The 273199-nt window shown below is 34.6% G+C and overlaps 29 protein-coding genes, 2 long non-coding RNA genes, 1 other non-coding gene and 2 pseudogenes across 49 annotated transcripts in view; 14 read left to right on the top strand and 20 right to left on the bottom strand.

Moving 5' to 3' along the window:
• Nucleotides 1-11251, top strand: part of LOC140837473 (probable serine/threonine-protein kinase SIS8) — an 18370-nt gene extending 7119 nt beyond the window's left edge. For 3 of the 7 annotated variants that reach the window (XM_073203650.1, XM_073203643.1, XM_073203683.1), the window contains exons 7-13: nucleotides 387-487; nucleotides 7017-7095; nucleotides 7205-7303; nucleotides 7377-7445; nucleotides 8633-8682; nucleotides 8777-8953; nucleotides 10690-11251. In XM_073203650.1, the coding sequence (XP_073059751.1) occupies nucleotides 387-487; nucleotides 7017-7095; nucleotides 7205-7303; nucleotides 7377-7445; nucleotides 8633-8682; nucleotides 8777-8953; nucleotides 10690-10777 (663 nt within the window). In that variant the 3' untranslated portion in view covers nucleotides 10778-11251. Of the gene's footprint in view, nucleotides 1-386; nucleotides 488-7016; nucleotides 7096-7204; nucleotides 7304-7376; nucleotides 7446-7802; nucleotides 8074-8565; nucleotides 8596-8632; nucleotides 8683-8776; nucleotides 8954-10689 lie in introns of those variants that run through there. The other 4 variants (XR_012119336.1, XM_073203656.1, XM_073203667.1 and 1 more) reach the window with 4 other exon arrangements.
• An 859-nt stretch (nucleotides 11252-12110) lies between these two features.
• On the top strand, nucleotides 12111-13624 carry LOC140837496 (peptidyl-prolyl cis-trans isomerase FKBP17-2, chloroplastic). The gene is made up of 3 exons (XM_073203699.1): nucleotides 12111-12541; nucleotides 12622-12666; nucleotides 13112-13624. Exons 1-3 carry the CDS (start codon nucleotides 12201-12203, stop codon nucleotides 13485-13487), a joined length of 762 nt encoding a protein of 253 aa, XP_073059800.1. The 5' UTR covers nucleotides 12111-12200; the 3' UTR covers nucleotides 13488-13624.
• Nucleotides 13625-13748: 124 nt separating this feature from the next.
• Nucleotides 13749-14836, bottom strand: LOC140837497 (ras-related protein RABA6b-like). The gene is made up of 2 exons (XM_073203715.1): nucleotides 14527-14836; nucleotides 13749-14342 (listed from the first exon to the last, which is right to left on the bottom strand). Exons 1-2 carry the CDS (start codon nucleotides 14730-14732, stop codon nucleotides 13895-13897), a joined length of 654 nt encoding a protein of 217 aa, XP_073059816.1. The 5' UTR covers nucleotides 14733-14836; the 3' UTR covers nucleotides 13749-13894.
• Nucleotides 14837-19502: 4666 nt separating this feature from the next.
• On the top strand, nucleotides 19503-23167 carry LOC140837468 (uncharacterized). Its single transcript, XM_073203638.1, has 5 exons — nucleotides 19503-20148; nucleotides 20862-21017; nucleotides 21640-21738; nucleotides 21844-21999; nucleotides 22844-23167. The coding sequence occupies exons 1-5, from the start codon at nucleotides 19606-19608 to the stop codon at nucleotides 22976-22978; spliced, it is 1089 nt and encodes a 362-aa protein (XP_073059739.1). The 5' UTR covers nucleotides 19503-19605; the 3' UTR covers nucleotides 22979-23167.
• Nucleotides 23168-30139: 6972 nt separating this feature from the next.
• On the bottom strand, nucleotides 30140-32466 carry LOC140813562 (protein SAR DEFICIENT 1-like). 2 transcript variants are annotated; one of them, XM_073172128.1, is made up of 7 exons: nucleotides 32233-32466; nucleotides 32070-32145; nucleotides 31406-31988; nucleotides 31060-31220; nucleotides 30787-30978; nucleotides 30555-30663; nucleotides 30140-30469 (listed from the first exon to the last, which is right to left on the bottom strand). In XM_073172128.1, the coding sequence occupies exons 1-7, from the start codon at nucleotides 32325-32327 to the stop codon at nucleotides 30294-30296; spliced, it is 1392 nt and encodes a 463-aa protein (XP_073028229.1). In that variant the 5' UTR covers nucleotides 32328-32466; the 3' UTR covers nucleotides 30140-30293. The 2 variants fall into 2 exon arrangements, with proteins under 2 accessions (XP_073028229.1, XP_073028238.1); XM_073172137.1 differs by having other exon boundaries at nucleotides 30142-30469; nucleotides 30555-30660.
• Nucleotides 32467-34585: 2119 nt separating this feature from the next.
• Nucleotides 34586-37284, bottom strand: LOC140837463 (glycosyltransferase BC10-like). The gene is made up of 2 exons (XM_073203626.1): nucleotides 36209-37284; nucleotides 34586-35466 (listed from the first exon to the last, which is right to left on the bottom strand). Exons 1-2 carry the CDS (start codon nucleotides 36833-36835, stop codon nucleotides 34828-34830), a joined length of 1266 nt encoding a protein of 421 aa, XP_073059727.1. The 5' UTR covers nucleotides 36836-37284; the 3' UTR covers nucleotides 34586-34827.
• A 940-nt stretch (nucleotides 37285-38224) lies between these two features.
• LOC140837455 (AP-3 complex subunit delta-like) lies at nucleotides 38225-41418 on the bottom strand. The gene has a single exon (XM_073203618.1). It carries the CDS (start codon nucleotides 41319-41321, stop codon nucleotides 38493-38495), a length of 2829 nt encoding a protein of 942 aa, XP_073059719.1. The 5' UTR covers nucleotides 41322-41418; the 3' UTR covers nucleotides 38225-38492.
• A 1020-nt stretch (nucleotides 41419-42438) lies between these two features.
• Nucleotides 42439-50429, bottom strand: LOC140837436 (uncharacterized). Of its 3 annotated transcripts, none has more exons than XM_073203597.1 (8): nucleotides 50276-50429; nucleotides 49510-49723; nucleotides 48404-48527; nucleotides 47904-48241; nucleotides 46380-47268; nucleotides 45745-45941; nucleotides 44400-44476; nucleotides 42439-42520 (listed from the first exon to the last, which is right to left on the bottom strand). In XM_073203597.1, the coding sequence occupies exons 1-8, from the start codon at nucleotides 50365-50367 to the stop codon at nucleotides 42454-42456; spliced, it is 1998 nt and encodes a 665-aa protein (XP_073059698.1). In that variant the 5' UTR covers nucleotides 50368-50429; the 3' UTR covers nucleotides 42439-42453. The 3 variants fall into 3 exon arrangements, with proteins under 3 accessions (XP_073059698.1, XP_073059705.1, XP_073059710.1); XM_073203604.1 differs by lacking the exon at nucleotides 42439-42520 and adding an exon at nucleotides 44037-44183; XM_073203609.1 differs by lacking the exon at nucleotides 42439-42520 and adding an exon at nucleotides 44191-44209.
• A 452-nt stretch (nucleotides 50430-50881) lies between these two features.
• LOC140837424 (kinesin-like protein KIN-8A) lies at nucleotides 50882-55921 on the top strand. Of its 2 annotated transcripts, XM_073203591.1 has the most exons (7): nucleotides 50885-52092; nucleotides 53163-53436; nucleotides 53716-53766; nucleotides 53869-53961; nucleotides 54044-54409; nucleotides 54775-55455; nucleotides 55594-55921. In XM_073203591.1, exons 1-7 carry the CDS (start codon nucleotides 51392-51394, stop codon nucleotides 55633-55635), a joined length of 2208 nt encoding a protein of 735 aa, XP_073059692.1. In that variant the 5' UTR covers nucleotides 50885-51391; the 3' UTR covers nucleotides 55636-55921. The 2 variants fall into 2 exon arrangements, with proteins under 2 accessions (XP_073059684.1, XP_073059692.1); XM_073203583.1 differs by lacking the exon at nucleotides 55594-55921 and having other exon boundaries at nucleotides 50882-52092; nucleotides 54775-55586.
• Nucleotides 55922-63084: 7163 nt separating this feature from the next.
• Nucleotides 63085-63647, top strand: LOC140813557 (uncharacterized). The gene is made up of 2 exons (XR_012113978.1): nucleotides 63085-63328; nucleotides 63457-63647. It is a non-coding gene; the product is annotated as an uncharacterized lncRNA (long non-coding RNA).
• LOC140814759 (U1 spliceosomal RNA) lies at nucleotides 63176-63336 on the bottom strand. The gene has a single exon (XR_012114153.1). It is a non-coding gene; the product is annotated as a U1 spliceosomal RNA (small nuclear RNA).
• Nucleotides 63648-63943: 296 nt separating the features above from the next.
• On the bottom strand, nucleotides 63944-65131 carry LOC140813547 (protein MIZU-KUSSEI 1-like). Its single transcript, XM_073172107.1, has 2 exons — nucleotides 64667-65131; nucleotides 63944-64445 (listed from the first exon to the last, which is right to left on the bottom strand). Exons 1-2 carry the CDS (start codon nucleotides 65058-65060, stop codon nucleotides 64081-64083), a joined length of 759 nt encoding a protein of 252 aa, XP_073028208.1. The 5' UTR covers nucleotides 65061-65131; the 3' UTR covers nucleotides 63944-64080.
• A 1404-nt stretch (nucleotides 65132-66535) lies between these two features.
• Nucleotides 66536-71884, bottom strand: LOC140837415 (uncharacterized). Its single transcript, XM_073203573.1, has 8 exons — nucleotides 70872-71884; nucleotides 70286-70520; nucleotides 69677-69846; nucleotides 69160-69299; nucleotides 68883-69060; nucleotides 68218-68795; nucleotides 67792-67904; nucleotides 66536-67245 (listed from the first exon to the last, which is right to left on the bottom strand). Exons 1-6 carry the CDS (start codon nucleotides 71060-71062, stop codon nucleotides 68708-68710), a joined length of 1002 nt encoding a protein of 333 aa, XP_073059674.1. The 5' UTR covers nucleotides 71063-71884; the 3' UTR covers nucleotides 66536-67245; nucleotides 67792-67904; nucleotides 68218-68707.
• Nucleotides 71885-73151: 1267 nt separating this feature from the next.
• On the top strand, nucleotides 73152-76047 carry LOC140837410 (single-stranded DNA-binding protein, mitochondrial). Its single transcript, XM_073203560.1, has 5 exons — nucleotides 73152-73456; nucleotides 74043-74269; nucleotides 74868-74968; nucleotides 75611-75691; nucleotides 75815-76047. Exons 1-4 carry the CDS (start codon nucleotides 73226-73228, stop codon nucleotides 75688-75690), a joined length of 639 nt encoding a protein of 212 aa, XP_073059661.1. The 5' UTR covers nucleotides 73152-73225; the 3' UTR covers nucleotide 75691; nucleotides 75815-76047.
• Nucleotides 76048-76766: 719 nt separating this feature from the next.
• On the top strand, nucleotides 76767-80748 carry LOC140837406 (protein MICROTUBULE BINDING PROTEIN 2C-like). Its single transcript, XM_073203547.1, has 5 exons — nucleotides 76767-77092; nucleotides 77205-77288; nucleotides 78245-78577; nucleotides 79690-79908; nucleotides 80400-80748. Exons 1-5 carry the CDS (start codon nucleotides 76874-76876, stop codon nucleotides 80550-80552), a joined length of 1008 nt encoding a protein of 335 aa, XP_073059648.1. The 5' UTR covers nucleotides 76767-76873; the 3' UTR covers nucleotides 80553-80748.
• Nucleotides 80749-81412: 664 nt separating this feature from the next.
• LOC140809229 (protein BREAKING OF ASYMMETRY IN THE STOMATAL LINEAGE-like) lies at nucleotides 81413-82320 on the bottom strand. Its single transcript, XM_073166778.1, has 3 exons — nucleotides 81937-82320; nucleotides 81671-81834; nucleotides 81413-81584 (listed from the first exon to the last, which is right to left on the bottom strand). The coding sequence occupies exons 1-3, from the start codon at nucleotides 82318-82320 to the stop codon at nucleotides 81488-81490; spliced, it is 645 nt and encodes a 214-aa protein (XP_073022879.1). The 3' UTR covers nucleotides 81413-81487.
• A 3309-nt stretch (nucleotides 82321-85629) lies between these two features.
• LOC140809227 (COBRA-like protein 4) lies at nucleotides 85630-86624 on the top strand (annotated as a pseudogene).
• Nucleotides 86625-87120: 496 nt separating this feature from the next.
• LOC140837400 (protein SPIRAL1-like 1) lies at nucleotides 87121-89336 on the bottom strand. The gene is made up of 3 exons (XM_073203537.1): nucleotides 89278-89336; nucleotides 88106-88392; nucleotides 87121-87479 (listed from the first exon to the last, which is right to left on the bottom strand). Exons 2-3 carry the CDS (start codon nucleotides 88358-88360, stop codon nucleotides 87399-87401), a joined length of 336 nt encoding a protein of 111 aa, XP_073059638.1. The 5' UTR covers nucleotides 88361-88392; nucleotides 89278-89336; the 3' UTR covers nucleotides 87121-87398.
• Nucleotides 89337-90670: 1334 nt separating this feature from the next.
• On the top strand, nucleotides 90671-97196 carry LOC140837391 (protein EARLY FLOWERING 5-like). The gene is made up of 9 exons (XM_073203531.1): nucleotides 90671-90994; nucleotides 91555-91648; nucleotides 92438-92523; nucleotides 93129-93178; nucleotides 93282-93348; nucleotides 93427-93508; nucleotides 93673-94085; nucleotides 95020-95547; nucleotides 96565-97196. The coding sequence occupies exons 1-9, from the start codon at nucleotides 90911-90913 to the stop codon at nucleotides 96775-96777; spliced, it is 1617 nt and encodes a 538-aa protein (XP_073059632.1). The 5' UTR covers nucleotides 90671-90910; the 3' UTR covers nucleotides 96778-97196.
• Nucleotides 97197-99482: 2286 nt separating this feature from the next.
• Nucleotides 99483-136145, top strand: LOC140837362 (protein LEO1 homolog). Of its 5 annotated transcripts, none has more exons than XM_073203517.1 (15): nucleotides 99483-99854; nucleotides 100538-100621; nucleotides 100715-100824; nucleotides 101535-102639; nucleotides 107199-107320; nucleotides 107735-107867; nucleotides 107969-108145; nucleotides 108745-108918; nucleotides 109373-109510; nucleotides 109900-110079; nucleotides 110151-110282; nucleotides 113256-113354; nucleotides 113445-113591; nucleotides 134384-134521; nucleotides 135788-136145. In XM_073203517.1, exons 6-14 carry the CDS (start codon nucleotides 107787-107789, stop codon nucleotides 134513-134515), a joined length of 1260 nt encoding a protein of 419 aa, XP_073059618.1. In that variant the 5' UTR covers nucleotides 99483-99854; nucleotides 100538-100621; nucleotides 100715-100824; nucleotides 101535-102639; nucleotides 107199-107320; nucleotides 107735-107786; the 3' UTR covers nucleotides 134516-134521; nucleotides 135788-136145. The 5 variants fall into 5 exon arrangements, with proteins under 5 accessions (XP_073059618.1, XP_073059612.1, XP_073059602.1 ...); XM_073203511.1 differs by lacking the exon at nucleotides 101535-102639 and adding an exon at nucleotides 100945-101015; XM_073203501.1 differs by lacking the exon at nucleotides 101535-102639.
• A 627-nt stretch (nucleotides 136146-136772) lies between these two features.
• LOC140837357 (protein LEO1 homolog) lies at nucleotides 136773-153139 on the bottom strand. The gene is made up of 12 exons (XM_073203494.1): nucleotides 152842-153139; nucleotides 150700-151022; nucleotides 150366-150492; nucleotides 150069-150254; nucleotides 148962-149138; nucleotides 141076-141207; nucleotides 140701-140880; nucleotides 140478-140609; nucleotides 140223-140324; nucleotides 139878-140117; nucleotides 137601-137766; nucleotides 136773-137095 (listed from the first exon to the last, which is right to left on the bottom strand). Exons 1-11 carry the CDS (start codon nucleotides 152965-152967, stop codon nucleotides 137635-137637), a joined length of 1857 nt encoding a protein of 618 aa, XP_073059595.1. The 5' UTR covers nucleotides 152968-153139; the 3' UTR covers nucleotides 136773-137095; nucleotides 137601-137634.
• A 2298-nt stretch (nucleotides 153140-155437) lies between these two features.
• On the top strand, nucleotides 155438-158150 carry LOC140837343 (protein Asterix). The gene is made up of 3 exons (XM_073203477.1): nucleotides 155438-155676; nucleotides 155851-155951; nucleotides 157856-158150. The coding sequence occupies exons 1-3, from the start codon at nucleotides 155509-155511 to the stop codon at nucleotides 157920-157922; spliced, it is 336 nt and encodes a 111-aa protein (XP_073059578.1). The 5' UTR covers nucleotides 155438-155508; the 3' UTR covers nucleotides 157923-158150.
• Nucleotides 158151-159189: 1039 nt separating this feature from the next.
• LOC140837353 (uncharacterized) lies at nucleotides 159190-161357 on the bottom strand. Its single transcript, XR_012119316.1, has 2 exons — nucleotides 159426-161357; nucleotides 159190-159283 (listed from the first exon to the last, which is right to left on the bottom strand). It is a non-coding gene; the product is annotated as an uncharacterized lncRNA (long non-coding RNA).
• A 2485-nt stretch (nucleotides 161358-163842) lies between these two features.
• LOC140837334 (pre-mRNA-splicing factor ATP-dependent RNA helicase DEAH1-like) lies at nucleotides 163843-181648 on the bottom strand. Of its 2 annotated transcripts, none has more exons than XM_073203472.1 (25): nucleotides 181536-181648; nucleotides 179960-180055; nucleotides 179648-179778; nucleotides 179378-179551; nucleotides 179191-179262; nucleotides 178438-178524; nucleotides 177583-177616; nucleotides 176505-176559; nucleotides 175664-175723; nucleotides 175474-175545; nucleotides 172272-172335; nucleotides 172112-172164; nucleotides 171965-172022; nucleotides 171817-171882; nucleotides 170656-170724; nucleotides 170491-170580; nucleotides 170222-170308; nucleotides 169349-169464; nucleotides 169207-169273; nucleotides 167780-168826; nucleotides 166943-167005; nucleotides 165756-165980; nucleotides 164900-164962; nucleotides 164726-164798; nucleotides 163843-164147 (listed from the first exon to the last, which is right to left on the bottom strand). In XM_073203472.1, exons 2-25 carry the CDS (start codon nucleotides 180048-180050, stop codon nucleotides 164095-164097), a joined length of 2970 nt encoding a protein of 989 aa, XP_073059573.1. In that variant the 5' UTR covers nucleotides 180051-180055; nucleotides 181536-181648; the 3' UTR covers nucleotides 163843-164094. The 2 variants fall into 2 exon arrangements, with proteins under 2 accessions (XP_073059573.1, XP_073059565.1); XM_073203464.1 differs by lacking the exon at nucleotides 181536-181648 and adding an exon at nucleotides 181294-181508.
• A 6190-nt stretch (nucleotides 181649-187838) lies between these two features.
• On the top strand, nucleotides 187839-190782 carry LOC140837325 (uncharacterized). The gene is made up of 5 exons (XM_073203455.1): nucleotides 187839-188309; nucleotides 188821-188954; nucleotides 189530-189677; nucleotides 189795-189901; nucleotides 190562-190782. The coding sequence occupies exons 1-5, from the start codon at nucleotides 188021-188023 to the stop codon at nucleotides 190601-190603; spliced, it is 720 nt and encodes a 239-aa protein (XP_073059556.1). The 5' UTR covers nucleotides 187839-188020; the 3' UTR covers nucleotides 190604-190782.
• A 1352-nt stretch (nucleotides 190783-192134) lies between these two features.
• LOC140837315 (uncharacterized) lies at nucleotides 192135-194529 on the bottom strand. Of its 2 annotated transcripts, none has more exons than XM_073203450.1 (3): nucleotides 193924-194529; nucleotides 193108-193499; nucleotides 192135-192989 (listed from the first exon to the last, which is right to left on the bottom strand). In XM_073203450.1, the coding sequence occupies exons 1-3, from the start codon at nucleotides 194057-194059 to the stop codon at nucleotides 192573-192575; spliced, it is 945 nt and encodes a 314-aa protein (XP_073059551.1). In that variant the 5' UTR covers nucleotides 194060-194529; the 3' UTR covers nucleotides 192135-192572. The 2 variants fall into 2 exon arrangements, with proteins under 2 accessions (XP_073059551.1, XP_073059546.1); XM_073203445.1 differs by having other exon boundaries at nucleotides 192142-192989; nucleotides 193108-193505.
• Nucleotides 194530-201795: 7266 nt separating this feature from the next.
• LOC140837310 (hypersensitive-induced reaction 1 protein-like) lies at nucleotides 201796-204582 on the top strand (annotated as a pseudogene).
• A 318-nt stretch (nucleotides 204583-204900) lies between these two features.
• On the bottom strand, nucleotides 204901-205718 carry LOC140837302 (uncharacterized). The gene has a single exon (XM_073203431.1). The coding sequence runs from the start codon at nucleotides 205526-205528 to the stop codon at nucleotides 205208-205210; it is 321 nt and encodes a 106-aa protein (XP_073059532.1). The 5' UTR covers nucleotides 205529-205718; the 3' UTR covers nucleotides 204901-205207.
• A 2664-nt stretch (nucleotides 205719-208382) lies between these two features.
• Nucleotides 208383-212072, bottom strand: LOC140837294 (isochorismate synthase, chloroplastic-like). Its single transcript, XM_073203423.1, has 13 exons — nucleotides 211799-212072; nucleotides 211463-211657; nucleotides 211138-211349; nucleotides 210899-211016; nucleotides 210694-210810; nucleotides 209958-210245; nucleotides 209725-209843; nucleotides 209578-209635; nucleotides 209369-209479; nucleotides 209153-209237; nucleotides 208967-209064; nucleotides 208780-208872; nucleotides 208383-208678 (listed from the first exon to the last, which is right to left on the bottom strand). The coding sequence occupies exons 1-13, from the start codon at nucleotides 211919-211921 to the stop codon at nucleotides 208619-208621; spliced, it is 1677 nt and encodes a 558-aa protein (XP_073059524.1). The 5' UTR covers nucleotides 211922-212072; the 3' UTR covers nucleotides 208383-208618.
• Nucleotides 212073-231983: 19911 nt separating this feature from the next.
• Nucleotides 231984-233060, bottom strand: LOC140813540 (transcription factor PRE3-like). The gene is made up of 2 exons (XM_073172096.1): nucleotides 232862-233060; nucleotides 231984-232157 (listed from the first exon to the last, which is right to left on the bottom strand). Exons 1-2 carry the CDS (start codon nucleotides 232994-232996, stop codon nucleotides 232008-232010), a joined length of 285 nt encoding a protein of 94 aa, XP_073028197.1. The 5' UTR covers nucleotides 232997-233060; the 3' UTR covers nucleotides 231984-232007.
• A 2739-nt stretch (nucleotides 233061-235799) lies between these two features.
• LOC140809219 (uncharacterized) lies at nucleotides 235800-239639 on the bottom strand. The gene is made up of 5 exons (XM_073166752.1): nucleotides 239454-239639; nucleotides 239130-239357; nucleotides 236709-236793; nucleotides 236202-236280; nucleotides 235800-236104 (listed from the first exon to the last, which is right to left on the bottom strand). Exons 1-5 carry the CDS (start codon nucleotides 239637-239639, stop codon nucleotides 236053-236055), a joined length of 630 nt encoding a protein of 209 aa, XP_073022853.1. The 3' UTR covers nucleotides 235800-236052.
• A 555-nt stretch (nucleotides 239640-240194) lies between these two features.
• LOC140837286 (HVA22-like protein a) lies at nucleotides 240195-243604 on the top strand. 2 transcript variants are annotated; one of them, XM_073203403.1, is made up of 5 exons: nucleotides 240197-240446; nucleotides 240745-240771; nucleotides 240928-241050; nucleotides 242997-243243; nucleotides 243341-243604. In XM_073203403.1, the coding sequence occupies exons 1-5, from the start codon at nucleotides 240382-240384 to the stop codon at nucleotides 243419-243421; spliced, it is 543 nt and encodes a 180-aa protein (XP_073059504.1). In that variant the 5' UTR covers nucleotides 240197-240381; the 3' UTR covers nucleotides 243422-243604. The 2 variants fall into 2 exon arrangements, with proteins under 2 accessions (XP_073059511.1, XP_073059504.1); XM_073203410.1 differs by lacking the exon at nucleotides 240745-240771 and having other exon boundaries at nucleotides 240195-240446.
• Nucleotides 243605-247479: 3875 nt separating this feature from the next.
• On the bottom strand, nucleotides 247480-249289 carry LOC140837281 (transcription factor TCP15-like). The gene has a single exon (XM_073203395.1). It carries the CDS (start codon nucleotides 248948-248950, stop codon nucleotides 247778-247780), a length of 1173 nt encoding a protein of 390 aa, XP_073059496.1. The 5' UTR covers nucleotides 248951-249289; the 3' UTR covers nucleotides 247480-247777.
• A 10345-nt stretch (nucleotides 249290-259634) lies between these two features.
• LOC140837273 (protein PHYTOCHROME KINASE SUBSTRATE 3-like) lies at nucleotides 259635-261298 on the bottom strand. Its single transcript, XM_073203385.1, has one exon. The coding sequence runs from the start codon at nucleotides 261174-261176 to the stop codon at nucleotides 259860-259862; it is 1317 nt and encodes a 438-aa protein (XP_073059486.1). The 5' UTR covers nucleotides 261177-261298; the 3' UTR covers nucleotides 259635-259859.
• Between the last annotated feature and the right edge of the window lie 11901 nt (nucleotides 261299-273199).

Below are 273199 nucleotides of genomic sequence, written 5' to 3'. Positions count from 1 at the left end.
TTAAGCGAGTTCTTTCGAAACATTAATATTTTCCTCTCTTTTTAATGGTACAAAAATTGGTCTAAAGAAGCCTTTAAAAATTACTTTGGTTAATCGTACGGATCTCTTATGCGTTGATACATGGGAGGTGTTTCATACTTTCATTAATGGTCAATTGTGTTCCATATATAGTAACTCTGGCCCTTGATTGAGTAGCAACATTCCATACCCTTGCAATAATGTCTTGGCGGTCAACTGTAAACTTGTTGGCACTTCCACAGTATTTTTTTAGGATACTTGCACAGTATTTTAGTTCAGCACTTTCAGAAATTCCCAACATTTTGTAAAATTTGACAAATCATTTTGCATGTTATTATCTGCTCACATTATTTGGGTCCTTTTGCTAGGTCCTATTAATGAAAAGAATGAGACATCCAAATGTAGTTCTCTTCATGGGAGCAGTTACTCGCCCACCTAATCTTTCAATTGTTACTGAATTTATTCCTAGGTATGCCAAAATCCTTTGACTTTTGTGATCCATATAGTCTGTTTATTGGCTTGTGATGAGTATTCGAAAGAAAATGTAGGACAAAGACTGAAATTGCTTTTTTATTTCATATATGATTTGGATTTTAATACACTATTGTAGATTGAAGAAGCGTACAATACCAAATATCGTAAATAAGGAAATAATTGTAATCCTAACATTACTTAAATAAAATAAAATCATGACATATTTAATCTAATCAAATGATGTGTAATTTATCGACACTCCCTCTCAAGTTGGTACAAAGATGTTCACACAACTTGCTGACTTGTGTTTCAAAGAGTTGTCTTGAAAGACCCTTGGTCAAAACATATGCAACTTGTAGTGTGGTTGGAACAAATGAAGTGCAAATTGTTTCGTCTTCCAGCTTCTTTTTTATAAAGTGTTTATCAATTTCAATGTGTTTCGATCAATCTTGTAGACATGGATTATTACCAATTTTGATCGCTGCTTCGTTATCACAATATAGCTTCATAAGAAAGCTTATTGGTCTCTGTAGTTCGACCAAAACTCTCTTTAACCAAAGAATCTCACATACTCCTTGAGTCAATGCTTCAAACTCGGCCTCTGCACTGTTTCTGGCTACAACACTTCACTGCTTAGCCCCACACAAATGTGTAGTACACTGAAGTTGACCTTCGATCAGTAACCGAGCCTGCCCAGTCTGCATCTGTATATACTTCAATGTCTCTTTTCTCATTCTTTCTGAAAAAAGTCCCATTCCAGGTCTTCTTTTTAAATACATTAGGATTTGGTACACTGCATCAAGATGTTCTTCGTAGGGAGAATGCATGAATTGAATAACCATGCTTACTGAGAAAGCAATGTTTGGGCGAGCATGAGACAAGTAAATTAGCCTCCCAACAAGTCTTTGATATCTTGCTGAGTCTACCGGAGTGTTAGTTTTTATATCTCTCAGCTTTGCATTCACTTCAATTGGAGTATCTGCTGTTTTGCACTTACTCATCCCGATTTTCTTTAAGAGGTCAAGAATTTACTTTCTCTGAGACCCCATAACACCTTTCCTTGATCTTGCTATTTCTATACTGAGAGAGTACCTTAGCTGACCCAAGTCCTCAATCTAGAGTTCCTTGGCTAGGTTTGCTTTCAATTTACTCATCTCTTCTATACCATCTCGAGTCAAGATTATGTCATCGACATAAACAATCAATACAAAGATCTTGTGTGAGGCCCGGGGTCGAGAGAGCGGGGTGTGATCGCCGGTGCCACGAGGTTGCACGGACAATGAGCGGCTCCTGTGCTTGTAGGGGGAGGGAACATGAATGAACCGATCTTACACCGGAAGGAGAGGGATTCCGAAACTGTTCAGGTATGAGACTATGCAGTTGAGGAGGGCTTAAAAGATTTGATCGGTACTACTCATATCAAGAAGGTGTATCTTCTTTTCGGTAGCTCATCATTTAAGAACTCCAAAGTTAAGCGTGATTGACTTGGGGCAATTCTGGGATTGGTGACCCCCTCGGAAGTTTCCTAGGGTGCGTGTGTGTGAGGACATGAGCACGCTGGAAAGACTCGTCTTGGTACAGTGAGGACAGTCGTCGAATCTGGGCGTTACAGTTGGTATAAGAGCCGACCTCTCCTAGTACGGCGTGGTTCGGGGACAAACCAAGCGGAAGCTGGTGGGCATGTGAGGCCTGGGGCCGAAGAGGGCGGGGTGTGATCGCCGGTGCCATGAGGTTGCACGGACAATGAGCAGCTCTTGGCAAGCTTCTAGACGGAGGGAACATGAATGAACCGATCTTACACCGGAAGGAGAGGGATTCCGAAACTGTTCAGATATGAGACTGTGCAGTTAAGGATGACTTAAAAGATTTTATTGATACTACTCATATCAAGAAGGTGCATCTTCTTTTCGGTAGCTCATCACATAATAACTCTAAAGTTAAGCGTGCTTGACTTGGGGCAATTCTGGGATGGGTGACCCCTTGGGAAGTTTCCTAGGGTGCGTGTGAGGACATAATCACGCTGGAAAGACTCGTTTTGGTACAGTGAGGACAGTCGTCGAATCTGGGGTGTTACATCTTGTCTTTCTTAGATGTTTTTGTGAATAAAGTATGATCAGATTATCCTCGGGTGTAGCCCTGACCTTTTACAAAATTTGTGAACCCCTCGAAACATGCTCTGGGTGATTGTTTCTGTTCATAGAGATATTTTTTTTCTTCTGTTTACACACTTTTGATCAAAACTGATCAGAAAATCTTGGGGGTGACTCCATATAGACCTCTTCCTCTAACTCACCATTTAGGAATGCATTCTTCATATCTAATTGATTTAGTGGCCAATCGAGATTTGCAGCAACTAATAACAAGGCTCGAACTGTGTTCAGTTTAGCCATTGGAGAGAATGTTTCAGAATAGTCTACTCCGTAGACTTGCGTAAAGCTTTTAGCAACCAAACGAGTCTTATATCGTTCTGGAGAACCATCAGAGTTGTACTTTATGGTTAATACCCACTTACATCCAACAATTAATTTACCGTGAGGTAGATCAACCTTCTCCCAAGTATAATTCTTCTGTAGGGCTATTTCCTCAAAAATTGTTTCTTTCCACTCATGTATATTTAGAGATTTTTGAATATTATTTAGAATGCTAACAGTGTCGAGTTGTGATACAAAAACACAATAGAAAAGACACAAATTTTTATAAGATACAAAATTCGAAAGTGGGTGTTTTGTGCATGATCGAACTCCTTTCCTTGGGGCAATAGGAGGATCAATGCATATGTTGTATGATATGCTCATCCATTGTCCATTCACGAATGGATTGTGGGCTAAAGCTTTGCAAGAACTTGAATTGGTTTGGGTGTTGTCGAAGTCAACAAGGGATTTATTTGCTATGGACTTTGGACAACTAACTGGTAAGAGGGGAAGAACTTTTTGGCAAGTCGTGGTTCAATGCATATTTTGGATAGTATGGCTGGAAAGAAATAGAAGAATTTTTTATGACAAGGAAGAATCTAGATAACATTGTTGGGAAGAAATCAAGATCACATTAGCTATGTGGATCGGCACTCATGAAGATTTCAAGAATGTCTTGATATTGGATATATTGTGAGATTGGGCTTTTGTGTATCATTAAAACAATTTCGTGATATGTACTTCATGATATAGTGGACCACTAGTCCACTGATGTAATTTGTTCTTACATTATCATTAATAAAATATCGTTTCTTATTACAAAAAAAAAAATTTAACTTAGACATTCCTTGGGTTCTATTTTTAGGGATCTTTGAATTATCATTGCTAGTCTCATGATTTTGCATGTGATCAGATTCTTGGCTTTGTAGATGAACGACGTCTTCTTTTCTTTGAGCCCGACCTTCTCTTCTATAAACAAGACCTTTGAACCGATTGTTACTCTTTTCTATCATGTCATTATTTTGAAATGACACAGGTTTAGTTTCGTCCTCAAAATAACAGGTTAAGTCCGACTCGTTTAAACATTCATCTTCCCATTATTCTCCCCCTGAAGATGAGAATCGTAGTAAGATTGTTGTTGAAAAAATGTGACATGCATGGATAGCAATTTTTTTTTTTAAATTGGATCAAAACATTTGCATCTTTTTTTATTTGCTGGGTACCCAACAAAGATGCATTTATAAGATTTTGGATCAAGTTTAGAACGTCTTGGCTCATGATTGTGAACGAAGACAATGTTACCAAAAATTTTCAGGTGAATATCTGTGAAGAGCCGAGAGCTAGGGAAACAATTTTGAAAGGTTTTTTTCGGAGTTTGAAAATTCATTATCCTTGTTGGCAATCTATTTATTAAATAATTAGTTGTTAGAATCGCATCACCCCAAAGATACTTTGGAACTTTAGTATGAAAACTTAGAGCCCTTGCAATTTCGAGGAGATGTTTATTTTCCGTTCGGTGACTCCATTTTGTTGAGGAATGTGAATACAAGAACTTTGATGAACAATTCCCTTCTCAGCAAAAAAGTTCTTTAGCAATTGATTGAAATATTCTTTCTCATTGTCATTGCGAAAAATTCTAATATGTGTTTGAATCATATTATAAAAATTTATGAACATATTTCCAACATCGGATTTATCTTTAAAAAAAATACCCAAGTCATTCTAGTGTGGTCATCTATAAATGTGATAAACCACCGTTTTTCTGACAATGTTGCTACCCTAGAGGGACCCCAAACATCACTATGTATCAAATTGAATGGTGCTGGTTTTTTATATGATTGTAATGGAAACATCGAGCGATGATGTTTGGTTAATTCACAAGATTCACATCTAACCGTGTAACAATTGTCTTAAAGATTGAATGTTTAGATGCCCTAAACGACAATGTCATAACACAATCTCACTGTCACGAGAAGCAGAAATCGAGTTGAAACAGGTCTTAAGGTCTTGTTTGACGAAGATTGATCTAGCATTGAAGATGTAGAGGCCATTGTCCTGTCTAGCATTGTCAATCATCTTCTCCAAGGCTAAATCCTGAAATTCACAATGAGAAGACGAAAAAACTGCACGACAGTTAAGGTCAAAGGTAAGTTTGCTGACAGTTAACAAATTATATGATAAATGGGGAACATATAAAACGTCTCTAAGGACAATGAAAGGAGAAACAACGACAATTCCTTTCCCTGCGATAGTAGCAAATGATCCATCAGCAATTTTAATCTTTTTATTTCTTGTGAACGTGTGTATGAAGAGAAAAATTGTGATATGCCTGTCATATGATCGGTGGCACCTGAATCTAATATCGGGGAACCATTTGAGTTGGTGCTGGCGATAGAAGCTATAGAGGATATGATATACCTGTCTGAGCTAAAGAGCAAGAAGATTCAAGATTTCGAACAGTTTGAGATTGAAGCATTTTATACAGGTGCTCTATTTGATCCTTTGTGAAAGGAATAGATTCAGAGGCTGATGATTGCTGTCCAGAATCAATACCAATTGTTTGAAGGACTCATACGTCACCATTAGTAGCTTTAAAGCTGCTGCCTGACTTCTTTTATAATTTGCTGGTTTTCCAGCATGTCTTCACAGTGTTCCATTTTCTTGTGGCACCTTCCACACTAGATTTTTGGCTTATCTCCTTCAAAACTGGTCTTTTTGTATTGAATACCATCATTGGTGTTTTCCCAATCCTCTTCAAATAAATCTAGTCCCTGCCATACAGTCATCATTTCATTGTAATGGGCAGTAACATCTCGGTTTATTATCCCCATCCGAATATTTAATTCGAACAGTTGAGAACGATTCTCCATATCAGAGTAGGTTTCACGTACAACTTCTCATACATCACTTGCTGTTGGTAAGAACATGAAGGCATGCCAATGATCGGGTCCATCGAGTTGAGAAACAGGCAGTCACCATCGAATTTACCGAGCGCCATTGTTTGTATTTCGGATCATCCGAAGTTGGTGGCTTTATTTCTCCATTCAAATGTCCTAGTTTCCCTTTACAACCAATCACCATGCGTGCGGATTGAGCCCACTCAAGGTAATTTTTTCCATTGAATCTATGTATGGTGATTTGGAGGGAATCAGACATGGAGATAATTGGATTTGTTCGGTTTCCTCCTTCCAAGAATGGTGCACTGTCGCCGGTGGTTGACCCAGACGATTTTGAGTCTGCGCCAACCATAGCGGCTTTGAAATTCATGACCGATAGCCGGTCTCTGATGCCATGTGAATAATGCACCGAAAGAAAATGGAGGAGTAAGACTGAAATTGCCTTTTTATTTCATATATGATTTAGATCTTAATGCATTGTTAAATGGAAGAAACATACAATACCAAATATCATAAATAAGGAAATAATTATAATCCTAAAATTTCTTCAATAAAATAAAATCATGACATGTATTCTAACCAAATCATTTCTAATTTATTCACAATTATATATATTGACATTCAACTTTCTCTCTGAAATTTTTGATAAATATTATAATATTGATTCTTTCCCTATGCTCTTTCTAGGGTACGTACTGAGATGTGCTCATCAATATTTCCAAATTCAGGCCTTGAAATTTAAATGGAAAAGTAATTTCTTATAACGACAGAAAATCTTGAACCTCATTATACAGATATATTCAAATTGAATGTGTCTTAAATACTCGGCTTTACTTTTGGTATTTTTATGTTTCCTCGAAGTTTTCTTGGGACATTTCTGGTAACTCTTGTAAAACAAGTCCGTGCTAAGATGCTGGAACTTGCCTTAATACATTGAATTGAATTAGGAAATTATAGAACTTTCCCATTATATTAATTTAGGCATGTACCAGTTAACAGTTTATCCTTGATGGTGGTGCTCGGCATTGATTAATTCTGCTATCGGGATTACTTCATGGATAACTTACTCCGGAAACACGCATACGTTGCGTATATGTGTGCATGCATGCATGTCTAGATAGATAGATATAGATAGATGTAAAATTGTTGTTTTTGAGTAAACAAGTTTCAACATGTTACATTGTGTGCTTAAATTGAAGCAGCTTTCTGTTTCTAGAGGTAGTTTGTACAGATTAATTCATCGTCCAAACAATCAGCTAGATGAAAGAAGACGGTTGCGAATGGCCCTTGATGCGGTGTGCTTCTGTTTTGATCTTTTAGTTGATCTTTTAGTTCTCTGTCATGTGTTAACTTGTACTCGGTGGATACATTTACTGATGCAAAAACAATTAATGTAATATACAGGCACGAGGATTAAATTATCTGCATACTTGCACCCCGCTGATAGTTCATCGTGATTTAAAGTCGCCAAACCTTCTTGTTGATAAGAACTGGGTTGTCAAGGTAACATTCTTATAACTGAGAAATGATGAATTGATATTTTTCAACCACGTCCATCATGCATTTTTTCCCCAAGGTATGTGATTTTGGACTATCAAGAATGAAATACAACACGTATCTTTCTTCAAGGTCCACGGCTGGGACGGTAAGTTGGATTTCGTGTTTAAATACTGTAATTCTTAGTCTTATTCAGCAGTTAATGAAATCTTGTCTTTTTTTCCCTGTCAAGTTATTTGTTCTGGAGGGATTCTTGCTGCTCTATGTTGACGATATGTTTAATGCCTGATGTAATTTTTCATCTTCTCAATGATCTAACGTGCTGCTGTGCTTCATATATTTTTCCACTCATTAATTGACAACACACCCAATCATTTAAATGGCTATTTTTGTGAATATCAACCATTTTGTAGAACGCTAACATGTCTTGCATCATAAATGTCCTTTTCATTTTCATCTTGGTTATCTGTGTTATTTGGCTGACGTCATTGCCTTCATGCTACAGCATGATGATCCAATCATGCAACTGGGTAACTTTTGCTGTACCTTGTGATTATCCACCATTTTGTGGAAGATAATTCATTGATGTTGGTCCCATCAGGCCTTTGGAGATCTTTGATGGCAAGTTTTGCCTTGGGAAAAAGTGGTTTGCTGGGAACTTTGTTCAAGAAAACATTCAAAATTAATTTACCAATATCAGTTGTAGAGATGATAGTATACACTCGCTCTGTTTTAATTGTTGCACTCTGCATCCAAAAGATCTTGAATTTTATGAGGTTTGTGTTTCTCTTAGAAATAAAAGATAGCAGTGGTTCATACATCTTGCATTATCCATTCCTTTTCTCCGAGTATAATATCAGTTTGGCTACTTGGTGTTTTATTTGTGAAACCAAACCTTATTTTCCGTATCTGTTAAAATATTCTTAGTTCATTTTTTTCCCTGCTGCTTGACATCCTCTAATTTTTTTTGTTATTTGGAGCAGATCCACTGTTAGACTTCCTTTCTTCTCAGGATAATATGCTGACTTTATTCATGAGAAGAAAACTGAAATTTGTCTATGGATGGCTTTTCGAATGGAATTTTTTTTTTTGTCTCAATACAAAAAACTTGCTGTGCTGGTGTTGCTTCATTATTGAATTAATTAAGGGTTTAAAGGGAACTTTCTAGCACATTTTTTGCTGCTTTCACAAAATGCCTTTGTTCTGTTACCTGTTTGCTCGATTCAGCTTTGGAAGTAGAAATTCATCTCACAACTTTTGATTGCTAGTGGTGGTTTCTATAAATGCAACTGTGAGCAACAGCTCTGATGATCTTCTGGTGATCCTCTTTCTCAGGCAGAATGGATGGCACCAGAAATTCTAAGAAATGAACCATCAAATGAGAAGTATGTACACTCTTAGTTAAGTCATGTGGTCATAAAAATAATAGATCATTAAATAAATCTCGATTTGATTTGATGGTTGGTTGACTCGGTGCAGATGTGATGTTTATAGTTTTGGTGTCATATTGTGGGAGCTTTTCACTTTGCGGCAACCTTGGGGAGGAATGAACCCTATGCAAGTTGTTGGCGCTGTTGGTTTTCAGCATCGACGTCTTGAAATACCAGATAACATGGATCCAGCTGTAGCGGACATAATCAGGAAATGCTGGCAAACGTGAGTGATTTTTCTTTCAGTTTGCTTCTTTTACATTTCATCATTACTGTATTGGTCGTGGTTGCTTCATATTACTTGCCTTAAGAGTTGCTCGAGAGTTAACTACTCTGATGGTAATAGTTGACCAAACATGGACCTACCTGTGACCCAGGCTTTTCTTTTTACTAAGGATAACCCCCCTCTCCCTACCTTGTTTGGAATGGTATATTACTAATATCTCAGCCTCTAACAGACTTTCTTTGATGAACCCTATTGGAATTTTAAACCACACAAAACACAGAACAATTTCGCACTTGCTCTGTTGTCTTAAAGTGAAATATAATGACAAATAGACAGTTCAAAATTTTGAAACACAATCCTACTAAACAATCCTCTAGAATTCTGCGTTATTAAGAAACTTGAAGGGGAAAACTGGTCATGATGAAAATTGTGGAAGAATATTATCTAATTTTAAAAAATAAGTTATTGTGATTCATTAGATGTAACTAGGATTTCTCCCAGTTATGTTAGCATGTCAGATTCATTTGATTAACAGTAGATCTAGTTATTTAATCTACAAAATAGCTTGTGTATTCTGCGTTATTAAGAAACTTGAAGGGGAAAACTGGTCATGATGAATTGTTGAAGAATATTATCTAATATAAAAAATAAGTTAGATGTAACTAGGATTTTTCCCTGTTATATTAGCATGTCAGATTCATTTGATTAAATGTCGATCTAGATATTTTAGTCTACAAAATAGCTTGTGTATTGCCATTTCCATATCAAGAAAACATCAATAACATGTGCTTCCTCCAATTTCTCCTATTTTTCATATGGTATTATAGTCATAAAGGTTCTGAAGAAAATGCAGAGGCTTAAAGATTACCATCACTATGCCGTGAAAAAAGATTGGAATTAACGTTTCCTTGTCTTAATCTTAATGTTAAACCCATTATCAAGTTTTCTGCTAAAGTGTTTATATATTTTGATGTTGGAGCAGTTTCGACTTGCTTTGTGTCTTCATAACTTCCATTTTGATTATCACTAGCTTATATACTCTTAAGCGACTTTAATATCTAAGATGTGCATCACAAAACATCAGTTGGTGGTGTGGAATAGTGATTACCATACGAGATTATCATACCACTTATCTCTACTGGGATATTGACTACTATATGATATATACATCATATTAGCATAGATGAGTAAAGTAGAGTGTCCTTATTTTCACGACCAAGCAATACGGATCTTTGTCAGCCTTTTAAGTATGTTCAAACCAATAGAATGAAGTTTGTAGAGCAACTGAAAAATATGAAGTAATAATCTGCACTTGAGGCGTATGGAGCCTCAACGAAGTATACACTTTTCACAAAGCGATTTGCATCCATGACAAAATGATTATTTGATATTTTAATGTATGTCCAAATTTGCAAGTAATCATGCTTTATACGTCAGCTCAAGGGCTTGTCAAAAATTTGTAATTCTACTTTGGAAGATATATTTGTCCAGACTTGGCCGATTTTAGTTTGTTTACATTTTTATTTTTTTTAAATTGCTCGTGTTATCTGAATTTTGCGTCGTTTATTTACTGTGTTGGAACTAGTTCTTACTTGAAAATGCATTGCCATCTATAGATGTGAGGGGTTATCATTGCAAAGGATACTGCATCATCTAAAGCAGCGAAATCACTATAGTTTTGGGACCGTTGGAATTGTTTGTTAAGTGAAACTAACTATCCCTTTCTAAAATTGTAGAGATCCGAAGTTAAGACCATCGTTTACCGAAATCATGGCTTTACTTAAGCCTCTTCAAAAGCCTATTACCAGCAAGCAGGGGACCTGAAAATGCTCAGTCTTATCGACGTTTCGATGATCAATCTTTTTTGTTTTAAAGAGCTACAACTGAAGCACCAAGTGACGAAACTCAATCAAAAGCCTCACAATCAAGGCGTTTGGTGAATTGCTCTTGATGATCGGTGTTGAAAGAGCAAAATGGGAAATGCCAAAAAGAAAAAGGAAAATATTGGCAGACACACCACACATTTGATCTTGTTTTATTCCCTTCTGAATACTTTTCCCTTTTCAAGATCCCTTTTGTATAATGCATTCTTGGCCATGCCATGCCACCTTCCCCAAAATTGTGCAGTCGGTTGTATGTTTGTGTTCATATGAAAATGATGCCTTTCAGGTTTAGTCTCTTGTATCCCTCGATGGTAAGAACTACAGTAGGAGCCGAAGGGAATAAGGTTGTATTTGGTTGCTTTGGTTGGAACATAGCAGAAGTCAAAAGGGAACAAGGTTATATTTGGTTGCATTAGTTGGCTTGTTAATATGGTCGATATCTTTACTATAGTTTGAGATCCCTATATATACTAAATACTTTTGGTCTCTATTATCATACACATTTTCTCCCAAAATATCCTTGGTATTAAATTGAATTAGAACATTATTCTAATATAATTATATTTCGCATAATTAATTTATATACATAAAAGTATATTTTGTATTTAAATTAAATCTACTTGTGTGTTATATGCCGAAATTTATTTACTGATTTGGACTAGGCAAGCACCCTTTTAGGAGGTGTAGATCAACAGTTTATTTTAGAAATTTGTTTACCACTTCCCAACATTTTATACATTTAGATCTAATCTAATACGACTCTTGATTATATAATAGCTAATTTTCAGCTGTCTTTACCATATTCATTTTTAAGGTTTAATCTTTAATAAGAGGCGACACTTTCTCAAAGACTCGTCAAATTTAAGTAACATTTGGCAACATCTCACAGAATCCACCAACTAAAGATGAGATGGTTAATGATGAAACGATTTAAGTCGTTCTATATTTGAAGTCAAAAATATAATTTTTGATATAAAAAATAATGTATTTCATGGGTCGGATCAAATAGGAGATATGTTTCACAAAATTGACTCGTGAGACAGTTTATAGGAGTTTTTGTGTGTCAAAATATTAAATTCGGGGCTTAGAAAAGAAATTTATTGGAGAAATTTTTTAAAAAGTAATTTGTGTTTTCCACTCTCTGATAAAAAGTCTATGGTCGATTGGTCGAGCAACAAGAATTTGAATGAGTTATTCGTTTTCTACTCTTAAAAATTCCTTTTCTGCCTCAAAAAGAAAGAAAATAAAGGATAAGATATGGCCATGCATTTGGGATAAGGTACTCTAAACAATCTCTCTCTCTTCACATGCATCACTTTTTATAAAGAAAAATTAGAAAAATCGTTGAAACAAAGCAAGAATCGATGGCCTCCTTCTTTGCATCCCCTCCCTTTCTGTCTCACCCCAAGACTACAAATATCTACTTCTCATCTTCACAAACCCCAACACCCAACTCATCATCTTCGCAGCCACAAACGGCAGCCCCGCCACCGCCACAACCACCACAGGCGGCTGTGGTGTCTCCTAAACCTGCAGCTGCCACCAAAACCAATACTGCAGGGTCAACTGACTGGATTGCTTCCACCTTAACCAGGAGGTTTGGCATTGGTGCCGGTCTTGCATGGGCTGGTTTTCTTGCAGTTGGTGTTGTTTCCGAACAAATCAAGACTCGCTTCGAAGTTTCACAACAACAACTGAACACGAGGTATTAATCCTATATACTATATATAATGTTTGATTCTTGATCCTGTACTCTATGATGACAAGTTTCATTTACTTTCACAGAGATGTGGACAAGGAAGAAGAGGTGGTTTTTCCCAATGGCATAAAGTAAGTTATCGTCCAACATCGTACATATAGTAGCGGCATGGAAAATGAAAAAAATTACCATCATTAATAATTTTAAATCTAAAGTTTACTGTATTATACAATGAATATTTTAGGAAATAATAAAACATACTCCCAAACATACCGGAAAATGTTTATCCTACGTTCTGGATGGGTCTTTTGTATGTACACACACATTACTCTTGGTGGAATAATAAATAGGTAAGAGGATGCGTAAACTAATTCGTGGCATTATTAATACCGGGTAGCTCTAGGTAAGGAAGAACCTTACTTCAGCTGCTTCATGATTCTGTATTGATAACGGGGAGAGATAGGGATGTTGGGAGTAGAGTACATGATTGTATATTTTTGGTCGTAAAATTTCAATTATTTTCCAGTTGGGTCGCCACTGATTATATCATAATAACTAATTGATGGATGTTACAAGGTATTACGACATTAGAGTCGGGGGAGGTTCGAGTCCAAGACCGGGAGATTTGGTGGTGATGAATGTGAAGGGGAGTGAACAGAGCACCGGACAAGTGTTTCTGGATACATTTGGAAATGATATTAATGACAGAAAGAGGAAGAAGGGACCATTGGCACTTGTTATGGGATCAAGGCCTTACAGTAAAGGAATATGTGAAGGAATAGAATATGTCTTGAGAAGCATGAATGCAGGTGGGAAGAGGAGAGTTATCGTCCCGCCAAGCTTAGGATTCGGCGAAGAAGGAGCAGAATTCGGCGAAGCCGTGAAGATCCCTCCATTTGCCACCCTTGAATATGTAATAGAGCTTGAAAAAGTCTCCATTGCACCATCATGAACATTCTACTGATTATCAGCATTGTCATCAAGTTCTCACAAATTCCATTTGTCTGTGTTTGTTGAAATATAAATATAAGTGATATTTGTACACTTTTAATTAGCTCGAGTTTTTAACGAAAGTCATTCTAATATGGTGTCAAGAGTATGAAGATATGAGCTCCAAGAGGTGTTCGAGTTAATAGAGTAAGTAAGTGTTTGATTAATATCATGAATTTGATCTTCCTATCGATACTTTCTCAGCAAACCTGTCATACAGATTTTGTCCAACCATTTTTTTAAAAAAAATAGTATGAAGATATGAGGACAAACAAATCTTCAAAAAATTTATGTGGCTGCAAGCTGGGAAAAAGGGGGAGAAAAGAAAGGACATGCATGCCTTCAAGCAAATTGAGTTAGAACATTGCCTCAATGCAAACAACAAGAACTAGGTTGTTTGGTGGCGGATACCTCATCAATGCATATAATCTCCTTGTTCCCTTGAAGGGTTTTCAAATCTGTGGATTCACGACTAATTGTCTTGGCTTCAAGGCTTTTGTGACTAGTGATTTCATATATCCTACGGATCATGTGGAGGAATGCCTCTTCAACATTCAAATTCTCTTTAGCAGATGTTTCCATGAACGAAACTTGCTCGAGCTTCGCCAAACTCTGCCCGTCTTCTAGATTCACCTCTCTTGAATGCAGTAGATCAGATTTGTTGCCCACGAGCACGACCACCATCTCCGGGCCGCCGAATTCTCTCAACTCTTTCAACCATTTTTTCAAACTTTCGAACGTGGATTTTCTTGTTATATCGTAGACTAGTAGGGCGCCAAGGGCTCCTCGGTAGTAAGAGCTCGTGATCGCCCTAAACCTATGGGAAAAAAATGGCATACAAATTTATATTCAAACATATATCTTGCCTAATAAATTGCAAAAACACAAAGATGACGGGGTAAACTTGATATTCATACCAGACAAAAACATATATTAATTTATCTATGTATAACATAAACAAAGAAAAAAAAAAGAAGACGACGAACGGCTTAGTAAACTACCTTTCTTGGCCGGCGGTGTCCCATATCTGAGCCTTGACGGTCTTATCACCGACCTTTATACTTCTGTAAGCAAATTCAACTCCAATCGTTGGTTTCGAGTCCAAGTAGAATTCATCTTTCGCAAATCTGTAGAGCAGATTGGATTTCCCGACAGCAGAGTCTCCGATTAGGACAGCCTTGAACAAGTAATCACAATCTTCATCCATATATTCAATTGATTTATTATAAGCCAGTTGTATCTATATGTGTGTGTATGTGCAAGCTCAATTATATCACAAGAAATATTCAACAAAAAAAATTATTTGAAAAACTTAATATTATATATAATTTATCAGCATCAACAATTATTGTGTAAAACATGCGTGGATGGAGTATTTATAAAGCTATGGAGTCTATGTTTTCATGTCATGATGCATGGTCAATGATATTGTCACAATATTATTTAATTTTAGGCAAAAATTTGTGTGAGACCGTCTAACGGATCATATTTTGTGAAACATATCTCTTATTTGGATCATCTATTAAAAAATATTATTTTTTTATAATAAGAGTATTACTTTTTATTGTGAATATTAATAGGGTTGACCCGTCTCACAGATAAATATTCGTGACATCGTTTCACAAAAAACCTGCTCTTAAGTTTATACACAAAAGTAAAAAGCAAGTTTGTCTTAAAAAAAAAAAGTAAAAGCAAGTTTCCTTGATAATTATTTATTGTATAAAGCTACGTCAGCTTTTCCGTGACTACGGAAATCTTGTTCTTGTTGTATACTCGCTCATCTTAATTATACAAGTCTTTTTATTTTTTATTTATCTTAAATATATAATCTGTTATGATCGAAAATAAATTTAGAAGTTAATTCAAAACATTCAGAGAGTTTGTGAGCTTAATAGGTATGTCCAACTGATATATTTATAGATTTCATCTGTAATGGTAATATTTTTAAATAATATATCAATTTCCAAATACAGAATTTTTTGTTGTTAGATCGTCGTCTTTTCTGATATGTTCTGGTAGTGCGCGTGAATTCTGACATTCTGTTGAGAATCAATGACTGTTGGTACGGAAAACTTTATCTGATATTTCGGTTGAGATTCTGATTCTTAATCACTAAGTATACTCATATTCTTCATAGAATGTTTGGATTTGGGTTGACTGGTCGACAGAAATAAACTGTCAGGCTCCATCATTTGTCCTTAGATCAGTTTGTCTATCAGTTTAGCTCAGTAGTCAGTCAGACTCTTAGAAAAATTTTGTTATTAATATTCAGTTTTCCTCTTAAACTCAGTCAGGCGGAACTCTGTAATTAACCGTTGGATCAACAACCTTGTTAAATAACCAAAACTTATAATATTATAACATAATATATATTCATTAATGTAAACTTTGCATATTTATTAATTCACTTTCAGGATAGAGGAAAAAATGAGACAGTATTTTCTTCATCCTCTTTTCTTTCTAAAAAGTGGATTTTAAAAAATAAAGATGTGTGAGCCTTTTATCTGTAGTTGTTTGACCAGTATGTAAATATTTAGAGAATGGTCTTCAATAAAACTTTTTTAAAAAAAAAAAAATAGACGACGTTCTAAATAAATCTATATATCGATTTTTGTTTTAATAAAGATCGTGAAAATTATTTTAATTAAAAAGATATATTTCTAATTATTTTTATTTTAAAGAAACAATGATCGTGATAGAGTAACATTTATACATATTAATATTTGATAAATTAATAATATCTCTAAATTAATATTTTTACTCCGTCTAGACTTAGGTTAGTGTGTTAAATTAATAATTTCGATAAAATGATAAGATAATTTGGAAAACCCGTGTATAAAACTACGATCCCTTCAATAACATAAGTTTTTTTTTTGAAATAAACATAAATTAATAATTTTATAAAATAAAAAACATAGCTAGAAAACTTTAGCAAAATATGATTACATTATTGTTTGGTTTTTTCATGAAGTTTAATTTTATTGTTGTTTTGTATATAAAATCAATTATATTTGATTATTCAATACAATGAATATTATTAAATTAATTAAAAACAAAAACAAAACAAATAATATTATTAAATTAATAAAAAAACAATGAATATAATTTAGTTGTTTTTATAAATATATGTTTAATGATTTTAATTTATATTAACTCAAAAAATATAATGCATACATACATTGATGCAACACAATGACTTTTTATTTAATTCAATTTATGTTTGTTGGATAAAAAAATCTTTAAAATAATAAAATATTAATTTATTTGACATTTACTTTATAATATAAAATAATAATAAATGTCATTTTTTTTTTTGCCATTTCACCAAACACATGTCATCATGGTCCACAAGGACTGCACCAACAACTCTGTCAAATTCAAAACAAAAGTAAAGCATATTTTCAGAAAGTTACCAATACCTAATAAAAATAATTAGCTGATTACTTTGTTTCAAAGTCACTAATTTAATGACAGATTATTTTATATATAACTATGATTAAATATTTATTTAATGATTTCTTAATTACTTCTCAAATATTTAATGATAGATCAAAAAAATATTGAAAATTTAAAAGAAATGATATGTTCTTGACACATGGAGCTTCACATTGTGCAGTTTCGGAAATTTGAAAAAATACCGTCCTCAACTTGGAATATGCTTTTACAATTTCATGGAATCAAAGAATTAGTGCAATGGGGTAGAGGACCTTTTTGGACCCCACCCGGCTTCGTAATAGGGATTGTTTCACAATGTCCGTGCAAGCAGTGCCTGCACAGGCAATGAACGGCCCGGATCATTCATGTGGGGTAGAGGACCTTTTTGGACCCCACCCGGCTTCGTAACAGGGATTGTTTCACACTGCCCGTGCAGGGCAAGCAGTGCCTGCACAGGCAATGAACGGCCCGGATCACTCCACATGAGTGATCTGGGCCTACCTCCATGTAAAAAAAAAAATTTAACTCGGAAAAATCCGAGCCGTTGGATCGCCCACAGAGATAGGTTCGACTGAACCCGTAATAGGGATAACAACGAATCAAATAGGTCAGTGCATGCAACGACCACATGTTTAGATGGTTGGTTTAATGAAAGAACTGGGCTTCGCCATGCATATCAGTTCCTTGCTAATTCAGTGGGAAGATGGCCTTGGAAGCCTCTCTTGGCGAAATATTTCATCCTCCCAAAACATCGAGTTGCCCTTTGGTTATTTGGGTTCATTTCACCCTACCTTGTGAGGCACTGTCCTCATGAGGTGATCAAAGACCCAGATTTAAAGACACATACACCCCATGAGGTGATCAAATGCCTAAATTTAATCACCATGTAAAATCAATGACTGAGATCCTGTGGGGCACTGCCCGCAAGGGTAGGGTCAAGTTAACCAAATGATCATGAGATACTAGCATTCTGATAAATAAAATAAATACAATATATGTAATAATATTCGAGAAAAAGTGATAATTTGAAACCATCAAATTATTTATGGGCCTGTTTTTCAATTTAAAGCTTTGATAAACTCACGATCCATTTTCTGTTGACCACTTTCGATAAAAGTTTGATATATGATTTTAATCAAAAAATTATTCCACGGTCACGGCCTTCTTTTATTTTTTAAAACCAATCAACCTTCTCCAAGATAAATTAATACATCACATCTTTGTTAAATCAAGATTAAATCTATATATTTTTTACTTTTTATGCGTTGGTTGAAAATATTCGATTTGAAACGTGATTTGAATTATATATTTAAAATAACACTCGTGCACATAAATTATTCATCTCAAAATATTAAAATTAATAGTAGGTCTTGTGTGAAATGAGTCAACCATGTTCATATTTACAATAATAAATAATACTTTTGGCATAAAAGTAATATTTTTTTCATGAGTAACTGAAATAAGATACGTGTCTCACAAAATCGATTCGTGAGAGCATCTTTTGGGTACAATTAGTACTTTCAGATACCTTAATCCTAGCACACCTTTAATTTATTTCGATTAAAAATAAAGCAATCAATTAGAAGTTCTTATGAGTATCATGTGTAGCCTTTTAATGAATCTTGGAATCCATTCTTCCTAGCCATCCAACCATGTAATGGGTTGTTAGGTTGTGCCCTTGAGTTTACTCTCGCAATTTCTACGTCTAACAAACAACGAATCGTTATTTTGACCGAAAAACAACGTTTGCGGGTTTTATCATCATTCTATCATCTCTTTATCTCATCCACTTGCTTAAATGTTTAAGTGCGATGTCGATACCTACGTGTTGTAATGAAAGTTTTAAACCATTTTTAACTTGTCAAATACTAATAATTGGCATGTCCAAATTAACTCGACTGAACTTTATCAAAAATTTGAATATCCAAGTCTATTCATTGCAAAAATTGGTTGGATTTTGTTTGATCACGTTGTGCATTGTGGTTAGGGACCACGCAGATTTTTGTTCATTACAAGCTGTCCCCTCTGATTTTCTAACCTCATACTCACCCTTGTACACCACATCAGAAAAGGATGGAAGATTAATAACAAGAAAATTGGGTCTTGTCTTTAGTTTACATTTAAAAGAAACAATATATCAGCTTTTTTTTATTATCTTTCATTTGAGAAGGTTCAATCATGTTCATATTTATAATAATAAATAATATTTATAATTTGTGTGGGACGATCTCATATGTCATATTTTGTGAGACGAGTCTTTTATTTGAGTCATCCATGAAAAAATATTTCTTTTTATGCTAAGAATATTACTTTTTATTGTGAATATCAGTATGATTGACACATCTCACGAATAAAGATTCGTAACACCGTCTCACAAAAGAACGTACTCAAAAGTTTACCTCGTTCTCCAAAATTTCAGTTACACGAAAATCAAATACTGTACGAACACGCTCCTAAAGCAGACGCTTTTCTCTCGCTCTCAACCACAATAGACCATTTTTCTTTATTTGTTTTATTCTTTTTTAAAGCACAGAACATTTCTCTTTTTCCAAAGTAATATAATATTCTTGGGATCACATAGCCACTATATTCCTCTCCCAAATTCCGTAGTCTCCTTCTGGCTTTGGTCTGTACAAAACTCAGCCATGGCCGATTACCCCCAGTACAGGAGGCCAAGAAACCCAAACCCAGAGACAGATCTAAATTCCCTTCGCTATAAACCCACCATCTCCTCGTTTCTTTTTTCCAACGACACCACAATTGACGCCTCTACCTCTAAGAAGAAGAACAACTTCACTTCCTCCACATTCAGAGGACTAGGCTGCACCGCCTCTTCACAGGTCTCGGTTCCTGCAGCCATTAGAACTTCATCCAACTGGGAAGCCAAGAAAGTGAAAAGGAAAGTGCTCAAGACCAAGAAAAGTAGCGGCGGCAGCAAGCTGTTCTGTAACAACTCTTCTGATGTTGCTAATATTAGCACCAATAATGCTAACCCTTTGTCTCAATCCTCGCTTTCATTGGCACTATCTTCAAGTTGTGTGAGTGCGCCTGATGTTTGGTGCAGTCCTGGGATTGGGTTAACCACCGATGCTGCTTCTGTTGATTGTGTTGTTTCGAGACGGCCTTCTTCTGTCTCTACCAGAGGCAAAATCGATGGGGTCGACAAGATTATTCTTGGTCAGAGGGAGGTACTCGTGCTTTTTTCATTGCTCTACGTTTTCTTTACATTTATTTTTGTGGTTCCATATATTTCTGAAAAATGGGGAATGTTTCTGCTTAATATCAGCTAAAGGTGAATTCTTTGGGTGTTTTCTTTTGTCTCTGTTTCTGTTTTGGGATTTCCCCATTGTTCTTTATCTAGTACTACTTGACTATGTGCATTTGTTCACAAGATAGATTTTTTATTCTTTGTTGAGTACTGTTCTTGACATTAGGGTGCTGCCTGCAGTTCTAATATCACGGGGACTCACTAGTTACTAGTCATTGTCACATAGTTCAGGTCAAGCATTTAGTATCTGAAATGATAATTTTGGGAGACATCATGTGATTGATATATGTTTTTGTAATCTTAAATCTTAAGCTAATTCTGCTGGCGTGGCATCCTTACCATTTCTAAAGTTTTGTGTTAAACTTGAAGACTGGGTAATCACTTTTGGGTCAATCTATATCCCGAAGATCATCAACCGGATCCCATATCTCAAATGAATTTTTCTGCCTGCTTCATTTCACCTTTTTATGAACCTTATAATTGGATTTGTTTTTTGTTCTTTTGATTTTCTGTTGAATGGTTCTTTTTATTTTGTCCTGTAAAACAGCTTTATGATGTTAAATGATGAACTCCACCTTGTCACTTTAGAGATGAATTTATACTGATATTTATTTAGTTTTTGTGAATTATCAGCGGTCATCATTTAACATGAGGAGAATGGTGAGCTCAGAAGATATCCCTTTCTTTGATCCTGATGTGGCCTTAGAAATCCCACGCTTCTGTTCTGATGTTTCTGGATCTAGACATAACCGTCGTGTCAGAAATGGTTTCCGAGATGGACTTGCTGAGGTTTGTCTAATTTGAGCATCATCCTAATTTTATGAGATCGATGATGTTGTGACTGAAATTACTTTGATAGGCTTAGTTGTTGATCAGTAAACCATCTTTTCCAAGGGCTTCAAAAACATATACACTCACGTGTGTCGAGTACCTTAAATCTTTATGTTTAATTAAATAAAGGATGCTTTTGAGCTAGTACATAAAATGGATTTGTGATGCTGGATCTGCCGTGCCTTTGCATCATTCTGCTATGATAAAAAGCCTTGAGATCTTATTAATACATCATTTAGTTGCCAAAATTCAAATGCAAGAGTCAATATCTCAAAATAACTGTTATTCATAATATAATGAATATAGCAGCTGAAAATTCCTAACAAATATAGTGAATTGGTATGAATGAATCCAGTTTCGCTTAATCCTGTAATTGCAAACCCAGTTCAACCCATCAAGACACCAAATCTGGTTCAAGCCATAAATCACTTCTATTGTTCTGCTTCACACATGAATTAACTGGGTGATTTTGGCTTGAATCTTGTCTAACTTGACCTATCAAGCATTTCTGGTTGTAACTGAAAAAGATGATGAAAAAAGACTTTTTTGTGAATTTAAGAAGTATCAGTGTGGTTTGCAGATTGTAATGCTCCAAAGTAGTTTGTTGACAGAAGGGAGTCCTGATGTGCTCGATCTACACCGGGATATGAGGCTAGATATTGATAGCATGTCATATGAGGTAAGTGTGGCTCCATACTTGGCTTTGCTTAATATTGTTGAGCCGCTACCAATATTTGAATGTTATGCCCCCAGTAGATATTTTAACTTCCACAGGACTCTACAGGAATTACTGGAACTCGGTGACAGTATTGGCTATGTGAACACTGGTCTCAGAGAAGATGAGATAACTCACTGTCTGAGTAGTAGTAAGCTTGCAATGTTGAACAATTTTACCTCACGTTTTCCCACCGAAATGGAAAAGAAATGCAGTATATGCCAGGTTAGCCTTGTTGTCTCTGGTACTGGTACTATGTATAGACATGGTTTTCCTTGTTTTCAACAGCTTTTATTTATTTAATTGCTCATTTTTTTGAATTTAAAATAAAAGAAATATAGTGAAATAATAGATAAGGGATCCCCGATTTTTTCGGGTTTGGGTTCGGGGATTTTTTTAAATCCCCGATGTAGTTCGGGGCAGGCATGAGATTACTATCCCCAAACCCGCCCCCGAAAATAATAACAATAATAGTATTATTAGTATCAATAATATAATAATAATAATATTTTTTAAAATATTAATAATAATAATATTATTGATATTGATATTAATATTAATATTATCACTAATAATAATAGATATTAACAAGTTTTGGTTTGAGAAAATCTCCGAATCCGTCATTGTTTTGTCATATTAATATTTTTGAAACGGAGATGGGGGCGATGATGAAAAGTTGATTTCCGAAGTTTCGGGTTTAGTGATTCCTCGAACCTGAAAAAGCGGGGAACGGGACGGGTATGATTGTGGGGATGGAATTCGGGGACGGGGATGGGGATGGCAAACCCGCCCCAGCCCCCGCCCCGCCTCATTGCCATCCTACACAGAAACTATGTGGTTACTGGTTAGGCTACAACGATCTATATGGTTGATACAAGGTTCATAGGGCTAAAACTTTTACCACCTCTCTTTCCGTCAGCCTCTTTATTTAGGTGTGACATTGGGATAAATATGGTATAAATTTTGTCTTAACTATTAGATCATTTAAAACATATATCAATAATATTAAATCTGTTTTTTGAAAATATTATCTGTTTTTCTAACCTACGGTAATGAATATATAAACTAGGAGGAATACAAAAAGGATGAGGAGACAGGGAACCTGAACTGTGGACACTCCTTCCATATTGATTGCATAAAGCAGTGGCTGATGCAGAAAAAAACTTGTCCCATCTGTAAAACTGCAGCCATTTCTCAAATCTAAGCCGTCACACTCTGGCAGCTCTCATAAATTTTGCCGCTGCTTTGTTTAATCTGTACAGATTTCAAGACTGCAATATAGACTTTTTTTCGTTGATCATGGGATTTCTGAATCTTTGTCCCTAAATTTAATACCATCTTGTTGTTTGAAACTGAATCTTTAATTTATTGGAAAATGTTCTCTTTATTCAAATTTGTTTGAAAAGTTCCTTAAGTCGAGATTGGTAATGCAAACACACTTCCAAACTGTTGGTTCTTTCCCTCTTTTTTTTTTCCTGTGCGTTGACACAACTTTGGTACCTTGAATCTGGTAATTTCCATGTTTTTATAGGATCAGGCTTAAAGCTGCTACATTCTTCAATCTTCTCGAAAAATATTGCACCGGAATGGCTCTAGAAAGCCTTTAACTCACCAATGTATTTGTTAAATGTCCCACATCGGTTAGATAATTAACCTTTGAGTGGTATATATGGAATTGAACAATCCTCCCCCCTTGAGCTAGCTTTTTGGGGTTGAGTTAGGTCCAAGTTCCAATCTTAACATGGTATCAGAGCCCGGGTTTCACCGTTATGTGTTGGACTATCTATAATTAAGCCACCCGTTCTGCCCACATTGAAAGCCACTGCGGTTGCCATTGATTGAGCTGCTCAATTGAAGAAATCGATTTCGGATGCCAGTTTACCAGATCTCGCGACGATCAGTGAGCTGAAGGCGAAAACTAATTCAAATGCGAAGGATTGATCTCAATCAACCTGTGCAAGAGCTTAGATGAAAAAAGCGATCGTAGAATGGGATCGAAAAAATTGCTCTGATACCATGTTAAACAATGAGGTAAAATCTGCTCATTGTGAATTTGGCACAATTAATTCTTCTCAGCCTTTGTTTCCATCCAATTCTACTGCTCTCCATCATGATTCTGACCCTTTTCTTGGTCCTGACCACGATCCTAATTTTCAGAATACTCATAATCAGCAAATTCACCACCATCCACGTAGATCACAGCGAGCTACTGCACCTCCAGTGTGGACAAAGGATTATTCTTGTCCAACTTTGTCTCAAACTAACTCAGTCAATTGTTTGTATCCACTGTCCCAATATCTCGATTATTCCCACTTCTCTAAAGACTACCAAGCCTTTTTGACTTCCATTTCATCAGATAAAGAACCCTCATCCTATCATGAAGCCATTTCCGATCCTAGATGGAAAGTTGCTATGGATTTAGAGCTGGCTGCCCTAGAGGCAAATGGTACCTGGGAATTAGTCAAGTTACCAGCTGGTAAGAAGGCTATTGGGTGTCGGTGGGTATACAAAATTAAAAGAAATCCTGATGGCAGTGTTGACAAGTTTAAGGCACGACTTGTGGCTAAAGGTTATACCCAACAACAAGGTGTTGATTATCATGACACCTTCTCGCCAACAGCTAAAATTGTTACTATTCGATGCCTGTTAAGTGTAGCAGCAGTCATGCGCTGGCCTCTCTACCAAATGGATGTCACAAATGCCTTCCTTCAAGGTGATTTAGAAGAAGAGGTCTATATGCAGCTTCCTCAAGGATATTCTGTTCAGGGGGAGTTGAAAGTCTGCAAGTTGCTTCGATCCCTGTATGGCCTCAAACAGGCTTCACGCCAATGGAATGCCAAGTTTGCTTGTGTTATGAAGCAAGCTGGTTTTGTTCAGTCACAAAATGATCATTCTTTATTTGTTCAGCGAGAAGGAGCTCGCATAACCTTATTACTGGTTTATGTGGATGATATAATTGTCACAGGAAATGATGCAGCTTCAATTCTAGCTCTGAAAAGGTTTTTACATTCCAAGATTCATCTTAAAGACCTTGGGACATTGAGATACTTCCTTGGGATTGAAGTAGCTCGCTCCACGTCTGGCATCTATCTTAACCAACGGAAGTATGCCTTAGACCTTTTATCAGATTCAGGGATGACTGGTGCAAAACCATTTGGTACTCCTATGGCTCAACATCTCAAACTTACTAGTGTTGAATTAGACAAGCTTGTGCAACAAAGTTCATCCTCCATCATTGAGGATCCTCTCCTTTCCAATCCTGATATTTATCGACGATTGGTTGGAAGACTCATCTATCTCACGATTACCAGGCCTGACATTTGTTATGCCGTTCAAAATTTGAGCCAGTTTATGCATGCTCCAAAGCAATCACACTTAGATGCTGCTTACCGAGTCTTGCATTATTTGAAATCGGCTCCTGGTTTGGGTATTCTTCTCGCAGCTGATAGCCCTCTTGTCCTCCAAGCTTACTGTGATTCTGATTGGGCAGGCTGTCCAATGACCCGCCGATCTCTCACTGGTTTCTGTATTAAATTTGGACACTCTTTAATATCTTGGAAAGCAAAGAAACAGAGTGTTGTCTCACGTTCATCTGCTGAAGCAGAATACCGAGCAATGGCCACTACAACTTGTGAAATTACTTGGATTGTTAGTCTCCTCCAAGACATGGGCATCACACTGACTGCAACACCGATCCTATATTGTGACAATAAAGCAGCTTTGCATATTGCGGCCAATCCTCTCTATCATGAACGTACGAAGCACATCGAGATCGATTGCCATTTGATTCGGGAAAAGATTAAACATGGTCTCATTACAACTGCTCATATCCCTACTTCTGCTCAACTGGCAGATATTTTTACTAAGAGCCTCGGTCGTGATCAACATGAGTCTTTGTTGTCCAAGATTGGTGTCTTGAATCTACATCAATCTTGAGGGGGAGTGTTGGTGATATACATTTAGTTAAACACGCTTTTACATCATTAATACACACACACGCTTTAGCTTTAGAACAACACATATAAATAAGTTTCTGTTTAGCTCCATCTGTAATTCTCAATTCATTTTTTCCAATTATAGAAATTAATCAGTAAGAACTTTTCCCTCGTTATTGAGAAGAGAATTCACAATGAGCAGATTTTACCTCATTGTTTAACAGTATTAATTGTTTGGTACATTTGCTCAAGCCGTTGACAGTACCAAAAGTTAAAGCTTGCAGTGGCTGACCCTCAACTATACCTTTTCTTTTCTCCACCATAGAGGCGAAATACCATTTTATCCTATACGGATTCTATGTATATTTTTGACAAGGATTTAATATATTTTTAAGAGAATGATATTTGTAGTTCAAATTTGTGCTATTACTGCACACTAAATTAAAGTGAAAGGGAGGGGGTGTTGGTACAACAGACATCATTTAAACACACAGAAACTAAAAAAATTGGGAGCCTCAATTTGTATACAGAAAACATAAACTGGGATTATTAGTACAGAGATTCAAGTTTTTCACAAGTGAAGGAGGTCTGATATCTGATTCCAGTCCATAAACCAGTGTCTTTTTATCAGATGGGACCGCAAAATTCAATTTAAACATTTCTTTTGAGATATTTCCACCTTCGTGGAACCCCACAAGCTTTGCAACAATCTCAGCACTCTCTTGCACATGCTTAAAATCATATGGATTGGTCCAGAGCTTGTTTATAAACTGCATTTTTCGTTGTTTCCCCTCCAATGGTACATCCCATACCATGTACAGGGCATCTCTTTCCTCGGCCGTCAAACATGTTATTAGCCGTTTTGCAAGAAACCCTCTTTCACGCTTCAACGCTCTGATGCTGAATGACGTATTAGATAATTTGAAATCAGAGGCTTTTGACTTGATAATCATCAATTTAAAAAAGCTCGTTTTTAGGATAGACAGTGATGAACCTGGATGATAAAGAGATTGTGGGTTTGTTTCCCACACGAGCGGGGCTTGCACTTCCAGGTTTGTTTAGGTGTTGCTGCATCCATGTCAAGCGTCTAAGCTCCACTTCCATGTATATCTGATCAGCATGATCCCCACTGAATAGCAGATAAAATTGTGTCGGCCATCCATCCTATCATGAGGACAATGTCCACATGGGTAAGATGAAATAAACCCTAATATGCTGCCTCTGCTCAATAATAATCGTATGCCACGATGCAGGTGACTTAGGGAAGAATCTCACCATTGTGTCCAGAAGCTTTATCTTTTTCAGTTTATTGTCCATTCTGATAATTCGTATATTTTAGATAATGCTCGGGAATTTCTGACAATTCCGAGATTGTTAGTACGAAAGTCTTTATTCAATAATCCGATTTTGTAATTCTGAGTAGTCTAATTGATTTAGAAAAATATGATGTATTTATCTATTTAAAATATAAACATATTTTATAGTTTATAGTCGACAACTAGAAGGATTTATTTAACGAATCAACAACTAAAAGTTAAGGATGTTTCCAAAAAAAAAAATGGAATTCCATGAACTCGTTTTTTTTATTTTTGGGTGTGAAAATTAGGGTTTTTAAATAAATAATATAAATAGTATAAAAATTTAACAAACAAAAAAACACAAAAATCTTAAATATTTGTTCCCCACTTCCTCGAGAAAATAAAATTAAATTAATGTGGATCTTCCAAACTAATGTTTTATCTTATGATATTATTTATGTATACATAAACTAACAGTTTTATAAATGCTAATGTTTGATATGACTGCGTCAAAATAAATATTATTAACTCTTACATTTATTTTTATAAATAAATAAATCAAACCAAATAAAATGATTGTTTCGATCCAATTTTTTTTATATTAAACTCAGTAACACTTATAGTTTAAAATTTTCTGACAATTCAATAATTTAAAATAATAATTGAATTAATCCTAATTTAGTTAGGATTCAAAATTACCGAATTGTAAACAAAATTAACAAATTAAAATTTTGTTTAATCTAATATAAAACTGAATTTAATGAAATTTACTTGCTATCTTATTATTAAAATGTGAATAGAATACCGTCTATACAATTCTTAATGTATTACTTTGTTTCATATATTAATTAATTGAATTAATATTCCGATCCTGAAGTTGTGCATATAAAATGTGTTTTCATACCTAATATTAGTTACTCTGCACACGCGATACATGTGTATAGTTTTTTTTTTCATTATCGATGTATTAAAGTGAAATTTGATAAATTATGGAGGAACTAAATTGATATTTGAATTGTTGAAATAAAAAATATAAAAATAAAAGTGTGTGTTGAAATTTTTAAAAACAAAATGTAATATTGGTATCATATTAGGGTAAAGTTGATGAAAGAAAAAGTTGGTGTCCTTCCTAGATGGTTACTGTCATGTCCTCAACTTTAATAAAATATAAAGATATATATACACATCAATTTGAGTTCAGATTTTGTCCATCACCAGGTTTGAACACTCCAATTTCAAAAGCACTTTTCTTATCACAAAAAGCACTTTTTCACATTGAAATATTGACCATAATAGGCAGCCAATATCGCATCCAGAAAAAACCAAGTATAGGGACAGTTTTCAAGTATCGACAATTTTGGGTAGATGAGATCTTACCTATGTGAGTACTACATTCACTTCATTTCAACGGGTAAGATCTTGCCACACATATAATTTAAAAAAAAAAGTGGGTCATATATATAAATGGACAAATCTTGGTCTTCCATCATATCATGAGGACAATGCCTACATGGGTAGGATGAAATAAACCACAATTTTGCATATGTATTTTCATTAGTTTATATATATGCTTGCCGTTTTCAAATATTGAGCACATTTCAGAAAAAAATAGTCACAACCCTAACTTCTATCAACAATATTACAGAATTATAACTTTTATAATAACAACAGAATTATGTATTTACGACGTGTTTAGTCGTGGAATAAGTAAAATTAACGATAATCTCCCGTGGGAAGCTGGCTATACATACATATGATGATCAATTTCATGTGAAGTTTCGTAGAATATGGTAAGAAGGAGGGATGGAAGTTGTGGCGACATGGTCAACTCTTCCCAGTCAACTGCCACACAACAAAACACTCTCATACAAGAGAATCGTCAAATTTAAAAAGAAAAAAGAAAAGGGAGATAGTTTATTTCTTACCAAAAAGACATATATATTTTAATTCAGGAACTATTGCTCTAAAAGATGAAATCGCTCACCTCAGGAACTATTGATCAATAGACAATTTGCAAAAACGAGTATATTTATATTTTTAAAAATTATATTATGGTAAATAAATATAATAGTCTTTGTATTACTGTTAGAGTTATTAAATACAAATATATCTCAATAAATAAATTATATATACTTAAATTCCAATTCAATAAATAAATTATATATACAACTAAATATATTTTATTATACTGATAAATATAATGATTAGGAATGAAATAATAAGGAATGTTATAACAATACTCTTTTTGAAGTAAAATTTGAAGTACCAGACGAATTGAATATATGATTTATGTTTGATAAACACTATCTTAGAGTCGGGCATGTTTGATAGAAGAAAATGAGTTGAAAATGAAATAAACATTATCATCTTAAAATTTTAATTAATAAATTATTTGATAATTAAAAATAATTTCATTCCATTTTTGTTTCATTTTTTTCGTACCAATCATTTGAATAAAATAAACATATCATTCCATTTTAAAGTTGATTTCTTTCCCACTTTATTTCATTCAATATACCAATCATGACCTTAGAGAGTTACTGTAAAATAGAATAATAGGTTGGAGACGACCTTATAATCTATTGATACAATAAAAAAGAGTAGACCTCTCGACAGATCTATATCTAGAATAAAAAATAATATTTTCATGAGACGATTAGATATAAGATCCGTCTGACAAAATTGGACTGTAAGACGATCTCATAGAAGTTTTTGTGTAAAATATTTATCACAAAAATTCATACAAAATCGTCTCACGAATCAATTTTGTGAAATGAGTCTCTTACCCGACAATGAAAAAATATTATTTTTTATATTCAAATATCAATTTTTTCACTTGATATGAATTAAATCGACTCGTCTCATAGATATAGATCCGTTAGACAATCTCACACGATACATACTCTATATATATTTGTTTGTTCTTTTATTTACATGGGAATTTCGAGGCTGTTTTGCTACCTGCAGATATAGATCTGTTAGATCATCGCACTACAAAACCGTCGCTAAACATATTTTTGTTTTTGTAGTGCTGTGTTGGTCTATAGCATATAAATGAGCCATATAGCCTCATCACTTGCACAAAATTCACCATGTATAGGCGGAAAAATAAAATAGCGAATCCAGATTATAAACAACTAGCGAATCAAATTTCATTGAGTACATACGGAAATTGAATAGCGAATGAAGATTACAAAAGAAAATAATCGGATCACAAACATGCATGCATGCAACACAATGAATGTACAAAATGATTAGTAGTTGGCAGCAAAGTGCTTTCACGACTTCAATATTGGCCGATATACAACCCTGAATTTAGAGCCCATTCCCCCTGATCTTCATTGTTCGACATCGTCTCCACCTCGCTGCAGGTTCCATTCATTAAGTACGCATCCCCTCCTCCATAGCACCTTATCGCCATTTGTTCACTACAGTTGTATGAATCCCCCTCCATTTCATGACCTGCAACATCCTTCATTCAATCAAGAATGACCTATATATCTATATGTATATATAGTGTGTTAAAAGCTAGAGTAGAAGGTGGCACCTTTGTGGGTCAGTGCTAGTTGTGTTGTGTTGTGGGCTTGGCTATCGAATTCTTCCAAGCAATTCCATTTTGTATATGCATCTTTCACCAAACGTTGTACGTAGGCCTGCTTCAAAGCATGAAAATTGTTTCACAATGCTGTCTAGCTACTTTAGTGTTTCATGTAATTTTTTTTTTATCATAATTATGAAAATAATTTAAAAATCCGTATTAGATTATGTTACATACTCACCCCTTGTATTCTTTTAAAGTCGCTCTCCAAGTAGATTCGACCTTCGATTTCGATCTCGACCAGTTGGCATATGGGATTGATGGTCAAGATGTAGTTGTCCCCATGACATCTATACAACTTGGTGCCCATCACACAAGTCTTAGCATGCTTTAAGGTCGATTCCCACATTCTGTCCGACATTGCTCCCATTATCTGCACCGTCCAAATTTATCAATTCACGCGACGCACACATATATATTAAAGTTGTAATAAATTAAAAGGTTTTTTTTTTACCGTTCTAAGTTTTGTGGAATCAACCATGGAAAGCTTCAAGAAATCTTGGACAGTGTGAATACCCTCAGATGCTAGTTTCTGGTGAAATGCTCCCCCTTTTCCTATCTTCTCCAGTCTCCAAACCTCGTCGTCTAAAGCTGGTGGATGATGTTTCTTGTACACTGCGTACAGTTGATTTATTACAACATTATATTTATCAAAAAATATACCGTCAACGGTCAAACTACCCATATTTCATTTGATTCCAACAAATAATGAAGTTGCGTAGTATGTATGTATGTATGTATGTATGTATGTATGTATATAAAGAAGAAGGAATAATTAAGTTTAACACAATAATACTTACATTCACCGCGATGGTCTTTAACAACAAAAGGTTCGGTCACGGCTTCACGTATTCTCATATTTTGCGAGCTGTTCCCACCTTGGATTTTCACCACCCTAGCCCCAAGCCGGAATCTCCTACTCCGAATCCAGCTCGAATTATCCGTAAACTCGATGTCCCCGACCGCACCGATGCCACTCCACAAGTTAACCTTCGATTCCCCTGCAATCAAGGGCCGTTTCCCCGTTCTCTCCCTCACGATATACCGAGAAAATTCATCTTCAGTCCATGTATCGTTATCACTAGTACCGAGAAAGTCCCCATCGAGGACCAAGATCTCGACCCTGATGGACGAGCAAGGGGGAATATATTGATGATGATCGTGGCCATCTAGGATTATTTGAAGAGGGTTGTTGTGGACGTCCAAAATCTTGGTGCCGGTGAATATCGGGAGCGAAAGCCTTTCCGTAAATCTTAATTTGAGGTTCATTCGTATTCGACAGTAATCCTCATTTTGATCAAGTCTTCCTATGGCACCGGAAGGACATCTCGGGATCCAATCCAACCGACGAGCCCTCAGTCTATTTTCCACTTCTTCACTTACCTGCAGAAACGTAATTAAATCAAGAATGGGTCATAAATAACATGAGATTGTATATATATAAACAAACACACACACACTCACCACTTTGCGAATCAACGGTTCCAAAGTTGAGCACATGTTGTCGAAGAAATTCTTCATAACCACCTCTCGTATTACCCTGTCATCATCAGACAAATCACATAAATTAAACAACAGTCCTCGCAAAAACAACAATAAAAACAACAACAATGTTTCTTGTACGTACGAAGCAAAAGATGGCCCGGCTCTCATCCTCTTCAGTTTCGACGTTTGATCTTGATCATCGTCAGAGCCGTCGTCACGAAGCCGTTTCGCAGCCATTTGTCAAAAATATTACGTACAGTGTCTACCAACTGAACTAGATCGGATTTTGATAACTTAGTTGATTTAGAAACCAACTCATATGAAGATCGATTTATATATAAGGGAGTTGGAATTAATATTAATCAAGACCCCACAAAAAATAAGAGACTTGAGGCTTACGAAATATATAATTAAAGTGATGTTTTTATATAATATTCGAGATAATATTTGTCAGAAATTTCGTGGAACAACGTAGGAATAAGGTAGGAAGGAGGGGTTGGGAACAGGTCGGACGGTGGTGACGCAATCACCTTGACGTCCACTCTTACAAGTCCACTCCCACACAAAACACACTGGATCTGATATTTTTTTTACATACATATATGATATATATTATGGTTTAAATTAAATATATAATTCTCGCCCGTGTCCTTTTTTATAATTTTTTTTTTTTGCTTGATCCTTCAATTAATCCGTTCAATTTGCTATTTTAAAATAATTAAAATATATTAAAATTTGAAAGTATTACTGTACGAAATCATCGAAAGATTAATATTAAAGGCAAAAACTTGTGTGAGACTAGACGGTCTCACGGGTCGTATTTGTGAGACGAATATCTTATTTGAGTTATTTAAGAAAAAATATTATTTTTTATGCTAAGAGTATCACTCTTTATTGTGAATATGGGTCCGTCTCACAGATTAAAATCCGTGAGACGGTCTCACACGAGACCTACTCAATATTAAATTAGGCCAATTTGTTGATAAGTATAGATATTGCTAAGAGTCGCTCATATTTGATAAGATCATTACGTGGAAATTATCACAGTATTAAAGATATGACTAATGCAACCGATCCAGTGGAGTAAGTTTGAGTTGTTTTTACAACCGAACCGACCGGTTTGACCGATAATCATCACAATTCACAGGTGACAGGTCCCATATGAATAAGAGTGAGTCTCATGTGAGACCGTCTCACGAGTCATAATCCGTGAGACGGGTCAACCCTACACATATTCACAATAAAAAGTAATACTCTTAGCATAAAAAATAATACTTTTTCATGGGTGATCCAAATAAGAGATCCGTCTCACAACTACGACCCGTGAGACCGTCTCACATAAGTTTTTGCCTATGAATATTGCCTAAAAACTCTTTGCTCGGTCAACCAATAGAACCGGTAGGATCGGTATTGAACCGAGTTTTCGAATTTATTTATTTTTTTGATAAATTAATTTTATTATTTTTCAAATATTAAATTAAATATTTGGTAAAATATATAAATTGATTATTTGAAATTTGGACTTTATTAAAAATATTATTTTAGTAACAATTTATTTAATCAATTGTTTTTGTTTTAAAAATATATATAAATATATATTTTAATTATATTTATATAGTTATTAATTTAGTTTTTTAACTTTTGGTAAATGTGTTTTTTTTTCTATTTATATATATCTTTCAGGTTTTAAAATTTTAAATATATTATTCATTATATTAATATTTATATAATAAAAAAATATTTAGGTCCGACCATCTGATTAAACCGTTTCGACTGTTTTTTTAAAGTAGAACATTTCGAGCAGCCAGTCCGGTATGAAAATATTGTTTTAGTTCATATCACTCACACACACATATAAAATAACAAATATATCATATAATTTCATAAAATCTATGGTATCAGAAAAATAATCGAGGTAGTGTTTCCAATCACCAAAAAAGTGATTTTTGATTTTTAAAAATTAGGTTTATATGTTTTTTACACTCGGATTATATGTTAAATTCTACTAATGAGTTTATTTGAAATCTAAAAGCTCGTTGATTCTACTTCTACAAAAGTGATTATGATAAAAAAAAAAAAAAAAAAAAAAACTATTATCAAAATAACTTATTTATCAAACATCACTAATTTCTGATTTTCAATTTTTCATTTTTGTTTTTAAACATTATTAATTTCTGATTTTTTTTTCTTACGTCTTTATAATATATAAGTTTAATCACTTCTTTAAAATAAAACTATTAATTGAACACTCCCTAAATTTGCAATAAGATGCTCGCACATTAAGTTGTGCAAACTTAAATTTCATTAATAGATATTTCATACTTATTTGTCCAATATCAGTCTATTGATAATTATTTAGTTTATTGAAAGAAAAAAAAAAACTTTAAAATGTGCATACCAAGCGAAAATATAAAATTTGTTACATTTCTGACATATGATAAATAATATTTTACCGTCGAAATATTACTTTTCAATACAAATATAAATCGGATAGATCTATTTTATCGATATAATTTTGTGATGCACTGAACTATTTATATTTAATAGGTTTGCCTGCAAGTCTAGTTATACAAGCAAAATTGTTTTCTCATGGTTACTTTTTTTTACAGTAATAATTCAAAGTTTCCAGCCAAATTTCTTACATCGAGGAAACAAATATCCTAAATCATACATAAAAATCTTGTGGATTTTAATGATATGTACTCATTAATATTAATAGCTAACTCATGTTAATTAATCAAAAGTTCATCACCTTTGGAGCAAATCTCAGCAACCGATCCAATGCGTTTGCGGTGAATTTCCTGGCAAACAAGTAGCAAACATTGGTAGGCTTCCCATTGTACACGCATTCCGTGCCTGTCCTCATCTGGTTCAGCATCTCCACGGTCAGGTCGAGCCGGAGAAACTTCGCCGGGTGCGGCCCACCCTTGGACCAGTCGACCCAAGTCAAAGTCCGGTTCGCGTTCCTCGTCGGGAATTTCATCGTGAGCATCGTGGGTAAGTAGTGTTCGTCCGAATAGCAAGCCGGCTTGCAGTATCTCTTGAACAAAAAGTGGTATTTGTGGTCAGATATCACCTCTAGGGCCATCTCCCGGTCCATCTCGAACCATTGGGCGCCCTTACGCCATTGTTCCAAAGTCACGTGTGGCATCATTCGCTTGTTGTATCGCCCCCGACCCACCGGACCCAACAGGTCGTAAGATTCGACAAATGTCGTGTGCGAGTAGACCAGGTAGTCGTAGATTGTTTCGAAGTTGAACAATGGAATGCAAGATTCGGACAACAGAAGGAACCGTTGGTTCGATATATCCAGCAATGCGTTGGCTAGAAGTCGTTTTTCAGCTTCGATCATGTTGAATTTTCCCCATTCTACTTCCTGCAAATTTGTATACATCTATCTAGTTATAATTTTTTATTTATAAATTTTAAACAATACATACCGTCGTCTAACTCCCGAATATATCAATAATGTCATATCTAATAAAAACCAATGTTTTTACGCGAGTGTATCTATAGTTTAAAATTACATTCAATCGGTTGGATAAAGTTTATGTGAGTTGCATATATAGATTTGGACAATCCTCTCTATTTCAGCTAGTTTTTGAGGTTGAATTAAGTTCAAGTCTCAATGTTAAAATGATATCAGAGACTAGACCACTGTTATGTATTAGATTGTCTATAATTGGGTCATCTGTTGGTGTCTTCATTCAATCTTGGCCTGGCCTCATCGTCTTTTTTGAACTAGTTTTTGGATTTGAGTTAGATCCAAATATCAATCTTAACTATTACTATTAATATTTTATTTTCAATAAGAAATTACAGTTGTATTGACATGGGTTGAAACTTGAGAAATAAATCATTTGATATATTAAGCACAGGCTCAAATTATATTTGGATCAGATTCATGAAGACGTCTAATATTTTTTTCAAATGAAAACATTAAAACTTATGAAAAATTATATAAAAATAATTTAAGATCAAATTTATAATTTCGAAATATTAAAATATGTTGGAGCTTCATCCTCATATTCAATAATGTTGGAACCAAAAATGCTGTAACCTAGTTAGGAAGATTCAAAACTTGACCAAAAAAAAGAAAGAAAGAAACGAATTAATACCTTACTTGGAATCCTCCGGCCATAGAACACCGAATCTTCCGGCATCGTCCCATTGAACGACGGCTGAGCATGCACGTATATCGAATACAATCCTTCATGGCCACTGAAGAATCTGTCCCAAAGAGGAGCCAGCGGCAAATTCCCTTTCGCCAGAAACATGAAAGCAACTTTCGGTGTACGTTTGAATGGGAATTCACGAATCTTGGGCACCATCGAAGCTCTCCAGAGCAGTTCCTCCTCCTTCATGTCATGCATGGCAATTGGTGGCTTGATATAATCTTTCAGCCCAATTCTTCCTGCTGGGATCGGAGGCAGAGGTTGTGGACACGGAGGAGGCAGCGCGGTTGTTGGAGGAGGCGGGGGAGGCGGTAGCAGAGGAGGAGGAGGAGAAGGCGGTGGTGGCGATGATGATATGGATAATGAAGAAGACTGGACGATGTCATCGGTGAATCGCTTGCGTTGCGAGCCAAGTGGGATTTCTTTTAGATAGGAACTTAGAATGATTCCAATGACTAAACCGGAACCGAAGAAGAGGAAATAAATAATGAGATTATGAAGGTAGCCTTGAGAATTGAGGAGACTAACGGCTGTGATCAATTGTTGCTTTTCTTCATGTTTGTTCTTCATTTCTGATCAATGGAGATGAACACGTACCAAATGCTTGGAGAGGGAAAGAATCAAGAAAAATGAACTTTTGATGGTATTGATCAAAAGCTTATATATCCTTGATCATTAATGATTTTATAAATTAAAGAGTTTCCAAGAATGTTGTGGCATAGACAAAGCTTGACCTTTCCATTTCCCAAGATCCGAAACTCAAACTAGTAATAGTTTTAGCTTACATCACTCACAATCTTAAAGAATAAGCACAAAAAGAGAGATTTTCATTGACTTGTGGGAGGCAAAAAATACACCTACTTAATATGTGTAAGATTTGGAAGATGAAAGAAAACAGTTTTTATTAAGAGGAGAAGTGATTAAAAAGGGAGACGGAGAGTTGTGAGAGAAGAGAGTGCCAAGTGGATTTCAAACGTCCAATACTTTGCTTTGTTTCCTTATTTCGAGGGAAGGCATTTCATGTGGACAAATTTTTAGTTGAGACCGTTTTCATGCGCACATAAATGCCTTTATTTCAAGTTTGTATCCACTATTGACGTGGGTGTGCGTGTCAGGTCAACTATTGGCTTTCTAATTTCTCTATGTTTTTTCTTCTTCTTTTTTAGGTGTGTGTTGATTATCTAATAAATCACATCAAATAAATAGTGTGCTTCCTAAGGACAATTTCACTTGATTATCTTATCTCGGGTTAGATTGATTTAGTTTTTTTGAAATTAAATCATAAATCATAGTTATTTTCTATACTTTTGAATAGGCTACCAAATAAAACACCAAAAAAGAAAAACAGAAAAGCTTTTGATAATCTAATATATTAACAACCAATTAGCGTTCATGCATCATATTCTATTAAACATATTATTTCATTTGAAAATTGTATCTAACTCATCGACTTAGCCACTGACTCGTATAACCCACCGCATCCCGTCGTGTGTGGCTGAGGCTAAATAATTATTCTAGTCCTGAAAGCCATCAAGAATTGGAGGGTACGAGCTGAGCCAAACTCACGACTATATCGATTCAAATGTCATGCTCAAACGCTAGAAGCTAGATGAAGGCTTGAGCCTTGACTGGATCCTGAATGAGCCAATATCAAACCGGCTCGAATCAAAATGAACCCGATTGTATATCTGCAAATTCCTTGCTATACAATGCCTTCTAGCAGAGTTAAGACCAGCATCTCACTGTCGACTCAAGTTTACAGTATGTTGTTTCTCTTTATACTAAAAGCACAGAGAGAAACTTGTTTATCACAATGACTGCCTAATCATTTGACAAGTGGGTTCGTTTTCTTGATTACACACGAAACTAATTATGTATCACTCAACTCAAAACTAGACCATGGGGAATATCAATATAGAAACATATAGGTGAAAAATGAAACCGAGTTATCACACAATGTTCTAAAGCTGGCGACAGGTATATCTGTCCACTGTATAAATCAGGACTCATCTCCAAAATCAGAACCAACATGATACAATTCCTTCCAACTTCATGTTTTACTACACATCTAGGAATAAAAAAACCTTTGAAATTCATTTTTTTAAGAAAAAATTCTTCTCGTGAAAAGTAAATCAAAAGAATCTACACAACCAAATCCACATGGGTGTAGATACATCTATACAGCAAAACCAACCTTAAAACTCAGAAGTAAGGTCATATAACCATGCTATAAGAGGAAATCTGGGATTACAGGTGATTTTGCTTCCATATTTACTTCCACCTCTGCTCTTTGCCGACTCTTGTGCTTACCACGTCGACGACCTTTTTTCTGCTCGCTTTGCTGATCGTTTTCTTTCTCCTTCATGGAACTTTGATCTTTTCTGTCTTCACCATGAATATGATCTTTTTGTCTTCTTGAACCAGCTAAAACTGGCTCAGTTACATCAATATTCGTCGTCATATTTCTTGATCCTGGTATTCCAACAACAAACTTAGTATTCTCCCGTCTCTTACTTGATTTGTCTGATGATTTACTTCTTGAAGTTGATGGTACAGCTTCATTGCCTAAAAGCACTTCTTGCACTGCACCAGAGATACGATCATTCTTCAACTCCGTTCTTTCAGAGGTGTCATTTGTTCCTTCACCATCATCCAATTTCACAACCACAGGCCTTGGCTTTGATTGGTTCGGTTTTTTCTTAGTGACAATTGATTGCTCAGCCAGCTTGAGAAGACCCTCTGTTTCATCAGTAGCATCTAGTGTAGGTTCATTAGCAGGTGGGTAGTCACCGGTGATCATTTCTTTATCATGTGAGCCAAGATAATATAGCCCGTGACGCTTCCGATGCTCCGCAAGTAAAGAAGTTGACTCAGTTGATGACTCAGTGTCATCCTTATTCTGGCATTCGGGAATGCTAGGGGCATCTTTCTCCGTCGAACAAGGTTTTACCAGAGAAAATGAAGTTGACATTGGTAACTTAAAATCACTGAGAATTGATTCCAAGTCACTGAGGTTTCCTTTAAGTTGCAGGTCACCTGGTACAGGCACTCTATCCTGGGCATTAACTGAAACTGGACCAAGCTCCTCTGAAAATGTATCAACAGTCAACTTAATCATTTCCAAAGCCTCAAGTTCTCTATTCATTTTATCTCCTTCAAGCTGGTCTAAAGAGCCACACAAATTTGATTTCACGAACTTAATTAAACCAAGAACATTATTTGCCCTCTCCTGCACTTCTACTTCATCACTAAAAGCCAAGGGTCCCAAATTGGATTCAACAAGCTGTACCAGGTCCATCATAGATTTACGAGTTAGATGACGTGCCATTGACGAAGCTGCAGAAGTCAAGTCAGGAGCAATAACCGCAATTTTTCCATCCATTTTGGTATTAGGCAACGAACAGCTTGCTACAACATCAGAACTAACCTGGTAATCTGTTGATTCTGTCGACGGTGAAGTATCTTTTCTGTCCAATGAGAGATATGAATGCAAACAGAATGCCAGCACTTTAAATGTGGACTGCACATATACAACTCTTACTGATGGTGGCAGGAGACTAGTCCGTGGTTGTAACAATGCTTCCATAAGCTCAAATGGATTTCTTGAAAGCTCGACATACTCTCCTGAAACCCAAGCAGCAGCAGATAGAACCTTGTGGATAAATGGATTGCCAAGTAAAGCTGGATCAATCAACAAATCTCGAGCAACATGAACAAGCTCAGATCTAGCATCCTTAACCCTCATGCCAATATCAACAAGATGGTCCTCAATCTCTTTCCCTTTCTGACAATGTGGAATCCTTGCCATTTCCCCGAGAAACGACACGTACCAATCAAAATCGAAAATTATTTCATAGAAATTTCTTGAAGAAGTCAACAATATGAACCCCAAAATCTCATTGCAAAACTCTGGGTCAGACTTTAGTGCATGACTAATCAAAATCCTGCAAATTTCCGCAACATTATCCTCGGTGACAATAGACATCACAAGCCTCAAGGCCACAAGTTTAATGTTCACATCAATATCACTCAAAGCCTTAACTATAACCTCCTTATTCTCCATAACAGCCCACAAATGCTTCTCAGCAACAATGGCAAGTGCTTGCAGTCCAAGATACTTGAGATTTGAATCATCATCTAACAAAAACTCTCGTATTTTGCCAACTGCAAGCTTCAATGCAGATTCATGCCCACTCAAACTAGCAACAATAGTCCGGACACACTCAAATACCAAAGATTTCGCTCCACTCCTTTCTAAATGCTCGCAAATTGGCTCCACCACTCTTCTCCCCAACCTGGGCTCAAGCGGGCATAACAGGGAAAATATCTTCAAAATCTTAATGAGAACCCAATTATTCCTACACTCCACTAAAACCTTATAAAACTCAGGAGCCAAAGGCAAATATGATCTGGGTTCTTTCACGGCGAGCTCACAGAACAATCCCACAGTCGCTGACAACACCCCCACATCAGTACACTCAAGATTCTCTACTACCCGTTTAAAACAAACCCGAACCGCATCCGGGTACTGCTCGAAGACTCTCAAGACACAAGCCGTAGCTTTCTTCCTAACTAAAAACTTACCACTAGCAAGCAAATTAAACAATTCGGGAGTTAAATCACGCGACAAATCAGTGTTGGCAATAGAGGAGAGGGTGGAAAGAGCAATACCCACGTCGTGTACATTGGATGAGGTGAGATCCTTCCGCAGCTGATGGGTGAGAAGAAGAATAACATCCGTAGTAAAAGGGTCGAAGGAGAGCGAAGCAGAGAGGTACGCAATGCGTTTGTGGGAATGCGCAGGTGAGGAGGAAAGCTCGATGGAGTGAAAAGCTGCCCAAGACATGTCAACTCCGTGTAGGGAGTGGAGGTAGGTAAGTTTTTGGAGGGCGGTTGATTTGGTTAAGGGATCGGTTGATTTGATCTCGCGACGAATTTCATCGATGGATTTGGAAATGAAGTCGGGAAGAGTGGAAGGCGGGGTGAGACGCATGGATTTGACAAGGTCATCCAATGATCTCTGGAAAAGGGACTCCATTAGCGAAGGAGCAGCCATCTTCACTCACCCAATTTCTTCAGAGGTTGCACTGAAGAAGAAGAAATGGAAACAGGGGATGGCTGGTTTCCTTGTTTGGTTCGCACGACGTGGATTCATAGAATATATGACGATATATATATATATATATATCTTACTATTATATTAAGTGTGAGGGCCTTAGAATAACTTTTGAGGACACCAAAATAATTAATTCCATAATTACCCTTTTTATCATACTTAAAACATTTTCAAGTCACACCATATTTTAAATAAAAAAAATCAAAATAAAACTTCTCTTTTAAATCGAACAACTTTTCTAAATCGAAAATAATTTCGTGTTAATTATTTAGTATTATTTGATCAAATTAAAAATAATAATAGCACATGCAATACATGTGCATCTTTTACTAGTATAAATAAAGCACCGATTAGGTGTCACTCATTTATTGTATACATAATTTTTCTATATTTCATCACATTGATGTGCAGCATATCAAAACTATATATATATATTCCATAAATATCTTAAAAAAAATTAATATAACAATTTTTTTATACTTGAAAAGGGTAAATATATTGAGAAAATTTAATGCAACATGCTCCCTCTTTATCCAACTGAGGGCCTCTAGCATGCTTAGAGGTTCAGCAAGGGGGGAAGTGAAGCCTCCCCTCAATGAACCGTGCATCGCATCCATCACCAAGCCTTGAGAATTTCTCATATTTGATCAGTCTGCATCTATATTGCACTTGAGGAAATTTTCTGTTGGAGGCTGCCGACTTCTATTCTGAAGATGTTGTGTTGGTCGATGTTGATAAGCAGAAAACTTAGAAGCCACATGCCATTGCGAATAGAGGTGGATGGAGTGCTGAATGGAAAATAGTTGTTGCTTGCTTGCTCTTACCATTCCATACAACATCATTTCGATTCTGCCAAATACATCTTTGTGCTCTCGTCGCCACCCAGTTATGATATGTGAGACTGGGATATTGGGCACTGAACATTTGTTGCAAAAGGGCAGGCAAACCAGTGCATGGAAGTAGTCGTCATCTGGCTCATGACGACAAAGCATACACGGTGACACCACTCAACCACATCAACCCTTGGAGACAAAAGAGCTTTCTTTGTTGGTAAGCAAGGGGCGAAGAGTCTCTAGAGAATATTTTTCTTACTTTTGTAGGCACTTTTAATTTCCAGATAAGCTTCCAGTTGATATTTGCTGAGATAGGCACTTTCGTATTAAATTTATTCTCCACTCCGCGAGTCTCAAAAATACTAAATTCTCATACATTTTTTAATAAGATCACATGCAAACCTCCATATTTGCCCTGAAAGCAAAAAAAAAACGATATTGAGTAGTGACGGAGCCAAGGTGGGACGAATGAATGCCTCAATTTTTTAATTTCGTTGATCAGGTATATAAAATTAATTATATTTTTCGATGTTCCCCTCATATTTGATCTCGCCCTCTCTAAAAGCGTTATTTTATTTTTTGCCCCATAATCTCTATTTCAACCTGAATACCATGTAAACTTCTTTGTTGAACTTAATATGATGTAGCATATCTAATGCAAATGGTTTATTTTTTAAAAAAAAATATCGTTGTTAATATATTTATATTAAAATAACAAAAGTTTCGATATTATTAAAAAAACAAAATGTTATTTCATTTGCGCTATTTAATCCCAAAAGGAATAATAATAATAATAATAATAATAATAATAATAATAATAATAATAATAATAATAATATTATTATTATTATTATTATTATCCCCAAAGGAATTATGAAACTATATAAATTGCAAAGTACAACGACATTTCGAATTTCTTAATTCCTCTCAAGGATGCAAAAATTGAGTTTTTTTTTTTAAAAAAAAATGACTATTATAAACTATAAAATATCATATATACTATTTTTTTTAAAAAAAACACACATAAATATGCATATCAATCACTAAATTAAAACATGTTTAGGAGTTAGCTTAGGAGATATAATCTATAGTTTTGAAAAATTAAAAATATTTGGCCTCTAATTTGCGAAACTAATTAGAGTCTATGCAACTCCGGGAAGAGGTTATTGACACATGTCATTGACTTGTCCGTGCTTTTGCACTATTTCTCTTTTACATTATTTTTTATTTTTCATTATTTGTTTTAACACAATAATTAATAAGATTTCTTCTCTATGCTCTAACCGTGGAGAAATTTTTTTATGTCCTTTCTCCCATCAAAATTAAAATTTTATAATATTAAATAAACAGATAATAATTAGTAAATATTGTAATATTTTTTATTAGTAATTATAAATTCATTTTAATTTGAAAATTTCATCACTTAGAATTTTCAATTTTAATACCATATAAAATAAATTTTTATTATTTCTATAGATAAATATATTAATAATTAAAAGTAGACATTCAAACTAAATAATTTGATAGGAATAAACAGATAATTAGTAAATAGTAGAATAAAAAAAATAGTAAAGGAAGAGGAAAATTGATTACATTAATATTAAAATAAGAATATAATAAAATGAAAGAGGAAAAAAAGTAAAAAATAAATAAGATAATGAACATTGAGACACGTGTCGATAATAGGCTCCCAGAGTAGCAGACCATATACCTAAATTAGAATCGACATTTAAATTGTTTCTTTGATGTCTCATCTTAGAACATGTTAATTTTCTATTCGGTCATTTTAGGTCTGTGGCATTCAAGTAAGCTTGCATTTTATGAATAATAGCGAGATTGTTATTATTCCAGCTATTAGTACCACAATAGAATTAGAACTATAAAAGTAAACCACGGACAAATTTTTCGATTCCGGCTCCGGCTCCGGCACAACTTGATTTTAAACTTGACAGCACATTATACACCAAAGCTAAGCCAAATGAAGGAACATTTCAACTGGGATGAAAGAACTCATAATTTTAGGGATGCAAAATCATTTGCATCGATCGAATGAACGCCACCTTAAAATGTGACCACATTTTGAATTGGAGTACAGAAATGAAGAAATGATGCATGTTATCAGCCAAAATTCAACTCAAATGTTTGCACGCCACACATCATGATAACGTAGAATATCATTCTTTACCTTTCAATGGAAAGGTTAGTCCTCTTCTCGTTCGGAGACGTAAAAAGCTTTCTGACAGAAGCAACTGGATCATCCACCTTCACAGGAATAACAATAGAAACAATCAGATCGTATAATGATAAACCAAAAGTTTTGCGCACTTCATGGGATAACGACATTCCCTGAAAATTATGCAGTCAAAATTTCAAATACTTTGAGGTTGGGATAATGTATCTTCGAGAAAGGAATAACAAGAAAAAGAAGCGAGCTTTTTTGGGAAAGACTATATCAAACGTCGCAAGTTGCAGCAACAAAGGCACTAAAGAAGAATTCCTCAGCATTAGTTCCATGTTAGTTAGACAAAAATCAAAATACCATCTCACTATGAAAATACAACAACTGTTTCAAGGGAATAAAGACACCTCATGTTGCAGCACCCTTGTGAATTAATGAAGATGAAACTCGTCATATTTCTATTTCTTGCACTAGAACATCAATCAAAATCATCATCATCCAAGGATTAGTCATTAGCTAATTGGAGTTGGCTATATAGGTCTCTCTTTTCCATCATATTCTGTCAAAAATCAAATCCCTATTGATTTCTGAATTTCTTCACGTCATGTTTATTACAACTTACTATTTGTATTTTCTACTAAACCCTAACAAACACATCAAAAGATAGATGTTGAACAACCAGAAATCGTCTTAAATGACTAATCCCCATCTTCCTTCATTTGCTCCCATTTCAATCCCTATCTATTTCTAATTCCAGTAATTGACGTGCGCCAGTTCAGAACTGAGGAAAGCAATCACATACACGGGGACAAATTTCCGTGACCAGGCATCCTTCACACACCAATAGACAACTCTTTTCATTTTGAAAAGATCTTGATAATCGTCACTCCCGGGACTGAGGTCATCCTGAAAACTTCAAGTCACCCCCATAAACACCTAATCATACCCATGCAAAACCCATCATAGATTTCCCCAAGTTCTAAATATATTTCTCTTCGATTTGCTTCTGATATTGACTAAAATTGGCCTTTGATATCTTTCTGGATTTATTGTCCATAAAAAACTTCTAATAGATCTCAAGAGATAAACTCCTAAAATCCGTCCTCCGTAATGAGTCAGTAATTGATGCTTCCCTGACAGTATAGGGGGTTCATAATTACTCTTTGACTGATAATAACAAAAATGGTAGTATTTATCCTTAATGCATTTTTCAGAAAGTATCTCCTATGAGAACTATAACCTTCTGCTTTTTAGCAGATAAACCATTTACACAGGTTAATTCTTTTGGCTATCAGACCATCACTATCTTAACAATCGTATTTTTAGTATTCACAAATTGCATTTCTTTTACCTCAATCACGTCAGATTCAGCCACGTTTCTGAGAGAAGAAAAAGGGAACTCCTTGTTCCCATGAAGAGCAGATAGTGTTTGTAGCCATCCAGGAGAACAATTAGAAGTCGACTCAATCCAGGGGCAAAAGTGTCTGTGCTGCTTGATTGGATCAAACATCAATGTTTTGTCAACTGATGGGAGTTTTGGATCTAGTCCTGCATGCACAATATTAGAAACCTTGTCATAGCGAAAACAATGTATATAAACCTACAGCACAAAATGTAAAATATCAAAGCCTCTTCAATCCTAAAATTTTAAGTATACTTGGTCCTAAATTTTGAGGAAAATCATGTCAATCAAAGGCTTGGTAGCATAAACAATACACTTGGCAGCTCAATCAATAAAATGCAGGACAACAACAATTCTTACATTATGATGTATGACTTTATTTATCTCTGCCAAAAGCTTATTTAAGATTTAAAAAAAAAAACTCATCTATTGAAAAAAGGGCTATAATGAAAGCGATACACAACACAAGATTCACCTTGGAATTGTGAATTAAAAGACTTAAACTAAGATATGAATTAATTTATTAATGGTAATAGAATTATACTTTATAAATGCCCCTGATACACCACAATCTTTGCACTTACTCTGATAGTTATCTTGTTGATAATTTCTCGCCTCAACCGTATCTTCTCTGTTACCCTTGCTTGCCTCACCATTTTTACAAGTGAAATTATCCTCCGGCTTTTGCCGAGAAAACTCTCCAGGTGAAGAAACGCAATGAACCACATTTGTTCTTTCAGTTTCATTCCCCACCATGTTCACATTTAAACTAGAATCTTCTGCTTCAATTTGAAGAGCTTCTGATGAATTTGTGACAATAGCATCTGCTCCAGTGGCTCCAAGAGTTCCATCTGTAGCAGTATTTACCCTTTCCGGAGATATACACGGGCCCTTACCGAATTTTGACAACTCCTTAATACCTAATTGATCCTTAGACTCAGCTTGCACTGGGATTCGTGCAATCAAACTCTTGCCAATTACAGGCAAAGATATGGACGCATTATAATTCAGCATTGCAGGTGGAGGACCACCTGCAATCGTGACGCCTAAAGACGTGGAAGCAGTGGTAATAGCATCTGTCATGCCTTCCCTGCTTCCAGCATGAATCAAGTGGTTTGAAAAACCTTCTGGTGCACTTACTTGACCTGAAGCAGAATCATTTATGCCAGTAACTTCTGTGAATCCAACTAATCTTACATACTCCACTGGACGAGGAACTTTACAGAAAGCCCATAATCCAACAACGGCACCACATAGATTGCAATTCAAAACAACAGAACTGAGATCAAATTCAGTAGAGGCCTTTGCATCCTCATTACCTCTAACCAAAGAACAAACACTAACTTTTTGCCTTTTGCCATTACTAGCCATGATATTGGTATCACTTATAGATTGATATTCCGCATCCTTGACATCAACTATGTAAGTTAACATATGAGGTTCCCAGCCACATAAACTTATGAGCTTCTGCGCCTGCATGTACTTCCAAAAGTTATCACTCTCCATGAAACAATTTATATGCAAGTTCACAACACATAATATAACTTCATTCATGAAAAGACAAATTATTTAATGGTTATCCAAGCACATATAGATGAGAACGGAGTTGGGTATCAGCATACAGTAACATAGCTGAACTACCGTGTGCAGTTATTACCCAGTGACCCATAAATCAGGCGAACGTGGTATCAACAGTCGAGAAGAAACAAAAAATCGTAATTTTGAGGGAAATTTTATAACTACAATCTACTTTCTTTCCACCCAAGTTCTTCACATGAACACTGCTCAATATCTGCCAATGAAAAAAGGTGAAAATTTACAATGGCTATCAAGAATTTCAAAATTCACATAGGCAGGATTACACCAGTTTTTGTGGAACTTTGATATTGTATTTCACCAAGTAACGTAGTAATCGTAACTTGCAATGATGAATGAAGTCTTCTGAAAGCAGAGAGAGTGAAGACACTAAACTTTAGGATTTTGTTAGCGAAAAACTTCTCAAGCATTGAAATTTGTTAAAGGATTATTGAACTTTTTTTCCTGAAACTCAGAAATACTTTGACATCATATCATCAGTTTTAGTACTTTCTTGCAGGTTAGAAGCAAACCTGATAAAATGAGATGGAGGAAATTGAATCAGGTTCATCCGAAACACAGTCTTTCCCGGAAGTTTCGTCAGGCACCAAATGCACTGAAGTAGAAAATTCTCTCAGAAAGTTCTCCAACATTGGGTTTCTCATGTTATCAACAGCTAAAGGATAAATGATGGGAAGAGCTGTCAACTGTGATAGTGCATCATATCGCTTCTTGTAATCCTCTATCAAATCATCACTTGACACAGTTGGGAACTGAGCAAGTTCCTCAGAGCAGGCATTGTTAATCCATGGGCATAATAGTTTATGCCCACTTTCTAGCTTCAAGCTAAATACCATGGCTGCCTTTTCAACTGTCCACAGTCCGCACATCAAATACCAGACAAAGGAGTCAGTGCATTGTTTTGTTTTTTCCACATCCTCTTGAATAATTTTCTTCCTTGAAATAAAAGGAAAAGCAGAGAGAAGGATACTATTACAGTTAAGTAGCTATTTGGAAGAAAAGTGTGACTTGCCTTGTTGCAGTGACCAAGCAGTTGGTGTAGAAAAGAGAAGACGAGCTCCACATGATTTACAGGCGATGGTATCCATGTCTACATTAATCCAGCCTCTCCTAGCACAATTCACAGGACTGACCGCCTAAAATAGCGCATCATAATCTTTTAAAATGAATTTAAATACATTATAAGATACGCAAGGAAACAGAATATGGGAATATAATTCATCATAGGAAAACATACATCACATGAAATAAAATATCACATCTCAACAGTGTAAGAACACTATAAAATATTTGAGCTCTTATCTTTACCAGTAATGGTCTGATATTTCGTACTTCTAGACAAATAAGGAGATTAAAATAGCAAATTGATTTTCATATGCATGTATATGTGATTAAAAATGACCTTTTAACTTCTCAAATAACAAGAAATGTATAGGGGATGAGACCTTAGCCAGCATATCCAAAGTCGATATAGAAGTTACAACCAACAATCTACAATTTTGGTATAAAAAAAAACCAACAGAGAGAACCCTCTGCGGATCAATTTGAGTGAAATATTGAATTAACATGCTGCACTCAAATCTCTTTGTTGTGTGACAATTGACATCGATTTTAAAGGTGTTATTTTACGTCTCAACTCGTGATGAGTCACGGTAATGATCTTCTCTCGAATATGAAGTACTGTCATCTAACAAATGAAAGAAGATACAGTAGCCACCCTCATTAATCCAAACTAAACATATGCATAGACTTGTGCCTGCTAATCACATCAACAACTTATATGTTTCTAATTTTTCCATGATAAAAATAATCTGTATAGCATAAACAACTGACTGGCTTTGGGATAGATTCCAAAGAAAACTATTTAAAAAAATAGCAGACAAGTGTCAAATTTTAAGAAGGCAATCAAGATTTAAATCATGTCAAGTAGTAAGCAATATTTTCAAATAATTGATATCCACATAGTCCAAATCCAAAGCAATGGCCTATCGTGTATATAGCAGACTTCCAAACTTTTTTAGCTGAAACATGGATAAATAAAAACAGATTCAGCATGCATTTCTGAATTACAGTGAGAAAACTTATAAACACCAGAGGCAAGGAGCTTGCAAGTAAAACCTTAGGCTTGGCAAACCATGTCATGGACTTGAAAGTTGACAACCTCTGAAACAAATCATCACTGTCCCAAGGCCTGCACAGTGAAGCTTGAGCTGATGCGGCCGTGGCTGAAATGGAGCTTTCTGACTCGTCCACCAGTTTCCCAGCAAAACTCACACCCGCAGATGCTGAACTCGAGCGCTTCTTCCCTCGTACTGATTGAACACCATGTATACTGCACGTATCCATAAAATATAGCATGCCATTAAGATTTTGTTTGCTAAGAAAATCGAATAAAATGTAAAAAAATTAATTTGCAAACTTGTGAAATAAAAATTTAGTTGGGAATTCTATACCAATAGGGAGATAAATGAAATCAAAAACTTCGATTGAATCTTTTTTTATCGGTCAAAATACAAGCAACACAAGAAATTTGACCCCGCTGAATTTCCAAGTGGACTACATGCCAAAACACTCTGTTTTTCAAACCGAACTCATAGAAACAAGATTATCTTACAATGATATCTCAATAACCTTGTTACTAAAAAGAAGCCGAATATCCCATGTATCCCAAACATCGCCCAGTGCATCCAGATCACGAAAAGTAGGAAATCAAATAAACCAATTGGTAAGATACAATTTACGTTCATCTATATATATAAGCAAAATCAATTGGATAGCAAAAAAAAAAAAAAACTATCAGGAAAAAAATTCAAGCTGAATGAATGTATGCGCGTGTCTATGATGCTAAACACTTACAAAAATAAATAATTAACCGTAAATTAACCTCTTCTTAGCAGCGTTTAGCTTGGATTTGTGAGGAGCACCAAATAGTTTGTTCATTATCGCTTCAAATCTCTTCTCAGTTTCTTCTCCCATCTTTGCTGGAATTGGGATTTCGGGGTGTTCGCCTTTTGTTTCTGTTCTATAAATTTTACATATTAATTTTTTCCCTTTTTAGTTAATATATATTTATATTAACTAATTTTTGAAAAACATAAAATAATTTTTAAATAAAATAAGAAATTTGAGAGTAATCTTTGTTTTTTATAATTATATTTTTAATGTGAAAAAATAAGTATCTATTTTGGAGAGTCTAATATGGTTAAATTTAAATTTATCCATTTATTTAACATAATTAACAATATTGATGTATATTTTAGGTTGATCTTTTGAATATTTTACTATTTATTTGTTTTAACCGTAGTTTAAATTTAAATTAATTATTCATATTGTAAGATTTGGTGTGAATAAAACTTGACAAAAACTTGTGTGAGACAGTCTCACGGGTCGTATTTGTGAGACCGATCTCTTATTTGGGTCATCTATGAACAAATATTATTTTTTATGCTTAAAGTATTACTTTTTATTGTGAATATGGATAGGGTTGACCCGTCTCTCAGATTATGATATGTGAGACAGTCTCATGTCATAAAACTTTATATACTTGTATTATTCAATATTAACTCAAATTCTACATTAATTAAAGCAAAAAATAGTTGTGTAATACTAAGATTTTAATTTATTATATTGTTATTCGTCAATCGTCACATCTCACTTGTAAAATGTGGTTATATCATGATATATGATATTGTTAAAATAAAAAAATATGGTGTTATTGGATTTTGCAAAATGGGCCGAGAAAATTAATGATCGGATTTATTGTTGGGTCACTGACCCAACCCAGCTGATACTTTACCGACCGTTACAAGTATGATCCCCCTTGCACTCTGGAGTTCAAAAACATCTCCTTTCCTAACCGTCAATCTCTTTCATATCTACGGTTCATAATTCGAATCCCAAAACCCCGAACCAAAATCACAACCAATCTTGATTCTCTGTCACGACTTCGACCCCCTTTACTAATTTCACAGCTGCGTTAATCAAGAAAACCCTGTGTAGGATGCCCGTATCGACAAGATCACAGAATTCGAGCAGCCAATCACAGAATGATGGGAATCAAGGGAGAGGAAGCAGAGCGCCCAAGAAAGATCCACAAGAATACACCCAGAAGATGGGTGTAAACCCGCACCATGGCCTCAAAGAGAAGATGAAAGCATTGACCCTTTTGTACGAGCAGCAGAAACGGGGCCTCAAGGAGCCTCGATTATTGACGCACCCGAGTGTCGACCTCGTCGGTTCTTCCAAGAGAGATGAGAAAGAGAACAAAATTTTGAAGAATGTGATGAGGGAGTTCGCATTTAGTGCTCATTTTCCGTATAAGTTGCCGCCACGCCCAGTTATTGATGATTTTAAGGAGACAAAAAGGTCGAGTACAGTGGTGAGAAAACTCTCGATGGGGCCTAATGTGGAGTTAAGAGAAGCTAAGAAGGAAAATATCCAAGAAATGGGGAATCTTGCAGAGAAGACGAGAAGCGGGGTGAGCCGGATTCTTGTGTTTGTGAGGTTGAGGCCTATGTCGAAGAAGGAAAAGGAATCTGGATCAAAGTGTTGTGTACGAATCGTGAATAGAAGAGATGTTTATTTGACGGAATTCTCGAATGAGAAAGACTACCTTAGGCTAAAGAGGGTCCGTGGACGACACTTCACGTTTGATGCTTCCTTTCCGGAGTCTACTAACCAACGGGAGGTTTACTGCACAACGTGAGCGCTTAAACTATGATAATCTGTTCTATAATCCATTTCGTTATCTTTTCATAAGATTGCTGCGAGGCTGCAAAATTAGTTTCAAGTATCCTTTTTCTTGTGTTTCGAAATGAACCACAATTAATTATCATGGTCGGAAACTGCTTGATTTCATTTCTTTTGGTGCTATTGCTCGTCAGAAGCTTAAAGGCAGAGTAGCTGCTAATCATTCTTTTTTAACTGAGAAATTAGAGAATGACCTTTTTATGATGTTTTGGGATATAATTGTGTTTTCTAATGAAAGAAATGTGTACATTTCGAGCTTAAACACGGACTGTATTAAATTTCTGATATGCATTATAACAATCAATTTTTTTGTTCATATTCCTCTTGATATTCACTGATTTCCTCCAATTATAAAACTCATCTTGTTCATCTTTGCCTTTGATGAAACATGACTTACACGAATGGTGCCTTGGAGTCCTTGTGCTTCATGAACTTGTTGAACTTTAAATAACATTGTTATTTGTTTTTAACAGGGAAAAAAACAAATGCATACCATTCCTGCTAAACATGAACTTTATTTAATTATTGAAATGTATCAATATTCTTGTTCCTTTTTACTGAATGGGAATCCTATACGTTTTTATTCAAATCTTTTCCAACTTTAATCTATCCGGAAAACTCATTTCTTCTGTCAGATGGCATGAAACAAATAGTCCGAGGGTACTTTTACTTTTCCTTGGTTGTTGAGAGACTTTGGAATAATAACGACCTCAGTCTCCAATGGTATGTAAATAAGAAGAACCAAAGAAATCATGCTAATTTGAAATGCTTTTTGGTAACTACAATGTAGCTCCAGTCTCCAGGGGGTGGTGGTGATGTCTTCTTCCTCATTACGGTTTCATGTTAATGGTTCTTTGATCCTAGATTTAATGCTTTTTACTCATCATTTATCTCCTAGAAGGATACCTACATTGAGTCCTATGATTGTTTCATATTATAATTTCCGGTCTTGGATATTCGTTTTCCTTGTAGGAATTTTATGGACAAAAATGTTTTACCTTAATATGATTTTAATTTTTCAGAACAGAAGAACTCGTTGAAGCTGTTTTGCAGGGAAGAAATGGCTCGGTCTTCTGTTATGGTGCCACAGGAGCAGGAAAAACTTATACAATGCTTGGTACGGTTGAGAATCCGGGGGTGATGGTCTTAGCTATTAAGGATCTCTTCAACAAAATAAGGCAAAGGAGTTTTGATGGACATCATGAAGTCAATTTATCTTACCTTGAGGTCTATAACGAAACTGTAAGAGATTTACTGTCCCCCGGAAGGCCTCTAGTTCTCAGAGAAGATAAGCAGGTTTGATTATTGAAAATTTGAAAAATTACTTCTTTATATTTGCCATCATATTTAATTCCTTCCCATATTCATATTCTGGCTCCAAAGGACTCTCTGTTTCTAGATATTGGTCATTGTTTTAGGAACAATGGAAAGTGTGTCAGAGATAGATTCTTGTTGGAGATGTGAATCAGAGATAAATATATAGTGGACAAAAATCCGTCATTAAACTTGAATGTACATAAAAATCATATTATTATTTAATTCTTTACTGACCAAATATTGTGCAAAACTTTTCAGGGTATTCTGGCAGCAGGTCTTACTCAATATAGGGCATTTTCCACAGATGAGGTATTTTTTTCTTATTCACTTGATTCGTTATGAACTGAAGGCTTCTCTTCACCAAAGTTCATGGAATGTGATATTAAAAAAAAATTTCCCAAAAAAATATAGGTAATGGCATTACTTCAGCAAGGGAATTTAAATCGTACAACAGAACCAACTCGTGCAAATGAAACTTCTTCCAGATCACATGCAATTCTGCAGGTGATTCTGATCCTTACACTTTGCAGAGTTTAATAACAAAAATTTCTTACTAATATTGCTTTTATATGCCATACAACTTCAGGTCAGTGTTGAATATCGAACAAAAGATGCTCTAAACATTGTTGTCGACCGAATAGGAAAGCTTTCACTTATTGATCTAGCAGGTTCAGAGAGAGCTATCGCAACTGATCAGAGAACTCTTAGATCTCTCGAGGGTGCCAATATTAATAAATCACTTCTTGCCTTAAGCAGTTGCATTAATGCCCTGGTTGAGGGTAAAAAACACATCCCATATCGTAATTCGAAGCTCACTCAACTGTTAAAGGACTCCCTGGGTGGAGCTTGTAATACAGTGATGATTGCAAATATTGGTCCAAGTAGCTTTTCGTTTGGGGAAACACAAAACACACTTCACTGGGCGGATCGAGCCAAAGAGATCCGTTTAAAGGTCAGCCTTCAAATATTAAGCTTCTTGCATGTGTTTTACTAATCCCCTCCCCCCCATAAAAAAAAGGGAAAAAAAGACAAGGAAAATAATTAATGAAACTTCTGTTTTTTAAGTAATTTTCTCCATGTACGAAGTAGCTGGTAGTTGGAGAAGCTGCTTTAGCTTAATGATTTCAATTGTCCATTGTACAGCTTCTGATTCTTTCTTCTTCTTCTTCTCCTCCGATTCTTTGATTTTTTGTCCCTTTTCCTTCTGTCTTGATTCTTCATCAATTTTATGTCTACACAAACTTCTCCAGTGACAACACCTATCACCAAGTAAAGCCACTTTTCAAAATATTTACAAAGTTTGTTATTTGGTCGCAGGCTTCTGAAGTAAATGAGGAAATGCAAATACCAGATTCCGAAACAGATCAAGCCAAGTTGTTACTCGAGTTACAGAAAGAAAACAGAGAATTACGAGTGGAGTTGGCTCGTCAACAACAAAAGCTGCTAACCATCCAAGCACAAAACTTAGCCTTAAACTCCTCACCCACCCCTTCCACGGTCTCTTCTCTCCTATCCCCGGCTCCATCCTCGTGTCAGCCAAACGAAAAACGAAAACCAAGGTCGTTTTTCTCGGAAAAAAACTGCTTCACACCTGAATCAAAGAAAAAAGTCGGGACTGAATCTGTCAGAGACCTTTCGAAAACAGTAAAGGCGTTGGAGGCAGAAATAGAGAGGTTGAAGAAGGATCACACATTGCAGATAAAACAGAAGGATGGTTATATTAACGAGCTTTCACGGAAAGTTGAAGCATTAAGCCGAGTGGGTGGTGGCGAAGGGGTGGCAGGGGTTATCACCCGATCAAGATTGAAGGCGAAGGAACCAACTAAGGGCGACTCTAAATGCCCTTCTCATCGTTTTCTGTCTCCTGCCCCGACTGCCAAGAAAAGAACCTTTTGGGACATAACGGCAGCTAACAGCCCTTCTATCGCTACCATAACTGGACGAAAGACTCGAAGCCATTTTCTTGCTGGTGCTGCAGCCCCTTCTATGCTTTTACAGGTACTCATGATCAAGAATTTCATATCTCAAGTCATTGCTTTCTTTTTTTCATCTTCAAATCTTGAATAGCTTTTAGCTGCTTGTAAACTATGTTTTTTGTTTTTCTGGTGCCTCGTGCGATCCATGACGACTTTTTAGCCTGGTTTTTCTCGCCAAATTACCGAAATATTGCAGAGTTAGAGATGTATCAAGAGCCGGTATCAATGATTTTCATGAGCTGAATGAATTGAAGATCAGTCTCAATTGATCAGACGATCTCCTTTCCTTGCACCCATGACAAGATTAGAAGTACGAACTACACCATTTGAATCATTTTCATGAAAGAAGGACTAACATTTTATTAGTTCCCAGGGCTACAAAACTTGCTAGTTTTTATATCAAATTGTTGTTAATTGTAGATGCTACATACAATATTCTTATTTATGGTTTTCCTGAAATTTGTGGCAATAAAAGTGTCATTGTATTAAGTGATTGCAAGGGAAAGTTAAAAAAGAAAAAATAAAGAGGAAAAAAACTTATTAGACAATATTTTCTAATTGAAACTCTCATTTATTACAGTGCTTAAAACATAAATTAATTTACCTAGTCAATATATATATATATATATATATATATATATATATAGAGAGAGAGAGTGTGTGTGTGTGAGTGTATATATATATATATGTGTGTGTATATATATATGTATGTATTTTTATCTTCAAGTTTCTTTTAAATATATTCTTAGGTTCTGAAAATCTCCTTTAAAACCATTTGTTATTATTAATATTATTATTATTATTTAGCGACTCATTTCTTCATGAACACAAAACCATATTATATCTATATCTATATAAATATACGGATTGAATTGTGAATTTCCTCTATTATCTTTATTAATATTGTACTCTAATGATATTTTTTCTTCCTTTTATGTAATTAGTTAATTATTATTAATCCATTGACTAATTATTATTTATTACTCTTTCACTCACTTTCATGGCATAACTACAAATAATATCAAAGTATTTATTCATCTATATCTATATAAATATACGGATTGAATTGTGAATTTCCTCTATTATCCTTATTAATATTGTACTCTAATGATATTTTTTCTTCCTTTTATGTAATTAGTTAATTATTATTAATCCATTGACTAATTATTATTTATTACTCTTTCACTCACTTTCATGGCATAACTACAAATAATATCAAAGTATTTATTCAACAACTAATGATTCGAATCAATATGTAATAATATTATTTATAAAATTATTTGATTTTGTGAAAATACCTTATAAATAATAGTAATAGTGTTATACATTCTTTTATTAAAATAAATAATACAAAAAATTATGCTAATAGAGGTTTCGAACTTATTTTTATAATTTATGTATTGATTATATTTTTCATAATCTTAGTTTTTCTACAAATAATACAAAAAAAATTTATATTTAACAAAACAGAAAATAAGAAATTTTAAATTTATATGTCGATGTTTAATCTATATTTATATCTATATGCTAATACTAATCTAAATATATAAATGTGAATTGTGAATTTACATAAATATCCGTACCTTCATTTAATAATAATAATTTACATAAATATCTTTACTTTCATTTAATAATAATCATTAATACACGTTTTCTTTTTCATATATTCTTTTAATAATAATCATTTCATTAATATATTTTTATTTTTAAATTTAAAATTAAATACTTTAATATTTACATTGACATCAAATTCACAGAAAATCACTATCATAAATACATGTTTATTTTTTTGTTTATTTATCATCTATTCATTTTATAATAATCATTAATATATTTTTATTTTTAAATTTAAAATTAATTACTACATATTTTCTTTTTCATATATTCTTTTAATAATAATCATTAATAATTTTTATTTTTAAATTTAAAATTAATTACTTTAATACTTACATTGACATCAAATTCACATAAAATCACTATCATAATTATATATATTTTTTTCATCTATTCATTTAATAATAATCATTAATATGTTTTTATTTTAAAATTTAATTATTTACTTTAATATTTACATTGACATCAAATTCACAGAAAATCACTATCATAATGTTATAAATTTAAATAAATTGTTAATGTTACGAACATTAATATAATAATGGGAAAACAAATAGAGATGAGTGTGATTGAATAAAATTAAATTATTAATAAATATTAAGGTCATATAAAACATTTTTTTCCCATTTAGAAGGTAGATATATATAGATTACTTATGTATCAACAAAATACGTGATTGAGAGAAAATGTTTGTATGTAAGTGATTTCACTGCAAACATTTAAGTTATTTAATCAATTTTCAATATATGATGCTAAATACATATTATTAAATAATATAATATCTATTAATTAATCTATTAAATATATGACTTTCATTTGTGAGCTTACTATTATATTATTTTTTTTGTTTTACAATTTGTCATGTTAATGTTGTTATTTAAGTCATTTTTTTATGTTAGTTTAATAAGATCATTAATAGTGTATTTAACTCAATCAAACTAATTATTATTTTAATTTACTTTTAAATTTAATTTTAATTACTTAAATTTATATATTGCCGTCAAATAATAATAGGAAGACAAAGGAAGATGAGTCGGACTGAATAAAAATAAATTATTAATAAATATTAATGCCATACAAAATTTCTTTCTCTCATTTAGAATAAAAATATTTTCAAACTCTTTATGTGTCAATATAGATATGTGATTGAGAGAAATGTTTGTATGTAAGTGATTTCAAACACTGTTTTTAAGTTATTTAGTCAATTTTTTTATAAATGCTGCTAAATAAATATTACTAAATAATATGCTCCATTTGATCATTTTGTGTTCTTGCAATGAGGAGTTTTTTTTATCATAGCGTTAACATGTTTGATTGTTATATGTCATTTGTATTGATAATGTAATTGTTTTTGGATTGTTTATGTGATTTGTTGTTTGCACGAAGAAAAGAGAAACAAAATCAAATATCCAACAAAAATGGTTATTTTTCAATTTTTTATTGTTGAGATATTTTGTTAATTTTTAAACACATAAGGCATGTTTTCTGTTTGCTTAGATTACTTAGTTTGAAGTGACTTATAAAATATTAAAAAAATTGAAATATTTCTTCGTTTTTACGTTATGTCTCAGAATATCAAGAGATAATATTTTTTATTTATTGAGACAATTGTATTTCCAAACTTATGTCCATAAATCAATATTTAATTTTTTTACGACATTATTATATTCTCTAATCAAATTTTTTTTTTTACTTAGATTGATAGAAGACATTTTAATTTGAGTTTTTATGTTCTTGCTTATATTATTTTTGTGATATTATCTATTATGAAAATAATAGGTGAACTACAAAATTTGGTAGGTCTAAGAGTCCTCTGATGAACGACAAATATGGATAAATTATTAAAATATATAATATCCAGTAGATTTTTGTCATGCGATTTTGTTCTAATTCAATGATTATGCATGATTCTAAGTTTTAATTATATCACAAGTTAACACATGCTTTGTTGTTGCTAGATATATTTTGTCAATAGTATAATATTTTTCTATGGTTTAAGAAAAATTGTGTGACTTTGTATTATATTTTTACGGCTCTTTTTCTAAATGGTTTTCTTATGATTTCAAGGCACCATTTTTCATTTGTGTTTTTTTAAAGAAGTGGAATGAATATCTATAAAACGATGACATTAATAAGGTGTCTTCTCTTTATTTGAAAAAAATATTGGAAAATTTATACAAATTATGAATAATATGAGTTAATATTTAATTTGAGAGTGATTTATGTTTTTTATTGCTCGTATATACTTCAATTTCTTTGTTATTATACTAAATAAATTATTTTTAAATTTTGAGTTATCATTTTTTCCTTATCGAGGTTGTTTGTGTTATGATTTTTTTATTCGTTTTGGTTAGTATTGTTGGCGGTAATTGATTTTTCTGATATTATATGATGTGTCTTGTTGTTTATAAAAATAAGTATGAGAGTATACCAATCAAAGCCACGTATTTTGGGTCTTCTGTTCTACGAAGAGAATAATAAATGGTTTCTGTGAATTATATAATTTTTTGGTTTTTCATACATATAGTCTACGAAATGCGTCAAATTTTGAACAAAAAAGTTAAGACAAACATAGTGAATAAAAAAAAATAAACATGTTAAATAAAAAAATAATGTTGTGTATTACTATGTTGGGTGCAATAATTGTCCCTGCTTGGTAGAGCTGTCGAACCGTGGTGCTTGAGCTACTGTGCGGTTTAAAAGATTTGAGTTGCACCATTACTACTAGCTATAGCTTTTGGTAAAGCGGCAAGCGCTCGGCCCTACAATTGGTATCAGAGCCAAGGTCACGGTTTCGATTCCCATTGATTGCGAATAGTGCAATTATTGAGAGGGAGATTGTTGGGTGCAATAATTGTTCCTGCTTGGTAGAGCGGCCGAACCGTGGTGCTTGAGCTGTTGTGCAGTTTAAAAGATTTGAGTTGCACCATTACTACTAACTATAGGTTTTGATAAAGCGACAAGCGCTCGGTCCTACATACTATGTCCTAATTTCTGTATGATATAATTCAAGCACATTTTTTTATAGATATTTGAAATTGGGTTCAACTAAGTAACATGAAACATATACATATATATTAAATCATATTTAAAGCAAAATATTAAGATCAAGAATGATTCAGATTTAAATTTAAACGAAGCACAATGAAGAAGAAATTGAAGAATTGTATGTGTACATTAAGTGTTATATAATGATTATGTTGTTACTTCATGGTTGTCTGACATATGAATGTCATATAAAATGCCAATATTTCTCAATAAAATAGTTTTTCAAAAAGAAAAAAATTCTTCATTCAGAAAAAAAAATACATAAAAAATAAATTGTGCATAATTCTCATTCTATTTATAATGGTATGAGAACAATTCTAAAACTTTGTTGACACGATATAATCGATCAATTTTGTGCATTTTATTGAGACATTAAGCCAGTTTCACTTTATTTCCTCCAATATTATCTCGATATATTTCGATGTGACTACGAGATTGTTTTTGTTTTTTTTAAGTCAAAGTGTCTAACCACTAATTCATAACATATATGATGGTATCATAGAAAACTCCTCGTCCATGAAATCTAAATGGTTATATTATTAGATGAGATATTGAATAAGACAAATACTTTGACATATATTTGAATGATATCTCATATGCATATCTTAATTACATTATTCGTATCTCTTCTCAATATTTTTAAAATACAATAATTAAGTTTGTATATCGTTCCACAAGATATAAAATATTATAAAACAAAATATAAACTCGATAGAAGAAAATTTATTTTGTTTCAATGAATAATATAATATTACGTTCTAAACGCAACAAATGAGATTGAAACTATATCATCCTCATGACATGATGCACACAATCATTATTTCAAAGCTTCCAAAAAATGACGATGAAGATGACTTTCTTGAATTGCGTCAAATTAAATGAGGACACAATTCAAAGATATGACCATTTGAAGAGATTTCAATTATTTTTCTCACGGTGATTGAGAAATAGTTGTTAAAAATTTATTAACCTTATAGCTATATATTTATAATATTGATACTAAATATATAAAAATGATATCACAAATATCACAATATTTGAAGAAGGTGCAACACCATTCATTGGTTATGTTGTTGAAGAATATATAAGTTATACATACTTTTAGTCACAGTGAAAACTTATCGCGAATAAAATCATTTTTTCTTAGTTGTTATAGTTGATGATTGTCAAAAAGCTGAAAAATCATTTAACAACAAAAAAATAGCCAGAAAACTAAGATTATCAGATAAAAACAATGTAGAAAACCGAAAAAATGTCGTGATAAAGAAGCAAACTATGAGCATGTCAGATCCCGGATAAGGATTGTAAATAACATAATATATGTTAAAGACGATCAGATACTTGCTGAGCATATCAAAATAGTTATATGCATATTATAACAAACTACGACAAAGAGTTGTTGAGTTCTCAAAATCAACCAAGAAGCATATTTGAAAGTGTGTCAAGTGGATAAGATAATTTCTCTTATTCATATACCGTCTATGGTCATGATTTTTTTATTTTTTATGGCTTAGTTTGTTTCAGTTGATAAAAATTATTAGTCATGTTTTAATTCATTTAAATATTATCAAAATTTCGCACATATATTTTCGGCAGTTTAAGTTTTTACGTGGAACGCACGTGCATTTTTTTAGTACGTATAAATATATATAAATGTCTAAAAATATAATAAGTAATTCTCATCAAAATTGATTGTCAGATAAAAAGATAAATTGAAGTCTGTTTTAAAATAAATAAACAACAAAGTGCATGATGAAACAAGTTTATTTCATTTTCTTCATTTTTTTTCTTCTTTTTAATTTTTAAATAGAAATAAATATAGCTAATTAAAAATCAGTAAAACTTTAAAATGAAAATAGTGTAGATTCGCAACAGAATCCGAAAATGATGAAAATAATATTTCAATTAACTTTTTCATAATGAAACAAGTTTATTTAATTTATTTTAAAAAAAATTAATCTCGTGTGAGTTGTAATAATTAATTGGGATGTGAGAACGATAAATAAAAATAGAAAACTATGTTACATAATATTTAGACTAATTTAAAAAATATTGCTTTAATATGGATTAAGAAACGATTATTAAAATATTTATTCTCCCATAAACCCCCTCTTTTTGAGGAAATTAGTGCCAATTACACAAATATGGTATTCCCTTTTCATTTACCAAAATATTAAATGTTGCCAATCGTTAGAATAAATAATTTTCATGTTAGGGTCTTTCAAAAAGAAAAGAACCCTCCAAAGAGTAGTGTATGCTGTTTGAATTACAAGGAACACACGGTTTTCTTTAGTAAAAAGCAAGGTTTTAAAAAGCGTGAACCATCTCGAAGCGTAGAGGTCGAGCACCAAGTTTTTCAAGCTTAAGGGAGATTAGCACGGATTTAAACGTGAAAAAGCGCTTTTTATATTTAGTGTAATTGTAATTATCTCAATCTCAAAACAATAAATAGATAAAATAATACATAAATATGATAAATTTAAGTCTGATACATTAATTTTCATATTTATAAAAACATAAAAATCTCAAAATTAAAATCTTTATTTGTTTTTGCAACTAAACTACATTAAAAATTGCTAAATATTTGTCAAATTATTGTCATACACGCTTAATCACAATTAAAATTAAAAAAAAAAACATACCTTCAAAATAAATAAATTAAATAATAAACAAATAAAATTAATTGTGCTTAAACACGTTTAAGTAAATATACGTATAGTTTGACCGTTTTTTTTAGAATCGATGATTTTTGTCGAGTTTCAAATTTAAACTTGTTTTTAGAACACTGATAAAAAGTGTCAAATAGGTTCGTTGATTCAGTGCTTCATTTATGCAATGGAGTCACCAACTTGGTATATAATCTTCCGATGTGGGATCGTAGTTTCCATCTGTTAAATTCCCAACCCACAGGCTCGATGAAGAGAATAGGCTGTAGTTAGTAGTTGGCCCATAAATTCAGAATTAATGAATCGTGTGCCCACAATCAAGATCCATTAAACAAGGAAGAATGTTAAGACACAAAAAATATAATAAGCACTTTTAGTGTAGCAGTTTGACAACTAATTTTAAAACTATAATTGGCAGGGGCCGCGCGAACGCAGGCCCCCTCTATCACAAATTACGACGTAGGTTCGACCACTTGGATCGACCTTAGGCAAGTGCCCCTTCCAAGTGCAATGAAGGTCACCGTCCTAGGCCATGGGCCTTCTTGATCACCCATCGACCCCGTCCAGGTAAGTATGGAGCAACTCCATTTTCCTTCAATTTATATTACCATCAGTAATGTTTTCATCTGATTCCTCATTCGATGTGGGATTATATGAAACACACCAACTATTCTCCTTCCACCTCTACTTGCCAGAATAGAACTTGGTTCATACAAGATCCCGTCATGGACTGGCTATTCGGCTTCGATAACAGATAAACACAGTCGGCCCGAGGCCTTGGAAGACTTATTTTTATGGATTTCAAGAATGAATGATTTTGAACAAATCGATAAAACAGGAGAAAATGAAGTAATATTTTATATTCTAAGTTTCTTGATTTTTATCATATCTAATTGTTATCCACCTTTGATATACGCATTTTGGCATACAGACACGTTTTGACACTTACATATAAGCTATTTACTGAGATCCAACAAGAGTTTTAAGGAGATTTACTACATAACAAATGGGATCTAAAGAACACACATTTTGCGTACGATGATTAAAGTACCTAATTTCCACTTGTTCGTAGGTTCTTTATAACGTTGCATATAAGCTATTTACTGAGATCCAACAAGAGTTTTAAGGAGATTTACTACATAACAAATGGGATCTAAAGAACACACATTTTGCGTACGATGATTAAAGTACCTAATTTCCACTTGTTCGTAGGTTCTTTATAACGTTGGAATCAGAACAGATTACATGAAAGACATTAGAAGATCAGGGATGTAAATGAAATTAATAGATCTGCTTTTTTGAAAAAAAAAAAACATCAACTAAGCTCTGAGAAAGTAAACACTAAGTTCAGGAGCAGTCTTGTTATCAGGATTGATCATGTAGAATGCCTCAGAATTTGCAGTTCCCACAACTCTTTCGAATTTAGCCCTCATATATATCACTGCATCTTCTTCTTCTTTTTCTTTTCCTAGAACACCAGCTCCCATAGATATTGGCTCCACGGTTTTCAATATCTTCCACTCCTTCTCCCCACATTCCACCCTCGTCGCGAACCCGAGCTTGTTCCCATTACAATAAGTCCTCCACGCCGGCTCGTCTAAGAGACTAGCCTGACTCGTCCGACCTCTGTTCTCACACTCGAAGGCAATACGAACTAGTCCCGGACCCATCTCTCGGACCAACCCTATCAAAAACATCCAGGAATATTTTCTTAGTATACATATATTAGATCCGAACATATAGATCGCAAGATTTTGAACAACACATTATAAGTTGAGCTCGAGCTTTACTTGCTGAATTACTACAAAGTATTGATAAGGCAAACTAACAGTCATATGTATGCATGGACTTACATATGTATGTATATTCACGACGCATGATATATTATTTTTTGTTTGTTCTTGCCTGTTATTGGTGTTGCGAGTTCAACCAACAAACTCGGGGCTGATTTCGCATCCTTCTGGAAAGACAGATGCGCATTACCACGCTTGTTTCCGAAAAGGGTTCCCAGAACTAGTTGTCGCGATGCTCGAATTCTTATGAAGGAATTTAGCACGGCTTGCAGCCTGGAAACAGCGAATGCAGCTTGCAGTTTCTTTCTCCTTGGACGACAAGATTTTCCTGCTTCCACCTCCGTGAAATCGTTCTGATTATGTTTCTTGGACGAAGATTTCAATATCTTCTGTGGTTCTTGGAGGAAAAAGCTGGACACATTGCTTTTATCATTTTTCTCTTCAATATTGCTGATCTTTGTTGTCCACTGGAAATGCTTCTTGGTGGATATTTTCTCGTTATTCATTATCCTATGACTCGTGGAGATTAATGAGGATGCCAAGTCCTATACATATATATACTTATTATTATTATTATTATTCAAATTCCAAACTAATTATTTAACAATGATGGATTCATAATAAAACACCAGATACTAAGTTATTTAACTTTTCACATTTGGAAAAACTACCTCCCTTGCAAATATATATACGCTGAAGAAATACTAAATGCCAATATTCTCTTTACAATAATTAGCACTTATGGAAATAGAAGAAATATGTTTCAAAACATTAACAAAAAGGAAATCTTTAAAAAATATGTCTGTGACTGAAATGTACCTGAGATTGGTAAGGCCAATCAGAGACTAAATCTGATTTGTCCCTTTTGTTTTCTGACTATTTTATTTTCTCTGTCTTTTCTTCACATTTAATAATTATTTATAATTATTAAAAGAGTAAATAAAGCTAAAAAGAGAGATGCCCCCACTATCTCGGGATTGGGAAAATAAGATCATAATTCACTTCTGTAAGATATGTCTTTTGACCAGTCACATAATTTTTTTTTTATTTTATTTTTAAAAAAGAAAAGAGAATCTAATTAGGAGACAAAGGATGTGTTATGTTACTTTCGTGGAGCCAAAGTGAGATAAAGTAAATTCTTGGCTCATTAACTGAGTGGTAAGGGACAACCTTGGTTTTATTTTCAATATTTACCAATTTGATTATAATTTACTTTTTGAACAGGAAATTTTGTTCTTAGATCAATAACAATAATGATAATAATTGTGTGTAATTGTATCTAGATTTGGGCGTATGGGAATAATTTTTCCGCCTAAAAATTAAGAGAGAACGAATGTATACCTACTCGTGAAAAAATATTAGTTTTCACGGCAATTATAGAACAAGTCGATAAATATATGATATCATCTCACAAGATACATATTTTTGAATCAAACCATTTCATCCAAGTATAATCCAACAGAGACACGCCTTTGAGCCAAAAATAAAGAACTTCAACTTGTGAAATTGACAATGGCTTTGGGAACCAATCTTCTGAATTTGAATTTTGAAACAAGTAGTGAGTACTTAAATCTAGCTTTTTCGATAAAGGGCTTTCATCAATAAATTTTTGTATACGTCTTGAATTATCTATGTAAATCCGTATAATTGTGCCTTCTGTTCATCTACAAAATAGTCTATTCTTTTTCTGCCCAGCGGGGAATAAAACTCTCCCGCTGAATGTTCGTACCCACTCATGTTGTCCAATATTTACAGAAGTTTCCCTATTTTGCATTTTCTCCATATGTAATAACTAAATAAAAATAAAAAAAGCGTGAATATTTGTATGGACTTTGATAGTGTAATATATTTTATTTGTAGTTTCCGGTCGGCAATAAAATAAACTTTTTGCATAAAAAATTTGAAAAAAACTATGTGCAGCGCTTTTTTTACATATGCGAGGTGAAGCATTGGCACAAACATTCATTCACATGAAGAAAGTAAACTCCTTTCAACTAAAATAGGTGACAACTCGTTCTCTAAAAACCGATGCCCATTCTTCTAAGAGTTTCAAGAACCAAGAAAAAACAATCAAATATTTCGTTGACAAGAACCAGAGAAGAAGTGGCAGCTGTGAAGGTCAACAATGCTTTTCGCCTTTTCCTTTTCACAGTTCTAGTTATACATCAATAATGCACTTGAGGATTCGAAAAATTCGAGGAAGCATGTTCATATACATCAGGAACTGGCATACTTAAAGTTCTTTACAAAAACAGGACAAGTAAAACATTCAAGAGTATGATCCTCAATAAATGTACATGCCAATAAGTTCTCCACTTTGCTAATATTAAATGGGTGAGACGGAATGGAAACCAACAGTAATAGCCTTTCATGCCCAACAAAATTATGTTTCCCAATGACAAAACAACTATCAAGAGAATATTGTGTGGATGGAAGAAAATTAATGATACCTGCGGGAAAAGCGAGAGTAGCAAGGCCCGGTATTTGAGAAGAAGTATGTTTCCTTCCTGGATAAGATTTTCAGCCAGGGAAACTGCATTTTGAACTGCTAAAAGCTGTTCCATTGTGTTCATGGCAGGAAGTGCCATTACTTTCAGTTCATCAATAGACCCCCCTTGAACACAGCGGTTAAGCAACATGAAGAGTGCCAAAAGTAAAAGTAATGAAGCAAGCACATGGCCCAACCAGCCTCTGCAAAAAAGGTAATATTAAGTCACTCAATAGACAATTGTTTTCCTTAGAAATCCATCCACTTGAGTTTTGTTCCCAAATGCGTGCACAAATAGTAAAATTGGGATTGGTTTTACATTATTTACTTCCAGATAACTGATGCTAGTGAGTAGATATTTACAAGACATTCATCTGCAAGAAAAAGAAACTGGACTCCAATTAAATCCAAATTTTTTCATCTAAATACGAATAAGATATCTTACTTCTCCAAAGTACATGTTTGTGTCTTAGTGAGATTTCTGATTAAATAAAAGTGGGAGATAGTTTTAAATATCGATGACAATATTTTTTCTTTCAGCAGTTTTAAATATAGATTGCGATATTTTTTCTTTCAGCATCCAACAAAATTATTTATCACATTATCAATTGACAAACAATTTCATTCTTGATAATCCAGAACACGACCTCCAAATGCCTCATGCACTTGTTTTTACGGACGACGTAAATGGAAGTCTATATATAACAATCTTGCATGATTAATGAAATCAGCTAAAAAAATGTACTCACCTGCACAAAATGTAAGTGGAAACCAAGCAGAATGCAAGGGATTTCCAAGGGCATTCCCAGTAGAGCAGAAGAAGAATCCAATTCCAAATATCTGTCATGGGAGAAAGCAATTCCTGCATTGACATGCACAACCTGAGAACTACGCAACTTAAAAGGCTAGTAAGTTTTAGAACAACAAGATGGGAGAAATAATAGAATGATTTATAGCTGAAAACCATTTTTTTTTTGTTCTGCCCGCTATGTTAGTGTCTTGATGATCATCAGTTTATGCATCAAAGCCATGTATAGAAATTCAAATACGAGGGATTCAGTTACATCACTTCAAAACACCATATTTAATATCTAATAGAATACAAAAGCAACAAAAACCCAGCTGCTTCCTATCCTAAAACTAAGTAAATGAATTAGACAAAATAATGTTAATACCTTCGTCACAGCAAGTTAGAGTCAATACCATCAACTTTAACTCCATCAACTGTGGCTTGTGCAAGAATTACGTTTTCATAGCTGCTTCTAGCTTCTTTAACTGTTTCTCTAAAGGTGTTATCTCTCCAACAGAAATTTCACCAACGACCAGGGCAGTCTCGTTAGCGTTGCAAGAACTTGTCCCAAAAGCAAAGCCCAAGTTAGAAGCAAGTGCTAGACCTGAGATTGAATACATCCCATTTTCAGATTTTGTAGCACTTCTCCGGTCTATCTCCTTTATGGTCAACATGTTTGCAACACTTTCTAGAATCAGATCCCCACAGGGCAGCTTGTCAGAAACATTGAACATAAGAAGAGCCTCACAGCAAATAGGGATGCTGGAACTTATTTCTTTAAGGGCTTGCACTCGCAGAATCCCAAAAATTGCTTTAAGTAGCACTTCATCTCTCGCAAGACCACTGAGCTTAAACTTACGAATAAATATATGGGTCTATAGAACTTCACGAATAATAGCTAACCAATAGTCACGACGGGTATGAACTTTAAGCTCTGGAGACTCCATAACAACCGGTTCTGATCTACATTATAAGTCCCAAAAAAATGAGCTTCCGGAAACACTAAATTACTTGGCTTATTACAGAATTTTGTAATTCATTACGGCTTACGAAGAATTTGATTTGTAAAAGACTGCGTTGTCAAAAAGCCTACTACCCCATGGCCCAGAGAGATCAGGTCTGATGATTTGCTGTAATTCATCTGCTAGATCATACATCTTAGCTTTGTCATAAGAAACAACCCGAAGATCTTCAAAGTGTAGTGCATGGTCTGTCAGAGTTAAACGACCTGCAATCACAAATATATTCTCCTGTCTTTTCAGAAAAATAAAGTTGTGTGCATATTCCCAGGAATCAACTTAATTCCATACTGCATTTCAAGACTTGCCTGGCCATGCAGATACACCATGTTCGATAACTGGTTGGCTAGCGGCTGTGCCATCAACTTCCAGAACTTTTTCTCCTCTTCCTAATCGTTGGGATGATAGGAGAGAGGATTCAGATTGAGACTGAAATTTTCGTGTTACCCTAAAAAATAAGATGAAGTAAACTATTAGGAGCCTAACATATCAGCTAAAAGCTACAAGTGGGCATTATTGATGGTAAAAAAGAAAATGAAATCGAATAAGGGCACTATCCTATCAATCGTTCGTGATTCACAACAAAACCATGAATTAACCAAAGTTGTATATTTAAAGTATCTCCTATCCTGTCAACCAACAGAAAGGTGGAACACCTATCACCATGACTTATAGTCGAAAAAGGATACAAGAACTTGACATTTTGAGCATTTATTTCATTCTTAATTAAGCCTAATGTAGCGTGCATATACCACAACAAGCATGACGTCAAAGTTGTGGAAGCTTTCCCGTTAAACAACCATTTCTAAAACAACGAGACAGTACCTTTCCAATTGAATGAGGTACTGGTCGTAGATAGAGAAATGAAGCCGGCGGCTCGTTGAATCTGAAAGCACCTCAAATATCTTATCAGCAACAATCACATTACTAAAAATGGGAACTGCAGGAGTGATTCGAGAAAAAGCCTCTATTCCAACTGTGGCATCATTGTCCAACTGAAACAAACACAAGACTTCAACAAGACCCACCAGTTACAAGAAGAGAAATTCAATCTCCAGACCAAGATATATGATGTAGGGAGCACAATTTTGATTTATGTTCTCATCGAAAAACAACTATACGATTTCAAGTTATATATGCAAAACAAATTTAAATATGCAGATTACTGTTAGATTTATCGTGTGATTTATTTAACTTTCATTATCATGTCTGAGCATATGTTACAAGTAGAGAAATTCAATCTCCAGACCAAGATATATGATGTAGGGAGAACAATTTTGATTTATATTCTCATCGAAAAACAGTTTTGTGGCATTTTTAACATATTACAAATGCTCAGACATGATAATGTAAGTTAAATAAATCACACGATAAATCTAACAGTAATCTGCATATTTAAATGTGTTTTGCAAATATATCTTGAAATCGTAGTACAGTTGGAAATGGTTGGCTGGAAGCTGCATGAAACTCCCATGAAATCATCATGTCAAATATAAGCCGGCAAAAGTTCTTGTCGTCTCGATAATTGATTACTCGAATAAAATGAGAAAGAGCCAGGAAGCAACAGTATCCCAAAAAGTTCCGCGCAAAATTGGAATGATGCTTAAGAAAATCAGAAGGCTCTCCATCAAAATTTTCTCGAAGTTGGCATGTAGAAAGGCCAAGGATTCTGTAAGATTCAATTACGCGTATCACATCAAAAAAGTTAGCTCAAGGATCATCAAGGTTGCGAACAAACAAATCGTTGCAATGTTCTTGTATCTTCAATACATAAAATACTATAACGATAAGCATTCATTTCATTTTTAATTATTGGTGTGCCGCTTCACAAAAATATCCCCACTCTATAGCCATTTGTTTCTGAAATGCACTACATTGCTGTTTGCTTTGATTGTGCGAGAGATAACTTTTCATTTCGCTTAGATTGATTTTCATTAATGATTTGGCCTTATCTGGATTAGAGTAACAAAAGGAAAACCCAAATAACAACAAGAGGCAAAGAGTTCAGCAACAAACTAACTTTGAACATCTGTGGACCACAGCATTTGCAGGTGGAGAGAGCTCTGGTAGCCAAACATTCCCTGCAGACGTAGATCTTCTCTGCTCTTCGACCTCTTCATCAAATATGCTTTGCGTTCTAGACAACCACTTGAATGACCCATCTTTCACCAGACCCTCCGGCATATTTAGTGTTTTGCTCACCGTAACCATTTCCACCTATCTGTTTTCAGGAACCACCCATAGGCTTTGATTACCACAGACTGGTACGGAAGTCCAAAAATCCTGTTTCAAAATCACTTTGCAATCTTGTTACGATAATTTATTTGTTTAGATGAATGACATTCGTTAATTACGAATGATTATTGTCTTCATCTATGTTCATAAAATTCGAAGCATTTTTCATCTTCATGTTCCACTGCAAACAAGTATTCTTCGTCTATATCCACATTAACACGCGTCTTTTATCTAAAATATATGTGACCGGAATTGCTATTGCAATGTGAGAATTCAAGTTTAGATACCAAGACGACAACATCCCATGAGAATATCCCTAGCACAACATACCTTGCAGCAAGTTTTCAATTTTCTTAGTGCAGAAAACACTAATTAAAAAATCCCACTTGGAATATCCAAAGCACAGTGATATTAGTTAGATATAGCAATAAAAGAGACACTGCAATCACAGTGACGCAGTACTGCTCTAATTACATAAATAAACAAGAACTCGCGGATATTGGTTGGTATAGTTAAACTAGGAAATCGGGTGAAAATCCATAAAAACGGGAAATTTTCATGAATTCACAAAAGACTGAAGTTCACCGCTGGAATTCGGATCCCCCCGAAACAATTCATAGATAATCAAGAACTAAAGCCAGATATGAGACGACTGTGAGAGCGTCAACATGAATACCCACCTCCTGTTGGGTTTATGTAGATCGACTCAAGCTATAATTGGCTGGGATGATAACAGGGATTCGATCGAGATTGACAGGCGCAGTATGGATTTTTTTTGGTACGAACGTGGAGGTGGGACACAAAAAGTCAAGTCAATATCCGATTATATATATGTATGTATGTATGTATGTGTATATATATATATATCATTTTTCGACTATACAATTAATTTTAATTTTAATATATTTTCGATAAATAATATTAATTAAATATAATAAAATACTTATTAACAGAGTTTATGTTCATTTTTATAATAATATTATTTTTTATAAAGTTTAATTTGTTTATTATTTTTAATTAATATAAACAATTTAGGAAACATAGTGACTTATTCAAAATATTTTAAATTTAAGAACATACAATTATAGTTGCTAATATAATATTGAGTAAATCTCTTGCGAAATGGTCTCAATGATCTATTTTTGTTTGACAGGTCAATCTAATACAAGCTTAAAGTGAACAATTATAGTTTTAGGATAAAAACAATATTTTTTCATTGATCCGTCTCACAAAACAATATTTTTTTCATTTATCCGTCTCACAAAAATAATTTATGAGACGATCTTACTGGAGCTTTTGTGTAAGATATTTGGGTAAGATATGTATATTCAATCTTCCGACGGGGTATGAAAATTTGGATGAAATTGCGTACATGATTGGATGAAGAACGAGAATATGAAATCATATCTAAATCTGAACTCATTGTCATCTCTACCCGGTATAAAAGAGAAATATAATTATATTTGTTTGGATTTATTTTAAGTTGTATATATGTGTGTGTGTATACATATTTTGATTTCATATATATGAGTGTAACCAATGTGTGTGTTATATAACAACTAATATGTCATATTTGTAATGTACAAACTGTTTTTTGTGTATAATATATTTAAAAAATGGATAATATGAAAATTCTATCTATGTAATAAAACATGAAGACAAACTAATTCGACAATTACAACTACATTTTATATATGAAAAAAAATATTATCACGGATTTTTATTCGTGAGACGAGTCAACTCTGTTCATTTTTACAATAATAAAGAATATTTTGACATAAAAATCAATATTTTTTATGGATGTCTATAATAAGAATTTGTCACATAAATTTGACTTGTTTGTGCAACTGCTACTGCGTCCAACCCAAACCAAGTCCATAGTATAAACTCCAATTATATCTCCTATAAATATATAATTTGAATATTTCCATAGTATAATCGGAGAAATTTGTAAAATTAAATACATTTGAAGATAAATAGTTGAAAAAAATTAAAAATAAAATCCCTCTGATATAATTATGATTAATATAAATTATATATACAAAATTTTAAGAGGTGCAAAAAAAAAAAAAAAGATGCTGATTCCAACACGCGCTAGGGTTTAAGCTCAAGAAGAGAGAGGAGATACGCAGCAAATCAATGGCTTCTTCACTTTCAAGAAAGCTTTGCGGTGGAATTTGTACCAGGTACAACGCAAAAGCGAACATCCCTTTCGTTTCTTTCTGCACAAAAAATCTACTATCTGCAGAGACAGAGGCAGATTCTGACTCTGATTTTGAAACGGCCCATCTTTCCTCATCAAAACAGAAGCAGTTTACGGGCAATACTGAGCGAACCCTCGAAAACGGTTTGGACCTGGGAATTTACAAGGTATTTTTTTAATAGTGTTACTTGTTTTTCATTTTCAATCATACATTTTTTTAAAAACGACCCTTTCCAAGTGTAACATGAAAAGTCATTTTTTAAAAAAACTACACCCTGCACAGCAATTTCGAGTTCAATTAACGCTGTTTCAAGTCTTTCTGGTGCAACGCATCATTTTCTTGTTTTCATGCCTGTACGGGGCTGTACGCATGCAGTTGATACATATGTTGGGTTTTGGATTTGGAACCTGATTTATACAAATGGCCACTTAATTATGAACTCAGCATAGCTGAACTAGTTGTGTCTTTCTGTCAAATGCTCAATTGAATGGACTGTATTATGATCTGGCTTAGTTTGATCAGGTTTTGGGCGGTGTTGATCTCTCTCATTAAAATTATGCATGTCTCTTCTCATATATTAAGCACAGACGACATATCACTTTAATGTGACTGGATACCAGCATAACTTGTGGTAGTGTGTTCAGAAATGTTATATGCATAACATTTTGTTACGTTATTTGTGCTACAAATTTGTCACTCCATACAGGTTGACTGTTGTGATGTTTGATCTGGGCTTGTATTTTGAAAAGCAGGCAATATTGATTGGGCAATTGGGACAGGCTCCTATACCAAAGAAATTAAAGAGTGGGAGGATAGTTACTCTGCTCTCTATTGGAACTGGGGGCATCCGGAACAACAGGAGGCCTTTGGATAATGAAGAACCCAAGGACTATGCAAATCGTTGTGCAGTGCAGTGGCATAGGGTTTCATTATATCCTGAGAGATTGGGAGAACTTGCAGTGAAGAATTTTGTTCCCGGGTAACTTTCTATTTCTAGTAAAACTTGGGTCTGTGGACAGGTGCATTGTCTGAGCATTATGTGCAAATGGAAAATGTTAATTGTTTTCAATTATCAGAAATTTACGAGAAGAGCTCCAAGAAATGAAAAGTATGGGGATGGATTGTGATTTGTAGTATGAAATAAGCTGTTCAAGAATTTTTATATTGATTCTTGTGTTTATGCAATTTAATTAGGGTACAAGGGATTGTTAAGCCTGCGATGTGCGATGTCATTCGTACTGATTTTATTACTATGTGAAACTATAAATAGTTTTAAATTGAGGAACTGGTCTGCAACTTTTCGTGGCAATGGAGAAGTCAATCTCTCGTGCACAGTTGAACTGATTTATTTTCGACTTACTTCACCTTTCTGTGTAGCATGGAGTAATTTTCTTTCAGCTCACACAGCATTTACTCGTGATTCATGTAAATCAAGTAGGACCCTCTTTATTTTTTTCTTTGTTTTCCATCGGCTCTATTTTTCTCTGCATCCAGCCTTTCCAATTTCCCCCATTTCATAAAAGTTTACATGTTTTGTTTTTGAGTTCTGGTATTTGATTGAGTTTTACCCATTGTAGTTCTATCTTGTATGTGGAAGGGAATCTAGAGACAAAAATCTTCAATGATCCCATAAGTGGTCTTGTTCGGCGAATACGAGAGATTGCTGTAAGGAGAAATGGTAAGCTGACTTTCAACTCATATGCTTCATTGTGTTAATGTTCCTTATGTGATTGGTTGTTTACAGCCTGTAACCTGTTATTTCATTATATCCATGTACTAGTGAAGTCTGTGGGTCCTAAATCTGAAGATAGAGTTCCCACCTTGAAAGCTTGTGAGATGTAATTATTTTAATCTGATGTTCACGACCTCATGTAAATTACGTGTTCTGAAAATTATAAATGATATTTACCCTTTGAATTATTGTCTTCGTTATTAATAACTTGCCCAATTTGGCGTCGTGATACAGCGTGCGGTGCTATTGTTTAAACTATGTCAAGCATCAATAGGTAAACAACCTAGCTCGAGTTAAAGTTCAAAGGTTTTCTGAGCTGCTGAGAATGAGGCCAGACGTCGTTAGAATCTCGACTCGAGTTGAACTTGTTTGTTCCCTTGTGTATTTTCCACTTCTACGGAAAATGCCCATATATCATTTTCTCTTGATCATCTAGTTATGAATGAAACCCAGTTTAGTTCATCAAACCTGTGATTTTTTGGATACTTGTATAATCTAAGTACGCTCTTGCTACTTTCTTGGACTGGACTTTTGCTCCGAATTACGTTGTGATTCTGTGTCTGAACTACGATTATCTTGGTCTTGCAGGTCGGGTTTTGTATTTAGGGAACGGAAACGATGCCGAGAAGCTATCAAAAGTTGATTTTGGAGGGGTTGGTTATTATTAAGGTGATTTTAAAAATGAAAGAGTAACTAGTTTCGATGTCCTTTTGGGCAATTCCTTTGTTTGCCTATGTTGGTACGACCATCTCGATCGCCTTACCCTTGTAACTTCCCCTTTTTTCATGCCAGGGTATCGATCCTGTCTCGGAAATCCAATGCAAGCTGAGCCGGTTTTTGGGGTGAATCTAAAAAAATTGAGTTCCAGGTTTAACGCTGTAAATCATAAAATTATTGTCGCTGTGGATGATAAGTTCGAACTATAGTTGAGTGACAATGGTTGGATACCTCGTGCAAGACATTTTTTAACCAAATAATGTAATGCATGTTAGGAATTCTAGGGCAACTTGAATGCTTTCGCTGGTGTGTGTGTGTGTGTGTGTGTGTGTGTATGTCTCCACCACCACCATCCGGCCAAGTCTTGTAAGCCCATCCAAACATTATCGTATTCCTTAACTAAATCAGTCCAACACCATATTGCCAAATCAAAAAATAAGTACGAGTCTACACTAACTTTTTAAAATATATATTTTAAAATTTCATATTATATCGGTGTCTTGGTATATATATATATTTTTGGAACACACTATTTTTCTGATATTATAATGATCCTTCAGTTTTATAAAGTAATATAATTTAATGATTTTTAATATTCAAAACTAATCTCTTTCCGTCTCAATTACATAGATTTTTTCCCGTTGTTTCAGATACCCAACTCATTAAATCGTATAATTGAGTTGCATTTTAAAGTTGGTTTAAAAAATTGATAAAATTCAAGAAACATTTACGCGTGCAAATACAAACAGTGATCGGGGACACGTGAGCTAATATTTTCAAGTCAAAAAACTTGTGTGAGACGGTTTTATAGGTCATATTTTGTGAGACGGATCTCTTATTTGTGTCAACCATAAAAAAATATTACTTTATATGTTAAGAGTATTATTTTTTATTGTGAATATCGGTAGTAAAGATTTGTGAGACCGTCTCACAAGATACCTACTTGTTTTTCAATTATGTGAAGATGGTTGACATGTTAAAATAAATTTAAATAAATTTTTTAAAAAACAAATTTCAAATTAATTTCGGGAAATTGGAATAAATATATCCTCGATTTTCAGATCTACTTTCGAATCGAAGAATCCATACCCATTTCACTCCACTGTATTTTTGCTGTAACCATTGAAGAGCAAAATGTATAAACCTCAGCAGCAGCATTTGGTAGACTTACAAGACCCCGTCGGGTTCGGTCCTGACTCGGCGTCATGGCTAGCTGGCGTGGACGACTCCTCGCTCAGTCGCACCTTCTCCTCTCTGACCGCCGCCGTCGCCACCGCATCCGCCACCGGCAATGTAGACCGTGTTCTGTTTAACGACCTTGTCGAGATGGTTCCTCTCGTTCAGTCTCTAATTGTAAGAAAACCGCTGCGTTTCAGTTCTTTCCGTTTTATTTAATTTTCGAGAAATTTGGAGAGATGTGTTTACTGTATTTTTGTATTTTTTCTGTTTGAAATTGAAACGCTAGGACCGGAAAGCGAATTCTTCGTTTACCAGAAAGGCTCCAATGATCTATACCAAGACTCCGTCTAGAGAATCCCTTTACAAGAAGGTAAATTTTTCGTTAATTTTTTAAGGTTTATGGAAGGCAATTTGTTTGAGATATGATCAAACGACTCCAATGTGCACGAGATATTCAAAATTATTACAGCTTTGCTGTCAAGTACATCAATCCGAAAACACCCACGATCTACTTCGTTTTGGTCCCAATAATTTGAAAATTCTAGCTACTATGATGGAAATAGTGGATGAGATTTATTCTTAGTGTTCTTGTCAACCATCCACTGCGGACGGTAATCTTGGCTGCCGAGGCATTCAATAATGGCAAAGAATCAATGCACAAGTATACAACTTCAGAAAATTGCTGATAAACTTTAGAATACAAGGTGAACTCGGTTCAAGATCAATTTTTTTATTCACTGTGATTTTCTCAGATTAAAATCAATGCTCAATTATACAACTTCAGGCAAAACGCTAGCAATCAAATAATCAAGTAACGAGACGAGAGAAAACAAAAATTTTCCAGTGGTTCGATAATAATGTGATTACTCCGTTGTTCTTGGCTATCTCGTTGGCACAAGTAATTCGCTATTCCAAGTGTTCCACGTGGTTTATGGCATTTAGTCTTCCAACTTCAGTGGTGTTGGTTGATGTGTTCTTTATGACTTTGGGCAAACTACCCCTCAAAGAATATTAACGTTTTTCAATATTTAGACTTGAAGGCTGACTTTCACCTAATTTTGTCTTTTAAACTTCTTGTCTTCATCGTGCCTTACATGCTCACATACACTCACTTACAAACATAAATAGAGAAAGGATTTTGATGCTTAAACTCCTAGTTCTCGTTATGAAGCATTCCCATAATGATTTTGACTTACCTTCCTTAGCTGCAAGTTTTCCATAAAGGTTACGTTTCATGTGAATATTCATTGTTCTCATTATGGTCCACTATCAAGTGAGTTAAATTTTATGGATTGCAATGCATGCTCTTGATAATATTTGCTGCAGACAACAGGAAGGAGTGCTCTGCAAACTAAAAAACAAAGGGAGGAGCCAAACGAAAATACAACCAATAACCAAGATCGCTGCGATGACAACTTCTCGATTTTTTCCTCGAGGTCCTTACTATCTGAAAAAGATAGAGAAGAACTGATGGCATTACGGGACCAACTAGAGGATCTAAAAAGGCAATTATCAGAAAAGGATGAACTTCTGAAATCAGCGGAGCTTTTAGAGAGTGAGATTACTTCAATGCACTTGAAGTTCACAGATCTAAAAAATGAGGTTACAGAAAAGGACTCGCTGATTAAATCCTCACAATTACAGCTCTCTGATGCAAAGGTATGAACATCCTCAAAATCTAAAATTCCCTACTAGAACTAAGTTCGTTACTTTGTCAAGTTTTTGTACCGGAGCACCTTGTTACCTTTTCTGAATCTATCTACTCTTATCAAAAAACATTTCTTTTTCTGGATGTTACCTTCCGTGCTCATTTCTCACTAACTTTGCTTGGAAGACTTCCATTTGCATTTTCATCCACACCCCATCCGATATAACTCCCAAGCACGAGTAATGTTGGTCAAATTTGGCATAGACATAACCGGAACATGTAAAATCGAGATTTTATTTTATTTGTTTCTGTAGAAATTTTTTATAAGATATCCGAAAAATGATCCATTAGTCTCTCTCTCTCTCTCTATTTTGCCATTTCCTATCAATAACTGTCACAATATGATAATCACAAAACTTGCCCAGCTGCTGGTTCACCCTGATCTAAGCAGCTAAAATTACCTTGACCTCCTACAAATGGGTGATTTTAAACAATGTTTAATAACAATTTTAAAACAAACAGCTTAATGCCTTTTATACGTAATCATATAATTATATATGTTAATCATCCGTACCAAGCACCCCCTTTTGTGATGACACATAACCGTCTCCGAAGATTTAAGACCCTACCCAAAACTTAATATTTGAGGTGAGCCACACCAAATCATCAATCCTTTTAGTCTTGATGTATGGCTCGTTTAGGTCTTGTTAATCGAGTGTAAATGTGCATATGCGAATATTACATTGGAATATAATCGAAACTTGTCAAGTGGAACAAGGTCATTGCATAATACTTGAATGGATGTGGGCAACTGTGGAGGTGGTGATATACAAAGATGTTGTAGTGTTATACATGTTAAACTTAATCATCGGGGAGCAGGTACAGTGATTCAACACTTTATTCTCGTGCGCTTCTCCATGGTTCTCCATTTTTCATTGTAAAAGTGGTAATGTTGCATCTGAAACTTGCTGTTAGATAAAAAAACTATCATATGTATGTCTCCTACCTGAAATTTGATTGCTGATATAGTAATTTTTTTTTTTGTCTGACCATAGGTACACTGACATGTGATATATTTATTTTATCATCTCTCTCTATTCTTGCGGGATATATATTGTTACAGATTAAGCTAGCAGACAAACAAGCTGCTGTGGAAAAACTACAATGGGAGGCAATGACTTCCAACAAAAAAGTAGAGAAGCTTCAGGGAGATCTAACAAATGTAGAAGGAGAAATTTCATGTTTCATGTCCTTAATCGAAGGCTTGGCAAGGACTGATTTGACTATTTCTGATGGAGACTATGAATTTGTCTCACACCCTCTTGAAGAGAATTTTGAGTCTGTAAGTTATTTATATAAGCACAATTCTTCTTCTGACCACCCCTCCCCCATTTCCACTTTTTGTTTTTTAAACTATGTTCCATGTTTCAAGTTAAAAAAGTTGTCTGCACAATTGCATTATGTATGCACAATTTTTATGTTTTTACTGTCCACACCTTTTATAATTGTTCAGATCCTTTTCCTTTTCTTACTTATATTTTATTTTAAAATTTTAAAATATTGCAAGGATGGTGGGGTAGGGGGATATTAGATTGATGAAATGTAACAATATATAAGCTTGATGCATGATTTAAGTGAGTATTATTTGCATTTAAAGATTTAACATGAAAATATAGCTTAATAGTTAAGTGTGAGAAATCTTAAAAAACCTTGTGTATATGTGAAATTCATTTGTGCAACCAATTAAATGTGGAAGTATAGATTACTTGAACTTTTAATGCCTTGGAGTATGCATGGATGACTATTTACTGCTTGTTTCCTCAATATGGGCAGGAATCTTTGACTGAGATAGCGATGCAGGAATTGGAAGCGGCAAGGGAAGCTTATATCGTTGCAGTGGCAGAAGCAAAAGAAAGACGAGACGATGAATCTGTTGCTGCTGCTGCCAAAGCTAGATTTCATCTGCAATCGGTTGTTCTCAAATGAACATGAATATTGGGAAAAATTACCAACTCCACGGGGTGCCCAAGTTCTTCATATGCTCATAACTTACGTATTTTAGTCTAGTTGTCGAAATGATTGTAATATAGTCCTATATAATGTCATGCGTTTGGTGGTGTTGAGCCATTTGAGGGAATTGGGTAATGGGTAATGGTGAGGTTATATAACTCACATTTCCACCTATGTTATGTTTTTAACAACTTATGAAAGATGAGTCTATTTTGCTAAATTTATCTTTAAGAATTTATAAGCTTATAAAGTCGATAAAATGTTTACATAACTTTTAAACTCTTATATTTTAGTTTGAAATCAAGTTTTTAAAGTGCTCAAGTTAAATAAGTCAATGAGAGCAAGAAAAAAGCAAAACAGGAAATGGAAACATATTTTGTATGGAAACATCTCTTTTTCTAAACGGGTATGATTTTATTTTTAGAAAAATGAATATGATTTTAAGAGCTTATTTAAAAATATTGTAATCAGTTTTTTTAAAAAATAAAATTAGCAATTGCTTGCCTACATTTTAATTTTTTTTTCAAAATGTTTTAATCAACATATTAGTCGAGTCTCAAAGACTACCAATCTAGATAACTAGCCAACATGAATCTGATAACTGCATCAGTACTGTTTTAGAAAAAGAAAATATTCAATTTTATGGAAATTCAGAATTGCCAAAAAGTCAATTTTTTTATTCAAGATTATATTTTGCATTAAATTTTCATGCTCCCTAGACTCTAAGCACGATAATTTGTCTAAGCATTCCAACACAAAGATTTACAAACAAAAGCAAAAGGAAAGTAAGATGAAACGAGCTAGTTGCATTATTACATTGTAGTAATGAATACCAAACACCCCACAATTTACATATAACATGCAGGCCAGCTTATTATCGCGTCGTGACCTGAATCGGGTGCTGCTCTCGTTTAGAATCTGCAGCAGTGAAGAAGCACACTTGCGGCCTTGTGTTTTTCTGCCGATTTGGGCATGTGAACCGGACTCCCTATCCATTCGATACCCAATCTGCAATGTGATCAAACCAAATTGAGCAAAAGATTTCATTACTGATAAACGTGCATGCATGTAATAAATGGTGGGATGAGATTTACTTTGGGAAGGAGAAGGAGTTTGCGCTAGTATCAGATTGGTTAGAGTTACAAGACTCGAAAGAGTCTTCTTCGCATCCCTTGGCCCCAAAGGTAGCAGAGTCAATCTCTTTGATTTCATCTTCAGGCCATTCACTTTCCATCTCATTGCTCCATTGTTCCTCGCACTAATCATCATACAGTACATGAGTGAAATAAATATAAAATCCGCCAATCACTTTGGAAGCATCGAATTCTCCGAGTTGCGTTTATATATGTGAGGAACTAACCTTTTTGTTGTTGCTGTCACCATATGTTTTTGAGGGCTTGCTTTCATTGATCAAACGGATAGCTCCATCTTCTCTAAAGCAAAAAACTATGTAATCTTCTTCCGGCCATTTTCGATCTCTGCTTCCCTCTTCGACTTCATTGTCATTAGTAGTACTATTTGTTGTCAAACGTTGAGCAGATAATGACTCGTATTTTTCTTCTTCGTTGCATATTTTGTTTGCAACCGAAGTTTTCGTACCCGAATCGTGGGTTTTACTCGAACATTTCGAGTTGGCAGTCATGCTTGCGTTTTGCATTTGAGGGAACGTGCTAAGGATAGTATCAGACGATTCTTCGTCTAAATACACGAAACAAATAATAAGAGTTTCTTGCAAAAACTCCATGTCTGAACTAGCTAGGATCAAGATTGACAAACCACTTGAACCCACCCAATAAGCGTAAGAGACGACGTGCATGCAATACATAAACAACAAAATGATCCTTTTGATACAAGAATATTTGATGATTTTGAATTGCAAAATCTTACCCAAGGGAAATCTGCAAGCGTTAAAACATGACGCCAGATCTTTTACTCGACATCGAACGAGCCTTGTACAAGGTGAGCTCATGATCCTTGTAGTTAATTTGTTTCTTTGCTTGAGTTTTTAGGTGGTTGTCTGTGTCAGTGATGAATGAGATATAGTTTAGGCTATGAAGAGGGAATTGGTGAGATCTTTTCTAAAATTTGAATTTGAAATTAGATGAAATTAGGCATTGAGTGTGGAGAATAATAGAGTCGGTTATGATTTTGTAAACATGGGATGTGAGTCAAATGTGGAGATTTATAAGGTAACTAACTATCCATCAGAACGTTGGCTTCACTATTTTGATTTTTAAAAAAAAATCCTAACCAAAGTAGAAAAAAATTTATTGATGATCAAAAGTGTTGGATGAGGCGACACCGTACGTGTAGAGACATAAACATCTATCAACAAGAAAGACTCGAAAGTTTGAATTCGCGTCAAAACAAAAATCTCTGTCTTCCTTGTAATAAAAAAGAAAGAAAGTGCTGGATGTGAAGTTATTGAAATAATTATATGAATTAAAAACTAAAAAAAGGGATATGAAAATATGAGAAAATCACATTTTTTATTTTCGTGTGTATCACATGCATGCATGTTTCATGCGTCATAAATTGTTGTGCAATTCCATCCCATTTTTTGCACAATAATAATCAAATGACAAAAACTTGTGTGAGACAGTTTCACGGATCATATTTTGTGAGACGAGTTTCTTATTTGGGTCATCTATGAAAAAATATTACTTTTGATGCTAAGAGTATTAATTTTTATTGTGAATATCGGTATGATTGACCAGTCTCACATATAAATATTCGTGAGACTGTGTCACAAAAGACATACTCTAATAAAAGGAACGATGTGAAAATAGGTTTAGATGCAAGAAATTTGAGAAATATTAAAAAAAGAATAATCATCGTGTTTCAAATTTGGATAAAAAAGGAATACAATAAATTTTTAGACGACCACATATACAATTAATAAGGTAGTGGAAAATATTTTTGGTGTAAATTTTGAAAATTTCAGAAATTCGGGAATTCATATATAAAATTAGAAGAAAATATCTTTGAAGTTCTGACAATCAAATATAGGATGAACGATGAGTTGTATTATATCAAAATCTCAATTTTAAGAACGAATTCCATATCCAATGCCCAATTGTAACAATATTTTTCGATAAAATATGGTTAATCTAAAGTCAAAATCGTACGAAATCTCATATATGTAACAAGCCAATGTCAAAGGCCCAACATTTGGGTGGCCGAATATTAATTGATTGATTAATCGTTGAGCACGGAAACTTAGGAAATGATTCCCTGTGAAATAAATGCAGAATTTTTGTAAAAAAGTTTTCCTTAAAATTGATTTAACTCAAAAAATGACCGAAGACATAGAGATTCAGATAATCGAATTCATGTAAATATGAGACATTTACGTATACAAAATAAGATTATCAATATGGCATTCCGACATAAAAGAGAGTAAAAAAATGTTTTCGTTAAGATTGATTTTAACTCAAAAATTAACTTAAGACGAATAATTCAAATTCATATATACAACTACTCTCAATAATTTAATTAATCAATCTGAGACATTTAAGTATATATAAAATCAGATGATTTGACTGAAAAGTTTTCGTTAAGATTAATTTAACTCGAAATGAATTATCTAAATTCATATATATAATTTTCAATTATTTAATTTAATCAATGGGATATTAAGGATACAAAAACTGATTAACAACAGTCCGACATAGAATATCGGACTGGTCAAATAGTATTATAGTAACATGTCTTTGAAATCAGATTGAGAATTACACTGTATTATTACCTAACGGATAAATCATACAAAAACAAAGACGAACTGAAGTCAAATTCACTCATCACTCACCACCAACCCATGCATTAAAGACACGCACTCTCAGGGTGTTCCAGTTCGCGCGAGGTGGTGATTGTGGAGATGGGTGGTTGGGCAATAGCACTGCACGGCGGCGCCGGTGACATACCTCGTTCGATGCCGCCGGAACGTTTGAAGCCCAGAGAAGCTGCCCTCCACTATGGCCTCCAGATCGGCGTCGATGCTGATCTCAAAGCTGGTCAAACACCCTTGGACGTTGTCGAACTCGTTGTATGTACTTACAAAATTTTTATGTGTACGTCTTTTCTTTTTTTTTTTTTTTTTTTTTTTGCTTCTGATGTATTCTTGGTGAAAAAATAATGAACTGCCTGATGTTGGGAGTTCAAAATTACAAGGTTCTTGCAAGTTTTTAGTCATCAATTTGTTATATATGGACAAATAAGGAGATGGTTGTTTTGGATATTTAGATTGATTACATACGTTGAATGAAGCAGGTGCGTGAACTTGAAAATAATCCACATTTTAATGCTGGCAAAGGGTCCGTTTTGACCAGCAACGGCACTGTTGAGATGGAAGCTTGCATCTGCATGACTGCATGGATGGAAACACGAAGCGATGTGGAGCTGTTACGTTTCTGGTCTCACTACATTGAAAAATGCCATATCTATTAGTGAGAGATTCTGCTCAGTCTTTGTTATATATGTTAATTTCTTATTGAAATTTGGTGGCATGCATGTTTGACTTTTGTGGTTAAGTAGATGAATTTTTGTCGAAGTTGCTCATTTTATTTTCCACGGGATGTTCTTAATTAATACTGCGTTGAATTTTTGTTCATCCATGAGTTCCTCGTTTACTTGTAAAATGTTGAATGCAACCCATTGGCATCGATGCAATAGAATGGAGTCACATTTTCTAACATCTTGCATAATAACTAGAGTTCCCTAACATGCATGCTGAGGTAGTCCTCACCAGCCTCGATCAAAGTTCTGATTCCGCCAATTACGTACCATATAAGAATAATTCTCGAAAGGTTGAACTGGAGATTATTAAATAGATAACTCTTGTAATTTCACTTGTATTGGTTTAATTTGTTGTCCTTCTACCGATCGACGAGATTTCTGTACAATCTCTTCATTGTATATGTTACCATTTTCAAAAATGACACGCTCCGGGTGGCCAATATTTATCCTAGAATTATAACCAAGAGTAAAACGAATTAATCTTAATTAATTGTGCAGGCGTGATTTTTCCATTTTCAATTTGATAATTATTTTCTATATGGAATTGTGTGACTTCGTTTATTTTTGCCCTTCTAACCTTTTTAGAAGTTCCACATGGACTCGAGAACATATATTTAAAATCTTGGCGGTGACTGCATGGAACGTGACGTGCACTTACTACACAACTATTGGTGTACGTCCAAGCATCCAAGCTGTTGTGTTTCCTTCTCATCTTTTTACAATGAGACCCTCGACCCTTGCCAAACTTGTTCTGGTGGTTGCCACAACAAAAAAGATTGCATCATGTAAGCAATTCTTTCAATTTCCAAACTACACAAACGCACTGGCCGCTTGACTCACCCACCATATACCCTGTGTATAAATGGTACTTTTTTAAATCGGCCATCTTCTTGTCATCCGATGACCGATCAAACTAATGCATGAAGGAAAGGGCGGGAATCAACACTCCGAGGAAGGATAACACGCCATCGCTAGCTACAACGTAAGCATCACATGTGTCCCATACGCGTGCATTAGTTGATCGCTCTCGATTTAATCGAATTTCCCCTTCGAAATTTTGTATATACCCGATCGAATAGGCATGCATACTCCATTTCGTTGCTGACAAACTTGAGTGGTGCTCTATTGAATGCAGATGATACAGGCATGTTTTATGGGATGAAGTTTTATAATGATCTGCTGATGGAGGCCGGATCACCCTTGGGATATGTTCAAACTGAAGTACTTTTAAAGGACAGAGATACATTTACGTTTAAGCAAGGCTGGGGATTTCCAAGGAAGATATATTTCATTGGCGACGAATGCCAGCTTCCCCAACCTGATGCATACCAACCCTACTTTACCCACTCCGCACATAAAAATCTTCTGACATTTTTAAAGATTGCAGGTTCCATGATTTGGGTCTTTTTATTCATTTGATCGTGATCAGTTTCCTAGTGATTAACTGATGAAATTGTTTAACTTCTGCTATATTTGGTATTTGCAAGTGTCCTAGAAACATAGCTGCTTCACCTATTTAGTGAAGATTTGAAATACAAATGTATACCTTTTTTTTCTTTAAAGATTTTGATCAACAGTTCATTTTATGTGGCTTCCGGAAATGGGTACAATACAACAACTTGTGCAATTCTATATATCAAAAAAATACATTATATGTACATAAAATGTGGTTTCCATTCGAAAAGTATACCGTGTCAACTTTTCAATTAAAATTACACAGTCGTGACTTGTGATCCAACTCAAATCTTATTTGTGGGAACACGGTATTCAATATATATTAACATATACATTAGTACAGTCCACTAATCCATGGAATTAAGCAAATAATACAGAGGAAATTTTCCTATGGCCCTCTTTATGTAGGCTGACTTAACGACTGGTGAAAGCGTTGATTTATTAGAACCTAGATCCTGAAGGCAGTTCACCCGAAATACGTGTAAAATGAAAAACAATTTACTAATTTAATTGAAGTAGTCCTAAATATAGAGGCGCATTCAAATTTTTGTCTACCTTATTAACGACATCCACGAGCAACAATAGCATGAAATGAAATTCAATAATATCATCACTCACACATTTTAGTTGGCACCAACAAGGACAAGACCTTTAATAAAGAAACAGCTGTCCATGAAGCAAGGAAATGCTCACGAGCAACCTCTATTTAGGACAACAAAGTTAGGTTACATAACGATTCACATTGTCGGATGAAATTTAAGATGAACATACTGACAATCACCCGAATCAAACGAGACCACAAGACGAACACCAAATCACAAACTCAACTTCGAATGTGCTGAGACAAAGGCATTATTTGGAGCCGTCTCCAAAAAGGTATCCAAGGGAAGATCCACCACCTGGGGCAGCCTGGACTTTAGTAGATGGTCGGTCCTGTCACCAGAAAAGTTAAAAAATTATTATGAATTCAACAATCTAACCAGATCAGTAGAGTAGCAAGATGGTGACACAATCTACACAATTAAATCCTAAAGAGCAAACACCAGTATGTACAATGAGGATGGAATAAGAAGTGAGTTTGTCACAACCAAACAAGAGATTTATGAAAGAGCAAATATTGGGGGAGACAACTTTCAGCGGACAGGGAAAAATAAAGCATATTATGCAAGCCTAATGAATCTAGATCTATAGTATTAATAGCATATAATGGATTCAATGAAGATGGTTAGGCATATTCATATGAGTTTTGACAAAAATCCTGTCAATTTTCATGGTATGACAGTAGCATTGAAATAGTGTGTCTAGAAATTGCTGCCAGAGGAAAAAAAATCACGATTCAAAAGTGTAAATTATCAAAGAGAAAAGAATAAAGATCCGATTCGAGTATGATTTTCCTCGGTTCTTTATTTGCGTGCTATTGCCTACATCTTGTTCAACTCTGGGAAGCAACACAATAAGTAAGAATTTGTCGAGTCATTTTTCCCAATAAACATGCATGCGCAACTAAGTAAAAAACCAATGCATAACGATAACAATCGGGATTCGGATTATAAGCATACTGTGAGGAAGTTGCCAGTGTTTTGGCCATCGGCTCGGAGATAGTTGTTCGTTTGGCTTCCATGGATGCCAGCTGGAATTTGCTTATCAGAAACAGGAGGAACCTTCTCTGGTATCGCCTGAGCAGCCACTGGAGCCTGATTCCGAGGAGGAGCTTCCACGATGTTTGTGGTAGGTTTTGGGGCAGGGGCTCCACCATCTCCAAAAAGGTACCCTAAAGAACTCTGACCTCCACCACTGCTAACTCCTCGACCCATTCTAGGTTTGGTTCAAATTATCCCAAAAAAGCCTGCTAAAATCACAAGATAAAATACACCTAAACAAGATATTAAACCCACAATTATGTCCATCTGTTTATTCTGGAGGATGTTCAATTCCCGGGTAACAGCAAATTCAGTCAATTATTTACACATATCACTAGAATGTGTTCAGAAAATAAATCAGATCAATAAACTAATGGGTAAAAGATTCTCCTAAAAGCTATGGAGAATAATAATCGAGAACACTGGTATTCACTCCTAGGTGCGCAGCTGCCCAAGTGTTAGAAAATCCTCCTTAATTTTTTTTTTAAAACCCTCCAATTTTAGACTGGCACTGTGGTTTTACAGTCCCCTTGAAAATCATGGAAATCGTCTCTACTAGGAATCCTGGATCCGCCCATGACTATGAACCTTCGATGAAAATACCAAGTTTCGCTCAAGAAATGTTCAGAAATTCGACGATTTCAAGTGCAATAACTTATTTTTTATTTAGGATAATCTCAGAAATAAATAAATGCCTTCAAACGTCACTTCTCTTTTTAGTCATGCTAATCTTTCTAGCATTTAGAAAACAGACCGAAAGATAATTTTAATTACATGAAAATTATAAACAAAACCAAGATCCTCACAACCAAATCAACTGTTTTTTTTAACAGAAAAAAAATATCAGATGTATTGGTTGCAGTAAAATCTACAAAAAGGAGCTCAGATCTAAATGACTGGAAATGAAATACAAAAAAGAAATCCACGCAATGTTGCTACTGATCTTTTCCTTTTTCATCACAACAATCAGAAAGATCTAAAACGGTTTGTTCGAAAATACATTGAAAGCCAGTGTAATCTCAGCGAAACAGATTCGAAGCAATAAACATGTAGATTTTTTTAAAAAATGTAGAGAGATAAAAAGTGCTGACCTGAGTCGTGAGCAAGAGACCGAGCTGAAACCTCGTGAATTGAGCACACTCACTTTATATAATGTTGGCGAAAACTTTTTATATAATGTTGGCGAAATTTCTGTCATATAATCTCACGAGTCATATTTTGTGAGACGGATATTTTATTTAAGTCATCCATGAAAATATATTACTTTTTATGTGAAGAGTAATACTTTTTGTTGTGAATATGGATAAGACTGACACGTCTTACAGATAAAAATTCCGATTTCCGTCTCACAAAAAACATATTCTTACATGTTTGATTCCTTTCCTCCAATCCGAGTTTGAGAGTCAATTTTTTTTGTTTTATTTGACTTATTTTAAGTACTCATATAGAGCTGTTAGATGTTTTTAAACGTTCAGCGTGATTTACGTATTATTACGAGTTAGCAAATCAAATCACCAAGTTAAAAATAAAAAACTCAATTATTCCTTTATTCGATTTTTCACCTTCTTCAACATATAAATTTATATTAAAAAAAATTAGACATGATTCATTATATGTCACTGGATCAACCTGAGAGAATAGATGTTATTTTATTAAAATTAAAATATCTTAATTTAATTTCAAAATTCTATTATATCATATTAACTATTATATATAACAAAAAAATTTATAGTACTTTCCAATAATTAATAACATTAATAAGTTGATTTTTAAAATATTTATAATGGGACATTGTCCAATAATAAACATTGAGATTTCAGAAAACTTTTATCTATATTTATAAATAGTCTTTCCCTTTTTTCTTTTGAAAAACAAAGATTATAGAGTCTGTGAATTTTTTAATTTTAGAATAAATTAAGAATTTATATATTATAATCCAACCATCGCTCCACGTATCAAGATTAATAATCCACATATCATTTTTATTTATTTATTTTGTCTAACTTAAGTTAAGTGATATAAAAATTCTAGTAATTAAATATTAGTCTATGTGACATCCATTTACTATAATTTGACCTAATCCGCTTACTAGATTTATTCTCATCCGAAATCGTCGGTCAAGTACTAATTTAAGAAACTTAGGTATTCAAATATTAAATCAACTTATTGATTTTATATATTTACGGTATTAATTGACTCAAATTAGGTACAGATCGTGATTTACAATTTTAGTTTTAAAGAGATGAAATGTAAAATATATACTGGACAAATATTTTTATACATTGAATACACATGTTTTTTTATTCATATATGAAATGATTGATATTGAAAACTATATATAATTATATATTTAAATATTTGTACCTAATTTTTACATGGGATAAGATTTGTGGGGTCAGAGAGTGTAGAAAAGTTCTCTCGTGGATCATGAGAGTGCAAATAAATAATCTCATTCTTGCTGATCCAAAAAGTTTAATCGAATCCAAGTTGAGTGGAGCCATTAGAAAATGGGCCATTGGACCCCAAATGGTAACTTGGATACCCGAAACCAGCTCCACAAACTAAACCCGAAACCGCCGCTTGCAGTTCGCCGTTCCCAAATCCAAACTGCCCAACACCCCTTTTCCCTCTTTTCCCAGCCTCGGCCGGATACTACGTCGCCTGAGACCGAAGGAAAACAAGCGGATAAAGGATAGTTCAAGCAATCAGCGAACAAGCGTCGCAATGGTGAAAACAACGAAGGGTGGCAAAACCATGAATCCGACCGATGCCTATCGGAAAGAGATTCGTAAAAAGGAATTGAAGCGGGTGGGTTATCTCGTGCTGTGATTTTGATTTTTTACCGTTCATTTACGTACTTATTTATTGGGAATATGTTGGGTTTTTTTTTTTTGGTTTGCCCCTTATTTCTCTGGTTTTTTTTTTGTTCTTCAGGATTTTAGTTTTTGCTCAGTTAAGTCTTTTGTTTATTTAAATTTCGAAATATGCCTTAATTGGAATTTTTCGAAGCTGAATTGATGGGCACCTGAGTAAGAAAATTTAGGCACGAGCATATTGAGTTAGAATTATTCGTGTTTTTTAGGAAAATTTGATAATTGATGGTTTAGAAGTGGTCATTTTTTTTACTAAAGTGGTAGGAACTGGTTATGGACCTATTGTTAGCTCTTGTTAATCAAGATTATAGTTTATCGTGATCGTTTACTTATCAGAAAAAAAATACTAGGATTTTAATATTTTTTATTCGCGGAGATTGCCTGCCTTTTCACTTCCCTTGGTACTCCCACGGTGGATTTTACGAACTGTAGTTAATATGAATCTTCATTGGGCATTGTCAACTGACTGAAGTTGATGAGAACGTTGTTATACAGAATAAAAAGGAAAGGAAGAAGGTGCGAGAAGTTGGAATCTTGAAGAAGGATCCCGAGTCGCTGAGAGATCAAATTCAAAAGCTGGAAGCGATGAGTAAGTCATGAGGTTTTGCTTTTGTATAGTACTACATCCTGTCACATAATTAATCACGAAACTTTAGCTATCACAGTATGCCATGTTATGGCATAATCCACTGTTGTTGCACGAGAAAAGTGGTATTTCAACTGGGTAAATCTTATTGGCAAAGATTCTATTAAAGCAACAAGCTATACTCTGCCTCCTTATTCACAATTTTTTGTAGCACTAGTTAACTCAGGTGTGCGGGATTTTAGAATCAGCATGATGGCATCTCCATTAAATTTTTAATTAGACTAATTACCACCCAGTGAAATTTTTGTGGTAGAAGATGTGCTTGTCCGGTTCTTTCACAAGTATAATTATATCATCTTCTTTTGCCTAAATTTCTTTTTTGTTTTCCCCTTTTTGTCATTTATTTCTTCTATAAGAACACAATTTCTTGAGACATACTGTTGAACTGGTGGTTGTCATTATAATGGTCTGTTCACATGCTAGTGCTAGTGTGCTGACGATATGGTCGTTGCTGCTTCTAGGTCCTGCAGTTGAAGAGTTCAAACCATGGTTTTAGTTAAATTAAACACTTGTTACTTCTATGTTTGGTCCAGGAATAGGTCTACATTCTGCATACTTTGTTTGTATCACTGTGTATCACTCATGATCGGTTTGAGTGATGACGGAGAGAGGGTTGGAGGAAAGAAAGGAAAGGGAAGAGAGAGATGCTCTAGACTGTTAGAATTTGTTTTTCCCTAAGAGAAAAATCTGATTTTATATGGTCTCCTGATCTGTGTTCTATTGATTCTGCAGAAGCAGATGGAGCCTTGGACAAAGCTAGAAAGCACAAAAAGCGGCAACTTGAGGATACACTGAATCTTGTGATCAAGAAGAGAAAGGTAATTGCTAAACTGTATGCACATTGAAGGAAATTCGATCATATAGGATTATAGTCTCAGAGATTAATGTATTCTGCAGCATTATAAACAATGAATTTGTGTTTCATGTTTTCCACAATTGATTATTTTAGAAAAATAGGTTATATTGGAACTTCAAATTGTATTAATCATCATGAAAACACAGCCAACCTTACTGCTCAAGATGTGCCAAGTAATACTATTCATCATCTTGATCTATGGGTGTTGATTCAGCGATGACTGCATGCACATATTTCACTTGCTAGAATGTAATGCAATGTCAAACACTCAAACAATTTTTTGCCTACACGTTTATGGAAAACTTTTGTTCGCTGGAAACATATTTGCTATTATGATATCTGTGGGCTTTTTAGCTTGCTTCGCTAGAAAAATTACTCTTGCTGCTCATTGATATACATTCTTGTTAAGAGTTTTGCCGAAATGTTGTGCAATAATCTATCTATACTATATATCAAGTTAGAGGACATTAGTAATATCTCTGGTGTTTCACAATTTGTATATTGTGTATTAAGCTGGAGGATAGTATAAAGTGACATTAATAGTCTAATTTCCCTTTTGTTGACCAGGAATACGAAGACAAATCAAAGGAAAAAGGTGAAGCAACTGTTATGTTCAGGTCAGCTTTCCCTTGTCTTACTCATAAAACTTTTCTTTTATTTTACATATGGATATTCATATCAATTCTTAGTTCAAAGTTCTGTTATGCTGCTCTTTTCTAGCCATTTGGGGCCTGTTAGAAGGCGGACTACAGAAGAGGAAGAAAGAGTCAATCATCCCAGACCTGAAGTAAGTTCTCGTAGTTTCCATGGTTTACAAACTTTTTTGTTGATCTGTGACCCCACACAAAGAGATTTATTGACGTAGGACTCTGTGTATTATCACCCAACTCTAAATCCTTCTGGAGCTCCTCCACCGGGAAAACCACCAATGTTCAAGTCATCCATAGGTATTCTTTGTTCTTCTACTTTATATCACTCAATGTTCAAGTCATGCATGTGTATGTTAATCGTTCTTTTTTTCTTTGGTACCACAACATATTTCTTCTTCCCTACAAGCGACCCCATCCATAATCTCTACATTTTAGATTCTGCTGTTTGTTTTGAACTGCAGGACCCAGGATCCCTTTACCAGAAGCTTCAGCAAGTAATATCGCATCTTCATCAAATCCCGAGTCAGAGGATGCTGTGTTATCAGTCCCGCCTTTTCCACCTCCTCCTCCCCCTTTGCCTATTTCTGATTTAGATTCTGGAGATGATTCTGTTGTTCCTGCGGGTTTGCCTTTGCCACCGCCACCCCCTATGCCTCCAAAGCATGCAAATATAGATGTTACCACAATATTGCCTCCGCCGCCTTTGCCTCCGCCTCCTCCACCCGGTCCACCTCCAAAAGAACTGCTTGCTGTTCGTCCTCCTCTTCCTCCTCCCCCACCTATTCACCAATCTTTTCAACCACCTCCTCCTGGTACTTTTGGTGGTGAGAAGCCGGCAAAATCAGATGATTCAACCACCATGAATTCAAATCAGGTATACTTCTAACTTAATTCACTTTATACTCTTGGTCTACTCTTCAATCTTATAAAATGTCATTTTTTTCCCATTAAAATAGATACTGCAATTCATGCAGACGTTATTATCTATTTTCGTGAAAATTATTTCATAGCACATTCAACATATTTTCATATCCCGAAATTTCTGTATGTTACCTTTTTTGTTTAAAGCTTATTATACTGTATTTAATAATAAAAGACTCAATATATCAAATTCTGGCATTTTTTTCTCAAAGTCACCCTGATTAGGTTGTTTTTATCTAAAAATAAATAAACAGTTAATAACAACATGATATTTCTTCTTATTTTCTGAAGTGATTTTCTTATATGCCTTGTAAATAATGACAACCGCATGAATATCAAGAGCCTTTTATATATATTTTTTACCACATGGTGATTCATAGTAATCAATTCTTTTTTCAAATTATTTTGAATGATTTGGTTTTATTTTCTTAAATCTATATTTATGGATGTGTAAATGATTATTTATTATGGATACAGTTACTGTCTATATGAGATTATATTAATATATATCATACCACCATTCGTATAATTAACATATTCTAGATTGATCTATTTATATCTAAAAATTGTTAGACACAGTTACATTAATTAATTTTAATTTTTTTGTTATAATGTAATAGTTGTGTTTTACTATGAAATTTAAAATACCGTACGTAAAATGATACCATTTAATATCATATAATGTTTATTTCTCTTCATGTGTAATTTTTAAATAATATTTAAAGTTTTAGACGAAATCCGAAAAGGAATTTATTCTAAATTCATTTGAAATCCAATTCCCTTTTTACTCCATGCCAAACGTAGCCTTAATCTAAAAAATTTGATGGATTACTTGAGTTGTGAAATAATTTTCTTAGTTGATGATTATCTTGTTCTGGTTCTCTCAGATGCCTACTGTTCTTCCTCCAGCTCCTCCACTACCAGGGCTGTCTTCGAAGTCTGGAAATAATCAACCGGAAAGCTCGTATTCTGAATCTGTAATAAAAGCTAGTTCCGAGGGCAAAGATTTTCTAAACATGGTTCCACCACCACCATCAATAAGACAACAACCACTAGTGTCTGGAGCTCCCATGCACCCAAATTTGCAGCCACAGCCACCATCTTCAGGAATTTTGCGCTTTCCACCACCTCCGCCTCCAAATGATATGCGCCCTCCTCTGTCCACTCCTGGAATGGCCGGACAACCTGTTCCACCTGGAGTCATGGTGCCACTGTTACCAATGCCACCTTTTGGACCTCCTACTGGTCCTCCACTAATGATGCAACCCCCACTTCCACCTGGCCCACCTCCCATTGCACAAGATGGTTTTATTGCTAGAATGTCTGCTCCTCAGAAGCCGTCTTATGTTAAGTCTGCTGCTTCAACTGTTGTAAAGAAGCCTCTGGCACAGCATACCCCCGAGCTTACAGCTATGGTGAGTTGCTCTACTAATTTTTCCTTGCCTATTACCAAATCAAAATAGTTTTGAATATGGTGCCGGTGCTGGTGCTGGATTCATGAATGATGATATATGTGCATCTCAATAATAAATCAAATTGGTTTCACACTCGGTCTACTCCTGGTTACTAAATGTTGGAGAGACCTCAATCGTTGCTGAATTTTACACATTTTGTTGTCAATCATTATGCAATCAATCTACCTTACTCCCCAACCCCCACCCATCGTGTACCAATTTCACTTAAAGTATTCCTGGCAGTGTAAATTATTTGTTGGTTGCAAGAGATTAATTAAATGTACCATATAGTAACCGATACTAATGATTATAATAGATTGCTTTAAAATAATGTGCAAAACTGGTTCATTGAGGATTAAGATTGAGTTCTGAATCTGAATCTGAATCTGAATCTCACTGATTTTTAGCACAGAGTGGTTTGTGTTGAAGGAAAATGGAATTCAGACCGGTGCTCTATCTGTATTGATATTCAGGTGATGGGGTAGAAATTAGTAGGCACAGAGGGCTTTCACGTTTCTGTGTTTTAAGTTCGTCTTTCGATTCATTGTTAGTTAAATAAATATATTGCATTCCTTAAAAAGGTCAAATAAGAATAACGTGTACTCACAGTTTATTCAGTAATCAGTATTAAGTATTAAGGATGATTGTGAACCGACAAGTTTTGAGTAAATGAGTAGGCACAAAAGTGGAGCGTTTTTGTATTCATTAGCATGAAGTCCAATGGCAATATGCGTTGCTCATAAAAATTGGGGATAGAGAATCTCTAGCCATGTGTACAGTACCCAAGAATTTTGAATGATCGTTACTCCTTGTGTTCTTGAAGGAGGAGAGTAGAACTTCTACTTCGGGGAAAATATTGTATACGAAAATTTGAAATTTTATGATCTGGTGGGAGGATTACTGCTTCTTCCCCTACCTCGCCTTTGCAAACCATGCAATTCTCTTTTTTTTGTTATAAAGTTTCTCTCTCTTTTTCAGGTTCCTGCCTCTGTACGTGTCAGGAGAGAGTCTGCACTGCCAAAACCGAAGTCGAAATCATCAGCTGTTTTACCCATAAACCGGTCTATAGCTTCACCCGTCAAAAAACAAGAATCCATTACATCCTCTTCCGCAACAAAGCCCCAAAGTATTGATGACTCGTATACTGCATTCTTAGAGGACATGAAAGCCCTTGGTGCACTTGATAGTTGAGCTGAAACTTTGCATGATTGGAAGTCCAAAGCACAAAAATGGTCATTTGGCAGAGACGAAACTTCATCTTGCAGCAACATCACCTTCATTTTCTACTGTAATTTATTTCCACCCTGAGTCGGTGTCAACTTTATGTTGCTCCCATACATTGGTGTGGAGACAGCTGACGATCTGTAGCCGGTGATACTTCAAGCCTTGTTGATCTATTTACGTGGGCGGGTTACGTTTTGTTTACTCTACAAGGAAGGAAATTGTAAGTTACATTCGAATTATTCCGCTCATTTCTCTCTGTAGTTGAACTCGCCAATATTTAGTTTCTAAGACCACTGGTGACAGAATTTCTCCGCAGTTTTCCATATAATTTTTTTTATATAAATATTTAGAAATATTATTTAAAAATATATTCAACATTTTTAATTATGTTTGTCGTGAGACCATCTCACAAGAAATCTACTCTAGCATAAATTGGTCTTGAATCTTGAGTAGGTCTCTTGTGAGACGGTCTCACGAATCTTTATCTATGAGACGGGTCAACCCTACCGATATTCACAATAAAAAGTAATATTTTTTCATGGACGATTCAAATAAAAGATCAGTCTCACAAAATACGGTCCGTGAGACTGTTTCACACAAGTTTTTGCCTTGTATCTTCGTGCGTCTTGATCATCTGAATTTTTCGTACGAAACTCTAGCTGTGTAACCTTCGCTTGATTACTTATTTATTTGAATTTTAGTATATTTGATAATTTAATTTCTCATAAATTCACCACATCCACCATAATTTAATTGTCTAAATTAAGTCTACCGGTTTGTGTATGAATGAATCAAATTCTAAATCCGATTTATTATAACTTAACCTAGTGTATTTGCTAGTCTCAACCAATTTCGACAATAATGTATATTTATCCACTATTGTAGATGTAAATAATCATAGTTACCCACCATCAAACCAAAAAGTTGAAAAATAAAATATATTATATACATAATATATATCTACCTATACTATATATTTCACAACCCCTTGTTGCATGACATCAAAATAAAATTACCATTATACTACTCACCAACGTGAAATTTCAAAATTATACTTCATTTTATAGTATAAATCAAACTAATTAAAACATATAAAATTCAAAAATAAATTTTAAGAAATAAAATATTGTACAAACACACGACTTTTACAATGAGACTATGATATTTAAGTATACACATAACACGTACACCGTACACGATAATGCTAATCTATTATTAAGGGAGAACTCTTATGATGTGTTTGTAATGAAAGAAATAATGAAATTTGAAGGAATTGCAAATTAGGAATTCCATGTTGTGTTCATAAACATGATATTTCAAAACTTGATTGATATTTGATGAGATTTGTTTTAACTAAATGAAATTCTTGTCAAATAAAAGATATTTCATGGGATTTGAAATATAGACAACATGAAAATCATTTTTAAATATTAAATTTGTATATCTAACTCAAATAAATTTCATATTATTTTGTTAAACTTAATAAAATATGATATTCTTAAAATTATGTATTATAATTCACATACACACACACACACACACACACATATATATATATATATATATATGATGTTTTGATAAATTTATATAAAAATCAAATTAAAATATTTTATACTTTAAAAGTCATATAACTAATAAAACCTACATTATTTTTTATTGTAAAAGTTTAATTTATTAAATTTGATAAAAACGCACTCATGAGTGTTTTTTTCGTTTTTTTAAAACAGTTATTTAATAATGATATGATTTTTTTTAAAAAAAATAGTTTGTTCTTTTTATAACAAGATAAACAATATATCAAAATTTACAAAAATATAATTATGCTAGCCTTTAAAAATAGGTGATGTATAATTTTTTTTATGTCAAATAATATTATTTTTAACTATCAAAATTCAATTCTTAAATCATATTGAACTTTTATAACAAACATAAAAATTGGATTCTAAATCCATAGATCTCAATTTCAAGTCAAAATCCAAATCAATTTTTATTCATACACACATATTGTTAAAATCCGTTTTGTTGCACTCGCTGAAGTCTTTTTTGCTTTATTTAAAGTACTTGATTATTCTTAAACTTTCCCTTCTATTCTAAAGAGTAAATATTAATATTTATTATTCAAATCAATTATTATTAATAATCCGTCATTTATAATTTTATTTTATTTCTATCTAATATTTATATTTTGAAGTGGTAGTTATTTTCAGTCTAATTTAGACTGTAAAAAATTAATAATGAGTTAACCGTGTATATAATAAATGATAAATTAATATATTACTAATTTCGTAATAGATCACTTGAAGCAAAATAAATATTTTATTCATGAATATTGTAACAACAAAACTTTTCCTCCCTATGTTTTTGTTCATTGTTTCATAATTTTTAAGCGTCCAAAAATCAATGTATATATATACACATCTCGTACATATTTAGGTGGAGTAGGTCTTTTTTATATGTGAGACGAGTCAATCATACCGATATTCACAATAAAAAATAATACTCTTAACATAAAAAAGTAATTATTTTTTATGGATAATCCAAATAAGAGATCCGTCTCATAAAATACGACCTCTGAGACTATATCACACAAATTTTTGTCGTAAATTTTTTTATGTTTCTCAGTATATTGATATGTATATATATATATTGATATGATCTTTTGACATATCGAAACAGCAAAATGTAATGGTCGGTTAGAGTAAAACAAGATAAGATGCCGCAGCTCATTCAGGATGACTGTCTCCCCACCTATCGGAAAGCTGACGTCATGTCTCTGCTGGTCCTACGCCACACTGCGCGGAGCCTCATTATGGCCCGTGAAAGTGAAAATAGTCATATCTTCCTTTCCTTCGGCGTCGTTTTCTCTTGTTCATCCCTTCATCTGTTTCGTTTTCATTAGCTTTCAGTGCAACTGTTATCCACACCTTAAAATTACCCTTTTGCAGCATTCGTCCCCGTAGCATGGCGAAATTGTTATGTAATAACTTCGGGTGCTGCGATATTACTACAAGCGGGTTCCACTTTCTCTCCTTCTCAATCATTAGGTATGGATGATGCCATCTTCAATTGTTTTCATGGAGACCCACTTGTTTATTTTCTGTCACTTTGTTCATATTTATTATTTTGTAACGTGATACTGCAAATTCCATCCATATTTCATTCTCGTGACAGTATCTCTGTAAAGTGTGATGAGATGTGGTCTTCTTTAATCGTATGGGTTGTGTTGGAAAAAATAGTTTGGAATAGAATTTAAATCATGAAATCGATAAATATATTGATCGTGTGTGTGCGTGGAGGAAAACGGTTTTGTTCGGTGCTGGTCTGCCTTTCAAATTAAGTGTTCTGTTACTACTTACTAGAAATATTGATATAGTATAGAGAATTTCATGCAATGGATGGGTGTAATCAGGGGTTGTGGATATGATGTAGCAAATTACCTAGTCTTTCTTAGTTATGATTTTTCATAAATATTTTGAAGATGGATTGCGACCGAAAACATGAGACAATCCAAATGTACTTGACTGTGTATTATTCTATGTCTTAGGCAAACTTAGAGAAACGTTTTACTTCTGAAATGTGTAGCCTCAGTATCCTGCTTACAAGTCTATGCAAAGAGGAGTACATTACATAAACATATTTTCGTTTACATGGAATACTTTGGTATCAATATTTCCGTCCTTTACTATCCATGGAATAACGTTGGATTCAGCCTTGAATTTTCTTGAAGGTGATTCCATGCCTCTGGAAGAGTCCAGAGAATTTCATCTAACCTTAACTAACTACAATTGCAGTTTTCGTGCAATTTAAACTGGTATTGACTTGACCATTCATCCTAATTAACCTTGAATTTATTTTTCACTGAAAAATGAGAATCTTCTTGATTTTTGAATCCTACTATTTTCAGGAAACTGGAATTTTAAAAATAACTGAACAAGATATTTGGGTACTTCTGAAATTACTGTTTCCAATGGTGTGTTCCATTACTGCTGCCGTCGCTTCAAGCAGTGAAGTTAGGTATGAGTTTCCTTAAACACGGATTTTGCTTATTGTATGTATTGAATCATGTATTTTTTTTAGCAGAAAGGCATCAAGTTATAATTGTTTTTTTTTTAACTGGACCATGCGTTGAACCAGGGGTTGGATTTTTTCTCCAAATTATGTGTTGACGGTGTCTGCCACTGGTGATAAGCAGAGTGCCTGCTAAAGTGCGTAGTTATGTCATTTGTATGAGTTGTTTTATAATTACAATACCTTTCTATCAACTGGTACTTAGAACACTAAATACTTCTTCATATTCTCGTATATTGTTCAAAGTCTTTTGTGTGACTAGAGTTCAGGATTTTATTCTTCAGCATCTCATTCTTATAATATTCATATATGCCCTAATATTTTTCTTATAAACCTTTGTGTTACCTCTTGGACTAATTAATCATTATCTAACCTTATACAAGCAAATGGTCTGTTATGGGCATAAAATACGGAATAAGCAACATGATTCATCTACCCATATTGGTCAATGTTGAATAACTGAACATTCGATAATTAAGAGTTTGATTTATTAGATAGAGTTATGTACTTTATTCCTTATTTTTTAAATTTTAAATAGATTAGGTTAGATTAGATAACATTCATTGGTTTGGTAGGCGTTATAAATTGTACAATACAGTATTTGATTTCACAGATTGAATAAAAAAAATGCTTCTCTCCCATATTTTTCCTTTTAGAAACTTACATGGTATCAGATGTAAGCACACGCCAATGACCAAGTACACTATGGCATCTTCCTCCTGTGCAAATTCCGGTTTTGCAACCGCAACTCCTACCATGGGCGATGATGCTTCGCCTCTCTCTATCACGTGCCATAAACTGAATAGCCGTAACTTTCTACCATGGTCACAATCCATATTGTTGTTCATCTGCGGACGCGGTAAGGATGACCATCTCACGGGCAAGCCGACCTGCTAGGACTCCGACGATCATAAATTCAGGGCATGGAGATCTGAAAACAGCATGGTTATGTCATGGTTGATTAATTCCATGAACCTCGACAGTGGCGAAAATTTTCTCCCATATAGCACTGCCAAAGACATTTGGGATGCCGCACGAGAGACCTATTCCTGCAAAGAAAACATGTCAGAAATCTTTGCCATTGAATCTATCCTTCATGATCTACAGGAGGAGAAATCTGTAACCATCTACTTCACGTCTCTAACTCGTTACTGGCAAGAATTAGACATGTTTGATTTACATGCCTGGAAATGTCCTGATGATGAGCACATTTACAGAGCCATTGTCGAGAAGAAGCGAGTTTTCAAATTCCTTCTCGGGCTCAACAACACTTTGGATGTCTGGGGATGGATTTTGAGGACAAAACCTTTGCCAAGCCTCCACGCTGCATTTTCTGAAGTTGGGCATGAAAGCCACAGAAAGGTGATGTTGGCCCCTTCACTGAATGCTCCTACCCCGACTGAGAATTCAGCCTTAGCAGTTCAATGCCAACATGTGTCTAATTCCGACTCACGCCCTACAGCTCCTGATGCTCGCGGACCTCCATATTCATATCCTTCGAAGGGAAAACAAGGGGCTGGCTTCTTTGGCGCGAAAAATTCAATAAGCCCAACCATAATCTGGATACCTGTTGGAGGATACATGGTAAACCTGTTTATTGGAAGACAGCTCTTGAGCGTCGAGCACATGTTGCTGCATCGGAGCCTTCTCCAAACCCACCATCCACCAAGGAGCAGCTTGATATGCTTCAGAAATTCTTTGTCCAGCAGCCATCATCCTCCACCACTTCGATAATTGGTACTGGAACCACAACAATTTGAGGTGATATTCCTGTTGCTTTCCTCACACACACAGATTTCTCACAGTATTGGATTGTCGATTCGGGTGCCTCGGATCATATGACAGACACTTTTGAACTGTTTAGTTCTTACCGCTCGTTTTCAGTACCCAAATCAGTATGTATTGCTAATGGGTCTTGCACTACAACCGAGCTCAGTGAATTTATCTTCTTGTTTGTCTTTACACAATGAGTTGTTCGTCCCTGAACTCACTTGCAATTTTAGTTTGTCAGCAATGTTAATCATGATATCCAATGCTCTACGATTTTTTTGACTAAATCTTACATTCTTGATCAATCGCTACCCTCTCACGTCGTCAATTTCAAAACCCCGATCCAGACTCACTACTGTTCGTATACTCTTATCAGTTGCCACAATCCTTGATTGGCCTATGTACCAACTTGAAGTAAAAATGCACTCCTGAATGGAAAACTGGAAGGGATCTATATGGATATTTCCCCAGTATTTAAGTCGGAAACCACTGTCAACAAGGTGTGCAGACTGAAGAAGTCAATCTATAGTTTGAAATAATCTCCCGGGCTTGGTTCCATAGATTCAACATATATCTCTGACACACTTGACGGGATATTGGCTTTGTGGTAAGCGTTATCTGTCATTTCATGAACAACCCAATTGAGAATCACATGGATGCCGTATATGGATTTCTATGGTACCTGAAGGGATCATCTGGAAATGGATTACTATTTTGCAAAGCCTCCTCAAGAAATATCCAAGTATACACTGATGCAGACTGGGCAGGTTCAACAAATGACATAAACTCCACATCATGTTATTGCACATTTGTATGGGGAAACCTCGTGACTTGGAGAATTAAAAAGCAATCGGTAGTGGCGAGAAGCAAACTCCCTACCTCAGACTCGATGCAAAGAAGATGGCCAACCTATGCTTTAAGTCCGCAATGGTGCACGTTATGTCAAAACCACGACGAGAATCAGGATCATTTGCTGGTATATGCTTTTTTTCAAGAGGAATATGGACAAAGTTGATGGAAGAGCTGAGATTTTATCGGATCTTTCCGAGAAGGGCATGAGACATATTCATTATTGAGCCCAGAATTCCAGCAGGGACAAGAGTAAAGAGATTCTGGTGTCTGATTGTTCACTTCACTTTCTGGACAATCTGGCTCGAGAGAAATAACAGAATATTCAACGACTCGTCGGCCTCCGTCGATGAAGTATGGGAGATGATCAAATTCAGGGTTGCAACGTCGACAACGAAGATCACAGAGTTCAATCATCTTTTTATTTCAGATGTTGTTAGGGATTGGAAGTTTGTATTGTCTGGACGATAGTGTATTAGTTTCTTTGAACTCGCGGATTGCTCATCCGCTTTTTATGTAACACGACCATTATTATTATATAAAAGTATTGTTTCCTATAAAAAAAAGTAGTGGCGAGAAGCAGTGCAGATGCCGAATATCGTGCCTTAGCCAATGGCATTTGTGAGGGGATGTGGCTCCAAATACTATTAAAGGAACTGAAATTAGAAGGTCATAAAACAGTGGAGTTGAAATGTGATAACCAAGCTGCAATAAGTATTGCCGAGAACACGGTTCATCATGATCTAGCCAAGCGTATTAAGATTGATCACCATTTCATAAGTGAGAAAGTTGAGAAAGGTGTCGTGAAGCTTAGCAACATACCTACTCAACTACAAGTGTCAGACATTCAAACAAAGGCCTTATTTTGATTAGATTAGATAACATCAATTGGTTTGGTAGGCTTTATAAATTGTACGATGTATTCTTTGATTTCGCAGATTTTCTCCCATACCTCTCATTTTAGAAACTTACAGTCAATGTTTGCGAGGGAATATTGAGTTTTTTTCTTTCCTCCGGAATATCTGGGATGTACCTGTACCACCGAAAGTTTATGTTTTCTCGTGGATTGTGGCATTGAGAAAATTACAGACTTGCGACTCTGTGCAAAGAAGGTGGCCAGCCTGAGCTTTATGCCCGAATTGGTGTTGTCTTTGCCGGAAAAAAGAGGAAAATCAGGATCATTTGTTATTGCACTGTTCATTCTCATATTGCATCTGGCTGAAGGTGTTACAAGAAATGGGTTTTCTGTGGATTTTTCCGAAGACGGCAAAAGATATGTTTTTGTTGAAACCAAGTTGGCATGTAGGGAGAAGACACTTGAGATTTTGGTCTATGATTGTTCATTGCACATTTTGGTCGATATGGCTGGAAAGAAATTCGAGAATATTTGAAGATAAGTTAGGAAGTATGGGAAAAAATAAAATTCAGGGTTGCAAGTTGGTCGGTATTATTGACGGAATATAAACATCTTAGTATCTCTGATATAGTTAGGGATTGGAAATATGTTTGGACGTGATAACGGCGGTGTTATTTTGTACTCTTTTTAATTAATGTGCGGATTGCTTATTCGCAATCGTAAACCTTAATTTCAATCTAATAAAAAGTTGTTTCTACTAAAAAAAAGAGTGTATGGGGGCTATCTTTAAATACAATTTTGTCAGTGGCAAGTACCAAGTGAAGTAAATCTAAAATGAAATCAATGCAATGGCCTCCCTGGATTTACTTCTTTAAATAGTTTCATTCATGATTACAACACATAATGAACATAATTTGTATTCATATTAAAATAATTAAATGCTGTAATCCCAAATGCATCCATGCAATCTCTGAGCATTTATTATTTATTACTGTAAATACATTTACAGATTTACTTATATGTACACACTTACATTGCATTCATTTTCATTCTTTAAAAAAAGAAAATTAAATTTATGATCAGAAGTCACGTATGCGGACGTTTTCCAAATGACGTGTATACATGTTGTCACCAATTCAGTTGTGTAACTCCATGTTAGAACGTATGAATTCAAAATTGACTTGCACAAAGTTCTTTCCACACTACATTCACAAACAATTGATGTAATCTGCAATCCCAAAAATATTAACGTAATCTGTCATTTATTACCTCTGACTAATATTCTTTTTTCTCAACTGTTTTATTTATGATAAAGCTTTGCACACACTCACCAACAATTCTAGTCTTTTTGAAAACTCCAAAAATACAGCACAGCACTGACACATTCATATTCCCATTCACTTCTACAAGAATAGTGCCAACTTGATTTGCAAATTTCACACCCTTTGCATAAACCGCACACTCAAGGCAGAAGCACCTTTGGTCACTTCGAACTTACACAGAATCAATTATGCGAGATAAAATGATAGGAGAAATGGAGAAACGTCAGATCATGCAAAACTTGTTTGGTGACCAATCAGAAGATGAGAAAGTTGAGTCAGAACATGAATCACATCAGTCAAGCCATGTCTGTATATGAATTTTGATTTTAATTTTTGTTGTACTCAAAAGTATCAAATAATTTTTGTTTTTACCAGTTTAAATCCTGAAAGAGCGAGGGATTCTTTGAATTGGAATGAAAAACAAAGGAAATGCTTGTTTACTTCATTTTTCTTTTGAAGTGCCTCTTTGCTAGTCAAATTTATCAGTGGATCTATTTGTTAAATTTTTCATTGATAATCTATGTTGAATGCATTATAATTTTTTATTCAAAAATCCAATCCCCTAATTTATCTTTCTTTATTATTCTTTATGCAGTTTTTTTTTTTGTTATTTTAATTATTTTTACAAGCAGTTGATGTTCATTGCATCATTTGCTTGAATTTTTTTTGTAGCCATCCATTTGGCGTTCATCCCTAAATTTGTTTTTGGAATTTCATGCATGCATTCTTTGAGTTGTATTTGTTCCGAATATTGTTGAAAACTTATTTTTATGAAACTTAAAACTCTTATGTTTTTTTTTGAACTTCAGATTTCGGCCTACATCATCATTTACATGCATTTGCAAATTAAATGGATTTTCTTTCCAATTCACTCGTGAAGCATTTGTGTCGTGTTCTGCTGTATTATTTTTTTTCATTCTCTGTTTGAAATTCATTCAATGCATGGATTAGTTATAAAATTTTGCTTAGTTCTGTAAACTATTGTTTTGAGCAATTTTTTTGTGAATAAATGGCATGATTTAATTTTTTAAATTGTTGGCGTAACAAAAGTTAGCGGATCAAAATTTGAATGAACCAAAAAGGAAATCCCAGCAGCAGTTGTAGTAGCCTCGATCGTTTCATTTTGATCCATATCATGCAGGATCAAGTCAGCATGTCAAACCCATTTCCCACTTGGGAACCCTGACACATGATGTACATGAAGTTTTTGGACTGTATTAATTAGTTTCATTAGTTATCTTGACATGCATGAACAATTTATAAATTAATGTTTAGCAAAAATGAGGTTTTCATACCTTTTGTGTAAACAATATACACATTGACTTTCTTCTCTTTCTAATGATACTCGTATATATATATTTTTAATTTTTTTTGCTGCCTCATATACAGTTTTGTCGTCAATTTTTGTAATTTTTTGGGTTTCAACGCTTTAATGATTTCAACAAACAAACTTCTATGACCATGATTTTCCATGTTTCTTGTTAGTTTTGGTTCGTTGTTTTATTAACCACTTTTTCCTTCAGCATGAAAAGGACCAGGGGCCCAACCCTGAGAATGAACACCAAGCTAAAAGCCAAGGAGAGGCTGAACTACCGAGCGAAAGCGTGCCAAAGAATTCGGGTCATTATAAGGGAAAAAGCTCAAGGTCTTTGATTAAATATCTAACCCTGCTTTTCTCAGTGTTAAAATTTGTAAACTTTTCATCTTAGTGGAATCTATTACATTTCACTCATCGTTCGTCTCTATGAAATATATTTTCCATTCGTTTTCTTCCTTGAAATCTTTTTTCACTGTTCATGTTCATGGTATTTTCTTTGCACTTCTCACTGTATTTGGGCTCATATTCATCTCGTATTTGTAAGGGCAATGAATTGAAAAGCAATATCTTGGATGTTATCCATATTGTATAACACTCGAATCCTCTTTATCTTTTTACCTTTCCCCTGTATTTCTCTGCTAAACCTCATGCTACAGATTTGCTAGCTTGTTTTATCCTGTATGTCTGTAAATATTCATCTTAGATGCTTATAATATCAGTATCATTTTTTCCCCAATGTAGATCTCTTGGTAATGAGAAAGATGTGGATCCAGCAGTGCTGTCAGCTTCAGTCATGCGTGATGTTTTTGGGGACACTGACAATGATGAAAAAGCAGAGGATGGAGGTCATAATCAGTTTGACAAAATTGAGAATGTCAGATAAGATGCTAAAAAATAGTTTCAGTTTCTGTTTTTCTTGCTACGATGCTGTGAGTACATTGAAAATTTAATATTCCAAATTTTTCCCTAATGTAGGGATTACCTGTGGACAAAAAACTTTATGCCAATGTTGCACGGAATGAAAATTCGTCATACAAGTGTCAAGCAGAACATGCTGTGTCTAATTTCAAGGGCGAGTATGTTGATGCGGCCGACAAGCTCCCACTGGTGTTTGAGATTCCTTCTCGCCCTCACTCTTCTTGCTCAGATAAGGTTTATAGTTTATACTATGTCTTATTCTCATTGAATTCTGTGACATTTGTTTCTTTACTAAATTCTTATCTAATTTGTGTTCTTATGATTAACCTCTATAGATATGATATAATGCTTGTTTAATAATGAGTTTCCATAATATAATCAAATCTGATGTCTTCATTTTACCCTGTAGAAAAGAATGTAAGAATTTGTTTAATTTTCCTTCCTGTCAAAGTTGGCCTGTTGCATCTTTACTTGAATGCTATCGGTTCTAAGGAAAAAATTCCATGTTTGAAATTATGAAGATCAGTGCCTGTTCAAATGTGGTGAAACACATTATCTGGCAACATTATTACACTCTCATCTGTTGGTCCATCTGAATTTGGTCATATTGAAGAAGAAAAGAGCCTGAGAATCAGTTTCACCAAATTGAAATTTCATATTGTAGACTACTCTATATTATCCCTTCTTTCATCCAAACATGAATTGTATTCTTTAGGACTGTTTGGCAAAAACCCGCACTTGAACATGTCACGCTGCCAAGAATTTTTGCTGATCAATTTTTCTTCTTTCTTTTTCCTTTTGTTTTTGCATCAAGTTATGTTCACTTTTTGCAGATGGCAACATTTAACATCTCCAATGTAATTGGCGTTGATCCCAATCCATTTGATCCCAGTACATACGTTGAAGAGAACTATTATGTGACTGATACATCTGGATCTAAACGGCATCTACCCTCGGCCAACATAATCCGATGGAGACAAGTTTCTGGTCCTGGTGGAAAAATATCTGTAAGTTATCATGTGGTATCTTGTCACAAAATTTAATGCTAAAGAATGCATTTGTAATACATCAGTTCGAGCTAGCGAGGAATAAGTTTTGAGGTGTCTCATGTTCAAATCTCCTAGCTCAAGTTATGAAATCAATAGTGTGGATGAGTTCTTTGAAAATTGAACTTGTATTACGATTCAAGGGGCCAGGTCATCAAACATTTAATCAAACTTAATACCATATATGGGGAGCATGGGGATTGGGAGGGGCAGGAAAGGAACATATTATGCACTCTTTTTGGGTACGTCCTTAAACTATGTTTCAAGATATGTGTCTATTTAGTACCCTGAAGCATCTCGCTTTCTTTCTACATTTGCGGAACTTGAAAATTTGTTATGTCTATTATTGATTAACCCACTTGATGACATTCGTAGAAATTAGGCTTATCTGTCTGTCCATATATTTTTTGTGCAGCTTGAAAGCAATGCTCGCTTTGTTACATGGTCAGATGGGAGTTTACAGTTGCTTATCGGAAATGAAAGTTTTGACGTGTCTGAGCAGGCTGTAGAGGACATTCAGTCACATCTTTTTGTCAAGCTCAAGCATGAAAAGGTGCCTCGTGGGTTCATATCTGTTCACACATGAATTATGTGACATACATGGGCTTTTGACTTACTGATATCAAGTAATTGCCATATCTTGATGTTCCTTGTTTGATGACATATTTCGGAAAATACAGATTTTTGTTTGCCGTTGTTTGAGCTTTTGAGTTATTTATGTATGTTAGATGTCAGGTGATTAGTTGTTGATTTAAGGGGTTAATGTCCTTGTAGATCTCCTGGGCATGTCAGCGTATTTGTAGCTCTATTTTTCACCTTAATGACATGACCGTTCCATGTCCAAAAAAAAATATTGTCTTCCTGTACTTCTATCTCGGAGTCGCGTCATTATCTGTTTTTATTTTTATGAATCACCTCTGATTTTGTGCATAAATTATGCAGGGAATTTACCAGGCTCAGGGGAGAATCACAAGAAAGATGAGGTTTATGCCTTCATCCTTATCATCCAATTCCCATCAAGTCTTGACTGCTATGGTTAATTCCCGAAATCAAAAGGGCAACAAAGTAAAACAGTATGTTACTGACGTGGACCCGGAGTTTTTAGCAGAAGAACAAATGAGGGTAAATGCAAGGTAGAATTTTTGTTCTGCTATTATAGTAGTGGATTTTACCTTTTTCCCATGACTTTTCAGGTTGAAAAGCAAATTATGAAAGCTGATAGACAACTTAAAGGAAAGAAGAAAAAAACATCGAAGAAGTACAAAGCTAAGGGTCACAAGGGGAAAGGACTTGCATCTGAATATCTGGAGGATACAATTAACAAGGTATCCGTTCTTGCATGTTTTCTTCTCTTTAGAAACTTGTACGTTTGTGGGGTAAGTAAAGGAAACCAGTTTTGGATTATTAGTCCTGTCCTCTACGTTTTTTCTGAATAGTTAACATGATTTATTGCATGCATTAAACAACCACATTCTTGCGAAAGGTAGCCAAGAAATTAGTACTTGAACTGCAGGAATGTGAGTCTATATGAAAACATATCATTCAAAATGTGGTCAACTATCTGCTTGACATCATAATTCCAGCATATCATATTAAGACGTGGTCGTTTTACACTGATAAAGTCGGTATTAAGTGCGATGCCAACGTATTTTATGTCTCTCTTTAAAGTGCCAATCCGTGTAGCAAAACAAATGGAAAAATTGATGAGGGATTTTCTGTGGGGCGGAGCCGATGGGGAGGCACATTGCCACGTCGTTGTTTGGGAACAAGTCTGTAACCTAAAGACATGGGAGGTCTGGGCTTGGGGAATATCCGTTTGAGGAATAAGGCACTTCTAGGGAAATGGTGGTGGAGATGCTCAGTAGAAAGAGATTCTTTGTGGAAAAAAATAATTGTAAGCATTTATGGTCTTCAAGATAATGGGTGGGATGTGGGGCTGACAAGGAACTCGACCTTTAGAAGTCCTTGGAAATTTATCTCTTGTTCCTACACGGCTTGTCATCAATTGATTAGGGCGGTGCTTATTTTGGGAGAATAATTGGGGGGGGGGGGGACTTTGTCGATCAAAGAGCGTTTTCCATCTTTATTTCAGATTTCATCTTCTATTAACAAACTGATTAGCCACTTCTTCTCTGTCGTCGATCTTCAGGGCAATTCCATCATTCAATGGGATGTGCGTTTCAGAAGTGCGTTAAAAGACGTCGAATTGGGTGAGTTCAGCACTCTCTTAGGGGTCTTAGATATAGTTAGGTTGAGTTTGGGCACAGATGATTTTCGGGTATGGTTGGGGGATTCTTCCAGTATTATTTTTTAGTTCTTTCTACGCCTCTTTCTGTCTGGTTTCCAACCTTTCTTTATTCATGTACTACTCTTAACATATGGAAAGTACTTATCCCGCATAAGATTCAAGTTTTCTCGTGGATCGTGGTTTTGGAGAAACTGCCGACTTGTGATGCTTGACTACGCCTTATGCCCCCAATGGTGAAGCTTATGTCAGAAACAAAGAGGAGAATCAAGATCATTTATTGTTGCATTGTTCCTTCATGAGTGATAATTGGATCAAAGTTCTGCAAGAGTTGGGTTTTGAATGGATTTTTCCAAGACAGTGATATGGCTTGTTTCTTATGGAGCCATGATTTTTTATCGGAAAAAGAATTATGAGCTTTTGGTACTTTGTAGTTCATTGCATTTTTTGGTCAATTTGGTTGGAGCGCAACAATAGAATATTCACATACAAATCAGAGTTGGTGGACGACGTTTCGGAGAAGATTAAATTCAGAGTTGCGACTTTGACGACAAAGATGTTAGAATTTAATCACCTGCTTATCTCTGATCTATTAGGGATTGAAAATTTATTTGCTCCCGACGGTAGTGTAGTTGTCATGTTTCTTCCCTAAATTGTGAGGTGTCTTGCGGATTGCTCATTCGCTTTCCTTGTAAACTTCTCTATTATTATAATAAAATCTTAGTTTTCGATCCCAATTTTTTTTTTCTCTAGTTTTTTGATTTTCTTTTTCTTTTTCTTTGATGTAGTTGTGTCGGTTTGGAGGTTTCAGTTGAGTCCTTCTCCTGTGTATGCCACTCTTTGTGCTGTTAATTAAAAAATCTTATGCACTCTAAAAGAGTCTAAGATCCTTGACCTATGTGAGGTAACATGGAAACAAATAAAATTCCTTGGAATTTGGAATTAGAAAAACCATTGTAAGTATTTGAAAAGACGGAGCTCCAAAATGAAATTGATACTTGATTGGATTTGATTAAAATAAATGAAATTCTAACAAAATTGTTGAGATTTCATTGGATTAGAACTATGGAAAAAATAAAAATTATTTTCAATATTAACTTTGTATATTTTCCTCATAAACTTTTAGTCCATTTTTCGAACTTTATAAAAATCATATTCTTAAAAATATGTACTAATAAATTCACATGCTCTTTATTATATATTTTGAGAAAACTATGTTAAAATCAAATGAAAATATTTTTATTCTTGAAAAATTCTATAAGGTTACATTTGGAAAGATAATTTGAAATCTATGAATTTAAGTTATAAAATGTTAATAATAAACAAAATCTTAAATTTTTTACTTATTTACACATTAATTACACTAAATTGAATAAATTTCAAATGCCAACTTGAAATTCATCCTAATTAATATGAATATGAAATACTAAATAAATATGCAATCGGTGAATTTGAAATTTATGATCTTGCTTATCTAAAACTATAAAAATATATTTGAAATATCAATCAATCCAAATGCAACATAAGTTATTTATTCCTCTTAAAACCTCAATTATTTTTTGTACTAAAAGTCTAATTCATCAAACTTTGGTCTTGATTCCTCTTGGCGAACTTTATATATATTTTTAAATTTATAAAAAAAATTAAAATTTCTTCTATATCATCATAAATAATATATGAATAATTACATAAATTTTATTAGTAAACAAGATATTTTAAAAAAAATAAGTGATATTTTGTCGATGTCAAATAATAATATTTTAACTATCAATGCAATTTTTAAGTAACATTTTATTTTTTTTACCAAACAACAAAATGAATTCTAAATCAATGGAAATCCAAATCCAGTTCCAAATCCAAATCCAAATCCAAATCCCATGTTCTTTTAGCCGAACGAGCTCTTCAAATGGTGTTTATTCATGGAATTTCCTTGCCCCTTACCATGCAAAGCTGCAAAAGGGGGGAAATTTATGTTTTACGCACAAATTTAAAATAGAGCTCAACTATTTGTTTTCTCTTTATACTTATTGGTTCACCGTGTTCTTTTGTTCAGAATCATTATGAACCTGAACTCTCTGATGCTCTGCACCATTTTGAGTTGGACCAAGAGAAGGAAGCTGCAGCAGAGAAGCGCCTATTGATCGTAAAAAAGGCATTTCATTTACTTCATAGTTCCCAACTCGTCCGTGTTCTTAAAATTGAGATCACTTTCATGAATACTATCTAACTGAACTTCATTTAGGGGCCAAATGATCTTTCAAGGGAAATGCCAGAGTTAAAAGATGGACTTAAAGGAGGAATGGCCGAAGGTTCCATACCGCACTGGATGATCAAAGAAGTCCAGGAGGAACGTGAAGAAATCTTTGAAGATTCAGAAGATGATGCTACGGTAAGGACTGAATCCCTTTAAAAGTGTTATTTCATCTATGGGTACACAAATATTCGGGCAAGTTCTCCTGTGTAGTACCTGTCGGTTTTAAGAACTCGGGAATCGAGATATGTTTATTGTCATAGTATTTATTTTACGAATATTCCTTATTTTTTAACTCGTTGATTGCTAGCTTCCTTGCATGTGGAGTGTCCTTACCTTTATTGAGTCTGCCGTTGCTGCTACTTGAATACGCGCGCAGTTGCAAACATTTGTTTGTATATAATAGTCAAGTAATGGGTATGATAGTTCCCCAACACATGAAATTTGCATTTTAAACTTTTGAACGCGGTTATACAGCAAAAGCAGAAAGAATAATACATTTTAAAACTTAAAAGCTTGTAAAATGGAATTTAAATAATAATTAGAAATATTAGCATATGACATTGATATTATCACGTTGTCCGTAAGCTTTGCTACTGCTGTGGTGGAACTTTTTCGGTTTTGGTAACTATGTATTGAATGGACATCTTTATTGCATGGGGAGTTGCCACTGAAACAAATCGGTTATCACTATCGGTGAATAGGTCTATTAAACTCCTAAAAAAAGAAATTATCCTCGGATAGAGCATGGTGGAACTTGGTAACTTGGTAAAAGCTATGAAATTGACACAGCAAGATGATAAATTAATTTATCGGTTGGTTGATAGCTTATTTATTGGTAACTTTCTGGAAATTCTTGGAACACTTTTTGAAGGTTTACTATTTCTGCATAAATGAATTTACTTTCCTTTTTAGTCTCTTCTATAATGCCTACTGTCTCTTACTCTGTGTACACTCTTTGCTTGTAAGTAAATGAATTCTGTTTTTTATTCACTATGGGGGTTTATTTATTCTTAGCTTCCAGTATGATTACCATGACAAGTTTCCATATGTGTTTGCAAATAAAAGAGTCCATGGATTACCAAAAGTAGAAACACACAGAGATGAGCTAGACTGTCACATCCACGACATATGTCTAACTTGGATCTTGACGGATATGACTGTGAGAAACTATAAATAAGTCCCACACCGCATCTGATGCGGAACTTAATATCCTACACGTCAAGTTGCAAAAGAATTGAAATGCTATTGGCAATACTTTTCATTTGCAGGCACATCAATGTAGCCGACTTTTCATCTTTACAACCAAAGCTTCATTTCTTTCTATTTTTTAATTTTTGATAAGAAATAGTATTATATTGATTAATAAAAGAATTACAAAAACGAAGGTCCACATAAAACAAACTGAAATCACGGTCAAAATAGATTAACAGAATACTGGACCCAAATCTGAGACCGACAACGATTTGAACTTTACAATCTTCGAACTCCAGCATGAAACCCTGAATTTAATTTGTCCCAGCACTGCTCAATCGAATCTTTTTTATCTTCAAAGATACTCCTATTCATCTCCATTCACACAGACCGACTCAAACAGTGAACCACCATATTCCAAAAAATCATGTCCCTCATCCCCAAATCCCGTCCAAGACCGCCTTGAATATATCTCAAGTTGATCTCAGCGATACCCAAATCAAAGCCAAACTCCGCCAAAGTTTTAAATCAAAGCAACTTGAAAAAGGACAATGTATGATCAAATGATCCCGAGTCTCACCTCTTGCCTACATGATACACACCAATTTGGACAAAGAGAACAATAAGGAAACATTTTTTGCAATATCTCAGACGCTGGTAATTTCCCAAGCACTGCAATCCTTGAGAATACTTGCACCTTGGATGGATAGACACCTTCCAATTTGCTTGATAAAGAGAAAAGACGGATAACTGGAATCTGAAGAAAAAAAGGACTAAAAGAAAGATTTTACTGAAAACAACCTCGAATAATCCCAAACCCCCCCTCCCCTTGTCTTTTGCACCTTCGATAAATCTAACCCTATCTAAAGATTCGATCAAAGAACCTGACTCAATTGCCTCTTCATCTTTGAGATCCCGTGGAAAATAAAAAAATTCAAGAAATAGTAGATGGGTTGGATGAAGAATTGAATTGTGCAAAGAAAGAAATAAGATGATTATGAACCGTCGAAATATGAAATAGAAACGGGTAAAGATTCTGAAAAGAGGAATTCTGCCACCATCTATCTTCCCTAAACCTAATCTTATCTCCCCCATTAACCACCAATCTAACCGACTGAAGCTTCATTTCTATCATTTTACTTTATCCTTTCTCGGTTAAGGTGTAACTCATGTGAAAATATCAAAAGAATAATAAACTTCATCTATTTTATTGATGAAATTGTGAATGAATCGTGGGCTTTCTTCGTGTAATTTAAGAAGACATCCTACAACAAATGGAACTAGTCTATCAAATATTTTATCGATAATATTCTGTAACTAAGCATAAATACAATCTCGAACTAATTTAGTGGCATTAGTCGGGAACGAAATTCTAATTCAACTAAGCATAAATAAAATCTCGAACTAATTTAGTGCCATTAGTCAGGAACGAAATTCTAATTTTCAAAGCGCTTCCCCTAAAGCTATAGCATCACATGCTCCAAGCTTGCACAAAAATTCTGCGTGGCTTCCATTATTCTGTAATGGTTGAGTAGTGTTCCATGCTACTTGGTCATAAAACATTCCACTCTCCTCCACAGATAAGTGCTAACTGGTGCTTTTCTTCTTTAGTAAGTTCTCTTTAGGATCACGTGTTGATGATTCGTGCTGCTCATCTTGACTTGTATGCTGAATGAATAAGAAATATATGACTCATGAGGATTAAAGGAGTTATGATGGTACAAAAAGGGAATTTGATCCGGCAGAGTTGGCTAAAAAACCATAGTTTTTGAAACATTGAAATCTCTTCCAAATTTCTTCTCTTTCAACTTCCTCACGAAATCCATTGCACAGTGGAATGAAATATGAAGCACAAACTTTTATTTTTCCCCTCCTTCCTAAATTTTTTTGTCATAAGTAATGTTTGGATGTTGGGGAAGAAGATATATGGAAATGGGAAGCACAAATCTGAATTTAGTGTCTTAACAAAAGCGTAGAAGGGTGTAGAAACCATCTTCCTATGGAAATTATGCCATCAAATAATGCTCCATGAATAGATAAGGGCCGGAGTGGCAGAAATTACCAATTGTCTTTGTTGAATATAGTATTTTATCTTTTAAGTAGTTAATGGATTATTATCTACTAATTAGTTAAGATTTTATTTGATTGTCATTAACTTAGTAGATTAGATAGTGGTATCTTTTATTTGTTTTTTTAAACTCTTTTAGATTAAGATTTCTTTTTGATTCTTCTAGATTAGGATAGCTTATTTCTTCCTTATTTATAATTGTACTGGGACGATTGGAAAGATGAATGAGAAACGTTTTGTTTCCTCCCAAGCTCTCTCTCAAAAAACAACATGGTATCAGAGCTATAACAAAACAAAAAAAAAAAAAATTTTCCATGGCCTCTTCATTCAAATCTTCGGGTTCCAGTTCCACAATCCCGGTAGTGCCCATTCCCCGGCGGCCGCCGATACCTCCCATATCCCGATCACTTGCCACAAATTAAATGGGCAAAACTACCTACAATGGTCACAATCCATATTGATGTTCATCTGTGGAAAGGGAAAAGATGAACTCATCACGGGTACGACGGATCAACCTGAAAAATCCGACCCCAAGTTTAGGGCCTGGAATTCCGAAAATTATATGGTAATGTCTTGGTTGATCAAACATGAAATATCATCCTGGATAGTAGACTCGGGTGCGTCTGACCACATGACTGGAAATATGAATTATTTTCAATCATTTAGCAATTGTAATGCTTCGAATACAGTCCAAATTGCAAACGGATCATTATCTAGAGTTGCTGGTTATGGATCAATTCAATTGACTGCTGAGATTCACCTTCGTAAAGTTTTGTTTGTACCAGATCTTGCATGTAATCTGTTGTCTGTAAGTAAGCTCAGTAATGATCTCAGATGCACAGCTCAGTTCTCTGTTGATTCGTGTGTTTTTCAGGATTTGGCATCGGGGAAGAAGATTGGCAGTGCTGATTTGTGTGCTGGCCTGTATCTTCTCAAGATGAATGTTTCCAAGAATACCCCACACCCAAGTCCTTCCCAGCCTTTCTGCTCTCATTCCATTACAACTTTGAACAAAGATAGTGATATCCTATTATGGCATTATCGATTAGGCCATCCAAATTTTTCGTATCTTCGCAAGTTGTTTCCCTTTTTGTTTAGTAATAATAAAAATCTGCATTCTCTTAAATGCGATATTTGTCAATTATCTAAACATACACGTACAACTTTCACGCCTAATCATTATAAACCATCAACACCTTTTTCTCTTATACACAGTGACATCTGGGGTCCCTCAAATATAAACAATATGAGTGGCACTCGCTGGTTTATTTTATTCGTCGATGATCATACACGTCTTTCGTGGGTGTTCTTGATGAAAGATAAATCAGAGACTACACAGATTTTCAAACATTTCCACACCATGATCCACACACAATTTTCTACCAAAATTCAAATTTTACGAACAGACAGAGCAAAAGACTACTTCAATTCTGTTTTGGGAGGTTACTTGCAAACGCATGGAATTATTCACCAAAGTTCTTGCGTTGATACACCCCAACAAAACGGAGTGTCAGAGCGGAAAAATCGTCACCTCCTTGAAGTGGCACGATCACTTCTTTACACTATGAATGTCCCTAAGTCCCACTGGGGTGATGCCATCCTCTCAGCCACTTATCTCATTAATCGGATGCCCTCTCGAGTCCTAAATTTTCAAACCCCCATCCAATGCTTCCAGAAATTTTTTCCCAACTCACATCTTCTTCACGACATACCCCTTAAGGTATTTGGGTGCTCATGCTTCGTTCACATCCACTCCCATAATCGCGGCAAACTCGAGCCTCGCGCTGTCAAGTGCATATTTCTCGGTTATTCTCCTAACCAGAAAGGGTACAAGTGTTTTTCTCCCATCACGAAAAAATTTTACTCTTCAATGGATGTTACCTTTTTTGAGTCTGCCTCTTTCTATCCCAATACATCGGTTCCAGGGGAGTGTTCAAACGATGAACCGTTACATTGGGAACTCACAACACCCTACATTGAACCGATCCCCGACTCATCCTGTGAGTCCAGTGAACCAATCCCCGAGCCATTTTTTCCATCCACAAATGAGCAAACTGAAACAAATACAATCAGCCCACTACCTCATGTCTACTCCCGAAGGACACATCATCAAAAGAATGTACAGCCGGCACCACATCAACTTGTCCATGATTGCTCTCCGCTGCCAAATTCAGAAACAACCACACAAGGTATGTCTGATTCCGATACCCCGGTAGTTGAGTACATTGAACCTGATGATAGACCAATTGCTGTGAGGAAAGGTGTTCGAACATGTACAATGCATCCTATAGGTGATTTTGTATCACTCAAACGTTTTTCTCCTGTATATCGGTCATTTCTTTCCACTATAGACCATATTCAAGTTCCAAGGGACATTCATGAAGCTCTCAATCATCCGAAATGGAAGGCTGCTGTCTATGATGAAATCAGAGAACTGGAGAAGAATGATACATGGAACATCGCTGATCTCCCAGCTGGAAAGAAACCCGTTGGATGTAAATGGATCTTCACAATCAAACATAAGTCCGATGGAAGCATAGAGCGGTTCAAAGCAAGACTTGTGGCTAAAGGGTATACACAAACTTATGGCATTGACTACCAAGAAACTTTCGCTCCTGTTGCTCGACTCAACACTGTTCGAGTTCTATTATCTATTGCAGCCAACCTAGACTGGCCTTTGTATCAGCTTGATGTTAAGAATGCTTTTCTCAACGGTGACCTCGAAGAAGAAGTGTACATGAACATTCCTCCCGGCTTTGAATCAACAAATACAGAAAATAAGGTATGCAGATTGAGGAAATCGCTATATGGGCTTAAACAATCACCTAGAGCCTGGTTCCATCGATTTACCAACGTGTTGAAGATACATGGCTACACTCAATGTCAAACTGATCACACATTATTTGTAAAACACTCTAAGGAAGGGAAGATTGCTGCCATTATAGTGTACGTAGATGACATTGTTCTTACAGGAAATCATAGTGAGGAAATGGCCCATGTAAAACTGATTCTCTCAAAAGAATTCGAAATGAAAGACCTTGGTCCTCTAAAGTATTTTTTGGGGATGGAAGTAGCAAGATCGTCTCTGGGTATCTCGATCTCACAAAGAAGATATGTTCTTGACTTGCTGAAAGAAACTGGTATGTTAGGGTGCAAACCTGTGGGTACTACGATGGATCCAAACATCAAGTTAGGCATTAAAGATGATAGTCCTCCTGTTGATAAAGGGAGATATCAACGACTAGTGGGAAAACTTATATACCTAGCACATACACGACCGGATATTGGATTTATTGTTAGTGTTATCAGTCAATTCATGAATACTCCGACAGAAGAGCACTTGGATGCTGCATATCGTGTGTTGAGATATCTGAAAGGGACACCTGGAAAAGGGTTACTCTTTAGGAAATCATCTATCCGAAATATCAAAGTGTATAGTGATGCTGATTGGGCTGGATCTCCTACAGACAGACGCTCCACGTCAGGATATTGCACATTTGTATGGGGGAACTTGGTAACATGGCGGAGCAAGAAACAACCTGTGGTAGCTCGTAGTAGTGCTGAAGCAGAGTTCCGTGCGTTGTCTAATGGAATTTGTGAAGGAATATGGCTCAAGAGACTTCTCGATGAATTGAAAGTGGAAGATGGTCATCCTATAGAAGTACTGTGTGATAGTCAAGCTGCCATTAGCATCTCAAAAAATCCAGTCCATCATGACAGAACAAAACACGTTGAGGTTGATCGACATTTCATTAGTGAGAAGATTGAAAAGGGGGTGATAGACCTCGGCTACACTCCTACCCAATTGCAAGTTGCAGATATACTTACGAAAGCACTTCACAGGCCCATTTATTAAGACTTGAGTTCCAAGCTTGGCATGATAAATTTATATGACCCAGCTTGAGGGGGAGTGTTGAATATAGTATTTTATCTTTTAAGTAGTTAATGGATTATTATCTACTAATTAGTTAAGATTTTATTTGATTGTCATTAACTTAGTAGATTAGATAGTGGTATCTTTTATTTGTTTTTTAAACTCTTTTAGATTAAGATTTCTTTTTGATTCTTCTAGATTAGGATAGCTTATTTCTTCCTTATTTATAATTGTACTGGGACGATTGGAAAGATGAATGAGAAACGTTTTGTTTCCTCCCAAGCTCTCTCTCAAAAAACAACAGTCTTGTTTTGTTTTTAGAACATTACGGCTCTGTTACCTTGTTAAAAGAGCAATGAGAGCAATAATATCATCGATTTTCAATGAAGAAAATTTGTTCTGGATTTACAGGCCTGTACTTAGGAAGACATCGATATTGAAGAAACTGATGAATCAAATTTATCATCAATAGTATTTAGATTACAATGAAGGAAAGAATAAATGGAATGCCAAACTAGTTAGTTCCATGTCTTGGGATGGATTTCGTCTTAGCTTTTAGTTATTTAATCATTTCATCCACAATCAAGGTGGGACATATTATTACATGATTTTCCTAAATCGGCAATAAATGAAAATGTGAGAACATTTAGCATTAAATTATACCCCAACTTCAAGGTGATTACAAGAAAAAAGAAAAAGAAAGCAATCTTGAGAATTAAAGTGTCTAATGCCCTAAAGCTGGTTTGTTATGAAATATCGACGTCGATCTCTTTTTCAAAATACTTGCCTTTGTCCGATAGTTAGGCGCCTGGAAGGTGTATATATATATCAACAAATGGCTTCACGGAGACAAAAACATCTCAAAGTTGGAATGGTTGATATAGGGGTATTATTGATACCCGATATTATTCTAATCACATCAATCAACCCCAATTAATCATAGTCATTACCGAGATAAAATAAGATCATGAAAGCAAGACCCAGAGGATGGCTCGGAACATTATGACTCTGAATAGATTCATGGAACTTGAAGTTGCCCATCTCTTAAACAAGATGAAAAGTTGCCACAAACCTTAGGGTTGGAGGTAAGTATATGAAAATGAAAGATACATGTGATCTATCAATAATATTCTCGTCCACTATCGACTGCTTAAAAAGTAACGCACATAATCGAAAACTATAAGAACTAGGAAGGCGAGAAAAGATAAACAACCAACCTCATTTTCTATTTAAATGCAACTGAAGAAAGTGGAAAAATGAAGGGAACGATAAAAACATGAGGCAAGGCAAAGAAACACGATAATGTAAATCAAAAGAAAAAAGAAACTCTAGAATATGAATATATATTTTATTTTTAGATCAAGATCACATTACTAGGAACCAAAAAAATGCAAAATAGTGGACAATGTTTTGACTTTGATAATTTCCCGAAGCTCGTGAAGGAAATTTTGGAGCTAAGAAAAATCATAGATAAAAGTGTCACATGTGAGGTTGCGAGGAAGTTTGCGGAAAAGTTCCCTTCTGAAAAATATGCTGACAAGGATAGCAACACTACATATCGTACTCAAGTTTAGGATGCCAAAATTCCGCATGAGCATTAGTTTTGAATAAGAAAATGGAAAGAACATCTTTTGTCCCAAAAATATCAAAGGAATGTTTGTCTTATTTGAAAATTCAATCACAATGTTCTGAGACATTTAAGATGGTTAATTTGGATGAATCGAACCTTAATAAAACCGCAAGAAACGGAAGATGATTGGATAGATTCAAAGCGCAATAAATTTAGCAATTACTAAAAAAGGAAAAGTAATTCTAGTATACTAAATAGAAATTTATTTTAACGTTTTTTTAGCAATTATTGATGGAAATCTAGACGAATTAATAGCTATTAGTTGGTGAATTTCTTTATTTATATTATATATGATGATATATTGGAACATATTTGTTGGACGTCCATGATGAAATTTCATCATTGAAAAACATTGGTTAGGGACCACGAAATGTTTTTTTGGTTTAATGAACTAGTCTAATGGGTTTTAGAAAGGAAAATATCTTATTACTACACAGAATTATGTTTAATGAGTGGCTAATATGTTCTAGTCAACAATGAGAAAGTGGCAGAAACAAGGTATTTACTATGTTTTATCATCAATAAGTGCTCTAATTGGAGGTGAATTTATATTCTATCGTCCATGTTAATGGATGATAGTTTGTCATGTGTCGAACAAGCTATTCCATGATCTTCTGACCGGCTCCTTAATGCTTGATCATCCTTGTGGGTGGTGATTGAGAATATATTTCTCAATTATTGAATTGCATATGCTTATTCATTGTCCATTCACGACTATTATTTGGTCCAAAGCTTTGGAAGAGTTGGGTCTGGTGTGGGTTGCTCCAAGATCAGGACGTGAATTGTTTGTTTTAGATATTGGTCGCAGTATTGGAAAGAGAGGCAATATTTTTTGAGTGTGGCTGTCCATCGTATCTTTTGGTCAAACTGGCGGGAGCGAAACAACAGGATTTTCAATTAACAGAAGAATCTATTGAAGAATGTTGGGAAAAGATCAGATTCAGGGCTTCAGTTTGGATTAAGAAACATTCAGGATTTAAGAATTTCTTGATATCGGATCTAGTTAAGGATTGGAGTTTTATATGTTATTGATGTAATAAGAGTTTCAACTATCTTCGACGTACGTCACGTACCTGCGGATATCTTGTCTGTCCCTTGTAACTATTATCTTTTATTATTCTAATGTAATATCGTTTCACATTAAGAAAGTTTCTCATTTAATGGTATTAGCTGATGGAGTGGAGCGATTAGGTGTCTCACCTAACATAGCCCAATCAAGTCAAGTTAATTAATACGTAGTAGCATGAGTAGGGATCCCATGAAGAGATGTTAACTTTATGTGCAAAACATTTAAAACAATAAAAATAAAATAAATGAGGTTTCATAAAAATTGAATTCCAACAATAAGCTAATTAGCACGCACTCGATATTAAAATTACTTAGCAATCAATGAGAACTAACTTTGGTTTCGGTCGCATCTACCGTTGGAATTTTATAACTTGATCATTGATGCAGCAAGTTCAATTTATATTTGAGTATTCACCGTTGGAAATTTAATTTATATCTGGCCTTTATATCAGTTGAATAGAAATACGGGCTCTAATTAATCCTTACCAATTAAATAATCTCATGCAAAGGATATAATTCAACGCTAGCATTAAAAACTAACAAGACTGATGAAGTTAAATAATACAAACACAAGCAATTGTATTTAATTTAGTCAATTTTTTTGCGTAAGAGTTAATAAATTCAAACAAATTAGAGGGATCAAACGATTATGAATTTTAATATCTAATTCAACAGTGGATTATATGAATGAAAACTAGTTGGTTCAAACGAATGATCTTAAATTATGAAAAACAAATAACAGTTGATAGTAAAATATAAACCAATCAAAACTATGTGCAATTATCAAATCTCACAAGTTATATATTTTTTTCTAAGGTTTTGTCTTTCTCATCCAAGAAAATAAAATTTAGCCAGGCAAGGTCATGAAATTTTGTCCAAAAAAATTTAATCTGATCAAAGCAAAGAACAAGAAAATAAAAAAAAAACAACTAGCTACCTAAGGGGAGAGAGATTTTCGTGCAAGAAGTTTTCCGAAAAAATGAAAGCTTGCTCCCAAGAAAGAAACTCTAGTGTGACTAGAAGTTGGTGCCCCAAAACTTGGTACTTTCTTCTTTTTAATTTTCTCCTGGGCAAGTCTTTCTTATTTCTTGGGCTCTTCAAATAGCATTTGATAACTGGCATAGGAATTCTTCTTTGCAAGACTTAACACTGCATGATGTTTTCTTCACAGCATGTTTCAGCATGATCTCTGCTTTTATTTCATTTTACCACTCTGCTATAGCTTAATCCATAACTCTATATTGTAATTTTTCTTCGGCGTGACTCCGGCATGCCGAACCAATGCAAATGCGTCTCTTTTTCCTCCATTTTAACTCGAGTTCATCACTTTCAGCTTGTATTTAATAAAAAACTAAGATGAGGAACTATAAATAACAATTTAAATCATTAAATTCACAAAATCTCAATAAATTAAATCAAATAAATATACCTAAATATAAACTCATCACGGAGTTTATAAATTTGTTAAATTTTAATGTCTCCGCATTTACTCTGGCCAGTTTTTAATATTTTTACCACGATATTTAAAACACTACCGAAATATGAAACTTTTGGATCTTTTATGAAGCTACCATATCTGTTCCCCCGTCTGATGGCTTTGGAGTTTGGTGATTTCGTTTTTAAAAAAATTTCTTGAAGTAGTCGATGGCATTCATGCTCGAAGAAGTTTTCAATGACCAAAATTTTAATACATTGTCGAATTTGGCTGATGACCAAGGATTTAGAGCCTTAGAATGTCTAGCTTCTGTATCAATTTATTTCGTTGAGAAATTATTAGATTTGAGAGTTATTGGCCAAAGAATAGGTAATCCAAGTATGAAAGTATTGTGCTAACTAAAGTTGAAAGGATTGGCTTTAAATGTTAGAAATCTTCTGTAGAGCTCGGTTTATATGAAAAATATTTGTTGTACAATGTTTTTTTTGATTAGAAACAATATTTTATTTAAATTTGAAAGTTCAAGTACAGTGGGGCGGATGAGTGATCCGCAATAGCAAAAACATATAGCTAATACTAACTTCACGTCATTAAAAACTTGAAATCCCTAACAACATCTGAAATAGATAGGTGAATGAACTCTTTAGTCCTTGTGATTGTAGTTGCCACTCTGAACTTGATGAGCTCCCATACATCAGTGTCTTCCGCTTTCTTGTCATTGAAAATCCTGTTATTCCTCTCCAGCCAAATGCTCCAAAATAAGAAGTGAATCGTGACAAACCATAGGATGGTAGTTCTGTTTCCCCTAGGAATACCTGGATCGCTGGTGAACATTTCTCTAGCAGTCATCGAGAACACCCACTGAAAATTCAGATCTTGCATAACCCTTGACCATAAGCTTCTTGCGTAAGAGCAGTGAATTAATAAATGATCTTGAGTTTCTTCGCTGCGTTCGCATAAGGAACACCAGTTTGGGCACAAGTCGCAGGTGGGCCATCTTCTTTGCACCAAGTCCGCCGTAGGTAACTTACCCAACGCCACAATCCACGAGAAAATTTGTAACTTTTGAGGGACAGGAACCTTCCAAATATGATTGTAGCTTGGAAAAGCAGGAAACAGTTGGGTAGGAAAAAAAGAGCCGTAAAATGATTTGACACTAAACACACCCGTAGACTCCCCCAACCAAACCCTGTAATCTTCGACGCCTAGCTGAATCCTAACTGTATCTAACACGCCCTGAAGAGTAACAAACTCTTCCAACTCTCGGTCGTTTAGGTTTCTCCTAAAACATACATCCCATCGATATGTTTGTCTATCCTGGTGACTGACAACTTCTAAGAAACTCAAAATAGGTTTGTTTGTCAAAGTACAAATGCGATACAAAGAAGCGAAACGAACATTGAATGGAGTTTCCCCGCCCCCCCACACGTCCTCCCAAAATCTTATGTAATTACCCCCTCTCAAAACCGAACCCCACATTAGTTGAATTGCCGGGAAGGTACGAGAAATGAATTTCCATGGGCATCTAAAAGTGACATTCTTGGCCAAACCCAAATCCCACTCATTCTCTTGAAGGCCGTAAATGCTCTTTATCACCTTCCTCCACAAAGTCTCCTTCTCCTTTGTTCCTCTCCACCACCATTTTCCTATCAATGCTCTATTCCTCACAACGATACTTCCCAAACCCAATCCTCCTCGGTCTTTTGGTTTACAAACCTGATCCCATCTCACAAGATGACACTGTTTTTCCCCGTCTAATCCATCCCAAAGGAAATCACGCATGATTTTTTCCATGATTTTTGCCACCTTTGTTGGGACCTTGAACAAAGACATGTAATAGGAAGGCAAAGCACAAAGAACTGATTTTATGAGTGTTAGGCGTCCCCCTCTTGACAAAAATGCTTTCTTCCAACTAGATAACTTTTTTGACATTTTTGATAGGACTGGTTCCCAAAAATCGAAAGACGTAGGCCTACCTCCCAAAGGTACCCCTAGATACACGATGGGCCAGTCGTGAGGTTTGCAGCCAATGTTTTGAGCCAACTGTACCACTTTCTCTTTTTCAATATTAATGCCCAAAATGACACTTTTCTGAAAATTGATGTTGAGACCAGAATTTTTCGCAAATGATTTGAGTAATTCCACAAGAGCAATGACATGAGCCTTCGTTTGAACCATGAACAATGTGTCATCCGCAAATTGGATATGAGATATCTCAATTTTCCCTTTTCCCACTACTAGACCTCTCACCTCGTTTGAATCCTTAGCCTTGTCTATCATCCTTCCCAAAACATCCACAACCAAGTTAAAGAGAAAAGGCGATAATGGACAACCTTGACGGATTCCTCTTTCTCCTTTAATCTTCCCCCTCAGTCTGCCATTGATAAAAATTGAGAACGAGACATTTGACACACACCCACGAATCCACTTCCGCCATCTATCTCCGAATCCCTTTTTTTGTAGCACGAAATCAAGAAAATGCCAGTCGATGTTATCATACGCCTTTTCGAAGTCCACCTTGGATACCCATCCCCTTATATTTCTTTTGCGGTACTCCTCCACCACCTCATTTGCTACAAGGCTGCAATCCAAAATCTGTCTCCCTTTTATAAATGCACATTGGTTCTCGGCGATCGTACTCCTCAAGACTTTCTTTAATCTATTAGTCAACACTTTTGCCAAAATCTTATACAAGCTTGTTATCAAACTTATCGGCCGGAAGTCTTTCACCCTAATCGCGTCTTGCTTTTTCGGTATGAGACAAATGTAAGTCTCATTCGTGATGCCATTTACCACGCCCCCCTCGAAAAACTCCTCAAAGACTTTCAACAAATCCCCCTTCAATAATTCCCAATATTTTTGAAAGAAAGCTAACGTGAAGCCGTCCGGACCCGGAGCTTTGTTCCCATCACTGTCAAATACGGCCTTTTTGATTTCAATCTCCGAGAAAGGGTTCTCCAATTCCAGTGCCTCGGACCTATCCAAAGGGCTCCATTCCAATCCATCCAAGTGACCCTCAACCCCCTCTGATCGTCTGTAAAGATGGGTGTAGAATTTGATAATGTTATCCTCGATTTGATTCTCATCCACAATTACAGATCCGTCGTCCAATTCCAGCTTATCTATGACCGACTTGTTTCTTCTATTTGTTAACAAGGAATGGAAAAATTTTGTATTCTGGTCACCTTCCCTCGCCCATCTCATTTTGGCTTTTTGGTTTTCCATTTGTAGTTTTTTAAAACTCACTTGTTCCAGTTCACATTTAAGATTTCTTCTTTCCAGCCTAGAGTTTTCGGACCATGTTCCACTGGCTTCTACCTCATCCAAAAGTTTTATCCTAGCAGTCAACTCTCCAATATTTGCATCCAAATTACCGAAAACATCTCTGTTCCATACGACCAAATCGCCTTTCAACTTTTTCAGCTTGCACATGAATTTGTATCCTTCCCAACCATGATAAGCCCTGCCGTGCCACCAAACTTGAATTAGGTCTTTGAATTTGTTGTGAGATAGCCATACATTCTCGAATCTGAAAGGGGTTGGCCCCCATTTCGCCTTAGTTGTGTCAAAAGACACCGGGCAATGATCCGATGTTATCCTTGGAAGCACCGTTTGTCTGAAATTAGGAAATAATTCCCTCCAACCGTTTGTGAATAGAATTCTGTCTAAACGGCAACATATTGGTGAAACTCTGAAATTTGACCATGTGTATTTACCGTTGAGAAGTGGCGGATCATGCAAGCCCAGTTCACCTATTAATTTATCAAAACAAAGCATACTCGTTGTTGTTGAAGTGCTGTTTTTTTTCTCTCCCGTGTTCCTTACTACATTGAAATCACCTCCCAAACACCAATTGTCCCCACAAATAGCACTCAAACCAGCCAACTCATCCCAAAAATTCTCCCTGTCCGTTGGCTTCACCGGTCCGTAGATCGCCGAGAACCACCAACTACAAATCCGAATAGAAACCGAGAATTCACCTATCAAGTTATCATTAACCACCACTACCCTCGGATCCCACATTACTAAAATTCCTCCCGCCCGGCCTTCCGAAGGCAGGTAAATCCAATCAACAAACCTGTGCTTCCACAAACTTGCAACGAACCACCTATCGACTATTTCTTTTTTTGTTTCCTGAATTACGACAATTTCCGGCCTTTCTTTCCGTATCAAGCTGCGAATCATTTCCCTTTTTTTCGAGCCCCCCCTCCCCTAATATTCCAAGTGATGATTTTCATGGGGGGACCTCTTTATCCCTCAAGGACGAAGCTGAGTCTTCTGCAACACCAGAACCCATTCTAGTTAGCTCCCTCTCCAACAGTACTGTGTGAACATTGTCCTGATCACCATGATTGATTCCCTCCAACTCAAACAGCACCTCCTTGTTATCACCCGCTGCCCTTACCGATAAACACCCATGGACGATTTCTTGTCCCTTGCCTGGCAATTCATCTAAAAACTTCCCATTACTTCCTAGAGGACCACTAGACAATCCCAAAACTGGAGAAGAGTGTAGAAGAGATTTGCGCATGGAGGATTGATTAGAAAAAGAATTAGAGGAGTTGGTTGATACCTGTCCCTCAGTAGAGATGTCATTGTCAGGTGAATTGGGCACTGCGTAATCCTCCAGCCTCTTCGGTGTTTTGAATAGATCCTTGATTGAAACTTCCTGATCTACGACTTGAAAGGCTTCATTGGGCTGCAACATTCCTTTGCAAGCGTCATCTTCTGAGTTTGATTCATTATCGAACAAGTCATCTCCTGAGTCAACTAGCTTCAAATTTTCTCCGTCGTCTGAGTCGTAAAGCCCCTCATGCTCACTGTCAACACCTATTCCGTATGTTGAATCGCACTTTCTTTCAAAAGCGTGGCCCATTTCCAGCAGATCGTTCCTTCTTGATTTTTTCCTGCAGTACACTTTCCAAACTGGAGGCAGTAATTGATTGTTGATACCCTTGTTCTCCCCATTTTGCGCTTCCACAATGTTGTCGATCGTCATCGAATGGACCGGAGATTTTCTGAAAACTTCAGCAACCTTAGGAGTAATATTTGTTAATATTTTGTGCACTTTGGCTGCATTAGAAGCAGTTGCGTTGTCTTTGGAAGCCCCTGAGTTCTTGTGTTGAGCCTTAGATTTGAAAGAGCCGTTTGTTTCCACACTTTTGTACCCAGAATCATGACCCTGATGCCTTTCAACACTTGTTCCAGTCGTACTTGTATGATTTCCAGAGGCGTTCATCTCTTTGGCATCTATTGGTGGATTTTCCTTAGCCCCCTTGTTAATAACTTTCCACTGCAGAGTATTTTTGTTCCCCCATCCCGCCACCGTCCTCTTGCCGTTAACCACAACCTGTGCATATGTTTGTCTCTGATAATTCTCATAAGCCCCCAGATCAAAGGATTGCACTTGAATTCGAATCTGTCTTTCCTTCCCTTCCAGATGTAACAGCAATCTTTCCTTGATGAAACCTCCCTCAACACCTTTAACCTTAATCTTTGCCGCCTCCAAATTACGGAAGAGTCTAGTATCTTCATGGATATCCAGCAAGCCACCACAAAGCTCCCCTATGAGATTGAAGTTGTCATGATTCCAGCAATTCCACGGCAGCCCATGAATTAAGATCCAGCTGTTGCAACATTTGAAGTCCCTGTCTTCCGTGTTTATATCCATTCTCCAAGCTTCGAAATCCAAGACAATCCCGTGATCGAAAAAACCCCTTCTCAACTTAGTAAAAAAATCGAAATCTTCTGCATTTGATGGCCACCACACCGCCTTATTTGCTTGAAATGGGAAAACCTTGACCTTCTTCTTGGCTGTTTTCTGATTAACATTTTGAATCTTATCCCAAGAGACATTAGCCTCGCACTTCGTGATCACAACTGCTTCAAGCCATTTCAACTCCTTTATATTCATGTCAGGCATCTTCTTTGTATTACCATCCCTCGCTGATTCTCTGTCATCTTGAAAAAGGACCTTAGATCTCGGTGGTTGTATGACGCGATGTGACCTCGGATTAAGGCCATTACTCTGTGATTTTCCTGCCAAGAGTTTTTCCAACGTATGAGCTATCTTCAGCCATCCCCCTGAGCCGTATCCACTGGGCACAATTGTATATTGCTTTTTTCCTTGTGGCTTGAACTTAGAAATCTCAATAAAGCTACCCCTTTTGTTTTCAAATTTTTGCAACGTGAAAACCGAGTTGCGACCTCTGAAATGATGAGAGGCGGCCGATGAAGAGGGGTACTTGCCCAGATCATGAAAGCGCTTGCTTAACCATCGTGCCTCCTCACGGTCAAAGTCCATCATATAACTCTTCTTTCTGGTTCGTTCTTCCCACCAAACGGAATTGCCCCCAAATCCCAGTCGCACCGTAAAAATTTTGTGTTCAATGAACACATTTTCATCACAGTCCTTACTTCTGAACGATGAAGCAAACGAACGATACATGTTTGACAACAATGAGAAAACCTCGGAGAAGAGAGAGGGTAATCTCGAGAAAGAAGCTAAAAGGCTCTCGGAAAAGAAGCGGGAGGAAGGGAAAGAAACGAAAAGAGGAAAGGAAAAGAAAAAATTGGACGCCGGAGACCGGCGACCGGCGCCGGAAAATAAGAAACGAGACGATCAGCAGAAGTTAGGAGATAAAGAAGATGAAGGAAGTTTGAACTGAGAAACCGAGGAAGGGGAAAGAGTGGGAGAGCATTTTGAAAAATTCTCTCACTAGGTATTTTAATTTTTGAAATTGTGTCTCAATACACTTTTGTTGTACAATGTTGACTGAAACTTATTATTTCAAACCCTAAACATCCTTATGTTCAATTGAAATGTTACCGTTAATTTGATTGTCATGAACTGAATAAACATCTCATCATAATTCAAGAACAATCTTGGTTTGTAAATCGATAAAAAAATAATAATAACTTCATGAATGGAGTTGGGAGCCTGGGTCTGATCAAGGCTACCAATAAAGGCATTATATCTTGGTGACCGACTTTTATAGGAAACAAAAGCTAGATGGGGTGGTTTGTACAAGATCTCACACCATTTCTTCAAGTAATCAAAAGTCTAAATCATCGAGAGGCAATTCACTAATAGGAAGTTCGAAGATGTTACCTTGAAAATTTTCAGGGTTACTCGTTTTTGACTTGGACTTCTAGATTGGGTTATGCTTTATTTTCCATTATTTCTTGGCTTTTTCTCCTCCTAGGATAAATATGAAGATCATAGTTTGGGACAAGTGAATTTTGAGAACGTGACGGTTCAGTGGAATAACGAATGTAACCGAGGTTTTGTTTTAAACACCAATTAATTTATTCTCAAGAATTTGACGGCTATGGTTTCAGATAGAATTTGTTAGAATCACTGAAGGTTCAAATGAAAAGGGTAATTGAGCGGGAATGATATTCCAGAGCTGGTATTCATTGCCTATGTTCTCTCTCTAAATGGAAGGTTAGGGAGTACAGATGTTATTCATGAAAAGTGAGATCCATTGTATTGTAGAATGTCTTGTGATGGAGAGAAACATCTGTATCCTTTCTGTTTTTAGTGAGTACTCTAAGAATATGCATTTGACGACTTTGGGATCAAGTTTACCTCTATGATACACACGTAATAGACAAAAGCAGAACATCCAAATTCTTTCAATGGAACGTATGACAAAATTCTAGGTGCAGATGTTTCAAGAATGCTAATTATAGGTGTTCTGAAATTTAGTACTCAGACAGCATTCTATTTGATAATATATGTTTTAGCAAGGTTAACTTTCCCCAAAAATGTTTAGGTATATGAGTGATGAGCATGATAACTCTCCTATTTTTTTCAGCCACCTTGTTTTGTTGAGACGTGACAACAAACACAAGTGCTTAGTGGATAATCCGTGACTTGACATGTAATAACTAAGGATTGAACCATGTTTTTCCTAGCATCCAACACTTGGATTTTCATAGTTGGGTTTGAATCACAGCATTGAAGCTTTTAAAGATTTAACATGCACCAGATTTTCCTTCGTGAGAATAAAGTTAATGATTCTAGTATGCTCATCAACAAATGAAATGAACCAATGTCTCCCTTCTATATTTTCTATTCAAGAAGGTCCCCAAATATCAAAGTGAATTAGTAAGAAAGGATATGATTTTTTAGATGGAAGATCGGGATGTGAATTTCTAACCTGTTTTGAAAATATATGCACTTCACATTGAAAATGCTTTGAATTTTTATTTCTGAATAATGTGGGAAATTTTTTTCCTAATATGAGAAACTGAAGTTTTTTTTCTTCATATATTCTGTTCAATTGTATATTTAAAGTATAAATAGGAGTAGGGACGAGAAAATTAGATCTTCATCTAGGAATACAGCTAATATTCCTTCAGCAATTTGTCAATGTAGTAAATGAAACTAAAACCCAATAAAGCAACTAATTGAATCACCTATTATAGCCAACACAATCCCGGAGTTTACCTGAGAAATCATTCCCTAACTTCCAAAATTAAATCTCAGAAATTCGACAATTGAAGATGGAAACATTATATCGTGCTAGTCTCACCTCAAAGTGCACGGGGAAGACAAAGATCATACCAAGAATTTTGGCTGATTATCGGACCTGCTTCCAAAATAACGATGAGAAGATTGTCTATTTTATTATAGAATATTATTTGAGGACTATTACAAATACCAGATTTGAGGCCCGGACCAGGCTTTTAATTAAATAGAAATCCCGTTAGTGCTGTTTGCTATTAGTCATCGTGGTCTACTCCAACTCAGGAAATGACCCGTGTATAAGTTTCATGTTGAATCAATGCGGTAGAAGAAATAGTTTCCTCGAGTTCTCTTAGTTTCAAAATTAAGTTTGATGACACATAACAAATTGAGTAACAAATGAGGCCACTAGTGGAAAAGCTTTGGATCTGAGAGATCGAAAATATGATTAAACCTTGATCATTACGTTGATTTGAGTACTTTCAGAGACGATTGGAGGCACTTGTGAGGAAGTGAAAGAAGACACATGTATTGGACTCGAAGAAAACAGATAAGATGTAGTAACTTGAAACACAGTTGATGAGAAGTGCAAACCTCCAATATTTCTAAGAGATGACAACTAATTTTACTATGCCGCATATGATGGTGAATGATTTAGAATTACTGTTCTCATTAGTTGATTGACAACTTAAGAGACAATGATTTAGACTTACCGTTCTCGTTAAAAAACATGTTACTGAATTGAAAGTCTGAACGAAAGAGTCAAGGAGCCTGTTAATGGATCCTCCTTGTGAGAGATGTGAGGCTTACAGATGGTTAGCAATTTCTCATTCTGTCCAGCAAAACTAGTGAATTTGGTTCTTGCCTGGGTAGATTTCGGCCATCCTTTGGCAGCAAGACTTGGAAAATTAATAGATATAAAAGCAAAATTAATAGATATAAAAGCATCATTCTTTTTAAATTTTGTGAAGCCCACTAGCCAGGGTTGTAAAAGTCAAATCTTTTATTTTTATAGCACGTTTCTGGATGTACGAGAGCTCAACTTTGCTTCTTGGTGTCTCCAACATTGATTGGTTGATGATTTGATATGCCAATGACCATGTAAACTTATAACAATTTAAAGTTCTCTGCTGCACCTAATTACGATTTTAATTCATGTTTTTCTTGTCAAAATTAATGTATCGTCAGGAGCCAAAGGCACAAGGTAAGAAGTCAAGAAGTAGCCTAAAAAAGTACATTGAATCAGACGAGGAATCCCCTACAGAGAGAATTGCCACCCGACGCCAGATGGCAATGGTGTATGATAGCAGTGAGGAATAAGATGTGGTCAGTGTTATATTTGTATTAACTGGTCTCTACATTTCAGTTTAAATGCATGTGATATGACATCAACAAGTTGTGTACTGACATGTTCGGATGGCTTTATCATATATTTGAGTGTGCAATGAGCAATGCCTGCATGAGCTGCAGCTATTTGTGGTTGATGGAGACTGGAGGTGTTCTAAATGATACATTCTAATAAAAAAAGGGTCAAGAGTTGCCTTACAATCAAAGGGGCTAAAATTGTTATTTGTTCTTAAGAGCATTACAACCAAATCATTTCACTGTTTCCTGGGTTGTGACTGCTGCTGCAGTCATGATATATGTCCCTTTGCATTAGATTTTGGTTCCTCGTTTATTATTTTAACTTGAACACTCAGAAAACGTAATTTTGTTGCATTCTTTTTACCGGAAAGGAAATTCACGTGTTGTTCTTTGGGTATTCCTTAATGGTATCCATTGTTGGTGCGTAGATAGTTGAAAGTTACCCCTAAATTGAAAGGAACATGCACCTAAACACATCTCTGTTATATATGATCTGATTTTTTTCAAGATATGATACGTAACAAATTCCGCCAGAACTTTTCTTGCAAAATGTCCTCTGCCTCTTACTGTTTAAGTTACTTGCCTGTATGTCTCGTCCGTTTCTGTTCCCTTACATCTTTCTTAAATGTCTTTAATGATCATCCTGTTTAAAGTGCATGTATACTCTATCTGTGAAATTGTGGAGCCATAAACCTGCTAGCTTCCTTCCTCTGGGTAGAAAGTCCATGCATTTCACCAAAGGGGTTGCAACTTGCAAAATTAGAAAGCTTCCGATAGCCATTGTAGTTCATCATATACCATCGAAATGTACTGTTTAAAAATTTAAGAAGGGGATTGAACCTAACAAGAGTATTTATTTTATTTATGTGACATAGGCGATCTTAATTCTTATGGAAATATTTACATGTATTCATGCCTGTATGTCATCGTCAATAGCTGCCATTAGTTTGATAATTTGGCCTTGTCAGTTGTCACAGTCATGAGGTAAACTAGTCCACTTAGTTGATCCTTGGTCTTTTTCTTTCATCACTTCTGTGAATTTCCTCTTGCCTCATGCTGCTCATTTAACAGGTGTATTTTTCAGTAGTCCAACTACTGCATAGCAAATTGTTGATTATATTGCAAAGAGGAATGTTGCCTGAATACCTGGTCCATCATGGCTAGTAAAATCTGTCATTTTTTCTGTCATATTTTTCCTTGCAATTCTTGACTCTGGACTTTTTACAGGATTGAAGGATTCAAGATTGAACCAAAATGTGCTCAACATCTACTTGAATTCAAATCAGTCTAAAAAAAAGGCATGAAGTTAGTCCCGTGAGGAATTTCTATTCTTTGTCGTATTATTATATATCTGAGACATTATTGTGTCAACAATCGTCTCTGCATATGTGAATGTTCGGTGACGGTTTATATTTTGCTTTGTGTTCTTGGATGATGGTCGTGAATCGTTTTGTTTGTACTGGTGTGAAAGGTATGACGATGTCATATGCTGGGATTCTCCTTAAAAGCCCAGTGAAGAATTGTTGTGAACTTCTGTTCTGGGCAATTTCATTTCTTTTAATATCTCGTGTTATATTTATTCTGATGCAAACTAGTTGGGACGTTTTACAACTGCTTTTTCCATCATACATGTGACTTGGAAAATTATGAGTTATCTTTTTGGGCGTATGGTGCAAGCAGATGGAATCGTTTTCTCATTTCTGAGCTATTTTCAAATTCCAATTTTTTTTTGTACAATGAATTGTGAGGGGGGAGAATTCCTATCTAAAGTCTATATTAACCACAAAAGTGATATTTAAATCTAAGTGGTTTTTTAGTTTTAGGTTCACTAGGTGAAAAAATCATTGTCATTACCAAATTCCATTTGCAATTTGAAAGACGACCTATTTTTTCTCAAATTTCTTGTATGTATTGAAGATCAAAATTTTGAGTGATTGGTTTGGTTTGAATTACATGTCCGTCTCTATCAAACATATAAAATCAATATTTCTATGACCAAAATGGCTATTAAGCCAAATTATCTGAGCTCAGTTTCAAGATCGAAATATTTTCTAAAATGTGAGAGTAAGTTCAGGTCCATATGGAGAAAATAATTTACTAGTCTATTCGTTTTTTGGCACACTTGGGGATTTCCATCGATTAAATCGTAGCAAATAGAACGTTATGGTACATGAACTCTAGGTGTTAATCGAGTTTAAAAGTAGCACAGGCAAAATCAATCCGTAGAGGCTCATATATGTCATGACATGATATCCAAATTAAGACTCTACAGAAATAAATTTGGCGACGTGATTCATCAGGCTATTTTTTTTTCAGATCCGAATCATATTGCAGAATGTTACCAACGGGAACTCATAAAATGATGAACTGTTTTACTTATGCCGCGGATCATATACATATTAATACCCCAACTACAAGCAAAATTTGAAGAAATTTTAAGAAACTTGAAAATTACTGATTCATCAAGGATTACATGGATGGTGGTACAGAAAATCGGCACGCAATTTTCCATGGGACAATTGAGGACTGTCTTATCTGCAGCAGAATGAAAATTTTAGACCATGAAAAAGGCACTAAAAGTAGAAATAAAATAAAATAAAAAAGTAAAAGAACAATTGAAATTCAGAACTAATACACTCTTAATTTAGAAATTACAGTAGAAGGCAACATCTGTTATAAGTGTAGGACATCTATAACTACCAGTGTCCTAGTTTTACTTCTAATTTCGTGGTGTTTATATCAGGCACATTAATAGTTCCGATGCATTTCGAAAGAAGAAACCAAACCAGCATAAAATTGCTCATCAATTATGCGTTCAAGCATATGTAAGTGTTTTGAGAGTGCATTTCCTCATGCAACTATATATTGCACTGTATATATTTTCTGCAACATTCATAAATAGTAAATTGTTGAATGAGCACAGTCAAATCTAATCAGCAGGTCCCAGAAACTCGTTGAAATAGAAAAGATAACATCTAAGCGTCGCACTAAAGAAAGCCTTTTTAAAATAGTAAGACCACGTCTAGCAGAAAAAACTAACCGCATTGTCTTTTCTTGCAGAATTTAAACTCGTATTATTCCTCATCGCTGTCATAAACCATTTTCATTCGCCGATGGGTTGTAGCCTTCCTTGGAGGAGAGTCTTCGTCAGACTCAATGTCCTTCCTTTTAAGGCCGCCTCCAGAACCATTGACCTGCTCAGCCTCCTGGTAAATAATAATGTCAAACAAGAAAGATAATGACCTATCACTGCAGGGGTGCGTGGCCCAATCAAAAACTGTAAGCAATATGGCAAAGCGTATGCACCTAGTACAAAAAAGTCGGTTCTTACCAGGTGCAGCATAATCTTAACCAAGCGATATCCCATGGATATCAACAAAAACAATGCATCAGTGTGTATAAAATCTTTTTTAAAAAAATTCAACAGAAAACGACTTCAATTAGTCACCATCTTCCTCCTACCACAAACAGTAAAACTCTGGTGCATAGTTAAACTTTCTTCTTAATTTTTCTGTAAATGGTTACCAAAATATTTTTAATAGTGTAAAAAAAATTATTTTGTAAAGATCTAATCTATTTTAACTTGTCTAAAATAGAAAAACTATAAATTTATAAGTCGCCATAACTATTAATCGCACGACATGCACCAAGGTGCCGTGAGGTCTTGGAGCTCCAGGTATGAAGCAAGGCGCATACCTCTTAAATGCGATGCGCAGCAGGATTAAAAATGAAAAAAAAAAATTACATATATCAACGAAGCTACATATTTCACACAAAAAAATAATCTATAAGACTTTTTCCCTTGAGATCAATCTCCGATAAAACCAAAATGATTTGCAAAAAGTGTAGTTAAAAAATAACAAATTTTCGGACTATTAGATTTAAATGTAAATGGTAAACTTTTACTAACATATACAAGAGAATGAAATAAAAGATACAAATTAAACTAAAATACCTAGAGATTGCAAAATATAACTAGCTGAAGTTGCCATTCCCGGCCATCTGTTGTAGTAATATGGTAAACGAAATCCAAAATATATTATTATATAAATAAATCATGATAATAAAATATTTCAAGCCCAAATAAAAAAAATAGCAGTCTCACAGACCCAGGCCTTGCCTTGGGCCTACTCTCAGAGGCATGTGCCTCTTCCCTTGGCACACACCTCTGGTGATGACAGTACGCGTAGGATGTATGCACTCACAGGGCTGCACCTGATGCACCTTATTCCTGAGGCGCTCTTTTGACAACTATGTAAGTCACAAAATGGAAATTTCAAAAATCAGGCTCACAACAACTAATATCAGGTATGAGTATCACCGCAGCAACAATGGATGGGTAAGGTGTATTATGATGACAAATGGAAATTTATAATAGTATAACGGAATGCTATTGTCACACTATGAAGAATTTACATTGTTTCAACTACAACAATTATTTAGAGGGTCAAGTATCTTAATCTTAATATTAAAAAAGTAGGAAATAAATTACTAACTTAAGAGTAAGTGTTTAATTTCAAGCTCGATCCATTTTGAAGAAGTACCACTGTACCGCTACATATTGGTTATTTACGAATTAAAAAAAAATACCTATGTGATATATTGGTTAGCAGCTCAAGATTAATTATTTTATTCAAGTTCAACCCATTTAGCTCAAGCAGATGGCCTGTTTTTTTTAATCCAAACAGTCCTTTCTCATTACTTCACCTAAGATCTCTGAGAAAAAGAATATTTTAAAGGTTAGATTTGATGAGAGATTGGGAACATGTGTATCATTAAGATAAACTTGATATTATGTGCTTCTTGATGACAGTGGACCACTAGTCCACTGATGTAGTCTTTCTTACGTTATTATTAATAAAATATTGTTTCTTATTAAAAAAAAAATTAACGGTTGATATATGGAGTTTCTTCACCATTACTATATTCAAACAGGTCCAACTCAAACCATAAATTTAGTCAGGATCCTCTGTGAAATTCTAGAAAGCAATAGACAGTCTTGTATCGTACTACAGAACTTCATATTATGTTCTGTAAAAAATACTAGAAGAAACAGCCATACAATTAATATGAAAGACCGAACTTATAGATGGCATATGTGTCTAATCAATATTGAAGCCACCCTCACAAATTAGCAGATACCACAGATATGAGTTTATCCTCGGGATATCATACGTGTAAATGAAATTTACTATGGGCCAACTTGGTGAAGAGCCCTAAAAGAGAAACAAAAACTATTTCAAATTTTGTGCCATATTGCATCCACATATGAAGGCTAAAGCAAAAAAAAAATATCATGAAAAGAACTTTCCATTACCTCAGCCTCTTCTTCGGATTCAACGTAAGTCTCTTCCTCCTCTCCTTGTTCATGTTCTTCCTCTTCTTCGGCATAATCCTGTTCTGCTTCTTCACCCCTTCTATGTAATGGAGAATCTTCATCTTCTTCCCCTTCAGTCTCATACTCAGACTCCTCCTTCTCACTTTCAGAGAAATCCACTGGTCGTCGAGACGATTTAGCAGCTGGAAATGCCGACTTATGAGGTATACCTTTTGAGCCCTGAATGTAATAGTGTTAAAATCAAGATTAAATGATAACATTAAATAGAGTGATTAAAGGTAAAGGGACAGGACTGCTCATATTACTCATGTCAGATTGGCTAACCTTCTTAGCATTTATAATGCGCTTCTCTGCACGTGCTTCCAATTCAAGGTCCTCCTCAAAGCGACGGTGTTTCCTTGAATCATAATAATCTCGTCCATCCTCCTAATGACGGAAAGAATGATACAGAAACTAATTTCAGAAACGACAATTGTTTCAGAGTAAGATTGGGAGGTAAGTAGGTTTGATTAGGCATTCATGATATGGCAAAACAACAAAAGTAAGCTCATGTCCAGAAAAGATGCTCTAAATTCTAACCTCATCAAGTGCATCCTCCAGAAAACCAGGTGAAAGTTGCCGTTCCCTGCGGACAGGTTGTGTATATTTACGATTCACCTTCTCCTTCTTCCGGTTAAGAAGTTCACTAGCTTTGATTGATTGACTAACAGCCTAAAAAGACCCACACAACAAAGTAATACTTAATATTTGCCATTCATCTGACGCTGAAAGCTAAGTACATCAGATGTTTATTTAAATATACCTTCTCTTTTTGCTCCTTCTCCCTCTCTGGATCAATATCAGTGATGCAGTTCTTGACTTTGTAAACCTTTTTGTGTCTCGAATCAACGAGAGCAGTCAATAAACGATGAGAATTAGAGGATAACGATGAAGGCATAAACCTCATTTTTGATGAAATACTCCCCTGGGATTGGAGAATGCCCTGAAAAAGAATTGTCAATCAACAGAAGGCTCAGCATTATGCTTTAAAAAAAATTAATATATCTAATGAAAATAAGATACCATCCATCTGGACCTGTGCACCTATTAAAGTTTTTGTCGATAGCTTCGCCAGTATTACATTATTGGTATAATAAAGAGACAACGCACGATAAGCCAAGAGAAATGAAAATCTTGCCTTTCCATGCCTAAGGAAAAGATGTGCTTGTTCATGTTGAGCATCCTGCTTAGATATATCAAGCACTTCATTTCCAATAAGCAACTGTAGGCTGCCATCTGACCACTCCACAAATCTAGCATTGCTTTCCATCTACACAGATAAGTCACTCTATCACGAAATCATAACAACAATCAACTGAATTCAAACATATAGCAGCATTATTGTTAATGCAATTCAAATACGAAAAACATTCATATCCAAGATAAAATAATGAACAGAGCTCACATATTTGCAATATTGCTGTTCAAAATTATTTGTGAAGGTATCCTGTGTAGATTTGTCAGTTACTAAATCACCAATTCACGAGTCTATGGTTACGTTAAAAAATAAAGCCACCCGACTCTATTTTATTCAAGTAATCAACAAACTATGGAGATTTACTTGATTTATATTTTGTTTTAATTTGCAGGCTCTGCCTTCCAACTAATCTCCTTGGCCTTCAACTTGTAAGTCTTGAAAAATATTTGTACATTCTCCATTGTGAAATAAAAAACAGAACTCACACACATACACAATTTTTCTTTAAAAAAGAAGATATTACTAATCAGAATAGAAAAACGATGTTTTTGTTCTACACTTCTTTTTTTTTTTTTGATAGGAAACAATATTTTAATTTAAGTGATAAAAATGATTACATCAGTCATCGATTATGGCAGATGACCTAAAAATTCATAATCTATCGCACTAATGGTCTAGTGATACACATAGTCCCACTGTCTTATCAAATCAAAAACCGAAACATTCTTGAACTCCTTGTTAATTCCAATCCATGTGGCGACATTAAGCTTGATTTTCTCCCAGCATTTGTTGACGTCCGATTCTTTTTCTTCGAAGATTCTGTGGTTTCTTTCCAACCAAATTGTCCAGCAAATGCATTGAACCACTACTCGCCAAAATATTCCTCCTCTCTTGCCTGTTGTCCGGCCCAAATCCATGCTGAATAAGTCTTTAGTTGATTTAGGCGTAACCCAAAACAACCTCAACTCCTGCAAAGCTTTAATCCATAAAGAAGACGAGAATGGGCAATGTATGAAAATGTGATCCTGAGACTCCGAGTCATGTCTGCATAAAGCACACCAATTTGGACACAACGCAAGGCCGGGGCATCTTTTTTGAAGCATCTCCGATGTCGGTAGCTTACCCAGAGTTGTAGTCCAAGAGAAAAACTGAATCTTACTAGGAACAGGAACTCTCCAGATTTTATCAAAGAGTTGATATTTTGGGAAAAGGTTTGATGAGAAAAATGAATCATAGAAAGAGCCAACAGAAAACAAACCCGACGGATCCCCTCTCCACTGGATAAAATCATCCACCCCCTCAACCAATCTAACAGGCTCTAAGACTTCTAATAACCCTGTGAGTTGATCAATCTCTACATCTCTCACTGCCCTCCTAAAATGAAAATCCCAAGAGTGTTCTCGATTTGTACCCCCGACATGAGCATAGTAAGAGATAGGTAAGTTGTGACACGATGAAAGCTGAAATAAAGCTGGAAAACAAACCTTGAAAGAAGAGTCGCCCACCCAATTATCCTCCCAAAATCTAACCTTATTCCCGCCTCTCACCTTGATTAAAGTCCAGTTCTTAAAAATTGGGTGTATCCGGGAAATAAATTTCCAAGGACATCGGTATGTTACATTTCTTGCCAATCCCGCATCCCAACCGTTTTCTTGTAATCCATATTTGCTCACAATAATTTTTTTCCACAGTGTGCCCTCTTCTCGAAAAAATCTCCACCACCACTTCCCAAGCAATGCTGTATTTTTGAATCTGATTTTTGAAATCCCCAATCCACCTCTTTCCTTCGGTTTGCAAACTTGATCCCATGCGGCCAAATGAAAATGACTCTCTCCATCCATTCCGTCCCATAAAAAGTCCCTCGATATCTTGTCCAATGATACCTCAACAGATTTTGGAACCTTGAATAACGACATGTAATAAATGGGCATCGAATTCAACACCGAAAGAATCAATGTTAATCTACCTCCTTTCGACAAAAATGCTTTCTTCCATGTGGCCAATTTTCTGGACATTTTAGCAACCACAGGCTGCCAAAATACTTCTTTCAAAGGATTTCCACCCAAGGGTACACCCAAATAAGTAATAGGCCATAACTGTGTACCACATCCCACGTGTCTTGCCAACCTTTCAATTTGATAACTATCGCGGTTAATTCCCAGCAGTGAGCTCTTCTCCCAATTGATCTTTAAACCCGATATATCACAAAATGAATGCACCACTTTAGCCAAGAATTTTATGTGATCGTCGCTCCTTGCGAAAAAAAGCGTGTCATCCGCAAACTGGATATGAGTTATCTCAATCTTTTCTTTGCCTACCTCTATCCCCTTTAAAAGATGTGATTCCTTGGCTTTGTCTATCAATCTTCCCAACACATCAACAACCAAGTTGAAAAGAAAGGGAGATAATGGATCTCCTTGACGAAGACCTTTGAAAGCCCTGAATTTTCCTCTCGGTCGGCCATTGATCATAACTGAAAAAGTTACCTTCGATACACAACCTCTCATCCATGATCTCCATCTGTCTCCAAACCCTTTCTTCATTAAAACGTAATCCAAAAACTCCCAACTCACATTGTCGTAGGCCTTCTCAAAATCCACTTTCAAAACCCATCCTTTTGTTTTCTTAATCCTAGTTTCTTCGAGCAATTCATTCGCTATAAGGCCACAGTCGAGAATCTGTCGTCCTTCAACAAATGCATTTTGAGATTCTGAAATTGTCGACGCCATGACTCTCTTCAGTCTTGCTGATAGGACTTTTGATAAAATTTTGTATATGCTTGTTATTAGACTAATGGGTCTAAAATCCTTTACCTTGAACGAGTCGGCTTTCTTTCTAATCAAGCATATATAAGTCTCATTGGTGATTCCATTGACGATGCCACTACTGAAAAATTCATCAAAAACCAACATGATATCTGTCTTTACTAATTCCCAGCATTCCTGGAAAAAAGCGAGGGTAAATCCATCAGGTCCCGGGCTCTTGCCCCCATCACACTTGAAGACTGCTTCTTTCACCTCTTCTTCGCTAAATTTTTGTTCAAGTTGACGACTCATCACGGCTTCAATTGGACTCCAATTCACGCCTTCAATACCCCAACATCTATCTCCCGACTTGCTGTACAATCTCATGAAGAATTCTGAAATGATTGAAACGATTTCATCCTCACTAGTTGTAATTGTACCATCATTTCTTTCGATTTTATCAATGATTGCCTTACTCTTACGGTGGTTAAGAAGCGAGTGAAAGAATTTAGAATTATGATCCCCTTCTTTGATCCATTTTATCTTGCTTTTCTGAAAATTCATTTGATTCTTTCGATTAATCATCTCTTCTAACATCATCTTCGCTTCTATCCTCTCGGCCACTACACGTTCCGAAGCCTTCCCCTCACCCTCTAAACTGTCATATCTTCTGATTTTGTTCGATAATTCAGCCATTTTCATCTCTGTCTTTCCATAGACATCTTTGTTCCATTTTTTGATATCATCCTTCATTGTCTTCAATTTCATCATCATCCTATATCCCGCCCATCCTTGAGATATGGAGTTATTCCACCATAATTGTGTCAAGTTTTTGAAGCTTTGGTCCCTGAGCCATGCGTTCTCGAATCTGAAAGGCGTTGGGCCCCATTTTGTTTTTTCCAAGTCTAGAATTAACGGAAAATGATCCGAAGTTACTCGAGGTAAGATCGATTGTCTATAGAATGGATAAATTTCAGTCCATCCCACCGAGAACAGAAATCTATCTAGTCGACAACAAATGGGAGAAGTCCTAAGATTCGACCAGGTGAATTTGCCATTCAATAGAGGCGGATCACATAACTGAAGCTCCTGTATCAAGCTATCGAAGCATTGCATACTCGATGTCATTGAACAACTATTAATTTTCTCCTGAGTGGACCTAACAACATTAAAATCTCCCCCCAAGCACCATCTTTCTCCACAAATCACACTCAGACCCGCTAGCTCGTCCCAAAAATTATTACGAAGACTCGGATGGCACGGTCCGTAAACAGCCGAGAACCACCAATCATGCTGTGAATCATTCTGGATGTGAATTGAAACAGAGAATTCACCAATCAAATTGTCCTTAACCCTTATAATTCTCGGATCCCACATAATGGTGATACCCCCCGACCTTCCCAATGCAGGTAGGCTTACCCATTCCACAAATCTCGACTTCCAAAGGCCAGAAATCAGTCTCCTGTCCACCACTATCTTTTTTGTCTCCTGCAAGATTATTAAATCCGGTTTTTCTTTGACGATTACGGCTCTAATCAATCCCCTCTTAGTGGCTGATCCAGCCCCTCTAATATTCCACGATAAGACTTTCATTGATTCACTCCTACTACCCTGTTACTCTTACTACAGCTGGCTGCCTCACATTCCGCCATTTTTCCATCGTCATCAAAGTTTCTAAGTTCCACCTTCTCCACACCCATCATTCTTAGGCACTCGTTCTCGTCTTCAACGCTTAATTTCTGCTTTCCCAGGCCTTTTGAATTGACCCCTTCATCCATCCCCTCACGATGTCCCATGATTTTATTTCCGGATAAACCCACATTTTTAATGACCGAACAGTTTCCCCGCTCACCCCAGCCCTCCAACCCTCCCCCCGACTCAAAAAAAGAATCTGAAACAGAAGAAGAATGAGGAGGATACTGGCAAGGTTTTGATTTTATGGGTAAATTGCGTACCTTCACCGGAGAATGTTCAAAGAATTCACCCAAGTCCTCGAATTGTAATGATTTTCTTGATGACTTATCCGTGTGGTCGGATATATGACTGTCGGCATCGCTGAAATATCCGCCATCATCTGAGGTGTCGTCTCTAGCGCCATGATATAGTTGTTCCTCCCAAATTCCTTCTTCCCCGAGATCTAATACTTTACCGATATCAAGGATTGCTTTCTTTGGTTTTTGTACTTTATTCATTTGTTCTGATTCTTGTTGATGCTTTTTCTGTTTCCTACAATAAACGTGCTCAAATTTCCTTACAGCAGGGCCACAATCCTCTTCTAAAGAATGCTGTCCAAACTCTTGAGTATCAGAAATGTTTGTAGAGTCAATCTTCCCTTTATGAAAGTCTTGTACCCCTTTCAGCTTTAACTTTTTCAGTATCTTAATGTTCTTCCCCCGGAACCATGGTTCTGAAACACAGCTCCGATTTTCAGCGTTAGCATCCTGATCGACGATCTTGGGAGCATTATAATCTCTGAACTTGTTCCTGTCCACTGACTCGCACTTCTGTTTATGCATGAACATTCCTTCTTGGTTTTCTACTGGATGGTTTTCGGTATTAGCCTCGTGCTTGCTTTGGATATCCTGGGAGTCTTCTGCATTCTGAAATTTGTCATTGATCCCTTCCTTGGTACCCCAGCCTTTCACATTGCTGGCTGCATTCATCACCACTTGAGCGTAAGTCCTCTTTTCCTGCATGTCGTACTCTGAAATTTTGACTGAATCCACGATAATGCGAACGAACATAAGTCCTCTTTTGGTTTTGATCTGAAAATTTCTATTGATGAATCCTCCTTCGATTCCCACAACTTTTAGTTTTGCTGCTGATAAATCTCTAAAAAGGACCGTATCTTGACTAATGCTTAACAGACCACCACATTGATCCCCGATACTAGTGAAAAGTTCTCTGGACCATAAGTCCCATGGAATCCCTAAAACGCGAATCCAACTGTGGCAACACTCGAACACTTCCTCTTCTCTGTTGATATTTTGACTCCATTTCTGAAAGGATAATGTAACTTTACGTTCCAAAAAGCATTTCTTCAAGCGCAAATAGAATACAGCAACCTCTTCGTTATGTGGCCACCAAACTGCCTTGTTGGCTTGGAATGGGAAAACTTCGATCTTTCTCTGGATAGCCTTTCCGAGTGTATTGCTCACCAACTCCCATGAAGTGTTCACACAATCTCTTGTGATGATAATAGCCTTGTCCCAGTCCTTAGATATCATATCTGGTACATGTTCCTTCTCTACCACTTCTGGACTTACCTTTACACCAGTATTCAACCAAACATTATGCCTCCTCTGTGGTTGGTCCATCGGCCGTTTAATATCTCTGAAGTTCAAAGCATCGTCCCTGCCATTTATCCTGAACCTAGACAAGAAAGATGCCAACCATTTCCATCCCCCATTGAAACGTCCGCTTGGTATAATGATTCGCTGGGACTTTCCCCTCCAGACTAACTTAGATAGTTCTAAATAGCTGCCTCGACCGTTAACGAATTTCTGCAAATGAACCACTGATTCTCTGCCTCTAAATCGATTGAAAGTAGGGCAATCTTGTGGTTTGTTAATGAAATCATATAGTTTTGATATGATCCAATCCAAGCTTTCCATATTAATTTCCAGAATGTAGGTTGCATTTCTAGTTCTTTCAGAAACCAAGACCGAGTCACCCCACCTACCTCGACTGACTAAGAACAATTTTTGTTCAACTTTGATGTCATAGCTTTTTTTGTATTGATTTCTAGCAAAACCCTGATACTTCACGAATGATTTCATATTAACGAAAGACCTGGGAAGAAAGGCACACTGACTGCGATGGAAAAAAGGATAGAGAAAAGGATTATTGGGATCAAGAGGCTAGGTTAAAGGTCAGATAAACCGGGAGAAGCTAAGGGATCGGAAAAGATCGGGACAAGATAAAATGACAAAGGCAGAGTAAGGGACCGACAAAGTAAGAAAAGGTACGCTGTAGGTGAGATTTTAAAAGTTCTGGTTGACGCCGCCGGCCGATGGCCGGCGCCGGAGACTGGGAATGAGGGCGAACGATGAATCTCAGGGAAACTGGAACTCGGTGAAAGGATGGTGAAGTATTTCAGTCGAACGGTAGTTTGGTGAAGGAGAGAGCATTTTCAAATTTTTCTCTCTCTAGGATTCTCATAAGCGCACACCTAGGCAGCAAACTAAACATCATTCTTGTTCTACACTTCTTAACAACATGCTTATTTCACTGCCAGGTGCTCAGGCCTTGTAGCCTCTTAGTATTTTGAATATTATGCATTTTGTGCTTCTTGTTTACATCAGGTAAAATGTGAACCATAAAAAAAAGAAGGTACCTTTATTTTTCACTAATTTTTGTACTTGTTACTTTTGTATTCTTCTCCAATAATAATAAAGACTTTTAACCAACATTCAAATATTCAATCCCATCACAACTTTATAATGGCATATCAGAATGGTATAAAATGGCTCCCTCGATGAAAATATGAAATTTAGTGGGATATATTTGACTTAAATTTGCATCCCAATTTGTTGTCTGCTATTCATTCCATGATCATATGACCATCATGCACCTAAGCAATCAATTTTGTGTCTTGTAGTATCCATGCAAAAGATTTACATATCATCTGCATTCTGCAACAACGTTCTCTTTCTATACACTTCAACTAAAGGGAACTAAATTAGAAGCTATAAAGTCAATGTAAATCTAAAAAAAAAAACAGTGGACATATTCAATCGTAGTACGAGTCTCATTTACAAAAGCCATGTAAAAAGTGATGCATTGCCCGAAACTACCATAAAATAAATAAAATGAGTGGATATAGTCAGGTTGTGTTTTGATTAGTGTTCTAACTTGGTATATGAATCTCAAATGCGTTCATCTAGCAAGAATTTAAAATCAATTATACTGATTTATAAACAAGTTTAAAAGAAAGAAAAGGAATTTCAATTTCATAGGATTCAGTTACTATTTTATTTCCTCGGATGAACTTATATTTGAGTATTGACCATTGACAACATCAATTTCATGTGCACATGTTTCAAATGGGAACAACTAAAAAGCGTTGAAGGATTTACTTACAGAAAAGGAGCCATCAGGTTTTTTGAACTTCCTCCAACGAACAACATTATTTTCCAAACGTATCCTCTTTCTCGATCCTGATTCATCAGTCTCATAGAAATCTTCTTCAACAAATGTTTTGGGATCAAAAGGTTTATAATCTATGCCCATAATATTTGAGACTTTGATCATATTCATCTGCAATAGTAGAATCATCATTACTATTTCTGCAACTATGTATTTAATACCTCGAGTTTATTACTAAATTGTCCAGGTAAACTAGAACCAACATCACCTCCAGATCAGTAATTACAGAAATAAAAATCAAAGTGAAACCAACCTAACCATAAATTTTGTATGAGAATGCTATCCAATTTCTAATGAAAAGAGACAATATACTTAATTCAAAATTAAACAATATAGTTTGGGTTTGCATGGGGGCCATTGAACAAGTTTAGGTTCTTCATTATTGGGAAGACCGGGAGAAAAGCCAACTTTCAGCAGATCATATCTTGAGGACTTGACATAAATCATGGCAGTGCTGAAATTAAAGTGAGTATGATGGATTGTTAAGAGTTGTCATAGGAAAAGTGGTGCCTTCAAAATAGACAAACAACTGACCCCCGCTTTGATATTTGTCTTCTTTGATGATATCCGTTACTCTAAGCAAAAGTCCAATGTGATTTATCTTTCCTACCTTCATACTTGTATCAAAAGTTCCACAGTTCTCGATATGTCATTTCAGTTACATCACTGTCTTCGTTAAGTTCTACATAATTTCAAGGACACATCCAGCCTAAGTTATGAAAGAATGCACAAATTGAATAATTTACACGCTGATTGAATCCTATAGCTCAAGTAAATGCTTCAGAAGAATCTATATGACTCATCACATCTATTTCAACACAAATTCACCAAAATGTCTTTGGTTGTTCTTGAAGAAGTAGATGCCCCATGAAATGATTCGAACTATCAATATATAAACCAACTGGTAATGCGGACAGACAGAAATACTGGACTCCGTAAGTGTAACTTCAATAATATTAGATCCCAATCATGATTTCTAAAAATAATTTGGTTGATTCCAAATTGTAGCAGCTTCCAGTGGAAAGAAAACAATAAGTAAACCTTGTCTGATTCAGCTGGAGGATGGCGTAGAGGAATCTCCAACTCCAGTGGGGGGCCAACCGGTTTTTCCTTAGGTTTAGCATCGGTATGATCCTCTTCAGAATCATATGGTGCATCTTCATCAGGTATCATATCCTCCGGCCTAAGCTCTCCCTCATAATTTTCCTCTTCGTCCACAGGTGATAGCTATATCAAGGGAAAGTGCATGAATCATTTCATATGTATATTATTTATAATTAAAGTGTCTCTTTATATATGAACAAAGAATACAGTTTCAAAATGAGTTCTCATACTAACATTTCCTTCTTCGATCTGGTTCCGAACTTCATATTCTGCTTGTTCTTCGTCTTCAGAGTCCCCAAAAACATCCCGTATCTCTGGTGCAGAGTGTAAAAATTGATCACTTTTCTCGTCACCAAGTGATCTGCACCAAGCCATTAAATTCAGACCCTTCAATACATCCATATAAAATATCGCACTGAAGAAATGATACAATAACTCAGTTTCGAAACATTCAAAGCAGGTGAGAGGAAATGCATTATTTATAATCCAGTTTATGCAGAAAGGAAAACCAAATAATGAACGACAAAAATTTGTAAAGTAGTGAGCTCGTAGACAATGAGTAAGAGACCTGGGACTCTGGGCCATATTCTCTTCATCGTCCTCATTAGCAGCAAAATGATTCTCTGCAGATCTTTCTGATCCACTGTCAACTGCATCACGTCTTCTGCTTGTTACACCTCGTTGGCCATATTGCTCCTTTTCATCGCTCTCCGAATACCGATCTTCACTTTCTTCCCTTTGATTGCCTAGTTCAACTTCTTGAGAGCTCTGGTCTCTCTCACCCTCACTTTCTGTATGTAAATGATCAAGATCTTGAGGTTCACCCTCACTCTCAATTTCTGCTTCCCCCTGGCCTTCACCTCCGCCTTTAGGTCTTCCGTCTACTTCATCCTAAAAATTAAACTAATATCACAATATGTTGCATTCGGTTCAAGAGATACGACTATATAAGTATAAATTATTCTGGGACTATTGAAATAACTAGATTGGATATGATAATTCCCTATGTATTTTGGTCACTTTGGTTGGAAAGGAACAAAAGAATATTTGATGATATTGAGGACTCTGTCGATCAAGTCTGGGAGAAATTGAAATTCAGAATTGCAGCATGGACAACAAACTTGAAAGAGTTCCGGCATTTGGGGATTTCTGACTTAGTGAGGGATTGGAAATATGCGTGCATGTAATAGTTTTATAAGATGAAAAATGTCCTATAAGTAATGTCTATTGCAGCTAGTGCTGGGTTAGGTAGTAGCTTTGTATTGCGTTGTGGATTTCTTATCCGCAATCTGTTGTAACCCAAATCTTTATATATATAAAAATAGTCTTCTATCAAAAAAAAAAAATAATAATAACTAGATTGGATATGAAATAATAACTGATGGAATAATATGTTTGATTTGACAAATTCAGATTTGGATTAAAATTACAAGTACAAGATGAATTATAATTTTACCTTTTGACCATTACAAGTAATGGTGTATGGTCATGTGGTATGTATGATAGAATTATCCAACAATTGTGACTATTAAAGTAATATGATACACTGAGAAATAGAAATTGATTAATAATATTATATTTCATAAATTAAATTAATCAATTATGAACCAGACAGAATTCTGAGATCTTCTTCGAGAGTTCTTTATTAATGGCCCCAAACATTCACTACAATAATTTTTAAAAAGAAAAAACATTGAAGTTCAATTATTTACACATCTTCCAAGGCAGTCAGATTAGAAAACTCATATACATATGGGAAATAGCAACATACTTTTGTGTCATCAATTTATGGATTAAAAATGTTAAAGAAATTCTAGATTCAAGGAAATCTCAGTTAACACAGACCAACAGAGAGTAAAATAAAGATAACTAAATATGTACGATTTCTTATATGGAGTTCTAACAGATTTGCATAAGGTTTAATCAAGACATGGACAGAGTGGGAGCGGGAGCAGAAATTTGGAGATGGAAAAAAAGGAAACTGTAGATTGAATTTGATTAGCAAAAATATAACTTAGATTCTTGCATGAATATCATCCTCAATATATATGTTAGAAAAACTCACCTGAAATTCGACCATAACATTACAAATCGTACATGCTTAATCTCATACATGTACATCCAAAACTAATATCTTTTGAATCAACAGCTAATATAAAAGATGCAGAAAAGTTACCTAAGTGTTCGCAATTGGATTTTCGAAAAGAATAATGACCAGAATCATTCCACACCAAAAAATGGACACTCTTGCAAGCAGGGCCCGAACTAAAATAATAGTGAAAGGCAAAACTAGGCTACAATATGCAATTTTTATCATAAAATCACAAAACTAGGGAACTTTTGCAGGAAAAACTTGTGTTTTCATGATTTACGCCTTGAGTTTTACCATACAGGTCTACTGCCCTACCTTCCAGTGTTAGGCCCACCCTGTGCGGCAACAAGCAGACAGTAGTCGGCATCCAGGTATCGGTTCGCCGTAAATAAATAGGGAATTAGGTTTAAACTTTCAGACCCCCATACACGAGGAAGCCGATTCTCGCATCCCATAATAGCATTGACAAAACAATTTCAGTAAAATAAAGTATTTCATCAGCCAAAGACACTTTCGCGTTTTAATTATTGTAAAATTGAAACTTTTTTTTTCAGTTTAACAGCAAAGAAAAGAAAACAATGAGTAAATTAGACAAAAAAAATACAATAAAATCCTCACGGAAGCATAATCAGGCTGTCGATTAGATTCGTGCTCGGATTCGATCTCCTCCTCTTCTTCCTCTTCTTCTGACTGGTCACCGAACAGGTTTTGCATCATCTGATGCCGCTTCTCTTCGCCCACCATTGTTATACGAATTCGAGAGTGTTTCTCTGTGCTTCGTGTGTCTGAAATAGGGCGTTCTGAGAAAGGAGGGCTGCACAGCGCAGATTCGTGAAGGGAATAGCTGTTGATTACAAGTTCGTTTCCATGAACCAAATCAAAATAAAGTCTTGCTTCATGCACCGTTCCCCTTTTCTATCAATTAAATTAAATTCACGGAAATGAATTCATAATATCATATCATATTATATTATAATATATATATATATATATATATATATATTGTTATATTTTTGGTATTAAATTTAATATAAAGTAAAATTTTATTTTTATAAAGTGTATTGCAATTTTGTTATATTTTTTTCATAATAATTAATACAATATAAAAATATACAACGTACTATTATACTTTTGTTAAAAGTTTGAATATCATTTGGTATGATATTATTTTGACGGTATCATTTGGTATATTAATGAGATGAATGGGAAAATTGGGGTAAGAAATCCAAATATTTATGTTGATTATTTATGTAAGCCTATTTTAGGAAAATCATATAAAAACACATCAAGAAACCCAGGTTGTCCATGACTCGATATAAATCTGGAATTACAAAACTATAAACATGGAAATATTTTGAGTTTATTCCTATTAGTATTTAATTATTCTTCTAGTATTAAGAAAACAAGATAAATTTATTTAAGAAGGTTAGTTTAGTATTTCTTTTTTCCCCCTTAAAAACATAGTCAAAGGTCAAAATGATTACAAAAATATCTACTCTGTAAAAAGTTCGACAGTAGAGAAATGGTTTATATTTAATAATTATATCAAAGGAAGTTTTCTAACCATGCATTAGTAGTGAACTCAAGTTACACATCGGATACTTATAGAATATGTTTAAAAATCGCCGAGAAATGCCATTCAATTTGAAGGTCAGTACCGAGTAAAGTCCTCCAACTCAAACACATACTAAGATGAATGGGTGCCCTAGAGCTAGGAGAGAGGCATGCTCAATCAAAATGAGACACACTGAGGTATGATATTCAAAAATAGAGATGCTTGGACTTACGGACAAATACACACTTTTGTTGGTAGATTCATTATACACATTTAAAGCATATCCATAAATTTTTTTTTTTTCGCATATGTAAGCATAGCCACATAAAGGGAAATATGTGGAGAATAGAATATATCTATTCATTTTATTCCTTAACTCGTCGTATCGTAATATTCTGAACAGGAGATTGAGCACATTTACTAGTACCATGATCCAGAAGATTAGTAGAATATACTATTTTGGTGGAGCAAGACATGAATTTAACGGGGGTGGTGCTATGCGCTTGCAGACAAATTAGGGATATGAAATGAAAGGCACCATTAAAGGCCGTTTTTTGGTGTAAAAAGTGTCGACCAAACATTTTGCAAATAATATTAGCATGACAAATTATGTGAATGAACAAAAGATTTTGTTCGAATTGAATTGAATACCATGTTAAATAAGGTGGACCAAAGTATTTTTTATATTTTTCAAATGTCGCAGCTAGCAATACTTTTCAAATGTCGGCAGCTAGCAGATGCATATGTTAAAGAATGATTGGTGGCTGCTAGAAAATGCATTTGGTTTCACATGTACGAGAGCTTCGTGGACGTAACCTATCTTGGGTAAATCACGTAAATCTTTATGTTCTTGTTGATTATTTTATTCCGCACTTTTGGATACTATATTATTATCATGGTCGCCATCGTTTAAGTGTAATTATCTAACATACACAATAATGCATACCGGACACAGGCAAACACATGGACAATTGACCATTCCCTCCTAAACAACAATGGAAGTGGGTGCTATGATCAATACCTGTAGAACATGACAATACTGATTTTGCTTCTGTTGAACAGGTAAAGTACTAGATCTGCAACTTTCAAAAGATAGCAGCACTGGCTCACGAGTTTCAATATACAGTCTAAATATATATTTGATGTGATCCCATCAAATAAAGAAACTGAATAACAAACTAAGGAAACAGAATAACTTAAATCTAATCAACCTAATAATAAATAAATATTATTTTTCTACATTCCCCCTCAAATATATTAAATTCCAAGCTTGGAGTTTAATTCATTGAAAGCCGTTCTTGGAAGTGCTTTGATGAGAATATCAGCAATCTGACGTCGTATTCGATTAATGTCGTTGGATGCGTGATGAGAAGTTGAGCGAGGAAACAAGAAAATGATATAACATGTTTGGAACTAGAGAAATAGAGCGATTTTTGAAAATGAAAAGGCGGATGCTAATTTATCGTTGTATTCCAACTACGATATATATCATAGATGATATGTAGTATGTAAAACGATGTTAAGAACAAGGTCCTTATTTAAGTTTGGGGATACCCCATATAATTATAATTGTAATTTTTTATTATTATCTAATTTAGTAGAAGTAATTTCATTAGGAAAAAAATTGAATTATTTAAGAGTAAAATAGACAAATACTCGTAACCTCGCGAAAAGGTCCCACAATATCATTAATGTTTGCTGATTGAGGGAGAGGAAAAGATACGAAAGAGATGGCGTCGCAAGATCGCTCCAATGCCTACTTCCTAGCCTCGAACGATCCTCGGCAGCCGTCGGCGACGCGACCGTACAAACCGCAACCAGTGGCTCCACAGGACCTTCCAATCGATTACTCTGGTTTTATCGCCGTCATTTTCGGCGTACTTGGTGCAATGTTTCGGGTGCATTTTTTCTCTCTCTCTATAACTATGTTCGATCTATATTTTCGACTCGATTCACCACTGTAGTTGATAGATTAGATTATATCACTTTTTATCCAGTTTGAATTTGTCCAATGAAGAAGGGTTAGCGTTAGGTGTTGATTAATTAAACGTTTTCCGTTTGATTTGCCACAGTACAAGGTTTGTTCGTGGCTCGCTATTATATTCTGCGCACAATCGCTCGCTAACATGAGAAATATGGAGAATGATCTCAAGCAAATCTCCATGGCCATGATGTAAGTAGTTTTTACGGTGATTATTTCTACTTGTACCCATACAGTACTAAAGCTTCAACTGTCTTGGTTTATTGGGGATATGAGGTTCTTAATATGTGTTCGCCTTTTTATTTAGAAAAGTCATTGAAAAATAGGAACTATATGTTTCTCAGAGAAAGTGCCTAAAAACTGGAGTTCCTTCCCATCCTTCGTAGTTAAGAGAGAAATAAAATACGTCCTGCTTGAGCGGCGGGAATGTGAACATCATGTGTTTTGCAATTGGTAACACAGATAATAATAATCATTAGTGTTTAGGTGGAGGTTTGTGTAATTTGAAGGTACTTAGGCCAGGGCTCTGGACCAGGATATCAGTTGAGGTGATGTGATCAGATGAGGATTAATAAATAGAATTAGTATTTGGGAAAAATTACACATGAAAAAGGTTTTTCATTTGATGGGGACAATGTCACCCATGTCCGCCCATGCAGTCCGCCCCTGTTTAAAGGGATGTAGAAGTGATCCACTGAATAAAATTTTGTGCACTATTGTGATTTAGTATATTGTTGTGTGAACTTAATGACTTATAGTTTTCTTGATTAAAGCTTGATGTTTTTTGTTAGAATCATTTAAAGAAGGGCTGGTGAAATGTCACTCACAAATTAACAAACAAATTACACAAATTTAATAGGGAAAGACTGATTGGAAAATATATAGTGGGACTCATGGGAGCATTTTCTTTGTTCAAGTCATAATCCTAAACTAATGTCATTAGTAGATGGTGGCAATTGTTTCGTTTCTGTTCACGGCTAACTTTCTATAACCAGCAAGTGTTAGCTTTATCACTCTTCCTATCCTTCATCTTGTGCAATCTCAGTAGTAGTCATTTTCTCCTATAACTTGTGTCAAATATTATTATGAGCGAGAAAAGATGAGCAAAGTGATGTCTTTTGGCCACTTAGCACATCTGTGAGCAAATTTATGAGATGGTTAAAAGAAACTTTTGGTAAAGAGATTTGTTCACTTGGAATATTTTCAGGCACTTTTGGTACCATGTAGGAGTCTGCTTTTAAATAAAAGCCACATATTATGAGAAATTATTGTAGAAAAAAGTGTAATTAACAATGAGACAGATACCAGTAATTATTAATCTTTTATCGACTAGAATTTTTCTATATATATAATTGATAGATGAGTTCTTCAATGTTATTTTGCTATAGTATACCCTCTGTCCAGCTTTATATCATGAAAATCTACTCTAAAAGATAGTTACATCGTAAGAATGATGACAGAAAGATGCAGAGGAGGAAATTAAGTGTTACATGTGGTGTTTATTTAGAAAATACATAAAATGGTGTCTCAAGAGAAGTATTATGGTGCATTTAACAGAAAGGTGGAGTTTATGTCAGGATATAAAGCTGAATAACAGAATTGTGACAGTATTGTAACAAACACAATGACTATAGAGGTAGTACAAAAGATTTCTATCGTTGTCGTGCTACACCAAGATTTTAGATTTATTTCAAGTCTTTTTGCATCATTAATAACAGAAAAATTTATCTTGGGAATATGCTATGGTTACGGACTTTGAAACATGGTCTAAATTGACAAATGAAGTCAAGAAGAGGTTTGATATGGAGGGAAACCTTCAAGTAGACGGGATTGAAGCTGAGTAAGACTTTGTCAGAATATATGCTGTGCTAGTTTAATGGTATGGTAAATATGAAGGAGGAGGTGATTTCTCATAGTGCTCGAGCACCTTATTGTTAGCAATTATGATACAGGGAAAGAAATAGTGAAGAAAATGTTGCATCTGATCTATATTACCGTTGGTGCAATACATATTTGATCTGCTGCTTTGTTTGATGAATATAAATGTCATTTTTAAGCCTGACATCTTTTAACCAATTTATTTTTGTGGACACCAGGTTTGGTATCATGGGGCTGGTGACAAATTACATGGGGTTGGGACCCCGCTCGAGCACTAAAAGTTAGAAACTTTGATACTTGTGATGTTTGAATTTTGCAACTTGTCTTGTCCACCAAAAGACCTTAGTCTCTCCTCTATCATGTTCTGATAGTTTCAATACAATCCTCTTACATCTTTATAGTATTTGCGTTTAATATTGTATTTGTGCTTTATCTCGTGGTGTGTGACGATGATTTTGATTTTGCTAATATCAAGACGGGTGTCAAATAAGCTATTCACTTTGAGTTCTATTATTCCCAAGTTGAGTTTTTACATTTTCGTTCATTTACATATGATTGAATAAATCATGGAAGATCACGACATAGTAACTATTTTGCTTTATTGGTATTTTTTGTGTTAATTCTAAAATACCCGTTATATGTTATCAAGGAAGATCGCGATATAGATAGATAAACGACCATCGATATTGATTTTTTTTTTTCCTTCTAATTTTCTAAAATATTTATTTCATCTAATTAATAATATACCAAATTATTTTATAGTATTTTTTTTAAATAATAGTACTTTACATACGTAGATAAAAATAATTATACCAACAAGAAATTTTAATATTATTATTTCAGAAAAAAGTATATCATAAATATAATATTTATTATTATAAAATAAAACCAAACATCAGCATGTCAGTATCTCTTGATTTGAATAATAACAATAAAATTAATGGATCTAACTTCTAAGATATATAACCCATTCCGATCTATGTGACAAAGCGGAAGTCCAGCGTGGGTGCTCGTCGGAGAGTGAAGGGCTGCGCGAAGCTAAGATAATTGTGTAATCTTTGTGCTCTTGATCATTTTGTGTTCGCTTCTCCCGCGCTTAGTCTTGTGCTCGACGTTTGATCATCTGACGTTTCAATTAGTGAACAAAATTTGAACTCTAAAGTGTGATTGCGTTTCTCTAATCCAGTTATGATATAACAGGACTAACAAGTCAAGCAGTATATGGTTTCTGAAGCTTTGAGACGGTCTTTTATGGATTTCCATCTTTCATGTACGTCACATTTGCCATGGATATTGGTAATGAGGACGCTATCTCGCTCCTGTCAAGCTGATGTATCTCTTTTACTTGGTAAACATGACTTTTCCTTCTATTTATTGATGTACATTGTTTTTTATGGCTTCGATAGGTTGGTCGGCAGAGTCATGAGTAATATGTTAATGTTTTTGTAGATTTGGTTGAGAAGACCCAAGAATTATCTGATGATATTAATATAAATACAAGTGAATTTGTGTCTTCTAGAATGAGAATGTTGTTTTTAAGGAAGCAATTAAGTGCTAGTCCTATATCTTCCACTTCATGTTCAAAAATTGATTTGAACCCATCCGAACATTGCGAAGATGTCCTTCGAAAAATATCATACGAGGTACTTTAATATTTAGTTTACTCATGTATGAAACTTTTGATAACTCGTTTTCTGATTAAATAGTGTAAAACCAATGGTGCTAACTGATTTTATTATTTCCATGATTATTGACAGACATCCACATCGAATCTGTTATCTTCTGGACCAAATACGTTGAAGTGGAATCTCGAGATCTTTGTAGTGCAAAAAAGAGCTAGCTTGGCTAAATTCACATTAAACCAGGTGATACAGAGAGATTGAACTCGTGCACAATTTTAGGCCATGAGAATAATAATAATAAAGACAGTTGACTTTACAGTTGCTGCTTGTCATTTTTTCCGGTTTTCAAACAGCATAAAGTTTCAATTCTTAGAGTAAGTCATCCTGTTGTTGCATCCCTGCAAAAACATAGTGGTTTTCCAGATGGCGATCCACCTGAACAAGGAGTCTCCTCCGATAATGGTGATTGTTGCATTGCGCCTACGCACGAAGGAAGTCATACACATACTCAATTTGGTGCTGCTAATGTTTTATTGAATTCTCCTGCACTGCCTCATGAAAATGGCTTTTTGCATAAAATTACCCATTGAACACTTACTACTGGCTAAGAGGAATGGAAGCGACACTTCTAAAAATGCAGGAGGAAAATTCTGTGATGAGGAGATGACAATGGAGAATGGTTGTGAAACCTGCTTAAAAGGGGCCAAAAAGTATAAGCATGATGAATCCACAGGAATTCAGCACTATAGTAAAAGACATACCTGCCCCTCAGAAAAAATAGATTATGTTGGATGCATGGGGAAAAATGGACTTTCTACAGATAATGAATGTGCTCCATCAAAGGGTATTGTTGGTCATAATGAAGTTTTACTTGGATAACATCGATGAAGTTGAAGGTGAAAGTAAAGGTATACTGGAGCACAAAACGACTAATCAAGACATGTATACAGATGAGAAACTAATAATATAAATGCCTCAAATTGTGGTGCACCTGGAGAAGATTTCGATACTTTTTGTGACAGTGGGTATAGTGAAGGGAAGGTCTGATATTACAACAAGGATAAATGCTTTCTTGAGCTGTCAATGCACATATAGCCGAGATTCCTTTGCTAACTGATTTGCGGAGGTAAATCTTTGCGTGAAACGTAACGAGGGCGGAAAACTATTGGCGTGTAGTTCTGCCATGAACTCTGACACGATGGCGAGTTTTCGTTGTCCATCTTGTGCATATTCTCGAGCAATCAAGCAGTGCGAGGAAGCCAAGGAAAAAACTTAATTGGCATTAAAAGATTTGATTGTCTTTTATTGCTTTGGGAGCCCTATATAATCAAAGAAACAGCTTGTCAAGACGATTCAAATGGAACTGGATGAAGGTGTGGAAGAAAATGATGAAGTGATCCATAGAAATTTCGTAGAAGGGCGTAAAAATTCCCAGAGCAAGAGAAATGTGGAAGACAAACTGGCAGAGCCTTCAGTAATAAACTCTGGTGCAGTCTCACCTCACAAGGAAAAACCTATAGATAGAATCACCCAATGAAACGATTCTCACTTTTGATGAACTTAAGCATGGCGTGAAAAAGATGGCGCAAGACTGCCAATCTCCCCAGGATCAAGGACAAAACCATATGGATGCGCTGGTGGTTTATCAATTCCCGGAGGAAAATTTATCCGGACGTGACCCGGAGAGAAGTGATAGGTGTGATAGATATATGAAAATAAAATCCAAAAAGGGTGGGTTATGTCCAAAAACAGAATCATCACAACAATGAAATTGCTCATTAGCTATGAAATCTATCGAGGCAGAAGAAATGTTTGACAAAGAATACGAGACCGCTTGTGCTTCAAAATACTTCATAAGGCATGGAATGGAAGAAACATGGGAAGTCGTTTTCATCTTGAACATATCAAGGCCATATCACTGATAAATGGAGGAATATCAGAAAAGCAGATCCAAATTCCTTATGAAATTGATGTCGGAATGATGACACCATTTCTGGGTTTAACAGGTGTTTGGCATCAGTACGCAAACTCAAATGCAACCAAAGAAAAGTTGGGGCTGGTATAGAAGCTGTCATATTCAGCATTTTCTTTTTTATAATGACTAGCATGATGCACGTGCGTTGCACGTAATATCAATTATATTATAAAAATTAAAAAAATTGATTTTTAAAAAAACAATTTGAATCATTTTGTTATTTATTTGAGCTTAATTTCTTATCATATTAGACGATTTATAAGAACTTATATAACTTATTTTCCAAATTGTTTTCTAAATTAAAATTCAAGTACTTGATTTTATGTTATATAACAAAGTGTATAGAACATAATAGATAGAACTAAATGAAGTGAAACAAATTCTTTTAAAAAATTATATATTCAAACACCACGTATGAAGCATAATAACCTAAAAATCCACCAAATTATGGATTTTATCAATGTATAAATCATAATCTACATAAGCGAAACATACTAAAGACAAATAATTATCAATTTAAAATAACTGTGACTAACTCATAAAAACAATGTTAAAACAAATGAAATAGTAATATTAATAGTAAAATATAACTCATGAAATTTAATTTAACCTCTTAATAATTTTTTTATTTTTATTTTTACAATTCTATATCATGGATAATAAATTCTATATATAGATATTTCGTAGACTACCATTGATGACTATGTAGACTACCATTGATGACTATTAATTTCTTGTTAAATAAGTTTTAAAATAATAAATAAATCAACAAATATAAAGAAATGCATATTCAAATAAGATTATATGATAAATATCAAATAAACTCATATAATAATTATTAATATAGATTTAAAACTATTGGTATGATTTTCACCATTAAAATTTGAAATATAACAAAAGAAATAAACTTTCATAAAAAAATGTTATTTTTGTATCTATTGAATTAATTAGTTTGATTTCAAAATAATTAAATATCATATGTAAAAATTCTGATACTTTAACAAATGCTAATCAATGATCATTATAATTATATTTATTATAAAGATTATATCATATATTGTTTTTACATAGAAAATAACTTAGAATCTTTTTATTGCTTATTAAATTTCTTTTCATGAATTACATATTCAATGTTTTGACTGATGATTAATTTTATCAGTAATACATGTAATTTTTTAGTTATACAGTTTAATAAAAGAATTAATATGCCTATAACATATATATTTGTTGTAGATAATTTTTTTTTCATATTTTTTGAAATCGTACTATCTTTTAAAATCGGAATTAAACTCTTTACTTTCAATTATTTGTTAAAAAAACTCATAAAATATGTTAGTTATTCTACTATTGCACATATGTTATAAATTTTTCATATATCTTTTTGTGATACTATAATTCATTACTTAATTAAAAATTGCACTAAAAATATAATTACAAAATTACAATAAAATCATTAGGAATAAATGTAGAGAACAAATTAAAATGATAAAATATTTAAATATAGTATAAAGATGAGTTATTTGATAAAATTAATATCAGAGTTACATTCTATTCTATTTTGATTAAATATAATTTTCCGGTGTGAGTATTTAATGGTAAAAAAGTTTACAATAAAATCATGAAGAAAAAATTGTAGAGGGAAAATTAAAAAGATAAAATATTTAAATGTAGTATAAAGATGAATTATTTGATAAAATTATATAGGAGTTACTTTTTATTCTTGAAGTGTGTGTAGAAGATTAATTTTGTCGTTGCACAATTGGAAATATAGATTTTGATTAATATTATTTAAGTTCACAATTAAATTTAGGTTTATAAAATATTATATTTGTTCATGCATTTAGAAATTAATTCACAAAATAAATTTAAAATTTTGATTAAATATAATTTTCCGGTGTGAGTATTTAATGGTAAAAAAGTTTATAATGATGAAATTATAAGGTTCTAAATGTCAATTGATTATTAGTAATGATGAGACATTTATGTCCTATTATTTTTATCTTTACATTACAATAATAATAAGTTTTATTTTGTTCAAGTTTGCACGAAGGGTATTCTTGTCAATACACAATCGAAAAACAATGTCAAGAATCCACACTTTTATAGGTATATATAGACATTACAATAATAATAAGTTTTATTTTGTTCAAGTTTGCACGAAGGGTATTCTTGTCAATACACAATCGGAAAACAATGTCAAGAATCCACACTTTTATAGGTATATAGATTACTACTGACGTTTGCGGCGAAGCGTCTCTACATTATTAAATGATATTAATCTGAAACTCGATTCCGTCATAAGAAAAACCCTTTCAGCTTTCTGCCAAGGACGTCCCTTGTGTCTCCCATATCAACTTGAGATTTATTCGAGACAGATACAGAAAAGATTTGAAAGGGGGCGAAATTTTTTGGATGGAGAGGAATAAGATCTTCGAAAATCAAGAAGACTCATTGAACAGTGTTAGAACAAGATTAAATTCAAAGTTTCATGATAAAATTAGAGGATTGTGATCGTTATCGGTCTAATATTTGCATAGGAATTAGGGTCTAATATTATTTTAATCTATTTTGAATATGGATATCACTGCATCTTATGTGAACCTGTAATTAATTTTATTAATCAATAGAACATCATTTCTATTAATAAAAAAAATATCCAACCTTTTTTTAAAAAGAATAATAAAGTTAAAAGTTGGAAAACATGTGTAACTCTACAAAATGGTACATACATTGGTCAATTATACAGTCTAAGCACCTGTTCCAGTGGCGCACAGGCAATTCATAAACACGTCCAGCCACCTTCAACACAGCTATTTGCTGCAATGCACCCGTATCCACCTGACACGATCAACTAAAATTATCAACCATTTGTCGATGCTAGGCCCTCACCACGAGGCATCTTCTTTGATCCCACTGCAAAGACAGTTTCGTGAGTAGGCGACTACCTTGAGAAGACATAATCAATTTGTGGAATAGAATATGACTCAACTTGATATTATTATCAATAGAACACCAAGACATGTATCCTAACAAAATCATATAAAGAATGATTGGCAGAGGCAACTTTTATCCTTGTCTACTTGTTAAGCGCTAATGGGTGACAGTCATTGGAATAGACAAGATTATACGAAGCCCAAAGATAGATGATGCAAGGACAAAAAAATTCCATTCTATCAATAAGTCACTATACTAGCCCTTGAGAAATGGATGGTGTTCCGACACAATGTATTGACTGCAAAGGAGAAATGACCAGGTAATTATTATATGATGCTTCAAACCTAGTAAAGTATAATCTGCATCTAATGGTTTTTTTTATATTAAAAAAAAACTGGATTAACAGCATTTCGGAAAAAACTCACATTTTCATGAGCATTGGGTCCCTATCACAAACATAGGCAGCTTTGAAAAAAATATAAAGTCTTGCCTAAAATAATGATATGCACACCAAACCACATGGATATGACATGTAAACATAGGGAGAGATTGCTAACCATCTTCAACATCCTTCAACTGATAATAATGAGGAGCCATTTCAACGAGCCACTCTGGTTTTAGTTCAGTCACCTACATTTATAATTCTTTCATAAGTTCCATAATGGCAAGCTGGGCATTGTTATATCCCGTTCAGATCTCAAGTAGGAAGGCAAGTATCCGAAGATTCTTACCTGTCGCATATACTCCTTTGTTGTCAAAACTAGTTCATGGTAGATGACCCATCTTGGTTGCACCTGCCAAGGACAACAAAGAATGTGATACAATCTTATATATTTTCCAATATTATCATATCTAAATGTAAATAAACTATTACTCATCACAGTCATAAAATTATAAACAGAGAAAGGATAACTTCATAATTAACAAATAATGAATGAAAAATTTTTTTTTCCAAGGGGTGGGAGCATCTTATGTATAATTTAACATAAGGAATTTCCTATCACTACAAAAATTTTGGGAGCAAGCTTATTGTTCACATTTTTATCTACAAACTACCATACACTTGATCTTCTTGTTGATCATAAAAACCTTTTCATCCTGGAAAACTAAAAGAAAATAAAACCTGAATTATCTAAACAAAATAACGATAGTTAAAAGTAATATCAAACCATCAATAATGCCTAATTCATGCCACCTAACCCCTGTTTCCCTTTTTTATATTTTCTTTTCCATTTTTCCATGCCCAAAATTTGATTTTCCTTCTCTTTTTTCTTTCATTTTCTTCTCCCCCTCTTCCAAACTGGAAACTATTTGTTTTTTTCTTCAATGACTTTCACCATCACAACACCACCACCTGGTCAAACCTTACCACAAAATTGCACTGCATCTTCAAGTCTAACCTTCGAAACTCACATTTTCTAATATTCAGATATCTTAGTCAATAAAAGATGCTGGCATTTCAGAAACTACTCAACGACCGGTTCTTCTATCGCTGTGCCAAATATATTCTCACAAAATTGGTGTATCTAGCCTAGAAAAATTCTAGTCAACATTAACTTTTGATATTCAAACAAATAAGTAATCTACCTGAGCTAAACCTGAGCTAGGGTGAATTTGAACAGTCTGTGGATGTTTCACAGTTCTATAGGATCCATTCTTCTGTAGCCTCGCTGAGTGGGGGAAGAATCCAGAAGTTATGGCTTTCTTTATAGAATCTAAATCATTGGGATTTGGGGTCAACTCAATCTCAACCCTTTCAAGCAGCCCCTCCAGTTGATCCCGTATATCTCTAGCTCTCTTCATGCTCCTGACCTGAAATATATAAATTATAACCATTTAATGAGCCAAAGTTCAGTATTGTACTAATGAAACAAAACAATGAAAATGATAGCAGTCAGCTTTAAAATTTCTTCTCTTGATGTGACATCTGAAAGATAAAGGTAACTTAATTAGTCATCTAGCACATGTAATTAACAATTTCCATCTATTCATAGTAATGAATCATGTGTTCAGAGGCTACAACATATGAACTAAACCCAACCAAGGTGTCATGCCAGGGGGTTAGAAGTTAGAAACCTAGATGTCTCCGAAAGGTTCCAAGTCAATAATCCCAGTAAAAATAGTTCAAAAACACCACTTGAGGAAATTGAGGAGATTAAATTGTATTCCTCTGAAAAGAAAGCACACTGTACAACCCTAATTTAATACATCTACAAATAAGGAAATCATACGCTATCAAATCTCCCAAAAAATAGTAACACCAAAAAATTTACAAATTAAGAGATCTCTTGACCATTTTCTAAGATACCGTAGATGACTAGTTAGCTAATTAACAGCTACAAGATTATTTTCCAATATTCTACATAACTCAAGCGAATATGCTCCTGATTCATGAATCTTCACTTCCATCGGTAATGGCCCATCACATTGAGATAGCAAAATTGGACCGTGATCAATTATTGGTCAATTTGGACTCGACTAAACCGGAAAAGGACATACAAGCAAGAGTTCTTAGGAAATCGGGAGTTATTTGATCATAAGTAAATTTGTCAGGCTACGGGTGAGAGAGAAGATTGGAACCCATCAACTTATGTCAGTAATTCACCAACTGTATCACATTACTGAGTGGTGAATGCTGAACAGCAACATCAGATCCCATAATCAGAACAGCTAACCAGAAGTAACAGAACAACCAGACCATCTCTTTGAAGCAAGTAAATGGCCAAACAGAGATGGTATAATATTAAAAGGAAAAAATGGAATATCAAACCTACTTGAATATAATTTTCATAGCACCATTGAGTTGAATAATTGGTTTCCTTCCACGAACTGTACACCTGAAAAAATGTCCACAAACATCACAAAATTAAACTTCCAGGCGCATAAACTTTGAAATGTATGATTTCACTGCATAGCCTATATATTCTCCTGTGTGTATCAATTTCCATCCCCGCATTCCAATATCACACCAACCGCATAAAGAAATGGTATGTGGCAATTATAGCGATGATAAATGAGCATCACCAAAATATCCTCATCCTTAACTCAAAAAGAAAAATTTCTCCGAAGGCCAAACAATAAAGCAATTCCTGTTGACAACTAAATGCAATTCAAAATAACAAAACAATGCGAAAAAGAATGAACCACCAAATCACTGAAGCAAGAGAAATAGAAAAAGAAACGTGCAACATGTTATTAAATTGATAAACAAGATAAACAAATCATTGAATAACGCATATTATTAATGCACTTGATCAATAAGATATGCATTTATTATGTTCATGCATTCCTAACACTGTCCACTAGTCGAAAATACGTAAAAATTGTGTTGTTCCTGATATTTTGTTTGAAGCAGTTCCCTATGAGAAGCGAATCAAACAAAAATTCATTGAAGTCAAAATTTGGCGGTTCGTAGATTGTTGTATTCTAAAAGCACAAATGCCAATTTCTTTATAGGGACTCGACAATTTGATACATCTTTCAGCTTTTAGGCTGCCAAAGGCACATTTGAGAGCTAGAGGATTATGTACTTTGTTTTACTTAGTAGAACAAGAATAATCAAACAAAACACCAGAGCAGAAAAAAGCACTTCAGAAACACAACCCACTGACCTTGAGCAAGGCTATATGATCTCCGACATTTCCCATGTGAAAATTCAAGCGAGCATTGTCTGCATGAACTTGCTTATCCTTGGGACGATAAAAGACAGAATTTCCAATGGATAGCATAGCAGCGATAGAGATGATTTCATCAGAACACTGGTATTTATGGGAAGCAACAATCATCTTTGACTGCATAGGATCTAGGGGGAACTCAGCCATCCTTCTACCCGCTTTTGTCAACTCGCCATGCTTGTTAACTGCACTTAAAGCATAAAGCAACTCCAACGCCTTCAATAAGGCTTCAGATGGAGGAGGATCCATGAAGTCAAAATTCAGCAGATCATTGATGCCAAGGCTCTTTAGACCAAGGACCACGTTGGCTAAGTTGGTCCTTTGTATTTCGGGGATGGCATTATCGTCCAAATCGTTATAATAATTATAAGCAGTATACAATCGAAAGCATTTTCCTGGGCCTGTCCTTCCTGATCGACCTGCTCGCTGATTAGCTGATGCTTTTGATATAGGAGTGACCAGGAGTGATTCCATTCCAGTCCGGGGGTTATACGACTTCATCTTGCAAAATCCCGGATCAATTACATACTTGATCCCATCTATCGTCAATGATGTTTCAGCTATGTTCGTGGCTAGGACAACTTTTCGTGCCCCTTCAGGAGTGGGTTCAAATATCTTAGCTTGTAGCTCTGTTGGCAAGTTTGCGTAAATTGGGCATATGATGAGCTCCGCTATTTTTGTTCCCAATCCTCTAGTCCTATGCTTAAGAATCTCTTCGGCCATTTCAATCTCCTCCTGCCCGGTAAGGAAAACTAGTAAATCACCATCTCCTGGTGGTTGTGTCACATGGATTTGAAGAGCAGTGACTACTGCAGCATCCAAGTAATCAGCTTCAGGTGCCTTAGTATAGTGTATTTCAACAGGAAATCTTCTTCCAGGTATCTTAAAAATTGGCGCAGAGTCAAAATAATCACTGAACTTTTCAGCATCAAGAGTGGCGCTTGAAATGAGCAATTTGAGGTCAGGGCGAAACCGAGCAATGTCCTAATGCACCAAAAAAATATCGAGCAAGACAAAAAATGTGTCAAACAAGGATTGTGAGAAACATAGATCCTACTCGAAATTGCATTGGATTCATGCAACAATTAGCTGCTGTTGTTTCAAAAAAGAACTAGCGGACTAAAAGCGTAGTTTCTCGTAAACGATATTGAAAGCTCGTTAATGCAAAAAGAAAACGAATTCGGATAATTTTCAGCTCCTACTAAGGTTCGTTTAAAAATAGATGCAATCCTAAATAATTCAAAAGATACCGTCCTAAATAATTTTCTTGTGTTTTCAGATCATATACACATACACTACCACAAATGGATTTTATCGAGACTATTTTACATCTCAAAAAATCATCGAGAGAAGCAAAATATTACCTTAACTAAGCCAAAAAGGATGTCCGTCGAAAGTGTTCTTTCATGGGCTTCATCTACCATCACCACACTGGAAAATTTTGCAAAACTATTTAAAATGTGAACAGAAAACCATTAATGTTACTCCAAGTACAACAAGAAGCACCTGTAACTTTCAAGGTCAGGCTCTCCAAGAAATTCACGTAATAGCATTCCATCCGTCATGTATTTAACAATTGTCTTTTCAGAAGTACGGTCTTCAAAACGAATAGAATAACCAACCTGAAACACAAAACATGAGAACCACGTCATATCCATGAGTAAGCATGCGACCATAATTTTGTGCAAATATTTCATCAGCATATAAATATTGATATTGAAACACATCGAACAGGAAAAAAACAAAGCAATCATGAGAGTGCTTGTTTACACGTGACTCGATGACATGCACAAAAAAGCGAGTGATTTTAATTTTTTTTTGATAACAAGTGAAGTTCATGAACCATGAGTCTATATGAAACAAGCATTCGACCCAAATCAGTATGAAACAAGTCTTGTGTTGTCTTCGGTACAGCCCAAACCAACTTCAATTCTTTTAAAGCCCTGGCCCACAAAGAATAAGTGAATCTGCAATGAACGAACAGATGATCTTGTGTTTCCCCATGCTTATGGCACAACACACACCAGTTTGGTGAAAGTGACCAAGTAGGTAATCTCTTTTGCATGACCTCGGCTGTCGGTAATTTCGAAAGGATAGCTGTCCAAGAGAAAATTTGAATTTTAGAAGGAATTTTAATTTTCCAAATAACATTGTAGAACATGAAGCGATCTGAATCATTAATATCTTTGAAAAAAGAATGGTAGAAAGATTTGACACTGAAAATCCCAGAATTATCCCCTTCCCACTTTTTGAAGTCATCGACTCCTACCACCAATCTCACACCCTCCAAGATGCTCAAAGGTGCATCTGACAATCACTATGGCAACTCATAAATAAGCTGATGTGAGCAACCAACCAATAGTCATTACAAAAAAATACCTCATGCCCAAGTTTTACTCCCATTTCTTGAGAAACACGAGCAGCAACACTCATTGCCGCGACACGGCGTGGCTGGGTACATCCAATCTGTCCACGAGAAATGTCATCATTACTGGAAAATTGATTTAAAAAAAAACCACGAATACAGCAAGCAAAATCCTTGGAAATTAAAATATACACAGGGCAACAACAAAGAATTTGATCAAGCAGGTCTTAATATATAATTTCCAATATATGTAAAACATATAATTGGATTAAGCATCTCTTACTTTTCCACGCTCGCTATATCCTGCCTCGTGTAGGTATTGAGGTATCTGCGTAGTCTTTCCTGAACCAGTTTCTCCAACAATGACAAGAACCTGCAAATTAATGAAATGTGAATATTTACTAAGCCTAGATTAAACAAGTGAAGTGGACAACAGAAAATCTCCAACCTGGTGATCACGAATAGCCTGGAGCAACTCTTCCCTATAGGGATAAATTGGTAGAGTTTTTCTGTCATTCTGAAAATTAAGGATCAAAAGAACAAGTCAGGGGACTATACAGCCCACATTTTGAAATCATCATACACTGAGTTCAATTTTTAACTATTACAGGGGAATACAGAGCATTTGTGACCCGAGAATCGTGTCCTTTCAAGAACTATGTATGTAAAAACAGCCTTCAAACTTATGCAAACTTCTTATGCATCCCATAAAAGAGCTATATTTGTTGTATGTAATTTGGTGAAAAGGCTCTTTGCTTGCTCTTGTATTACCTAAAGGGCGAGTCCGTAATCTCACACCAAGGGTGGGAAACAAGTTCCACTAAAGGCTGCTCTTGTATTTCTTTGGAAATTGTGATGTATTAATAGCAAAACATCAGGAAATGATGCAACTTATTTACTACCAAGTGAATCTTATTAAAGTGGCCTATTAAATATCTAGGGGTTCCATTAGGGGGCAATCCAATGAAAACTGAATTTTGGGAACCCGTAGTGTCTAACATGTCGAAGAAATTGGCGAGCTGGAAGAAAGCCTTGTTACCAAGGGGGGACGATTGACTTTGATTTCGGCAGTGTTGAATGCTTTTCCAGTTCTAATGTATTTCATGTCTCTTTTTAGGATACCAAAAGGTATAGCAAAGGTTATGAAAAAGATTATGAGGGATTTTTTACTGGATGAATCATGAAAGGAACAACAAAATATTCGCAGATTTGTTCTAGTCCGTGGACGACGTCTGGGAGAAGATAAAATTCAGATCTGCGAATTGGACGACTAAGATGCCAGAGTTTAATCGCTTATTCATTTCAGATTTAGTCAGGGATTGAAAATTTATATGGTCATAACGATAGTGTGTAGTGTCTTTTAGTCCAAGACTATGGAAGAATTGGGTTTGGTGTGGGTTGCTCCAAGATCAGCATGTGAAATGTTTGTCTTGGATATTTATCGTGATCTTGGTAAGAGAAGTACTTTTTGGCATGTGGATTTATTTGTTGTCTACCTAATGAAAATGCATGTTGCCATGACCAATAATATCTAATGAATATTATCATGACTAATAATTCAACTCGCCTTGCATGCCTTCCACATAATGAGTGATAAAAATATACACACCTGAAGTTTTTCAAAAGCAGATTTGGCAGCAGATGCTTCGACCAACTCAATGGAGTCTTGCTCAACCTGCAAACCAAAGTGAAGTAGTTATTATAAAGAAAAAATGCACTGACTACTGTCTAAGACATGTGATGTCGAAAACACATACATTCACACCATCCATAACTGCTGCTTGTATGAACTCTATTTGGTCTTCAAAGACAAAACTACAACCCAAAAAAAGGCGCAATGAGCATCCAGGCAACAACTTAACTTTTCAACTAACACAATGCAAAATCAACTTAATACAACTCACTCAAAATCCTCGTGCATGGCCACAGCACCACCTTCCATGTCAGGGATTCTATACTGCAGTTACAAAATATTAATCAAAATATTAATCTAAGTAATAACCAGTAACGAACAAATAATCATAGGTTAGCTACTTCAAATAAGAAGTGAAAAAAGTTAACTACCTCATTCATGTCATCAGATTCTTCTGTCCGATTTTTAACAAGCTCGTATATCTCTTTCTTATACCTGCAGAAACAAAAAATTTCTCATCGTCCAGGAATTGTTCCTCGCTCAGAAATAAAGTGTGCACAATTTAGTCAGCTAATTTTGAGAAAGAAAACAAGTTTAGACTAATTCAAAGCAAAGCATGCAATATGCATAAAGTTCTATGAGAACTAAATACTGCCATGACAGTAATAGTTCTGATACAAATTCGGTACATCAATGCAAAAATGAAATCATTTTGAACCAAGTAATGAAATTTTTCTTCAGATTAAAATCTAAATCAGTACATCATTGTGCCTAGTGGTTACAACTCAGGAGGGTGGAAAAGCATTTCCAACATCTTCATCAAGTTACTTCAGGGAACCCCTCAGAGGAAGGATCAACCTATCCTTGATCAAGGAAAAGCCCCAGTAAGAGTTAACTTCGTTCACCAGTTAGATAGAAACAATGAGAGCCTCGGACATGGAGGACAATGGTAGGAAAAGGATGGATAGGAGTTGGCATGAAGCACTTATCGTCACCAAAGTCAAGGTCAACATCTCGTGGGAGCAGATTCAGATTGTTCTTGGCGATTCTGTCAATATGAGGGTTGATTTATTTCCGTTCCAAGCCCATAAAGCTGTATGGTGGCCTTCAAATCCGGCTTAATTCTCATGTTATCTAAATTTGAAAAAAGGATTCTTCGATAGAGGGGTGTCTTTGGTCTTTGAGGAGCGGCGGCCAGATTATCAACTCGTCGGACACGGTTCATAATTGTTGCAACAGTTGGGTTAGGATCTTTGGATTACGAACTTATGGTCGCCTGACATTTTCAAAGTTATTGGGGATCATCGGGGGGGTTTGGAGGATATTAGCGCTGATACATTATTCTTCAGAGATCTTGAGGCAGCTAAGATCAAGGTGAAAGGAACAGAAGGAGGATTTATCCAAAAAGTAGAATTAAGATTCCATTGAAGGGGGTGACTACGGAGATTCGAATTTGAGTTGATTCTTTCGACTTACCAGCATATGAGAATTATGAACATCAATCATATGCCCAAGTCGTGGTTAATGGTAAACGGGCTTTGGCGGGGTGGGGCAACTCAAATATTCACAGAAAACATGAGGGTAATGTGGAATCCACTAGCTGTCCCATTAGTGAGACAAACGACTTCGGAGTTATATCAGAGCAAGTGGCAACTACGGAAGATAGGAGGAAGGGCTTCGGATCGGACATTAGAGGGGAAAGGATGAAAGATGTGCAGGGTCTTGCGTCTCCGAAGAAAATACAAGAACGGGCAGCAGAGAACGGCGTGACGGCGGCTCCCCCATTGGGAGGAAAGGTGACTAAGATATCACAAAGAATTGTACCAAAAAAAGCCACAGAATTCAGAAGCTCAACCATTCAATCCCGTGACTACCAGAGATGCCGAAGCTGGATCAAAAACTCTACTGCCTTCTTATGGAAAAAAATATAGTAGAAGATTAAATAAGAGCATCAACGAGGATACGGCAGTCCCTGAAGACGGCGGGTTACCAATGTTGGCTCTTTGAATCGGGAGGACTTGAGTAAGTTGGGGGAATTTGATGTGGATGACTGAGAAGAACTAGTATTCGATGAATCACAAGATGATGTGTTGGAGGATGGATTTTATTCCTCAAAGTCTGGTAGCCAGTTCTCGTCACTCGGAGTCTTCAGCTCATACCGATAAAGAGGAAGCGGATCTTGAGGGGCAGTTATCACCATCAGAGGGAATTCTGTTTAACACCGGGTCATATCAACTTGAAAACCTGAAACTTTTAGTGGGAGAGGTACTATCACGTTTCCATTCATCGATTCTTAATCACTCATTTAAACTTCATTCTATTCTACATGTGTCTTTCTCTGTTCTGAAAGTGTCCAGTGGGTTCTTAGGAGGTGGACAAACGAGGGTAGATGACAAGTCAGGTTCCGAGAGAGAAATTTCCATAAGGGCTGAAGTGGAGATCAAATTAAGTGCCGAAAGAGAGATTCCGGATGTCAACTCAAAATATAAACGTTGGGAAGGAGTCAAAAAATCAACTGGTGTCTTAAGCAAAGAATTAAATAGGCTGAACTGCTGGATTAATTACGAGAAAGGTTCGACTTAAATAGGCTAGAGATTTTGTGAATCATTTAAAAAATGTAGCTCGTTTATTTTCCCATACATTGAATCACTTACATCCTACTTCAATCTTTAGCACAAGTATTGATGGCAGAGGAATGTCCATACTCTATCATGAACAACGAATTCAGGAAAATAATAGAAGAGAAGTTAACACCTCAAAACCATGCGTGATAGGCCTTTGCCCAGATGTGTAGATGATAATGAAGTGTACGAGACAATACTTACTTCTTTACATTTAACATAGAATAATCTAGTTTCTCTCCCTTTCTCCCTGAAATATGTAATGCTACTTCCTCTCTTCTTAAAAAAATCCTCGTTGATTCCCCATTTTTAACTCGTAATTTTGTCCTGCCCCTTGGTGGTTCCCTCTTTCAATTTCATGCATGGAACTTCAGAAGTCAAAATTGTCAAAATCACATAGAAATTGTTTCATTTGAACTTTAAAATCATAAAAGCCAGGAGTGGAACATCATTAGCGGTATAAGAAATGGCTCAATCGCTCCCCTCTGGCGGAAATGGTTAAAAAATGCCGAAGGTTTTTGTTTTAAGAAAGAACAGCTACAGGCATGCCTGGAGCGACATACTGCAGACAAACCCCAGGTGTGCACCTTATTGAATCACAGCACCTGGATTAGCCTCTAGGCACTTGGGCAGCCCAGGCTATACCTGGGCTTTAAGCAAGTGCTGGGCTTTCCTATTATAACAATAACTAAATGTAAAGTCATGTAATTCAGAAAAATTTATTAATAACAATATGTTTGTGTACATCTTACCACTTCATTCTGCATTTGAAATTGAAACTGCAATTACTATATAACAAAGTTATATTTACACCTTTCCCGCTCTCTTGCTTAGACAACCAGATTATCACAAGAAAGCAATCTTCATAAAACTAAAATGAAAAACAAAATCACTTGCATTATAGCATATAAAGTAAAAACTGGCAAAATTGGAGCAAAATCTCCATTGCAAACCTAGATAGATTTGAAAATATTAGAGTTTTTTTACAAGAAGAAGATAAAGATATACATACCTTAGCTCACGTTTTTCGGCCTCAGTCAGCTTGACTCCCTCAAATAAATATTGTTCGTCCTCAATATCATCTCTGGATTATCCATATAAGAAATAGAAATTATAATGCAAAAGTAAGTTAAGTAACTAAGTAGCAAACATATATAACAAATGTCAATTTAAAGGAAATTTTTTAATGTATTTTCCATTACCTGAGTTCCTCTAATTTCTTTTGCTCTCGTTTTTTCAAATACTCTTGTCTGGACACTTTCCTGTTGCGAAGAAGAAGAATATGAATAGAAGTGGTATCAAAAGGCACAAGAAATAAGATTGATATAGAATAGAGATAAAGCCTCATGTCGGCAGATTCAAGATCATGCCAACAATGAAAGAAAAAAAATACCAAGTTGCAATTAACAAATAAAAATTCCCAGGATTAAATGTTTAGGAGTGGCTAATCAATTGAGGATCTTATGGATCAAGCCTAACCGATTCTTCGTATTCTGGCAGGCCCTTCTTATTGGGTGTCTCTTAACTTTTTGGACTTGATTACTATACGTGGAAACTGTACATTACTTGAAAATCCCAAAAAACCAAATCAGAGCTTTCACTGTCGGGACAAGTAGGTATAACTACAAACAACTTTCTATCTTACGTCATTACAAACAAAAGATGCAAATTTAATTTTCTAACAAAAAGGAAATTCACGTAGTGCATCTACTGACCAATAGCGCTTCCATAGGGGCTTGAAGGCGAGAGGATGAGCAACCAAGGTTTACTACACCTAGAGCTCCCTTACAAAAAGGGGAAAGTATGAATCGTACAGTTAGATGATGCATTCAGTGGAGCTACTAGTCCTTGTTCATCTCCTCAACAAAGTTACCAGAGTGTTGCTACTTCTTACATACATGTTTGTTGCTCAAATGAAAACAAGGCCTTTAACTCACATAATATAGCAAACAAAATTTACTTTAATAGAACCAGGTGGTAAAGAATCAACTACACAGAGACACATGATTCGGAAATAGAAATTTAGAAACTTATGTGACAAACCTCAATGTCCCAATGCCATCATCCTCCAATGCCTTAGATCTCCGAATTGACTCTTCTGAAGTATAAACACAAAAAATGCAGTCAACCCACAGTACATGAGTATTAAAAGCAACAAAAGTAAACAAATAACCAAATTTGCCTCTTATTTTCGCCACTAACCATCCTTCCAAATATGAATTTGAGAATACTTTCTAATATCTAAGTCATATAAAAAGGAAACAGGTTGGGTTTATTCTTTTGGTACAGAAGCCAGTTTTCATTTTCTGCAAGAAAGTAGAGTGACGTACAAATGCCGACGTGTCACTCTAATCCACTACTATCATCAACACCTCTCATTCATGTTACAATCACTAACAACCATACCATTGTCATTTCCTTCCCACTCTAATCACATTTTTAATGTGCACGGACCCGCATAAGACATTGTCCACAAGATATATAATTTCTAACTCCATCTAACCAACCTCAACACCAACAACTGATGCAATAAAAATTTCAGAAATTAGCTGGTCCAGTGGTCCCCATAGCTTATGGTTCATCATCCAAACTGCTTGAATCAATACCAAACATAGGTAATCCATAGATTTAAATTACTAACGTTCTAGACATGGGCAATATACTTCATATCTTTTCAAGATTTGTTACAATATAAACTAGCTGCATGAGAAAGTTGATAACTAGCCACCACAGAAACAAGGATAAAGCACCTGCGGAGAAGGTTCTAATATCAAGAATGACACAAAAAATCCTAAATCATTTCCTATTATTTTACCAAGAGCTGTGGTGTGATTGCTTCATTTCACTCTTAAAGCACAAAGTAAAAGCAACATATCAAAATCAGAATTAATGAGAGCGAGCACAAAGAATAAATTTATCGAAGTCTTCGAAAAAGTTTTTAGTCTTGACAAGGTAATACAAGGAGCTTGCTTAAGTGCAGAAAATTCAGAGGAAGACATTCAACTAAAACAAAATAAGTTTTGCACATTACATATATAAAGAACTAATGAAAAAGTACAGTTGTAAGCAAATGATCAATATGACAAGAAAAAATCTGCTAAATAAAAATCAAAATGATTACCTTCCCCTTTCTTCGTAAGCTTTTGATCAGTCAACTGTACAAAGAAAAGTGCAAAAATTAGAAGATAAAACAGTAAAAATGAATTGAAGTTAAACCCCGGACACTGAGTGTTCGTGCACTCTCAACTCCTTTGAGCTTTTTACATTTTTTTTACCTAATTAAACTGGTGAGAGAATAATATTGCAGTTAATATTTTTCTTCACCACGTCTCCCACTATACCCTATTATTTCATATTCTACCTTTTTCTCTCTTCCTCTTTGTCCGTTTCTTTTTTTGTGTCTTCTCCTTTCTTCTGCCTAGTTTTCTTTCCTTTCTGTCTTCTTTTCCTAAAATTTCCCCTAAAGGGATTTATGTTTCACCTTATGAAACAGGATTTGATATTCATGACATCTATTTCTCTTTGATATTCATCACATCTATTTCTCTTCCCTCGATTCTCCCTTACCACCACAGCATGAGCAGTTATAACTCTACAGCCGCTGACGCTACACCTTCACAGCCACTGCAGATGCGAAAGAAACAGAAAATACGAACAAATCTTCTGTTGTCATTAATTCGCTAAATCCCTCGAGTCAACGCCTTCTGATAAATAATACTTCACACCCGATAGATGATATATCAAACCAAAAGAGTGGATGGTGTGTGGTCAAGGGAATTATGATTGAGCCGAGAAAATTGAAACCAAACATAGCATGATGTGAGATTACCGAGTCATCACATAGTGGACTATGTGGATGAGAAGACATGTAAGTGAAAATCCAGCCAGTTGATAATTCGAAATTCCAGCATAATAATGATATCTATCATGAGATATGTAAGACAAAATTTAAAGTTAAGCCAATTTAATTGTGTACCTTCCTAGTCCATGCTGCGTCGCGTCCCTTGATATGCTGCTCCAGCTCCTCCCTTTCCCTTTGATCGCGCAGTCTTTGTTCTTCTGACTACATTTAACAAAAGTAAAAGTTCATTTCAGCACACAACAGCCGTAGACTCCAATTAAAAAAAATTAAAGAAAAAGAGAACAAAAACAAGTAAATGTTTTGCTATACAATAAGAATAAAAGATGAGCCAGAAGTGGGATAGAAATCATAAACATGATCTTTAAAATGTCAAATGGAAGGATTATTTCAAGGCTCAAGTGTTGTACCTCTCTAAAAGTACATTTAACTATTCAATTACCAGCTGAACAATACCATCAGCTATAAAACCCTTATCAAAACAGAAGTGGCAGACTAGTGTGATTGGCTTATGATGCATTACATAGATTCTATTTATCAATGTCCATGAGAATTAGGTGGCTAGTGTCCAATTCTTGACAAGGCTAGAATTCTAATAGACAAAGCCCTTGGAAAATACTCTCCAGTTACTTGACTAAGTACATACTCTAATAATAATAATCTTTTGTGGGGCTCTCTAAACAGTCATTCCATTAGCACTTTGAGGTGCCAGTAAATCCTTAAATTTGGAAATCGAAGGATTGGCAGTCAAATGCAAGCTCAAATGTCAAGCCTGAACCCAAGTCTGCATCAGTCACTGATTATCTATTAAAAAGGGACCAAGAAAAAGCCATCTATTAATCATAATAACTCGTCAATATAGACAATTACCTCAGAATCATCATCTTCATCATGGGAAGTTCGTTTTTGTGCTTTTCTATCTTGGATCCCTTTTCTGACAACCTGCAAAATCATTTAAAAGTTGAAAAATAAAGAATCTTGTCAAAAAAAGAACTGATACAGTTCTTACAATAAGAAAGGAAAGGAAATTTTATCCATAAGAGTATAAATATTATGCCTCATCATCTGTATCGTCGTGAAGCTCACTCCTTTTTCTGAACTTTTTTCTTCTTGTATCCTCTTTTTTGGGAAGGGAAGCCACAGGGACCATATCCTCGTCCTCATCATCAGCCTCCAACAGTTTATAGGTCTTTTGTTTCCGTGCAGCCTCCACTCCTCTTTGTTGATATAGCTAACACAAAACCAAGAATAAGTATATTTACTAAACATGTGATTCAACAGCAATTTATATCTCTGTTAGGATACTATAAATGAAATAAGCACCCACATTTGGTCCTGAAGTCTTACGCCCAACTCTGGCGAAAATTTCTTTAGCAAACAAGGATATCTCTGAATGGGATGACAATCCCAAATCTGCCAGTAGATTTACTATCTCAGAGGGCGATGAAGCTTTCTTAGCTGCATTCAAATGGCAGAATTAACCATTCTTACACACTAAATTAATATGATCCGATAGCCATATGTTGAAATTAAGGCACTAGAAGCAAGAATCACCACACGTGTTAAAAACAGGAAAGCAATGATGCATAACGGTATAAATTGTATCTTAAGAAATGATGAGCAGTAACTGCAAACTTACACAGTGTTATCACATACTGAACAACAGTGGGCTGCGAATACCCCAAAAGAGAAATCAATATGTCGGACACCCATGTCCTCAAATCATCCATTTCCCCTGCATAAATATAAGGAGAAAGATCATATAGACCAATTTCATACATCAGATATGCCAAACTATTATAAATTTGCATGTATCATGTCAGTATTTCCAGGTCTACATCTACAGAAAGCAATTAAACTTCTAATTTTAACTCTTCTATCATGTTAGTTGAATCCATGCAAAAGAGCCCCAAGATTCCAGACCTCGATAAAATATTGATAAAGCTCTAATGACATCTTTACAAAGCTTTTAACCACATCCAAACATTCAAATAAGTAAAACACAACATGAATGATGGAGATTCAATGATTTTGAAGCTTGAAATTCAAGGAAACTTCCGAGATTAGGGTGATTCAGGCTGAAATAATGCTAAAGACATATTGCATAAATGCAATGAAATTTGAATTGCGATTTCATCATCTTAACACTTTCAGTAAGGATGGTCGAAAAATGAAAATGAACCAACTAACACCAGCAACTACCAAGCCATGGCCTCCAAACAACATTAAATAAGCACCAAAACAAATAATCAAACTGTTGAACTATGATGTCATCAAGTTGGATTCGAGAAACCCGCTGCAATTTCATAACAGCAATCATGTCTTAAATAATGTACCAATTAAATAATGGCTTTCTAAGCTTCCTTGGATTACAGCATTATAATAATTTTTACTTTGATGTTTCGATCAACAGGTATCATACTATTATTTTCTTGCGAAATAACTTGAAAAACAAAAGCACAATAAAAACAATTAAATTGATCTGATACTATGTTAAACTCCTAACAGTGAAACCACAATCATAGTATCTCAGATTTTTTAAGTTATGATTGCGGTTTCACTGTTAGGAGTTTATCATAGTAAGGGCACCATACCAACTACCATACAAGTTCCAAAAAGTTCGAACAAATCCAAAAAGAAATAAGGTTATGGGCTCTGTTCTAATTACTGAGGATTAAATTCAGGAAACCCAAGGAAAAAAACGCTTTCAAATATGTATCAATAACCATACACCAAAAAAGCGTTCCACTAATCACTTCATCTACTCAATAAAGATACAGCTACCCTATCTACAAGCGGGTGCTACAAAGAACAGAAACAACACTTCCACGGTTCAATAAAAAAGAATAAAAAACTTCAAAGACTACATCATACAGAAAATAACGTATCCGCGCGAATAACAATAACTAAACATACAAAGCCTCGAATTTTAATAAATCGATCCACAACACAAACTAAATCTTCTTCGAGTACCAGATTTCATGTCGACACGGTCAACCCTACCATATTTGGAAAACAATCGCTCCAAGTTCGATTGCCTAGTCTCGTCTCAAAATTTCCACAGAAAATCGGCCTCATCTTAACTCACAGATTTGACATGGGGAAAACAAGACGTAAATACGAAGAATCGTAATAAACAGTAAAATAACTATCTCGAACGCAAACAAAAGAGATTGTCCAACAGATTTTATCAGAATATAGAAAACGAAGATTACCTCCGCCTTCGAAAACACAAGCACAGACCGTAGAACCCTCACCTCGCGAACCCACCTTTTAAACGAGAACAGGTTTGGAAAGGTTTTATGTTTTATCTTACAAATAAATAATAAAAATAATAACATTATTTATATAGCCACGAGATCGGAGCCCGACGCACGTGGAGCAAAGTGATCCGTTGACGGACCTCGCACGGTAAAGTCCATGGGCTATGGCTTATTTGATAACCAAACGGACTAAGGCCCATTAGTAGCTTGTGATACCAACAGGCAACAGCAAAATCAGTCTATACGTCCAATAAAACGTTTTGGTCAACAGAGCCAACCGTTCAAATTCAAAGGTGCTACACTTATACTTGGATTCTTCCCCTTTCACCAAAAAAATATGACCAAATTAATTTTTATTTCAATAGACAGCACGCACCGCTTTTCTTCCCATAACCCTTCTTCTTGCTGCTTTTACTCTTCTGCTTTTTTAAATCCTTGGTACCCATGGATCAAGCCAATTTTCCGATAAATGAAGAGTTTTTCTTATCGGGTCTATTAAAAAATTAGACATTAAAGAGGGTTTGATATTGACAAATAATATGACGGGAGCACAGCGGGATGGCCATAGAAGACAACACGGAAGCGAATACGGGGTTGGTGGCTACAGCCTATAGGTTGAAGGCATGGCATTCTTTATAAATTTAAGGTTTAAACAAAGGAGTGGCCGATCATGTTAGATTTATCGATGAGAAGTGAAGTCGCGCATCTGGGCCAATTCGATCGGGCCTACGAAGAGGTAGAAATAGATTATACCAGAATATTAGAACCCAGTTAAAAATGAGTTGAATTTCCAGCCAACAAAAATTATCATTATATCCTAACAACGGTTGCACACGCGTTTTCCATGTATGATGTATTATGTTGCTTTATATTAGTAATCATATCAAATTCGTTTTTTTTTTTTTGATATTGCATGTGATAATATATTTATTACGAGCTTCACGGTCTTATGATCTAATCTCTCGCATATTGTCAACATAGTCATTAAATCATTAACTCAAGGCTTCTTAAATATTGTTTTATCATAATCTTTATAGACAAATTTACATTTTGGTTGGTAGATTAAACTAAAATGTTTCAAGATCTAGCAGAGTTCTTATCTCAAAATCTGAACTTTTATCTGACATATTTGCATCTTTACTGATCTGGCATATTTGAATACTTGCTGCATATGTATTTAAATCTGACGATTCATACATGGAAAACGCGGATGATGGAGGCAAGAATCCAACCAATAGTCTCCATAAATAGCCAACGCCGCTGGTTTTTAAAATTCTTAGTATTACAGTAATAAACTTGTAGAAAGAATCCAAATTTACATTAAATAGTGCAATTAGGAAGACTCAATTCTTTCCTAAAGGAACACAATTATTGCAGCAACAATGCGAAATACAAATCTCAATCCTCAAAATAACATTACAGTCCTGAAGCCTATGCAGTACACTCAAAAAAAGATTAAAGCAATACAATTTGCTAATCTAAACCTATGACGAAATGAATCTGGCTCACCTTTCTGCAATATGTTCACCAGGCTGAGGGGAAACATGCTGCTGCTGCGAGTGCTGAAATTAGGGTTTTGGGACCGGTAAGAATTTATACATCGGTGTTCTGATAGTGTGTGGAATAAGAAACGTGGAAAGGGGGTAAAAATGGAAATTCGCATCTTTTCAATTTTAGCAGATGATGGGGTTTAAAATTTGGCCTGGAAAAATGCCCAACTAAAAGAACATGGCCACGGCTATATTAGGTACTCGTGCTTAGGGTTTTTTTCGGCTTCAACAAAAGGTGGACTCGGATCCGAATAGTTTGGATGAGATTTCGTTTTGGTTTTCTATGGTTATGGTTTCAGAGCGAATCCGCGTGAGTTTGAGATGGTGGGGGAAACCTCAGCGAGGACGCTGAGTCTCGAAAAAAGGGGTGAAGGTCCTTAGACGAAATCTCACATCGCTAAACCACGAGAGAAATGCTGGGAATTTAAATGAGCGTGTAGCAACCTCTTGTGACACGTTTTAAAGCCATGAAGCCTCGGGCCAAAGCGGACAATATCACAAGTAGGTTGGATCGTGACATTTGGTATCAGAGCGACTCCGCGTGAGTTTGGGATGGTGGGACAAACCTCAGCGAGGATGCTGAGTCCCGAAAAGGGGGGTGAAGACCCATAGGTGAAATCTCACATCGCTAAACCACGGGAGAGATGTTAGGCATTTAAATGAGCATGTAGCAACCGCTTGTGATGCGTTTTAAAGCCGTGAGACCTCGGGCCAAATCGGACAATATCACAAGTGGGCTGAGCCGTGACATTTGGTATCAGAGCAACTCCGCGTGGGTTTGGGATGGTGGGGCAAATTTCAGCGAGGACGCTGAGTCCCGAAAGGTGGGGTGAAGACCATTAGACGAAATCCCACATCGCTAAACCACGGGAGAGATTTTGGGCATTTAAATGAGCGCGTACCAACCCCTTGTGACGCGTTTTAAAGCCGTGAGGCCTCCGGCCAAAGCAGACAATATCAAAAGTAGGATGGGCCCTAAACAAAATTAAAAAGTTTCTACGTTGAATTTTTTAAGAATTGCGTCAAGTTTACAAGTTCGGAAATTTTTTTAAGAATTGCGTCAATATTTTTTTAACTCAAATACATATAATTATAAAATGAAGAACAAAATAAAGTAGAAAACACATAAATCGAACAAAAAAACCATCCACACATAAATCGAACAATAAAACACTAGAAAAAACTGATGTCGTTTGTTACTCGGCCAAATTTCGTTTAAGATTTCGTCAATGTATCGCCGGAGAAGTTGGATTTGCTTCCGGAACTTTTGCCGATGTGTTGCATAGTTCGATTGTCGTTGGATGAGTGATTAGAAGTTGAGCGAAGATGCAAGAAAATAAAATTTTGAATTATTTATCTATATTATTCTAGGTATAGTTTGGTACACTGGATTAGAGAGATTGATAAATAATCCTCCTTATATCATGTTTGGTATCTTTTTAGAAAGCCCATGATAATATCATGGGCTCGTGATAAATAATTTTATACAAGGATAAAATATCTCTTGGAGATCCCATGTCCAATGAAACATTGGTGAACAAAGTTTTAAGATCTCTTCCTGAGAGATTTAATGACAAAGTGTGTGCAATTAAAGAATCTAAGGACACTTCAACAATCAACCTAGATGAATTAATGAGCTCACTCAGAACTTTTGAGATGAATCTTGATTTACAAAAAAAGGAAAAAAGGGAAGACCATAGCCCTTGAAGTTTCAACCGACTCTTATGATGACATCTTTCAAATATCCAAAGAGGTGAATGAGTCTGACTTAGGTGAAGGTTCTATCTCTCTGATTACTAAGAAATTTGTTGACTACTTAAAAAAAATAAGAGAGAAGAAGAACAGTGGACATAAATCTGTGTTGCCCAATATCACCACTTCTGCAAAAGCTCAAAAGTTTACTCCTATGAAAGGTCAATTTCGACCAAGGAATGAATTGCAAGAGAACATTGGAAGATACGGGAATGAATTTCGACCAAGGAATGAATTACTCCTATGAGAACATTGGAAGAGACGGGAAAATTTGATTTTTGAGGACGCGCTTGATTTATTTAAATTTTAACGTGATGGAGAGGTTTTAAAATTTGAATATGTGGTTGTGGAATGTGTGTATTTTTGGGAATGAGTTGATGCTGGAATGAAATTCTTTGAGTTTGGATAAAAGCAATTTTTTGGAAGTTGGTGAAATCAAACAGCTCTGGATTTTTTACTGGAGAAATCCCCACTAAAAAACTGTTGCAGTAAATATGCTTGATGTATCGATTGTCATTGGATCAAAGAATGAATCGATTGCCATTTAATCAAATATTATCTATGTGATTCAACAAGAGTCAAGATGCTCAGTGTGTATTTCTTGGTAAAAATAGCACATAGAAGAAAAAGAGCATTTAGCTACGGCTAGTAGATACTTGTCTGGTGATAAGGTCCCTTTGGTCTGAACCCTGAATTTTTTCCAAGCTCCTGTAAAGAGAATTATTGAGTTAATTTTCGTCGCAGGCTGATGTTGAAGGAAATGGAGTCTTAGACTATGGGGAATTTTTCGCAGTTACCATTCACTTACTAGAGGATGGAAAACGATGAGCATTTCCGCCGAGCTTTTATGTTCTTTGGTAAAGATGGTAGTGGCTATATTGAACTAGATGAACTACGAGAAGCCTTAGCTTATGAAACAGGCGAAACTGATTTTGATGTACTCAATGACATAATGCGAGAGGTTGATACGGACAAGGTTTGAATCTTGACTGCATCTTACCATACTTTCTCTAATCAATCGAAATACCTCATGCCAAAAAGCTTTGAGTTGATACATTTTTCTTTTGTCAAAACCATTTTTGCATCGTATTTCCAAAATACCTGCTGAACAACCGAGACTAGAAAAAATTTTAACAAGGCATCTTGTCCTGATCGAAGGATTCTGTTGACAACCCAGCTGTTGTATTTCACATGACAGACAAATTAATTACGAGGAAGTTTTTGTGATGATGAAAACATGAACAGACTGGAGAAAGGCATCCAGACAGTATTCAAGAGAAAGATTCGAAAGCTTTAAGTGTTAATCTGATGAAAGATAGGTCTCTGCAACTTCGGGATGAGCTTACCGGTCAATCTGTGGTTGTCTAAAACATTTCAAAATTACGATATTTTCTCTTCGCGTCTTCATCTGAAATACACTTGGTCTTTTGAATCCAATACCTCTTGCTTATTGACATTTGAAGGATGCAAGAAAATATTCGATTTACTCTGGCATTTTTAAAGATGTAAGATATAGTATAGGATGGGATTTCGCGGATGATTGTGTAATCTTGTTTTTGTTTGTAGAATGTGTAGGATTATGTATTCTTGGGTTTCTGATATCCATTTGTATTTGATTCATTTCTTTAGTTGAAAAAAGTTGGTTAGGAATATGTTAAATCTGAAATATGATTGTTCAACTTATGTAAATGTTCTTTGGTTGGGATCTTCTGTTGACCTTTTTATATTAATGGATTTTTTACTTTTGTCCACCTCACTGTATTTCTTTAGTTGAGAAATGTTGATTAGAGGAAGGCCGAAAGCTATTATTTTGTGGACCAAAATGGGAAAAAGTTTTTTGACGGTAAAACTTGTAATTTTATTATCAAATAATATGATCATTTATTACAAGGTCAACCAATCAAAAAAGAAAATTCTCATGTCCCCAGACGAAGGGGGATTGAGAAGAATTAGCAAACGAAGCGAGTTTGTGTGCGACAACATTCTCCGAATGACGGACATGGCGCAGAGTGATTAAATGTTGTCCGAGCATTAATCTTTTAATGTCTAAAGCAATTGCACCTGTATGACTGAAATCCTCAGTCGGGTTGGTGACTGCTTGCACCGTCAGAAGAGAATCAGTTGTGATCTCATGAATAATTAAATATGGGAAAAAGTTATGTACGTACTTTATTTTTATTTTTATTATTATTATTATTTAAATGAAAAAAATTATTTAAATGAAAAATAGTCTAAAAATATCGAGGGAAAAATATAACTATAAAATGTACTATAATATACTATTTAACACTTCTCGTTTTGATTTGTCAAAATGACATAAAAATTTATTTTGTATTTTATTTTTATTAGTAATTTTCATACATCATCTCTATATTTTTTTATTTTTTTCTCAAATTTCTCTATATTTTATTTCAAAGTTCACATTTTTTTTCCTGCTCTTATGCTTTTTTTAAAAAATAATTAAATTATGTAAATTGTAAAAATCACGTGCATTTGTTCCTAATATCAATTAAAATTGGAAAATGGAAATGGCAATATCGAGCTACACCGATCCTAATGTTAGAGCTACCGATTTGGATACAGTGATATCAAGTTAGACCTCATATAAAATTTACATAATTTAACGGTTGTACATTGCACGATCAACATATGCATTTTACATGCATACACAATAGTTAAATAATTTAAAATAGAAAAATATTATATTTTGGTCACACAAAAAAATTATTTGTATATAAATAATACTTTTACACGAGTCATATTAGTAAGAGTTTTTATTTATACATATATATAACAAATTTTATTTTTTTTACTCTTCAAAAAAATTATTTTTAAATTAGTCTTTTTTATTTAACATATATAACTGTACAAGAATGAATATATAAGTTTCATAACCATGGAATTTAAATTAATTATTAAGTAAATAATTAGTTTGTTCTTCTTGTACTGGTTCGATGAACCAGACGAGACGGGGAAAAAATTGCATCTTTTGACGCTGGCAACTGAGCTGGTCGTCCATTGGGATTCGGGCCATTACCCTTTCGTCTTCTCCAAAAGTCCCCCCTTACTTTTATGTAATCCGAAAATTCTGCGATAAAATCAATATTTTGGAAATTTAACCAATAATAAACGACGATGATGGGTATGCAAATTCATACTCCTTTGAAGCATCTGTTGTTGTCCAAAACTTTTCCGCCCACGCCCCACAAATTGTTTTTTCCTCGTAATTCAACAACCGGGAAATGCGGCAAAGGCAGAGAAATCAAGAATCTTTATGGTTTTCCAACCGTAAAAGGGCTGAAAAGAGGAGGGCTGTGTGTAACTTCATCATCGAGCAATGTGGCCGCGCCAATGTGGGATGGCTGGACTCCCGAGAAGAGCTCCAAAGCTCCTTCCCTCAGTGATATAGTTTGGCCTTCTGCAGGTACAAGTTGTGTTCCATTTGCTTATTCAGGAGCTTGTTTTTTTCTGGTATTGTGTATAATTGTGTAAATATTGGTTCTTCTCTCTTTTCTTTTGCATAAACGTTGGACGAAATTGTTTGCAGCAAGCTCTATATAAAAGTTTATGGAAGGAGCTTCGGATGGGGGAAAATTGCTAATTTAATTGAAACAATCATTTATGTGACTTACAGTATATTGCTCAAACTCTCTGATTTTTATTTTATCGAGTATTAGCTGTTAATCCCAGTCCCCGAAATCAAATTCTAGGTTCGTTAACCACAGCAATTTCTTAGTTTGTATGATATTTTATACTGGGTAGAGTACTGTCTAACCTCGATAAATGTGCAGTTTGTGTTTAGGAAAAGTGATGCGTTCAAATTTGGTCTTACCTGATTGCTAAGCGAGTATGAACTACTGACTTAGAGCTTTTTGAGCTGCTCGAGTGTTCTAAAGTTAAAAATTTATGATTTGGTGGTGGTTTGTTCTGGACAGGGGCATTTGCAGCCATGGCCATATTGGGAAAGGTGGATCAAATGCTTGCACCCAAAGGCATTTCGATCACAATTGCGCCAGTGGGAGCGGTTTGTGCGGTTCTCTTTGCCACCCCTTCTTCTCCTGGTGCCAGGGTATGCAGCTTTTGATTTCTTTTCTTTCCATTCAATGGCCCAAAACTCCGGCTGAAACCCCTTTATATCTTGTGGCACTGGTATAATAAAAGAACGTGGAAAATCACGTCGGTGGTAATACCAATACTAAGTACATTTACTTTTTTCCATGTTGTAGCTTTCAGAGTCTTGTCTATGCTGCTTCAGTTGAGGTTTTAATTTCAACCATTGCATATCCAAAAAGTTAAGAAAACGGCCACACAAACGGTGCTAGAGCTAAGGGGGTGGCAATGACGATTGCTCCCTTTCCCTCCTAACCTATCCTATAGGTTTATATATTTCTGTATATCATCTGTAAATAAAAATATGATTTTGTCCCTCTAAATGTTTTGAGTTTTAGTTTCGCCCTTCCTGTGTGAGATTCTGACTCCGGCACTAAATGGGAACCTAGAGTACATAGTCATTAAAAGGTTTTATGAATCTCAAATCGATTTTGACATCAAAATCTATATAACTAGAAATTCCCTGCTTTACAAAACTCTAGTTTCCTTGAATCGTGGTAGTTATTTCGTACAATCTTTGGCCTCCTCTTGCAGAAATACAATGTATTTGTCGCTCAAATTGGTTGTGCAGCAATAGGTGTTTTGGCATTCTCAGTTTTCGGTCCAGGTTGGCTAGCTCGGAGCGCTGCTGTTGCTGCTGCCTTAGCCTTCATGATTTGCACTCGTGCAATACATCCACCAGGCAATATTTTTATGATTAAATTCTCATAATCACATTTTTTCCTGAAAACGATGACGTTTCTCTAACATTTACGAGTTCTGGAACTGCTAAGAATGAGTTTTTTCTATTGGTTTTCAGCTGCGAGCTTGCCATTACTTTTCATTGATGGAATTAAGCTTCATCATTTGAACTTTTGGTATGCTTTGTTCCCTGGTGCAACTGGATGCATCCTCTTGTGTCTGATTGTAAGTTTCTTTAACATTCCTTACTCCTACAATGCTTGAACGTTTTCATCTTGCTTAACTCAAGGTGTAGTTGAAAAGGTCGCGTTTAATATAGTTTTCCTTCTCTCCTCCCTATCAGTGGAAAGAGTGTGATCTATGGGATTCGCAGTTATCGTCAAACATAAAATTGTTGTTTGTGCCATAACTTTCGAAAAGAGTAGTTTCCACATGGAACACAATCCCCATATATTTCATTAAGTTGGCCTTGGGTGGTGCACCAACTTATACGTGTAAATGTTTAATATTAATTTGGATTTTCCGATCCTTAACATATATGTATTGCATAATAAAGTATAAAACTACTCATCATGTCAACTCTCCCAAAATCAAGTTTTTGGAAAATGTGGTTTCAACCGATATCTTATATGGAATCTAATCATACATTATCACATTTGTGGCTCTGCCACGCATAGACCTGATGGATTCCTGCCGTTGGACCAAACCTGAGGGTCTTTCCTTGTTATATACCCGACAATGGACATCTCTACTCGGGATTTCAGTCTATGTGTGCTCGCATTTATAAAATTGTTTTATATTTATTTCGGAGATATATGTTAAGAAGAGTAGATAAAATACTGTTACAAACCTCAGACATGACTGAATATGATCTGATATGTGCAGCAAGAAATGGTATGTTACTTGAAGGACAATTTCAGATTTTGATTCTTGGAGTTGTGCAGGCTTCATCTTCCATTCATAAAATATATATCCAGTTTAAAGTGTCAAAAAGGCATGACAGTGGTTTGCTAGCCCGACTGTATGAATGCACAAAATGTAGCTTCAAATTTGTAAATAACACCGAATATTCTCCACTGAAGTTGTTCTGATGAAGATAAGCATCATATCCGAAAGTTGAGCTAGCACTTTCAATGAGTTGAATCCGGGACAAGGTTTACGCCCCGTCGTCATGCTCATATATTTTATCATTCCGATCTTACTGGAAGGACTATGTTCAATGTTAGGATTGCGAACAATACGAATTAGTTCGAGCATGAGCTTCTTGACCTTGAAAATTAATTGTTTCATGAATATGTGAGCTAGTGAATAATTTTTTTTAAAAAAATATTTAAGATAGCTCGAAAAACTTGCAGTATCACTCGATTAGTTTGTACTTGTTGCTTGCGCTTGGATTGATGAATATGAGACGATGTATCATAAATTCTTTGACTAACTTGGATTGCCATCATTCAAATATTAAAAAATTAAGTAATTTTAATAATAATTATGTTGGTATTTGAAATATACCTAAAATAGCGTCATTTGAAATGCTTTCTCCAATCAAACCCTTCGCTCCATGTCCAAGTGCAACCTTAATTTGATTACTACAGGTCCTAACATTGATTCAGATTAAAGCTGTGTCCAGATACTTCTTTTGTAGCAACATGTCGATTTACATACACAAGTTGATTTTAAGAGAAATAATTACATGAACCAGATATAATTCGGTTTTAGATCAAGTAGACCATATGTGGATCCAACGACTCTACACTGCACATCATCTTATTGTGCATTGTAGAGGATTCTTCGTATGATTCAAATCCATCTACATTCAAATATTTGAGAAGATAAAGGTGAGACGAGTTAAAAAGACAACATAAAAAAATTAGTTTCTGTTCGAGTTGGATCACTATTCACCCAACATTAATTAAAAATCCTATGAATATCATATATCGATATGGAATAAAATAAAGACCAATATGTTATTTGTTGCCATCCGAGTCACATGCCACATTTGATTGTGCCTTTCCCCCAATATGTTCATAGCTCGTCTAAAGTCTTCATCAGAGCAGTACCTCAACTGAAACTGAAAGTTCTAAGTTTTGGGCTTGAATGGGGTTAGGATCTTGAAGGTGTCAGGACAAGATTTATGTAAATAGTTTGTGAAAATGTTTTTTAAAAATTATTCTCCAAGTAATTTTTTAAAGAATAACTAAAAGGTACTTTTTCATGTTTCCAAAATTAAAAAAAAAAACCCGGGTCGAATGGAATAGTTGTTCAAATTTTTTTGAATTAATAAAACCTTTTTTATAGAATAATTGTCACACATATTTATTCTTAAAACAACTTATAAAATCTTTTATAATATTTGGAAATAACATTTTAATAAAAACTTTTTATAAAGTGTTTGTACAAACCATATAATTATGGTCATGTATGTAAATAGTGGTTCCTAGAGGAGAAAAAGTACATAATCACTCGATTTTTTATAGTACGTCAGAATTTTTTCTACCAAGCAATACAAACTCAATACTTTGTGCTCCGCAACATATGCCGCTTCCAACACCTAAACACATTGTCTTCTTGATCGTGTCTTACGCTTCTATGAGCTTTCGGGTCGACAGTGCGGCGTATAGTCACTTCCTCCAAGAGATTCATAGCGCGAAAGAATTTGAAGAACAAAGAACATATTGATGTTCCGACACAGGACATGACCGAATGTTTGACATGAATTTGTACTCTCATTTCCCATCAAAATCAGATTCTAAGGGAGTCCAATCCACAAACATTGTGCCAAAACAAGAATACCATACGGGGTAGTAGCTATTTCAAACATAGCCAGAAAACGAACGAGTACTTTCATATACTGCAACAAAAAAACTTGAAGAAAACAAAACATATACACCAGGCGAACTCAATATGACCAGAAGCTAAAGCCATGGTCTTCGATCGGAAACCGTGAGTTTGCAGGGGGGCCGTGGCAGTAGCCTTCTTTGCTCTTTGGAGAGACGTAAGCTTGTTTCAAAGATTCATCTGAAAAATCCGTCTGATCAGGTTCAATCACTTGAGAAGAATCACCTGTTTCAAAAAGCAAAGAGAGTCTCTCATTATTGTAACATAGACTATCTGTACCGGTACTTGAATCACTCCTGGCTTCACTTTGGTCTTCATTTAGACATGCCACTGCCAACACTGTGTATCCTTTGTCTTTAGAGACCGCAGCAGATATGGGTTTTTCCATCCATGATTCAGATGGTCCTTTCATCATGCACGATTGCGAGTTTTCCTTCTCCTTTTCTTTAGCATCAAGATTTTCTTTGAGGTGAAAAACCTGCACGACAAACTAGTCAACACACAAGGAATACAACAATGTTTGAACATAAATTACTCAGAGCTTCTTCATCTCTCATTTAAATAAAGAACGCTTAGAATTGATCGAGCATCATCACCTCTAGATTGAGTTTCTCATTCTCCTTGAGAAGGTTATCGTAATTGTTTTTCAGGCAATTATATTTCTCGCTTAATGACTCATAATCAGTTTCTACTTTCTTTGTCCTCGACCGAGCCCTGCGGTTTTGGAACCATATTGCAATCTGTCGAGGCTGTAAACCGAGCTCTAAAGCGAGCTGGTTCTTTCTTTCTGGTTCGAGTTTATTTTCAGCCTCGAAACTCTTCTCAAGAAACTGAACTTGGTCCACCGTAAGACGCCTCTTCTTCTCAGGATGACTGAAATACTCATCCAAGTACTCATCTCCACTTATCTCTTCTCGTTCGACGAAAGATCGACAAAACAAGTTTCCAGACATGTTTACACTAAAAGCTCCAAAATTAACCATGGCACCTGAGCCTGAAACAGAACTCAATCAGCAATGCAATATATATTGACCCGTATCAAGAAAACAACAGCAACAACAATGACTACGGGGTGTGAATAAAAGGGAGGCTCAAAAGAAAGTTATCCTCTAATTTCATTATGTTCATAAAAATACGAATTTCACCAACTGACAACATTATGTTTCCTAGCACGGCATCTATTGGTCGCTCTTGCTGCTCCAAGAATCACATCTCAACTAAAACAATTGTTATCCAATATATATGCAGAAACAGAAAGGTATACAAAAACTAGCGAGTTAGTATAGTGAACTAAACTGTAGCACAATGATGCCGAGACCTTAAAACAGATTCGTCCCTCGGGGATGTGCTTCGAGTGGCTTCAACAAAAGTCAACGAAGTTATTTTGCTACCAAAAATCAATAAACACGTACCGGTAAAAGGATTTGAAGAAGCAGACGTAAAGATTGAATCAAAAGGCTGATCAAGAGAAGAAATCTTGACTTTCTGCTTCTGATTCTGAGCATGGCCACCATCACCACCACATATCGTCCCCCTACCCATCATCATATCTATATGTAGATATAATTTTTTTTTTTTACATAGAACAGCAGCAGTACAGAACAAGTGTGAAAATTTCAAGAATCGGCCACTTTTGCAATCGGTTCCGCTGATTTTACTTAATTCTACCGTGATAAAAAAAAAAAAATCGCAGGCCCTTCACCGGCGCTAGGCTTGAGGATTGGCCAAACTAGCAAGAGATGCAGATTTTGTGACGGAAAAAGCTTGTGATAATGATCTCTGTGATGTGAGAAGTGTGAGAACACCTGCTGCTCATCACTCCCATCATTTCTTTCATCTTTCCACTGCTAATATTTTCGAATAAATTAAGGAACAAACAATATGCGTTGTCCGTGAAGAATGTGGAGAGAAGCGTTAGCCGGAATCGGTAGCAGCGAGAGATCGATTTCTGTGGTTCTGTGAATCTATTCTTGGTACCACTATGGAGGAGAACAGAGGAAGCCAGTTTGATGACGAGTCAAATTATTACGGTATCGATTTCTAAATATATATTTAGCAAAAAAAGATTTCTTATTTTATTTTTATTTAATTTTTTAAATAGTTGTACTCATTTAATAGATGCATATCACAATCAGAAAATATATTTATTTGAGTACGAAAAATAAACGAAAATCTATATAATTGAAAGAACAACTTAGGTTAAAAATATTATGAAGCCAATATTATATATATTTGATTTTACTTATCCAAATTATTTTCTCTCATATTATATAAACAAAGATTGTAAAACTATATAATTGAAATCTTTAAGACAAAAATTACTGTGAGACAATTTTATGAAACATATATTTTATTTGAGTGATTTATAAAAAATAATAATTTTTATGTCAAAAATATTACTTTTTATTATAAATATGTTCAAGGTTGACATAACTCTTGTCAAGATTTATAAGATCTACTCAATCTTTAATCTATGAAACAATTATAACAAAATTTAATGTTCCATTTTTTTCAAAACTATAGCATTGAAATTTCTTTCCTTTTAAATTGGAAGTGATGAGCTGTTAGACCCTTATTGCACCACCATTTTGTCCATCATATCCATATGCGAATCGTACGAAATTATTTTATTTTGACGATATATGTTATACTGATTATAGCATCACAGTTGGATGGACGGTTTTTACCCATCATGGTTGATGAATGTAGCTATTGTGTATTTAATAATGCTTAATATCTGATTTCTCCTCAAAAGAAAAAAATTATAGCATCATAGTTGGCTTATTAAATCAATAACAAAAAATTATATGAGACAGACCTCATAGGTCGTATTTTGTGAGACAAATCTCTTATTTGGGTCATCCATTAAAAAATATTACTTTTTTATGCTAAGAGTATTACTTTTTATTGTGAATATCGATACAGTTAACTCGTATCACAGATAAAGATTTGTGAGACCGTCTTACAAGATACCTATGTTGGATCAATTTTATTTAGATGAGCTTATATGTGAATAATTATGCGTTGTGGATTGTCTATTAAGTTAAGCTCAAAATAAAGTGATCGATCGAGTTATTGGATTTTAATGTATCTAATAACTTGTGAGTCTTTAATGTATAGAGATATAAGTGTAATTTTTGTTTTTGTGATGGACTAAACAGAAATATCAGAAGATTATGATAAACATTATCTATATATATTGTTCATGGTCTCCAGATCTCGCGTTATCACGTTCCATATTCTCTCTCTCATTAAGAAAATAGTTATGAAGAGAAACTAAAGGATTTTCTCAAAGAAATAGTGCGTACATCTAGAATATCAAGATACGTTCTAAAAAATTCAGAAATATAACTTCAGGTACGCTTCCACTTAAATTTTCAATCAAATTCTTAATAATTTAACACTATGAATTATGCTATTTTTGGGTTTTCCCCATTAACCTACTCTAAACAAGTGCTGTGGACAAGACTTTTGATAGGCCTTCGAATCAGATAGAGACAAATTTAATCTAATTATTTATAAATTTGATAATATTTACCCCTTAAATTTTTTAAAAAACAAAACAATATTATTTTGCAACAATAAACTCCGTGTCAAAATGCTAAAATTCAAAATATGAAAACAACAACTATAAAACGATAAACGAAAATATGATCGTATATAGACATACATATCACTGAATAAAAGCAATATGTAACTAGAAGTATAAATATCGAGTATGTAAAATAATAAGAAACTAATAAATCAAATTAAGACCTGTATGAAATATAGTTTCTTTAAAACAGATTTTTCTCCTCCGAAAGTGTTTCGAGGATCGATACATACAACTGTTTCCCAGGTTACAACGACAAAATCATGTAGCAATTTATCATGAAGTAACTACATCAGAGAACTGAAAACGTGCCTTTATTTTATCATCAAAACTTATCGGAGACCAAATGAAAATCTAAAAATATGAAATGCAAGAGAAAGTTTGAGTGAGATCTTCAGTGTGCTTGTAAAAAAAATTATTTTTATATATGTACTGAAGAAATAAATACACTATTTATAAGCTCCAAAATGAACACCAAAAGTAATTAACCCAATTAATCTTGCAATTAACTCAAGAACGTGAGTAGCCAAAAATCTTCAATTAAATCAAGAATGTGGAAAACTAAAAGACACTTCTACAATCCTGAGTCATAGCTAACACTCATGAACCATGATTTTCATTCAAAATTTAAATTTAATTCCAATTTCCAGCGCTTACAGCCATGATTATTTCAGATATATATTGAACAAAACTTTGTATATACATCGTAATTTACAAACCACACATAGACATATCTGTCACTATATATTCAATAATATATATTTTGTTGACATTGCAGTTGTAACTCATGGCCAATCATCTGTCAATTAAACGAGGCCCGCTACATTTAATTTAATTAATTAATTAATAACGCAGTGTAGAACTTATTTGTATAAATAAAAAACTTATCTCAGGCATTTTCATGAGTCGTATTTTATGAGACATATATTTTATTTGGATCATCCATGAAGAAATATTACTTTTATGTTAAGAGTATTAATTTTTATTGTGAACATCGGTAGAGTCGACCCATCTCACAGATAAAGATTCGTGAGACGTCTCACAAGAGATCTAGTATTTGTATAATATAAAATTTTTTTTTTATTCCGATAACATTGATCGAGGTGAATAAATAAATGGAATGAAAGTTATATAATGGGCCATGCACACGTGGCTAGTGGACAAGTGTTAAATCTAGAAAGGACGACGAAGCCAGGTCCAGTGTATCCCGGATGATTAATAAAACAACCGACATTACATTATTCTATTCTTCAAACACCAACAACAAGAATATTAGTATTGATAGTAATTAATGACATTTGTAGTACAGTGATAATAGTAATAGATGTCGTCGTCGTTGTCATTATAGTATAATATAATGGTGACAGCGGTAGCGGTAACGGTAGCGGTAGCAGCAATGACAGCGACGGCGGCGGTAGTGCTATTCGGGATAGTATTAGTCGTTGACGTAATTGTAGAGGTGGGTAGTCGGGTGGTGGTGGGCGAGGACCGGATTTCTGTTGGCCGAGAAACTGGGCTTCTTTGTACAAGTGTTTGGACGGGCCTTTTTCATTACGGCCCAATGATATTGTTTCTATAAAGGGCCAAACGTTTTATTGACTTGGGCCCGCGAGATAACTGAAAGAATTGGGTTTTCACGAGATTTAGTTTAATCACATGGAAAGCCGACGTGATTGATGTTCATTATATACACTCTTGTTTTTTTTTTTAAATATATTGGTTACCCGGGAGTCAATCCTCAGTGTCAGTTTAATCTTTTCTCTCTGGGGAGATATTATCATAACCCCTACTTCACACCCGGTAATGCTAGACGCCCCATCCACGAATACTCTCCATACTTCCTCTTCATTGGGTTGGACCATTTCTGATAAAAAAATCTGACAGAGCTTGTGCTTTGATGGCAACCCGGGGTTTGTACTCGATGTCATATTCCTCCAACTCTACTGTCCACTTGATCATCCGCCCAGATACTTATGAGTGAGTCATAATCCTTCCGAGAGGACTATTGGTAAGAACATTTACCATGAATGAAAAACCCCTTTATATGGATAAGAGACTACTTGACCCACGTAAAATAATAAATCGAGAGTTGTGTATGAGTATACAAGGATATAAGGAAGATGACAGCAAACATCGACCACACATCATATCCTAACAATATTTTAGTGAGAAATATGTTCCACACGAAGATCGATCATGTGATATCGAAAAATAACTTCCCACGTCACTACAAATCTTACCAACTCAGCTATACCCTTGGACACCAATACTCTTTAGTTAATCAAACACTTGCGTGTGTGTTGTCTGTAAACCAAAAAAAAGGAGGGGGATTTTTTTTTTAAAAAAATTAAGAACCAATAAAAAAAACAATGTTACAAGATTAAAACATAACTTTGATAGATTACATGACTAATAAAGGAAAAAATAATAACGTAAAGAACTAAAATGACTATTTTCCTTTTTTTTTTATTTTGATTTCCATCTAGTTGGAATTTTGTCTTTTATCTTTAGGGTTGGATGAATAAAAAATGTAGTAATATTTCTAAATTTGTAAAGAAGTCACGAGGCAACCCAATCATACAACAAGCAAACGACAAAGGTGGCGGCTCCCACGATAGTGCCATCTTATTTCTTAAAACTTCAAGTAATTAATGAGATATTTATGTTTCTTCATCAAACATGTAATATAATCAACTAAGGGGGAAAAAAGGTTATAAGAGGTAAAATCCTATCATCGCAATCGAAAAAAATAACATTATGTTCGATTTAAATCTTTGTCCTATGCATGAAAATATTCACGAAAATTTGTTGCAAAAGATTAAGGAAAAAACTTGTGTGAGACGGTCTCATTGGTCGTATTTTGTGAAACAGATCTCTTATTTGAGTCATCCATGAAAAAATATTACTTTTTATGCTAAGATTATTACTTTTTTCCTGTAATATTTAGGCTTTGAATAATTAATTATCAAGACCTAATTAAATTCGTAATAAAATATAAATATAAAAAAATGTGTATGCCCATATTGCTAGTTCCTAGTTATTATAACTTGAACAATGTAAAATTTCTCCTTTTTGACTTCGGCAAAAGCTTTGGTCAACTTTGATAATATGTAGGTTCACTCCTCTGGATAAGATTAGACAACCTGAGTATATCTTTATTCCCCGGGCCTAGTGATGAGCTTTGTTTGCGTATTCGAAGATATTTAAGTAGTGTTTGCAAATGTTTTAGAAAAATAATTGCGAATTTGTTCTTTACAAAATTCGAAAAAATCTACAATAAATTTTTTAAACAATTTTTTTTTTTTTTACATTGGAGTTCACACATGCATGCATGCGTGTATGGCGCTACCATTTTTTCCACTAAATTTCAGACGATATAAAAATTATCAAATATATATAATTGAGTCTCTAGATTAAGATATCCAATATGATAATTAATTTTTTTTTGTGTGTTATTGCCTATAATAATATAATATAATTTCAATAATTTTTTTTAAATATACTTTAAAAATCATGTTAAATATAATATTATCGATCGATTTACTATCCCGTTGTCAAAGAATAATTATTTGTTAAAAATACATGGAAGTGATTTTTGTGATACAATCTTATTTTATTTCATATTCAATTAATATACGAGGAGTTGTCGAAGAGGTTTTCGATTTGGCACGAATTCGAATTTGTACGAGATATTCCGATCACCAATAAATTTGAAAACTTATTTCCGATTCCATGGAATATTGTCATAATTTTGACACTTTTATATGCTTAAATTTAAACTTATAAGAATATATGAACGCGTGATGGAGACAAAAACTTTGGAGATAAAGCGTGAAATTGATACAGCCTAATATGAAAAAGTCGCAATAATAATAATAATAAAATTTATCTTGAATGTGAGGCACAAGGTAAATTCTATGGTTCTTTCCTTCCTAATTTAATTCTCATGTCTTTTACTAGCATTGACTAATGAATACATTGACAAAAGTATATATTTAAATATATAAAATACATGTCGATTTGAATATGAAATATTTTACACTCAAGAAAAGAGATATTATTAATATTGAAATTGTGTTATCTTGTAATATTAGTGGACTCATTTTTTTTAAATCGTTGTTTGCTATGTTTATAAATAATAAAATAAAGAATACGATGATGAGAGGATTTTAACTAGAGTAATCTGTAAAGTCGGCCTGACCTGCTCCGTCAAATAGACTGGTTGATTTGATAATTTCTGAGTTCGACCTAGCTCATGAAATATAATAAAATATTGGTAGGTCTGATCAGCCCACCATACCATGCCAAATTGGTGTGTTGGGTTGCTAATTTTCCAACCCGTCCCACCCTGCTAAATGGAGGGTTGCAAGCTGACCATGGTTCAGTCAGCATGCCTACGTCTACACAGCCACACTTAAATATCAAGCAAATTCGCTAAATTTCAAGAAAATATTACAATCAAACTAAAAGACACCATATTTACTAATTATACATTGGCAAAAACTTGTGTGAGACGGTCTCACGGGTCGTATTTGTGAGACAGATCTCTTATTTGGGTCATCCAAGAAAAAATATTATTTTTTATACTAAGAGTATTACTTTTTATTGTGAATATGGGTAGGGTTGACCCGTCTCACAGATTAAGATCCGTGAGACGGTCTCACATGAGAACCACTCTTATACATTTATAATGGCCAAGTTTACTAAACTTTTACAAGAAGAGTATCACTCGTCTTCAACTCTGCTTCAATCAAATGTGAGGATTATTCACCTAATCTCATCTGGGATTTATCTTGATCAAAATTATAGAATTTAGAATATCAACAATAATGAGCCTACACACTTTTTCATTATTTATTCAACAATATCAAATCTAAAGAAATATCTCACAACCAGACATAATTAATATTTTTTTAAATAAAAAATTAACCACAAGATAATCCCAAATTTAAAAGATCAAACATATCGAAATATCCACTAATTTAATTAAGATATCAAAACAAGCCAATAAAAAATACTAACTAAGGAGTATATTTTCTAAAAAAAGTTATTTTCTTTTCTACAAATGTTATAATTCAAAACAGTAGCAACAAATTACCAAGCAGATTTGTTGTCTTTGCTATTATACACCAACCATTTGGAGGGACGCCAATTGGACGAGTAAACCAACGAATCATTGTATACTTCTTTCCACTGTCGATAATCAAAACTAGGACGACACGAATCTATTATTATGTCTATATTTACAACAAAAATTAATATTTTTGAAATAAAAAATAATATTTTTTTACCCCTAATAGAATATATATCTCATTAAATTGATCCATAATACTATTTTAGAAGAATTTTGTGAAATCATGTTAAATCGCAGCATCTAAATTACCTGAAATTATATGTTCCAAACTTTTGTTCAATATATACCAACTGAATTCTTTAGATATACCATAAAGTAACATCAAATAGATAAACTTAATCGTGTATTTTTTGTCATATTTTTTCCCTAATAATCTATTAATATTGAAAATCTAGTTTTGCATCAATGCTTCATGAGTAAATAGTCGTATTTATTAATTTTCAAATTTAATTATATAAATAAGTTCCATTATTAATCTAGTATGTAAATAAAAATAAGTAATATTAGATAATATAATTTTTTTTTAATCGGGGTTTAAAAGGTAAATTAGTGACTCTAATTCCTATGGCGTGCTACTCTATATAAATAACAGATTTTCGGAAATCTCCAACCATTCTCACTCGCGAACTACGAGTCTTCGTCTCTAGGTCTTCGTCTCCAGTGACAAGCTGTACTCTCTCTCTCTCTCTCTCTCTCTCTCTCTCTCTCTCTCTCTCTCTCTATTGCCTTTTCTTTTTGGTTTTGCGAGCGCTCAGAGTTCTTAGTGTATGATGGATCTGTATTCTTGTCTGAATTATATATTTGAAATTTTTGTGGGTTTGCTTCAGATTCTGAAAATCTGTTGAAAATTGAATTCTTGCGATTTGACTTATAGCGGGGGATCAATTTTTTGTTTGATTGTCTGTGTTTTGCTCACTTGCTTGCTAATTTATAAAGTTGCTATTTTTACTGCTGAGATTTATCGAGACCTGGAATTTCGTGCGGGGATCGATAGAGGGATTTAATTGATTTTTTTTCCCTCTCCACTCTTTATGGGTTTATCCCTAAAAAATTTCATAGCGTCCGTAGTGATAAAAACCCATAATGAGTGCAACTGAGCTCAGAACTTGAGCCCGGAGTGCAACCCATCGAAGAAATAGTAGATTCAAGAATGCGGATAATGAATTTTATATCGATTAATGAACTTGTTCTATTGTTATTTGATAGTTAGTCAAATTTGTATTGGATTACATGAGATTATATTATCTTTAGATATTCAGACTATAGAGTATAGTCCAATGTTCTTTATGGCGCCTCATCGAAAACAGGGTGGGCATCATGGTTCGAACTCTTAAATGAGTGGACCCATAGATTTCCGTCTATTTCAGATCAAACTTTAATCTTGGGAGAAACTGAAAATGAACTTTAATTATTTGTTCTGGGGTTTACAAGAGTTTTCAATTTTGGAAACAAGATGTTGTCATCTTTGGTGAAATCGCTTTGTCAATCCACCCTTTGTTGAAATATTTTGTCTGCTGTTATGTATCATGAATTATGATCTGAAAGTTATCTTGTTACCTGGAGGCTGGTTCTTCTATTTCATGGTTGGAGTTCGCTACTTTACCAACTAATTTTGCCAACGTATTTTCAAGAAACCAAATACCACTCCACCGGCGAATTGTGGGTCATTTTTTTTCCTTTGGATATCAGCTATTGTCACTTTTCCTTCAATCCTTCTAATCTTTGCAGGACATGGGAAATTTGTTATGTTGTGTTCAAGTTGATCAATCGACGGTTGCTATCAAGGAAACATTTGGAAAATATGCCGACGTCCTTGAGCCAGGCTGCCACTGTGTGCCTTGGTTTCTTGGAAGCAGATTGGCCGGCCACCTCACCCTCCGGCTGCAACAATTAGATGTCCGGTGTGAGACCAAGACAAAGGTTTCTTTTAGATAACCTTGAGCATAGTACAAAACCATATGCTTCAAAACTAGCTCACAACCACAAAAATGTTAATTTCATGATACATGAATATTTATTCTTAAATCTTTGATATGCTTCAGTCGGTATATAGGTTACAAATTGAATTTTTGCTGATTGTCATTCAGGACAATGTATTTGTCAATGTCGTGGCATCAATACAGTATCGTGCCCTTTCAGATAAGGCGAATGATGCCTTCTACAAGCTCACCAATACAAGAAGTCAAATTCAGGCCTACGTGTTTGATGGTACATTCTTGACCTCGTACTCAATAGTCGCTGTTCATAATGTATATATTTATTTATGTTGACTGCCCCCGTTTACTAAAATGCAACATCATCATACCTAGAACGTTTTTGTTATTTGATCATTCAGTGATAAGAGCAAGCGTTCCAAAACTCAATCTCGATGACACATTTGAGCAGAAAAATGAAATTGCTAAGGCTGTGGAAGATGAACTTGAAAAGGTAAAGTATTGAACAATGCTAACTGATCATGCAGACAGACTCGAACCCGATTCTTAACTTTTGACATTGGTTTGTGATGTTGTTGTTTGCAGGCAATGTGTGCTTATGGGTATGAAATTGTTCAGACGCTAATTGTCGATATTGAACCAGATGAACATGTTAAAAGAGCTATGAATGAAATCAATGCAGGTAAAATATTAAATACTGCACAAGGCCAAATTCGATCCAAAACATTCTCAAATACTCCTCAGTCCACCTGTTCTTTTGGTTGTCATGTTGCTCATTTATTCTCGACCCATTTTCAATTTAACAGCTGCTAGGCTGAGAGTTGCTGCTAATGAAAAAGCTGAGGCTGAAAAGATTCTGCAAATCAAGAGAGCCGAAGGTGAAGCTGAGGCCAAGTTTCTCTCTGGTTTGGGTATTGCACGCCAGCGTCAGGCAATTGTGGATGGATTAAGAGATAGCGTGCTTGGTTTCTCGGTTAATGTTCCCGGGACTACCTGCGAAAGATGTCATGGACATGGTTCTTGTTACTCAGTACTTTGATACAATGAAAGAAATCGGAGCTCATGCTAAGTCTTCAGCTGTATTTATTCCTCATGGACCTGGTGCAGTTCGTGATGTGGCGACTCAGATTCGTGATGGGCTTCTTCAGGTTTCTCACCCTGATTTGCTGTAATATCTCCGGTGTGTCGAGTATCTCGGTCTTGCATCTCATGTTACGTATAGTTTTATTTGTTTGCTTTTATGTATCAGGTGTTTCTTGGATGCATTTGTGGTTTATTATCATGTTTTGTATATGTGCTATTGCAGAAGTCTTGGATGGAAAAATTGTGTGTGTTAAAGCATCCTATTGTCTTCTCTATCTGTGAATTGTATAAAGATATGATTTATGTAAGTGATGAAATTTTGTTGACAGCTCTATTTATCGGTAAAATACGTTCCAAAAATTTTTGACAGTAAGACATTAAGATGTAACGATCATCGAATTGAGCGAATTATTATGTATATTTTCAAGGCAGTATTGCTCGCATGTCTTACTAACATATCTTTTCTGCCAATTATGTTTTTATGAATCACCACATTAAATATATAGGGCTGAACGTGTATTAGGACCGATCGTATGCAACAAAACAGGTCAATTGTTTCTCACCAAGTAGCAGCTAAAATTCTCTGTTTCATAGAAAACCACAAAGCAGTACTTTTATTTTCCTGCATAAGTGGACCTGAGAAATCACAGGTTAGACGTGTATCATCAGTAGATGTTGACACGCACATACGTTTCAAATCAACAGTTTGTTTTGAACTAAACAAATTACATTCCATTACTGCAAAAGAATCGATTACTATAAAACAAATTCCGCGACTCCTGCTGCGGAGTCAGGGAGATCACTAAAATCCAAGGTAAATTAATATCAACAAATGATATTGGCATGAGACAGCAGTGAACCATAAATATATGGTAAAAAGTTTAGAAAGATAGGGGGAAAAAAGAAGGGGGATGACTGCTCCACCGGCCATCTCTCTCCCTCCACCACACGCTTCATGCAGTTGCCGGAGGTGCATTGCTTTCAACTTCATTAATCATCTTCAAGATTTCGTCTTTCTTAAGCTGCATGTCTTGCATCTTTTGCTCGATCTTTTCGAGCTTCACCCTCAATTTGCTGGGGTCCTTTTTATTCTCAGGATTCTTATCCTTCTTCTTATCCTTTGCACCATCCTTATCTTTCTTTTTCTCGTCGATGTTGTCTTTCTCTCCATTTTCCTTCTCCTCGTTGTGATTATCCTTCTCCTTCCTTTCGTGTTTCTGATCTTTCTCAACTTCGGTTGCACTGTCATTCTTTGGATCTTCTGTTTCTCCCATTAATATTTGGACAAGATCAACTGACCTCTGCCATACAAAACAATCAGCTTAGAATCAAAGATTTTCATTTAAAGGGTTGAATTACAATATGCATCTAATCAACTGAAATATACAAGGATAGCATTTGAACACTTTCTAAACCATTTCTTTTCCTTAAAATGAAATATTATTTTAAATATTAAACAAGCATTTTTATAGAATAAAAAAGTTACACACACACACACACATATATATAACCTGAACTATCTTGTGATTTTGATGATTTTGGGTGTGTGTCATTAACAAGTACTGCATTTAGTTTATATAATCTCTCGAGCTCCAAAATACTTGTCCGATTATTGTGCATTTTCAAGCAAATCTTTGGTCTATAATCTTCTCCCTTAATTTATACTATAACTCCTACCCACAATTTCCCCCTTTTTCTGTCAATCCTCTAAAAATTGTTCTTTTTAATTTTCTTTCACCTCTTACTGTGTTAAAAAAAGCTACACTAATTACTTATGTCTACATTAAAAATGTATGTTCATCGACTCGTCTAAATTTTTTTATTCTCATGAATACAAAAAAAAAGTATTATTATCTTCAAATAGATAAAAGTGAATTGTATTTGTGTAAGTTACTAATTTATTATTAAAGAAGAAATTTTATATTTGAATTAAATTGTAGTCTAAAATATAATTATCATGATTATGTCACAATATATATGTCTTAAGTTAATTTTCAATAATAAACCGTAAGACAGTAAATTCTTCAAAAATATTTATGTTTGACTATACATATGTCGATTACATGCACCGATACACCGTAATTTTTTCATTAAATTATATATAAAAAACAAAAACTAACTTATCTTCAAATAAATTATTGTTGAATATTAACACAGAAACAAAAATTTTTTAATAAAAATTTGAAACAAGTGATTATTGACTTTCGTTTGATATATCTATATTATCTATATCTATAATAATAGTAACTACTATAAATATATGACTTTGTTTGTATCGCTAGGTTCATATGTACATTGTTTGTATTCTCGGTTCGCCCCGAATATATATGTTACTGATAAAAAATATTATTTTCTTGTTTAATTTTACAACTACTATGATGTTATTAATACTAATTTGTGGTCTGGTTTCATATGTAAAGGTCTGAGGAAGGTGACAATAGCCCTAGGAGAGGGTTGAGAAAGTACGATGGTGCATGCATGGCCACAAACCCTATTGATCAATATTGGAGATGTGTCAAGAATTGGGATAGAAATCGGATGAAGTCGGAGGAATGTGTGCTTGGGTTTGGTCGTCACACGACAGGAGGTCAAGCCGGAAAATGTTATGTCGTGACCCATCCCTCAGACAACGATCTCCGATCCTGAACCCCAAACCAGGAACTCAGTGACATGCTGTGATACAAGCACAACACAACCATTAGGGATCACATTTGCACATGATATGGTGATCAGACTGACCCAGGAGCTTAAATAATTTTTCATTTATTTTATAAAATATATTGACGAATTTTAAATAAAATTAATTAATTGTATAGAAACAGATCCCTAGTTGTGTTTAAATATATTTTAATTTAATTGATAATACGTAATATAAATCTTATTAAAGTAATTTTTTTAAGAAAAAAATATTGTTGTAAGTGATCCACATTTGATGATAGAATAATATATATTTTTAAATAAATTGATAATGTAATTAGATTAGGTAGCTAATGGTGAAGTAGTATTAACGAAATCAAACCCATCAATTGGTGTAAGTCCACATTTTGTTGGATCTTGGGTTAATTTTAAAAAGTTGGCGATTACGTTTCTTATTTTTCAAATTGCTCACAATCATACATTTATAAACAAGGATAATGATTTATTTCTGTCCATTAACTTGTTCTATTTTGGATTTTTGTTTCTTACCTTGTCAAATTTTGGTTTTGACACAATTATTTTTAATTTTCAACTATTTTAGTCCAAACATCGTCGTTGAATATGACAAGTCAGCAATTTTCGATGCTAGGTGTCACGCCCGAGACTCGCGCTTGTGTGACTACACAATGAGTCTCTATAACAACTAGTCTGTATCCATCGTCGCTTTACGAAAATAATTAACTCAAATTGCTAAAAAGTTCATCGTAACTCATTATAAACTAATTTTAAATCTTTAATTTTATCGTGTGAGACAAGAGGTATCACACTACGTCAGTATTTTCTAGCACCATTTACAATGAGTCAATGACACATCAACAACTAAACCAAAATAACCGAAAATTAAAAGATAGTATACCAAAACCCAAAATTTAATAATTTAGTGAACCAAAACTGAAAAATAAATAAATCAGTGGATCAAAATACCATGTTCCTCATGTATTCTGGGAGCGACTAACAAATTTTTTAAAAGCTTGACCGCCAACTTCATGCCATATTTGACCAACTGATCACACGTTTACATGCATATATATTTAACCAACTGATCACACGTTTACATGCATATATATATCAACCCCACTGCATCACTACACGAATACATGTGGATTTAACGATTTAAATTATATATATATATATTTGCCGAATATTAAATATTAAGGATATAACCTGACCAAATTAATTGTTGCAAGGTCTACGTAATGTTAAGAATTAATCAATTCTCTCGAGCTTGAAATTAATATAGGCTGACATATATATATATATTTTAGATTAATTGTGGTGTGCAGCATGCATAAACCCAATAAATTCATGACGCCAGAACTCTTTGATGTGACGCTGAAGCCAATATGTTTTTACGGAGATGAAAACCAGATAATTAAAACTCAAAATGAGTTTCGTACCATTTTTTGATAATCAAATGCTTATTCATTTGATCAACAAAGTGATGGATCAAAGGAAATAATATATATATAGAGAACATAATCTAATTTATTTGTACACTATATATGTATATATATATATATCTGAATATTGTTTGATATTTGCCCTTACACAAGGAATTAAAAAATTGTGTGATCACAATTATTTGTCTAATTGAATTAAGCTCCATCTGCTCAGGTATTCCGAAATAATACATCTGCCTGAACTTCTTCCTTGATTAATTCACAAGTTTAATGGTTTCCACTACTTGTTACCATGACAGGCTCCTCACGTTTCATCAATTTTGTGAACTGTTCAATATTAACAAAACAAGACAAACTAATATTTTATTAATCTCAGAGAATTAAGGGTCCGACAATATTTGAGCTCCAGTTGAAATATTATTACAAACCTGCGAGGTTTTGAGCTCCAGTTCCTTCCATTCCATGGCCGATTTACTTCCTTCTACTATCCCAGTTCCGGCGTAGAGTATAGCACCGATATCCTAACAAATCGAACCAAGATCGTAATTAGCATCGATCATGCACGACTACTTTTGTTATAAACTATCATTTTTATGCAAAGTATCGTATGCTCACCTTGCCGACCAACGCTGATCTTATTCCAACAGCAAATTCACTCTCTGCACCACCGAACCATCCGACAGGACCAGCATACATGCCTCGGTCGAAGGATTCTGAAGAATTATCCGAATTATAAATCGAACACGATCTTGCGTTTTTGAACTGAAAACATAAGAGCTATGTGCATGTATCGATCCTAACCTGTTTCGGTTATAAAAACTCGTGCTTCTTCCATGGGTTGTCCGCATACAGCGGGTGTTGGATGGAGAGAAGACAGAATCTTGAACTGAAAATTTATATTCACGATTATAGGATTTATGAACGTCCCAAAAAATTGAAAATGAAGAACCGTAAAAAAAAAAAAAGGTGTCATGTAATTATAAAAAAATATGGGAACAATTAGTTATAAATAAATACCTCATCATCCTCTCTGTGAAGTGTGCCTGTCAATTTAGCATAAAGATGTTGTACTCGTGGAAGTTTTCGTAGAGCTTTGTTTGGTTCGACCACTGTGCTGGAACATATAGCCTGAAAATTCAAGAATTTGAAAATCAGACGATGTTTTAGTTAAACTTTAAATATGAAAAGGAAAGATCGTTTCTCTACTTATTGAAATCTCGACTTACCTCGAGTTTTCTTCTTATACTTTCTCGTACTACAGCGAACTCATGGTGATCTTTGGGGCTGCGAATGGTTAAAATGGAAATAATTTATTTCGAATGCTTCAAGAAGCTAGCAATATATTTAGTCGAGATTGAGAATAGAAAAATGACCTGGAAAGCAAATCCTGTCCCATTTGTAAGTCTAGAGCCTCGGTTGCACCTCTAGCTCGTGTGGCAGCCAGCGCGTCGCTGCTAACGATAATCCCATCTCGAGAAAACAGTCGTTCAGGCTATTAAAATTTAAAAAAATATATGTTACTACTATATCTTCACAGCAAATTTCATGTATTAAATGGTATTCAAAGAATTTCATAATAATGAAAAAAAATATATGAACTACTCACAGTGTTTCCAATGAATGCAGGTGCTTCGGGAGGTTGAAGGCAAAATTGATACGAATTTTTCCCTTCAGCCTGTAAGTACTCCAACCATATTAAGGGGTCAATTTCTATGTTCGCTAGCACTCGGCTGCTACGCGCGAGTACGACCTTATTCAATGCCGAATCTTTGCTCCTGATCATACTTAAAGCTTGATTCACAGCTGAATCCCAAGATATTTGGTTGGGAACGTGTGTTTGATCGAGCAAAACGGCTGGAGTCGCGTTATTATTTAGGTTGATAACTGGGGAAAGCTGCAGCAAAACGTTGATAAATAGATTGAGTTAATAACATGAAACATATATGTGCAAATAAAAATTATTTAATTACTGTCGAAATGAAATATTCAGGTATAAAACGACTGTAGGTTCGACTCTCAAGCTCAACTTTTGATAAATGTGGTAAGCAACATGAAGTCGGTGCGTATAATATAATTTTGAAACCCTAAGTACCCTGCATGCTCCTTTATATTTCATTAAGTTCATCTTGGTATATGCTTATTTCTTGGCCTTTATTATATATTAACATCCAACGTCGAATTCCCATGTGTACAGCGTGGCCACCTGGGTGCTTTTGGTGTCGGACTTATGTGAAAGAGGACAAGTTAATTAACTTATAAACTGCTATCTGCCCCCGCTGTTCTAATTAAAGAACTTTGAGGTAATAGGAGAAGTGGTTTCTAAAACGAAGTGGCTAGGCTACCTGCAACATTGTGTCCTCAAGTGCAGCAACGGCTTGTTCGTATGTCGTCGAGAGGCGATTATCCCAAGCAACGGTTGCTGCAAGCATTGAGCATCCTTCAAACTCATCAAATTCAACCTGTATTCATCATATATTTTTATCAAATCAGAGATTGTATTCTTGTGAGATTGTGAAAGCACGTAAAGGGTCTTAAAAATGTTCTTACTTGAGGAACCATGAAATAGAAGGAACCAAAATCTTTCCATTCGGGGGAAATATTAGCCCTGGCATCAAAACGCATCCCTCCATAAGCACGGATCAAAGGACACGTTTTCGATACGAACCTGAGTTTAAACACAAACACGGTTTCAACAAATTATAAACTCGAACAAACTTAATTAAGAAGTTGTTAGATGCTAGCTAGGTCAGATAATACGAGAGAAACGAGAAAAATAATTATGACACCTTTTGATGGAATGCCAGTCATTCAAAGAGAATGCATTGAGATGGCGGAATGAAACTGCAGAACCGAAGCCAGCAACACTGACTAGATTTTCTTGACGATCGTAGGAAGAGATGACGTTAGATTCTCGACCGGAGAAGTAGGTATGAGGAAGAAGAGGGTTGTTTTGAGAACGAAGCCAGTCTAGTGCTTCTATGTGTTGTTGAATGGGCACCTACGCAAAACCCTCACAATTTTTTAACTCAGAACTAATGGTAGTTTTTAAAAAATAATTGACCACGAAAAGGAGTTTCTTGGACACGTAGAAGTTAATAAGCATGTACGTACCTCAAGTCGGATTATCCCCGATTCAAGTTGTGAAGGGTTCGATTTCAAGTCGTAGATTGCCGAGTTGAGGCGATCAGCAGCTAAATCGGGGGTAGGAGCCATTGGAAATGTTTTAGTTTCAATGGTGCCGATAGGAGCTCTTGGATCGTCGACTTGGCAACCATTCATAGATAGTGAAGATAACTCCTTATATTTCTGTATGCATTCGTTATTTAAAAGAAATAAATAATATAATCAGATGTTTGCATGAAATCCCAACTCTATGCATGAAATGAAAACAGAGACATATTGCATTTTCTTCTTTTACAAAAAAAAATACCATCTTTTAGTTCTTACACTATTCGAGAAATGAACTGAATGTTTTGCGAATATAGTCGGCGACGACGAAGATGAGGATATTTTCCTCGAATCGATGTCCGAGGAACGTGAAATACAGTGCTTATAAGCAACTCCTGCCATGGATTTAAACGACAACTTTTGACACTCTTTAATATGTGTTTCTGTGTGCTTTGGTGTATTGCCAAAGTTGTGAGCGATACAGAATGGAACTTGAATTGGTATTTATACAAGTAAACACCTATGCTTTAAGCTCAAATTCACGCCACACCTGACTTCAAGTCATTAAGTTCTAATAATTCTCTGAATACGTGTAGTGTATTAATAATATCATTGACTAGCCCCATGCTCCCACTAATATATACTGAATACATTAATAATAAACTCCCCATAGAGCATAGAGGGATCAAATTAAAATTTACATACCTTTTTTAGTAAAAATCTGATCGAATTAAACAATTTCAATAGTAATTGTGGCGGATTTCAGATACACCCGAGATGAGTGTTACTTGAAAAAGTAGGTCTCTTGCGAAACGGTTTCACGAATCTTTATCTTTTTATATTACAATAAAAAGTAATATTTTTTCATGGATGATCCAAATAAATATTTGTCTCACAAAATACGACATGTGAGACCGTTTCACACAAGTTTTTTCTTAGTTGAAATCGTTAATCAAAACTTTTTCTGAATCGAATTCATCAATCCAAGCATAATATAAGGACATTTAATTATTTAGACTTCCTAGCTAGGTAGCATATTTTTATACACTCTGGAAGGTAATTTTTTTTAATGGTTGACCAAATCTAAATAACTAGATATCCTGCAAAACGAAGCGATGAATTTGATTCATCGCACTTATTAATTAAACTCTCTTGAAATCGATGTATCTTTATATTTTAAACTTGTTCAGTAACTAACGTAAAATTCAAATTTGTACGAATTTTCTATCTTCATATCCTTTGATTTTCTCAGATGATATTTGATAACATAAGCAACACAACTATTGTACAAAATAAAAGTAAAATAAGTTACGCGGATTTAAAGAGAGATTTTGAAAATTACGCAAAGATCAATATTGGTCAATAAAAGATCAATTTTAACTTATTGAACTTTCGAAAAGGTCTATATCTTTTCATTAAAACTTGTAATTTTTTTTTATTTTTTTGAGTCTTTGGCCTGCATGGTACACACATACAAGAATTTTTTTATTATTTATTTATATTTAAACAAAAAAAAAAAAGCATGGTCCACTCCAGGTAGCATTGGTCATCTGCTGTTGTCTTTAGTTGATTATAGGATTAGTTAATCTATATTTGATTATATATTATTTGACTAAAATCAAATTGAAGTAATTTTTTTGGACAAGTTTGGACAGAAAATTGATATTTTAAAGTATAGTCTTATCTGGTGGCTGTAAAATTAAGAAACAATTCCAGGATCAGTCATTTTTGACTTAGACTCGTTTAATTCGGGGCAAATGTATCTGAGACACATCCAACCTCAGTCGTCGTCATGTAATAAATAATCAAACGAGATTTAGCGAGTAAATTATGTTAAATATACCGCAATAATCTTATCAAAACTAATGCATGGTTAAATTTTATGTTACAATATGGTCGGTCATATTTTTGTATATCTTCGAAATCGGGTGGCTGATCCGTTGGCGCACGTCAAGTTTTTTATGCAAATAATGTATATAGCTATTTGCAGTCTCTTGTGAAACGATTTTACAAATTTTTATTCGTAAAACATGTCACAACTTTAAACAGAGTTATATATATATATATATATATATATATATATGTGTGTGTGTGTGTGTCGGATTGTATGATTTGTTTGAAGAGAAATAATATGCATTATCGGGTTGTATTTTGTTGAACATTTTACCATTTATCAGAGCTTTTATTATTGTTTATTTATTTATATTATATTATACCATTCAATTATTGAGTTCCACGTGCATGTGGAAAGTTTGCACTGTACAAAGGGTTGTCACATGCTTAGAATTTAATTTGTTTGTGCATTTTGTAGTAATAAAATCTTTTACGCATCTCACATTGTTTTATTTGTGTGTATATTTAAAAATCCATTATTTTAGCCAGGTGGTCCGGTAAATCTAGCAAGAAAGTTTTTTCTGTTTCTTTAATTTTTATTTAATTTGTTTGAACTAAGATAAAGTCAAGCCCTTTGATTGAAGCCCTGGATTGTATTTCGATCGAAGAATTTTAAATGTATTTTTGTTATTTAAAGAAATAAAATCATAGATATGAAATCCACATGTTGCATGTTTATATATTATTTTATGTTAATTAGGATGAATTTCAAGTTCACTCAATAATAGTGTGACTTGAAATTCATTTTAATTTATTTAACTATAATCGAAATCCATATATTTCAAATTCATCTCTCCAAGTGTATCTTTGATTCAAAATATATATCTGGAGTGATATCAATATCGTGACAATTTATATTTCATTGTACCACTCTAAAAATTTATATGTCCGGGGTGAGTCTAAAAATTTAAAAATATCATATCGATCGTAAGTAGAGGCAGCGTTAGAAGATATCAAGTGCTATGGAATTTATCACATTCGATCAATTAAATTATAATTAATAGTCAAATTTTGTTTATGTAACAAAAAGGAAGTATGTCATAAACATCGCATAGAAAACTCACAAGTCACAAACAACAAAAATACATACATACATATATATTTATAGATATATATGTACAGTCTATTTAATGCAAATAATCCATTTCGCCAGCGCTAATTAAGAGTACTATCAGTTCGTCTTATATTAACTATCGTCTAAAAAATCAACTTATATTTAAATACTCAGAAAATTTATAATTTAATTCTTATATTAGATTTTCACATACTAGTTTTGTAAGGACCGTGTATCGTATTATCGTAAATCCTGTGTGATTATCGGTAATTAATAAAATGGTCATGTGATTATGTATATGATGTATATTATGACAATGAATTGAGAAATGAATATTGTATATGAATTGATGTTGTAAGAATTTGATTTGAGAAGCCGGACGCCAAAATAGTACAAAACCAATATTTTGTACAGAACATGTGGCGCCCGAGCGGTAGGAAATTACCGCCCGAGCGCCAAGGAATGAAAACTTGATACTCGGGCAGAAAGTTCCGCGCTCGAGCGGTAACTTTTGACCGCCCGAGCGCGGTGTACTTAAAGTTCGAGGCAGAACCTCTCGCGCTCGAGCGCGAGAAGTTTACCGCCCGAGCGCCGAATCGGTGAGGTGATAAGTACGGGTTTTGTCTTCATTTCATTCATTCCCCTTTTATTTCCTACGAAGATAACCGAGAGAATTTGATTTTCTTTCGTCCGAATCGACTTCGAAACGCCGTCTAAACGCGAAACAAATTATATATTTGTTATCTGCGCATCGAGGGCTTCTGACTGAGGTAATTTTCTTCCAGTTCCATCAGCTTTAAATATCAAGGTGCTGGAATATTATGTATTTGAAGTTGAATTTCTGACATGTAGTAGAATAACCGACAATAAACTCGTAATCGAAGTCGGAATTGAATTATGATATGATTATGATTTGATATGAATTTTTGAAGTTTCAAATGATATTTGAAACTCATATTATTGATTTTGGAGTATGTTATTGATTGAAATGAATATGTAATTGATGTAGATAAAGTGTATCTTCAAGCTACATCAATTGGAACGAAGAATTGAGGTATGTTGCGACCGGGTAACATACGACAGGTATCTGTATTATATGATATATGTTGGATTGATTGGATTGGATTGGAATACGTGTCTAAATGCCTATTTGTTGATTTGATGTGGCATACATGACATTGAGATTGAGATATCGATGTATTAAATAAATGTTTTGTTAACACACATCATTTTATGCATACATCGATACATGACATGCACGTTGAGCTATGATCCTTGGATACCCTGATATGATTTGATTGGATTCCGGGGTTTGTGAACACAATCGCTATGCCGGTATTATATGACCCGTAAAGCATAGACAATTGTGGCCCCATATGATTGGATATGAGATGTGGGATTGACGACGCTTCGTCGACGTTGTCATATGTGTATTCCCATATCGGCCGGTGTGCCAGCTCGAGCATTGATTTGATTTGATAGCGATTCGATTGATTCTGACATGTGCTCAGTGGATGGGCATTTGACCCTATACCTCCACGACATACATGCATTGCATACCATATATCATTGTTTAGATACTTGTGGTATATATTGTGGTTGTTCCATACGGAGCTTTGCTCACCCCCAAGGGGGGCTGTTGTTGTCTTTGTGTGTGGACAATGGCAGGTACTCCAGGACATCCGGAGACCGGAGAGGGTACTTCTGGAGGGAGCCACTGTTGAGTTGAGGTTTTTATATGTTGTTCCCAGTATGTATGTATATGTATCTATATACCGGGGCATGTCCCGAGAATATGAGTTGTTTTTATGTGATTGGTTTTGATTATGTGTGGGCGTGTTTTATGATTTGAATTTAGATACTATTTTTAGTATTTAAATATCAGAAGAGATATTTTGGGCTCATTGTAAAGAAATTTTAAACCCGTTTTCCGCTGTGATTAATTAAACCCTAATCAGATTGCATTGTAATAACGATTAGGAGTTAAGGGCCCCACACAGAGTGGTATCAGAGCATAGCTGGGGATGCTCTATTGAGTCTTGTGTACACTTGAATAGGCACAAATGAATTGTGCGTATGTGGTTGATTTATTTGTATTACTTGCTCTTACTTGATTTGATTTGAGTAAGTATATGATGAGATTGATGATATGAAATGATGAGATTATGAGATTAATATTGATCTGTGATATTCATCATTGATTTGTAGATGGATCACACAGATGAAGTTGCGAGTAGTAATACTGAGAGGATGGTTGGACAATTTGAAGGATTGTCCATGGATGTGGTGATGGCTCGATTCCAGAATTTGAAACCACCGAAGTTCTTTGGCACCGAGAGTGCTGAAAGAGCTGAGGCCTGGCTGAAGGACATCGAGCATTTGTTTAATATTGTTGAGTATTCTAAAGCTCGGAGACTGAAACTTGCTTTGTATCAGCTGAAAGACCGAGCTAAATCTTGGTGGGAAGCCGCTGAGATTGGATTGAAAGAGGCCGGGACTGAAGTCACCTGGGATGTCTTCAAGGCCCAATTTCTGGAGCAGTATTCTCCTCCTTCTTATTATACTGCTCAGGAGAATGAATTTAATAATCTGCAGCAGGGAACGATGACTGTTGCAGAGTATGCTTCTAAATTTTCCACTCTGTTGAAGTATGCACCTCACGTAGCTGGAAATGCGAGGGCAAAATATAACAGGTTTGTAAATGGTTTACATCCTGTTTTATATACATATGTTGTTTCTGGATTGCCTACCAGCTACGCAGAGGCAGTTGAACGAGCCAAGGCAGCCGAAGCTGGACTTAGGAGAGGAGGTCCACAGTATACTCCTCCACCTCCGGTGTCAGCTCAGCAGCCTACTTTGAGGCCGAGAGGTAAGAAGTTCAAGAAGACTGGTTCTGTTTCTTCGTCTTCTTCGAGCTCTAGTGGATCTCAGAGAGGGAGTCCTGTGATTGCTCCCTATTGTAGTCATTGTGGCGGCAAACATACTATCGATCAGTGTCGAGGTATGTCTGGTACTTGTTATCAATGTGGGCAGGAAGGCCATTTCTCTCGAGTATGTCCGAACAGGGGTACGACTTCTGCTCAACCCCAGCCAGGATATAGAGGTGGCCCTAGTACGATGAGATCTGCTGTTCCTGTTCCATCTTTTCAGCAGTCGAATGTCCCACGATATCGAGGACCGGGTGGTCAGAGTGCCCAAGTTCCTCCTCAAGTGAGAGTGTATGCCATGACTGAAGATCAGGCGAGAGAAGCTCCTGGTGGTGTGATTGCAGGTATTTGCACGCTTTGCGATTATCCTGCACGTGTTTTATTTGATACAGGAGCATCTCATTCATTCATATCTCATGCATTTGTTGCATCTCACGATATTGAATGTACTCCGTTGTATGATACTTTGTCGATAGCCACGCCAGCAGGGAAGATTATTTTGTCTGAGAAAATTTTGCATAATTGTGTATTGATATATGAGGATAATGTGATATTTCTGAATTTGATTGTCCTCCCTATGCACGACTTCGATTGTATTGTTGGCATGGATATCTTGATGACAAATCGAGCTACCGTTGATTGTTGTCACGGAGTGGTTCGATTTTGACCTATTGATGGACCCAAGTGGAATTTTTATGGCAAGGGTTCCCAAGCCAAAATTCCATTGGTATCTTCCTTGGAGATGTCTCGGTTGTTGAATAGCGGAGATGAGGGTTATCTTATCTACGCTATTGATATTTCGAAGAAAGAGTCTTCTTTATCTGAGATTCCTGTTGCGAAAGAGTTTCCGGATGTATTTCCCGATGAGATTCCTGATTTTCCTCCTCATCGAGAAGTTGAGTTTAGTATTGATCTTGTGCCGGGGACTGCGCCTATATCTAAAGCTCCCTATCGCATGGCACCACTGGAACTGAAAGAATTGAAAGAACAATTACAGGATCTTCTCGATAAGGGATATATTCGACCGAGTGTATCACCTTGGGGAGCTCCAGTTTTATTTGTTCGAAAGAAAGATGGTACGATGCGAATGTGTATCGACTATAGACAACTGAATCGGGTTACTGTGAAGAACAAGTACCCACTTCCGCGTATTGATGATTTATTTGATCAGCTTCAGGGTACTTCTGTTTACTCGAAGATTGATCTTCGTTCTGGGTATCATCAAGTACGTGTTCGAGACGAAGATGTACCCAAGACTGTTTTTCGTACGAGGTATGGCCATTATGAATTCTTGGTTATGCCTTTTGGTCTTACGAATGCTCCTGCTATCTTCATGGATTTAATGAATCGTGTCTTCCGAGATTATCTAGACCGATTCGTTATTGTATTTATCGATGATATTCTCGTGTATTCGAAATCGAAGAAGGAGCATGCTGAACATCTGAGACTGGTACTTCAGACTCTTCGTACTAGTCATTTGTATGCCAAATTGTCCAAATGTGAATTCTGGATGGACAAGGTGGTATTTTTGGGCCATGTCATTTCGAGACATGGTATATCTGTTGATCCTTCAAAGGTCGAAGCTGTATTGAATTGGCCAAGACCTACGAATGTTCCTAAGCTCCGAAGCTTCATGGGTTTAGCTGGTTATTATCGTCGTTTTATCGAAGGATTTTCGAAGATAGCTAAACCTATCACTCAACTGACACAGAAGAATCAGCGATTCATTTGGTCAGATGAATGTGAAGCTAGTTTTCTTGAATTGAAGACGAGATTAACCACATCACCTGTGCTTACTATTCCCTCAGGTACCGGAGGATTTGTGGTTTGTACAGATGCGTCTGGTAAAGGGTTGGGCTGTGTTCTGATGCAACATGGCAAAGTGGTTGCTTATGCATCTCGTCAATTGAAATCTCATGAAACTCGTTATCCTGTTCATGATCTCGAATTGGCCGCCATTGTGTTTGCTTTGAAGATTTGGCGCCATTATTTGTACGGAGAAAAGTTTGTTATCTATTCGGACCATAAAAGTCTGAAATATCTCTTTTCTCAATCTGATTTGAATATGAGGCAACGCAGGTGGATGGATCTCCTGAAAGATTTTGATTGTGAGATTCAATATCACCCTGGATCGGTGAATGTTACTGCGGATGTCCTGAGCCGTAAAGTTCATGATTCTGTTCTAGCTTCTGTGTATGTCGCCAAGGTACATGAGGATATTTGTACTTCTGGTTGGACTTTTCACTCGAATTGGAATTCTGTCACTGTCTCAGCATTGCAAATTGAGCCAAATTTGATATCGAAGATTCGAAAGGCCCAACGAAGCGATGCTCAGATCCAAAAGTCGAAAGAACTGGTATCTGCTGGACATCAGTCTGGATTTCAGATTTCTTCTGATGGTTCTTTACGACTTAACGGTCGGCTGGTAGTTCCTAATGATTCTGATTTGAAATCTGCCCTTCTTCGTGAAGCACATTGTAGCAAATACAGTATTCACCCGGGAGGCCGGAAGATGTATTTGACATTGAGACCTCAATTCTGGTGGAGACGTATGAAGAAGGACATTGCTGAATTTATTTCGAAATGTCTTGTCTGCCAGCAAGTGAAAGCCGAGAGAATGAAACCTGGAGGTTTACTCCATAGTCTTGAAATCCCGAAATGGAATTGGGAGCATATTGCTATGGATTTTGTGACTCATTTACCTCGTTCGCCCAAGGGCTGTGATGCTATTTGGGTTATTATTGATCGGCTTTCGAAATCTGCACATTTTATTCCGTATGAGCGGACTTATCCTTATAAAAGAATGGCCCGTTTATACATTGAGAATGTTGTGAGACTGCACGGGGTGCCAGTCTCAATTGTATCTGATCGTGATCCCAGGTTTGCTTCTAAATTCTGGGGTAGTTTTCAGGAAGCGATGGGTACGCGTTTGGCTATGAGTACTGCTTATCATCCTCAAACTGATGGTCAGACTGAGCGTACGATTCAGACTTTAGAGGATATGTTACGTGCGATTGTGATGGATTTCAGAATGGGATGGCAAGATGCCTTACCATTGGTTGAATTTTCATATAATAATAGCTTTCAGACGAGTATCGGTATGGCTCCGTTTGAAGCTTTATATGGGAGACGATGTAGATCACCGTTATTCTGGGATGAGATTGGTGAGAGACAGTTGACTGGACCTGAAATGATACAGGAAATGAACGATAAGGTTCAGTTGATTCGGCAGCGGATGAAAGCTGCTCAGGATCGTCAAACGAGTTATGCGAATAAACGAAGACGACCCTTGGAATTCCAGAAAGGTGACAGAGTGTTTTTGAAAATATCTCCCTTTAGAGGCACTATTCGATTCGGCATGCGAGGGAAGTTATCTCCTCGTTATGTTGGGCCATACGAGATTCTGGATCGAGTTGGTGATCTTGCTTATCGACTGGCATTGCCACCAGCTTTATCTGCCATTCACGATGTATTTCATGTTTCTATGCTGAGGAAATATGAACCAGATCCATCACATGTACTTGCACCTGATGAGGTGGAACTCGATCCTTCTCTTTCCTATATCGAACAACCTGTTCGTATTATGGATCGAAAGGAAAAGATATTAAGAAATAAATCGATCCCTTTGGTACGAGTGCAATGGACACGACACGGAGTTGAAGAATCAACGTGGGAATTGGAGAGCAAGATGCGAGATTCGTATCCTCATTTGTTTGATTCTACGACATCTATTCCATTGTATTCTATGTATTCTGATCCGTATTCTGATTTTAGTTTTGATATGTATTATAACTGGTGACATATGTATGTTTGCCATGTTATGTATATAAGAATGTTTGAGATTTCGAGGACGAAATCTTTTAAGAGGGGGAGAAATGTAAGGACCGTGTATCGTATTATCGTAAATCCTGTGTGATTATCGGTAATTAATAAAATGGTCATGTGATTATGTATATGATGTATATTATGACAATGAATTGAGAAATGAATATTGTATATGAATTGATGTTGTAAGAATTTGATTTGAGAAGCCGGACGTCAAAATAGTACAAAACCAATATTTTGTACAGAACATGTGGCGCCCGAGCGGTAGGAAATTACCGCCCGAGCGCCAAGGAATGAAAACTTGATACTCGGGCAGAAAGTTCCGCGCTCGAGCGGTAACTTTTGACCGCCCGAGCGCGGTGTACTTAAAGTTCGAGGCAGAACCTCTCGCGCTCGAGCGCGAGAAGTTTACCGCCCGAGCGCCGAATCGGTGAGGTGATAAGTACGGGTTTTGTCTTCATTTCATTCATTCCCCTTTTATTTCCTACGAAGATAACCGAGAGAATTTGATTTTCTTTCGTCCGAATCGACTTCGAAACGCCGTCTAAACGCGAAACAAATTATATATTTGTTATCTGCGCATCGAGGGCTTCTGACTGAGGTAATTTTCTTCCAGTTCCATCAGCTTTAAATATCAAGGTGCTGGAATATTATGTATTTGAAGTTGAATTTCTGACATGTAGTAGAATAACCGACAATAAACTCGTAATCGAAGTCGGAATTGAATTATGATATGATTATGATTTGATATGAATTTTTGAAGTTTCAAATGATATTTGAAACTCATATTATTGATTTTGGAGTATGTTATTGATTGAAATGAATATGTAATTGATGTAGATAAAGTGTATCTTCAAGCTACATCAATTGGAACGAAGAATTGAGGTATGTTGCGACCGGGTAACATACGACAGGTATCTGTATTATATGATATATGTTGGATTGATTGGATTGGATTGGAATACGTGTCTAAATGCCTATTTGTTGATTTGATGTGGCATACATGACATTGAGATTGAGATATCGATGTATTAAATAAATGTTTTGTTAACACACATCATTTTATGCATACATCGATACATGACATGCACGTTGAGCTATGATCCTTGGATACCCTGATATGATTTGATTGGATTCCGGGGTTTGTGAACACAATCGCTATGCCGGTATTATATGACCCGTAAAGCATAGACAATTGTGGCCCCATATGATTGGATATGAGATGTGGGATTGACGACGCTTCGTCGACGTTGTCATATGTGTATTCCCATATCGGCCGGTGTGCCAGCTCGAGCATTGATTTGATTTGATAGCGATTCGATTGATTCTGACATGTGCTCAGTGGATGGGCATTTGACCCTATACCTCCACGACATACATGCATTGCATACCATATATCATTGTTTAGATACTTGTGGTATATATTGTGGTTGTTCCATACGGAGCTTTGCTCACCCCCAAGGGGGGCTGTTGTTGTCTTTGTGTGTGGACAATGGCAGGTACTCCAGGACATCCGGAGACCGGAGAGGGTACTTCTGGAGGGAGCCACTGTTGAGTTGAGGTTTTTATATGTTGTTCCCAGTATGTATGTATATGTATCTATATACCGGGGCATGTCCCGAGAATATGAGTTGTTTGTATGTGATTGGTTTTGATTATGTGTGGGCGTGTTTTATGATTTGAATTTAGATACTATTTTTAGTATTTAAATATCAGAAGAGATATTTTGGGCTCATTGTAAAGAAATTTTAAACCCGTTTTCCGCTGTGATTAATTAAACCCTAATCAGATTGCATTGTAATAACGATTAGGAGTTAAGGGCCCCACAAGTTTTTCACAAATAATTTATTCTCATCGAGTAACAAATATTTTATCTTAAGTCAACTGACAGGCTAATCCCAATAATATAGGTAAATAATAATTGTTTCCGTAAATAATTTCATAAAAATCCTACTAGTATAACAACAAACGCGTTAAACAAGATAGGAAAGTTTTCAAAAATGGAAAGTTTTGAGATAAACATATAGGTTGAAGGGATACGTTGAGAGGATTCCAGAACAGTTGACGGAATCGAATTTGAAATTGCCTACGAAAAATTATAAGCTTTACGAAAATTTCCTAAAAAGACATAAACGCGATTTTGGAGGCCTAAACGAAGTAATTTCATGTTTTCGAACCATGCCTCACAATTATGTTGTGAATATATCACCCATTGGGTCGTTCCGAAGTGGACTGATACCACTGAAATGTCAACTGGATTCCACAACTGGATTATGAACATATCGGCTCTGATACCACTTAAATGTCATGTCCCGAGCCTCGGATTAGTTGATATCAGCATTGTTCAACAATCACATAATCGTAAAAAAACAAACATTGTAGTACAATATAAATTAAAACCAGTTTATATCATAAATATTATCAAATAGAATCGTTTTCACAACATAAACTCTAAAAACGATAAAAAATATGCGAAAACGTTTACAACTTGAATTAAAAACTTAAAATAAAATATTCTTAATTAAATTTTTTCATCTGTCCACTACCAGACCCAAAATTTGTCTTGTTCATATTTCTCGATTTCCTCTTCTAACTTATCTGAGGAGGTTAGAGTAAGTGTGAGTGATATGATCGTCATTCAACAAGTTAGGTTGTTCGAGCACATACATAACAAATACACATGATTTACGAAAAGACATATCATATCATGTATAAAATAATTCGTATAACATATCATCAGCATGAACTAAGCATATTTGGCCCTAGACACAAAGATTCCTCTACTTTCCATGGTTTACCGATATCATTATCTAATTTTTAATTCTCTAAGAGGACGATACCATATAACGGTTACAATTCCACCGTTTAAGGGCTATAACTTATCATACATTATATTACCACTCATATCCATTTGAATCCTCACAGTACCAAAAACATAAGCGACAATCGTATCAAGAAGAGGTTAGAAACAGAACAACGGTACTCGCCCAAAACTTTAAAAAACGAAAGGACGTACAATCAAATACATACTTTTAAAGAAGTCCACTTACCTTATTATTGTTTGAAGAATCGAAAAACATATAAGAATCACGCAAACGACACTTTGAAAACACAGCAGTACTTCGAACGTAAAATCAGTCTTCTTACAAGATTCGTTTTGTCTCATTCAACTGCTGGATATGGCTTAAAATTTCACACTAGGTTCATAAGTAAGTTACAGAATTATGAACGGAGGAGATCGGGTTTGAAGACGTTTTGAACTGTTTATGAACAAAAAACCATAGGTATATTGTTCTTGCCTACAATCTGAGAAGTTTTCTTGAAAAACCTATATACAAAAAACTAATCGTTGAATTTGACTAAATTTTGGATATGTTATTTAAAACATATATGAAAGCATATTCTAAGCTGTGGAGACTGGATTCAGAGCACAGCAGCGACGTAAATAATTTTTCAAACGTGGATAGAACTTTGATGACTGTAGCAGCACTTGGGAAATGATTTTAAAAAATATGGAGAAAAAAACTCGAAATTTGAGTGTAATATGATGAGTAAATTTCGAATGGAGCTTTTCCTATTTATAAAAAGGTGACTACTATCCAGATCATGTATTTTCTTCTTGTTTAAACTTTTGAATATATTATAGCTTTTCTTCTCTTATATATCTCATTGGATAGGATTTTTGAAAATCTCTTCTTGTTAGGCATCAAATTCGAATTTCATGTCTAGTTTCCAATATGCGGTAGACCTTTTATTTTCCGTGTAAGTTTAATCCATGTTTTCTAAATACTCACATTTTTCATCATGAGATTTTTGAATTCTTGACATTAATTGCTCTTAAGATAGGATTCTTGATTTTCTTGATATTTATCTTTATCTTGATAGGTAAATATTGATTATTTTGATCTTCTTGGTTAAGAATTCTTGATTTCTTGCTAGGCATGTTTTGAAATTCATGCATGTATCTTCTTATCGTGTTGGCATTATTTTTCATCTTGATATTTACAAATTTCGAAATTATACACCCAAAATTTCGAAATATATATGTATATATAATTGTATATATTCAATATCTTCTTATTTAAGTTCTTAGATCTTGACCTATTTATATATCCAAAACATCGAAATATAGGCATATTATCATCTTAAATTTTGAACTCTTTAGGTACTTGCACATAAAAATTTAATTATCATGCACAAAATAATACAGGGTTTGGAAATTGTGAGTTTTACAGCGTTAGGGTTGTGGGTCGGGTCCGATTTTGACACCTGTACCGACAAAAACGATAGACACCGGTCAACATAGTCAAAAACGAAAAAAATTCAAGTTATATGACTAAAAATGTAAATTCGTTATTAACAATAAAAGTAATGAAGATCTCACTTTCAAGGAAAAAAAATCAATCAAGAACTTTGAAATAATACTCAAAATAAAATCAATCAAGAACTTTGACATAATACTCAAAATTGTCGTGGTTGCCAAGCTCCAATTTGTAGTGGTACCATTCTGTTCAAGCTATTAAGATCTAATTACATAAACATCAAAATTTAACATCAACCGTAAATTGTAATAATAAGGGAAAATATCTAAATGGTCATTCTGTTCATGGCGTCGGAAAATACTGATGTGATATCAGAAAATACTGACATAATGTTCGTTGTCACTTTAACGCTCCATCATTAAATTACAAAACGCCAAAACACAATCTAACTTACTACACCAAAGCTCAAATTTTAATACTTACGGGATTAATTAAAAAACAAAATAACCAAACTTAAAAGATAATTTTGATTATTATTCCGTAATAATAATAAACGTTAGCATTCCGCGCAATTGGAATGAAAAATCAACTACCTGAATAATCAGTTATCTTGATATTGGACTTATTGATTACTTAATTATATCGTATTCCTTGCAATAAGTTAAAAGAGAGCCTAGCTCAAGAGACGTGTGCGAAATAGAATTATTGACAAGGTTTCCTTTTTTTTTTTTGGAAACTTATCTTAATATTGTAATATCATCTAAGTTTGTGAATAAATTAAATTTTCAAGGATTGAAAAGATATTTATTTTTTCAACAGTTTGAATTGACTATATATTTCGGAAAAATATACAAATTTTTGTTAATTAAGTCGTTGCACTATATAGTCTTTTTTTCTTCTTCTTTAAGCCCCACACCCGACTGCTCCGGGGGACGAGAATATAATATATATATATATATATATATATATATATATATATATATATATATATATATATATATATATATCCATTGACATCTGAAAACTTCCATTTTTGTGCACAAAAGTTGTTTTACGTGATATATTTTTTTCTTTCAAAACCTCTCGAATCGACAAAATATAATATATATTATCATTTGCAGCTCTATTGCGATATGGTATCAAAAATCTTTATCCACGAGACAGTCAACTATGCTCATATTTACAATAATACGTAATATTTTTTGACATAAAAAATATTTTTTTTTATGGGTGACCCAAAATAAGATTTCATTTTCAAAAAATTGACTTGTAAGACCTTTTCACAAAAGTTTTTGTAATTGTTATAGGTGCACAATTACAATACTTTATAGAGCGATTCAAATATTTACTCAGCCAAAACTTATTATTATTAAATCAGACAAACATTTGATCGTTATTATTCACAGCCAAAACTTATATATTATTATTAAATCAGACAAACATTTGATCATTATTATGTTGTTATACACACCCACGCCGACCATGTTGCGAGTTTTTTTTTTTTTTTTTTTTTACGGTTAAATCTTGTAATTTATTGCCCATGTTGCGAGTTAATACGACTACATATTATCAAATTTTAGTATAATATCATATCCAATTGATGCCAAACGTAACTAATGTTATGTAACAAATTAACCTATATTTTTGGGTAACATTAGTGTGCGATAAATAATAGGGTTTAGGGTTGGGCAAGGCCATGCAGTAGTTATGTGGTTTGACAGTCCAAGTAAGGGTGAAAATTGTGGATTTTTTCACCTCGACTTAATTAATACATGATTTTGATCATATATATATATATATATATATATATATATATATATATATATATATAATTTATTAAAATCTTAAATTCAATTGTACGTACGATTTTTATTGTCTTTTAGTGCACCGACGCACGCGTTGCGTGCTTGTATAATATTTTTTATAATTCATTTAATTTATATTTAAATGAGGATCAAAATATAATTATACGAAATAGTGAGGAACTACACTGTACTTTTAATATATAAATTGAAAAATAAAAGAATAAAAACATGAATCTAAACCCCAAGTATATTAAAACAGACCAAGACACCAAAATTTGTTACTCTAAGCAGGGACGGATCCAGGAATAAGAGTTGGGGTGGGCTTGAACTCAATATGATAAGTTATATATTATTAAAAAAAAGTACATTATATCGTTCAACGAAGTTGTGCCTTACGGGATTTTAAAACATAAAATTCATCAATAATAGAATTTACATCAATATGTTTAGCTAAATCTCGTTCAATATAGAGTGTCAAACAATCGGCAAGAAAGTCATCCTCCATTTTATTGCGAATTGCCGTCTTCACATGCTTCATTGCTGAAAAAGCCCGTTCAATAGTAGCAGTAGACACAGATAATGTCAAAACAAGATGAATCAATCTATTCAACATAACATAAACACTTGACCGTCCACTCTCGGTCAATTGCTGACACAACTCAACAAGTGTAGAAACCTTTAAATTCTGCATCACATCGAGTTTATAAATGTATCAATTCATACTTCAAAACAACAATTTCTTGATCTGTGAAATCTCCAGGATAAAACTTCATCGCAAGCTTGCAAATATCATCACTGTTAAATGAGTCAAATGAATTTTTAGGATCTAAAGCTATACTAAGAGAAAGAAGTTTCACCGATGACTCATTGAACCGAGTATTTAACTCCATCAAAATAAAATCTATTGCTGCATTAAAAACATCAAAGTGGTAATGATGTTCTATTGAATAAACCGTCGCTAATTAAAATCGCCGACCCACTTTTTTTTATTTTTTAATAATTTAGCGACGGTTTTAGCAATAACCGTCGCTAATATTTGCGACGGTTTTTGATAAAACTGTCGCAAAAGTAGCGACGGTTTAGAAAAACCGTCGCTAAAACCGTCGCTAATAAAAAAATGGGCTGGGCTACATCCTAGTATAGCCCTAGCGTAGATCCGTCTCTGACTCTAAGTGTCTCAACCTTAATAAAATAGTACAGAAGTATAGATGTGTGTGGGGGGGGATTAAAATTAACAAAAATATGTATTTTTTTTTCTAATTAAGAAAATATATTGTGTGAAAGCCCGATTGAGTTGTTAAATATTCAATGATCAATACATGCAAGTTGCAATTCTTTTCTTGTAGATCGTTCTCCTTAGGGATCCCATATTATATTTAAAATAATTGAATTCTTTTTATCATCCGAGGAATTTTTAAAATATTTATTTTTTGAAAAATAATAATAATTAATGAATTGGTCGTTGTATTCATTAGAAGTTTTTTTTTTTTTTTTTTTTCCATTTGTAATTTTTTTTATGTATTTGCGTCAGTAAAAACTTCGACATAATAAAACTTCACAGCATCGACTGCGGCTAGAAGAGGTGCTGCGAACATCATCATCAGTTACATCGATTAATCCTTTCATAGATTGACCAAGTTCAGACATGTTGTGGCGGTGCACATATGCTTTGAACTCGTCTTTCATCGACTGCATGGCAACAAATACATAGAAATGGAAATAAGGTTACGTTGATGCTTCCGATTAACATGCATCATTCATATAGAAAGAATGCATGCAGGAAAACAAATCTAAAAATATAAATGACGGAATTCATAGTTACACTTATACAAGGACAAACTTGGAAAACACAAAAACCGTCACTAACATTTGATTCAAAATTCCAAACAAAGAATAATTAATTTTTCATTTTAAAAGAATAAAAATAAGCATTCAAAAGCTACAAAATATCATCATATATACCTCACATCCAGTTTCTAAAGCAAGTTTGAAGAAACCAACTGATACCGAATGCTTATTAGCAGACTCAGAAAGCTTAATCACAGTACTCCTTATAGGCAATTCCAATATTAAAACAAACAACTTATGAATTACGATAACAGAATCAGAAAAGCGAACAAATCACAAAACCAAGGTGAGCAAGACGTTTTTCAAATATAAGCTTTGTTTAAAAAATAAAATTGGATAAGTTTTCAAGGATTAGATGGAAAGCAAATTATGCGAATTTTTCGGCAACGGGTTTTGTGTTGTCCACTCTGACTCATTCAACGCACTCATTATTAATTTTCAAATTTAACATGTCACACTTTGGTATATTCTTAATAAATATTATTTTTAAAAAATAATATTTATTAGTGTTGAATTAGAATGAAAATTTAATAATTTTGAAATAAAATATAATTTTTTTATGAGATCATAAGTCGAGTATGAGATTTGTCTCACAGAATTTCTCAATGAGATAATCCCTTACAATGAGATAGTATCATACGAATTTCTATGTTTAAATTATCTATGGAGAAATTTAATTTTTCTACATTGATATATCTTGGAGACGAACTCTACAGGCAATGAAATTCATCTCTTTACTCATAATCTTGATGATTCCTCCTAATAACAAGAAACAAAAGTTATGATGGGAATTAAAAAATGTGTGAGTCTTGCAGATTCTAAGCTTGAGTCGTGCTCGAGTTTCTTACTAACCTCAACTGAGTGCTCAAAGTGCTCCCTCAGACTTTTAGCAGGGGGCTCCCCAGGTCCATGTTCCATGGGATTAGACAAAGCCACACGGGCAAGTTTGGGCAATCGACAACGAGGACACCTTTTACCTCCGAAGTCCCCGAAGATTCAACAGTGACCGCAGAGATTAACATAGCCCTCGACTCAAGGGCACCAGTGTTCTCCTGGAGGAATAGGGGCTCAGAAGAAACATCCATATGGCTCGATTCCATTTTTCCTGAGAAGACATTGGTCCAACTTCCAAGTCATCCGAGTGAAGCATAGGATCCTCCATAGAATCACTAGGTCACTCAGACACCTCTCCCATAGAATCATATGGATTATTTCATCCTACCCCTGCAGTCCTGCAAGGGCCAGAATTTTTTCTGGCCCAATTTTATTTTTTTTTTAATTTTTTTTTTCCCCATGAGATGAAATCTCAACCACTCATATGGGGTGTGGGCACTGCCCACACACCCATAATCGAACTAACCCTATGGGCAGTGCCCACACCCCATATGAGTGGTTGAGATTCCACCTCATGGGGAAAAAAAAAATTAAAAAAAAATAAAATTGGACCAGAAAAAATTCTGGCCCTTTGATGTATCCCTGCAGGCAGTGCCTGCAAGGGTATGATGAAATAATCCGAATCATAGGATGCTCCAGCCCCACCTACTTTTTATAAAAAAAAATTTAATCAGTAATTTTATATTTTATGTTTTTTCAGCCATATTAAAATTAAAACAAATTTTTTATAAGTTTTATTTTTTTAATTTTTTGAGTCTCATTTTTAAAAATTAAAAATAAAACAATTCTCATAAATCATAACTCATTATTGTGTATGAGTTGTTTATTGTCGTATGCTATGAAATTATGCAACTTTGAGATAAAAAAAAATTCAACGACTCTAAAATTATATTAAATATTTAGATATGATTATTCAAATTACAATAATATTATCTTATGATGTATATGAATTTTGGAATTTGAATTTTTAACCTAAAAATCTATTGTTGCATATTTTCGGAATAATAATCAATTGGTTGAAACGTATAATGATTATTGATGTGCAATTATTATTGGACTTGTTTTGTGATTTTTCAATTTATAATAACCGAAAATTGAATAAGTTTGAAATTTGAGAAATAATTATTTGTTATAAAATGTTGAGAATATTGAATTTTTCTAGTTAAGTAACTCAGAGAATGAAGAAAATAAAACTGTCAAGTTATTTTTAAACCAAAAGAACATATATCAAAAATAACTGTAAAACATTAATTACAGTATATGAGTGAATAAAATATCGATTTCAACTAAATAATAGATTGAAATGAATTAATTTTAAAATTTGGTTCGGTGTTGAGATGCAATAATTGTCCCTACTAAGTAGAGCGATCAAATAAAGTTTACAATGATATAAATATTATAATTTCTAATAAAATTTATCATACAATAGTACTATATTTTAAAATATTTTTTAATAAATAAAAATTAAATTAATCCAATTTTTATATTGCAATTTTTTATTTAAAACACGATTATTTAAAAAAAATCTAAAATTTCGGTTGATTGTGTCACTGATCGAAATAATCGATTTTTTCGATTTGGTTTGTTATGTTTTCGTAGTAAAGTTCGGTCGGTTCGATTTGTTAGAAAAAAGTTCAGTTAATTCGATTTAGAATATTCGGTTCAATTTTAACTAAATCTATTACTGTTTATCACATGATGGAGCCAGCCCCAGGTATTTAAGAATCCTGGCTCCGCCCCTGGTTGTTTCCATCTGGTTAAACAAGTATATAGCAAAACAAGGGGGGAAAAATTAGAAGTAGTATGCTAAATCAATAAATCCATTTTATTGCGCAGTCGAATCGACGTCCCCAATCGATAAAAGTTAAAACTTCTTAATAAAGGGTAGAAAAATGACCGATAATAAGATCGAACTTAGATAAAAAAATTAAAAAACTAAAAAAAAAAAGGTGGAAGAAAGAAAGAAAATAAGGAATGTATTCATTGCATGAGTAAGTTTCGGATGAGAGCTGCTTGAGTGGTATCGGTGTTCGCCAACAATTCCGATAGCCTCTCACTTAAGTCATCCACCTCCCTATGCAAGCTTCTTATGTAGTTGCATGTCTCCTGCAACACTTTTGATGCCGAATTCTGCATGTAATACAATTGATATATCGAAACAAAATATTTAAAAGACGGATTTAAAAAATTTTCGACGGGGGTGGGCGATTAAGGGCGAATTATCACGAGTTTGGGATAGTTTTTTTTCTTTCCCTAAAATAAATTCAGATTTATGTGGTTCTTGGAAATATATTAATTATTTTCCGAAAATATTATGTGAGACAAGTTCAAACTAAATTCTTGGATCCACTTTGAGTTTGACCACTATATATGTTTAATTATTACGTGGCGTTATATATTAAGATCTAAATGTTTAAAAAAATCATATATAAATAATTTAAACATATTAAGAGTAAATAATATTTAATTGATTGATCCAATTGGAATCTTCAGTTTAATATTTGCATCTCATAGTTCCAAGCTCATCTTCAAAGCGTCGGGGATGGTGAATCGCATTAATCAAATTAATTAAATAAACTACGCGTCTTACCAATGAGTACACTACTAATTTGACGACTTCTTAAATTATATCTGTGCATTCATTTTCACGTCCATGATTTTTTTATTAAAAAATATAATTAATTTTTTTATCTTGATCATCATATGCTTTAAACTATCTTCGAATAAAATACCACCATGGACGTTAAATTGATAGTCAGTACTCCTCGTGCAATTTTAATTTTTTTTATAAAAAAATGGAATTTCAAAAAAATCCCGACGCAAAACACGAGTACCTTGCCTAACCGTGAGCGAGGGTTTTGAACATCAGGAAGAAGCTGTTGCAACTTAGACACGAGTTCGTTGATTTGATCGTCCGAGATTCTTGATGATCCCGTTGAGTGCCTCGATCGTGACCTCCGGCTAGACATTGTATTTGTTGTATATAGAAAGAGATCAGATGCTTGGAAGCTAATATGAGATCATATATATGAGCAAAGCGATACTACTTATATATATACTAGCCTAAGATATTGTAATATTATTGTACTAGGTTGCTTTTCATATGTGAAACCTCGGAATAAGACATGCAATTGCATGAGATTGTGCAATGCGGTAGCTTGTCTTTATATAAGGGATTTGAAGTAGGAAAATTATTTAATAGTCAAAAGCATAGCATGCATCTAAGATATGTTATACTATCATTACTTTTAAATCTTTATTTAGACGATAACAAAACTTATTATTTTGTTTTTAACATATTTAGTCAAATGTGAAGTTGATAATTTAAGATGGAAGCTGAAACTTGAATTTTGCCAAGCTGAAAATACGACGAGCTGCAGTGTTTTGATGATATCTTACAGCTCCGAGATGAAAATGACCAGCTGCCAGTATGACTGAACAGAAAAGTCAATTTGGGACAAGTCGTATCTCACGTAAATTGAGATAAATCGAAGGTTATCTAGGCAAACTGATGGTTACAAGACCAAACTAATTGCAACGAAAACAACAATCAGTTGGTCATGAGCAGTTGTGGTATTTTGGTCAACCTAATCAACTAGGTTATCCAAATGAAACGATTTATCATGTGTTAATACGATTATCTACAAATCATATTCACAAGTTAAATTCTGAATCGGAGCTTAAGATGTTGACAATTGACGATGAATCTACTTTTTCTGCACAGGCTGAAATCACCCTTGCCGATTTCAGCAGACCTCAACAGTTTGGTCCAGACTAGCTGACGAGACCAACTGGATGATCATTCTAGTTGACGAACCTAACTGACAATGGACCTCAAAATCAGTCTGGCTCGGGAAAAGCTTCCATCAAGGCTGAAATCACTGTTTAGTGTCAAATTGTCCAGAATATTCTCAAACGATCATATTCTTGTGTTTAACGTGTATATATTTATTGGAGCCTATAAATACAATATCTTGAATATCAAATATAAAGCTAAGTGAGACATTCATCCAAACTATATTTTACATTTGATATTACATGCATCTTCTAGCTAGCGTAGCCAAGATTTCAAAATAGGACGTGGTGGACATTAAAATTTAAAATATTCTTTAATATGTTTTTTTATATATTTTGTATAACGTGAATAAGATAAATTTTAAAAATCCGAAACACTTTTATTTGAAAAAAAAAATGTTCTTAAAATTGTAATATAAATATCATATATAATGACAAACTTTTTAAATTACATTTTATTTATATCCGCAGGGAATCTTATAATTTCTACGAGTCAAAAAAGGCAAAAGGAATACTTCTGAACTCTAAGTTGGCATATTAACATGGGATGGCTCCATATGGTACTTTTTTTTCAAATATATAATAACAATTTGACCAATATTTATTGCAATTTCAGAAGAAAAAATATATATAAGAGGGAGGATTTAAATTTTTGGACATTATTTTTCATTTGCACATGGATTGATGAATTTAGACTATGGTTCAAATTTAGACTATACAACAAGAAATTAAATGTGGAGAAATCTGAAATGCTTATAAGATTATAGTCCAAATTTAGACTATACAACAAGAAATTAAATGTGAAGAAATCTTTGAAATGCTTATAAGATGTTGGTACTCTACAATTACGTATAGAGCTCGTTTAATAACTTCAAGATTCTAAACAGTTTTATAAAAGACTCTACCGTATTATCTGTTGCTACATTTGGATTGATGAATTTTAAATCCATAGATTTAAAATATCTTTTTGTTATTTATATAAATAAGATCATAATTTTCAAATCCATTCATCACACATTTGTATAGTATTTATGTTAATTATGATAGATTTCAAGTTCTTACGAAATAATAGTGTCATTTGAAATTCACTGTACTTTATCTTATTAATATATAAATAATTAATGTGTGAATTTAAGATTTGATTCATTGTTTCATTGTAAACAATAAAATTATAATCGAAATTCATCTATTTTAAATTATTCTTCGCGAACATAACCTATATGTATTTCAATACATAGGAAACGACTGTTTTTTTTAATAATAAAACACACGAAAGGTTCGTTGCTCAGAATTAATTTCCTATTTAAAAAAGTATAGAAATATTAATATTTTGCTGGTTGGCCAAATATTATTAGTCAATGAACTTTTTATTTTACCAAATCATTGCCCAATCTTTTTGTGATCACCGATGATCTTTATAATCTCATTGAGAAGGCAATTGCTGCAGCACTTTTCAGTTCACAACCTAAAAGTTATCAACTTAAAGCAATATATATTAAAAATTTTGTACCATATATCTTTTTTTCTTTTTTTAAAAAAAGAAACCATAATTTTAATTAATTAATTAAATTAAATAATTCAAGATTGCTCAGCATACATTTCGCGGCACATGACTCTGAACAGCAAGGATCCCATACAATTTCATGATGAACAGTGTTAAATTAATTAATTTACAATATATATTTATAATAAAATTTAATTTTCCTAATCCAAGATTGTTAATTAGAAATTAATTTTTGGAGTCCAAGAAAGATACCGTGTGATCTTCCTAAGCATGCATGCAGTCTAATATTATTATTTTATTACACCAAAAAAAAACTTTTATGAGACTTTCTCCATGATCAATTTTGTGAGACGAAATTCCGATTCAATCCGACCCACGAAAAATATTATTTTTAATCACAAAATATTATTTTTCATTCTACATATGGATCGAGTCGATCTTTTCGTGAAACCATCTCTTAAAAAACCGAGAAATTCATTGAGAAACACCAAGAAATTCATTGAGAAACTATCAATAACCATTCGCATGTTGAAATAATTATTCAAGAAAGTCATATAGTGTGGGGATTGATGATATCCTCCATTAAGATTAGTTAAACGTGATTCGAGATTAAATGTATTTTCCTCATGCCAGTTGATTTTGTTAGTCATATGAGTGTGACATCATAGGATCGACTTTTGCATACACACAACTGGATATCAATAGCCTACGACAGCAAATTCTGGCTCATGGCGGTTTTCCAAAGAGAGGTATGAGTTGTTTCTCCAACTCTACTAATCTGGAACAACAAGACAACAGATCATGCGTGAGAAATTGGAATAAACCGATCCACTTTTACAGATTGAGAGCGAAAGAAGGATATATTCATTACTTACATCTCATATTTCCGAGAAGCTTCGCTATGTTTCGCTCTATACATCTCACTGCCTTTGGGTATGGTGCTAGGATCATTGCCTGCAATAATCGTGAAGCTATTAGAACTTCTTCATATGCAAAACCTATGCACAACAACGTCCAAAAGTACTTACCCCCACTGATTGAAAAATATAAAGAATTAATATCCAAGTAGGAAGTATGCTATATCTCTATGTAGATGTCCTGATAACATGGATTGCATAACCTTTGGAAAGATCAAAGATTTTTTATAGTCGAGATTGTTCTAAGTCAGTAATGAAATTCAAGACTTATTTCTACAAAGAAAAAAAGAAAAAAAGGAAGGTTTAATTCATTAGTTAAAGTACATGTAGAAACCACTGGAGTAGGTGTGGCTATTTGTTACACAACCAATTCAACAGTTTTCTCTACGATAATAATGCATCAGTTCCCATGGATGCATGTTTGACAACTAAATCCAGTTACAAATTTCTACTTTGAGGAATTACCAGTAGAATGAGGAGACTCGGTAGCTTTTACTTGAACAGTCTGATGAACTCTAGTGGGAGGAGGCAACTTAGCAACAATCAATCCCTGATTAATTTGGAAACAGATTGAGAGTTAAGAGTCTATTTCACGTATAAAACTATAAAATGTTCAAATTAAAAAATAAATGGCAGCTGGAGATCTTAAAATAAAGGAAATAAAAGAGGATTAGCACGAAATTTAGCCAAGCGTCTTATCCTACACCAAAGATTCAGTATCTAAAAGGCTAATCCAATGGTTCAATTGCATTTTCACCAGTGTGTTAGTTGAAAGAGGCAATAGACCATTGCACCTCTGGCTAAAGTAAAAAATGATGCCCACCGGGCACTTTGGAAATTTCAAAGCATTTTAAACAGTTTACAAGTGAATGGCAAAATTATTCTCATCATCGTCTTTGGAAAAGAAATAATTGTAACTTGCCCAAGGCCACAATTATATAACACCACTCTCCGAACAAGCACTTTTGCTGAGAGATCAATGACGGACAAGATCATCAAGTATCATAAATATTAGGTTTCAGTTGATTTCGTTTTTAGGTTCTCTCTGATACGGCCATTCCACTCAATGTTGACCAAGCAGTGATGATAATTGTGAATGAAGCAGACCAAGAACAGAAAGATCCGAATCCCAATCATGACACAAATACACGTGCAGAAGGAGAGAGTGAAAGCTGCATAATCGTTCTAGAAGCAACAAAAACCCACATGGGTGAAAGATTACGTCAGTGAATGGCAGAGCATCATTTCCATCCTTTTAGTTAGTTGCAAATTTATCATGTTGTTTCTTATCTTGTTTTCCGTAAATTAGAGGAAGTATAAATTGTAAATGGAGGGGAAAAGAGAGATTTCCAGAAAGTTGAGATTGTTTTTTTATGTTTAAGGAGTTAGCACAAACTCGAATTGTGTTCATCACTATCATCGGTGTTCTTGTTGAGCTATCAGGAGCTAAGACATATCTGAAGCCATGCGCCAATTGGAGGCCAATTTTAGCCATTTTGTTTCGCGGCCAGTGAAACATTCAACAAGCTACTTTATCTTCTCTGGCATGCCAGACCGCTACTTTGTCCATGTCCAAAAACCACTGGGTGCTTTGTCTCCTACAGCATCCAGCGGTTCATTCAAGAAATTAACTCTAGCAGAGATTCAGGACAAGAATGCAAACGGGAATCGAGTCATGATCTTGCTGGGACATGATCTCGACGATGACCCCGTACAGTTCGCTGCAAATGATAGCCTCCAGGCCGCCGCGGACTCAGGTGAGGACCTTGAGGTTAGTTTACACACACTTAATAATGCATCGAATCCTAGAATTTTCCGTATTACAGCCACACACAGCAATGTTCCTGTTGAAAATACTGGAAGCCATAATAATTTCATTCTAGAAGGGCTACCTGAAAAGTTGGGATTGAATTGCATCAATGCTAAAAGGTTTCGTGTGTATATGGGGAATGGTCAGCATCTATGGTGTGATAAAATTTGTCCTCGGGTTTCTTTCTTATTGCAAGGCCATGAGTTCTTTATAGATCTCTTTTTTCTTCACCTATTTGGGGTTTGGACGTTGTCTTGGGCATGCAATGGTTGTGCAAATTGGGGTCGTGTTTTCATGATCATGAAGCCTTGACCATGGAATTCTCTTTTAATGGCTAACACAATTGTTTAGAAGGCAACAAACTGACAGGGAAAGAACCTATCTCTTATCATCAGTTGTACACCACTTTTTGCCAGCATTTAGGAGAACAACTTGTGGTGGGTTGCAGATAGGAGAACAACTTGTGGTGGGGGGCAGTTACAAACTGGTGGTGGAGTGAGCGCAAGGTGGCATACTGGCATCATAATTCCGCAGACAGGCTTTGGAGTGGCTCAGTGGATATATGATACTGGGCAGAGTGGCTATTGAGGGGAGGGTGGTTTCGCAAGGGTGTAGTGGCTTTACTGAGACTAAGATGGCACATGTTATAAAGATGTATCTCCAGGGAAGCAAGGGTGCTGGAGGTTGTAGCTGGTGCAGTGAGTATGGCAGTGGAGGATGACTGATTAGCTGGATACGCTGTTATCAATGACATTCAGAGCAGTGAATTTCGAAAACAGGGTGTACAAGAATTGTGAATATTAACTTTTTTCTGTCGCCACCATAGTACCTTAAAGCCTTTTCCCCTCTCTTATAGTTAATTTCTTAGGAAAAGGCAAGATGGAATTAGTGAAACACAAGAAGCAACAAGTACAAAGAACTCCAATTTCCGCAATAATAAGGTAATCATTTAAGCAAACAAGTAGAGAGCAATTCAACTTGAAAAAACTCGAAAAGAAATCTAATTTTTTATGTTCGATTTTCCAACAAAAAAAAAAGGTAAATCAATTTCCTCTCCCGCGAACAAGAAAAAATACCTGTTTTTCCTTTCGCTTCAAAATCTTTACATGGCACTTCTTTATGTAATGCATCAAATGGTAGCGCGAATGCCTTGCATATAGATGATCTCTAATTTCTGGGTTAGCATTCAGCCAATCGGATACGTCTGATGACTTAATTACCTCATCAGTGTCCAGTAACTCTAGCCAAGAATAGACTGGCATCCATTGATCGGTACGCTGAAATCTATGATCGTACAATTTCTCCTGTCAAAGAACAAATTCAGAGCTTTAACAGTACAATTTACTAAATTTCAAAATCATAGATAAAAAGAGAAATTGATTATACTCAACGGGAATTACCATAGTTGGTCGTTCGGAATTTGGGGCAATTTGGTGCTGTAAATTTGCTGCGAGGAGGATGAGAAGAGCGGATGAAGGTATGCAAACTAGTCCCTGCACTACATATATTTCATATTTGTGGTGCTTTTCCTCGAGTTGTTGAATTTTCTCGTCCTGCACTCCAAATTTTTCGCCCAACTTTACCATAACATGATTTGTTTTTTATTTTTATTTTTAAATTACAACACATTTTTATTTTTATTTTTTATTTCAACAATTAAAATATTAATTTAATCTCTTAATAATTTATCAAATTTTATTTTAATCGATCAATAATAATAAAAAAAATTGTATACACATACATAACGTGTGTAGAGTAATTAATCTCTTACTATTTATTAAGATTGAGTAGGTTAGAATAACTTCCTTGGTCTGTTTTTTAAAATACTTAAAATATCCTTCACCCCCACTCTCTACATTACTAATTATATATATTAATAAAGTGTTAAAAAATAAAAGCAAGTCACATGTAGTTTAGTGGATAAATTCTATCTTTCTTAATCATGAGGTTTTATTTTTTAGTTCATATATCAAAATTATAATGTAGCCACTCATTATTTCTTATAAATATATTTTGATCCTCATTTAAATATAAATCAAATAAATTATAAAAACATATCGTACAAGCACGCAACACGTCCGTAGTTGTACTAATATTAATTAATTTGTAGGATGTAGGACCATAGGCAAATTACTCCCAGTCCTTTCATACACTCTTTGTCCTTCACTCTCTTGCCTTCGAAGTATGATACTCTTTCTGACCGACTCGTCTAAATTAAAGAAAGCTCTTTCAATTTCTTGATTTCGTGAAACACCCTGAGCATACTCCACCACCAGATCGAGAAAAACTAAACCAAAAAAGAAAAATCAATCTTTTTTATAATCGCATATGGGTGGATCTGGAGCCGGAACCTTCCTGAAAGTTCTGGCCAGCAATTTCGACGTTCTTGCTGGGTAATTCCGTACTACACATTGGTTTTCTCTCTATCATAATATAGGTTTTGAGCTGTTCATGGGCTATTGATTTGATGTGGCGGGTGTTTCTTTTGTTTTAGAATTAATGCTGTGTTTGTGGGTTTACATTAATTGATTCCTGATATGTTATGGTTTTGCTAATGTTAAGTTAGAAAAAAGTGGTGTACAGGACTTAAGACAAGAGATGTGTATGATTTGATGATAAAGCTTATGTCTTTTGAAAAATTTATAGCGAGGATTTGGTTTCTTATTAAATTTTTTTTTGTTTATGTTGCAGGCCTGTCGTTAGTCTGGTTTATCCTCTGTAAGTTTGATTTTTTGAATGGTAGTGACCTCTTGTTCCAACTATATGCTGCTATCAAAAAGATATTTGATTTGTCTTTGGAAAGTTTTTAGTTTATGTGTATTCTATTGTGAATGTTTGGGGTTAATGGATGTTTACTTTGGAGTTCGTGTGCAGATATGCATCAATCAGGGCAATTGAGACGAAATTGCCTGTTGATGATCAGCAGTGGCTTACTTATTGGGTGCTTTACTCCATGATTACGCTTTTTGAGCTTACTTTCGCAAAGCTTATTGAATGGTACGGTTTGTGTTCCTTTTTTTGAGCCAGTGGAATTTGTCGCAATTTTGTGTTTTTGGGTTACATTTTACATGGAGTACTTTCTTGGATAAGTTGCCCACCAACATTCAAAAGAAACTATGTAGGATAGGTGTGTTTGGACGGGATTTATGTTTTTTTGAATATCCTTGCCTTTTTTTTTGGGTTAAGCTTAACGAGAGTATAATTCGTGTTTTGAGTGTAAGCTTAATGAGAATATTCACATGGAAATGAGAGATGAGATTTAGGCAACACTCAAAAATTAATCATAGCCTGTTTTATTGATATGGAAAAGTTTATTGATTCACTTTTTAGGTATATGTTCAATATTAGCATTTTCTTAATTTGGGATGTCCTCTTCGATATAGAGTTATAGACTAAACTACCTTGGCTGCATAAAATTCCAGCATGTATATTTTTATCACTAGTTCTCTGAATATACGAATCATGTTTCTGGTGAATGAACTAGGATATTTAGAGTAACGAGGTTGGAATTAACTTCTAGTTGGATATAGTCACCACATGTTATTATGGCAGGACGTATTTTTCTAATTTTTTTCCAGTTCTAAGGAAAGTAATGGATAGTCGATCTGGTAATTGTTAGTTTATCGAGATTATTGATCCATTGATGGAAGTTATATAATGTGATTTATGCCACTGCATGAACGCTTAGATACTCGGTTGTTTGTTCGCTTGGGTATATCTAGTTTACTTGTAATCTCATCTTCATGATTAATACAATTTGGATTTAAAGCGTGAAGCGCCCTGAAGTGCGGACGTCAAGCTCCAAACTTTTCAAGATTAAGCGAGATTAGTACAAGCTTAAGCGTGAAAAAACGTTTTTTTATCTTTAGTGTAATTATAATTATCTCAAAAGTCAAATCAATAAATAGATAAAATAATACATAAATATGAAAAATTTAAGTCTGATGCACTATTCTCATCGCTTAAGCGCGCTTTTTAGAACACTGATAAAAACAAGAAAGTTACATAATGTCAATCACAATTGTGAACTAGTTGTAAACGTAGGATACTGAAGTCAAACAATGATTGGTTATGAGGTCGATGAAAGGCCATATTCTTATCTTTAAGTAGGTACTACTTGGTAGGCTTTGGGTGGATTTTGTTTTTTCATTCATTTGTTTTAAACATCTTATAGGCAATGTACATGTGATGCAAAAATACCAACTACAGGGTTTTGGTTAGAAACAAGTACGTTTTGTACGAGTCTAACTGGGAGATTATATCTATGTAAAGTTTAGAAGCAAATAGCGATGAGGGATGAGGAAATAATGTTTCGTTTGGATTGGTGGATTTGAGCTTCATGGATTTAAAGTCTTATCTTTCAAGTTCATGTATGTTTGGCCATTGTAATAGTTCGGAATTTGAGCTATCTTTAATAATTTAGAATAGACTAATTCCATTTCTGGCACTCAAAATTTATCGTCAAATTTTGAAAGAATTTTGTTTAATTTTTTTTTATTGCCTGACCAGTGTCTGTATGGCTGATGAATCACACCAATTATCACCAAGCCTCAATTATTATGGATTCAAGTAATTTGGAGGAGATTTGTTGCTACATATATCATCCTTAAATTTCTGATAGCTCATTAACCATCTTATTGCGCATTTGGAATTCCATTTTTGTGGTGGAGTTATTGCTTTTCAAGGCAAATGTATTGGGTTCGAGTCACATGGACGCATGAATGTGAAATTGTGAATGTATAAGAAAAATCAGATGTTTGTGTTTTTTTTCCCTGCAAGGAAAGATGTGATAGATCTGAATGGTTCCGGCTCAACTAACATGGAGTATCTTGCGAAGTATTTCCTAAGAGATTTATTCTTCATACAAAGCTTTACATTCTTCATTTACTGTAGCCAGATGTGAAGTATGTAACTTTGGTCTCTCGAATTTCATTGTGCCCTAGGATACCTTTGTGGCATTATACGAAGCTAATATTCACCTGCTGGTTAGTTATGCCATACTTCAGTGGAGCCGCATATGTCTACGAGCATTTTGTCAGGCCTTACTTGGTTACCGGGCAAAAGAGTGTTAACATATGGTATGTTCCTCGAAAGAAGGACGTGTTTAGCAAGCCAGACGACATTCTCACCACAGCAGAGAAATATATCGAGGAAAATGGTCCCAACGCATTTGAGAAGTTGATCCATCGGGTACATGTGAAAATTTCCACAATCTATGAGTAGCTCTGTGTTTTTCTTTGCACGAGTCTTCTTTGATTTAAGTTTGATCTATATTTGTTTTATACAGGCTAATAGAGAAACTACGTCTAAGAGCAGCCATTACACTTTGTACGACGACAACTACAGGTACGAGGATTACAGGTACTGATCGTGGTTGAGTTTCAGTGTCTACTTGTCTTGTATATGGTTACCTAGTGAAACATGGCCTGGTAGCATCGGACCATGTCGACCGTGTGTTTTCTAGACACTCCAGTTTTCTTATGTTGTGGTTGACTGGAAGATCCGTTTTCTGATATCCTTGTGTTTGATAATCTAATGTATGTGCATGTTCTATCCTAACGAAAATTGAAAGTTGGGTTCGTCGTTGCCATAATTATGTTATGCTTTCATGTTCTTTGTGCAATAGTACCACCGGCGAGTGAGTTTTTGGGTAACTTCAAGAATCCCAAGAATGGAAATTCTAACTTAAAAAAGTTTCGGGGTAACGCAAGCATACGAGAATAATCTTTGGGAGAGTTATTTTTAAAGAACTTAGTTTGAACAAGGTTATTCCTAAAATTTCACGAAAGAAAAATTCTAATTATAAGAACACATTTCTCCAATTTTGATACCAAAAACTGGCCTAATTTATTGGACTTGACCGACCTCACCTCAAAATCAAAGATCAAACAAATAATTTTTTTTTTTTCGATTTGTTAAAAATAAAAAAATGTTTTCCAAATTTCCATTTTCCTTCTTCTCCTTCTGCCCAAATGCCATCAAAGCTAGCTGTGACACAATATAATGCATGTCGTACACTGGACATTAAGCTTAGTAGATTAATTTAATTTAAATTTCCAAAATAAAAGGCAAGTTCAACTCTCCCAATAAATTTCATATTCTAGTACAATAATTGGACGTAGCTGGAGAGACGTCAATATCAGCGGTGGGCCTTTTGAGTGAAAGAAACATCAATCATAACCAAAATCATCGAACTGATATTAGTGGACACTTTTAAACCCAAAATTCAGCAAATCTTGTTTATGTTCACTACTTAGGGGAAGATTTGCTCACACATTATATGCTGCAAACTGCTCAAATTTGTCACATGGGCATGATTAACTCGCCGTCGAACCTGAAAGGAAAACTTATCTTGGATTACAAGATATAATCCGTCTTTTGAAATAATTTTTAAATTTAACTTCTTTATAATTAAGATTTCATGAGATATTGGATTAATGATTTTGCTTTTCTGGATATGATTTTATAAAGGAAGCAAGTTAAGAAAATAGTGCGGTCGTTCCTTTAGGTGCTTTAATTCTAATGATCTCAAAATTGTTTTGTCTTTCACCCTTCACTTGGAAGTTTTCGTGACTGTATATCGTTTGTGATTTGTACGTCGTGGATTTCAAAGAAAAACATTCTACAAAAGCATTTTATTTTCTCAACGTTTTAAGAAAATTGATTTTCATTAAAATCACTAATGTTGGTTTTCGTGTAAACTCGTTCGTTTTCTAGTGATTATTTTTGCCCTGAGACACCACACAAGTATTATACTTGTGCAAAAATTTATTATGTTCCATCTACTTACTTAACATCAACTTGTGTCATAAACTTTTATATTTCGTTGCATGTTGTCGAAAATATTGTAACATTTTGTACAATATTTAATTCTGATAAACACAAATTGCCGATCATATATGATTTTACTTATTTTGTTGTTAAACAAGATACATCACATACCCTACATAACCATTTAAACACCTGCTATCGATGACTAAATCTCGCATTAGCGTAAAATATAGATAGAGAAGTAGTTTACATAGGAATCACTATGGTCTCGTGGATAAACCCTTCTTTTGATTAAAAATTTCGAGATCGGGTACTATTTAGCCTGTTGAAGGATACGTTTATTCATGCTATGTTAAGCTCAGAGTATTTCATTCATTAGGACCGATTTGTTGTGTGAATTGGTTTCAATCCATGTGCATTTTCTTGCTACCTAATGACAAATTCAGTGAGGCAAGACACCAATGGTCCACTCATAAACCAATGATCTTGCACAACCACGACTAAGGTTGGTTATATGTACACATTTGTGTCTTTTTATGTTTGACATTCCACTAACACAAAAGGTATACATACATCTCACACACGTACATATACACATATGTGTGTATATATCAAATGGCAGTAAACACATGTTCTGTTCTCTTCTGGCGGTGCAAGGAGTCGCCAACCCAGAAGTGGACTTTAGTTACATTGGGCCAATTGTCACTGAAGTTCGAAACCTTATTGGATACACCCGCGGCATACCTCATAACTACTAAAGTAGATCGACAAATGTTATTGCTCACTCATTTGCATCTGTTGTTATTTCTTTTCTATCCCGTTTATATGAAAGTCTAGGAATTTTTTGTTTTGGTTGGTTAATCTTGTAATCGACGATCTCACTTATTCTTAATAAATTTTAGAAGGTTTTACCGTCAAAAAATAATTAAATACTTGGTCGTATAATTATTAACTTGAGAGGAAAATAACTAGAGTTTTTGAGTTTTTTTAATAGGTTGCTAATTTTGGAAAATCAAATGGGAATTTTTAATGAGAAATTGTTGGCCACGTGTGGGTATCAATTGCATCTACTATGCTATGCGACAATTTCTACGAAATTTATTATCGAACCTGAATTTGACACCCCCACACCAGTTGGAAATTTTTGTGTAAAAATATGTTAATAGTACTCGGGAAAAAAAAAGTTATAGTAGAATGGTTCGATACAAATCAATTCTGTAAAGAAGAAACAAAAACAAGGAAAATTGAATATTCAAAATCTAATATATCCTTGACATCTCATAATCTTAAGTGACCTCTATTCGACATCTTAGATCAAAGTCTTTCAAGATTTCAAACTCAAATGTAGTAGTATCTCACACATTAGCTCTTCACGGTTTTAGTATAAAAGCAAGGTTCTAAGAAGCGTGAAGCGTCCCGAAACGTGGATGTCGAGCCCCAAACTTTCAAGCTAAAGTGAGATTAACACAATCTTAGCTTATTATAAAAAAAATGAATACGATTATATTAACGAAAATCCGATGGATTCTTTGCTAATGATCACTATCATTAATACGTATCTGAATTTTATAACCCTAAGAAGTTAGCAGTTGATTGTGAAGTGGGATCAAGGTAACCTCACAAGTTGGCAAAACTATTGAAGATTCTACATCTTTTTTTATATATATATAGCAAATTCTACACATTTTTTTTAAAAAAAACAAAGAACCAATCATTCCGTGAGCCCATTAATTAATGGGCCCACATAACTCCAACGGCCCAGATTAGATACATCCGTGGGCCAGTCTAAACCCACCACCGATCCTCATGGCGCCAGCGATGCCTACTTCTGATGTACATAATTAATCCATCTGTTGCTCATTGATGAATTGTACTGAATGGTTAAGCCAATCTCCAGCATGTGGGCCTCACCACCTGAGAACACCTGCATCTGTTCAGATATGGGCCCCCACCAAGCCCAATTACCCGGCCCACCCCATCCAAGGACACTTGCCCATATTTTCATTGGGTAGAGAGAGTATCATATATATATTTAACAATTCCCCTTACCTTACGTTATTATATATATGGTTTTATTTATTTTCCAAAGTAGTAAAATATAAGGGTGGGCCACTTATATTTTTTTAACACAACAACAAGTTACATGGTTCACAAAGTGAAATCAAGATACCCTATATGTTGAAATCTTTGGTACTTCAAAGCCGTTGAATCAATATCTTTTTCGTTTAGGCCTACAATCGCATATCTATATCTGGGAGATTAGTTGATCTAGTCCATATTTGTAGTAATGTAATACTTTTGATATAAAAAATAATATTTTTTTATGAATGAGGCGAGATCGGATATCCGTTTCACTAAATTAACTCTTCAAGATATACGAGTACTAAAAAGATAGAATATGGTGGAATCAAATGACATATAAAATACGAAATCCCTCTTATGCAATAAGAATCTATATCATCACAAACTTACATGGAATTTTATTCACGTGTGAGTGATAATTCCATCCAATAGTCAAGAGCTTGAAATGCCTCACGGATTAGAAAAACAAGTTTGAAAAAAAGAACATTCAATTAGAAGAGAAGAAATGACCATTTTATAATATGCTCAAAGATTATGCAAAAATAAGCTAGGTAAAATATAACCAAGAATCATAGTTCTTTGAAAACAATAATTGCATTAATCAAATATCGTGTGACAATATAACTTAAAAAGAGAAAATCAAATGTGGCCTATCACAAAACCAACATCCAAAATTCCAATGTCAAAAGAAAATATTCCAAACTCTAAATTCATCACACTAATCACACAAAAATGAGGATCTCATAAAGAATAGGAAAAAAATATATATAATAAAAACAAGAAAAAATTTGAAACTACATAATCAAGCCTCACGTGTGTGCTTTACACAACAAATTGAACAACACCGAGTTGGCGGCAGATTTGTAATCATTCAAGAATGGTGGCTCGTTCCGTCGTGCCGATCATTGCCGCCGCCGTGAGATCCAGCTGAAGGAGATTCCGACACCCCTGATCCACCGCCACTTCGATAGGGATTAAGCCCAGAAAGAAGGCCACCTAATTGACCATCACCCAAACCATTACCCAAACCATTACCACCACTACCTCCTCCTAACTGCTGGCTAGGCATCAGCGCCACCGGCGTTGTGAAATTCATGAAATGTAGCCCACTAGACATATTTCCTCTGTACAAAGCAGCCGCGGCGGCAGCACTGTTATTGATGTTAACCGGTGGAAACGTCCAAATTGGATCTCCACTCATCCAAAAGTTCGCCGGAATTGAAGAGTGGCTTGCCGGTATCGTCCCTGTACTTGACTGCAACAAATAGTTTCCAATCTGGTGGTGCTGTGGATTCTGCAATAATTCGTGCTCCGCCCTTCGCTTCCGCGCCCGTAGACCTTCCTCCGTTGTCTCCGCTGTTAAATCCACGGAATTGCTCTCACGCATTTCTTGCTTCGTCTGCATCAAACTAGGGTTTATGTTCCCCGCCTGAAAATTCAGCAGAGTCGTGGAAGAACTCTCCGGTGACAACCCAATGCCTGGAAATACCCCACGGCGTTGCTGAAGATTGTAATTCTGGTTAAGATACGCAGATCTCAACTGAGAAGGCACAGACATGCTTGAACCCGAGCTACGTAGAGAGATATTAAGCGAAGTAAAGTTCGCGGGAATCGTTCCGGTTCCCGTGGCGGCGATGACTGCCGGTTCCGCCTGTTGTAGCAGCCACTCAATGGTTTCACCATCGGACTTGTGGCCCAGCTCTCGAGTGAGCTGGAAAACCCTAGCAGCACATAGAGCCGGCATCCGGATGCGCCGCCCACGGCCGTCGACTTTGGTGTGGCGATCTTTGGTCGACGTTCTTTTGGGGGGTGGCTTCTTGGACGGTTCCGCGGCGGCGATTTGGAGGCTTGAGGATGGTGTTGTTGATCGTGGAGTGGTGGAGCTAGGGTTTGAGATGACATCGGTGGAGATGGCAAGGGAAGGATAGGCGGAGCTGGTTGAGCAGCCGGCGGCAGTGTCATCTTCTTTCTTCTCAAGTAACTGAAAAGGGAAGTTGTGGCGGCTGTGGTGGTGGTGGTGTAGATGATCATCGCCTCCCTCCATGATCGCATTAGAGATATAACTCCAAGAAAATCAAACCCCACTGCTTCAAAAATCCAATCTTTATCCCCTATCCTTTATTAAAAGCAAGATCTCTCCTATATTATATATGGAAAAATACCTTTAAATCAACTAATATAAGTATATATTATTTTCTGAAACAAAAAATCATAAAATGGGGAAGGAGAATTATATGTAGTTTCCCACTTTCCCTCTGTAAAATTTCTCTGTGTTTGGAATTTCTATCACAATCTATGTGTTTTTGGTTCAACAAAGAGAGAGGAAGATAGAGGATAAGGCAAAAGGAGAAGAAGCTTTAAGCAAACAAAGATAATGAGTGGGAATTATATGGGGTGAGCTTTAAAAAGCTAATTTTTTTTATATGAATAAATAATAATAAAAAAACAAATGCTTTTGTTGGGTTCTATATGTGCCAGTGAGATGTGGAAAAATATAATAATTTTTTTAAATTTTAATTGTATGGTTTTTAAAATATTGCATATGAATATTATAATTTTAATTTTGTAGCTTGTAGAATATAGGTTTTGCATTGATTGGATTCTCTCAACTTCTCTTTCCCCCCTTTCTTTTTCATATCTTTTTGACAAAAATCCCTTTGTTGCAATGCACTAAAAAGATGATAAAGAAAATTTGTGATGATTCTTCTAGTTAAATTAATATATATATATTATTTAAGGGAATTATGTGGGATGATTGTTTTCTTTCTTTTTTTATTGTGGTTTGGACAGAGGTCTTTGGTTCAGACTCCACGTGAGGTGCTCTTTTTATCATTCAATCCATAAAGACAATGGTGTCCAATGTGGGACCCTTCCTCAAGTCAAATTAATGGAGGAGTGAGCTCAAATTAGTAATTTAATCTTTATATATATATACATACATATAGACACTCTTGCTCAATACTTAAAACTCCATATGATGTTCACTAATTAATTAATTAATTAATTAAAATGTTATTAGTTTAGTCATGATACTAGTTAATTTATTCAATCCATTATCATGGATTTTTCGATTCTGCGTCTCAACTGTTCTCCACGTTTGGATCATCAATACGTAATGTCAATTTACATTAAAATATAAATGATAAGTTCTCGACGTGATCATTGTTATTAATGAAGATACACATGTTTTAAACCATATATTAATTAATGCTAACAACTTGGTTCTTCAACTTATATGTATGACTCCTATATCATGCATAATACAAGAGACGAAAGAATATAGAGTGGGTCTCTTGTGAGACGGTCTCACGAATATTTATCTGTGATACGGATCAACTATACCGATATTCACAATAAAAAGTAATAATCTTAGCATAAAAAGTAATACTTTTCATGAATGACTCAAATAAGATATCTGACTCACAAAATACTACCCGTGAAACCGTCTCACATAAGTTTTTGCCAAAAATATTATTAATCAATATCTTCTGTTGCGATTTGACTTGGATTGTTAGTTATTGTAATATGTCTGAAAATAATAAATCAGATTTTAAAGTTTTATCAAAAATTTTTAAATCCATTTTCGGAATTATGTACAATGAAGTTTATTTCCACTGTAATTTAAAAGGATATATCTTTTAATTTATTTACTTTAGTACTACTACAAATATATATGAAGCATGTATACCAATTAATTTTTTGTCTTTGATCCATCAAATAGATCGCGTGTTGAAATCCTAGTGAGAAAATGTCGTACGAGGTAAAATATATAATGATAGATAGATATAATCGAGTAATTTTTTTAGTCTTACGCTGTAAAATATTATATATTATGTTTTCAACTTACAAGTACGACCCACAAAATTCTTAATATCATAGTAATTATTAATAGAAATAATTATATAAAGTTGAAATATAGTGTGCATAGCGTGATATGATTACTGCTTATACTACAAATAATCGATCCATGTGAAAGATAAAATTTCAGACATTAATTTTTTTTGCCAAAAGAAATATAGAAAAAAGAAGTTGTTTTGTTGATAAGGGGTTGAGAAATGGTGGCCTCCTCCATTCAAGTAATGATTTCCTTTGCTTTTTGGCTATTTGTTTAGCCTTAATCATTCATTTATAATCAATAACTAAACATTCTTTTTGTTGCCTTTACGTTCTTAATCATTGCTTTTAGCAATTAACCATTATTCCATCTACAAGAGAGCCGTTAATAATAATGATTTTTTGAGAACTCGACTAATATTTTCACAAATTTTCCTAAATAAAATATTTTAAATAGTATCTGATGGGTTTAATGTACCTAATATACTAGATTAACAGACCTAAACTTGTACCATGTATTTTAATTAAAATATAAAGCCATCGAACCCTCACCAAACTCTCATAACTCACGCATACATCACACAAACACACAAGGACTCATCATCATCCTAGACACACGTGAAAGTTTTTGAAGGAGAAATCACATGAAAGCTTGAAAATTTCAGCAAGGTCTTCCCATTGTCAACGTCCCTCCCATCGCAAGTTGTTTTTCGTACGTGAAATACGCAAATGCACATCTTGATCTTATTGCATTCATCTTTCACACCATATTAAATGTTTTTAATTAAAATATAAAGCCATCGAACCCTCACCAAACTCTCATAACTCACGCACACATCACACAAACACACAAGGACTCATCATCATCCTAGACACACGCACACGTGAAAGTTTTTGAAGGAGAAATCACATGAAAGCTTGAAAATTTCAGCAAGGTCTTCCCATCGTCAACGTCCCTCCCATCGCAAGTTGTTTTTCGTGCGTGAAATACGCAAATGCACATCTTGATCTTCTTGCATTCATCTTTCACACCATATTATATATTTTGATACATATTTGCATGAAAAATATGATACACTTCTTTTATTTTCGTTTTTATGGCATAACATGAACAAAACTAGAGTTTTCACCTTTTAAAACTCTTGCTTATAATGCACAAAGGGGCTACTATGGTAGGGCAATGAGAAGAGACGTTTTTCAACATGTTTAAGGGTCCTTATGTGCATGTTTAAGGGTTGTACAGGTAGGGCAAAAATATTGAACGAAAATTTGGGTTTTAAGGAACAATGGTTTTCGAATTGGAGTTCTAGAAAGGCATGACTGTGGGCTGATGTTGGGGCATGTCCAGGGATCCTGATAAGGTCTAGTCATGGTCCTAGATGACTTGAGGGAGGGCTGATACGAAGAGAAAGGGGTTGTAGCATGAAGCATGGGCGCCCAAGGCTTTTAGGATCGGGTTTGAGGGGTTGTGGGTTCTAGGTCATTTAAGCTCGGTCTAGCAAGGTCTCTATGGGTCAGTTATGGTCCTAAGAGGGTTGGTTAGGATCTGGACATGATAGTTAGGGTCTAGGATCGAAGGACATGAGGGTCGGTTAAGCTATTGTGTAAGTTTGATAAATTTTGGTTAAGTTTCGAGTCGATTCGGATTAAAATCGAGACGTAGATTTAAGCTTTAATACGAATTAAGAAATTAGTCGAGGAGCATAAGTTTAAGTCTAAGAAATATTTATAGGTTAATTTTAAGGTGTTATGTTAAGTTTGGATGGATTTGTGTCGCCGTTTAAAGTCTAAGGATAAATTTGGAGGGTTTCGGGGGCACAACGGTCATTTTACACCTAAAAAATGTTAGACGTCTTGGCATTGCCCTGGATGGTGCAATAAATTTTAAAATATTTATTTTAAACGTTTATGAAATTTTATAATAAAACGTTAATACTAAAAGAAATGTTGCATGGTTGTTTAAAAGAAAAATAAGTTAAATATGCATGAATTTTTATAAGTGATGGTAATATGAAAAGTTGAAAAAGGTGAATTGACTATGATTAATAAGATGATATGATTGAGGATATCGTGAAGGAAAAGGTCAAGAGGGAGTCTGATTACGGGAGAAGGCTCCAGAGGGAGCCCGGCGATCGTATTTCCATCGAAATGATATGATGATATGTAAGGTTAATGCTCAGTTCACGGGCGAGAGTTTCACTGATGTCTCCGCCGTCCGGTACCATGGTAATACGTAAATAGATCCATCGACCTATAACTAATACAAAAGTCACGATTGAGGATCTGAATTCAATGACAAGGAAAACGTATGCATATATGATGAAAAAAAAAAGAAGATATGAAGAAAATGAAAATGTTTAAAGTTTACGTTCATGAAAAGTTGTTTTATTAAAAGTATTTTCATTGTTGCTAGTGAATGTATATGTATTACTTGCTATCATGATTAAGGTTTGCTGAATCTATATACTTACTAGGTGTGATCGATACAGATGAGCATGAAGTTGATGGAGGACTTGATGGTTGAACTAGCTGGACTGAAGGTGCACACAATTCGATTATCGTCGCTAATCTTCCGTAAAATTACGTGTATGATTTAAGTTTACATTTCGGCCGAAGCCAAGGGTTTTGAAAAAAAATAAATTTATTTGGATTTTAAAATTAAAGAGTAATGGATGTTCTAATATTATTGAAATCGAGTCTTGATAATTTTTTTAAAAAATCTGGTTGGATCGGCCAACATATTTAATTTAACCGGACATGTCTTTTGTTGAGATTTAGGATAAAAACGGTATGGCTGCTAGACTGGCATATATGCATCTACCACTTGGAATTTAGAATGGCAGGTAATGTCGTATATTTTATTCATTCATTATCACACACACACACACACAAATATATATTATATATATATATATATATATATATATATATATATATATATATAATAGTAGCCACAATACATTTAAATAAAAATCATGCATAGTGACCGGACATTGAAAAAAGAGTCCCGTACAAAAATTTTGTGTATAGAAAATAAAACCTTTCTGCTGTAACATATAGAGGAGTTCTAGCACATAAATAATTAAGAATTTGCGAAAAAAAGATATAAGGATCTCAAGTAAAGCGGTGCAGAAATGTTTGTCGGTGCTCATTATACATACACACATATATATAGAAATGTTTGTCGGTGCTCATTATACTTACATAGATATATCTTATGTAATTGTATTATTGGGTAAAGTGATCGAAGCTATTGCACAATTTAAAAGATTTGAGTTGTATCATTATCACCATCTATAGTATTTGATAAAACGACAAACGTTCAGTCCTGCAATTGGTAGTACAGTCAAGGTCATGATTTTGATTCTCGTTAATTGCAAGGAGTGCAATTATTGTGAAGGAGATTGTTGATATGCAATAAGCGTCTCTGCTGGATAGAGCGATCAAACCATGTCGCTTAAGTTGTGGTACGGTTTAAAATATTTGACTTGCATTATTACCATCAGCTGTAATTTTTAGTAAAATGACAAACACTCGGTCCAATATACATGTATAATTATGGAAACTAGTATAAATTATAATGTAACATCGAAGAAGGAGATGTCATACCAGGAGATATTCATATGGTCGTCGTTTCTACCGTTCATTTGTGTGTTTGTGAGAGCCCATACCAATTGAAAAGTCACAGCTATACCAATTGAATAGCATATAATCCACTTGTGGTCGATGTTACGCTGAACGACTTCAATGAATATGTTTAATTAATTATTTTTTCTTTATCTTATAAAACTTTGTTAATACCACTGTATCCTTAATTTGAAATAGTTAAATGAGGTCCCACGAAATTTCACTATTTTACATCGTTGTTAGACAACCCGTGGATTGTCTTAATCTACGCATGGATAAAACTATCATAGATATCAAAACAGTGTCATTTCAAAAAAAAAATACTAAAATTGTGTTGATTGGGATTTAATCAAATTATGTAGAGCCCAAACAACAAAGCTACATGGCTCATTAATTAATTTTTTAAAAATTTCGTATGCATAAAATAGTAATGTTTGTTCAATATATTTATCATTTTATCTTGTGTCAATTCATGTGTTAAATTTTTATACTTTACTAGTCGATTATTTGGCTTCTTTTCTTGAATTTATGTAGTTGAACCTATTTCAAAAAATAAAAAAACATAAAAAATTGTGCTACTTACCTATTTTACATATTTTTACTTTCTATTTTCTTGAATAAAATATTATATTTATTATTTAAAACAAATAATATATTTTTGCAATATTGATTCATTATATTTATGATTTTGTTATTTTGATAGTTTATATTAATAAATTTCAATTTTAACAACATATGTTACAATTTTTGCCAATTTCAATCTTTTTCCAATATAATTGTTCATATGATACTGCATTACGTTAGAACCATGATAAAATCGTAAAGAGATAAATATATAACTCGTAAATTATATTTTCCTTATATCTTTTGTTTGATTATTTTTAATTTACAAACTGAGCTTTACGATTATTTATCACAACAAGATTTTTTTTTTTACATACCGCCTCAAACCCTGTGAATCACAGGTACCGCTCCGTAGATAGATCATGAAAATATTTAGTCACCCAACTGGTCAGAATTTATAGATCATAAACAACAAACTTTATTATCAGTAACTGCTAACTTGAAGCTGGATAATTAAATAATTAATTAGCGAGACTGATCGGGAATGTTGACTGGCACATGTTATATTAAATATACGTGTCAAGGGAATGAAATGTATCTCTATACAGCACTGTTCACTCAGTTAGATTTCTCATTCAACAAATTTATAATTCCAAAATTAGAAAATTAAATAAATAACATAGTTCAAGCATCACATTTTATTATATAATATATAAAAAATAGACACATGACAAATATATATATATATAAATATTGCAATATTGGGTTATCTGTGAAAAATAATATTTTTATGTCAAAAGTATTACTTATTATTGTAAATATGGATAGAATCGACTCATCTCACATATCTTATGCATATCACAAGAGACGTACGGTGTATATATATATATATATATATATATATATATATATATATATATATATAGACACACCAACAAAAGAAATTTAAAATATTGGAGTTAGACATAAATATAACCAAAATAGATGAGTTTCTGTTCCCATGTGATGGCTTTAGTGGATCTGTTGACAATGCTGCTCCTTTTGAGACCACAAGCTTTGCCCCTCTTTTCTTGAAGATGACAGCTCAAACATTGTTTTATTTTTTATATTATGTTTTTTCATGTATTTAAATCATCAAGATTGTTATTGTACAATCGTCCACACACATAATAAAATCACATATAAGTATGCCAAAGGACATTCAAATCTTTGATATATTTTATCGCATTCGATATACGATAAACAATATGTCATTGGTTCGTCGAGTCGTATAATCTTGAAAATCAGGCTTCAATTATATATGTAGGATCGAGTTAATCTCCATAAGTTATATGCATTGCCAATTATGGATTTTTTGATGAGCAAGTTGGGTATACTTGAAGAATGAATATCATAACGGACTATACTTTAATTCAACAAATGGAATGTAAGTGGGTTTTGACCCGACCCAACTTATGAAAATTTAATAATTTTTATGTCAATTTTTTTTTTCACTATAAATATAGATTGTATCGACCCATCTTATTATATAAATATTTGAGACTCTCTAACTATATACCTATTCGTTAGTAATTTGTTTGAGTTACACACTAGATTGATAAGTTTTTATTTTACGCCCCATGATCCTGCAATGTTTCTTTAGAAAAATATAAGCAATTTTATTATTGCCACTAGAAGTGGAATTTTATTTAACAAATACATCTACATTATTTAATATAAAGTTGCGTTTCAACTGATGTATTTCAAATCCATTAATTTTAAATTTATTTTTGTTGTTTTAGATAAACAACATCATAAATTTTAAATCCAGATATTACGTGTTTATATAATATTTCATGTTAAATATGATAGATTCATATTCACCCATCATGATATCATTTGAAATTCATTATACTTTGTGTAATTAATATTTAAATAAGTAGGGTTTGAATTTAAAATATGATATTTTATTTAGTTGTAAACAATATAAAAATAATTGAAATCCATAAATTTCAAATTCATCTCCTCGACTGTACTCTAAAGTTGCATTTGAATAGAAAGATTTCGATTTGAGAAAAAAAAAATTAGGAGAAGAATTTCAAATGAGCGTATTTATTAGCAATATAACCTTCTTTTTCATATATATAAAAAAGCCCTTCATAATTCCGGACTATTAGAATTCAGTAGCAAGGCCATAACCCAACTTTGAACGAGGCCCAAAGAGCCCAAAAATCCAGCAAAATATTAGGCTCGCGAATAGCCGGTCCAGCGAGGGAGCTCGATCGCATCTCAAAAAAACAAAAAAAAAATCTACATTTTTTTCCCTCTTTGATACCTCCCTTTTTGTTTGGGCCTATCAGAAAATTTAGTCTCAAAAGGAAAGTTAATAATTGAACCTAATTTTTCATTGGCAAAAACTTATATTAGATAGTCTAATAGATCGTATTTTGTGAGATATATATATCTTAATTAGGTCATCTATAAAAAAATATCGGTATGGTTGGCATATCTCACAGATAATGATATATATATATATATATATATATATATATATATATATATATATATATATATATATGAAAATGCATTATTTGTTTACGACCATCGCATACTTTGTGCACGATATTTTAAAATCTAGAATGGGGATGAAATTCATTACAACGACGGGACATTTTTTGAGAAGTGACAATAAGACAAACTAATTAAATAACATGTGAAATATCTTAATATATATTTAAAATATCATATTTTAGGATATATATTTTTTAAAAAAATTATTTTGTCAGTAAACAAAGTGGTCCAAGAAGTGTAACACGATTAATTTTACCCCAAAACCATTAAAGAAGGTTGTCCCCGCAAGAACATTCTCATTCCGGGGACCTTTTAATTGCCTTTGATACAACTTGCTTTGATCTATTTGTCACATATTCAACACTTTGTCACTTACTCCAAAACATTTTTTTTTAAATCATTGAATTGTCATCTCCACTTAATTAATATATCCACAAAATTTTTGGGAAAAAAAATTATATTTTACATAAAAATTTATTGTGTAATTTGATAAATTCATTCAAGCTTCTTACTTTCATATGAATACTCGAATTTTACTTGGCTATGGTGGATATATAATATTGCAAATAATGAATTGTTTAGGATAATGAAAGAAGACGTTAGACAGGCTCCCTGCTTTCCTTATCGGGGCTGTTGGGAATTCAATGTTGTTGGTCATGAAGGTGGTCACATTCATTATGAGTAGATCTTTTATTTGAGTCATCGATGAAAAATATTATTTTATTGTAAATATGAATAGAGTTGACCCGTCACAAAAGACCTACTCCGCATTCACATATATGTTTTGCCTCAAAACATTTATTTTCTATATTGTTAAATATAAGGCAAATCAATGTCTGGATGATGAGATAATTAAAGCCTTCATCCATTTATGAAAATAATTTTAACGAATAAGTGATTAATCGTATTGTGTTGAACATTTCGTGGCACCATTATCCGCTAGATTGTTACCAGAAAAATTCAATTGGAGGACACATAGGAATTTACATATACATAAAAACTCTTGTAAGACGGTCTCACAGGTCAATTTTGTGAGACAAGTACGTATATATAAGATGTGTCTTTGTAGGACCTTCAACTTTTTTACATGCATGCATGCACGGCAAACGCGTAAGAATTTATACTGTTGGTTGCCAAAAATGTTACCCAAATTGCAAAACCAAAGAAAAGGTCATCTACCGCATTGAATTTAAAAATTTTAAATATTTTTTAAAAATTTAAATTTCATCTCTTGAAATTAGTAGATTATTCTTATGGAATAAATTTTAAAATCCCCTCCAAATGATATCATTGTACAGAACCTTCCAAAGGCAAGAGTGCATATGTGGTCACGTCTGCACTAACTACAGAACCCTAGACAAACATCGTGAAATTAACTTTCTAATTAATGGAGAAATTATTCAGACAAGGGTGGTCACCTTCTATTCATGTAATAATCTATGAGAAAATAATATTTTTTGTCAACTAACTTGTCTTATTTTGAGTTTTGATAAACTTTTAGTATTCAAAATTTGGCAGATTTTGAACCTTTGGTTAGGCTACTTCGATTTTTCGCTTCTAGTCATATGTTTTACCAGAGTGTTCTGGTGTGACGTCGGAAAATATCGACATGTCAAGGAAAACTAAATTATTTGATAAGTCAATAGACTGGAACCAAAATGGGATCAGTTAATAAACCAAAAGAATTATTTTCCCATTATAACTTAGCTTATCACTAGACATGAAAAACCTAAACCTTTTATCAGAATGTAACTAAACCTATGCATGGGCAACCTAGAATATCAATTTAATTCAGTAGATGCATGAACCATATATATACATGCAAAAATTGGGGTAACCATGCTGTGACTTTTGAGGACAAAAAAGATATGCATAGATCCTCTAAAGCTTTGTTTTATGATGACATGATAAGATTAATGACTGAGTCTCATGTGAGATCGTCTCACGAATCTTAATCTGGGAGACGAGTCAACCCTACCCATATTTATAATAAAAAGTAATATTCTTAGCATAAAAAATAATACTTTTTCATGGATGACCCAAATAAGAGATCCGTCTCACAAATACGACCCGTGAGACCGTCTCACACAAGTTTTTGTCAAGATTAATTATCATTTGGTGTCACAAAAATGCCACTAATTAATGGAACACGTACAAATTATATAGTCTTCCAAATCAAGAAATCATATTACAAGTAGCAAAATGCAAGCATCATTCAACTCAAATCTTTTAAGGTGATAAATTAAAAAGTACACATTCCATAATAATTACATAAAAACTTCAAATATTTTATTGCTGCCTCCGATAATTCAGACAAATTAAGCCCTTAATGTTTTACTTTTTCCAGAGCCTTGAGACACACTGTTTGATCAGCAACATCAACTGATTTCTGATTCTTGCATCCTAAAAGCCCGCCTGGCCGAATCTTTTGTGCTTCCTTGCCCCCTCCGTTTCTGTTTCTTGGATTCATATTGTTGTTTCTTGAAACCAGTGTCGCCTGAAATGCTAACCCATCTTTCTTCGGTGTCAGACAGAACCGACGAGTAATCTACGGCGCCTGCCGTGACTACACTCCATTGAATACTGGCTTCACTTGGTGCATATTGTGATGTAGGACTCATGCAACAAGACACTACATCATCTTGATCTGTTTTTGAGGCTAAGATTTGATTTATACAACCCGAGATATTATCGATTTCGAATAGATCGGAGCTTGCATCACTAGCCATATCATCACAAATTATTGTGCTGGTTCCGACAGTAGAGGCGGCTGGAATACTATTCTGATGGTTTTTCCCGTCTGGAATTGCGTCCCATGTTAACATGGAGAGTTTCCTTTCCAAATTCGTAGCTATATCTCCCTTTGATGAAATCCTTGATCCAAACACTTCGATTGAGTGTCTCGCCTCTTCCGATTTTTCTTCTTCGATCTTGATTTTGTCTATGATGAAATCTTTTTGTGATTCTTGGTCCGGGTTTTTGGTGAGATGACGGGATATTCGATCTGATCCGGTTCGACCGGCCTTCGAGGTCTTGTATGTGATATCGTGTGGGATGATCTGATCATTGATCTTGACATTTTTCTTGTCGAAACAAGGCACCTGGCAACCAAAGCCGGCGAAAATCCTCCAGCTGGTGGATTTTTTCTGCTTAGTTTGCGAATAGTTTCTTCGTAGATTCTTCATCATTTCGGTTTGGCTGGTCCAGCTACTCGTTTCAGAAGCAAGGCTTCGAGTTTCTTGGACTGCATTCGAAGAGATTCGGGGTAGATTTACGGGCCGATTTTTGTTAAATTCTCTTTTCAACCCTGATGTATATTCTAATTTCATGTTGAAGTACCTGTCAGCTCCAAAAACACTGATTTCTCCATCTTTGGAATGGTGATCTTGAGAGAAGGTGAATGCTGAAACAGGATCTTGGATTGGCCGTGGAACTTTGAACACAAAATTCTCTCCTGAAGTGTTGAGATACGAAAATGAATCTGTTCGGCCGTTTTTTAGGCTATCTTGAGCTTCTTTCGAGTGTGAAAGATTAGCATGGAATGGAGATTTTATCGAAGGGTACTTACTTTTTCCTGAGTTTATGACAAGAGGGGTTTCTTGGGCCGAAATCCGGCGAACCAAGTTTTCTTTATCCCTGTCTAGGTAACACGAAAACGAGGCAACACGAAGACTCATATTGTCTTCATTCTCCATGGATGTTGAATCGATTTCGGTTACGATAACAGCAAATTAATCTGGGAAGAATTTCTATGTAGAGATAGATATATGATTATATAAGATATGCCTGAAAAATCAGATGCAAATTTATATGCACGAAGGTGGAGCAAAGTTTGGAGTTTAGATTGGCTCCATGAAAAGCTCTCCTTTAAGTAGGCAGGCATGGCAAGATGGTTAATGCAGCTAGGCAGTGGATCCTACTTGTTTGTTACCTCGTGTGACGGTTTCACTTTTACGGCCGCTGCAGGGTATATTAACATGGTTAAAAAAAGCAAAAGCGACACTCTTTTCTTTTTGAGTTATGCTTCTATCTGTAGTGCTACTCGCGATAGATTTTATATAAAATGTTTGTGCGATCATTTCATTTCACGTGAACATCTTATACAAAAATACATCTAAAACACTCTGGATGTAGCATAGAATCACCCGCTCTTTTCAAGTCTATGAGTTCTCTTGTACCAGAAAATTGCATTAACAATATTGATTATAATTTAAAATCGAGAGAGGTATAAATGAGAACATTTCAAGTGCAAAAATGATAAAATATAAGAGAGGCAAACGGATTGAATGAAAAAAAAAAAACCATTCGAAATCAATTGTTAACAAACATCTAACGACACTTTTTTTTTCCCAATATTACTCCCGAATTGGAGATAGTCCTCGCCATTTCTGTAAAAAATTATCAAACCAACCCACATATATTTTATATAACGAGACAAATCTAACTTATTTTCACATCTCTTGTTGAGCACATATGTCACGCCCCGAGCCCGAGCCCGCGGCTGTATGACTGCACAATGAGCCCCTATAGCAACTACTTCGTATTCGTCCTCGCTTTATGAAAATGATTAACCCAAGTTGCTATAGAAGTCCATTGTAGCCCTTTATAAACTCATTTTAAATCTTTAATTTTTCAGATGTGGGACAAGGGTATCACAATCACCCCTCCTTCAGAATGCGACGTCCTCGTCGCGGCCTGACCACTCGATCCACCAGCACCGAGAATCTAGAGGTGGCTCCTACAGGTTCAAGAGGTGGCTCCCGTCATGTAGCACTTTGCCCCGCAGGTTCAAGAGGTGGCTCTCATGCACGTAGCACTTTGCCCTGCATAGCACTTATTTCTCGGTGTTCCATGCCGGTGACCGGCTCTGATACCATTCTGTCACGCCCCGAGCCCGGGCCCGCGGCTGCGTGACTGCACAATGAGCCCCTATAGCAACTACTTCGTATTCGTCCTCGCTTTACGAAAATGATTAACCCAAATTGCTATAGAAGTCCATTGTAGCCCTTTATAAACTCATTTTAAATCTTTAATTTTTCAGATGTGGGACAAGGGTATCACAACATATACGCAACTAGTATGACCCTTGACTATAGGCATAAGACCATGCTCTGTGAGTGGACAACCTAGCTAAGTTAGGGTCGTCCCCACTACATATTCAACTAGATCTTTGGTCTCCGTGACATCCTGAAGTCCATTTTAATACCTAATACAGTCTCAAATTAATTTTCCTTAACTCTCTTCAATGATAGAAATGAATTCTTTAGGAGAAGTTACGAGTCCTACAAACAATCTTTCCCATATTCAACGGGAAAACCCTCACAATTCAATGACTGGTTTCGTAAGATTATATTGATCGAGTAGGATGAGTACTGAAACTAAAACTGCAAAGATGGATCAAAATCACTGGAGATATAATATGAACTAGGTTACAAAAACCAATGATCGATCATGAAACCATTTTGTCAGAGATCTCATTTTGCCTTCGAGTAAGAGAAACGCAGCTAGTTATAGTCATTATTAACGTCATCACTGGAGATTTGGATATGATATGTTTACATTTATTACATGTTCTTTGTTTAGGAATATACATTTAATGCAAAGTTAGAAATTATTACAAAGCCACCAGACTAAGAAGTGGCTCAGAAGGAAGGTTTAAAACCCACCATTCGTTCGACCTATCGAGCCTAAAGTAGGGACTACAATGTCAAAATCATAATGAATTTATGATTTAAAGCTCCATATAATTTATCATCAGAAATTTTTGGTAGTTGGATTCCAGAGATCGACAATATATATTAATATCTGAAAAGTGACTCGTACTCTTCAAATGTACATATATACTTTCTTATCTTTTGGAAAAATCTTTTAAAGAAAGTCCATTCTAATGATTTTTTGCATGACACAAACTCCCAAGATCAATGAACAAAACCAGAAATTAATCGAATATGTATGTCCCCAAGATGTATAATGTAAGATGATCTTGTTTTCAGGGTTTTGGTAGAGTCAGAGCCGGACCTTTTATGAGGTCAACCAAGCGGTTCCCTCAGGCCCGGCCCAATATAAAAAACCCTGATTTTTGTTTACATTCAACAAATAAAGTTCACGGCCCCTACTTCGATTAAGCCCGAAGGTAAGTAATTTTATTCATTAATTATTTTTTATTTTCATTTCAAATCTTCTTTATATATACACATTTATATTTATATTTGTAGATTAATCTATCAAAAGATACTCACTGAAAATTAAATTTACTTGTAATATGGGCACTGTAATGTACTTAGAGATCATATTAATTAAATATATAACTAGATCACACATCTCATTATTTAAATTCTTTAATGAGTTATAATTGAATTATTAGTTTTATGTAAATTTATTGTGTAATTAATAAATGGATAGTCTAAAGAAATAAAATAAATTGTGAATAGAGCTTGAATGCGTGGACCGCTGAAAGATGAAATTCAATATTTTTTTATATTTCTTTTTCATTTCATTTTGTGGTTTGTTATTTCGACTCAACGAATTATTTGATTTGGTAGTTTCTACAATCATAGAGACTAAAAGTGTAGTTTCTATAAAAAATATCTTCGATCAACAATGTCGCAAGATAGACTAAATATGCTAACTATGTTGTCGATTGAGAAAGAAATGGTTTGACAATTGGACTAATCAGATTTGATAAATATTTCCGCCTCTAAAAAACTAGACGAGAAGTAGTTATGTAGTTATTTTACATATTTATTGAGTTGTTATTGATGTAATATATTGATTTTGATATATTTATTTATTTATTATTATTATTAGTATATTTGTTATTTGCAAATTGAATTTTATTGGGCCCATTTTTCAATTTTCGTTTCAAGTCTCATTCAACACAGGTACGACTCTGGGTAGAGTATGTATTGGTTGTTGCACGAGGGGTAGACTAGAGTATCGTTGTCACCTAAGTTTTGTATACATTTTACTCCCAAAAACATATCCCACTTGATCTAGTGGGTAAAGCTCTATCCAGACATTGAAAGGAAAATTTCTTTCTAAGATATTTAAGTTGAAAGCGAAATCGCATTTCAAGTCAGAAAATTTTCAATGTCTTTTACTTTCAGCCAGCACTTGAAACATAATCTCACCCCAACTGTTTCAAAGTTGAAAAATCGTTTTCGAAACAAGCAAAACAGTAAAAATTTTCCAAGTGATCATCATGAAAAACATTGTGTGAACGAGATTATTTGTGTAAAAAATATGTTTTCAACTTTGTAAGATTTTAGTACGAGCAGGAGACTGCCTTTTCCTTGTAATGCAGTTTGGTCCCTTCACGTAAAATGCGGTAAGTTGTAACCTGTTCCTACATCAGCAAGGACCAAATCATTTATTGGCATAAATGATTACTCTTACGATGGGGATGAATCAGATCGGTTGTGTAACAACTTATTGATCTAGTATTTGGATTTCGAGTTCGAATCTTGTCGAACGTATGCGTGAATAAATTCTATGGGATCAGTTGTCTATCATTGTAATGAAAAGCTATAACCAGTGACGATGATACAACCTATTTTAACCACGCAGCAAGCTAGCTATCAAAACACCAAGGTTCTTCAATACATCATATACTATGTAGCACGGATACCTTAAATTTTTTTTTTTGAAGTATCGGATACGGATACGACACGGAAACGGATACGATACACGGATACTCGTGTCGGATACCTCAAAATCCGTGTCGTTGACTTTGTTTAGGGTTGACCATCCGGATACGTTTTGGACACGGCGAGGACACACCATGGATACGGCGTGGATACGTTTTTCGGATACGTTTGGGCAAAATTGCAAATATTTAAAAACTTTAGGGATTAATTAAAAAAAGGACTAAAAGGAATAAAATAAATTAGGATGGGATTTTAAATCCCTAAATACATTTGTCCATTTCTTTCATTCCATTTCTGCTCAAGCGTCTCTCAATTCAACCGATATGGATGTTTGATTTTTTTTTACTTGCTTAAGATGGATTTTGCATTTTATATTTTGTACTTAAGATATTATGATTAATAAAATATTATTTCTATCTCTATAATTTTTATTTTTCAATATTAAATTTATATAAATATATATATATATATAATATTTATATATTTTTTAATAATTGTCGTATCATAGTCGTATCATGTCTTATATTTCAAATTTTGACGTGTCGTCATATCTGTATCGTACAATGAAGTTGAAATTTGAATCGTGAAATTTCATGTAAGGTATAGCTGCTGTCATTTCCCTGATAAGACAGTGGCTACTTCTTGAAATTTGCCGTAGGTAGAACCCTGAAATTCAACTAGAGAATAATTCGTTATACGGAGACTATTTGGAATCGATAATATTGAAAACTTATTTGTTTAAAAAAAAAATCATTTGGAGTAAATGCGCAAGTTTGTTTTCTTCTGTCGTTAACGAGATTCAAAAATGGCAGAAATTTATGAATACAGTCTTTTTTTAAAAAATACACTCGCAAAATCATAATTATTGATACGGGATGACACCGTACATGACATACTGATATGCCATTAACGAGATTCATAAATGGCATACTGATATGCAAGACACCCTTGTAGTCGGCGGCGGCAGTAGGCAGCCGAAAAGCGCCAACGGTGTTGGAAGAGTTGAAAGCGCAAGTTTTTTAGGTTTTGAGAGATGACTGGAGCTAAAGGAACACTAGTGGGGAATTTTAAAATTTTTAGTATTTAATTAGAGACCACTTTCATATTTCAATCTCAAATTAGAGACCGACACAACATATGAGTCTCGACTTAGAGATCTAAATAAAAATTTGGTCACCAATTTGTGAGTAGAATAAAAAATCGAGCTACAAAAATGATATTAAATTATAAACGTGACGAAAATAAATTTAGCAACCAATATTACTAATTTCGATCTCAAATCTCCGTTTCTTTTGTTGTATAATAAACATCGAGCTTGATGAAAAGAGCAAAATGCCTGGAAACAAATGGTCAATGTCTCAGGAGAATGTGAACAAGGACAGCATATAAACATGATATATATAAAGAAGGCTAAAATTCATCATAGTTTGTAATACTCGACGATTTCTTCATAGAAATCCACACCATCTTCCTTCCAAAAACTCAGTTGCTTCAAACTTCCAGTGCTTTACACGATTTCAAGTTCATTGGAGCCATGTTGTACCCTACCACTTCTCTCCAAATTAAACAATATGTGCAACTTGAACATCACGGAATTACTTGTCATATAGTATTTTGATGGCTTCCTTGATGGCCTCTAGCGCTTCGTTCTACAACAAAACGATAAAAATTGAGTGTGAGAATAAATTTTTAAAGTATCAATAACACTATTTCTTGAGTGTTCGAGTTGATTTATCGGATCTGACCTAAAGTTTCAGGGTATGTCCGACCAAAGATTTTACCTACTCAATAGTAAAATCCTGCAAATGAAGCAAAACCGGCTCCCATAGAAAGTACATAATGGAAATGTGCAACCACATAATAAGTATCATGTAGAGCAATGTCTAGCCCACAATAACTATTCCAGTGAGTCCTCCTATAGTGAACAAAAAGATGAACTCTACAACAAATTATATGGGAAAGTCTTTTCTTTCTCTTGCACCTTACTTAAATAAGCATCGATACTATGACATTCATCTATTGAATATTTAGAGAAAATTATAATTTTGGTCTTGTAAAGATATATATATTTTTTATTTTTGTTCATGCTATATATGATGAATTTTCATTTTAAATCATATAACTTGTATTATTTTCTTCTTCTTCTTCTTCTTTTTTCTTTTAATCGTTACCTGAGTCCATCATGTTTCCTCGTAAAAAAAAAATACAAGTTAAAGGACAAAAAAAAAATTATCATAGTAAGACTAAAAATAAAAAACATACAAATTGAAAAAATTAAAAATACAAATTCACCATTATCATAAGTAAAATAGAAAAAAAATTAAATTTTAACAACAATAATTTTACCCATATCTGGTTTCAAAGTCCAATATATAATAGAATTTGGAGCCTTTGGTTAGCCCACTGAATGTTTGATTGAACCATAATAAAATGGCGAATCTACGAGTTGTAACTTGTAAGGCAGCGTATATGGGCTGGGCTAATCGGATTGGTACGTGGACTTGGGTGTCCATTTATGCAACTTTTTTTATTTTTTGGATTAAATTCATTCGACCAATTCCACTTCGTGAAACCTAGATCGAAACGAGTATGTTTGATTTTTATTTTTTTTTACTTTTTTCAAAAACAGAACTTACTTTTCTCTAATAACCTAATATATTAATGTCACCTGTGGATATATACAGTTTTGTTATGTTGTTCATCAACCGTGTCAACTTTTTCAACTTATAAGATCTGTATGATCAAGATATCATTCGACTCGTTGTGTATATATTATTCATAAAATTGAGATTAATGTGCGTGCTCAGCTTTATTACTAAAATATTTATATGGACTGTGTGAGGTAGAGTATTATTTAAGGCAAATTATTATTATTTTTATAATGAAATTAATTATTTTATGTCGTCGACGAATGTGCCGATTCAAATGTTTTGCCTAATAACAACTTAGCTTCGTTTATTTCAGTCACGTCGCAGATTTTGACATTAAGGCCATCTGCGGGCCCGACCCGATCTTTTATTGCCTTCTCTACGTGTCCACGACATTTAATGTATTGCCATCTGGTGTACGATTCGCCTTACATGTGGTACATTTAGGCCCGATATGCCATGTGGGCCCAGCCCTATTTTGACAAATACACAAGAATTAAATACAAAGCTTTAGCAATTCAAGGGATTATGCTGGAAGATATATCCGATGTCACATTCAAATTCATCGAGATCCCGAAATTGATTACATTTATTTGGTACGTAATTTATTCATAAAAGGATTAATGAGAAGAATAGGTCTTTCATAAGACGGTCTCACGGATATTTATTCATGAGACGTAGCAATCATATTCATATTTACAATAAAAAGTAATATATTTAATATAAAAAGTAATATTTTTTCATGGATGACCCATATAGAATATCCAGTTCATAAAATTGACCAGTGAGACCGTCTCATAGGAGTTTTTGTATACTAAGAAAGCTGGTGTATTATATATACATCTTCGTCGTCAATCTATCATATATCAAGAGAAACAATTTTACGTATGTCTCGAGTTCATTGTGAATATAAAGATCTATATTTGATTTAAAAAAATTAACCACGATAACAAAGGATTATTTTATCATACTTTAAACATATATCACCGCTCGACGTGAAATAAGGTTGTTAAACTTTATTAGATTAGTTGGTTATGGAGTGCAAAATATTTAAAAAATTTAATGTGGAATAATATTGTTTCTAAGTAAGTCATATTAATTTCTACAACTCATCGCAATACCAACATAAGATGTATGCAAAGTCCTCAAGTTTGGTGAGACATTTGACCTTGAAGAAAAATACCCATTGAAAGTAATTGAGTTGACCTCTTTCAATAAACACCCAAACCTAAAAAGGAGGCAACAATTTTTAGCCGACTCACCGTCATTATATTCTTTCAATTTCTAGCAAGAAAATTTTAACCAATTTCTTCGAATATCGAACCACATCACAGTGACACTAAAAAAGTTTATTATAAGGCCATTATTAATAAGAATAAGTCTCATATAGGACCGTCTCACGGATCTTAATCTGTGATACGGGTCAACTTTACCCATATTCACAACAAAAATAATACTCTTAGCATAAAAAATAATACTTTTTTCATGGATGACCCAAATAAGAGATCTCACAAATACGACCCGTGAGACCGTCTCACACAAGTTTTTGTCTATTAAAAGTATTACTTTTATTGTGAATATAATATAATTATATTTTTCTTTTTTTAATAAGATCTATGATGACTGGAATAATTATTAAAAAAAACTCTAATATTTAATAAGAAACCAAAATTTTAAAACTATTTTTATACATTTTACTATATGTATGCAATAGTTTTTAATGTTAAGAAATAAATTATTAGTATTATAAGGTGTTAAATTAAATTAATAGTGAAAATTAATATATATTTTTTTAAATAGTAAAAAATACAACTGTATCAAATAATAACATTAACTAGTAATCGGAATACATTCGTTGTGTGTGCATAATAAGTATTATTCTAAATAAATCCCATTAAATTTTTTCATTATAAATATTTTAATGATTTAAATTATATTTGGTTTTTAAATATCAGAATAAAATCATGTTTTCTAAAGTTTGGTAGTTTTTAATTATGGTTTTTAAGTTAATCTTCGTTATTTCAATTTTTTTTTAAAATGTAATGGGTAATGCTTCACGATAAAATTATATTATTTTTTTTTATGTATTTTCATAATCTCGTTGCTTTACAGAAATACTATTTGATATAAGACTTTTTATATTGTTTTTTTGAGCTGAAATCCCCGAAAACGAAGAGTTTATGTTAATATATATTTCCCTCTTACGATTCGAGAATTTTCAATCGTTTGCATTGACATCTGATTCCCTTTGTATTAACTACACCTAATGTAATTTTTTCTTTATGTGGGTTTGTTTTATTTGGGTCATCGATGAAAAAGTATTACTTTTTATGTTAAGAGCATTATTTTTTTATTGTGAATATCGATGAGATTGACCCGTCTTACAGATAAAGATCTGTCGTACAAGCGACCTATTCACTTTTTTTTAATGAGTCATCAATTTATACATTAAAAGAGACGGCCAAATTGATTGGTCGATATTTGCGATTTTAAAAACTGATTGGCCGACTTTGGATATGTTTTGCCTCGTTTCATCCGACTCTCTAAATTTAAACATTTAATTAATAATAATAATTTGATAGCTTTGAATTTATGCCACATGTATGATGATTTCGTGTTGACCTTTTCCCTTTCTTTAACTCGTCGCTTTACACGCATTGATTATTTGTATGGAGTATCAAATTTTTAAATATTTATTTTAAAATGGACATCCACTGAATGCGACATATTATGTTAATTATATTTATAATAACTATATATTAATGCATATATTAGTATATTTTGAGATGGAAAAATTATATAATTAATCATTTAAAATGAAGCTTTTTAGAATTTTACTATGTATAGAGTAAAACTACTTTCGTACATGAAATATAAATGAAAGGTATGTTGTTACAAGGTTTTACAAGCCAAATATGAAAAGATCTGTCTCACAAAATACGACTTATGAAACCGTCTCACACAAGTTTTTGTCATGTTTGAATATGATAGTACTTGAATTCAGCATTAAACCCTTGATCTCTGAGGCACAAATTCTCGTGTAACTTAGATATTCTCTTAAGTCGTGACTGCTTGCACCGTCAAAAAAGAATCAGTCGTAACATTTGCCTTTCGGAATCCTTTCCAGATAGAATCTTCAGAGGTTTATATATGTTATGTCCAAAAGCCATTAACATGTTGTCATCGTGATTCCTCACCACTCCTCCCACACTATATCATGTCGCAAATGGCCAACCGGCGGGGAGCTCCATTTTCCGGAGAGGTGGTTGATTACTTCTCACATCTACCTTTATGCAACTTAGTGTACGCTAGTATTCTCGAATGTAATCTCAATGGTACATGAATTATTTTATATGGCTTAATTGGTGCATAATCTAATTAAAAAATCAATTTTACTTCTTAAATTATTTTAAATCCAATTATATTGTTATTAAATTAAATTAAGTATTTTCTATATTTACAGTTGAAATATAATAAAATAAATATCTGTTGCTGAAGCCCTGAGATATTTTCATTAGACAATCGAAATAGTCATAATCACTATTTTAGTTTTTCAAAATTCGGTATTATCAGTTAAGAATTTGGAAAAAGTTCCACATTAATGTTGTAACTTTAAACAATAAAAAAATACAAAACACAAAACAAACAAAAGAAGCTCCAAAAAAAAAAACGACGGGAATATGTCTAAAAATATTTAAAATATATAAGAAAAGATTTATGATTTAAAATAAAACTTATTTTAAGATAAAAAAAATTCTTCAATAAAATTATATAATGAATATATAATTGTAATTTTAAATAAAGTTTTACCAAATAAATTAAAAGTTAATGAAATATATACATATATACTATTTATTTTATTAAGTTTTAATTTTATTGATATATAATTTAAATAGAGAAAAAAGTATTATTGTATTATATATTCATATTTCTAAAATATATATAATTTATTTGGTAATAATTCTGACATTTTTATGCAAAGAGTATGATATTTATTTATTGTAATATGAATTAATTTATTTTTATAATTTTAATTAATAAATGATCTTGAAAAATAAAATTTGTATATAGTTGAATTTAATAAAAATAATTGGTCTTAAAATCAATTTATATTAGAGATAAAATTAACTTTTAAATATGATCGTGTTCTAATCAATTCATTTACAATAGTTCAAGTACCAATTTGTCATTTCATCAATCAATAATTCATGTATCAAAATATTATTTAATACATATACAGGAACATGCCGTCACTACTCTTCGAAATACAGTGTGTAAACACCCGATGTAACACACTAGTTTACGAACCACGATAATTACGTAAATCGTACTGGACAAGTCATATATGACATACTCAATCACATAAGAACAAATGTATAAGATTAATATTGAAGTTTTTTTTTAAAGAAGAAAATTAAAAGCTTGTAATTTTAAGTTAGGGCAAAAACTTGTGTGAGACGGTCTCACGGGTCGTAGTTGTGAGACGGATCTCTTATTTGGGTCACCCATGAAAAAGTATTACTTTTTATGCTAAGAGTATTACTTTTTATTGTGAATATGGGTAGGGTTGACCCGTCTCACGGATTATGATCCGTGAGACGGTCTCCCATGAGACTCACTCTTAAGTTAGATATATATTCGTCCACTCTTTTTCGATTTATGAGAAAATATGAGCTACAAAAAAGTTAATAAACTAACCTTACTTGTATTACGCCTTATCCGAGAGCGATACTTATACAATTAATCGACAAAAAGTGATGTTGAAGTTTCCAATTCTTGGAACTAATTAACTAATTTCTCAGAAGATTTGGAGATTAAATTTTATTTTTAGAACTTATCTTTTTCGCATTCATAATCTAATTTCATAGAAAATACGAGTTAAATGATTGATAGATGAGTCCTCTACATTTAATATTTATTTACATTAATTTTCAAATTGTGTATAATATATTATATAATTTTCTTTCCTTCTAAAGGCTAAATTAATTAGGTCGACAGAGTCACACTGGCGGCCCCCTCTATCTTAGCACCGTCTCATGTTGTCGAATATCTTGTACATTGTGTGACAAGTCACCAATAATCCATGACGACCAAGTCAATATTAGCTAATATATGTATTATTGATTATATAAACGACATATTAATCAATTATTAAATACAATTTTGTGTTCTAATATTATCTGCTAAATAATTGAAGAAATGTTACTTTTCTAAAAGATTATATATTTGTATGTGGAATAGGTCTCTTATGAGACGGTTTCACAAATATTTATCTGTGAGACGGGTCGACTCTACCGATATTCAAAATAAAAAGTAATACTTTTAATATAAAAAGTAATATTTTTTAATGGATAAGCCAAATAAAATATATGTCTCACAAATACGATCTGTGAGACCGTCTCACACAAGTTTTTGTCTTGTCTG

Source organism: Primulina eburnea, chromosome 1, assembly GCF_022965805.1.
Source record: "Primulina eburnea isolate SZY01 chromosome 1, ASM2296580v1, whole genome shotgun sequence".
Classification (NCBI taxonomy): Eukaryota; Viridiplantae; Streptophyta; class Magnoliopsida; order Lamiales; family Gesneriaceae; genus Primulina; species Primulina eburnea.
The sequence above is the reverse complement of the archived record's forward strand: the minus strand, read 5'-3'. Positions and strand labels throughout refer to the sequence as shown.

Bases quoted from the DNA above. Each gene is read 5' to 3' on its own strand.
- LOC140837496 (XM_073203699.1), top strand. From the start codon at position 12,201: ATGGCCTCCTTCTTTGCATCCCCTCCCTTTCTGTCTCACCCCAAGACT. The intron at 12,542-12,621 runs GTATTAATCCTA...TTACTTTCACAG, and splicing joins CAACAACAACTGAACACGAG to AGATGTGGACAAGGAAGAAG. The intron at 12,667-13,111 runs GTAAGTTATCGT...GGATGTTACAAG, and splicing joins GTTTTTCCCAATGGCATAAA to GTATTACGACATTAGAGTCG.
- LOC140837497 (XM_073203715.1), bottom strand. From the start codon at position 14,732: ATGGATGAAGATTGTGATTACTTGTTCAAGGCTGTCCTAATCGGAGAC. The intron at 14,343-14,526 runs GTAGTTTACTAA...TTTTTCCCATAG, and splicing joins GACACCGCCGGCCAAGAAAG to GTTTAGGGCGATCACGAGCT.
- LOC140837468 (XM_073203638.1), top strand. From the start codon at position 19,606: ATGGCCGATTACCCCCAGTACAGGAGGCCAAGAAACCCAAACCCAGAG. The intron at 21,739-21,843 runs GTAAGTGTGGCT...AGGACTCTACAG, and splicing joins TTGATAGCATGTCATATGAG to GAATTACTGGAACTCGGTGA. The intron at 22,000-22,843 runs GTTAGCCTTGTT...TATATAAACTAG, and splicing joins AGAAATGCAGTATATGCCAG to GAGGAATACAAAAAGGATGA.
- LOC140813562 (XM_073172128.1), bottom strand. From the start codon at position 32,327: ATGGCTGCGAAACGGCTTCGTGACGACGGCTCTGACGATGATCAAGAT. The intron at 32,146-32,232 runs GTACGTACAAGA...TGATGATGACAG, and splicing joins GCCGGGCCATCTTTTGCTTC to GGTAATACGAGAGGTGGTTA. The intron at 30,470-30,554 runs GTGCCACCTTCT...AGGATGTTGCAG, and splicing joins ACTAGCACTGACCCACAAAG to GTCATGAAATGGAGGGGGAT.
- LOC140837463 (XM_073203626.1), bottom strand. From the start codon at position 36,835: ATGAAGAACAAACATGAAGAAAAGCAACAATTGATCACAGCCGTTAGT. The intron at 35,467-36,208 runs GTATTAATTCGT...ACAAATTTGCAG, and splicing joins GCCGGAGGATTCCAAGTAAG to GAAGTAGAATGGGGAAAATT.
- LOC140837455 (XM_073203618.1), bottom strand. From the start codon at position 41,321: ATGGCTGCTCCTTCGCTAATGGAGTCCCTTTTCCAGAGATCATTGGAT.
- LOC140837436 (XM_073203597.1), bottom strand. From the start codon at position 50,367: ATGGGAGAAGAAACTGAGAAGAGATTTGAAGCGATAATGAACAAACTA. The intron at 48,528-49,509 runs GTTTTACTTGCA...GCGCTATTTTAG, and splicing joins CATGGTTTGCCAAGCCTAAG to GCGGTCAGTCCTGTGAATTG. The intron at 48,242-48,403 runs GCAAGTCACACT...GACTGTGGACAG, and splicing joins TGCTTGGTCACTGCAACAAG to TTGAAAAGGCAGCCATGGTA.
- LOC140837424 (XM_073203583.1), top strand. From the start codon at position 51,392: ATGCCCGTATCGACAAGATCACAGAATTCGAGCAGCCAATCACAGAAT. The intron at 53,437-53,715 runs GTTTGATTATTG...AAAACTTTTCAG, and splicing joins TTCTCAGAGAAGATAAGCAG to GGTATTCTGGCAGCAGGTCT. The intron at 54,410-54,774 runs GTCAGCCTTCAA...ATTTGGTCGCAG, and splicing joins CCAAAGAGATCCGTTTAAAG to GCTTCTGAAGTAAATGAGGA.
- LOC140813547 (XM_073172107.1), bottom strand. From the start codon at position 65,060: ATGAATAACGAGAAAATATCCACCAAGAAGCATTTCCAGTGGACAACA. The intron at 64,446-64,666 runs GCAAGAACAAAC...TGTTTTTGATAG, and splicing joins ACTCGCAACACCAATAACAG to GGTTGGTCCGAGAGATGGGT.
- LOC140837415 (XM_073203573.1), bottom strand. From the start codon at position 71,062: ATGGTTACGGTGAGCAAAACACTAAATATGCCGGAGGGTCTGGTGAAA. The intron at 69,300-69,676 runs GTACTGTCTCGT...CTTATTTTTTAG, and splicing joins TACCTCATTCAATTGGAAAG to GGTAACACGAAAATTTCAGT. The intron at 68,796-68,882 runs GTAAGCCGTAAT...CTTATAATGTAG, and splicing joins TTTTACAAATCAAATTCTTC to ATCAGAACCGGTTGTTATGG.
- LOC140837410 (XM_073203560.1), top strand. From the start codon at position 73,226: ATGGCTTCTTCACTTTCAAGAAAGCTTTGCGGTGGAATTTGTACCAGG. The intron at 73,457-74,042 runs GTATTTTTTTAA...TTTGAAAAGCAG, and splicing joins TGGACCTGGGAATTTACAAG to GCAATATTGATTGGGCAATT. The intron at 74,270-74,867 runs GTAACTTTCTAT...TACCCATTGTAG, and splicing joins GTGAAGAATTTTGTTCCCGG to TTCTATCTTGTATGTGGAAG.
- LOC140837406 (XM_073203547.1), top strand. From the start codon at position 76,874: ATGTATAAACCTCAGCAGCAGCATTTGGTAGACTTACAAGACCCCGTC. The intron at 77,093-77,204 runs GTAAGAAAACCG...TTGAAACGCTAG, and splicing joins CTCTCGTTCAGTCTCTAATT to GACCGGAAAGCGAATTCTTC. The intron at 77,289-78,244 runs GTAAATTTTTCG...TATTTGCTGCAG, and splicing joins GAGAATCCCTTTACAAGAAG to ACAACAGGAAGGAGTGCTCT.
- LOC140809229 (XM_073166778.1), bottom strand. From the start codon at position 82,320: ATGGAGTTTTTGCAAGAAACTCTTATTATTTGTTTCGTGTATTTAGAC. The intron at 81,835-81,936 runs GTTAGTTCCTCA...TATGATGATTAG, and splicing joins GTGACAGCAACAACAAAAAG to TGCGAGGAACAATGGAGCAA. The intron at 81,585-81,670 runs GTAAATCTCATC...ATCACATTGCAG, and splicing joins AACTCCTTCTCCTTCCCAAA to ATTGGGTATCGAATGGATAG.
- LOC140837400 (XM_073203537.1), bottom strand. From the start codon at position 88,360: ATGGGTCGAGGAGTTAGCAGTGGTGGAGGTCAGAGTTCTTTAGGGTAC. The intron at 87,480-88,105 runs GTATGCTTATAA...TTCTGGTGACAG, and splicing joins ACACTGGCAACTTCCTCACA to GACCGACCATCTACTAAAGT.
- LOC140837391 (XM_073203531.1), top strand. From the start codon at position 90,911: ATGGTGAAAACAACGAAGGGTGGCAAAACCATGAATCCGACCGATGCC. The intron at 90,995-91,554 runs GTGGGTTATCTC...GTTGTTATACAG, and splicing joins GTAAAAAGGAATTGAAGCGG to AATAAAAAGGAAAGGAAGAA. The intron at 92,524-93,128 runs GTAATTGCTAAA...TTTGTTGACCAG, and splicing joins TTGTGATCAAGAAGAGAAAG to GAATACGAAGACAAATCAAA.
- LOC140837362 (XM_073203521.1), top strand. From the start codon at position 107,787: ATGCGTGATGTTTTTGGGGACACTGACAATGATGAAAAAGCAGAGGAT. The intron at 108,146-108,744 runs GTTTATAGTTTA...CACTTTTTGCAG, and splicing joins ACTCTTCTTGCTCAGATAAG to ATGGCAACATTTAACATCTC. The intron at 108,919-109,372 runs GTAAGTTATCAT...TTTTTTGTGCAG, and splicing joins GTCCTGGTGGAAAAATATCT to CTTGAAAGCAATGCTCGCTT.
- LOC140837357 (XM_073203494.1), bottom strand. From the start codon at position 152,967: ATGGTGGGCGAAGAGAAGCGGCATCAGATGATGCAAAACCTGTTCGGT. The intron at 151,023-152,841 runs GTGAGGATTTTA...TTTAATTTTTAG, and splicing joins GACAGCCTGATTATGCTTCC to GATGAAGTAGACGGAAGACC. The intron at 149,139-150,068 runs GTTTACTTATTG...CTACTATTGCAG, and splicing joins CTCCAGCTGAATCAGACAAG to ATGAATATGATCAAAGTCTC.
- LOC140837343 (XM_073203477.1), top strand. From the start codon at position 155,509: ATGGCGTCGCAAGATCGCTCCAATGCCTACTTCCTAGCCTCGAACGAT. The intron at 155,677-155,850 runs GTGCATTTTTTC...GATTTGCCACAG, and splicing joins TACTTGGTGCAATGTTTCGG to TACAAGGTTTGTTCGTGGCT. The intron at 155,952-157,855 runs GTAAGTAGTTTT...TGTGGACACCAG, and splicing joins CAAATCTCCATGGCCATGAT to GTTTGGTATCATGGGGCTGG.
- LOC140837334 (XM_073203464.1), bottom strand. The intron at 170,725-171,816 runs GTGTGTATATTT...CTTAATTTTCAG, and splicing joins CTGCTTTTGAAAAACTTCAG to AATGACAGAAAAACTCTACC. The intron at 170,309-170,490 runs GTAAGAGATGCT...TCTCGTGGACAG, and splicing joins GATATAGCGAGCGTGGAAAA to ATTGGATGTACCCAGCCACG.
- LOC140837325 (XM_073203455.1), top strand. From the start codon at position 188,021: ATGATGGGTATGCAAATTCATACTCCTTTGAAGCATCTGTTGTTGTCC. The intron at 188,310-188,820 runs GTACAAGTTGTG...TGTTCTGGACAG, and splicing joins TATAGTTTGGCCTTCTGCAG to GGGCATTTGCAGCCATGGCC. The intron at 189,902-190,561 runs GTAAGTTTCTTT...TGATATGTGCAG, and splicing joins GCATCCTCTTGTGTCTGATT to CAAGAAATGGTATGTTACTT.
- LOC140837315 (XM_073203445.1), bottom strand. From the start codon at position 194,059: ATGATGATGGGTAGGGGGACGATATGTGGTGGTGATGGTGGCCATGCT. The intron at 193,506-193,923 runs GTACGTGTTTAT...GTTCTGTTTCAG, and splicing joins TTCTTCAAATCCTTTTACCG to GCTCAGGTGCCATGGTTAAT. The intron at 192,990-193,107 runs GTGATGATGCTC...TTTGTCGTGCAG, and splicing joins ATGAGAAACTCAATCTAGAG to GTTTTTCACCTCAAAGAAAA.
- LOC140837302 (XM_073203431.1), bottom strand. From the start codon at position 205,528: ATGGGAGAAACAGAAGATCCAAAGAATGACAGTGCAACCGAAGTTGAG.
- LOC140837294 (XM_073203423.1), bottom strand. From the start codon at position 211,921: ATGGCAGGAGTTGCTTATAAGCACTGTATTTCACGTTCCTCGGACATC. The intron at 211,017-211,137 runs GTGTCATAATTA...GTTTAAACTCAG, and splicing joins GACTGGCATTCCATCAAAAG to GTTCGTATCGAAAACGTGTC. The intron at 208,679-208,779 runs GTTTGTAATAAT...AATATTGAACAG, and splicing joins TGGAGCTCAAAACCTCGCAG to TTCACAAAATTGATGAAACG.
- LOC140813540 (XM_073172096.1), bottom strand. From the start codon at position 232,996: ATGTCTAGCCGGAGGTCACGATCGAGGCACTCAACGGGATCATCAAGA. The intron at 232,158-232,861 runs GTACTCGTGTTT...TATTACATGCAG, and splicing joins CTCGCTCACGGTTAGGCAAG to AATTCGGCATCAAAAGTGTT.
- LOC140809219 (XM_073166752.1), bottom strand. From the start codon at position 239,639: ATGGTAAAGTTGGGCGAAAAATTTGGAGTGCAGGACGAGAAAATTCAA. The intron at 236,794-239,129 runs GTATTTTTTCTT...CAAATTAATCAG, and splicing joins TGAAGCGAAAGGAAAAACAG to GGATTGATTGTTGCTAAGTT. The intron at 236,281-236,708 runs GTAATTCCTCAA...CGATTATTGCAG, and splicing joins CGAGTCTCCTCATTCTACTG to GCAATGATCCTAGCACCATA.
- LOC140837286 (XM_073203403.1), top strand. From the start codon at position 240,382: ATGGGTGGATCTGGAGCCGGAACCTTCCTGAAAGTTCTGGCCAGCAAT. The intron at 240,772-240,927 runs GTAAGTTTGATT...GTTCGTGTGCAG, and splicing joins GTTAGTCTGGTTTATCCTCT to ATATGCATCAATCAGGGCAA. The intron at 243,244-243,340 runs GTACATGTGAAA...TGTTTTATACAG, and splicing joins TTGAGAAGTTGATCCATCGG to GCTAATAGAGAAACTACGTC.
- LOC140837281 (XM_073203395.1), bottom strand. From the start codon at position 248,950: ATGGAGGGAGGCGATGATCATCTACACCACCACCACCACAGCCGCCAC.
- LOC140837273 (XM_073203385.1), bottom strand. From the start codon at position 261,176: ATGGAGAATGAAGACAATATGAGTCTTCGTGTTGCCTCGTTTTCGTGT.